Source organism: Populus nigra, chromosome 5 (genome assembly GCF_951802175.1).
Source record: "Populus nigra chromosome 5, ddPopNigr1.1, whole genome shotgun sequence".
Classification (NCBI taxonomy): domain Eukaryota; kingdom Viridiplantae; phylum Streptophyta; class Magnoliopsida; order Malpighiales; family Salicaceae; genus Populus; species Populus nigra.
In genome coordinates this window covers 19,283,288-19,563,999 of record NC_084856.1, presented here as the reverse complement: position 1 = coordinate 19,563,999, position 280,712 = coordinate 19,283,288, and the positions used below count along the sequence as shown (strand labels likewise).

Below are 280,712 nucleotides of genomic sequence, written 5' to 3'. Positions count from 1 at the left end.
CCAATTCTCTCATAAGAATATTTCTCTGATTTTCCTCCGAGAAGCAAAGCTTTTGTAGGGACTCGTGTAAACATCTGATTTGCTCAGGTGCCTTAAAACCACATTTGGTGGGAGTCTGGTCGTCAGAATCAATTTCATAACGATACACGAGAAGGTGCCGTAGTTTTTGAAGCATCAGAATCGCTACTGGCAATGGAGTTGCATGGGCATGTTTCCCGAACAACTGTGAAATCTGAAAATAGAGGGAAAATAATAAAACTATAGTTGATTACAAGCCAATCCCTTCTATAGAACTGGGCTATAGAACCTCTTGATAAAACTTAAGCATAATTCAATCCAATGATCGGATCGAAATTTATAGGTCAGATCTATCACCCTGCAACCCAAGCTGCAACCCAAGCCTCTTCTTGGGAATCAGTCCATAAACATCATTGAAAGACTATCCATGTAACCTAGTTGTGGTAGATTTACAACTGACTGATCAAACCACCTGAATCAAATTTGTGATGCTCGAAAAACTGTTGATGTGTCTGGTCTGGTTTTGGTAATGCTTTAAAAATTTGTATTTCTTGAGATGCTTTGAAGACTGAGAAGCCCAATAGGGGAAAGGTTTCACAAGAGATGTCATCACCAAAGGCCTTACAGACGAGGAAAGGGCTCCAGACCTTGGCCGAGCAAGCCAAGACAACAATCACCACCAACATGACTACATTAGTTTGAGACATCATAAATACTAAGTCAATTCTACCAAGTTGATGAAATATTTTTAAGAATATATATATATATATATATATTCCCTCTTTGTTACTATGTGATATTTCACTCGGAAGTAAGAGTGCATTTGAGATTGATGTGTGGTTAAGTTCCTTTTTAGTATAATCCAAAAAAAAAAAAAACATGTATTTTACCACATCTTATTTTCAAATGTTTGTTTAAATGTTTGTTTACGTAGTCGAACCAAGTTTTTAAAAATTTAAAATTTTTTTATTTAAAATTATTTTTTATATGTTTTTTAGATTATCTAATGTTAAAAATAAATTGTAAAAAAAATAAAATAAATATTATTTTAATATATTTTCAAACAATATAATATGCTTTTAGTGAGATATATTTTATATTTTAAGAAGATTGTATTTAAAAAAATAAATTCACTTCACCGTACTTCATTCCCAAACACTAAAATGTTCACTAATCAAATGTTCACTGATCAAAACCATAACCATTCTGTACTGCAATGCAGTTTTTAAGTGGTTCATGCACAGGCACTAAATTTTTATTTGTTTTAAATTAATTTATTTTTTATATTTTTAAATTATTTTAATATATTAATATCAAAATAAAATTTTAAAAATAAAAAATTTTAGTTTGTTGCCCTTAAAAATTTAAAAAAAAAAGGCAAGATTCAGAAAACAAGTGCTACAGTAAAAAAGAAAATAAAAGTTTGGTTGACAATAGAGTAGAGTAGTAAAAATTTCAAAAATTGTAAAAAACTGAAACTAATGACAATTGGTAAAGAGAACGTATAGACATTAAACAGTTCAACCAGATATGTATCATTTCATCCAGCTCTCTGTTCAGGCCGTGGATTAACACAGAATAATCACCTCCATACAGAAAAATTGTAGAGGTTGGTGGATTTCACCGCTTCTAAGAAATTGACAACAGAAATTTCATGGGGAATGCACAGTTCTTCGCTCTGTTTATCCAAAAATAGTATTTGCACTTTTGCCCATTTGAGATTTTCATCAACTCTTGCAAACATATTCCAAGCTAATATGTTTCAAAACTAAGTATAGGAAAAGCCTGGATAGAAATAGCTGATGGCTATTTGGTTGTTTTATCAGCGGATGATGGAGCCTTTTCAACAGACCTGGCGGAGCTGGCACCCTCTTGAGTTTCGACAAGTTTGCGTAGCCTCTCTTGAAGGGCTCGCACTCTGTCCTCGGTTTTGCGAAGCTTTCTCCATCTATAGGTGGCCCATAGGCCTAAACCGCCATATACAACGATGTATGAAGCCCACACATAGGGATAAGTTTCTGCATGCTCTCTGATTTTTCGATATCGTTCTACTGCCATCTGCCCAAAACCAGCAGCAGGGGGGCTGGAAGTTGGCTGATCTTCTTCTCCTTTTTGCTGACTAGCCATTTCTTTATATTGTTTTCTACTACACACCAACCAACATGAAAAACCTCAGCCAACGATGAAAATCTCACCAAGTGTTGCTCCATAGAAGAAAATAAACCTAAAATACGTGCAAGTGTTGTCAAAGAAGTAAAGCCATCACCTAGAAATGGCATGACAAGGTCAGAAACTGAACAAGTATCATGCCAACGAAAAACAAGAAACAATTTCTAAAATAATCTCCATCACTTTAAACCACAAGAAGGTCATTCTGCTCTTTGTCGCCTTTCTTGCAAAATTCCAGTTAATAATGCAGCTAATTATCTTATGGCATTTCCCGACCTTCACTCAACCATGAAGAAAAATAATTTGAACTTGAAATCTTGAATCGATTTCAATTTTGACAGACTGTAATTTGCTTTTAACCTCAGAAGCACACACATCTCATCTTGCATGTTGCTCAAGCTAATCCCAAGCTTTGCAAGGCAAGGTCTCATAGCCCCCACTCAACTAATCTATGCAAAAGAGGACGCCAAACCCAAATTTCTTAAATACCAAAAAACAACATAAATACAAAAATAAATTATGTAACCGATTAAAGGGTTTCAGTTAAATAACATCACAATCTGAGCTGAGAGATTATCATACTAAACAGGGATTGTTGAATTTAAAGGAGAACCCAGAAAAGACAGAGATCATTGAAAGGTTGTGATGTGTGTGAGAGAGACTTAGAGGTAAGAAAAGAAGAAGATACCTGGTACTTTCTCTGGGCTTGTATATGATTGATGGACAGACACCAAATTGCAGAGAAATGGGCTTGTGTTGAGTGAGAGAGATGGAGAGACGGCGAGGCAATCAGGTAAACCCCAACCAGCTGCTGGCGTCGCGCGAGAGGGTTTTACCTTTTGTTTGTTTTTTTATCCTTTTCCTCACATGGACGGGGACATATTTGTAAAATTCAGCTCGGTTTAATGTAAATTCGGATCTTGCTTGATTCAAGTTTTTAATTAAATTGAATTGGTAAAATTTAATTAGCTTGATGAGGCTGTTAATATTTTTGTTCACCAAGCTAAGCCCATCAACAACAAAAAAATCATTTTAAAGAAATGATTGACCTAATAATTACGAGCTAATAAAGTCCATCTAGAATTGATATTTAAATTAATTCTATATTATTCTACTTTTGACATTGAATAATATTCATCATCATTATTATCCTCACTCACATCATCATCATTGAAGTAATTTATTATCATTTTTCTATATTATTCTACTTTTTTTATATTATTATTTATCAAACATTGTAAAATATTTTTAATGTAAAATAATTTTATCCATAAATTATTTTATACAAAACAAACACCACCTTCTTTAAAAAAACAAAATGCCTTCTTTCCTAACCAAAATTTCCAAGATAAATGTCTTTTTTTATTTTATTTTTCAAGAAACATAAAAACAAATAAAATTTGAAAAATAACATAAATTGAAGCACATTTGTTCTCCCTTCATAAATAATGTATCTAATTGATTATTTTTTCTTAAATACTCAGAAAGAAACCCAAATAAGAAAAGAATATAAAAGAAAAGAACTCAATTTATAATTCTAATATAATATAAATAGTAAAATGAAGGTTATTAGAAAGAAAAAGGAAACCAGTGCTTGGTGTCCATAAAGGAAAATTGGTAGTCATTAAAACACAGCTTAGAGAACACCATCATGTCTTGTGGGTATCCCTCTCCCCTCTCCCCTCTCCCCTCTCCCCTGTGCCTGTTTTGTTTTTTGTTTTTCTCTTCGCAGTAGTCAATGGAGGCTTGACAGTCCTTGACCATCTACTTTAAAGTGACAGACGCGCAACCAGAATCGCAAGTGATAACATAGCCATATTTCTCTGTCTATCCATGTAGACTGGCTGTGGGCAATTTGCTTTCATTGCCTTCAAAATGGAATCATCACCCAGTGACGGTGAAGTAGCTGTTTTCGCAGACACGGACACGGACACTCACATTTCCATGGGCGTCTCGCTTGATATGACTGTTACTGATTTCAACAGTAACTTTCTTTCTATATTTTTTCCCTGCCTCTCTTTTTTTATTACTAACATCCTCTCTTGATTTTCAAGAACTCCATTTTTTTTTTGTTGCCTTTCCTTGTTTGGTGCTTAACTTGATAGGTTTTACTGGGTTTTGTTTACCTTTGAATTCTAAAGCACCCCCTTGTGATTTTGCTGTATTGAATTGCGATTGCTCACATGTTTTATTTATAGCTTTTTTGGAGGGGAAAGCTGCTGCTATTTCTTATTAATTGTAAAAGAAACAGATTTGTCAGGTGATATCATAGGACTACAGGAGGTTAGATGGTGTTTGATTAGAGTAAATTTCAATAGCTTTTTGTTTCATTAATGCTGAAGGTGAAGAAAGTTATGATTTGCTGAATCAAGAAGAACGGCACACTAGAGGGTTCTGAACATGCTAATTCAAGGAGGTTGCTGGGAATTTTTTTTTGACATATCTGCAACACTGACGAGTGGTCCCAAAGTGGTGATGGCACACTAGAGGGTTCTCTGGTTTACTAACACCTAGAAATGAAGTTGAGCATGCAACAACAGTAGAAGCACTTCAAAAAACTCTAGCTCGTTTCAAGAAAAAGAGTAAGGAAAAGAAGAGAATATTTGGTCTCTGTAAGGAATTTGATAGAAGAAGAAAAAAAAGCTCCAAATCTTACTGCCAAAGAGGTCTCTGGTTTACTGACACCTAGAAATCAAGTTAATCCTGCAACCCTTTCCCGCCGAATGGAGACCCACACAAAGAGGCCACAAGAAATAATCTGCTAAAATCAATGATTTCTCAAATACGCAAGTTTATGCCTTGCCACAGTTTGACATTAGAACGCCCCCAGGAACACTGGCTTCTCCATTGCCAACAGATCTTCAACTTGGAAGTTCAGGGAACAAGCTAGAAACAACTTCTGCATTTGGAAAACGCATGATGACAACTGCAAATAAGCTCAGAATTTCCGTCAATAAAATGCAGTTCCAAATGACCCTTAATGGACTGTGCCAGCCATAATCCTTTCCAATACTGCTTGCCCCACCTCGAACCTTAAATCTGCACTTTGCAGGCAGGCCGAATTTGGGTACAGTTTGTTCGTGGGACTGGCTGCTTGAAGCATCAATTTCAAGTCTGCATTCTGATAACTAAAAAGATATATATTTGATAGCAGAAGAAATATTTATTTTATCATTCCTTGTTACTTTAACCTTGATCAGATTAAATGAAAAGCTTGACCCAACCAAATTGGATAATGTTGAATGCCTAATCATCGGGTGAAATTATCATTCCTAATTCTAGTGACTGCTAATGGCGTCTCCAAGGGTCCTCGGTTTTTTGAGCTTTTAAGGGGTGTTTGGAAATTATCATTCCTTCAACTTTTCTCTAGCTTTTCAATCGTTCAAATATTTCGATCTCATTTTTTTAACCATATTTTAGCTCCATTTTTACTAAATATAATATTTAAGTTATTGGAGGAAATTAAATATTTGTTGGGATTCCAAAACTTATCCAATTCACTTGAGATGCTTGCAAGTCAATAACCAATTTTTTTTTTTTTTTTATTTTTATCAAAGAAGTGATCTCAAGTGAGAATGAGAGGTGCAAGCGAGTGAAGCGTTAAGGAATAAGGTATTATTGCATGATGTCTACAATATGGCCTCTAGTGTACAGTTTTATCCAGGTGTTTTAAGTAATTGTATAATATTTCTAGTGTGGTCCACTGTATTATTACTCTATGTCTCTAGTGCCAGCATAATAATCTTACCATGCATTTTGAGTTATAGTATTAATACATTGATCCGTGCTCTGTAATAAGTTGATATTATTTTTTTAAAATATAAAAAATTTATTAAAAATATAGATAATATTTTAAGTTTTTGTGTCTAATAACTATATAGATCCAAAAACCTTGAGTTTACAGGATGACAGTCATACCATGTTCAAAAAACTTAGATCTGTATCTAACAACCATGCCAACCATGCCAACCCAACAACTTTTCAAATAAAAAATAGGAAATACAACTACCCCATGATCCTTTTAACATTTACAGCATGGTATATAGTATAAATCCTTTATATATACAATATCAACACCTACCGTGTGGTCCACAGTGTTTGCACTGCTATAGTATAATATAATTATCACCACTGATATCTACGGTGTGGTGAAATGGTGCAGAAGGGCAAGTTTCAGGCATCTTCTTTTCAGCGGCTTCTTTGATTACAAAAAATAAGTTTGAAAAAAAAGAAACATTTTTTTCTTTATTTATTCTTACACTCTCAGAGACCAGAGTTTTCGTGTGCAGAACAATAAGGTACTTTCTGTCCAGTAGCTTGTTTGTTTTCTCAAAGTTTGAGGACAGTGACGCTCCAAGAATCCAGGTACATGATGCTTGAACAAATAGCAAAGGAAAATCATATACAACAAAGCAAATAATAAAGGTTAAGCTTTTTCATCTTCAAGGGACAACACCAGCCAACCCAAACAAGTGTTTCAGAGTCAGAAGAACAGAAGGAATCTCCGCTGCACTTCCATACAAATAATGAAGTCCTGCAGAAGATATTTTTAGCACCACTATGTGATGCAAGAAAGCAAAGACACTCGTCTTCGGGTACAGCTTATAATTGAAGAGAGGCTTTACTGTCCATATTCACCCCTAATATTCAGGTGGGAGTTTTGCTATATGCTAAATCATTTTCTAAACTACATTAAGCAATGACCAAGGATTGGAGACAAAACCAGTCCATACACAGTAAAATAACTTTTTAGCCTAGGCGGAGGCAAACCTCTTGCACAAAACCTCTCTTCCAAGACCTCACCAGTGGATTGAACCAAGAAAAGAATCTGAAAAGATGAACCAATACAAGCCCTTATACATTGAAAAGTTGGCACAAAATGAGATATACTTGCACATTGCTTTCCACTGGTCTATGGTTAGTGGAAGCTTGATGTGCGGCTCCATCTCCCTTGCAAGTAATCTTCTATTGAGACACCTTGCTCGGTGCTGCTAATAGAAAGGGAATCATCCTCTAAATCTAGTAATGCAAGATTAAGATGGGATTGGATATTGCTAGGAAATGTTTCCCCGTCCATGGCATCATGTTCTTCTGATGCACAAACTTGATGCCTTGCCCAATTCTTGACTTCCTCGTCTCCTTGGAGGAGCTTCAGAACCTGTAGTCAAACGAAATATTCATGACCACATATTCAATTCATAGAAAGGAGAAAAGGAAATTACAATCAAAGCATTCGGTGAAATTTAACTTACAAGGCTCATTTGTGGTCTCCATTTAGGTGAACGTCTGAGGCAAAGGGTTGCAGCTAATACCATTCTTTCGATGTGATCATCATCATATTCACCACCTAGACGCGGAAGCAATTGGGAAACTTTACCACCCTCAAGAATTGGCTTCGCCTGGAAGCCAGCATCATGCAATAATTAATTACAAAATTTAACATCAAGGGCTAATATTAACAAACTGTGAAATAGATTCCTCGGAGAAGGACAGCTACAGATCCTGAGGTTTCTTTAGAAAACCAAAACAGAAAATACAAAATCATGCATTCAGTTTACCCAATACGAATCATGTAACTTATAGGAACGAATTATAAATTCATCCCCAACCAAATTGAGAATTCCTGACTTGTTCAACATAAACATATCCATATTGAAAACACAATCTTCTTTGCATTTTCTTTGTGCGCACATTGTCCTGACTTGTTGGTATGGCAATGGATTTTCAAATAATCCTTTTCTCCCCCATTCATATTAAGAAAAACAAAAACCGTCTCATTACTAGACACTCTTCAGTTCTGATTAAACAAGTATACGAGGGACCTTACCCACATGACAAGGCTCTCCTGGCCTTTTGGATGTTCACTGTTAATTGGCTTTCTACCGGAAAGAAGCTCGAGGAGCACAACTCCAAATGCAAATACATCAACTTTATCACTTACTTTGCCATGCATGAAATACTCTGGAGCCAAGTAGCTGCCACAAAGGGAATACATAAGATATTCAAACTCTAAAATAACTTTGAAAATAGGTACAAAACATGACTTGCCGATCAAACACTCACCCAAAGGTTCCTGCAACATCAGTGCACGTTGTATGGCAAGAAGTAGAAGCCCAGCAAGCCAGCCCAAAATCTGACAGCTGAAAAGACATATCAAATTATAATAAACATAATAAACTGCCAAGAATGAAAGAAAACCTCAAATAAAACCACTGAAAAAGCTTAAGAATACAGCACCTGTGGCTCAAAATCATCTGATAAAAGTATGTTTGAAGATTTTACATCCTTGTGGATCACAGGCTCATCACAGCAATTATGTAAGTAATCAAGTGCCTCTGCTACACCCACAGCCACCTTGTATCTCTCTTGCCAACCAAGTGCATTCACATCTTTCATGTTACCTAGTCAGGAAGTAGCAATCATGAGTTAAGGGTCACTTCAATGGAGAAAAATGAAATAATCTCATCCGATCCCAAGCAGAGAAAACTTGTACCATGTAGATTCTCTTCCAGGCTTCCTCTTGATAAAAGGTCATAAACCAGGAGTAATTTGTTTTGCTCAAAACAGAATCCGAATAGAGAGATTATGTTCTTGTGATGTAAAGTTGTAATCATCTCAATTTCCGCAATAAACTCTTTTAATACATCTTCAGATGGCTTTAAGATTTTCACTGCCAATTCCTTTCCGTCAGGAAGGCAACCTTTGTAAACATGACTGCTACCACCCTTGCCTATCATATTCTCTGAAAGTTAAAAGTTACAGAACAAGTTAGGGGAGGAAAGACAGAACGTGCTCAAGTCAAAATTAGTGAAGGGAAATTTGGATAAAAAATGAACCAGGAATGAAGTTTGAGGTGGCCAATGCAAGTTCCTCATAGCTGAATAATCTACATGATGATGAGTATCTCTCGCATAGATTTTTCAACTCTTCCGGGATGCCATTCAAGTCATGGCATGGTGAAATGGGAGTCCAAGCAACCTCAGGCCCCACTGGCACGATTGCATAATTCTCGACTTCTAAATTGGAGTTCTGATCTGCATCTGCTAGTGAAATATTCTGTTTTTGATCTGGATGTACCACAGATGAAGAATTTCGGGTGGGTATCCTAAATACCCATTTAACCACAGACAGCCTTTTCACATGAGCTTTCTCCGAGTGCTGCTGCTTAGGGAAAAGTACCCGGCGAAGAAATGACCAACCCTGTTTTGACTCCAATGCTTCACTCAAATTGGAATCTGAATCCGACGGTGTCTTACTCGTTTGAATTGGTACCAAAGCCCATGAGTTATCATCATTGCCATCCCAACATGACTCCTCCAATACGTGTGTTCCAGAATCATCCGGCAATAGCAATGGCGGAGTACGATTTGGAGAATTCTTATTCTGAGATTTTTGTGAGCGATTTCGACTTTCTTGGTTCAATTTCTCTGCCACCAAAAAATCATTTGCGTCAGTTTCTCAAGAGGGACAAACTAAGCAAACAAGAACCGTTATTTTACTAGAGCACAAGAAAACAAAACCAAGAATTCTCATTATGAGCATTATTCTCATTATTGAAACAAATCAAGAACATGAAAACCCCAAAAGACTAAACAATTAAAACCTTGAAAAGGATCATTACTTGCAACTGTTGCTTCTCTCTGGAACAAAATTTTGCCACTCCTAACTGCGTAGACAGAACAACCTTTCGACAATTTTTTAGCACAATACTTTGCTGTTGAGGTTGAAGAGTTGAGCTTCTGACGTGTCTTGGAAGTTCCCACAATCAGCTTAGCAACATTACTTGCCTTTGCTTCCTTTACCAGAATTTTCCTCACCGATTCACCTCTACACACTTTTAGCTTCAAATCTACCTGAAAAAACACCTCACCCAATTCAATAATCATCCTCTCAATCTCAACAGTAAATATATAATAAAAAAAAACCCTCCATTTTCCTTGGTGAAAATCAGAATTTCCACCAACGCAACAAAAAACATAATTTTCCTCAATTTTCTCGGAAACCAAGCAGGAAAACATCCCATTCCCAAAACATTAAAATTGAGAGAGAAAAAATGCTAATTTTGGAAACAAAAGTGAAGGTATGGAACCTGCTTTAAGTTGCAAAAACCTTCATAGACAGCCAGCAATGAATCAAATGTCTTCACTAATGACAAAACTGATCCAGTCCCTGCCACACATTCTACACCACAACCACCAAAAACCATACAAAAAGATCAACATTTGACAAGATATAAAAAGAACTCATCAAAGAGAAACACCCAAGGTAGAGACCTTTACCACTGTTAACATTACCAGTTCCAGAATCAAGAACATGAAGCGCAATTACACGGTCACCAGGCTGTGCCATTTTCACAAGTGACCATGTCAAAAGTTCTCTACTTTGTCCATCAAGTTTCACTCCCACCACCAACACTACACCTTCATCACCACCACCGTCGTCTCCACATCCACCGGGGACAGTTTTGTCAGTGCCCATGACAAAGATTCCCACTTTTACTCACTAAAAAATTATTGCTATGGCTTCTCTGTGTGTGTGTGTCTCTCTCTCTTTCTCTCTCTGTGTGGAAATCAGAAAATGAAAATGATCGTGGGCGTCATGTATCTTCTTTCTTATAAGGACTTTTATTATTTTTAACGGTCTGTAAGGGATGTTATTCTGTGCTTCTTAGTACATGCTTATCAACTCTGTTTTGCAGCCTCAGCCGTTGGATGGAACAAATGGCTTTTTAATGGCTGTGATGCTTGTAATCATTGGGATATTCTCGAATCAATTTATTAACTGTATGCTTATATGAAAATTTTTATTTTTGACTTTAACTGTGTTAGAGAGAGATATGACAAAAAAATCTATAATTTTATTTCTATGAGATGGATGTGATCTATCTTGTTTTTGTTATATGTTTATCTTTTCTAACATTATAAATATTAGTAGTTATAAATTGAGTATTACCATAGTTTATATTATATTTTATTTTTATGGATTTTATTAGGGTGGAACTTAATTGTGATAAAAAAATAGAGATTTTTTTATTATAAAAGTTTTCTTATAAGGATATTGATAGATAAATATATTTTATATACATCGCATTTGCTTAAAGAGATATATGAATAGAATGGTCAAAACTAGAGTGATAACCCAATATGCATAAGCTTGATAGAATATCAAGCTCAGGCGACGTCGGTCTATTTTTATTTTAGGCCTAACATATTTAGATTCGGCCATGCACTAAGTCCAAGCGCACATATATTTGGCAAGACATCAAACTCAACTCTTTTATGCTCAGCTACATGCTGAGCCCAAACACATGTAGGCCTGATAAGATATTAAACCTGACTCTCTTGGGCTCGACTACACGCTGAGCCGAAACGCTTGTAGATCTGACAAGATGCCACACTCAACTTCCTTGGATTCAACTACTCGTCAAGGCCATGCACTTGTGGGTCTAATAAGGTGTCAAACTCAACTCCCTTAGACTCAGCTAACAATGACCATGCTCGGAGATCAGGTACTAGGCCCAAGCTCAAACAATGCATGAGACTGAACACTAGGCACGACCCTTAGATCCAAAGGGAGTTGGAGGTGTGCACCGAGTGCAGGGAGTCGGGCACCAAAAAATGCCCGAGACGAGGCCCGAGCCACAATGTCTAAGCCCTAGGGGGTGTAGGGCGAGGTGTCGCATAGTGCCCAAGACTAGCTCAGGCTGTAACGCCTAGGCCTAAAGGGCGTCAAGTGTTGGGCTCATAACACAAGCCCAAGGCCAATCAATGCACCAGATTGGGCTTGGGGCGATGCCTAAGCCCAAAAAGTGTCGGGCATGGTGAGCCGGGCATATCGAATGGCTTGGCGAGAAGCCTACACGCGCATATATTATAAACATGGGTTCGGACTAGTAAAAAATTATTAAAAAATACCGAGAAATCATGTTACATCACATGATAGAAGAAAATATTTGAATTTTTCAAATTTGGATTACATATATTGGAATTTGCTCCATCGCTCATTGAAAGCGAGCATGAATTAAAATGGAAAGTGGAAACATATCACACTACCAGACTTCATTATAGAATATCCAAAACCATTAATCAAAGTCAATTTCTTTCATATATCTAGTAAAAAAATAATAATCACCAATCATTTTTTTAAAATGGAAACAATCATGATGAGTGAGGATAGTCGAAAAATGACAATACAGATCTAACCACGAGATTTAAACCTTTAAACACATAAACTGATATGAATTAAAAGTATGGAGGGAAAAAAAGCTGCCGCCATAAGAGATACTCATGGCAATTAAAAAGCTGCTTTTATGGAAGGTTGGTTTTTTTTTTTTTTAGATTTTTTTTTGTTTTAAAGATAAAATATAAGAGATTTGAGAGAGTGTTTGATAGTGAGTTTTAATTTATTAGGATATCTACGGTTATTAAAAAAAAACTAAAAACTAAAAACGTAGTGCTTGAAAGATGCATTAAGTAGAAAGGAGGGCCATCCCTTTGCTAGCTAGGTAGCTAGCTATAATTAAGGCACATCAAAATTCTAAAAGGATGGAGTGGACTGTGAATTCAAGGAAAGGATCGCAGAATATTTACAATACAACCATCGAAATTGCTTGCTTGATAAGGCTTCCATGCTAACCATTTCTCTTCCTCGATCCTTCACTTATTATTTCTAGCAAATTAATTATTGGACGAACTATTCTGGTCCATAATACTCTCTTGTTCTTGAATTTATATTAAAAAAAGGACTGGTTTTTTTAATTTGGAGGGTTCCCTGCGTAATAAATGTGGTTCGTGCTGGATGCTTGTCACTTTCTCGTAATTTATTTAGGGTTTGTTTGAAAGTTTGTAATAATTATATATCTTTTAAAGTATTTTTTATTCAAAAATATATTAATATAATATTGTTTTTTTATTTTTTTTGCTGGTGTTTTTGACACTAGCAAATTAAAACAATTAAAAAACAAAAAAAATTAATTTTAGCAAACATCCATATGAGGAAAAGAGATGTTATTAATATGGATTGCAAAATGTTAATTAATATATTGTTAATACTTAAATTCACTCTCTTTAATATATCCTAAGGCAAAACAAGTGGAATCATCAGCATGAAGGAGGAGATGATATGCTCTGATACACTCCCAAAGGAGCCATCTTCTTTTGACCACCACGTACAAGATAAAACAGCACTCTTCTTCTTCAACGGTGGAAACATGAGTGGCTCTCCCTTGAAATTAATAATCAATGGAGTAGCTCGATCTACGTACAGTTGATATTATTCAGTCAAATGGAATATTTATTTATTTATTTATTTTAAGCAAAAGGAGAAAGAAGCAGTGCCCTAGTATGTTGAGGAAAAAAAAACGGGAAGAAATGTTGTCTCGTCATATGCATTGACTGACAAACAGGCAACAGACTGGATAGGAGAAGAGAGCTTCAACGTGCAAGAAGAACAACCCTAATAATTATCTATGAGGTGGCCAGTAATAAAAATTTAAGATTAAATGGTCATTTGTTTTCATTGTTTATGATTAAATGGTCAATTAAAAAGCATTTTAAATTTAAAAAATAATATTTACTACATTCTTAAAAAGACTCTAAATCTAAAAATTTTATGTTAAGAATTCTCTTTCTTGCTAAAAAACTATTTTAAAATTTTTTTTATAACCAAGGTTGGAAAGATGATCGATAGTCATACCTCGTTAATTATAACACTCATATCATATATATCTTCAATGTTTATTATGTTTCAGCACGAAGAAAAAATTATTATCAATAGCACAATTAACATCAACATGCCACTATATATGTCTCATGAATTGGTCTCCATGATGTTAAAATGTAATCTTAATATATTATAACAGAATTAGAAAGGGACTAAGGATGGAGTCAATCGATCTACTTATTGTCGGCAGAGATTAATACACATGTAAACAAAATAAGAAAGAATCTATACAATTGTCTCTCTGTTCTGTGGATCGACCTAATGCTCCAATTCTTAACATGGAAGACGCTGTCAAACAAAATATGGAAGAAACTCTATTGTACGTGTCTTCCTTGTGTTTTATGGACCTGAAGCTGCAAAAGTGCTGGTTGCTATGCAGTACGTAGAAGAGTAATTAGGTCAACAGAGGTCTGGTACTAAATTATGAAAACCAAATTATGAAAGAAATGGCTAGTAGTGATCTTAAAGATAAAGGTCTTAATGAAAGCAATTTAGAAAATGCTTGTAAGAGGGATGATATAATAAAGTTCAAGTCGAAGTTTGATTCTTTTGTGAATGAGATGAATGTAACTGGAGAGAATACACAGGAAAGGTATGCAAATCTCCTGGAGAAATTATTCGAAATCAGTATGAACAGAGAATTCCATAGCAGTCTTCAAACCAGGAAAAATGGAAGTGGAAGATCCAGTTCTAAGAGAACCCTTTTACCCTCCAGGCCTTCATGGTGTGACCGTTGCTAAAAATGTTGGAGTGGAAGATCCAGTTACCAATTCCAAATATTGTTTAAGAACAACCACGAAACGAAGCAAGATAATATAGACGAACACATTCTCCATATGCTTGGAGAGGATTCGTCCCTTGTGATAATTTAATGTTATGAAATTATTTTTGAGTTTCGAAAAAAAGTGAAATAGGAGCGAAGCAGCCTCTTTTCTAAGGTCATCAATGATACACGGGTGTCCCTTGAGGCCCCATGGGGTGTTCTCTGTGAAGTTGAACAATGGCTCTTCGGTGTGGATAACACAAGTAAGACTTAATTTTCTCGAGTTATCTAAAATCTCATCGAAATCTACAATGGTTGAAGCCACCACAAATTAATCCATTCGCTTCATCACAGAAATAAAGGACAAAAGGAAATCTATCCCTTTGTTTTTTGGCACATATATCTGAATTAGTACAACTTTGCAAATGATTTGAAGTCACTCAATGCACATTGACTTTACTGCTGCTACCAGATTTGAGCCCCAGGTTAGGATTTTACGGGACTGTTCAAGAGATTTATGAGAAAATATGAGATTTGAACCTCGATAATCAAGAGAGAAGCACACCTCCTCCTCCTAGAACATGAACATTAAGCGGACTCTCCTTAAATTATAGTCAGCCCTAGTTGATAATTCGTAGTCTTACGAGCACAGCAGCAAGCCACAGAAGAAGGGGCATTGGTGCAGTGACTTCAGTACTGGGGATGCTGAGTGAAGCCTAACGTCACTTTGCTACGGCCACCACCGTCCGCTGCCCATGAATTACGGCATGGTGGTGTCCATGAATTTAACTCTGCCATGTGCCTTCGCTTTTCATTTTCTCTACAGGTACTTGGTGGGTGGGCCTTTCCAGCCAGTAGCCAGCACTTATTTTTGGGTATACAAATAGTAAAATACGGCCAGTGTTGGAGACAGTCTTCCACTTTATTAGCCTTGTATTTGTGGGTTACGTATATAAAATCTAGAAGATCAGTGGCAGGTAGGATTACAAGTGCCGGTACCTGTGCTACGCTGATATGATGTTGGAAGTCAACTAAAACTTGAAAAAAAAAAAAAACATGTTGGAGTTATTAATTTCTTTTTTTTGTTGGTGATGGAAAATATTAAATATGTAAGTATTTAAAGCTTGATTAGTGTGTTTAATAAAACTAATAGACTACGACATGTGTTAATAAAAAAAATCATTAATGATAAACAAAACTTTTTAGAAAAAATTGTGATGCGTGGATTTCAAAATAAAAAAATATTGCACATTTAATGTGTTTTATATATTTTTCAACTTTGCATCATGCTGTGGCGCTTCTTGCATGATCCCTAATTGTATATTGGATTTGACTCAACATGACTAGTTTAACCAAGTTAGTTTAAATATAACTTGATTGTCTTGTTAAAAACTAATCTAGGTAAAAAAAATAAAATTACAGCTCGCTATTCTTTTAACCATTGCCTAACTTAAACAGACTCAATTGTATAAAAGATAAACCACCAAATGAAAAAAAAAATAAGGAATTAAAATCAAAGAACAACGCTATATTCAACCGATATCAATCAATTTAAATTAACATATTAATTCCAAGCTCGGATCGTGATATGAACATGATAAACTAACCCGGTATTGCTCCATTCATTTCTCTCTCTCTCTTTTCTCCCCGGTCAAGTCTTAATTGGGCTCGGGCGATATAAAATTTGAGACTAATTTTAAGAGCCATCTAAGAATAAGAGACCGAAGAAAAAAGTTATTAAAGAATTAGGGATTAAATAAAAAACAATTAACTGATTAGGAACCAAATCGAAAAAACAACGTGCCCGTGCAACAATGAGGCCCCGCCAAATAAATAAAAAATGGTTGTCAGGGAAAAAAACAATTAGCGCATGCAATGTTGAAGCCCCGCCATACTCAAGCGGCGCTTGGGGCTTTGTCGGTGCTTAGCTCAAGGCCTTGTTGGGCAGCACTGGAACCATTGCGGCCAGACCTCTCTTCCAGGGCAGTGCATGTCGCGATGAGTCGCCGTATTGGCTCAAGTTGCCCGTCTTCTTCTTCTTTCCTTCTACTTTCCTCCCTTTTCTCTCCCCCCCGGCATGCGTGCAATACCTGTAAGAAAAAAGTTGTGGTCATCCACAATAACTGTGAGTTGGCTTGTAAGGTTGAATTGAACCTACTGAAAATCTCAAATTTTTAGTAGGGATTTAATGATGAAAAAATCTTGAACCACTTTTAATGATGAAATTAATGGTGCCCATTGTGATACTCTTTTTTTTTAAAAAAAATAATAATATGGTCCACCCTTGCAACAAGTAGGAAATTAATCTTCTTTTTTTTTCAAGCGTAACAGGACACCTCAATTTCAGGTGTTTTTTTGGCCCTTGTGCTCCAAAAGACAGCTTATCTTGTCTCGAGGAAGTTGGGACAAGGTAAAAAAACAAGATGGAGCAAACAACTTGGTTGGATCCAATGATTTGCTCATTTTATTGATAAAGGGCTTTCGCCTGTTCTAATGATTAATGTTCTACCAGAGGAAAATAATATAAATAAAAAAGGAGCAAAACATTCAAGCATGGAGTTATCATTGCGCGAATCCAAGACTAGATGGAACATGCGCTGGATCCATTACAAGCAAATAAAAGGATCAATAAAGGCCTTCCTGTGCTGTCGCTTGGAATTACGGGAATGCTTTGGATAAAAATAAATTGGATTTCTTGTTATTTCTTTTCTTTTCTTTTATTTTTTTAGTGTAAAAAATAGTGGAATAGTAGTGCTGCTCAAGCCATTGTCGAACAAGGGAGACAAGCATATTTACATGTACCGATGCTGTCCATTTAGAACAAGTGACCAGCCACCGAGCCACGTCACAAAATTAACTAAAATTTAGTCCAAAACACCTTGGACGGATTGTTCACGATGCCGCTAGTTTTTTCATCCCTTTTTTTTTTTAATTTGACATTTATTATACCAAATTATAAGTTAATTTATTGGGAGAGGAGCGAGGGATCAAAGTAAAAAACATGCTAGGAATGAGTGACTTTAAAAAGTTTGGATAAAATGTTATTGTAATTCTTATACTTTACAAATTATAGATATTTGTCCCTTCATCTTTCAAAATTAAAAGGAAAAATAAATTTTGATCTTAATCTTCAATTTCCTTATTCTTTTGCCCCCGATAGAAAAACAAATTTAACCTTTTCTTTTTTACTTTATTTTTTTATCTTTTTAAATTAATGTTTTTTTCAGAAATAATTTTTTTAATTAATATTTAGATTAATACTTCTTCTCTCTTTTATATTTTTTAAAGAGACTCTTTTAAATGATAATTATTTTTTCATTATTTTACATGCATTTTATTTTTCAAGAGATTTTTATGATTCATCTATAATTTTTTTTAATCTTTTGTATAGATAAATTTTATTTTTAAAATAAAAAAATATTTATTTTCGAATAATATTTCTATTATGTGTATTCTTGCATAATATTGTTTTTACCTTTTATTTTATTCAATCAATTTAATATGTGTATATTTCTATTATCTTTTAATTGAATAAAAAATTATATTACTAAATAAATTTAGTAAATATAACTAGGTAAATACCCCGTATTACAATATTAAATATCTTAACTTATATTTATCTTTCTATTTTTTTTATTTTTAACTATCATTTATAGCTTTTTTTTCTTTTCAATTTTTTTAATTACATATATATATATATACACACACACATAAAAATTTTGAGTTTCACTTAAAAAAATTAATAATAAAAACATGTCAAAAAACTTGTATATATAATTTTTGTTTCGGAAAAAATATTTAACCCGTGCGGGTCAAGTATCTAGTTGACCGTAGCCCATGTTACCTGTATTACATTGTACTGAGAATCTAAACACGTGTCATGTGCCCTCCGTGCTTGGTGTTTGATCTTTGGTAGGGCCCTCAAGCTTTCGTTCATGTGCACTTCATGGTTCTGGGCTCCACTTCCATGATGGATTTCATCAAAAATATAATTGACTTGCCACTAGCCATAACAGTACATGGGAATATCATTTCCCAAAGCTTAGTGGATGACTTGGATTGTTGATCCCAATTATTATTAATGTTTTCAACATAAAAAAAATATATATATATTGAAGTGCTGTTAATATGTTTTTATAATAAAAACTATTTAATTCATGTAAAAATTAATTTGATATAACTTAATTGATTTAATGGTTCTAAAATTAATTTTGATATAATTTAATTAAAAAAAACATTCAAGAAAATATCCTTAAATGACAACATATTAGAATGATATGAGTTAATTTGAATTAATTTGTTAAATTTACAACTGAAACCATAATAATTTCATATAAAGCAAATCAAAATAAATTATAAAACTCAATTTTTAATCAATCCAATAGTAAAAGAAATATTTGAAAAACAAAATTCAATTAAAAAATACATCAAGTCAGCATGAAATTAATTTACCAAATCCATAACTAGAATAACTCAATAGAAATAAACTGAAACAAATCATAAAACCTAATTTTTAATAAATTGAATATTAAATGATAAAATTAAAAAAAATATTAATGAAAATAAAAAAACCTCTAAATCAATTGGAATAACCTACTAAATCCGTAACAAAAATTATTAGACTTAAATAATTATATAAAAAACAAATCACAAAAAATCTTAAAATTAAATATCTAATAAACCAAATGTTGTCGAATAAAAATAAACATGGATTTTTAATTAAAAAAAAAGAAAAAAAACTGTTAAAATAAATAATGTTTTGGGATGCAGTGCACAGCAAAATCACCGCCTTTTTATTTTGTAGTTAATTTAATTTAATTTAATTTTAATTAATCATAATCAATAATAATGCCCCGGAATTATGTACTGTTTACTTAAGGTACTACAGAATAAGCCTAAGCCTAGGGTGGCCCGATCGAGGACAAGCCATAAACTTGCTCTTGTGATTTCAGCCCACAATGGTGAAGAACGAGGTCAATAAACACAGTGTACACTCTATGCGATCATATCTAGAGCATAATTTTACAAAATTACGGCACTTTAGAACCGCAAAGGTAGCAGGTACCAAACCTGTCCTCGACGTACTTGAGCATGTCTCAACTCTTCTTTGAGGGGGCAAGGCATCAGGAACCACGACTGGGGCAAGCATTTGCGAAGTGTGATGGATCACCACACACGAAGCATCTTCTTCCAGATATCGGCTCACCTGTAGCTGATACAAAAGTTACATCAGCTGCACGTCCTGCATTCTGAACACCCCTCCCACGACCGCCCCTCCTGCTAGGGTTAGATGCCGAGTTACTCATATTTGGACGAGGAGCACTTCTTGGGGCAGAGCCGTTGTTGAGGTTATCCTCCCATCTGCGTCGCAGACAAGCAGGATGCATCATATAAAATATAATGTTTCCGTAAGCAGAGACAGAATAAAATCAGAAGAGGATGGAAGGAGAATTCCGGAACTAGAATACGATAATCCTTCGAATGCTAAATCTTTAACTGGAGAAATTATTGAATACTCGAAGTGCACACACCTCATCTCTGACATTCATGCACAGATGCCTCTCATAAATGAGTCTCGCATGAGTGCTAGAGAAGAGTTGTACACATTAGAAGTATCAAGTAATTTCTGCATTAACCAGTCCACTTTAACAAATTTTCTGGAATAACATAAAGAGATATCTAGGTTCAGGTTTACATACACAAAGAAGTTGCATGCTTGTGATGAACATGAATAGAACTTTCTTCCCCTGTTATTTGCTGTGTTAGCTGTTCGCAGAACACATGGCGTTCCACATGTGCTACATGGAATTGAAGATTCTCCTGCAACACAAAGAGCATTTTCAAGAGCAGGTATCAAGGGTACATTAACTCTAACAATCTGCACAAAACAAGAAGTAACAACTCTAACAATGGCAAACAGATACCGTACAAAAACTCAATACCACGCATATACAATTTTAATGCTTCCAGAAGTCCATACACTTCTGAGATTACTTTCAATTCACATGCTTAGGAGGAAAATAGAGCAAGCTAGTGTATTCTTAAACCCCAAAAATATAAACAATGGGCGAAAGATGCCCATTCTGAAATTATTCAGAGAACGAAATATAATGCTTCTACCTATATGTTTGCAGTCAACACTTCACAATATTTTGATTTGAACTTGGATTAAAGATTTAATTCTAAAAACTGTGAGGTGATATGGTTCTATACCGCAAAGAACAAGGGAGAAAAAAGTGACATGCGGTTGGGAAGGGGCAAGAGGAAGGGAGAAATAACAATTCCCTCCTACAGCTGTCATTATATATGCCTAAAGCTCAATCCTAGACATGGAAGGAAATTATAGTCTTCACCAAAACTAGTAGGATTCGTAGTCATCGTGAATCACTAGTAAGCTTCCTAGGTCACTGGGTGTGTATGTCAAAAGAATTCTACTAAAGAAAGGAAAAACCACATATATTTGAATGATTAGAAGTCCAAGTGTCTGCCAAATGTGAAATATTCACAGTAAAAGGCAGCTGAAATTCCCTATGTAACAATTATTTTAATTTTGAAAGGGTATAGAGATAGAACGTCAACAACCATATTTGTTATCATAATACAATCTGGTGTGTATTTCTTTGACAGTTAATTTGACCAAAAAATAAAAATTGTCTTGTTAGGAATCTCATTTATGATTTGGAGAAAATAAAAGTTCATGAGTAGTACCATTCTGTTGGTTCATTCCATGAGACTGCACATGTCTAGTGGCTGAAATCCGTGAAGGGCAATCAGTTGAAGCATGCCCTGTTTGATAACAATATATGCAGGGTGCCTGCCTAGAGTTACTTCGTTGGGGGTTGCTGGGTGTTGTAGTGGGTGGTCCGTTGCTGGGTGTTGTAGTTGGTGGTCGACCTCTTGCTGCATAATATATTTAATATATAAAGATCAACTCATTTATTAATCTACTTTTTTCCTAACAAAGCAAATTGCATGTGCATGATCATTTCTGTTATATAATCATCCTGTAATTCAAGTTTCCCAATATATTTGACATGTTCTGGAATTCAGTTAAAAAATAGATTTCTCCTGAAAGGAGAAAACGAATTCCAAATTAAAATTCCCTTATATAAGTATCATTTCAAGGATCGTTAATCTTTCCATTAACAACATTTCTAATCAAGAAGTGAAGCCAGGCACAATTACACTAAGATGGATGTTAAACAAATTCCAAACAGCATAGAACCATTACATTACATGGAAGAATATCATGTTTATTTCTTGCAGACACAATTCAAGTTATGGACTTGTGAACATTCATCTTCAAACCTGTAGTCTAATTACTGTACATCATATGACTAACTAAACATGTTTATGTAACAAATCAAGCTGAACATGTATACCCACCTTGAACACGGGAACCGGTTCCACAGATTTCTATCAACTGTCTAAGAGTTTCATCACAACCACCAATGCAACCTGATAACATGTGAAAGCGATTCAACACTGGCAAAGATTGCAAAAAAGCTATGTGGAAGTGCACATGTGCATCCATGAACATCTGCAGAAAAAATTAAATAGCAAATGAAGTTGGTGTGTATGAAACCCATTTCAAGAAGCCCTGAAAGACATGCATATGGGGAAGCTAGAAATGGCATTGATAGATGGCATGATAAGGGCATGCTGGCTAAAAAGACATCACGAGTGTTAATGTCTACGGCTTTCTTCTATTGATTTGAGTTAAAAGCGCAAATGGATTTTGCATTAACACTCTCCTTCAACACAAGGATGGATTTGAAATAACCTATCAACTTCCATGTAGTGAAATGTCTTTCAATCAAGAATAGGTGATTGGCACAGTTATGTTGGTGCAACTCATATTTTCGTTCCTTCAAATATCAAGGCTGAAATATCACGTGGCAGAAAAACTAATGCTTCTTCAAATGACTGTCAATGAAAGGAGGTGAATCCTTGTGCCAGGGCCTTGTTTTATTGCAGAAAAAATCATATCTTAACTAATACTACAAATAGATGATTGAAACAGTTATGTTGGTGCATCTCATATTTTCGTTCCTTCAAATATCAAGGCTGAAATATCACGTGGCAGAAAAACTAATGCTTCTTCAAATGACTGTCAATGAAAGAAGGTGAATCCTTGTGCCAGGGCCTGTTTTATTGCAGAAAAAATTGTATCTTAACTAATACTACGAAGTTTTGTTCTCTCAGGCCTTTCCAGTTTGCACTTCCTGCCCCTCAACTAATTAACCAGTAGCACTGTGCCTCAAACTATGCCTCAAATAGAAAAGATGAACAAGCAAAAGCACAATCTGACAGTGGGTCAGACAACTATAAAAATGTCATCATACAAGAATAAATTTTAAATATGGGCCCAGCTACGTCTATTAGACCTTAATAGACCCAGATAGATCTCCATATAAACCTAAGTCTGTCTCTTTCACCAAATCATTGGTGAAAGTCAAGTTCTTCACTTTCTTCTGCATCTAAAAGAGTATGAAACACTTGTTAGGGATCGAAATAAATCTCTTTCACCAAATCATTGGTGAAAGGCAAGCTCTTCACTTTCTTCTGCATCTAAAAGAGTGGGAAACACTTGTTCAAAAGTAAAATTGAAGCAAATTTGACCATCCAGATTTTTACCAGATAAATTCAAACTTCAAATAAAACATGATGCAACACAGATCACATTCCTAACGAATCTCCTTATTTATCAAAAGTTTACCAAATATCAAATCCAAACAAAACAATCTGATTTATGTATATATAACCCAAAGCATGTACATCATAGTTAAAGAACAATCAAAACAAACAATCCCTACAATACCATAGGGTTGCACTTACCCAAGTGGTTGACATTGAAGCCTGGCGGTATTTCAAGCTGGCGGAACTTAAATTGGATCAAGTAAACAGGACCTAAAAAAGGTGCATCAATAATGAATAAGTAAGATCTCAAGAAAGAAAACATCATATCAGCAATAACTTGCTGTAGAAACCCATGTAATGCATGAGATAGCTTGTGCCACATGAACACTCAGAAAAGGTGAAATGCTATGATGAAGGAAATAGACTGTACAGAATGTCTTAGTTTCAGATTCAGAGCAATCAAAAAAGCCAAAGGATATATTACATAGAACAACGTCAGTATTTCTTTATAAACATCAATTAATGAAGCTCAATTAGGGTTTGCCAAAGTCCATGACATTTTTTACTTTAGATGGAGATTTTGGGATTGTTTGCATCACAGCAATTTATAGTGCATGCTTAAGATAGGGTGAGTAGCTGAATTTGTCTTTTGGTGAACAATCACAAATTTAACTCAACGTAAACTTGCATGCAAAACTAGTCTTAGCTACCAATATTGCAGTGACATGTTGCAATTAGCTGTAGAAACCTGGAGTGCAAGAGTTGCAAATATTGTTGGTTATGGTGGCTTCTAAAACAGGTCCAGGGAGCCATACAGCATTCCTGCACTGAAGATGAAACAAATGGATCTTTTAAATATTATGGCAGAAATAATCCTCCAACACACAACAATCATGAATCGGTATTATAAATTAAAAGTTAAACAATTGTGAGTTTAGTTATCAACACACAAAAAAGAGAGATAATCTTTCATTGTACTGTATAAGATAAAAAACACATCCACACAAGCATAGAGCACATTTCTGCCGGCCGTGATTTGGAGTAGAACAGAGAGGATTGTGGCAATTACAAGTTAGGCACCACTAAAAGAAGTGGAACAAACAACCTTTGGTTTCTTTTCATCAGTAATTAGGGAGTTTACTTTAATGCGCCTTAAAAAATACAGTTATTTACAATGAATTACAGGTTTTGAGCACAAGTGCACTGACCTGTGGAAAACCCGAGCATCCAACCATGAAATTGCCATCCTGTTCAGAGGGGAAATGCTAGTTCTGTGAGAAACAATGACTTGCCTAAATGTGTTTCTAGAATACCATAAACAGAAGTTATGGAACTAAATACTTTAATTACCTCTACCGACTAAAAGTGAAGGTTAACTCAGAAACTGATCTTCATAAATATCAAATACAGGAAAGCATAAGTGGAAAGAAGTTTTGATATTATATACCAAGATATTCACAAAATAACCATCATTACCCGGTTTTTCTTAAGCACCATATTTGCTTCCTGGCAAAGTCCACATGGCCGAACATTTTCCCCCATCGCACTATTGTCATCTCCATTCGATCTATCAGATCTGAATAAAAGAAAAAGATATGCTTAATGGTATAGAAACAAATCATCTGTAATACTACAAGCAGGTGAAAGAACCCACCTGTTAAAGAAAATTGACATGGCTTCCAAGAGTTTTACTTTGTTTACCTTTGCCTGCAAAAGTTTCCAGTTTAGTTATGAATTGAGAGAAGTGGCATTTGCTGTATATATGGTACAGGGTAATTTGAGTAATCTTTTTTCAGAAACAAGCTCAAGTGTTTGAGGAATGAAAATTATCAAAAAAGAACAGGCCAAACACTTGTAAACCTCAACAAAAACAACATATGCTAGATAATGTATTAGAACTGTTCTCGACCAATGATCCTCTTTATAAATCAAACCTGTTTGTTGCATGCAAGCATTTCATACTAGCCTTCATTTAGTAATTAGTGTGTCCATCAGATCAAGCATACAACTATCTACAAACTGCAACAGTGAATCACCATGCTAATATAGAAAGGAACTTAACATAGGATTATGAACAATAGTCACAATTACTTGAGGAAAAGACAACTATAACATGGCCTCCCAACCAAACAGTCATGGAGCTTATGTTATGTGAATTCCAACGTACATCTAAGAAACAAGCTTTCATCTGCTGCAAGCAAGTTGCCAAAACTTCAGCTTTACTTTTATTGCCCACACTGACTTCTTTCATATTGTACTCCATCAGTGATCTCAGATTGGGTTTCCAAAGTTCATACCTGAAAGGAAAAATTTATCTTCTCACTTAGGCTAAAAGGATTTTTCCTGTGGAAAAAAGAAATAGAAAAGGAAGTACTCAAACAACAAAATAAGTGTTGAATTTAGCAGTGTAACTAAGCACATAAGCAAAATAACAGCACCAGACCAGCATATCTATTTAGCAGAGCATGGAACATCATCAGAATGGCATGCTTCAAAATTTGCATCTCAATTTTTTTGTGAATCTTTACAACTTCTTGCTTTCTTAAGAATCCTCATTCTGCATCGCTCCTAACTGTATATTTACTCACACAAAAACAGTGCACCACATACAGCCCCTCCCTAAGCCCCCTGCACATATACATGCACATATTCATGCATTATCATGGCCACAAAGACATCCAACAGCTTATTTTGACATGTCCGTCAGAAAGTGTCGTTAATATTGTTTCATTGCTGTTGTTAGTTAATCATTAATTTATATCTGATGCACTTTCAGTAATACCAGGAAAATGTTGCTTTTGATTTTTTCATAGCTTGAAACCAGTTTTGCCACCAAAGTCACAGTCAACCATCTAAACTAGTTAAACCATGGATATTTTAACTGACCATGAATACACTGTTATAATGTCTATCCGATGATGTATTCTTGAATATCGGTTCCCATTTAGGAAGCTGTAGCAACAGGCATACCTGTATGCTACATGGACATCATATTGCAAGTTTGTGTGTGTAGACTATGTATTTACAGAGAGATTTAATGAGGTGGCTTAGAAAAATCACGATATATGATCAATATTGATATCCAGAGTATTTTAACAAAAGAATATTAGTGGGTTATCAGGCATAATCACACAAATGCAGGGATTCAAATCTAGATTGTGACTACTGATGCAAAAATGGGGAGAAAAAGTTGAACTATTGAAAGTTAGAGCCATAACCAATCCATCTCAATCCTTCCAGGATCTGCCACTTCGGGCAGGATCAACAATAAGAATAACATCTTAACCAGGTATTCTAACAAACACAAATTATATCACATTAATCTCTCTGCAACAAGTGGCATACCCCCATGTAACCTCACAAGAACAATTAATTTACAACTCCGAAATAATCAATTGAATAGAGAACAGAGTCCATTCTCCATCACAGGCCAACATTAAAATAAACATTCAGATTCTAACAGTATCTTTGGCAGCTGATAATGGGGAACTACTTACCCCATGTCATCATATCCCATAACAAGTGCCTCGCCCTGAAATGCATTGAAATCATAATTAGTAAAGAAACAGTTAAAAATTTAAAGGAAATAATCATGCCATCATTTTATCTTCCTTCCATCACTAAGTACCTAAATTGGCTTCTCTTAAATTGTAGTAATGAACAGACTAATAAGCACTTCAAAGATGAAAGATTTGCATGAAGGCTCAAACCAGAGATCACAATTTGCCATCAAGAGTAAAATAAGAAGATTCGGCAGGAAAATCAAGCCATGAAAACAGAAAACAAAATCTTTTAGATAGAAATGAACTTACATGGCAGAGGTTTTCAACAACTCAACACAGAAAAAGATAACTTCAAATACAGCTAAAAGACCTGAGTGACAACTGTAGCATATAAATCTAACCAACTGCCATCACTGACATGACCCCAACTAGTTTTGCACTGAGACTTATTTTTGTTGAATTGTTCATCACTTTCATAAATTGCTGTTACCTCTCTTCTTTAGATGCCTCATTATAACAGTGCTAGAACATATGAAAACCACTGAGACAGAAACATCAAAATCAATATATGGTATCAAAATCTTGTTGCATGACTAAAACAAACCTCGTATGTAAAGCAAAAATAAGGAGTTTAGTCAACTATAGAAAACTACCCTTGCCAAATCAACAGCAAAGCATGTTTTTGTAATTTTGTCTTGATGCTAAGAAGTTTAAAATTCTAAAGCCAACATCTGGAACTCTCAAATTCGTAGAAATACAACTTTTTTATGTAAGAATGCAGTGATGCAATTAGCAATCCAAAACTATTGACATTGCATTTAGTCAAATATCTTAAAATATAAACTCATACAACGTATTACAAATATCTCAGGTTTCCAACCTGACCGAGACACAAGAACAGTGATGAAAATTGCATGGTTGAACCTATTAGCAGGGAATACTTCCATAATAATTTAATAGACCAATCAAACACCTTCAAAAGTAAGACTATAATTTACACCCATTAATGTCTAAAAAGGCGGTACTGTAAAGTTTAAGTAAACTTGCAAACATTCAGCCTATCTTCACTCATATCCTAACAAGTTGTGCCTTTTCATATGTACCAGCACATGAAATAGGAACCTCATACAAGTAACCACAAGGACAAGAAGATCAAGCATAAGAGCAATAAAGATATTGCATTAAGAGATTTAAGTAAAGTTACAAGATTAGTAGGTGAGAAGCGAGTGTTTGCATCCTTTGTGACGTAGAATCGATCAAGCAGCTTTTTAATGTGATCATGCATTGTTGCATCTGTACCAATCCCGGCCTTACAAAAACAAGCAGAGGGAGAAGACGCAATTTTAAAATTATAAAATTATGGGAACATAATGAACTAGCATAGAGAGCACAAAGCCAGAACAAAAATAATTGGAATTCCAGTATTCTCACCTTGTCCATACAACTTAACAAATCCGCTTCACTTAAGAGAGGCGGCGGTCTAGTGACTCCAGAGTCCAAAGTCAATGTTGCCGGAATGAACTGCAACATTGTCCAAAACTATAGTATAATTATCTGTACTTCAAAATATTAAAGAGTTTTATAAAAGAAAGTAAATACTAACTCCAAATCTTGGACCATCAAACTCTGTCATTTTTCAGTTTAGGCCTTGAAAAAATGACCAACAACTCAACACAAAATTAGTTTCCTGTTTTGTGGGCTTTATGCCCTTGTAAGCACCAAAAAGGAAAAAATCAAAGAAAGAGAAACAGAGAAGGCCCCCTGGACAGCAACAAACCAAACCTGTCCATTTGTTTTGTAGAACTGTTTTTAATAAGAGGAAATGACATTTATACTAAAAAAAGCATACTTACAATAACTTTTATTCAAACTTTCCATCTTTCTAATGCTAATGCAGTGGTTAACTCTCTATCAGGCAAGATTTACATCAAACTATTATCTGAATGTTGAGATAGCATCAACTGAGGCTGGCATGGTTATTAAGCATTCGGAATAACTTGTATGACATAGAATGCCAGGCATGGAAGGTGAGCAGTTGCTTTCTATCTCAATTTACCAAAAACATTTCTAATCTTCTAAATGATGAGATAAATCATGGAAGTGGTGAATGAGGCATGCTATCTTGGACAGAAATCAAGCACAAGTTTGCTTGGCAAATTAGTGATGTTTAAAAGCTGGCTGGAAAATCCATCCCATTGATAGCATATCATAAAAATTATAACTTCATTCCATCAGACTTTTGAAAACAGATACATGGCATATCAAATACTCACAAAAACAGCAAGAAACACACAGCCTACAAATCAGAAAGGTAATGCCAAACCTGTTGTCCCTGGACATAGGTTGGAATCATTGAATCACCCCATGATTCAAAGCGATAAACATCCAAGTAATTTTTCTGGCCATACAAGATATTGTTAGATCCCATACAAAACAATTGCAAACAAAACTAAAGGTAGCACTATCATAATTTTTTTGAAATACTCAGGAACACGTTTATTAATTATGTCTATAGTCTAGTAACCATCAATTGAACTGCCGGTTCTTTGCTTCTGGCTTTATACAAAATTAAGCAGGCTACTTGACTAAGCCATGAAAGCAATTCATTTCATTGTTAAAAATTATATGGTTGAATAGCAACATGCCCCATTGATATCTGGTGTTTATACAAGAGGGGGGGTCACAGGAATTCAACAGCTACTTTCAGTTTACCAGATCCTAATTTCTAGAATTGAGTCGTGATTTTAGAAAATGTCTTTGAGAACTCCAATAGCTGGACACAACAGCGTGAATCATAGTAAGAGTCAGGTTTCAAATCGCTTTCACACTTGCAGCGTAACAGTTCTATGCAATGGCCACAGCCGTCACAAATTTTAGCAAATTGTCTCTAATATGAAGATTTAATATTCTACCTAAAAGTGACAAGACTAGTTGAACATCATCTCCAAAGTACAAAGTTTAAGTAATTTAATTAAAAAATAGTATACTAATATGTCAAACGATTATATAACATAATTTTCATAAGTAAACATATATGTGCTGCTTTGCCTGATTAATTGAAAAAATGTACCAATTTAGTGTCAAACTACACTGCCCATACCAGTGCATGCCTTGATGACAATATTTAACTCTAAATACAGCATCCATTTAAAAATATTAACAGTAAGAATTTACCAAGAAAATCAATTCCAAGTGCTTCTAATAAAAGATAAACAACTGTACATAGAATAAAATAAAATAATCCAAAACAATAGAATTGTAAAATTATAGTGACCACCATAGCCATTATTGTTACATAAGGGACATTAATTCCATGGCAAATATGCAAATGATCTACAATAGCAAAACAAAATTACTAATTGAAACGAAACAATGAGTGCTTATGATTTGATATGACACTACTCACAGCTAATATCACTCTCCCTGATGCAGAAAAACGTTCGCCAGCAATATCAATTTCAACAACAGTTTCAGCCCCAACAGCTGGCTGTGAGACACATGCCAGAAAATGTCGAACAACCAGCTCATACAATCTCTGGAGAAAATGAGAGTAACTAAATTTCAGGAACTCATTCAAAGCCATAATCACCAAATTGGACCAGAAGGAAAAGAGAGATTGCCAAGCACATGTAGATACAAGTATCAAGAAATGGACTACATGGTGATCTTGACTCCACCGGGATTCTCCAGCTGAAAATTTTGTTGGGTGGATGGGTGGGTGGGCCTTGTCATCATGTCCACCATTACTAGGGTTCCTCCAAAGTCCTGCTCCAGGATCTAACAATCTTTGTGCATACGATCCCCATACAGGATGCTCTTGATGTTCTTGTACAATTGTCTACATCAGGTTGAGTCATAATTCATAAACCAATTGCAACATGAGAAGCTTAAGAGAACTTGTTCAAGTAATAGGTGTCCACACAAGAAAAACTAGGTTACCCACATGCAAATCAGTCCTGGAAGAAAAGCTGTCAGTCTCTGTACGAGGATAACTAATGAAACCAGCTTGGTACAAGTCTTCTGCCACCTATAAACCAAAGAAAATGAAATAAGGAATGATTGGCTTCAGAATTTTTGGAAAGATTAAAAAAAAAAATTGTTTTGATGCAATTTTTAGACACAAATAGGTTCAAATGGTATATGATTAAAAGGAGACAAAGTGACACTCCTACTAATTAAATACACACACACATATATGTATATATTATCTGAGACTTGTAATGGATTCTGATAACTAAAACTGGAGAAACAAATCTGGTGACAGTGGTATTATAATTTGAAATACACAACAGACAAACTGCACTGTATTCTTTCTTTTGAAAAGGTTAAGCTACCACTGAACTAACTCGGGCATTGAAGTGCATAATCTGTCATGAATGCACTCAATTGCTCATGTGCATAATCTAGTTCAGTTTCTTGTTCTTTGCAACTTTAACCAGTTGAACAAATTTAGAAGGAATCTAAAAACTATACAAAGCAGACCCTGAAGTCTAAAACAATAAACAAGACGCAGAATTGCAGGTATTCTTCATAAGATGATATTAAATCCCAATTCCCAAAGGCTAACCTTCATGGTTTGTTCAGAACTCATCCGGAAGTACCGTGAAGCACGTTTTTCAAGCTCAATCGTACTCAAAGGATATGGGGGATACTTCAACTTCTCCTGCTGCTGGACCTTCGTGACCTGATTGGCAATTAGTAAAAAAGAATTAAGCTTCCTAAGAACTGCACTTCAAAATTGAAACCAAACAAGGCACGTGATTTCTGTTACTTACTGTTGCAGTTGGTTCATCAACACACATTTCATAAAGTATAACAGATGAGGTGTAATCAAAAAGATGTCCACGCCTGTGAAACTAAAATATTGTAAGATTTAACCATATATTTCAGGAACTCAAAAGGAAATGATGCATAATGCAGTGAGCCTCCAAAGCTTACATCCAACTGAAAGAAGCAAGGCCTTCATCTGATCTATGAGTACAATTGATAGTCCAAAACTCTTCTGGCTCATGTGATTGTATCTCCCAGTAACGTTCCACAACAAATCCAAGGGTAGGGAACTGCATTCATAGAGGGGAACAATGACCAATTCATAAGCACAAATAAATGATATATGCAAACTTTTCAGCTACCAACTATCAACATACCTGACAAGGCCCATAACTTAGAACAAGATTTCTATCATCTTGAGCAGAATCAATAACAAACCTATCCCTCAACAACATCGTTTGAAACCTAGTGAAAGAAGCACCTATTCGGAGATCAATTTCCTGCAAATAAAAGAAAATCAATCTTGTTTCCCATAATAGAAGAATCCAGAGTATGAACAGATATGAAAAAATACAGCAGTCATTAATTCCCAGCTTTTTTACAGAAAAGGACTCTGCAAAGAGAATTTATCTAATACATAAACATGAATAGTTCACAGCACAAGATGGCCCGCATTATAGAAACTAACTTGATAGCAATTACAATAAAACTGGAAGATTTTCAAGACACTCACTTGCCTAGCATCCACTGCATCTGAAAACCACTGATTAGGAGCAATAAGATTTTGGGCTGCTTCATGAATATCCCTTACATTTGTAAAACCAAAACATAAGCAAACACAAACTCAAGAAGACATCAACTCGTCACGAAAAAAGAAAGAAACTTGGCCTTAAAAAAACCTCTCAATTAGAGCCGAAAACCGAGCCCTCCTTATTGTAAGATTTCTATTTACACCTTTACAAACTTCCATCACTTCAAATGCAATGTTCTCTCCTTCTCTATCACAATCTAACCACAAAACAAGCCAATGACACCTCCTCGCTTCCTCCTCCAATGTCCTTTTGATGTCCAACTTATCCTATCCCAAGAAAAAAAAATCAAAACACAACAGGCGCAACTTTGCAGAATACTCCTATATAAATATAAATAGAGCGGGTAGGAGAGGCACCTCAGGGACGTATTTGCGGACGGGAGCGGTGTAGAGATCGGCGGGGTCACAAGAATGCCATTTACGGAATCTATCTTCGAATTCGACTTCCATGAGATGACCAGTGACGGAAGTGACAAGCATGTGGCATTGTTGGCCATTGATGGAGTAGTTGAACTCGAATATCTTGTTGTACCGGGACCGTCCGTCTCTCACTCGAAGCTGATTTCGTGAGAGTATCGTCGCCACCGATTTCGCCACAGAAGGCTTCTCCGCCACGTTCAGAACTTTTATCATCACCGCTTATGGTGGTGGAAATTGGGGATTAAGGGATTTCTTGTTTTTTAAAAAAATAAAATGGGGAAATTTGGGGAGAAGGGGGTTTTCCCGCCGAGTTCTTTCTAGAGGGAGATGTTGCTCGAGTGGGTTTTCTGCTTTATTAGTGGGTTTTATCTTTCAGTTGGGCTTAATGTATGGGCTGGCGTTCAGCCCTTTAAAGCCTTCTGCTCAAACCCGCAACAAAATAAATAAACAAACAAACAAACAAAACATTTTGCTTCAATATATAAATTATTTATTATAGAAAAATAAATAAATATATGAATTTATTTGAGGATATTTTTTATTTTCAAACAAAAATAAATAAATAAAAACTTGAGGATAAATGTTAAACTTTTTGTGAACTATTGAACAGTATAATTATAAATTATTTGTTTTTTATCGAATCAAAAACTTAATTTATCATAATAGTCTTTATTGTTTGCCCTTATTGCTAAGTGAAAGGATTTGACATAGCTCAGAGACTAAAGTGTTGCTTGGCAATTGGCATCATATATGCTAATCAATATTGACATGCACCCTTCTTAGGGTGCTTGCAAGCTCTCAGCTCAATATTCAGTGCTTTTTTGGGAGTGTGGTTATAATTATTTTTTAAAGTATTTTTCATATTAAAATGCATCAAAATGATGTTTTTTTATTTTTAAAAAATTATTTTTGAGATCAGCGCATTAAAACGATCAAAAACATATAAAAAAATTAATTTTTAACAAAAAAAAATTAATTTTTGTAGAACGCAATGAACAAGCGGTGTTTTAGACTTGATTATTTTGTTAAATAATACTAAATGGAAATCAGAAATGAACTCTTGACCTCGTCCACGTTATGCCTTCAAATTCAACAGAAGTTACTTGTATTCATGGGAAAAATCGTGCAAACGACTAGATTTTTATCTCATTACTTAACTAATCCCAAACATGCAAAAAATAATAATTTTTATCAAAACAAAATTTATTTTTTGTAGAACATGGTGAACAAACGGTATCTTAGACTTGATTATTTTGTCAAATAATACTAAATGAAAAATCAGAAATGAACTCTTGACCTCATCCACATTATGCCTTCAAATTCGACAAAAGTTACTTATATTCATGGGAAAAACCATGCAAATGACTAGATTTTAATCTTATTACTTGACTAATCCAAAACATACAAAAAAATTAATTTTTAGCAAAAAAAAATTTAATTTTTATAGGACGTGATGAACAAATGGTGTTTTAGACTTGATTATTTTGTCAAATAATACTAAATAGAAATCAGAAATGAACTCTTGACCTCGTCCACATTATGCCTTCAAATTCAACAAAAGTTACTTGTATTCATGGGAAAAATCGTGCAAACGACTAGATTTTAATCTCATTACTTGACTAATCCAAAATATATAAAAAAAAATTAAAAAAAATTTAATTTTTGTAAAACACGGTGAACAAACGGTGTCTTAGACTTGATTATTTTGTCAAATAATACTAAATGGAAAATCAAAAATGAACTCTTGACCTCGTCCACATTATGCCTTCAAATTCAACAGAAAGTTACTTGTATTCATGGGAAAAATCGTGCAAACGACTAGATTTAATATCATTACTTGATTAATCCAAAACATACCAAAAAAATAATTTTTAGCAAAAATAAATTTTAATTTTTGTGAAACACGGTGAACAAATGATGTCTTAGACTTGATTATTTTGTCAATTAATACTAAATGAAAAATCAGAAATGAACTCTTGACCTCGTCCACATTATGCCTTCAAATTCAACAGAAGTTACTTGTATTCATGGAAAAAATTGTGCAAACTACTAGATTTTAATCTCATTACTTGACTAATCCAAAACATACAAAAAAAACTTAATTTTTAACAAAAAAAAATTATTTTTTGTAGAACACGGTGAACAAACGGTGTTTTAGACTTGATTATTTTGTCAAATAATACTAAATGAAAAATCAAAAATGAACTTTTAACCTTGTCCCTATTATGCCTTCAAATTCAACAGAAGTTACTAGTATTCATGGAAAAAATCATGCAAACGATTAGATTTTAATCCCATTACTTGACTAATCTCTTGCATTCAACAGAGGAGCTCGTGTTTATCCATCCATAATTCCACTTGAGAATCTTTAGACTATGCTAGCTATAATACCAGGGCTGCATATTGTTTACTCCGATAATATATCTGTATCTATATTAATTCGATTAGTTTTACTGCTAAAAGTATTTAATGCTTGATTTTCAACTCCAACGTGGGTGTGGGAGGTTGCAGAAGGCATATAATATTTGGATACCGCATCTGTGAACATTAATTCTATTTATATAAAATTTATTGGCTAAAATTTTTTTAAAAAATTATTCCAGTTAAATCTTCAGAAAAGCTAGGAATATGCGAATTGATGTTAACATATATGATCTTGTTAATTATAGGTGTTCGGATCAGTTTACGTGCTTCTTGATTAATTTCTCGATATCCTGAAGCTAACAACCATATAAGTTTATAATGATTTTAAAGTTTGTGACACTTAAACTGATAATTTTTAAGCAGCAAACTCAAAACATGATTAGTTAATTTTCTCAAGAGTAACATCCATGATCTTATCTTTATTTGCAGAGGATGGTGTTAAATAATACAATATACACCATCACCGGTGAGAATTATACTCTTGAAAAAAATCGAAGACCCTTCGTCGAACTTGGAAAAGTACTTGTGTCCAAATTCAAGTCTTTTGAAAAGTCTTTCATGTTCTGCGAAAAAACTTGTTGCGTATAGATTTTTTTTTGGTTTTTGGTGGAGATTGGAGGAAGGTAATCCTATATAAATGGTCTGTGTTATTCTCATAGAGATTTACATCGCTTAACAGACCTTATTGAGCAAGTACATAAAAAATATGGGCACTGCAGCAGCTTCTTACTATGTGTTTCTGTTTCTCACTCTCTTCGCTACCTTGCAGAGTCCAATTCTAGCTGCAAAAAAGGCAAGCTAGCATGCATTAATATTATACAATGTTGATGCTTTAATATTTGATCTTTTGGTACTTCTTGTTACATGATCATCAACAATATATCTTTTTTTATTGCTCTTAAGCTGATAAATACTTGTGTCTGTATGCAGTCTTATGTGGTTTACTTGGGGAGACATTCCCATGTTTCTGAACCTTCTTCCTTGGATCTGGACAGGGTAACCGATTCCCATCATGAACTTCTGGGTTCTTGCATGCAGAGGTGATGCAATATTACATGACTTGTACTATGTGCTATATAGACATGATTCTAATAATGATTTATGTCGCAATAACAGTAAGGAGAAGGCGAAAGAAGCCATATTCTACTCCTACACTCGTTATTTCAATGGTTTTGCAGCAATACTTGAAGATGAAGAAGCAGCTGAAATTTCAAGTACATATCATAAAATTACGATATCTTATAATTAATATGCTTCCTTTCTCGTTTTTCGACATGAACTTCTTGATAATAATGATATTATTAGATTAATAGTCTTGTTAATGTGTACAGAGCATCCAAAAGTTTTATCTGTTTTTCGGAACCAAATAAGCAAATTACACACGACAAATTCATGGGACTTTCTTGGACTGGAAAGAGATGGAGAGATTTCAGCTGATTCTATGTGGCTAAAGGCCAAATTTGGTGAAGGCGTAATTATTGGAACTCTTGATTTTGGTAATTAATTTTTCTTGTGTGTATAGAATGTTTCAACTATCCTTCATCATTCTCATAAAATAATGTTGCTGCCTTCAATTATTTTTGGACAAGGTACAATAACCTTGCATATGGGAGAGAACTTCCATGGACAGCTCTTCTTTAACATTTTCTTGAAATCTATGATGGCACGTAGGTGTTTGGCCTGAATCGGAAAGCTTCAATGATGAAGGGATGGGACCTGTTCCTTCTAAATGGAAAGGGTACTGTGATACAAACGATGGGGTTAAATGCAACAGGTAATTTGATTTCTTTCTAATGACTAGAGATCCTTTTATTATCTGAACTAGTCTCTCAGAATCTTTCCCTTCTGCAGCCTAGAGTATATGCTTAGGCTATCCTATAAAAAGTTAGATTTGTAACATCCAATTATGTTGTTGTTACCAGGAAACTGATCGGAGCAAGATACTTTAGCAAAGGCTACGAAGCTGAAGTTGGCCACCCACTTAATTCTTCATACCACACCGCGCGAGATTACAATGGCCACGGAACCCACACTCTCTCCACTGCAGGAGGTCGTTTTGTTTCTGGGGCAAACTTGCTTGGCTCAGCTTATGGAACAGCGAAAGGTGGTTCTCCCAACTCAAGAGTTGCTTCATACAAGGTTTGCTGGCCAGACTGTCTGGATGCTGATGTATTGGCTGGCTATGAGGCTGCTATACATGATGGTGTAGATATCCTCTCTGTTTCACTTGGATTTGTTCCAAACGAGTACTTCAAAGATAGAACTGCAATAGGAGCATTTCATGCCGTCGAGAATGGGATTCTCGTGGTTGCCGCAGCAGGAAATGAAGGACCTGCTCCTGGTGCAGTTGTAAATGTAGCTCCATGGATTCTTACAGTTGGTGCTAGCACCATCAGTAGGGAATTTCCATCTAATGCCATCCTTGGCAATCACAAACGATACAAGGTTCGGCCAATTAGCCCATATTTTTGGCATGTCCTTACAAATTGTCCTAGCTGACATGAGGTCTAAGAATTTGCTTCATTTCTAAATAATCAGGGCCTCAGTATTAATACCAATACCCAACCAGCTGGGAAGTTCTACCCCTTGATCAATTCGGTGGATGTTAAAGCAGCCAACGTCTCCAGTCATTTAGCGTAACCAAACTGACTTTGTTCTCTAACAAAACTTCATGTGTTCGTTCTAATTTTCTTGATCTCTTAGATTCATCTTTCTTATGTTTGGCAGAAAACATTGTCTCGTCGGATCCCTTGACCCAGTAAAAGTAAAAGGAAAGATTGTATATTGTACTCGTGACGAGGTCTTTGATGGAGAAAAGAGTTTGGTCGTTGCTCAATCTGGTGGCGTGGGGATGATACTTGCTGACCAATTTATGTTTAGTGTAGTTGATCCTATTGCGCACTTCGTTCCTACTTCAGTTGTCTCTGCAGTCGATGGACTTTCCATTTTATCTTATATCTATAGTACAAAGTAAGGTCTCTCTTATTTGATTCAGAAAATTAGAATTCGTTGATATTTGATTAAATTAAGTCGACGATGTCCTGTACTACTTGTCATCTGCGATCCTGTGAGTCACTAAGTACTTCTCTTTTCATTCAGGACACCGGTAGCTTATATAAGTGGTGCCACAGAAGTGGGAACAGTGGCTGCACCTACCATGGCCAATTTTTCATCTCCTGGGCCTAATCCGATCACTCCAGAGATCCTCAAGGTGCTTTAACGTGACACTGAGCCGGAAGTGCAAACGATATGCTTCTGACATCTTCATTTAAGGATTTTGAAATGAATGCACTATATTGTTTTGTGACTGCTAATTTTCATGTTAATTCAGCCCGACATCACTGCACCTGGGGTGAATATTCTTGCTGCTTACACAGAGGCTTCAGGGCCATTTCATATAGCAGGAGACCAGCGCCAAGTACTATTTAATATTATGTCAGGGACTTCAATTTCATGCCCCCATGTTTCTGGAATTGCTGGTCTTCTCAAAGCTATTCACCCTGATTGGAGTCCTGCTGCTATAAAATCTGCAATCATGACAACCGGTTAGTACTTTTTTTCTGCTCATAGAAGCTTCGTATTTGTATCTTGAGGTTATTTTTGTATGATGCACTGACAACTTGAGTGGTTGCTTATGCCATTTCAGCAACAACGATCAGCAATGCCAGAGAGCCTATTGCCAATGCTTCTCTTATCGAGGCAAACCCCTTGAATTATGGTGCAGGGCATATCTGGCCTAGCCGAGCAATGGAACCAGGCTTGGTCTATGACTTAACAACTAGAGATTATGTGGATTTTCTATGTTCCATTGGCTATAACTCAACCCAGCTGTCCCTTTTTATTGGTGAGCCATACATATGCCAGTCGCACAACAACAGTAGTCTGGTTGATTTCAACTATCCATCCATTACTGTCCCGAATCTCTCAGGCAAGATCACGTTGTCTCGAACTTTGAAGAACGTGGGGACTCCGAGCTCGTATAGAGTTCATATCAAAGCACCTAGAGGAATATCTGTGAAGGTCGAGCCAAGAAGTTTGAGGTTCGATAAGAAACATGAAGAGAAAATGTTTGAGGTAACTGTGGAGGCTAAGAAAGGGTTTAAGAATGATGACTATGTGTTCGGAGGGATTACCTGGTCCGATGGAAAACACCATGTAAGGAGTCCTATTGTGATAAAGAAGGCAGCCTCATAAACAACCTAACCTGTTCAATGCATGGGCTAGTAGTAACCCTTTAAAGCCTTCTGCTCGAAGCCATGAAAATTGACAGAACAGGAGACGTGGGAAATTAAACCTTCGAGGATGAGTTTTAAATTCTTGTGAACTGTTGTATGGTTAATTGGTGAAAAAAAACAACCATTATCACATATTTCTTCACCATTATCACAATAGCTTTATAATTTCCTTGCGCCTTAGGGATGATAATGAATATCATATACATTTATATTTTTTATAGGATAAAAAATTAAATATTCAATATTTTATCTGTTAATTTTTGAGTATTCATTCCCCTGATTAATATATATTTATATACAAAAGAACTAGGAAAAATGAACAACGTCAATCATTGTTCGTTGTACTGTTTATTTCTACTGCAATTTTGTTTCGTTTTTGTTTATCAAACTTTATTTCTTTTCAATCTCATCCTTCGAAGTAATATTACCATGATTTTATGTGTCAAGATTTTTGTCACTTTACATGCTCTCACGTATGTGAAGTTCTGAGGATTCTAAGCTATAGTTCAGTTTTGCAAAATGGGATTTTAAGCTATAGTTAAAAAGAGATTCAAAGAATTGGGACCAAAAAAAACCCCCGATGTTGAAAAGACAATTTCGTTTTAATCCATGATTTTTTAGTTTTTACATTATTTGGTCTTTATAGTTCTAGTGTTTTATGTTTAGGTCCTAATTTTTTTATTTTGTTTACATTTTCATCACTAAGCATTGAGAAAAAGGAGAGAATGTCATTAAAAATAAAAATAAAAATAAAAAGAAGATCAGTAGACACATTTCAATGATGAAAAATGTCGATCTTATTATAAATAAATTTTTTTCTTGTAAAGAGGACTTACAGAGGTTGTTTGTATTCTTCTTCTTACCAAAAAATAAAAAAAAGTAGATGAATAGAAAAGGTTTTCATATTAAATTAATTTTTAGTAAAAAAAATATGATTTTTTTGAAAACATGGGTTGACCCATGTTTCTAAACGGACAGTAAAAATTAAGTTGTCAATTAAAATGATATTATTTTAATTTATTATAGTTAAAAAAACTTTATTTTATTTTAAAAGTAAAATTAAGTTTTAGCCTAGTTAATTTTTGGTTAACTTTTATTGGATATCTAACTCAATCATGGAGACGGGTCAACTTATCTCATGTTAAGCCATCAGGCTAGCCAGACTGAATTTAATAAATATGCTGCAAATACCTACATAGAGCCACAGAGCTAGCCTTTGCAATTTTTACTTTGTCAATGTGTCTGATTAGAGTATCTTCTAAAGAGAATTTGATAGCGATTATAATTTAAAATATTTTTTTATTAAAATAATATTTTTTTATTTTTTAAAAATTATTTTTGATATTAATATATTAAAATAATCTAAAAATATATAAAAAAATTATTTTTAACAAAAAAAAATCAAAATTTTAACGTCTATGAAGGTTGCAGTAATGCTCGATTAATGATAGATTAATTATTATGTGAGAAACAAAATGCAGAGATAAATTGCAAGCTCGCAAATGATGGATGCCACATATGACATCTTGGAGATAGAAATCGCTGGGTCAAACAGAAAAAACAACTTTCAAATTGGACATGGCGAAACTTTTAGTTGCTCTGACCAATCAAGGAGCGGTCTCTCCTCTACTCTCACTCTTCACTCTAAACTAGAGAGAGAGAGAGAAAATTATCAACATCAAACAAGTAATTATATAAAAAAAAATAGATTTTCAAATCAATAAATTTTTAAAATTTAGATACGCACAGTCTTCATACTAACATGTTGGTAGAGTTTAAAAAGTAATACTTTATTCAAATTATTTTAACAATTTGACAAGAGATGTCATGGATAGTTATTAGATTAATTAATTATAAAAATGTAATTAATTAACTTAATATTTTAATTTAAAATATATATTTTAATTATTAATATGCATGCTAGGATTTTGAATTAATAATAATTGTGAGTTTAAATATATATTAAATATGCATGCTAGGATTCTATTATTATATTTGTGTTAAAATAATATTTGTCATGAATTATTATTTTGCATATTTAAGATGAATTATAGGCTTTATTAGAATACATTTTCATGTTTAGCATGCCTTTATAATAAATTAAATATCACTACTTACTGGTCTAATATATTTACAAACTTTGAAATTTATAAGTGGATAGTTCATGGAAATGCATGTGTGTGTATAGATATACATACATGAATTACATAAAATTGTATGAAAATAAGGGTAAAAAAAGAGAACGTGACCTTTAATTTAATAACAACAATTTGGGGTTAAAAATCTTAATGATTATTAGTGCAATATTGAGAAGATTTGTCTTCTCACGTAGATCACCCACTGGATAGAGATATGTATAATGTTTTTTTTTAGATTAATGTGAGTGTTTAGATTAATTTATACACATCTTGATTAATTTTATGGACCCTGAAGTTAACAATTATGTAAGCCTCTAATGACTCTAAGATTTATGAGACTCGAACTTGTGACATTTAGAAAGTAAACTTATAATCTAATTAGTTGAACTATTTTTTCATATAACTTGTTTTGTGGGGTTAGTTATGGTAAAAAAAAAAAACATGAAAATATTTAATATTAAATATCAACTACACAGAGAATAAATAGATATATTTGAGATTGAGCATCTTTTATTTAACTTTGGGTGCCTTCGAGGTTTGGGTGCCTTTGTGCTTTAGGTTTATTTAATTACTCAATTTTTCAAATTCAAAAAAAAAAATGTGAATACATCCTGCTAATGCAGAAAAAATATCCGAGTGGAAAATTTTATTTTAATTAATACGTTGACTAGTCAAATTCAATCAATGCCGTAGTCAATGCACCATGGCGTATGGGACCACTAACACGTTAGAGAAGCTAAGCCTCTTTCAATATTCCACGTGGAGCAATCTCTGGACTAGATTGAGAATCACGTGACGTCATTTTTGGACCAAACCATGATTTTTTCCATGAATGAATATTATCAGACCATCTTCGTAAAATCCAAATGATCACTCACTATAGTGTTTTTCTAATAAGGTCTTGTCTCAATCAATTCTATATTTGTGTTTTCAATTTTTTCAATAAAATAAAATGAATAAATCTCTAGTCTGGATTAAAAAAAATTACAGATTTATATAAATAAAAAAATAATTTTTTAAAAAAAACTAATTAATTTTTCTCTTTAAAAAAAATTAAAACTAGTAGAAATTTGACAAGTTAAAATTAATGAAAATTGAGTTGATTATGGCAGAAGACTCTGAAGAATTAAATCGTAGGAATCCAATTATCTAGATTTAAATCATCATAATATCTTTACCATCAATACCACAATCTTTAGTGTCGTCGAACCATAATTTAATTGAAAAGGTGAAAAGTACATTAATTTGCAGGAGCTTACCATTAAGTACCCGTTTGGAAACGGGTGCAAATCATATTTCATAAAAATTTAAAATTTATTTTTTATTAAACAATATTATATATATATATATATATATATTATATCTTTTTATGCGTTGATTTCAAAAATATTTTTTAAAAACTATAAAATATTATTTTAATATATTTTAATATAAAAAACATTTAAAAAACAATCACAATCATATTCCACCCCGCATAATTGAGTTTATCCTGCAACGTTCTTCAACCTGTGAGCTCTTATGAGATAAAAATATGATAAAGGTAAAGCCATTTTATGAAAATAATAAAAACTACAAGTCAAGTCAAATTGGCCCCAAAAAAAATGATGATATACATTGACTCCAAGTCAATCACAAAAACCACACGCTCATCTAAAACTCTTCCAATCCAAACTCTGCCTTTCAAAACACGTTCGATGATATTTGTTTTTGATGGTGTAGTGATAGTTATTTTTAAAATATTTTTTTTAAAAAAAAATTATAAAAATATTTTTATTATTATTTTAAATTTATTTTTAACATCAAACAATATAAAAATATAAAAAAATTTATTTTATTTATTTATTTATTAAAACACAAAATCAAACAATATAACTCCTCACCATTGAGCTCTTATACATGATAAAAATCTAAATATCCACAAAAATACACAGTCGCATTCTTGAGGTTTGCGCATTAGCAATAAGCTAATTTACCTCTCCAAATTATAATCCTGGAATTTAATTAATCCGGCGGAAAAAATATGGATTTTTCTCTTTTACGAATACAAGAATTCAAAAATAATTGCCCTGCTTTACTAATTCCCTGAAAAATTAATCTAATTGATCCAAGAGTGTTTTCACCCCAATAAAGGAATAGATTATCAAAATTGAAGGGGTTTGACATTTCATAATCTTAAGAATAAATTCATCAAATTAAATGATTAACGACAACAACAAAATCACTAGTCTTGTTATATAATATTTTCGTTTTAAAAGTATTTTAAAAAAAATTTAAAATTATTTTATTCGGTTTAAATTAATATTTTTTGGTATTTTCAGATAATTTTGACGTGCTGATGTTAAAAATAATTTTAAAAAAATATTATTTTAATATATTTTTAAATAAAAAATACTTTAAAAAATAATTACAACCACGCTTTTAAATACGGTGTTAAGTCAAAAGATGATGACTCATGGTCACCATGTATACAAAAATACATTCATAAATCACGTAAACTTGTGTGAAAATAAGGATAGAAAAAAAAATGACAGTGACCTTTAATTTAATTAATAACAATAATACATTTGGTTTAGATCAATATTAAAAATATTATTTTTAGAATTGTTATGAAATCACTATTTTAATTGTTAGATCTTTAAATTTTTATAATCTCATCTTGAAACCTTGATTTTGATAATTTTAATAATTTTTTTTATTTTTTTTAGATTTTATAGCTTTTTTCTTTATAATTTTTGATTTTTATTTTGTTTTCTAATTGAGGTTTGATTTCTAGCTCGTTAAAGGCATGCGGTGATTATTTTTGGGAATGCGGTACAAATAATATTTCTAAAAAGTTTAAATTTTTTTTACTGTTTTATTAAAAATTAATTATTTTATGTATTTAAAATCGTTTTGATACACAGATTTTAAAAATAATTTTTAAAACTTAAAATAAAATATTTTAATATATTTAACCTCAATCATTTTCGTAAACAGTAAAGTAAATTAGTCAAATTCAATTAATGCCACAATCAAAGACTCAATCACGCACCATGGTGTATGGGACCACTAAACACGTAAAAGAAGCTAAGCCTCTTAAGATATTCCACGTGGAGCAATCTTTGGACTAGATAGTGAAGTGATTTTTGGCCATTAGGGACGTCTTCTTGGCTTCTACTTTTAGTTCTGTTTCAATATTGGCTGGCCACTATATCTACAGTCTAGTACTAAAACAAGAAAAGATGAGAGTGTGAGGGACGCAAGAAAACAATTAGTAAAAAAGTTAGGACAATATTTGATGAAACCAAAGCTTCAAGGCAATTTCTCGTTGTCCATCATTCTCTCTTGACAAAGATGGACAGCCGACAAGCCAAGCGGAATAGTGGTTTGTGGACTTTGGTTGTTCAGTGGAGAAAGAGATGACTTGACCCGACAGGTTGACACACAACGCAATGCCGATACGAGGAAGTTTCTCTATTCAATTTACATGCTGTCATTTTTTTCATTGCCTTTTCTTTTAAACAACCAATCTTTTGTGAGAAACGAAGAATTTGAAACAAACCCAGCTCATCTGTTCAGCTTTGGAGGATATGAAACGAGCCCTTTTTAGTCCTGGTGAATCTGAGGCAAGGGTAGTTCATCCCAGGAGAATCTGAGACAAACCCAGTTTTGCCCTTTTGTACCTCTTGAAGCTATGCATGTTTATTACAGGCATGAGCTGGAGAGTCCGTGGCAGACCCGTCTCACTTTCCAGGTTTGCATCTGCTTACTTTGATTGAATCGATTCGAGAAAGATGGGTTCTTTTGGGATTTCAAGGGTGAGGCAATGTTCTTTTCAGCTTCTGTTGTTAAATCAGCTTGTAGTTGATTTGTTTGGTCCTAATTATGTTTATAGAATATCTAGTGTTCAGTGATTGTGCTGTTTAGGTTAATACAGGCATAATACAATTTTGAATTGCTTGCTAAAGCCATAAATAGTCAGGTGAAGCGGTATGATGCCTGAATTAAGTGATTCATGCTTGTTTCTCGCTCTTCCTGATGATGTATTTACCATTATATGCCGGTTCCTTTCGACAAGGGACATCTGTACTCTAAGTCTTTGCTGCCGGAGCTTATATGTTCTTGTGGCATCTGAGAAAGTCTGGCTCACCCAATGTGACATGGTAGGAATTGTCCCTCACCGGGATCTCCTGGAGTGGCGGAAGGGCGTGTCATCTTACAGGGCATTATGTCGCTTCCTTGTTAGTGTTAAGCCGTTAGTTGGAATCTGGGTTCACCAAAATCCCGAGCTTGGTAATGTAGTTTATGTCATGCCAGGTTTTGTATCTGTTGTTGGATGCCGGATTTTACCTCAGGAGTTAGGCCCTTTAGGTATCGAGGAGGGTCCTATTTTATGGGCACCGGTGTTTGAAATAATAGGTGACCTTGATGGTTCCACAACATTTTTCCTACATGGAAGAGAGAAAGGGAATGACTATGTTTATCCTGGTTCAGTCAAGTCTGTTGAGAGGAATTGCAATGTCCTGCTGCTTGAGGTTGACCCTAGGCAACAGAAGAGTAAATTATTCCCTAATAAGAGCTTTGCCTATAACTCAGATAGGGAGCTAGCAAGAAAGGTTTCTAGGTCACGTGGTGAATTGCCAGGGTCACAGAGGATGATCATACAATGTGAGGCTCAGGTGCCTTTTAGCCGCTTGGCTTTCAGTGACAGAAGAAAGTTGATTGAGGTTGTCACAACCCAAGTTGGTCAAAAGGTATCCGATTTGGCAAATAGTCTGCTATTTCCTTGGTTGAGGAATGATGAAGAGAATTTTCAGAAAGATTTGGCACTCTTGTTTGAACGGAGATCAGTTCTTTTGAAAATGTATAATCTTGGTCAAGGCTTCAACTGGAAGGAAGCTCCTGAAGTGCCTTTTGATCCTATGCAACTGCAATTGAGTGAGGTTAGGAAGATTCTTGATCAGTCGAGTGGGTCTCTGAACGAGGATGATAATCAGATGCAGTCCAACACTAAGAGAACCCTTGGTGGGTATTTCAGAGCAAGCATCAGACAGATTTTGGGGAAGCCCCCCTCCATAAATGGTAGCCACACACATTCCAAGCACAGTTGTTCAAGGAGTGAGAAAAAACATGCACCGCTGCATGATTTTTTAAGGTCAGGTGATACAATAGGGTTGACATTACATGCCACTGTGGTGAGGTTATCTTCTTATCGCGCATGGCCGAATATGCATGACAGCCGGTTTGCCCTATACAAATTACCCATGCGGGGTCCAAGAGCTGATGAAGAATATGCTGGTTTATGGGGAGGGACTTTTGGTTGGCCTCCCGGGAAGCCCACTGAAGACAAGCCTGGAAAGGCTCTGTTCTTTCTTTTGGTCTCTTATGAGGAGTCTGAAGGAAAAAGAAATCTCATCGCTACTAAGATATTAGAAGGCACCCATTATGTTCTGCATCCAAATGGCTCAGCAATGTTCATAGTTAATATTGATGAACCTTTATACGATCCATTTCCTTGGGATGTTGATGAAAATTCCTTTCCTTTGATCATTAAGCATGCATTTGCAGGGGAGGGTATAGCAAATGGGTATGGTTTCAGATATCCAGGCTCAAAGCCTGGTTCCCTCTTTGTAATTGAAAATGGTCTCCTTGTCTTTGTTTGGAAGGAGTCGAGAACTGTCTTGACCATGCAGAGACTGAACTTACAAGAGCTTTTGAAGAAAGGTGAACGGGTGCCTGCTTTACCTCCCATTAACAACTTTTCATACTTGACCAAGTCCTATTCAAATGTCTTTACTGGCTTCTCAACTGCCTCAGCTTGTTTGTCTTCACCAAGGTTGGCCTTCTCTATTCAATGCTTATTTTCATTCTTTTTTTTGGTAAATAAATATCAAATTGTTTTTTCTTGGTGATTTACATTATCTAAACTGGCTGGTTCCATCATGTCATTATGTTTTACTGTTCCATTTGTTTATGAGCAATCCACCCTTTTATTTTTAATTCTCCTTCTCCTTAAGTCTTGTGTTTATCTGTAAAAAAGCCGAAGGATACTATGTTAAAGTCACAAAAAAATGTGAAAGGGCATGGACAACTGAGGTGGGTAAAAGAATTAGCTTTGAGTTGTAACATGGTAATGGAAACCATGTTCTGAACTTCTGATTTCTGGATTGATGAGAAACTTACTGTTTGATGGCTGATTAACCAAAATCAGCTTTTATGATTTACATTAGAGCATTGTGTATGTTTCTAACTTTTTCAATGAGGCATGGTTTCTAGCATTATCTTGCATCCTATCGTCTGTCTTCACTTCCATAATTCTTGTATGGATATGATGCGTTGATGAAGCTCTCCTGGTGGTTTGACCAATTGTTCAGCTCTATTAATCGTTCAGTACTATTAATTGCTCAGCACTATTGTAATCATTCAACTTTCTATGGATTTCCAAAATCATCATGAGGCCAGTTATCTTAGGGCAAGTCCGAAAAAAATTGAGCCAAGCCTTCTCTACGGGGCCTTAGTTTGGGTTTTAAAAGATATTTCTTTATATAATTTAGCTGAATTTTAAAACTGTAGTGCAATTATGCATGATTATATAGGTAGCCTACTGGGTGAAAGGAGATTTTATGTCTTTTCTTGTTTATTTGTTACTGCCGTTGTATCATTGTGCTTTTGAAGACCGGACAAGATGAAACATACAGTCTTTGACATACTATACTCAGTTTCCACTTTCCACCATTGATTTATTTCGTATCTTAGTATGGTGCCCAATCACTCCTCTGTTGTAACTGGCGTGAGTCATCATTCAGTTTGAATCTGGATCATTGTCATTTTCTTTTATGCTCAAGCTTGGACTGTACATCTTTAAGTTCAGAAGTAAACGCATATTTGATATTATTCTGTTTCTTTTGTTTCTTTGCATATGCTGCATCAGTCTTTCTGTGTAAGGCAAGGGATAAGAAATGATTGTAGAAAACTCTCAGCAGGCTTTACCTTCAAGGCAAGGGATAAGAAATGAGTTCGCGTTGAGTTTAAGTGGTTAAACTCTTGTACTTTACTTTCCCTGCACACTGGGTTGATTTCATAACATTGGTTACGGGAAAAGAATCTAGAATGCTGGCTTTGGTAAAAATGTTACTTGGTAAAGTTGGAGAATGATGTGCTTTTAAATAATAGTTCATTTAGTCAAAGCTTCTCAGCTGTGCTCCCTTGTTTCTCGTTGACAGGCAAAGAAACTTATAGGCATTGAAAGCAGAGTCCAAAAACCAAAGGGTTATTACAAATCCATAAAAGCTGAGGTGTCCTCGGTTGCTGAGTTGATGGTTCAACACATTTTCGCTGGTGCCTTGCTGTTGCTCATTGATGGTCAAAGTGATAGTCAATGTTGCCTCGTTCCACCATACCCCTTCTCTTGGATTATAAGGGTTAAGGTGGTTCTTATGAATCCTATCTTGAGACAAGCATCGAGTAGGATTATATTATTTTTATGACAATAAACGTAAGGTATAAGCCTCTAATATTGCAAGTAAATAATTTGGTGTGTTAATTAATGATTGGTAGAAGGATGAGAGATTGAATAAACTGGCTTGGCAAATGCATTTGGATTGTATAATTAAAAATGGAAATGCTCCATATCTTATATTTTCTGGTTTATCTATTTGTTTGTGAGTGCGTTGTGCTTGTTTCCATCTCATCCAAACTTTCTGATTCCTAGGCCCTATTACTGTGTTGTTCTTGCATAAATGTCTTGCAATATAGTTTTGAATATGAGATACAGATGTTCAAGTTGCAGTTATCCTTGTGATTTGGCCAGTGCCATCAGTTCCAAACTCTATTTGACATGGACAAAACTTTTGGATTCAAATCCCAGTAAAATTAAAAAAAAAAAGAGAGGGGGAAAAACCTCTTGTGATAGGTAAACTTGGACTTTCCCTTGTAATCCTTGAAAGAACGAGTCTCAGCTTTCAACATGCAAGGTTTATTACACGTTCAACTTTAGGATTTTGGAATAAGGTTGCTGATTCTAGTGCATGGTTTACTATTGTGGAATATGAACTGGTATTTGTCATTTGATTCAGAAATTTTACTTTTGTTTCCCGTTATGTCAATAAAATTGATCCAAATTTACCGTTTAATATTATTACCATCTAGTAAATGGTTAAAGTATGTTAAAATATAAACCATGTATTGGGCTGGGCTATTTACATATGCCAAATGGTCTTGGAATGTTCCATCCTAGTTATAAAATTCAAATCGGTTTTGCGGGCAACTTTGAAATATAAGATTTAGATTAATTTGAATTAAAAGAAAACTAGTAAAGGTATTGACACAGTTTGATCTGGTCAAATCCAAGTTAACTCATAATTTGGTTGGCTCAAGATAAAATTTGGTTTTTAACTTGTTTTTTTTTAATTTTTTTATCAAAATAATATTATTTTGATCATTTTTTAAAAAATTTATAGTTAATCTGGATCGACTCTCTCTTAGTCTATGATATGAACTTGTCCTGAGTCAACCCTCAAGTTGTGGGGGAAATATTATTCCCTATGCACTGTTCATATATTTACATTTCACTCTAGTCATATATATTTTTTCTTTTTAATTAAGTCTTTTTATGGTCAATTGACTCTGATTTGTTGAGCAATGACATAATTAAAAGATGAGGGACTGAAGTAGAAAAAATGACAAAATTTGGTGACACCTTTAAAGTTTGCGTTGAAAGTTGATTTTAGTCCTTATACTTCTTAATTTATTTCTTTTTGGCCCCTTTGGTTTTCGAGATTTTAATTTTGGTATATAACTTTATTTTCCCCATCCCTTTAGTCTTCGGTTTAAGAAAGAATAGAAAGAGTCACGGGATTATGGTGATAGAGAAAAAAATATATCGGTTGACACCGATTTAAACCATAAAAAAGATCAATCCTAGAGAGGGGAGTCTCACCTATATATTCTTCGTCATTTCCATCGCTTGAAAAGGCAAACCTAAGCTTAAAAAGTTTTATTTATTTATTTTGGGTTGATTTTAGGGTTTTTGAGTCATTATTTGGCTTTTCTAGGTATATGTATTTTCTAGGTGTTTTGAGTCAAAACAATTTAAAAATTGAGTTTTTTGAGAAAAAAACATTGGCCTGATTTCGGTCTAAAACTAGGCCATTAGGTGACATGTTGTCCATCACAGTATGTGTCAAGTCGCTAGCTAAATTTTATTTAAAAAAAAAGTCGGCGATAACTGATCTACCTTTTGAAATTTTTTTTTAACTTAGCTTAAGTAAGTGGACTTTGAATTTTTTAAGCCCGAGCGAATTAGGCCACTTAGGCTAGTGCGTGGTGTCTGGGGTTTTTGTTTTTGTCTATTTTTTTTCCTTCCAATTTTGTCTTTCACTTTTGAGTTTTTATTGAATTTTTTTATTGGCTATTTTTTTATTGGTATTTTACAAAATCTTATGATGTTTTTTAATAAAAAATATTTAATTTTTATTTGGTTAATGAGAACGCTTTCAATTTACTTTTATGATCTTAAAAGGTACTCATTATGTACAACCCTACTAAAAAATTTTTCTCTTTAATTTTATTGAATTGTTTTCTATGAATATTTTTTTTATTAACTAAAACACTTGTTTCAATAAATAATGTTATTAAATACAATCGATTTCATGCCTCGTGTTTTGATATCATATATCTATATCAACATCGTTTAATATCATATGTTTTTTCACTTGATTTTCACATAAAATAATAACTTTTTTTTTAATGATATGTGCAACATTGCATAATATTTTTTTTACTTGATTTTTTTCAATCAATTTCATATGTGTATCTATTTTTATAATCATTTAATTAAATAAAAAAAATAATTCTAATAAACAAAGTCGTTAAATATAGCAAGGTAAATGATTCATGTTGTGATATTATTTTCCAATTTAATCTTTAGTTATTGTTATCAATTTAATTTTTTCATTTTTTGATACAAATAATTTTTAATTGTTTTTAATTAAATACATGCATACACTTCTCAATTTATAATTATGGTTATTTTATGTCAAACAACGTATTAAAGTAGGAGTACTCAAATAGAACTTACAATAAGTTAAAGGACTAATTTGAAGGTTTCTCACAAAAAGAAATATCCAATTGAAAGGAATATTCGGATTCTTCTAGTTGGTTCACGAAAGAAAAAAACAAATACAAACCAATTATATTTTGTGGTTCTCGTTCTCTCCTTCTTTGCAATTCCAAGAAAGACACAAACCTCCAATAACTCCGCCATGAGCACCACCGCGACAACCACCACCGTAATGAGACCACCACCTTCTTCCTCCACAACCACCACCGTCCTGGAAAATCTCACCCGGCAACAGCAACGGACCCTAACTTTGCGCTTAAATCGGCCGAAAAAGAAGGTTTCGTGGAAAGAAGGCACTGTCGATAACGAGTATATGCAGAAGAAAAGTTCTAAAATATGTTGTATTTTCCACAAGGAGAAGCCCTTCGATGAGGATGATAGCGATGATGATTGCAATCATGATCATAAATCGGACGGTGCTTGTTCTTCTTCTCAAAACAACGGGGGTGATTGATCGATTTCGTTTTTTTTTTTGTTATTACAAGTTTAGAAAAAGAAATTCTCTTCTTTTAAGGGTATTGTTGTATGTGCTTAAGAAGGAATTGAGAAATTTTAATTTTAATTTCTTTTTTGATTGGTGAATTGCCGTGTTATTATAGTGTATCCGTGATAGATTTGCTCCGGGTTGTTCTTGTGATGTTCTATTTGACAAATAGAAATATGTTTTGTGATGAAATAACACTGCATGAAAATAGTGGAGCAACTGAGATTCTGTAGGCGGATAATCTATAAATTTTGTTTGAGAGAACCAGTAGCTTGATTTTGTATGGATGTTGGGCAAAACTGCCGTATTGCCTCTGAAAAGAAAGCTTGGGGGTTGTAAATGGTTGATTTGACTCAGTTGTATGTGGGTTTGGTGAAACTCTGTGGCAACTGGTGAGGTATCTTGTTTGGGTTTCGAACCCTTTTTGTTAATGTTCTACCATCCGTGAGAGTTGAAATATTCCTGTTGTTTGCTTGTTTAAAAATTGCTTTTTCTTTAGACAAAGATGAAGGTATTGTCTTTAGACCCCAGAAAGCTTGTTGCTTGCTTGGTTGCTTGCTTTTGATGTTAGCACCATTTATTAGCAGGATATTGATGTATCCATTATTTCTGTAAAACTATAGGAGAGAGTTAATGTTGGTTTGGTTATTGAAGTTAAGAGCGAGCAACAAATTGTGTGGATGGGGCCAGCCTGAAGGCATTTGAGTAACAAGTCTGTCATTTATGGGAATTCTGAATCCAGGTCAGTTGTAGCTTCAATGTAGCTAAGGTACAAGGTACAGATTTATTACCGTGAAGAGATTGCCAAGGAACTTGAGAGTTCATGGGATGTTCTGGAGGAATCGGTTAGACTGTTATGTTATCTAGAGCAAATATATGATTTGCAGGAAAATTCAGGTTCTAAGACAAAATCTGTAAGAACCCCTTTACTCAAGGATGTTGTACCTGTTCTTTTGAACTAAAATCACACCCCTAACCGAGTCTGCAACCTCTTCCTATTTACTGTGTTTGATTCTTGGAAAATGATTTTTAAGAAATGATTTTTAAAATTTTTTTGTATTTATTTGTTATTAAAAAAGTTGGTTAACAAAAAAATATTTTTCAGTCAAAGAAAAATTTGGCTTGATTTCTAGAAAAATGTTTTCCTGAAAAATTTGGGCGGAAAATAATTTCCGGAAGTTCTGAAAAATTTATAAATGTCATTATTTATTGATTATATCAAATTTGGTCCTCAAACTTTTGATTGCTATATATATTTTGTTTTAAATATTTTTTTCAATTTCATCTCTTAAAATTTAATTTTTATACTAACTTTGGTTCTCATTTTTATAATTGTTATTTGCTTTTCTCTTATTATTTTTTTATTGAAATTTTTTATCTATCAAATTTGATCATCATTTTTTTTATTGTTACTTATTTTATTTAAAATAATTTATGAAATGTTAATTATTATTACTTTAATTAATTAATTAATTATTTTATTTTTTAGATTTGATCTCTATTATTTAGATTATTATTTATTTTATTTAAGATAATTTATGAAATTATATTTTTTTTCAATTTTATTCTCATTTAATTTTTTAATTTGTAAGATTTGTTTCTCATTATTTTAATAAACTTTAGAAAAATAAAATATTAATAAGTTATTTTTCAACTTATTTTCTATGATATAATCAAATACTGGAAAATATTTTTCAATTTATTTTTTATTATACTGTTAAATATTAAAAACTAATTTATTTTTCTGAAATTTATTTTCTTAAAAGAAATCGAGAATTAATTAGGTGTATGATAGGCGAGTTGTTGAGAAATTAGAGGAAGCGAGGCTGAAGTTTCCCGTCAGAGAAGTTTTTCCTTTATGAAGTTGACGACTTGGATCTCGTCTTAAAGCACCAACAGTAGCGAAGTCTTTGGAAAGAAACTTGACATTTAGCAAATCGCGACCATTCTTGGTAGAGATCATCTTGCAGTTTCCTCATCTCACAGGTTCTTTTCTTTGTTTGAAACTTGATATTTATCATCGGCAATTCTTCGCAGGGACCAACCTTGCACTTTCCTCATCTCACAAGTTCTTTCCTTTTTTTGAAACTTGATCTTTATCATCGGCGACAATTCTTGGTATGGGCCAACCTGCACTTTCCTCAACTCACAAGTTATTTACCTTTCTTATTTTCCTTTTCTTTTCTTTTCGGCTGGTTAGAAAAGAACCTGACTTTTCTGTCCCCATTTATTTTCCCTGAAATTAATATGCTTAATCCTGCTTAATACTTGAAGCAAAGCTATTAGCGAATACCATTTGTTTTAGGGTAAAACAAGAAGTAGACACACTAATCCTCCAAATTGCAGGCCGCTCTCCTGAATAGGTTTATTTGACCTTCTTGTAAACTCAGACTGCCATAATATATTAAACAGTAGTCCTTCGTTGGGTCATCAAAACTTTCACACGCACATAATATACCATCAGAATTCACAAGATTTTAAATGGCAGGTTTGTTTGACAAGCAGGCATCTATATATGTGGATGCAAGGCCAAGATATCCAAGCGAATGGTTCTCAATGTTGGCTGCTCTCACCCCTCACCACTGTTTAGCTTGGGATGTTGGTACTGGCAATGGTCAAGCGGCTGTTGGTGTTAGTTCTCTCTGTCTCTTACATTCATAAACCACAGCTCAAGAAATAGAGACGTGAACAATCTTAGCTCTCTCTTTTAATTATCTTATACTAATATTTGATCAGACTTAATGAGTCAGCAGTTATCCAAAAAACCCAAGTGACATATACTCCTTAAAATTGAAACAAGACCAAACATTAGATATGTCCTAAGGCGCTCAAATTCTCTACTATTGACAGGTCTAATTAGTATGATGATTTGGCGTGAATCAGAACTTTTGTTTGACCTTACTTTGTCGTGTTTGTATTTTGATTAATTCGGAAAGATGGTTGTCATTTTCAGGTGTCGGAGCACTACAAGCAAGTGATAGCAACTGACATAAGTGAAGAACAACTAAAGCATGCCATACCACACCCCCAAATTCGTTACTTGCATATCCCATTAACAATGTCCGATGATGAACTAGTGATATTACTTAGGGGTGAAAATTCAGTTGATCTCATTACTGTGGCCAGCTGTGCATTGGTTTGATCTGGAAAAGTTCTATCCAATCGTCAGGCGTGTTCTGAGAAATCCTGGAGGCATACTTGCAGTTTGGTGCTACTCAGGAATCCAGCTTAGCCCGGAAATTGATCTTCTCTTAAGGACCCACTTTGAGAGGACCTTTCCTTTTCGAAACCCAAACGTCAAGTATGCAGTAGAGTGTTACAAGACACTTCCATTTCCTTTTGAAAGTGTAGGTGTTGGGAGCGAGGGGCAGCCACTGGAATTGGAGATGCAAAAGGAGATGTATTTTGAGGGACTTTTGAAGCTTTTAAAGTCACTTTCATCATTTAATACAGCCAAGGGACAAGGTGTGGATTTACTGTCAGAGGAGGTTGTTAGAGAATTTGAGAGTGCATGGGGCGGGCCTGAATTGGTTAGAACTATTATCTATAAGACATATATGCTTGCAGGGAAAGTTAAGCTCTGAATGAAAGTGCTTAATACAATAGTGTTTCTTTCTTTAGAGGTTTGAGCAGGATCCATTATACTGCAATGCTTGTTTAACATTCAAGAATAAATCAGTAATATTGATGTATCAGTACGTTGCCAATTTCAGTGTGGTACTTGGATGTATAAATATGATGTTGAATTGTTCAACTCCTTTACTCATAAAATAATCAATTTGGGTTCTTCTGGGATAAAATGAATCCAGTTTGTTTGTTTCACAAGCAGGAAGCAATATACCTGGATTCTAGCTATGCCAGATTATCCTGACGAATGCCTGGTAGGCTATGCTATGCTTGCTGCTCTCAGCCCCCGATCGGGATGTTTGTACTGGCAATGGACAGGCAGCTGTTGGTGTTAGCTCTCGTCTCCCTCTCTGAATTTCTGTTTCTTTCTTGTTTTCGCTTTAGATGGCAAGGACACACTCAAGCTCGAGAAGTGTCTCTATTCTTGCTATATATATCACCACATTACGCCTCCATTGTTAAAACTTATGCTCTCCTGCATTGTTTGCATCTCAATGTATGCAAAAAATTTGTCACCGGCAGATCGATTGGCATTATGAACAAGTGATCGGCAACGATCTAAGTGAACACTATGAGATGATGAGCTAGCTTAATAGGCGGTGAAATTCTGTTGATTTGATAGCAGTATCTGAAGCTGTTGATTACAAATAGAAGTGATGCATAGGGCAATGTAGGTGGAAGATTTCTATTATTCCTTGGTTACGATCACTGAATCTCCGAGCAACTATTCTTGGTTTCCCTAAAGAAAGGCATTTATCTCCATTGTTAGTCTGTATCAATTCCCTAGTATTAGCTCAGACAAGCTCAAAGCCTTGCGGAAAAGGACTAATCTGCCCTGGAGGACTCCAGTCTCTACTAATTTTCCATCCTAAACCAAATTCCAAATAGCTTCAAGCTGAGATCGATCGATCGATTCTTGAACAATCAGAGGGATTTTACTAACGTCAGTGTTAAGAGCAAGTTAAAGCCCTCTCCCCAATTCATTCAATCTTTGTTTTCTATGATATTGCACAGATGCTACAATCTCCCTTGCCAAACCCTACACAATCAAGATTTGATAAGCAAAAAGAATAAGAGTATTTCAACTCCAATGCTCCAGAGTTTGGAAGGTGCTTCTTTCTCGGTAATTATGGATTGTGTAATATCGAATTAATTAAATTCTGCAGGTGAATTGTAAGTTGTGTTTTTTTAGTTGATTATTGGAGGTCTTAACCTTCTTCCTCGAAAGAGATGGAATGTTTACAATCTCGAGAACAGAGAGAAAGTTAGGAAAGATGAAGAAGCTGCTGAGATTTGGGAATTCGATGCAAATTATATTTTATAATTTTTTTTTAAATTATTTTAATTTATTAATATTAAAAATAATTTTTTTAAATAAAAAAATATTATTTTAATATATTTCTAAATTAAAAAATATTTTAAAAAATAATTACTAGGAAAGAAAATCTTTTTTATTTATAAAATTGTTATTCATTTAATATTTTTTTTAGAGTAGTTTCCTAAAAACCACCATTTGTCTATATTTTTCCACATACCTAATCTTTTATTATACCATCCGAATTTATTATATGATTCACTTGATATTTTCCATTACTAATCATAAAAAAATTAATTTAATTTAATAAATTACTTTACTATAAGCAAGTTTACTCTACAGTGTATTCTTTATTTTATCTAGATTCTACTTTAATTTTTTTTTATAAGAATTCCCACCTCTAGCAACACAAAAAATTATTTTCCTTTAAATATATTATTTTCTTCTCACTTGGATTAATATTATGATATTAACTAAGACACTTATTTTGTTGCTGGAATGAATTTATGATATATATTTGCATGGGTTGGGTATTTAAATGAATTTATGATATATATTTTAATTAAAAAAACATATTTTTAAACCGCAAAAATAATCTATTGTTAGTCCCACCTGCATCAAATTAAACAACTCTACTTGTTGGGTGTTAAGAAATGCCGTGTCTTATCCTCAGACACTCTCTCTTGCCCTAGGGTTCGAACAGAATCGATCAGCGACTCTAGTGACTGACAGACATCTCCATTGGTCATCTGCTAAGCTCCCGCGACTCCATCTCTCCACTCAGCACCCCTCCATTTTCAATGAAGATGTACGTTTCTAATTCTTGAATAATTCTTTTTTTTTTCCTTTTTACTCTGATGGAGTTAATAATAAAGAATTGAAGCAAAAAATATGCAGAAAAAACCCAAATGCAGGTGCCCTAACCAATTTTGAAGTGCTTGATTTTCTAAGATCAAGAGGTGCCTCAAGGGATGTCTCGCGGGTTCTTGCTCCTGTAGCAGCATCAGAATACAAGGTTGTTTTTTCTTATTTAATTTTATTTGTTTACTTTATTTGGAATATGATTGCAAGGAATGGCACAGATGGATCTCTATTGCTAACCGCAACTAGTTTGAATTGTGTTTGTTTGATTTTGTTACGTTGTTTTGTTTGTAGGTTTATGATTATTTGGTTGAAACTCCTGCGTGCAATCTAACAAGAGAGAAAATCAATGAATTCTTAGAGAGATGTAAGAAGTACGACCTTGCCAAAGCTGAGCTTCTTAATATTATCAATATTAGGCCTTCTCAAACTGTCGAAATTTATACGGTAATAAATTTGTTATTCTTGCTTGCTCTTTCCTCTCCTTTACTAGCATACAAATTAGCTATCAGGTCTTGTAAACTAAGATTTTGGTGCCATTTTCTTAAGCTGCTTGCTAATTTGCTTTATGCTATTAAAGTGGCTCATAGAGCTGTAAGGTTGTATGTGTTGGCCTGAGGGAGGTTTGAATGTTTGAATATGTAGATAGTAGAGTCTTGTGCCATCTGCTATGCCTTGGTGATTGCTTTGCTCTCTTAAAGTTGGAAAAATTGTCAAGTCTAGGAATTGGTGGTTGTGCAATTTCCATCACACTTAGATAACAGGTTTAAAGTGGGAAATTACTGACAAGGCAGGATAGTATCGAATTCGGCAGATTTATTTACCAAGCAGAAGTGCTGGATATGGTTTTCTTATATTTAACTGCAAATTCTGTTGATGAAATTGTGATGTATATCGGAGCGGAGCTGAAGAGTATTTGAGTTATGAATGGGAGAGGAAAATGGAATGGAATCAGGAATGATAGATCAGTTTGAAGAGTGTAGAACTCTTACTCAGAAATGCGATTACTTTCGCTAGAGTAAAAATTGAACTTGGCTTTTAGCCTCTTTGCAAATTTTTCACAGCTTAAAAATTCTTATTTTTGTGTTTGTATTTAGTTGGTAGCTTCCAGACTTGAGCTGTAGAATATCATGGGCAAATATCATGATGTCCTTGGTTTTGTGGTTTTATAGTCCTTAAAATGGTCCTTGATGATGCAGCGAATATGACAGTGTTGTTAAATAAATATTCAACCTCTTAATGATCATAGCCTGGGTGAAGGAATTATGCTATGTCGATACTGTCTAATCACCGAAAGATCATAATCTAAAAAAAAAAAAACAGTGCTGTTTGCTTTCCTGACAACAGCCAATCTCTCTCCCCTTTCTTTGCTTGCATCTGGTTTAAGGAATTGTGGTATCATGGTCAATGATGTGTATTTGACCAAAGTTGACTAGGAAGACAGTTTTGCTTGCTCGCTTGGACAATATTCCTTCTCTCTTCTCTTCTTTTGCCCTTTCCTTTTCTTCTTGTCGAGAACAGGGGTTTCCTTTGCAAGTTCATTAATTATTTACTTCTCTTATACTTGGCAGATCATAGAGGAAATGGATTCACGTTTTGAAATGCCAATCATTGAAGAACTTGTTGAATTGGTTGAAGAGGTGCTGCCACCTCCTCCAGGCCAACCAAAAGCCGAAGGAGGGACTGATGAGAATGAAGAAGAAACTGGAGAAGGGGAAGAGGACAATGATGAAAACGAAGCTGCAGATGAGGAAGAACCGGAAACAAGTTGAGGCCATGTATGCTCGATTGCCCATGTAGAAACCGATCAAATCTAATTTTGTTCTTGATATTACAGAGAGTAGAGTGATTTAGAATGCGTAGCAAATGAAGTTAAAAGGAGGTTTTTCTTTCAATTTTCGGTTACTGTATTGAATGGACTGGCTACTGTGGATAGCACATTCAGCCATTTCTTCTTGGTATATACAGATGGAAGCTATGTCATACGTGCAATGTTTGCCAGGACACAGTAATTTTTAGCAAGTTTTTCACCTACCAGTTATCTTAGTAAAAACGTTTTCGGTGTGATTGTACATAATTAATCTTTCAAAATTATTGCAAGCTCAAAATGTATGATTTAATTTGTTATACTTTCCAATTAGAAATATTGTAATCTATTTTTCAGTTTTAACATCTTGTTTATATCTTCATGCAGTCGCTATTTTATTTTTCACAAGATCATTTTTAAACTGAAACAAAAGGGAAGAAAGAAATGCAATTCAATCTGTTTTTTAGTTGGAAAAAAAGAAGGTGGCGTTGGTTCTAATTGTGAAAGAGTCAAAACCCAGGTCCTGAAAAGTTATCAGAAAAAGTTTAAATTGCTTCGTTTGTATTCTCTCCACTCCATAATTTATGCTTCAAGAATCAAGCCTCTAGCTGTTGAAAAATTAACAAAAAAAAAAAAAAAAAAAAAATCCCTTTTCTAGTTGTTTATGCCATTCCATGTACAGTGCATAAATAAGAATCTTATGGGGCTGAAAGCAATTTACAGCAGATGAGAACATCAAGGAGAGGAATTTTCATTATGTAGGAGGCTGAATTTATCCGAATACCAAATGTATAAGCCACATGGTAAATTTGCAGCTATGAATAAATCTAATGTGCACGATTGCAATTGCAATTGCAAAAACAAACCAACATGCGTGCCATTGCAAAGTTTATATCAAGATGAAAAGAATTTGTGAAGTTCATGCTTAGATTCTAGGATGGCCAGCAGCTCCGCAGGCCTGCAGCATTGCTAAAAATGTTTTCCCTCATCATGCTGGCAATGGTTCTTCCAAAACTGCAGAGAGATGATGAAAATCATCAGGTTATTGAATTGCTAGCGCACACGCACTTATATGTAGGGGGGGGGGGGGACAGAGACAATGACCTTTTCTCCTGGTGGAGACCTCAGCTGAAGCAGTTTCAGCATCATCCACAAGAACAGGTGGTTTGGTTGGTACATCAGGAAGGTCCAACTTCTGCTCCTGTTCCTCAGACAGCACTTTAGTGGGCACTTCTGGCAACTCTTGAACAGCCATCTAAACAAACAAAAGTTTATTTTTCAAATAAGAAAAATAAAAGGGAAATACAGACAATTCTCAAGGTTGACATAGTCAAGACCAAGTAAGAGCATATAGTCTGTTGACAGAAAGTCGCAATAAAATTTACCAGTGCATATACAACCATAAAATTAAGACAAAAAAATGATAATAAGGAAAATTCTGATTCCATTTTAATTGTTCAACTATAAACCTTCCCCTCAAGCAACAAACATACGAATCAACATGTGAAATGTGCACCCATAGCTCCAGGTGCACTATGAGTTTAGATTACTTAAGGGGAGGGCTGAGCTGTGGTCATGGAGAAAGGCAGGAAAAACTGCTGAAGAAAAGCTCATTTACATCTTGGAATGGTTAGATAGGTAAAAAAAAAAGACTAGGGCAAAAAAATTTATTTGATTATAGGAGTACAACCTATATATTTAAGTAAATTATTCCCAGTATAAAATGTTTTTGTGGGATTATCCAACAGTCACCATATACCCAACAGCTTAGTCCTAGCGAAACCATGCACCACCAGTTAACATATACCCAGCAGCTTAGCCCTAGCAAAACCATGCTTGGGACGAAGGTACTCATCTAAATCCATCACATCTCATTTTTAGCATTCTCAATATTTGTTGTGAAGCAACCAGAGGATATCATAGTACACAGTTACACACCATATCATGGACCTAGCTAAACAAGAACTGGCCACTCAACTAAGTACATTATAAGAATTTACCATTAATGTTGTGTTTGGTATACGGTGAAGAATTTTGAAGGAAAATGTTAAAGGCGTTAAAAAGGTTTAAGGGGTAAAGTATTAAAGACATTTGGAGGGAGATTGAAAAATTATGAATAATAGTGGATCCAAACAAATATAAATCAATTATAAAAAATTAAAAAACATATATCCATGGTCTAGAATGAAAGGAAATGAACTCCTTAAAAACTTCTCCTTCCTCGAAACTTGTACCAAAATTAGTAAAGGGGATGAAAAATTACAAGGGTAAATTTTCTCCCCTTCTAACTCCTACCAAACATGCCCTAAACTTAACAAAACCTCAAATCAGGCCTTGAATTGGAGCTAAATGGTTTCACAGCATGAAGAAATTGAGTGATTTAAACATACATAAAATGTTGAAGGCAGTATAACAAGCATACAATAAATCTCATGAGACAGTGGTGATGTACAAAATTAATCATACCTGAGCTTCTAAGTTCTCAAATTCAGCTAAAATCTCCTCTTCATCTTCTGCTGATAGTTTCTCCCCCAAGATAGCATTAATTTCCTTCAAAACCATTATAATTTTAATACAAATGGAGGGGGAAAAAAGAGGTGCAGGGAGAAGGAAAACTTGAAAAGTACAAAGGGCACATTAAAAAATAAACACTATTAAAGTCACAGTAGAAGCACATACAAGCATCGAGTTCTGATCATTATAAATGCAGTAAACACATACAAAGTTCTGCACACATAAAAGAGCATCTCTAATTTCTATATGCCAGAAAGGTTATATAAGATTGCAAAGAGTTGATCTTAAAGAAATGTTTTTAGAGATACAACTCAATATTGAATTCCATTCCAGTGGCTCTGAACTACTGTCAACAACTCCTACATGTTTTTAGGTGTGTGCATGCATGTGCAGGCACCCATGCATACACATACAAAAGAGTTTTATACATTTATATTCCTTGGGGATAGATAATCCAACAAAATACAATGTCTAAACAACATGTCAAAGACAGTCTAGAGATAAGTAAATTTCAGTATGAAACTTACATCTTGATAAGCTTTAGCTTCAGCAGTATCATCCATTAGCTTCTGAACATCATCCAGGTTGACCTCACTTTGTATTGCTTTGATTGCATCAGTACCTGACTTTAAACTCTCAAATACAGCTTTCTGCTTGCTGGCCAGCTCAATATCTGCCAACTGAACCAGAACACATATTGTAGAACATCATATAACATTTGAAACCAAACTACATTCTCGCTATTTTTACGCACTTGTTGTTCAACATTAATGAGCCACGTGTCCACTTGCTTCAACAATTCTTCTTGTGTTTTCTTCTTCTTCAACGCTAACAACGCCCTGTCCTTTCTCTTTTCACGAATCAAATCTTTAGCAGCTTGCTTTTCCGCTTCAATCACAGCTTCAAGCTGGAAAATTTTCAATTCAAAAACAAAGTGATAACCACAAATAAGCGATCGTTTCTTCGAATTCAGCAGAAGCCACAACGCACATTTCCATCACAGGGCAACATTACAATCTTCCAAAAGACACCAAAAAAAAACTTAGCCATTTCAAGATTTCAAAACTAACCGTTTTCTATAAACCTAAAAATACACTTTATTTGTAGCTCATGGCAAAAAAGCTTGACTTTTTTTTTAGTTAAGAGAAGCAAACCAACCAAAAAAATGGGTTTTTGAAAAAACCAAAATGAAATCCAAACTTTCCCTTATCCTTTTGTTGTTACATAATTTGATAAAGAATATCACATCTCAGGCACTAAAAAAGGGTCGTTTTTTTTTTTTTTTTTTTTAATTTCAGGGTAATCAAAATTTTGAATATAACTAAGCAGAAAACAATCAAACTCGAAAGCCCATTAAATTTCAAGGCCTAAAAAGTCAAAAAATGAATTGAATTAGAAAAATGAGAGGGACCAACCTGTTGTTGATATTGGGCAAGCTTCCGTCTTTGAGTCTTGAGCGAGAGAATGGCTCGATCAACATCAGTTATCTTCGGTTTCTTCACAAATATATTTCCCATTTATCAATCTGATTGAAGATTTAATCAGAAAAAAAAAGGTTTCGAAGAACCCTCTATAGGGATAATCAATTGAAGGTTTACGATATTATTGCAGAGCAGCAAAGCTTCCTCTAGTCCAACGATTTTTTAAAATTATAATTTCACCTTTTTATTTAAGAAAAAACATCTGTTGGAATGTTTGTTTTCCCGGAAAATAATTTTTCTAGAAAAATTAGTCAATGAAAATATAGTCGGGTAAACATATATATATATACACGCGTGCATTTTTAAATTTTTACACTATAATTTTATGTTTTAGTTTTTGAATAATTATGAAAACTAATCCTTCAAAGCTATCAAGACATAATTTTTTTTTTAAAAAAGAACGATATGGAATAAACTCTATTGTTTCTTTCTTTCTTTTGAAATTATATAATTATTATCCATGAAAATATGACAAACATTTGACTTGATTTTTTTTAATTTAAAATTTTTATTTTTCATAAAAAAATCCACATTTCTTCCATCTCAAAAAAAGAAAAAACCCAAAATTTGCAGCGCCAACTTACCAAATAAAATAAAAAATATAAAACGGGGGGCAAATTAGGGGACTTTGAACACACGTCCCTCGCATAAAAGGAAGGGAACTGAATCGAAGAGCCAGGTGTCTCCCTCTCTTACAATTCCCCAACAGAAACAGCAAAAAAAACCAAAACCCAGCAACAATGCCTTCAATGGTTTACCAAATTTTGCACTTACACCCCTTAATCTTTCACTACCCAACCCACATCTTTGCTGGGTTTATCTTTTTCTCTCCTCTATTCCAATAACCAGAGTCCCCCACCTCCAAAGATCACTACTTTGTTGTCTACACAATTCCCATGACATAAAAAAGTTTCAAACTTTGGAGTTCTCGAACAAGAAGAATTCTTTCAATTCATTCATGGAGGCCGGTCATGCCAAAGAGGGTGATACTAGCAGTCCTCCAAGGCAAAGGTTCTACATTGAACTCAAGCCTGGTGAGACAACAATAGTGTCATGGAAGAAGCTTTTGAAAGATGCAGCAGCAAACAAGGCAAATCCATCTCATTCTAATAATCAAACTGCCGCTGCCGGTGCTTCTACTTCTGCTTTTGTAATGGAGCCTGCTTCCGTGGAGACTGCCCAACAAGAGGCTCAGTTTGCTCTGGTGAGATATTGTTGAGAACCCATTTTTGTAAATTGTTTGTTTTGTTGTAATTCTATCAGGGTTTATGTTTTTATCTGTTTTTTTGAATTGAATATGATGTTTTTTTATTAAGTGTTTGTTGTAATATTTTTGCTGTTGTATTTGACATAATCAAATGCAACTTCTGCATGTGGTGATTTCAACTTCTTCTTGCTTGTTACTGCATTGATCTTAATTTTGGGAGCAAGAATCTTTTATCTGTCACAGAATGTTTGATGGATGGAAGTAATTTACTTATTCTCTATTTTAGTGATTATTTCGTATGTTTATTTCCACGTCGCTGATTTACTTGTATCTGCATTGAATTTAATAGCCTTTGGTTGCCTTTAAATTATATTTAGTTGGCTGTTTTTTATGCATTTTAGATTCAATGGAGATCCATTATACTTTGTTTCTTAATAAATCTACGAATAACAAAATTTAGGTGCTGGTTTTTTCTTCTCAGCTTGATTTTATGTATATATTTACGGTATGATATGAACTGTCTCCATTTGTTGATATCCATCCATGGTAACTATGGTTGGGGTTGTAAACTTCGATTTTCTAATGGTTGATCATTGTTTGAATTCCTTATCCATTACACACCTTTGTCATGAATCGTGTGAATCCTGATATGCGCTTTTGTTTCTGGCTTCTAAGTACTTTATCATATTCCCATAATTGAACTCTATCATTTGCTGTAACCTTCCTTTCCTGAATAGTCCAAAATATTCTCAAGTGTTTGTCAGTAAAGAAAAAGGGTAGCTTCACTTTCAGGCTTGTGGTAACAGTATTACGAGAGGAAAGCTTGATTCCAAGACCTTGTATGATGTCATTATGTGACTAACTGAGCTATTTAATGCTTCAGGCATGATCTTTAATCATTATTTTCCATTGAGTACTAAGTTTAATGTAATTTGTTTTCATTCCTCACTGGCTATTGTCGATCATCTGATTTTGTTTTTGTAACTTTGACATGATTTCATTTTGGCTCTGTTTGGGCTTAACCAAAACAAAAGAAGATTGGGTAACAACTGTCATTTTGACGAATTACATAATCTATAGAATAAATTATAATTACATCAGCAATAGAGATAGTTATTCACCAACTATTTGACTTTTTAATCAGCTATTTTGTAATTAAGTTTAGATGACAGAAAACACGTACTTCCTAGAATTTCTAGACTTTGTTCCTTTATCTGCCTTTTGTTCTTCCTGAAACACCCTTTTCCGGTTCCTTTTCTCTTATGTTTGTTTTTAACACAGCATGATAATCCAGTATAAGAGAAGCTAAAAAGTTTTATGCTTGTAAACTTCAATAAGAAATCCATCCAAAAACAAAGAGGTAAAAGAAACTAAAGCAAGAGAGCTCTCGAGTCCTTTGTATATCTGCTAAAGATGCCCCTCTACAAAAGTCTATTCCATAGCACCAGAAGAAGATGTTAAAATGTTCTTATCTCAACTAAGATTAAAAGGAAATTTCTTGTCCTGCAAGTTTCTTAAGAATGACACTACTTGTACTGAATTGTTCTATCATCAACTTAGATGAAAAGGTAGCTGCTAGTCCCTTTGCCGAATTGTTGTAAACAATACTTAATTCTAATAAAATTTTGCTGTTTTTTCCTCCAAGACCTTCAAACCACATCAACTGCAGCTCCAAAATTAGTCATGTTCTTCGGTATTTTTCTTCTGTCCCTTAAGTTGTTGAATCATCTAAATCTTTGTTGCCTCGCAAGTAGTAATTGGTAAATAATATTTTTTAGTGAATGTGATATAGTCCCACATCAGTCCTTGACTTACAAACAAATTTACGATCAACCTCTCTGTTTGCTAACCTTCTCAAAGAGCTTATCCTTTGTTGTTAGTGCATGGACTTGTGCATTAGAAATTGCACTAACCATATTAGTGTGGCCTTAAGGTATAATGCTTATCACATGCCTCTACTGGAAAGGGTTGTTTTAAGCACAAACTCGTCATTTGATTTAAAAAATGCATATAATCTCATATAGAGATGTTAACAAATCTTGAAAAATTTGTTTCCTCTATAGCCTCAAAAGTTAATTTTAGGATTAAATTATCTTCTTTGGCAAAGAATCGATAAATGAGATAGGACGGAGTTTATGTTGGGTGTCAACCTACTGCAACCATCCTCTCTTTGCCAGGCTTGGGACCATCCAAGCCAAGCCAAGATAAAACAAGAGAAGGGCGACTAAAATTGGTCTGTCCATCCAGCATCATTCACCAAGAGGCCTCAGTTCGGAGAAGTGATAAGTTGACATTGAAAGGATGGAGGAGGAAGAGATAGACCTAGAATAACTTGGAGAGATGCGGTATTGAAGGATATGAATCTCTTGATATTAAGTTGAATTTTGTTAATGATCGAGCTGAATAGCACAAAAGGATCCATATACCTGACCCAAAGTAGTTTGAGATTGATGCTTAGTTGTTCTGGCATTAGCATGAAGAAATGCAGATCTTTTAGTAGCTAGCTCAAATTGAAGATTAAAATTTAAAATTCCAAAGTAAAAGGTTTATGAGATAAGAGACTTGTATACATTGATTATCCTTAATTTTTAAAGTTGTGATTCACGGAGTGGGAAATGGGATTTGTGCTCAACAAGAATACAAAGTGTTCGATACACATGCACATGAAGAAATAACTATACGTGCTTACGCTTAAACTTATAATGTTAAGCATATAAATTTCTTTGCAGTTGAACAATAAAATTATCCATTAATGGATAAGCAATTATGCAAGCAATAACCTTTCAATTTATGAAGAGCACAACTATATATAGCAAATCCGTAACAAAACTATAAAAGCATAGACAACATGTATTTTAGGTGTTAGCAACGTGTCTATGCTAGCACACTTGTCAATCTTGATGTTAGCATGCTGCTCGCATTTTGCTGATGTGTTGATCATCACATCAGCAATATTCTCGATGTGGATGATGATTGGTGTGTTGACACCCACAAGCCACCAAGTTCAGCAGTTGATTCATTGCCAAAATGGTATCGGCAGGTCCTAGGCCTTGACATATATAGTTCATTTCTTAATTTGCACACTTTTAATGTGGATGATCAGGAATTACTGTATACCTTTCCATGTTAGTGACACGCTTGAATGGACATGAATGTGGTGTTCGTAGGTGCTATACATCTTAAGCTTGAAATTCCATAAGTAATCTCTATTTAACCATACCCACCTTAGTTGCAAGTTGAAGGTGAATATTTTTACTCGTGAATGAAGGTTGATATAAGAACTGTAAAGTTTTTTTGACAAGAAGTAGGTAGCTTGCCTTAATTATTTTTTGTATTTGAACGCAGGTGCACACATGTAATTGGGGGGGGGGGGGGGGGGGGTTGTATGAATTCCTAATGCATTTTTGTGTTTGGAATGAAGTTGAGTTTGTTTTGTTTCTTTATTTGGTTTTATTAGGGCTAAGTTATAAAGGTAAACATATTTTTGTTTTTCAAATATATAGTTAATGATTATTCTCTTTTTAACTTTCAATTATTAAATTGATATGGGATGTGATGCCCTCCGTTAAGTATATTTCTACAAGAAGACATTGTTCATATCTATTGCATTTCTAAAATTGCGAAGGAACTTAAAATGTAGATGATTTAATTCTGTCAAAATTAAAAGCTTATTCAACATTAAAATACTTCAAAAAATCATCTTAGATTACTTAAATTCCTTAATGCAGCTGGAAAACAAAGGTTTAAATCTGCAAGCTGCGAGTTCCCTCAAAAGTGGCTTTGCTCAATTGAGTAATTGTCATTGATGATGTGATTTTTGTTACACCCCTTTTACAACATCCACAAGCTATCAAAGAAAATATATTGATATGAAACTATATGACACTGCTATACATGAACTGTCTTGTGCGTATTGCCACATTCAAAAGAATCCATCATGTCTCTAAGTGTCCTAGTAAAAGAATATCATTTAGGAATTTTGGTTAAAAATGAAATCGCTGGAGATTTCTCATGGTTAATGTTACATTTAATGTGGATTTGTGTGGCATGCAGAATCCTATGATAGGAAAGTGTGTGATATCTCACTTAGAGGGGGATGCTCTATGTATAGAATATTAAAAGAAGTTATGGGGTGGAGTGAAGATATTCTAGGATATTATGCAGAATGGTAGAATGTGTGCATGTTCGTGCATATGCACATGCCTAACATAATTATTTGTTCGTTTGTAAAGAGTCTATACTTGCAGATAGTGAAACAATTGGGAAACTGACGATGATATAAGTTCGTTTTGCAAAACTGAACACAGGTGTCATAATTCTAAGAATATTTTGTGTATGTCGTGAGAGTTATCTTACATAATTATTTGTTTGTTTACAAAGAGTCATACTTATAGACAGTGAAACAGTTGTGAAGCTTGATGGTGTAAGTTTGCTTAATAGAACTTTACCTGTTCTCATAGTTCTAAAAATATTTATGGGTAGAAATGGCTGTTGTGTTAACTGGCTATTGATAAAACCAGTCTCATAGTATAGGCATGCACTGATATTGTGCTTGCACAATTATAGGAATGTGCAAGCTAGTGTCAGATCCTCGCCATCAGCAGAAACCTGTCATCTCCTTGAAATGTCTAAAATGCCAACATCAAAAGAAGTAACTTACAAAAAACATTATCTTTGATTGTTATGGATTTTGAACAAAAAAAAAAAGCGGCTCACAAACCTTAGATTTTCTCTGTAGTTATTGATTTAACATTATCTTCTCTGTGTTTCCCTTTGCCTATGGCCCTTTTTAAAAATAACTTCATCTTATACAAGCATAATTATGAAATACTTGTACTTAAAGAGTGGAGCAATATGTGCATTTGGCTGTGTGGCGCTCCAACTATGCTCCAAGTATATTTCTTCGTAGAATAGCGCTTAATGTAGCAAAATTGTGATGCTTGTTGCTTTGTTTCATCAGTAGGTAAGTATACATCATATACATATGCACTTTGTTATCCTTCTCCAGGAGTTTACTTCGTTGCATGTTTGGCTTTGTGGATGCTATCCTCTATTATGTCATCTCCTGAATTCTTTCTTGCTTTCTTTCCAATCTACCTTTGCTGAAACTTATTAGATCACAACTCAAGATACCTTTTGTTATGCTTCAATATTGCAGGGCCAGCTCACTAAACCTATACCAAAAAATGCACCTTCTTCTAGTCGTCTTGGTTCTGTTATTGAGAAAATAGAGCAACTTTATGTGGTATGTAAAGTTCCTTGTACTTTGTCTCTTTACTTTGTTGATAATGTTACAAAGATTGATGAGATTCTGATATTCATTGCTTTTATTGGGTAGAAACATTTATTAGATGATTTCACTTTTAGTTTCCCAAGCGTCTTTATTTATGTGCGCAAGAAAAATTACTTTCCATAGATAGCATTCTAATTACTAACAAGCCAACAAAGATCTCTTGGAACTAATTTTCTGCTTATACAGCTTTAGGATCAAATGCACGTACATTAATCCTCTTTTTTCCTTTTAGTTTGACAGGCAAGGCATTCCCTGCCTTATCACCTGTTATAATTTTCTCTTTTAGTTTTGAAAATTTTCTCTTATTAATGAGTAGAATCAAAACATCTTTAGAGTTATTTTCCTTTCTTTCTAGATCTTAAGATTAATTACAATTCAAAAAAACTGGACAGTTTTTCATTCATATGTAGATTGTTTTATTACTATATGGCTAATTAATTCTGATGCTTTTTGGCTGTTTGGTTTAGTATTATAACACAACTACTCAACCAAGCTTCAAGCTTTGGTAGCAGTACACCATTAACCCATTATATGACTAATTAATGTAACAGCACAAGTAATCTTGCAATTTGTGTTGAATCCATCCTTTTCTTTATTATTTTGAAGGTTCAAGCGATTATAGTTTTAGACAGGTGAATACGAGTGGATCTGACTGCTTATATTTGCTGTTAGGATAAATGCAGTTTTCTATTTCTTTTTCTGTAACTTGTACTTGGTCACAGAAAAAAAAGAATAATGCATTGCTAACTATGGTCAGTTCTAAGCATGTATAAAGGAGGGTGGTTGCAGTAGGTTAACAACCAGGGTAAAAGTTTTTGTCACATCTTAATTATAACTTGTGCTTGGTATTGTCAATGCCTGAAAATCTAATATGGGGTCTGACACCTTGTTTTGACAATTTACTTTTTTCAGGGTAATCAGAGTAGTGATGAGGAAGAACTTGATGGTGCTCCTGATGAAGATCATTATGACACCAAGGATTCTTTCATAGATGATACCGAACTGGTTGGTAACATGGTTATAATGAAAATGATAATAGTGATGGTAACTACAATATGAGTCTAATATTGACAGTGAATGAAATATCATCATCACCATCATCAATATTTTGGTCTTACTATGTTAACTTGGAGATTGAAATGACTGCTGAAGAGCTTCATTAAAAATATTGTTACTATCGCTTCTTTTACTGAGTTGGTTTCTGTTAGATGTAGTGATTTTAGCAGGATCTTTTGCTTTAAACGTTTTATGCGAACTTCTACCTTATTGAATATGTTCAGCTCAAGACCAAGACTGCTCTTTTACACAGTAAATAATATGCCCAATAATATAAGCTATCTGATGCAGTTGAGGGAAAAAATACTTTGGTCCTGCTATGTGTTAGTTTGTAATCATTAGTAATTTAGAAATTTTATTGTTATTTATGAAATCTCTTATTTAGGTTATTTAGCATTTATTGGAATTGGAATCAGGGTTTCGTTTATGGTTGTTTTTATTATTGAAGCTTCTCTGTCCCTTTATAGAGCACCTTACTGTGTATATCGAGGGGCAGCTATTGTGATGATTGGCTTGATATTGAAATCTGGGATATGTTATATATTTCATTTTCCATTGTAATCTTTTCCTACACCACTAGTCCCTTATTATTGATTTTATTTTACTGGTGCCATATTATTTCAGTTAACTTTTTTTCCATGAAAACACTTCTTATGTGACAGAAGTTGGTTGTTAACTACTCATGTGAAATATTATTCCTTTCCATTAACTTGTTATAACCTTGACCCTGGTATTTCGCAGGATGAGTATTTTGAAGTTGATGAGTCAACTACCAAACATAATGGATTCTTTGTGAATAAGGGAAAATTAGAACACATGTGAGTTCTTGTGAACTCTTATTGTTTACTCTGTCTTGTTATAGTTCTGTCCTTTGTATTCCCTTTCTGCCTGAGTGTAATTGGGATCCCATGATGACATATAGCTAAAATTTTGATGATTAGTTTTTCCGTAAACCACTTATAAACTTTACATAAACCAAGCAATAAAATATCATAACATATCCCAGGATGACGTACTCCAGGATATGTTATTATGTAATTTTGACGACAACTTGGATCCATCTTTACATAAACCTCTTATAAACTCTTTTTGAGTGGTAATCTCTAACGCATAAACATAATGCCTGAACACAACTTGGGTGTGGTCTTCTGATATGTGCAGTAAAACAGGAATGTCAAAATATGCTTTGTCAAATCATCACCCGTGCCAATGAGCCTGCAGAAATCCCCCTTTGGTTTGAGCCTCTCCCTTGTAACCTAAAAGAAAAAACCCATCACCTGTATTCCTGTAAAAAGCTTAATTCTTCCTTTCAGCTAAGCGTGACAGATGGACGAGAAACACCCATCTAACTGGTGAACATGTGCATACTTATTTAATTGCTTATTTAACATGTGCATACTTATTTAATTGCTTGTGATATGGAGAAGAAGAAGAGAAGCGTTGTGGTTTAGGTATGAGCTATGAGTTGGAATACTGTCCTTGTATGTTCTGGATTGTAGAATAAATAGTAACATGCCTTTTCTATAATTGGAAAATGTTGAACAAAGATGGCCAAAACGCTTAGTGCCCAAATATATACGGGAGTAGAATAAGAACTGGAGTAGATAATACTTGTTAACGTCGGTACTATTATATTCTGAAAACCAAAAAAATCAACACATCAGGCTTAAATTATGCACTGATATTGGTGACTGGTATTAATGGGTCTTTTCTGTATTTGAAGCATGTTAAATAAGAGCTTACGATGAGAGAAGGAGGGAGCATACACTTGCATGTGAAGAATACATTTATAGTCCACTTACTGATTTTGATAGTTGCTGCCATCCTGTTCTTCCTCTTTGTGTTTGGCCAAATGGCATGTCGTGGTACTTCAAGTAGTTTCTTCATTTGACCATCAACATGATTTCATTTCCTCTTCAATGCCAGGAATAGACCAATCTCATCCAGTCACTTCCAGCCGAAGAAAAGAAAGAATAATATGCAAAAAGCTAGAGAAGAGAAGGATGGTGATTGTGTTAGAGATAAACATGCAAAATTAGGTCAAGGAAGGATGAATGCGGCTACAGGGAATATACCAATGGATGAACCGTTTCCAACCAACACTCAGAATTTAGCTGTTAATGGTGAACATCATCATGATGGGAAACTGCATTCATTGATGCACCCCATATTTTCTGACAAAAAAGTTGCTGGTACTGATATAAGATCTGAATATTCTTCATATCCGGGAATCACAAACAGGTATGATTCCATCTCCAACACAGGACAGAATGACACTGAAAAACAGATGAATGGAGTCCTCCAGCCTGGGAATTTAGGTAGAATTGTGAAAGATACAAGTGAATTATCTAGAGTTGCATATCAAAAGTATCAAGAAAACAATGCTCCTGGCCAATCTGCGCCTCAATCCAAAAGATTAGCCAGTGAAACAAGTAACGCATCCTCTCCCAAAGTTTCTCACAGGAACAAGAAGGGAAGACATGAACTGCCTGACCTGAATCTTCCTCATTATCCAGTACAAGCTGAAAAGGTAATAAGTAGTGGTACTCACCAGAAATCTCAGTACTAAAGTATCTATCAAACCTTTTGTTTTGCAATTGCTAGGTGATTTCTTTGAAAAAGTTATGGTGTGATTTGGCTGCTGAATACTGGTCATTAGCAGGATAGTGCTTTGACATTTAATTAAATAAGCAACAAGAGCTTGCTTTTTTTACGATCACCTACAATAAGAGACTAGAGAACTTGCAAAGAACCTACAAACTTAAGTAATGAGTTTGTGTTGTTCAATAATTTAATTTGCACAAAAAACCTTTCCAAGTTTCAATTTTTTCTGTGAATACAGTACTCAAAGTGATGTTTTATCTTCAAAAAAGATGATTTATATGATTGATGTCTGTCAATTATCATTTTTTGGTTGGATTGGAGATTACCAATACAACTAAAGCTGTTGAAATAGTAAAAGCATTGGTCTTTCTTCGTAGCATATGTAGGTATCCCTTTCACTACCCAGCTTGGGGATGGGGAGATAGTTGGACTATGCACTATAAGATCGCTTTGTTTGTTTGTTTCTATTTTTCTTTTCCTTTTTGTTTTTCAGACAGTCTATTTTATAAAGGGGGCATGAAACTGAGTATTTGAGTTCTCAATTGCATGTAAATTGTGTCTCTTTTCTCTCTCATCCCTTGTGTAGAGGTGTTGCTCCCTACCTCGCACGCTCAAGACACGTCATGTTCTGTTATAAGATCTTAAGATGTGTGTGCAGTTCTTATGGCATATAATTTTTTGCCTATTTGCAATATATCATTGAAATTAAACTCTTTTTTGTTTTATTTTGCAGAAAACTGCCACCATGCATCCAAAGGATGTTTCTAGCTTGCAGCCAAAGGGCAGTATGGTTGAAAGAGCCATCAGGGATTTGGAGAAAGTAGTTGCAGAATGTGAGCTAGCCAATTTTGCAAGCAAATTTGGATTCTTAAACAATGATCATTATTTTCCTGTCTGAAAATATAAAAAATGCTTTATTTACAGCTAGGCCGCGGAATACTGATGCTCAGGATGCTGATACTTCATCGATGTCTATCAAAAGAAGATTGCCATTTGAAGTGAAGCAGAAGCTTGCTAAAGTTGCCAGACTAGCGGTAACGGAAAGCATTTTCCTGTTTTTCATATGTGAATCTTTACACATGTGCATGTGCGCACACACACAGAGCTTGTGTATGATCTTCAAATTAATTATTTCTCTGGTATCTGCAGCAGTCAAGCCAAGGAAAAATATCAGAGGAATTAATCGGTCACCTTATGACCATTCTTGGGCATTTAATTCAGCTGAGGACACTGAAGGTATTCAGTTTTGTCACAATTGTATTAATAGTTGATCAAAACAGATTAGAGGTTTTCAATGATCAATGTAACTTGTTGTCAATACCAGTGTTGATTATCTTGGATCAACCTAAGATGGAATAGAGTGATATTTAATCCTGGAAAATTGTACATTGTAATTTAAAGATTTTCTTATGCTCTTCTTTAATCTAATTTTGTGTGGAGAACCTGATCTATCCTTCCTCTTCCTCCCCTCCCTAATTTTTTTTTTTACAGAAAAATCTGAGAGAGATGGTTGAAAGGGGACTAACAGCGAAGCAAGAGAAAGCTGACAGATTCCAGAAGATTAAAAAGGAGGTCATGGAGATGATAGAACTACAGGTTTCCAACATTCTCAAGTGTTCTTTCTAATTTAAGTAAAGTTCATTTTCTCTGAAACCAAATATGATTGAGATTTCAATCTGACATGTGTATGTTAGCAACACAACAAGAAGACTAGTTGTATTTGTTACTTCCTCTCTGTGATAATTGCTGGACTTGTAATAAATTTGCTTTACTCTCAACATAATCTGGAAAAGTAAACTGAAAACAGCACGATCTTGTACACTAATTGGTAGTGTAATGGAATGTAGTTAGTATAATGGAGAGAGGAATGATCATCACTTTTTCCATTATTGGATTACTTTGCATTCCACTAGGTATAAATACAAAAAGACTTGAGCAATAACCAAAAGTTTAGTAGTTCACTTTTTTCTAGTGATGTTCCAGAGGAAACTCGTTATTGTATGCTTTAATGTTGCTACTTATGATAAAACAGTTTTTTAAACAAAGAGATAAAGCAGTTGTTGACTTTCAGAAAGCTATTATTCATGGAGAAAAAGGAACCATCAATAGGAAGTATGTTATGGATGATAAGATGGAAGATAAGATATGTGATCTTTATGACCTATTTGTTCAGGTAACTACGACATGTTATTTACATGGTTTCTTGTAGGAAAATTTAACAGTTTGTTGCTCTGTTTTATTGATGTTAGTGCTTAATGTTTTCTAGGGGATGGATGAAGACAAAGGTCCACAAATTAGAAAGTTATATGCTGAGGTACTCACTGTAGCCATGCCCTTTGGTTTTTAATCTCTCCTTGAAAGTTTTATCTTGCTGGGAAATTAAGGACTTGAGATTCAACACACACCACCATGAACAATGGTGTTTAATGGAAAGAAAAATAACACAGATAAATAAAGACTGAACTCACAAGATTTAACATGGTTCGACAAAATCCTACCTATTCCTCGGACCTGAGAGTACCCTTTTTTATTATATGAGAGAAAATTAGTGCAATGATATGATTGTGATTTTTATACCCAAAACCCAATTCCAAACTCCCTTCTACGCCCACTCTTACACACAAAGAAAACCCCTCAATCCTTGAGATTTTTACACTTTAAAACTACTCATCTTTGTATCTATTTATAATGGTCAAACACTTGATGAACAAGGAAGGAACAAACTTGGTGACTAGTCCACTCTTCCTTGATCCTCACTCCATTAACTTGGCCACTACTCAAGCGAAAAATAACCCACGCCCCAACATATCTTATTATTTGTTAATATCTGGTTTGCATTATCCATGTCTGAGAGTTTATAATTTTATGTTATCAGCCTTTTCAATTAACAAAAGACAAATTTCATCTCTATGAAGAGGTCTTTTTGATAGAGATTGAGTACTGCTATTCACTGAAATTTGGAAACATTGAAAACTTAACGGGAATACAATAAATAAAGAAGCAAAATATATTTGGGGCATATGATCAGTCTGTTTTTTTTCCATGTTTCTATTATGAACTCTTTTAAATATTTTATTCCATTCAGGTTGCAGAAATGTGGCCAAATGGAGCTATGGACAACCATGGTATAAAAATTGCTATTTGTAGGGCAAAGGAGCGTAGAAGGATATTCTACAATAATGGGAAGGCAAGAACATGCTTCTTCTTTTTATTATTGTAACACTCAATAATGAGATTAAATATCGATTGCTGTTAATACTTGAATAATAACTTGATAAAAACCTATTCATGATTTCACAGTCCTTGCCTTAATTTACTTTTAACACCATTTTGCTCTCCATGTCTTCTTTCCTAAAAGAAGAAATGGTGAGAATTTGCTGCGTAGTTTAAAAACCAGACAAGAAAATAAAAAAGATATGATGTGAATATGAGACTGTGATTTGGAATCCTTGCAGTAGAATTACCTATGAACCAAATCTGCCTGACCAAATTCAAAGCATTTGTAGGTTTGATTAGGAAGATACCAAATCCTTTCCTCCACCAATGGCAACACAGGTTTCATATTACTAAATTGTGTTAAAATCTTTCTAATTTCTGAAGTCAAGTTTCTCCAAAGAGTTCTTTGATTTTGCTAAAACAAAATCAAAGAGAGCAACATATTAGACATGTTTCTTTCAACATTTTGATGTTAATGGTGTTTAGGAAGAAGTTGGGTTTTTAGATAACAGTTGCACAACTTTGGAAGGTTGGTGATCACTCCTTTGATAAATAAATAAATAATCCAAGCATTTTTTTTCTTTCTTTTTATCAATCTTGGAACTTTGATATAGTAATTTAAGTTTTCTTAAGGAGGTGTGTGCAAGAATTGATTTAGAGTGGTATTTCAGTGCATGAAGATTTTCTATATCTGAATTGGAGAATGTTTTGGTTTTGAGGTCTCATTGGATAATATTTTTAATAGTTTTTCCACCTAGGCTAATGATGTTCATCTTAGAGTTGAAAGAAGTTCCTAGATGCAGTGTATTTTGATCATGGTTCGAAGGATGGAATTAAAATGGCTTCTGTTACAAAGCTATCTGGAACCTTTTTCTAGATGCATTGAACTTTTCAGTATCTTTATTTTAGCGTCTTGGAAGTTCAACAGTATTAAACTTTTTGCATAGACCATAACTACGTAGATCCAAGGTACGAGTGCTTTTAATTCAATTTGAAAAATCTCTGCTCATAATTCCATTCCCTTGTGCAGTCTTTGATTAGAACTTGAGCATATCTATAGAAATTATGTCACTATATGTTCATCATAATGATTACCAGCACTGTCACCATCACTGAAGTCACATTCCATCTGGACTCTTGTCTCTAGGACTGGATGCAATCTAGGTTAAATTAGCTTGTTAATGAACTTTATGCCCAAGTATAATTAACAATTGTATTGATAAAAGTGGTGAAATAACTATACTGTGGTTTACATGTCTGGATGTAATTGCATAGCACAGTGGTTGAAGTCTTCAGTTTGAGAGTAGCTGCTTTATGCCAGGTTCATTTATTAGTTCACTAAACTATCTTGGACCTTCTAAAATGGGTTTTTTGGAAGGAGCGTGCCAATGAATTCCTCACTTCATCTTTTCTTTCATTATTTTTTCTTCCTGATGAAGCGGGTGCTTACAAGACTCTGACCTATGTCCTTGTATTTGCAAGCCATGAGCTTACCAGTCAATTAAATAATGACACGCACACATGGAGAATACACTGTTTATACTATGATTGACTTGATTGGTATCTGTGATGTTCAGGTTCAAGAAAAAGCGAGGATGGAAAGGTTGTCCAGGCAGTGGAAGGGAAATAATGCTGGTGGTAAAGCAACTTCAAATGCTCGAGCAAAATGTGAGCAAGGAGGAGTCAGTGCCTCAGCAGCCATTGCTCAGTACCTTTCTGGACCTGCAAGACCCATCCCTTTATTTTTAAAAAGCCGCAGTGATGATCCTCCTAAACAAGAGAAGCTTGAGAAAATGACATTTCCTATGTTGAAAGAACAAATGAAGCAGCAAAAGCGGGAGTTTGATCGTGGGTTAAAGGAATCTTCTCCAAAAGCGGACAGGAAATCTCACATGTCTCGTATGCAGGATGTTGGGCTGCAAGATGGTTTGTAACCCCACTTGACCACCTCCCCTTCAAGCTGCGGGCAACAGCACTTACCAATTGATCCAATCAGAGGTTCACAGCTTGAACGTGCATTGAAGAACTTTTTCAGCGAGCTTTCCTCATGAGCTGTGCTTGTCCTCTTCCAAACTAGTTTTTGAAATACCCAGTTGGTAATTGCGTAATTAATAAGTAGGCCATGTAGTTATCTTGCTTTTTAGGGAAGTTATGCTTAGATAGAGCTAGCAGAAAACTAATGTCTTTGGCAGATTAGGCAACTGATATCAGTACTCTGGTATTTTGAACATTTTGCAGGAAATAATAATTTTATCAGTCCATAAAACTCTATATACAAACGACATGATAGAAATTATAATTTATAAAAGTACTGAGGAAAAATAAAATTCAAATCAAACTATAAAGGAGTTTTTGTAATTATTTTAATTTTTAATTATAAAATATATTAACAACTCATGTTAAATATAGAAGATATGTTAGAGATTGAAGGACATGTATTTAGAACATATCAGAGATATTTACCCTATAATTAAGGAAATATATTAATTATTAAACCAGTTAAGAAAGTGGAAAACATAGTTTGGGGTTGTGGTGCGAGTTGGAACCTGTTTTTTATTAAAAAAATATTTTTTAATATTTTTAAATTGTTTTGATACGGTAATATTAAAAATAAATTTAAAAAAAATAAAAAAATTATTATTTTAATATATTTTTAGATAAAAAATAATTTAAAAAGCAATATTTCAAATAATCAAAACATAATTCCAAAACCTGAAATTGAGATTATATGTCGTAAATAAGATTTTCTATTCCCGTGATTAAACAACTAGCTTAAGAGAGTAGCGAGTAAAATGAGATATTATAAAACATATATATATATATATATATATATATATATATATATATATATATATATATATATATATATATATATATATATGATGAATATTGCAGACTCAATCAAAGCAATATATATTATCTCGCATGCATAAAGAGTATACGAGTGAGCAAAGTCTTTACGTATTTGATAGTTTCCTTCAATAAAGTAGATTCGAGTCTTTTATGAATTCAATTTAATTCTTAGTTTGGATGAGGGGGTATGGCTGCATTTCTTTATTTTCTTTAATTTGCATCGCATTTCTTGTATTTGTTAAACTTATATTAGTCGTCAAAGTTCAAATATCATACCATAGAGGTGTGGACTTGCTAATGATCCCATGAACAGAAGATGAAGAAGAAGAAGAAGAAGATCACCTCTACAATACATTAATGGAAACAAAATCTTGAGGTTAAATGTGGGCTATGAGAGCCAGAAGCCCAAAATAATTCACTATTTCAAACTCCACGCGCCATTCAAAGACCAAACCTACCCCTTTCAAAGAAGGCCAGGAGTGAAGAGACATCAGAAGTAGAGTATTCTTTGCTGCTCTGTAAGAAAGACAGAGAGAGTGTGTGAAATCAGAGAAATGTCAGGAAGAGGAGGAAAGAGAGCAGCAGCGGCAAGGGAGGAGGGAGAGGGCGGGGCTGATGACAACCGCCGGGTAAGAAATCTGCCAAGCCTGACAACTCCTCTGATAATTCTGATGACATCGTTGTTTGTGAAGTAGGTCTCTACCCTTTTGGTATATTTGTGTTACGTGTTTAGGGCTTTGAAAATAATGACGGGTTCCTTTTGTTTTGTGCAGATAGGGAGGAATAGGAGAGTGACAGTGAGGAAAGATCAATGTTGATATCCGTGAGTTTTATCCCAAAGATGGCAATCTTCTCCCTGGCAAAAAAGGTTTAATTTTTTCACCTCCTCTTTTTGTATATTTTGTTTGTGTTTGTTTGTGGTGTTTCTTTGGGGTGAGTTCTTTTGTTATAGGGTTTTAAGATTAGATGTCTGTGTATATGTTTTTTTTTTTTTGGCTGGGTTCTACTTGTGAAAGAAAAGGAGAAAACTTATTAGGGTTTGTGAAGTTGGGGATTATGATAAAGTGTAATTTTAGGGTGCGGTATATCTAGGTTTTGAAGTAAAATACTACGGTCAACGAAGTCGAGGAAAAGTAACTAGGGTAGTTTCATTTGGTTTTTGAAGTATCATTGTTTAGTTCATGGACTAGAAGACTGGAAATTGAGAGAAGGTGTTTGTTTGCTCTTTACCTGTCTTTACTAATGTATGGATCAGTTTGTTAAAGAAAATCTATGAATTTCTGTAGAGTTGGATGTGAATGTGCTATTGTGTTTAAGGTGGAAATGATTGGAATCAATAGTGTAGCCACTCCTGTATATCTAGGAAAACATAAAGATGGCATTTAGTTTGAAGAGGCTGGGAGGCATATTTTTTTCCTTTTATGATTTTGAAGGAGCTAAAATGGATTCTGCACCTTTCAAGCATGATATCAGTGTCAAAATTCCTGTCTCAAGTCTTGTTCCCAAACCTTTTAGATGGCTGAGGCTGGGGATAAAGATTGTGCTCGAAGTTCTTGTTTACATACAACAATGACGATATTTCTTGGAATATTGTCTCTTAGAAACATGCACGTTGAGAACTTGAGGCTTTTCATTAGTTGAGGCTGAGATGGATAGATATTCACATGATCACAGATGAGTAAGGGATCATGAATACCGGTAATTTTGATGTGAATTCTCTTCATGCTCTACCTTTTGCGAAGGTTCATCGTAATGGGAGGAAGAGTGGCTTCTCTTGGAGAGCTGTTTGGAAGACCAAATTTCATTCTAGAGTGTTCATTTTTGCTTGGGGTGAGGTTTTGTAATTGATAATTATCAAAACAGGGGAAAAACTTGGTACATCACTGTACTTCTGTAAGAAAGAGGCTGAATACAGCATTTGCTTGTTGCTGTGTTGATTCTGGACAAGAATCTTATGGGCATCAGTGTATGCCTGTACAGAGCTGCAAATGTTGCATTGAATGGAACATGTCAGGTGATTTAAATATTGAGCTGAATGCTTAGACTTGGGTGAACTTTTTCAGGAGAAGGCCTGGACAAGTTAACAAATTTCTTAGGACTTGCTTTGAGAAAGGTTGTGAATTGCCTTTAGGTTGAATAGGTGATCTTTTTGGCTTATGCAAGGTTAAGCGTTAATATGCTCGCTAGCTGCTACTTTGGGTCATGGGCTGTAACCTGGCTAGACAGGAGGCCTCTTGACTTAGATCACTAGTTTGATATACGGATGGCAATTCCCATTGTTTTTCGAGTTGTACAAAGCTAGTCAGCAAATTGCCCCTTGGCATTTTTCTCTCTAGTATCAAGGAAAAGCTTTTTTTTTTTTTTTTTTTTTTTTTGTGATAGAACATGGGCATGTATAGGAACCTTTTTTTCCGTTCTCTTCAGAGATGAGCCACATGATGATTGTCCGGGAAACTAAATAGGTGAACACATAAACATGCCTCAACCAATAGTTTCAAATGGAACAATTTTGTTTCTTCCAGCATTGCTCAGGCAATCGATTAAAAATAAATTTGTTATTGCAATCTTCTGATTGCACACCTGAATTGAGTCCTTCTAGTCAACACATGTTGTTTTTTTTTTGTTTTTTTTATTTTTTTTTATTTTTTATGTTAGTTAGAATTGGAGATAAAGACACAACAATTTGTGGGACTAAAGCTACAAACGAACTTTTTTACTAACTCATTGATGCCAGTGGTGAACTTCACCAAATTTCTCCTTCAGAATATAGAAAATAAACTCACTTAATTGCTATATCCACTGAGTGATTAAATAGTGAAAGCCATATAATTCCCTTTCTCCCTCTTTTCAGTAAATAAGAGATCTTGAAATCTTTTACAATTAGCGATATTAACCAGAGCTTTCTCTTTTGCTTTCATTTATGTTGTTTATCATCTCCATGTTGATTTTCTTGCTAGCCTTTTAATCTTTCAGGAGCCTTAAAATGACTGATATGCATATTGAATAATGGAGCTCTAGGTTACTGAATGATGTTGCTTGGCTAATTTGTTATGACGAGTAGGACATTTTTTATGCTGGTATATGTGCATTTTTCTTGTTGTAACTTCTCCCATGAAGATCTTTACCCGTTTGTAAACAGTGCATCACTTGTTTTGCATGTATGAATTGGTCTTCTTGTTCTACAAGCCTGAAAGTTAAAGAGTAGAATTTGGTGTGGATGTCTGAGCTTTTAAGCTCCTAGGTTGGGGAATGGGTAAACGGATCCCTCCTCTTCCTTGTTATCTTTTCTACTTTTACACCTTCTAATGTTCCTGACAACTATGGACATGTGTTTAATTCCAGGTATTACATTATCGCTGGAGCAGGTACATCTCTCAAACTTAATGCTGTCTTTGGCATCTTTCTAATGGTTTATGGATTTGGAAGCTATTTAGTCATTTTGACATAACTTTGTTCATTCTCAGTGGAACATGCTTCGAGATCATGTGGAAGAAATTACAAGGCACTTGGTCGTTCGTAGGGCATCAATTGACATGGATACTTTTGTTGATTGCTAATGAATGGTAGTCCAGGATATTAGGATGTTTTGTTTTGGTCTTGGTTTCAAGAAACTGGAATGGCGTTTGTAGATATGTTTTTTTTTCCTTTTAGATTCGCTGGGGGTTGGTTGATTTTCTGTAGGCCACGGTGTGCAAATGTCATCTCGGACACCATTACTGGCTTGATGACAGTGCAAACCCTTTTGTTCAGAGGCCTTTCCTAGCAATATGAATTAATGGCTCAAACTTTCTACCCGCCCTTCCTCTTGATTTAGTTTACGGCATCATGAGTTGGAGTATATTGCTTTAGAGGGTTGGAGTAATAATTTACTCAGTTAAATATGGTAAATATTGCTTTGTTGGTTTTGGCATTCTGTTTCTTGGAAAAAGAAGAGCTACTGTGAGAGTTCATATTATGAACTCACTATTACTACAAGAACCACATGTACAGTTGATTGGATAAATAAAATCGTCCAATGATCTATCTGTCAATTGATTCTGATCATAGTGAAAAAATGATCACCCACCATTGTTGGATTACATAAAAGTCGAGTGGCTTGTGCTGTGCAAGCCAAGTCCGAAGTAGAAATGAGATGGAGTTGGGAACTTCATGTATAAACTAGGGATCTTGTAAGTGCAATGGTGGGTACGTCAACGTTGCAGTCAGGATTTTAAGAATCTTGTTGAGAAGGTTATTGTCAGGACTTTTCCAGTTGGAGAGTTTTGCCATCTCATGTTAATATAATCAATGCTTACTGCGAGATTTGCCTAATCAAGCTGAAAGGCTTGCAAAGTTCTCTTACCTAGCTTTTAGGTCTGCCAAAAAAAAAAAACCCAGAAAACAAAGAAAAAAAAAGGCCTCTAAAAAGAGCATAGGATGGAAGTCCCTGCCCCGTCTTTGTGACTACCACACCTCCCGCAAAGAGCCCCAAGTTCACAATCCTCTTGGTTTAATAGACTGTAGCTCTTGTTTATAAATACAGCTTTTATTGGCAGGGGGTGAAGGCGCTCCCTTTTTTAGCTCTCCCAGAGAGACTGGGGTAGGAAAATAGCATGAGTGGAAAAGGAGTTTCATTTTGAAAGTTAGCTAAGCTAGCAATGCTTTGTGAGATATAGGAGATAACCTATAATTCTCCCAAACATTTATGCCTGACCAGTTTTTAAGTGGCTTTTAACTTAGTATGAATCAATGTTGAAGATTGGTTGAAGTTCTGCGACTTCAACCATGGTTGACCTTTTCCTCTGTTGTCTCCATTCATTTTTATGCAAGCTCTAAACGCTTTTGCTTTTCAAAGGTAACTGTCTCACCTTCAAATATAATATTTGAGGTCCAGAGATGCAGCGTTGAGATTCTCAAGTTCATCTGCTACTTGTTTCACATTCTTCGGCCTTCTATACAGAGGCAAAGTTACTGAAAGGAAGTGATTCTGTTCAGAGAATGTTCCATTCTCGGCATATTCATATAGCAGAGCTGGAAATTAATACTCAAGCCAAAACTGTTTGAGCAACCAACTTGCCAGCAATCTTACATTCATTCCTGACATGCTTACTCCAATTATACTATTAATCTTGCAGAGAGTAACGATTGTGTTTCCCATATTAACTTTGCACCACATGCCAATGTTGCTTCAACAGAAACTGTAAGGATCATAACTGTTTGTCACCATCCTCTTCTGCAGATAAGCCATGGATAGTTATGCCCCTTATAGTAGGAAGCAATCAACTCCTCCATTTACAGCTTTCCGCACTCTGAGGCTAATGTCTCTCTTGCTGTGACAGTACTGAATTGAATGACCTACGCACCAAGTATATAATATGACTCATTGGATAGACAGAATTACAAGGCCTTAGGATTTTAAGATGAGTACATGTGCTTCTGTATGTGGATGTGGATGTATGCATGTTATATCTATATACAATCAAACCCCCGGATGTGTGTCATGAAGCAAACGATTATGATAAACCATAGGGTTAGATTGTGAGTTATGAGTGTGGAAAACGAATTTTCTGGTTTCAATGATATACAATTATCATAAACCACTGTTAACTCAAGGAGACTGAGAAATATACCTCTAAAGTTTGTTGAGTTCAGTTGCAACTTCTACCATCTTTGGCCTTTCCTCCTTTGCAGTCACCATGCATCTGAATGCCAGCTCTAACACAACCTTCCACTTCTGCTGCTCATCGTGCCCTTCTTCGTTTTTTGGAATCTTGGGATCCACAACCTCATTAATGCTATGCCATTTAACAAAATTTTGAAGGTGATCCAATAATAATCCACCTTCCTTATCAACCAAATGAAATAGATCAAAGAGTCTCAATCCTATCAAAAGCTCAAACAGAAGCACACCGAAGTTGTATACATCAAATTCCTGAGTGACTATACCTTCAGTTATATACTCAGGGGAAATATATCCCTTGGTCCCCTCAATTTGATTTGTTGGGAATGCTTCACCGTCAATGATTTGAACAGATTGTGAAAAATTGGAAAGCTTGGGAATATGATGTTTATCCAGGAAAATATTTGCAGATTTTATGTTCTTGCTGATAATGGGTATAGAGAGTTCCGTGTGGAGATATGCAACTAGATCAGCTATCTGTCTTGCTATTACTAACCTACTGTGAAAAGAAAAAGGTGCAGGATGGAAGTGAATTTCATCAAAAAGTGTTCCATTCCCCGTGGATTCATAAACTAGAGTTGGAATTGAGGTCTCAAGGCAGTATCCTAAGAGTTTCAAGACATTCTTATGAGAACTCAAATCTGCAGCAAACTTGAATTCATTCTTGACATGCTCACACCAATTCACATTACTAATCTTGTATATGGATATATTTCCATTTTCTGTATTACCTTTGTACCATATGCCAATGTTGCTACAGCACAAAATGTAATCAGGATGATAATTGTTTGTCATCTTTTTTAGCTCTTCGCCAGAGAAACTTTGGAGAACATGGCACCTGCCCTCATAAGAAGCAATCATTTCCTCCATAAATATCCTTCCATCGTCATAGACTGAGCTATGTCTTTCTGGGAATGTTGCCAGGGACCTGAGGAGCAAACAAATTAAAGACAACTGAAGAATTATCCAAACCAAGGAACAAAGAGTGGCAAACATCAGTATCTTATGCAAATGGAAAAATTCCAAAAAAACCCAGTTCCTTGTGGAAAAATCAGGATATGAGAACACAGACAACATTGATGGTTTGCAAAGAGAATAACTAAGAGATTCAGAACTCGCAAGTTACAAATATGAGAATTTCAATGGAGAAGAGACAAACCTTTCAATTTGCCAAAGTATTTTTGTAACTTCTTCCATAGCCGGTCTCTTATCTTTACTTGTCTCCAGGCATTTGAGAGCAAGCTCCACTGCAGCTTGCCATTGTTGTTGCTCATTAATCCCTCCTCCTGCAAGAATTCTATAGTCCACTACCTCATTAATGCTATGGCATTTAACATGATATTTGAGGCAATTCCCTGCAAAATGACCTTCCATACTATTCATCCAAAAACGAAAATAGCCTGCTCTTCTAGCAATAAGATTGTAGGGCCGACGCCCTGTTAGAAGCTCAAGTAGTAGAGTACCAAAGCTGTACACATCGAATTTCTCTGTTATTTCACCATGTTCTAAATACTCAGGGGGCAGATATCCTAGCGTCCCTATGATTCTGTCAGTCTTGATTATTTCATCTTCACAGATGTACAAGGATTGCGAGAAATTTGACAATTTGGCAACATTATAATCATCCAGGAAAATATTTAAGGGATTTATACCTCTATGAACGATAGGTCTTGAGAATGCCGTATGAAGATAAGACACTGCATGAGCGATTTCCCTTGCAATCTTTAACCTGCATTTCCATGTCATAGGCTGAGAGTGAAACTCTCCAGTGACATGAATCTGCTCGGAGACATTTCCTCGTTTGACAGATTCATAAACTAAAAGCGGAACTGGGGTCTCGAGACAACATCCTATAAGCCTCAAAAAATTTCTCTGCCTACTCAACTGAGCTGCTATTGCAACATCATTCACAATCTCATTAATATTCTGATTACGTGATGCGTGAACATTTGGATAGCGAGGTATGCAAATAGAGAGAACTCGGCCATCAAGAGAACCTTTGTACCATGTACCAAGGAGATTATAGCTAAGAAAGCAATGAGGAGCGTAGTTGTTTGTTGCTTTCTCAAGCTCTTCAATTGAGAAGTTATGGAAGGGATAATATCTACCATTACTCGAGGAGATTAACTTCTCTTGCAACAAGCTTCCATTCGTAATGAATAATCTCTTTCTTTCAGCAGCCATTGGCAACAACCTGACTACCAAAAAAATCAATGATTGACAGAATAAAATTGTAGTTATAAAACCATGATGAAACTGATCCTTCAAGAAGCCTCTCAATCATGCAATTTTCACTAGTACATGCAAGTTTCCTATCGCAATACTCAAAATTAGTTGTTCATGGCAAGAATTTGTGTCAATGGATCACCACCAATTTTTACATTGCATTTTCTTGCGTTCTGCTGAACATCAATCAGCTAAGCAAACTATTAAGAGAGCCACAACCGTGTTTTGTGAAAGAATCCAACAAAATGGTCGGAAACTGATAAGAATTCCTAAAGACTTGAAAGAAACCAGACATTTCCATGAACAGAAAAGAAACAACATTGAAACTAACAAATCAAAGGAAGATGTAAGAATGGCAAAAAGAATAGTGGGATTCGAAGACAAAGCAAATGATAACAACTTACACTGTTTGTTTGCAAGCTCTTGACAACAAGATCAAGGGTGAAGAAAACGCCCAAGAGGTGCCGGGTTGAGTGCCTGTGTTTTAACACTTTAACCCGAAGTCAATGGATGGATGAATGTAATCCTAGCCATTTAAATTTGAGTTAATTTCAATTTATCTCCCTAAGGTTTGGGATGAATTCAGATTTTTCTCTCAAGGTTTTTATTATGTCAATTTCCCCCCTTCAATATCAAATAAACTAATAAAAATATTTTTTCCAGCCCCTAAATGTTTAAACTTTGATCAAATAAAACCTTTTACAAATAATTTGACCAGATAAATCTTTACTTATTGAAAAGGTCAAAATAACTCCACTTATATATTATATTTAAAAATATAAATACAAAAAACATAAAAAAATATAATAGAACATGCATCAAACTAAGAATTATATGCAAATAGAAGGTTTAAATTATGGAGCTCATATATAAATAAATAAACTACATCACGCTTGAATACTACCATTATCAGGTTTTCTCAAAAATGTCATTGCTTTGTCGGTTCATAAAGGAAGAAGAGAGCTTTCTTGACCATATCTGATGCTCGTTTATTTGTCTAAAGAAAGATTAGGACGGGGCATCATGAGAGTGGAAAATGAACGGTTCTAGCTGCTTAAATTCTTAACCATCTGAAGCAAGCTCAGTACATTTTGGCTAGCCTGCGCCTGTGTCTGCATTATAGGGTTGGTGAGGGACAGACCTCAAAGATGTGTCTGAATCTTGTTTCGATTTCCATCGCTGCTGGCCTTAATTTCTATCTGAAGCAAGTTCTAACACAGCTTCGCATTTCTGCAGCTCATCATGCCCATCCTCCTTAATTTCCCAGGATATTGGGATCCGCAACCTCATTATTGACTAATGCAATAACATTTAACAAAAGTTCGAAGGTGAGCCTATAAAAATCCACCTCCAACCAAATGAAATAAATCGAAGAATTTCAATCCTATTGATAATCTCTTTTCTGGTTCTTTGCAAGAACAACATGGGTTTGACTGGATTGCATAATGGCATTGATTAAAAGTTTAGCTTGCGTCTGCATGAATGTCCATACTAAAAGTGCAGGTAAATTTTAAAGACAGCATATGTTTAACAAAAATACTCAAGCTCCTCGGTATATTGATGCTTATGATTGTTCCTGCTTAAGTTAAAAGTTGTGTGAATTGCCTAAATAGATGATCTGTTTACTTGACTTTGCCGAATGCCAAGCCATTTACCCTCTGATCCTGATATATTTATGTACAAGAATGACTGTCCGTTTGCAGTGGGATATTCAGATATCTGTGTTGAACACCAAACCCTGCAACAAAACCCATCTGTGTTCGAGGATGATTGGCGTGGTCTTGAAACAAGCACTCAGATTCTCTTATTCTCTTTAGTGTTTAATAATACCCTCCAAAGGAACACTTCAGATTTTTATGTGATTTCTATCTTGAATGCTTTATATTAACTATAACTGAAGGGGAAGCAATATCCTGAGTGATGTAGCTTATTGAATAATTTTTAATATTTTTAGGTTGACAAGTGACAGGCTCAAAACTGATATCTCTAGGGGGAAGGGGGAAATGGAAGCTGGTTGACCTACAAGCTCGTTGGCGATAACTTCTTTTAATACTGGAGGCTTTGAATGAACTACTGGAAATATGAAAAGTTGCTGCACAGATCATGAGACCTGTTGATTCCCTGAAAAATGTTGCCTGGTTAGAGCTATGAACCCATGGATCTGGAATTGCGTCTATTGCACAAGTTACTCCAGTAAAGTAAAAGATTAATTTGAGGAATAAATGAATTCAAGATCTATGTAAAGAATTGTACTGGACAAAACTACAGTTGACATTATCAACTATGCTTCCACAATGGACATGGAAAATGTAATGGATCGGATATTCATCCATGAAGGGCTCAGACCAGGGAGATAACCGATAACTAACTTTACAGGTTATATTTCTACTGGCAGGGAAAGTTCTAGCCATAAGAATGCCTGCGTATGATGCACTTAGCCATTTCCATAGAATACTACAAACCTTACTCAATCTTCCAGGCATAAAGGAAAAGGCAGAATTCTGCTGTTGCTGAGATACTCCTGGTAGAAAAATACATACTCCCATCACTAGTATCACTCAGCCCACCATAACTGCTGCCATCCTTGTCATCTTTTGGTTCTGGAACCCCTGGTTTGAATATGAACAAGCCATGGCCAGTGCCAGGGGTACTAAACAGCCAATCATGGACATCCCAGAACACTTGCACTGGTTGCCTGCTCAACATCACAGTTTGGTTCCCTCTGAATTTCCACTGTAGATTCATAACATGAATCACAACGATTCCATCTATGCTAATCCACATCTCAGGGTCTCTTGATCCTCCTGTTGAACTCTCTACAATAATATCATGCTCATTTTTCCTTTCGTCGAATTTAGCTCTGGTTGAGAAGGTTTTCCTGTGAAATACATTTTCCTTCTTCAAATATAGGATAGCCTCAACAAGAGCCGGTCTTGCTTTCGTTCTCTTATAAGCCTTTTTCTTGTAATCTCCCAACAATAAAACAACCTCTTCATCTGAAACTATAGCAACATAATAATCGCTAGCCGGCTCAGGACTCCCGGAAAATTTAGCTGATCGGAAATCCCAATGTATATCTACTTGGCACCCTTCAAGCTCAAAAGACTTACCCCCTTTTTTGCTCCAAAAAAGCCAAGGCTTAAGGTCAATCTTGCAACTGTAACAAACTTCACCTTCAAGATTATTGATAACGAGGTTGAGGGTGTGATTCATAAGGTTCTTGCACCAAAAAACTGTGATAGTACGCCAATAACCTGCAACATAAGCATGGTAGGCGCACGTGACAGTACTCTGAGGAGTTTTATTTGTCGATGGATCTTCTGATATTTTTTCTGGGGGTGCAGATGATAAGGAAGCTCCCACTGAGGAGTTTCTCAATGGATATTGGAAAGACATTGTTATGTAAATATTCAAATGGAAGCGAAACTATGATTTCACAGGCATAAGAACGAATACTAATGCAAGAAAAGCTGTGATCCCATTCTATCCTGCCCTACCAACGTATTTTCTGCCTCTTTTGGATTACATACAATACTATTGTTCATAACATGAACAAAATGTTACATGTTACCTTATCAGAAGACTTTCTCAAAAACTGATCAATGGTTCCGATATTGGCAAGATCTGATATTGTGTTGAAGAACCTGATGGTAAAAAACGCAGCTGAATTATATTCCTCTGGAACACTCACTGGCTTCTGATGCTTTTAAAGAACCTGAAAAGGCAACCAAAATGGGGTTTCTACAGCAGGGAAAAGGGATGCAGAAAAGTTTCTGTTGTTGGTTGAAGAAAGAGAAGGAAAGATGGTGACTTGGAAAGCTTTTTTGGTTTATGGAGAAAATGTCTCCAGCCAGCTGCTGTAATCCAAAGCCTTAGCCCCAGAATAGGAGGACTGATTGAAGGGATTGTCACTATCCATCTGTCCTGAATGTTGACCAAATATACACATCTTAATGGAAGCATATCTTCATCTTTTGGCATCTATCATTTCACCAACCACGTAATTACCCGTAAAAATTCTGTTATTTTTGGAATATGAGAAGATAAAGAGAACCTAGAAGGACTACAGAGGACAGGTTCTTCTTTTGTTGGCTGCAAAGGCTTTTACAAGTAAATGATGAATGCGTAGGAAATTGATGACATTATAACCCCACCGTTATGTAGGGATTACTAAGTAATAATCTGAAAGTCATGGGGAAAATATTGTTTTTCACTCTATTATTCAACAATAAACAAATTATTGTGAATTGTTTTTTTAATCCCTCTTTATTTTTTTATATACAAAAATACATCATAAAAGTGTGTGTGTATATATATATATATATAATATTGGACTCGTGATGAAACAAGGATTAAATAACTAAATAACCAACTAAATTTGGACTATAAATATTATGCTTTTATGAAATTTTTAGCTAGTGTTGAGTAGTTGAGTTTTCTAAAACATATATATGTAGTAGAAATTGTAGATTTTTTTTAAAAAAAATAGAGTTCCAAGTACCTTATTTAATAGATCTAGGGTTATTTATAGTTTATATAAAGATTACTTAAAGATAAAATGTTTTTTTTGGTTTTAAATAATTACTTTAAGGCTGTATTATTGTAAACTATATGTCGTTTAAATATCCAATTTATAATGGTAATCCACATAAATTATTAGTAAAAAATCTCATCCCTTTTAGTAGAAAAAGATTGCTATACATTTAAGTGCTAGCTTTTCCCCTCCTATGTTTTAGGTATTTTTGTATTGTACTCTACGTATTTTAAAAAATAAAAATCATAGCTTTCCATTTATAGAAAAATCTAAAAACCTTATAAATTATAAAATATTAATTTACTTCTTAAATAATATCACATATTATTTTAGGCTAATTTTAGAAAACTTTTCAATTAAATCTTTACTTGATTGTTTATAGATCTAGAATTGTAATTTTCTATATTAATTACATTCTAATATTTAATTTTTAAAATTTATTTACAATCAAGCTATATTTAATTAATTATTTTATTTTAATTTTTTACTAATAATTTATATATATATATGATTTATTAAATTTTTTAATAAATTGATTTAAATATAAATTATAATTTTAAATAATATAGAATTTGCTTTGAGATGATCTTAAAACATAAACGGGAGAACAACTAGCACGTAAGATCAAAAGTGGTTTTCAAGATAAAACATAAACAACAAATCAAGCATGTCTCATAACGTTTGTGTGATTCAACCTGCATACGCTTTCTTTGCATGATAGGAACTACTCTGTATAGCAACAGAATCAACCTGCATACGCTTTCTCCCCATGGAGGAATGCATCTTCTGATAGATCAATTACAAAATAAATGGAAAACAAACTCCAATTGCTCCAGCGACTTGAATTAACTCCAACTTTGTATTTCAGAGCATCGTATTTGTTCCCCTTTTCTTATTTTATAGCATAAGCATTCTCCTAGCGTAATTGGACGCGACAGAAGAAAAGCTGGTGAAGCTCTCAATACAGTGCTGGGTTCACTGTTTCTATCTTAGTCATGGTGCAGTTAGAGTTTGCCTTCCAAGTCATGGAAGAATCACCATGGCTTTTCACCTCGTGGTGGCTTTGCCCCTCATTTTTGCTAGCTGTGCGTAGACTTCCTTCCAATCCGTGCACATTTGCAATAGTACTTCCATTCATCACCATGGCATTGCTACCAGATTGACATCTTTAGATTTAATCAATAAAATTACCTTCAGGTTTTTATTTGCGTCTGCAAATAACTAGTTAAGAAAGCATGGATGGAGCTTGGTTCTTTAGCAATTAAAGAAGCCATCCATGCATTTTCCGTTGTTTTCTCCCAAGTAATCCCTCCTGACAAGTACAGTGATCCCTAGAACTACAGTTCAACAACCAAACCCAGTAACACTGTCTTATCCATAATTCATACAAGTTTGACACCGATTTCTCCTAAGGATTCAATTACAGCTTTCACCTTTCCATGATATTCATTTTCTCTTCAGGAAAACAGTAACAGCAGGTATATCCTTGAGCGGCAGGCGCTCTCCTAGTATCTTGCCAATCTTGGCAGCAGCTGCACATCTCAGGCATTTTCCATGGTTGATCTCAGGCCCTTCTCCTGTGAGCTTGCCGAAGATGCTACTGTGGCCGATGGAGAGTGGAACACTTGGGCACTAACATAGTTGTTTGCGAAATGCATCTTCAGAACATAGGGCTTCAGAAATTGAGTAACTCTAGGCAGTCTATCCGGAGGAGGAATAACCATCTGTGTCTGCAAATCAAAAGCGAATAAAATCATAGGTACAGAAACAAAAAAGACTTGCATAATTAAAAAAATAAACCCGAGTTGGTTTATGAGAAGAAAAAGCCACATCTCTGAAGTTTGTTCATCAAGAAAAATAGAATGCCTGACTGGTTAACAAACTACTAACTCCTGTGAAGCACAAGGACTAACTTAAAGCTGTGACTTGTGTCAAACCTGTGTAATTAAGAAAAGTATCATGGGCTAAGCTCTCTAATAGACAGTCAAAGACGAGTTTGAATGCCCACTTGAGTTATCAAGATCTGAAATTGCAGGAGAATTGCTTTTCTAAGAGACGAGACATAAGCTATTTGTACACTCAACTAATAATCATTCTACTCTTGCAACAAAATTTTTCCCACTGCCAAAATGAAAAGTTTATTCTAAAAAATTATGAAAAAGGAAAATCTTAACTCGATGTACATTGAAATAGGGTAGGCCAGAATTACAAGAGTTGTAGCTAGTGCCATCCAGGCCTCAAAACTTTACAGTCTGATATCAAGTTTTTAACAAATTAATTTAAAGCATCAGATGTGAACCAAAAATCTGTCAATTTCCATGTAATTGCTGTCACGAGGGAACTGTGCAACAGGGAAAGGTCTGAAATCACATGAGATTCTAGAAACATCAGATTGACCAATAAAATTGCAGTTCTAAGTTAGCAAACTCTACTGTAAAGTAAACCCAGGCTGTTTCACCAAGAGGATTTCGAGCAATTAATGACAATGGGATGAACGAGTCGCAGCGTGTGCAGTTTCAATTAAAAAGTAAAAGACTTGTAAGGGTAATTCATCCATAAACAATAATTGGTGCCTTGGAACAATAAACACAAAATTAGTGACCAAAAGTTTCCACATCAATGAACATTAACAGCAACCACAAAATCTAAAGCATTATCAAATTCTTAACAGGTCAAAATAACCAATACAAAGACTATAATAACTTCATCACAACTCAAATCAAATAAAAAAGGACTACCAGGACTGAAATCAACTTAAGAATTACACAAACAAATCAGAAACCTTTACATGTCCAAATCACTAAAAAAACATATGAGACCATCTGTGCTGAAGAACAAAACCCCAAACAGTCAAAAACTAAAATTTCCAAACAAATGGCAGTAAATTCTTAAAACCCTTTTCATATCAAAACACCCGTTTCAGTTAAAGATGGTATCTTTAATAATATCTCAGTAATGGAAGCCTGTCAGAACTCACCGCACCGCATCACATAAATAAATAAACGGAGCCTGATAGAGGAAGGTTTAAAGTGGACTGTGGTTGTGCTTTATATGACCTCAAACCCAACTCCAAACTTTTTGGATCTTTATAATTCTTAGATTCGAATTGTAGGGGAGATGGCTGTGAGAAAATTTTGCAAATAATTTGTTTAAAATTAAGGAAAGAAAGACTATGAAAATTGTTATGAATTAAAATGTAATCATATTCTCGTTTGGATAATTGTATCTTCGACACAAATATCATTCTTGAATGAGTTTTTGAAGAACTCCACACTATTTTTTTTTAAGTTTAATATGAGTGTTTGGATCAGTTTATATATACCTCAATTAATTTTATAGATCCTAAAATTAATGACCATGTAAATTTCCAATGACCATTATATGAGCAATTACATGACTTAAACCTAAAATCATAAAAAAAACAAATCTCTTAATCCTAAATTTTTATTATTAGATCACCATCTAAATGGTTACTACTACTATTTTTTTTTTGGACTAACAGTGGTAGTATATAATTAAGAGTCACTTTATTTTTGTATTTTAAATTTTTTTTTAAATGAAGTTTTCTTTTCTTTTCGTATAATTTTAATATTATTATGTTAAAAAATAAATTTTAAAAATAAAAATAGTATTTTAATATATTTTAAAAAATATTTTAAAAAAGCGATTCCGTTCTAAGTAAATCCTATTATTCTATTAATGATTAATCTTATTAAATAATTTTATCTTTGGAAATAAATGATATTCACAGCTGGCTATCATCATTCAGCCACCAAATCAATCACTCCTACATTCAATGGTGGACGGATGATGAAGCCAAAAATCTAATGATATCCATTTACTGTTGTTAAGGAAAAAAATTGAATTGCAAAAATCACAGAACCTTCGAAGAAGAAATTTCGTTGACGTTCAAAAATCAAAACAATTTGGTAAAGAAAATTTTCTATCAGCAATTTAGCAAGGAAAAAAAAAATTAATCGGCAAATCTCATCTCACTGACGAAAATTCAGAGTGCAGAGGTACATAAACGGCAAAGAAGTGATAAACGTGGAAGAACACAAGTTACAAATAGACAAAAACTTTTAAGACAACATAACCACAACATCAACCTCCATTACCGGAGCTTCCAATGCTAAGACCAACCACATAAATACCCTCCAAGACCAAGAATTTCTCTTGCAAATAAAAAAAAAAAAGACCAAAGTAGTTTTCTTACACAATCACCATGCTTTTGCACACACACTTCTTTGTAAGTTATCTTTTCATTCTTTTTTCCTTTCTCTCTTTCTCATCATCAAAGAATCAAAGTTTCAATCTTTTTGTTTCAAGTTTGAATTTTTCATTTGAATTTGCAGCAGACTTTAAGAACTGCAAGAAGGGTTCTTGGAAATGTAATGAAAGGCAAGTGGGTTGTTGTTTCGTATTGAATTTGATTGGGTTATTTTTTTTTTCTCTTATCACAGAACTGCCTTACGTTCATTTGTCTCAAATGGGATTTTCTTATGATTGATATTCCTTGGTTTTGAAGTACTGTTCTCGACCTTGTTTTCGTAGATTCTGTTCAATTGAGCAACAAGAATTGTATGCCATTGAGAAGAGGCAAAAGGGTTGTTTCTTTTCAAGGCTCTGCTGTAAGATTTGTACAAACATCATACCGTATTTCACTGCCTGCTGGGAACGCATTTGGAAACCAAGAAAAAGTCTCTTCAAAAATTTTGAAAGACAAGAAGACAGTTCCTGATTCAGATCCTCCAAGTGATAGAGATGTTGATCTTTTGTACCAGTTTTTTGATCGAAGGTTAGAGCAATCTCAAAGAAGCTGTTTCTTTTCTTGCTTTTTTTTCTTTTTTGAGCAAAATTGTTTCATTTCTTTGATTAGCTATGTCTGTTTTGTAACAAAATGTGATGTTTTTATTTATTTTTGCTATGTACAGCACCAAATTGGTGGTTTTGACTGGAGCTGGGATTAGTACAGAATGTGGAATTCCTGATTATAGAAGGTTTTATCTCTTCTCTATACTGTTCAATAAGCTTAATACTGTCGTACAAGTCTATCATATCTACAAGATGTTTTTTTGCACTTTTAATATATCAGTAAGCAGTGCATTTGTAATAATAATAACAGAATGAACTCCTTGCAAGTTTGCTCAAGCTGCTAGTGGTCAATAATTTTATGATGGCTGAATTGAAGTTTTTTGATGCTTGCATTGAATTTATTCTCTCACTCCTCAACTCGTGCCCATGTTTGTCTGGTATAATGCCATGGCATGTTGTGATTCATTGATGAATCTTATTTTCTTCATCCACATTAATATTTAGGATGCACAAGAACTCCTTCACTGTGGATGGTTTTGTAAAGTGTTCATTTCTGTGTGCTCTTCATGTGAACTGGGCTGCATGTTTGGTATTAGATAGCCATCATTGGGGAAAGGCAAAGATTGCATATGGTCATCGATCACATTAATACAAGTGGCTGGAGCCTGCTTTGATCTATAGTTGTCTACTCTTCCCCTCTGTTGAGTATGATGATCTTCTTCTTTTTCCATTCTATTTGCTTATGCATTGGCTATGTCCAAGAAGATAAAATTGTGTAGTAATTCAAACTGGTTATCCAATCTATGGGTAACATGTGATGTTTTATCTCTAGAAGCATTTTTGTTGAATTTTCTTGGTGGGGCCAAACTGATGTATAATGATATGGAATTTTATCCTGCTGCAGTCCAAATGGAGCCTACAGTTCTGGTTTCAGACCTATTACCCATCAGGTGATCTGAAGGCACGTTGTCAGATATCTTGTTTCTTCAGCATTTTTTCAACATTGATAAGTGTTTAAATATGTTCAAGGTTATCAGAACCAAAACAAAGGAAAGCTACTAAATTTCAAGATTGCCATCTGTAATGGTCCTCTAATAAAGCTTCAGTTCTCCAGGAATTAAGCAATATGCTAGAGCATCAATCTGTGGCAGGATAGATGATCTTCTATTTAGACTAAAAGTTTTAGAAAATAGCAGCTTCTGCCAGCCCAATTTGACTAGGGCTTACTTAGTTAATCTCACATGATGACTGTATCAGTCTCTGAACAAAAATGACAATAAAATATGTAGACCAATTCATGAATAGATGATTGGGAATTTGCTGAGTTGATTATCATAATAGAAAAATCTAAATCCTTCACTTTATGGATCAATTAATCTCTGCCAGTGAGATAATGGCATGACAGAAAAGAGAATAGCTATATCAATGTCTGTTCTTTTTTCCCTTTTTCTTTCATGCAATAGCTATGAGAGAAAATTTTAGAGTAATTCAAACTGTTTATTCAATGTAAGGTTGAATTCATTGATGTGGAAGCCATTTGCAAATAGATGAGTTCTATATCTTATTTTAGAATATTTAGATTCATGTTTGCAGCTGAGGGAAGTCAGTTGTTAAGTGAATGCAGTACTGAATATACATTATCTCCTAAACTTTTGTTCAATGAGACCATCTTCCTTTTAGACTGGCACTTGCCTCATATATATTTTAGATGCCTACTGGATTTTAGTTCACTAAAAGGAATGCAGCTCGTACATGTTGCTTGATCCTATGATTAGCATTGTTAGAGCCCATTTAGTTGTAAAAAAATTAAAAAGATTTTTATCACAGAAGCTGGAGCTTGTTCAGTACTTCTTCTTTCTTCTACCAAGGAAATCTTTTGTATTGTATTTTCACCCTGTACTTTCCAAAGATTGGTATAATTTTTTTTCCGATCCAACAAAAGTTTACATTGTTAACATATACTTGCATCTCTCTATGAACAGGAGTTTGTCCGTTCAAGTCGAACACGTAGGCGATATTGGGCTAGGAGCTATGCTGGATGGAGACGGTTTCATGCTGCAGAACCTAGTGCAGCCCATTTTACTTTGGCATCTTTAGAAAAAGCTGGGCGGATTGATTTTATGATTACACAAAATGTTGATAGGTAACTAGCTGTTCATACCATTCCTTTTTTTCGAGAAACTATGAGGGTCTCATGCAGCCATAGACAAGTGCTATATTAACAAACTTTATCAAAATACTGTTCCAGACTGCACCATCGTGCTGGGAGCAACCCACTTGAAATACATGGAACTGTATACTCTGTGACTTGTCTAGATTGCAACTTTTCCTTTCCGCGGAGTTCATTTCAAGATCAACTGAAGGCCCTCAATCCAAAGGTTGGTTTTGTACAATTTACTGATGCTAGGTAGGAAATATCCAGACTCTAATGTGTTATACAGCATCATGTCATCAAAGCTTAAGAGGTGAGTTCATGAGCTAGTTTCGGTTCAGAGAGAATGACATTCGGGTATAGCCGAACACTTTTGGAGATATGACTAAATTAGATAAATGAGGTCTTAACATAGGCACACCATTGTTATTAGGTCAGGAGCCTCAGATTCAAGTAAAAATGCCAGAAATGGCTTTTAGAATGTGGATTGGAAATGTATGAATCTAAGAATGTAGGGCTTCAATGAGGTAATTGAGGTTCTACCTGATAGAAATTGTGATAAGGTATCCAGTTACTAAAATCTCAAAAGAGGTTTAAAGAGAATTCTCAAATGCCAAATGGATTTCACGAATGAGCTTTAGTTCCGAGAGATTGACATAAGTTTATGCTGTACACTTTTAGAGTTAAGAGGGTATAGATAAATGAGGTCTTAACATAGGCATGCCTTTTTTTCAAAGGTTTGGGGCCTCAGAATCAAGTACAATTGTCAGAAATGGCTGTTAGAACATGGATTGGAAACATAAGAATCTAAAAATGTAGGGCTTGAACGAGGGACTTGATGTTCTGTCCAATAAAAATTGTGATAAGGGATCCAGTTAATCAAACTTTTGAAGGGTTTTAAAGATATTTCTCAAATGCCAAAAAGGATTTTCAGGGATGATGAGGGAGCAGTTTCCGTCCCTTTTATTGGCGAGGTGATGGAGAGGATACCCATTTAAAAGGTGCCTATACAAAGGGATGAATAGTAGGAGCTAAAACCCCATCATAGAAAATATTTTGCATTTCTTAAATAATGTGAAAATGTGTAAAACCTCTGAGTGAAAAATTATAAATTGAATAGTTTCATGTAGAACAAAAAGAAAAAAAAATTGGTAACTCTCGATCGGGTTATCAGAAAATTTGAGTGGAGACTTCTAATATGATTTCTTAGCTTGGGTTAAAATTTCAGAATTTTTAGAGAAATTCGAAAATTTGACGAAAAATCACAATTTGACTAGTTTTACGTTATTGGACGTAATTTTAAATCCGACCATCAGATGGAGCTGAAATTTTATGAGGATCTTTAAAATATATTAAATAAAATCTGGTTAAAATTTTAAGATGAACGGAGCTTGGTAGTGCTATCAAAGAATAAGGACCGTCAAATGGAAGCAAAAGGACTCATTAGAGGTAAAATGGTAATTTTTCATTAAAAATAAAACAAAATGGTTGGCAAGGTTACATGCAAAAATCACCTTTGAATTGCCTGTTTTCCTTGAATGGCTTTCTTTCCTTTTTTCTTTCAACTACTTAATCCTTTTTTAACCTGGCTGCAAATTCATTTTTTCATCTGGAATGTTATTTATGTTGTGCTAAGGCTGATTGAGAAAATCATTATGTAGTGGGCAGAAGCAATTGAAAGTTTGGATAATGGAAGTCCTGGATCGGAGAAGAGCTTTGGCATGAAGCAAAGGCCTGATGGTGATATTGAGATTGATGAGAAATTCTGGGAGGAGGATTACCACATACCTGCATGCCCAAAATGCAATGGAGTGCTCAAACCTGATGTAATATTTTCTTGTACTGGTTTATAATTTTCAGCTGCTATATCTTTGGAGGCTTTTAAATTCTGCTATAATTGATATATGCAAGCAATATCCATATCCATATTTTAGTTATCATTCTTTTTTACTGGGTTACTAGATGACCTGATGTATCTTCAACTGTGTAGATGTTGCAGAACCATGTGGTCATAAAAGACTGGTATAGTGCCATAAGTACATGGAATATCAGGATACAGGGAAATTATTTAATACACCTGAGGTTGTACTCCCCTTTCTTAATGAAGGTGGGGTCCGTGGATAATTTTCATGGTGGGTCCCATGTTTATGTGTGTGAGAGAGAAGAGTACAACTCCAAGTGTGTTGAAATTGTTGTTTTCCATGACAGGATTTCATCAAGTGCTATAAGATGTTAAAAGGAAATTTAAGTCCTGAAAATAAGGTAGACATGCATTGAAAATACTAAGAGTGGCATTGTCTAATGTTCATAGAAAGTTGTCATTGAATGGCATTGTCTAATGTTCGTAGAAAGTTATCATTGAATGGACGTGATGGTCTGTAAACTTGTAAGTTTTCTGATATCAGGTAGCACATGCATTATGCTTGGTTTTAAGACGGGGCATATATTTGTTACCATGTAATTGTTGCTTTGCTATTTCACTGTTAACAGATGGTAATACATGTGAAAGCAGAATTCATGTACATGTATCGAATACATATCTTATACACTGTGCACCCAAGGTGAATCTGCCATTATAATATGAGTTTCTATCAGTATTTCAAGTATTCGCTTCTGCACATCATTTTATAGTCTTTCTTTCATATTGAATTTCATATACTTGTGCAATAAGTGCCTAGTATAGGTTGTTACAAAATCCACTAATTTTATTTTATTGCTGTCTCTGAATTGTTCAGTAGAAGAAGGTTCAAGGTGTGAAATAACTAAAAAATATCACATAGATGATACAAAATGTTCTTAGGCTTTTCTTTTTTGAGAAAGTGGTCATATTTTGAGTTCATCTGCTGTAAATCTCATTACTATAACCTCTGATGGAAATATTAATGATGACTTATCATGGAAGGCTTACTTGCTGATTGCATAGATTAACTTTGAACTATTTAACAAAGAAGTTGCAGTATTTGGTCATTCATATATGAGTGCTATGACAGTTTCTTCAGTTCACAAAATGAAATGTGGGCATGTATGCAGCACACATATAATCATTTTTGTTCAAGCAAATGCACTCATGTATGATACAACAATAGCTGAGCTAAACATACAGGTAAAGCACCTTTTGAAATATTGGTTCTGAACATGGTAATCTGCTAATCCTGAAGGTTGTTTTCTTTGGCGATAATGTCCCCAAGGATAGAGCAGACAAGGCAATGGACTCTGCAAAAGGTTGCGATGCTTTCCTTGTACTAGGATCATCTCTAATGACCATGTCTGCTTTTAGACTTGTCAGGTAAATGCATTTTTTGTTCATTTCTCTATGACGGGAGATGACAAATTTTGATTGCATAACAAGGTTATGATCAGAAATACCTTTGTCTCTGGAAAATTTATGTCTTAGTTTACAGCTTCTTTGTTTCTTTTTCTTCCTTTTGATCTGGAAATAAATGAAGTCTCTCAAAATCTAAACTCAATGTTGATAATCAAGAAAATTCATTAATTGACGATGAGAATAGGACTGAGGATAATAACTGCCATGCATGTCTCCATGCAGTGAACAATACATCAATAACTGTGAACAGTAGTAACTGAATGTAAGCCTGCATCCTCTGAAGGCTGCAATTAAGTCGATGGTCATTTTCATCCCTGAAGCATTATAAGTTCATTTAAGGTTGACATTGATGTCGACTCCATCAAAGGGATGAATAAATGTTGCCACATGCCAACCTTAATTTCGTGTGTGCAAGGAATTAATGCTTGAAGTTGAAGTGGAATCTGGGATTTCTTTAACCTTTTTCTTTATCATTGTACCCAACTAAAACACAACTGACAATGAAGCAACCGAAGCATGATGTTTTAAGACTGCTCAAGCTTCAATTGACAAGGCTTTTGATATCGAACAGAGCTGCTCACGAGGCAGGTGCTGCTACAGCAATTGTAAATTTAGGTGTGACGCGAGCTGATGATATCGTGCCTTTAAAGATAAATGCCCGATTAGGAGAGGTGAAGTCTTCTGAAACCAATTTGGGAACTATTTTCTTCACGTTATCATGTCTTGGCTTTATTGATCCTTGTTATGGACTGTCACAGATATTGCCTAGAGTACTGAACATTGGATCCCTCAGCATCCCTGCTCTCTCCTGATGATACGAGAAAGAGGTCAAATGAGAATACATTTTCATTAAGAAAAAAAGTTGCAATTTTGCCCCTTCCCTTTTCAAGCATCCCAGGGATCCACGTTGTTGGTAATGCAATGAACTAGTTTATTCTGCCTTTCTTTTTCCAGGTGGGGATTGAAATGAAGAGGGGCTATGAGCCTTCAAGTTCTATTTAAACATCATGATAGTTTTTTCGTTGGCATCCCTGCACCATCCTATAGAATGACTAGCGGAACTTGTTGATCAAGAGTCCCCTTGAGATTCTGAGGGCATATCTAGCTCAGGATTTCACCAATGTGAGTATCATATAATTGTGCACGATACATTTGTTTGGAGGCAACTTCAAGATGCCATCAAGCAAGCAAAGAATGGTGTATGCCATTAACATTTCAATCGGTTTGTGGTCTTTCCAGTAAATTTATGATTTGATTAATTTTGTTTGCTGTATTGGGTATAAAATCCTGTTCATGTTGTAACGTTTAAGGTGTATATGTATGGTGGATGACATGTTGATTTATTTGATGGAAAAGGATTCCAATGAACAATTATGGCTAATGTGTGAGCAGCTAATTCCCAGCACATTAATGGTTCCAAACTCTCAACCATAGCACATGCAGCAACTCAAGATTATTGAGATTCTGATCCCCCCCCTCCCCCCCCCCCCCCCCCCTCCCCCCCCAGTTTTGCTCTGGTACTAGTTCTTCACACTTCCTCCTTGCATTAGATGAGTAGGGGTGGCAAATATGAACTCAGACCTGTAAATACAACCCAAATCCTTTTGAAAGATTAGGGTTATGAGTTTAGCGTTTCAATCCGAAGTCGGATATGATTTACATATAAAATAACTTGAATGGGTTGGATTGATTCTTAAACTTGGCTTTATATACATATGAAGCATTTCCATAAGTACTGTTGATTTAAGTGTAGAAGGCTGAGTTTTAATCAAAATAGGATGCACTATTTGTATTGGTTTGTGTTGAATATGATGGTAAGATAAGATTTTTAATTTTATATTTTGATGTTATTTTAGCTAAAAAAATTAATAACTTTCCACTAATTAAATTTAAAATGTAATTGTAAGGTGACCTAATTGGAATTATTAGATAATTAAGATATCATATGATGTTAACCCTAATTTTTCCTTGGTATTGTAAATTATAATCATCATATCATATAAAATATTAAAAGTAAAAAAGCATTAAATTCATGTTCTTTTAGTGTTTTTAATTTTATTTTAATGGATATACAAATATGAGAACAACCTCTTTTATACATTATAAAATCTAAAAAAAACATATAAAAAATCTATAAATCAAGAGCATATAAAAAGAGATGGAGTTGGCAACCACTTGTTGAAGAAGTACTGGAAAAGGTTGCCATAAAATGCCTATAAAAGAGGCATATTTTGTGAGAGCAAGTTTGAGAGAGTGTGAGAGAGAACGTGAGTGTGTGCAAGAGAGTGGAGAGAAAGAGAGCTGCAATGGGAGTTAATGAGTTAAGTAGAGTGGATGTAATTCTCCTCCTCTACATGTATTTATTGTAACCTTTCTCTATTTCTAATACAATGACTATCTCCTGTAGATGTAGGCGGTTTTGCCGGCGGTTTTGCCGAACCACGTTAAATATTATGTCTCAGTGTGCTTAGCCTCCTTTGAGCAACTATCAGTACACCACCGGTCCGTGCATGGGGGAGCAGGAATCCCCAACAGAATCTTCAAAGCTTAAGGTAACTCCAGCATTTGCCTCATACCGCAGTTATATCAAAACTAAGGTAACCAAAGCTGGCTGACTAAATGGCGTTGCATGAAGCACTCAGAAGTGAATGACGTCTGTTTTATTTCACATAACAAAAGTACATCATTTCAGTGCTGTACATTACCGCAACCTATTCGGGAGATGAGAGTCTGGCAGGGCTTCTTATTTTAGTTAGGCTTCTGTATTCAGATGCTCCCACATTTATGTATGCACTTTGAAAAAAAGTTCAGTTGACAGATCTATGAAAAGTTGTACTTTATTGGTCGTTTTAGTCTCTTAGCAAACAAAAGGATATCATGCTCCTTTATTTTTATAATTACAAGAAGATATTTTCTGGAAGAAGACTGATCACTATCCCTGCATATTTCATGTAACTATAGTGCATTCCAAGTGTAGTACCGATGTAGCTAAGCCCAAATATCACTTTGTCATATGGATAAAGCTTCTGGAACTTCTGTATTACCGATAAGGGGATTATGCTTTCGTTTTGGCCCAATTCAGAAGTTTGAGCATCTCATCTTACCGGAGTGCTTTGTATATTCAGGTTGCATTGCAACACCGTATAAAACTTCCACGGAAGGGCTCTATATGACAGAGAATTGATCATCTCTTACTTTCCTTTCAAGGTAAGGTCTAATGATCATTATATGATATCCCCATCTAAGCATTCTTTACAAAGATATGAATGCTGTCAGTTGTCCCAGGAGCTTAGGAAAGTTGAAGAGATATTATAGCTGTTCAATTTGTTTATTTATTTTCGAGATACCCCAGGCTTATGCCTGTTGGTCTTTGTTATTTGTAGCACGATCAGTTAGTTTATGGGCAATTGTTTTAGAATGAGATTGAGATTGAGGATCTTAATGCGAGTCTTGTGGTCCTGGAAGTTTCAACATCCAAAACTGAATTTTTCTTTTTCACCTGGGCGAGATTCAGGCGGCACCTCTGAAAACTTGGAGCATTCCATCTACAGGCTAGGTCATTCTCAAGCCGTCTTAGCAGAATATTTGCATATTGCCTTTGACATGTTGAAAACAATTCGCAAGAAGCTTTGATGAAAAAGATGCACCTTATCTTTTCCTAATAATTTAAAGGGTTAATGACTCAATCAGTTCTTATAAAATGGATGGATTAGAAAGTTAATTTATATTACAGATAAAATTAGCTCAATCATGGACATAAAGACAGAATAGAAAAATACCTCATTCTATAAGCATAGACTGAGATATTAACCCTGATTTTAAGCCATGACTGAAGTCTTGGTTTGCCCTTGGCATCCCACCAAGGGAACTTGGTGAATTGTGCAGCTGGAGAGATGTAATAAACTCAGCTGTCTTAAAGGGACTTTAGGTGCTACTGCTAGATGATTGTATCTGTTTCAAATACTGAGATGGATTGTCTTTGCAAGGTTGCAGCTTTTTAGGTGACCTTTTGTGGTTCTGGTGAAACGGGGCAGCCAACACGAAGTCTTGTTTTTGTGCGCGTGTGTGTACGAGTTGTGGAATGAATCGAATCCTTAAGAGTTGAAAGTGCACGTGTTTATTGAAATTCTATGGGAGAAGAACAATCCTATCGAAAGCGAATCTATCGACCATGAAAGAGATTTAATCAAGTGGGACTTGAATCTGAGAACCCAGCTTTCAGGGATTTTTTGATGGGTCCCCTTACCTAACTATATCCATTCACAAAGTTTGAATGATCAATGCTTTAAGTCCGTTAACTGAAGTCAAACTTCTGGAAGAGAAAACTACTAGTGTTCACATGTATCTACCGCCTGCCATCTCACTCCATGTTTTGAGAAAATCTGTCCAGTCTTCAGATATGTAAAGATGTTGCCACTATTATTTTCATCATAGAATAGAACCATTCTATGGTGAAACTCATCTTGATACCCCATATATATAATAGAAGAATCATTGAAAGAGAAATGTGAAACTGGATACTAGGATGCGTGTGAATAAGGAATATGCGGCTGTTATTATATTTGTTTGGAGGGAATCAACAAAGAAAACTCAAGCATGACAACAGCAAACTTGGACTTAATACTTACATTAAAAGCCACGAAGATTCATGGTATAAAGCAAGCACAAGCCAACCCCCCTCTCGTCTCTTTTTTGGAAAACTTCGGTGGAGGGAACCACTTGTATAACTAGTTCTGTCTTGTTTTGAACCAACTTCCTGGAGATAATATCTTGATGCCAAGGAGTATAGACAACCAGAGGCAACACAAGTCCAATAAATGGATCCTGGGGAGAAGCGGCACAATGAACTAAGATACAAGCAAGAGCTCAGAAGAGATATTGTTCTTGAATCTGGATTCCCTTGCTGTATTGTGTTTTGCTCTGCTCTTCTTTTGTGCGTGGCTGGTGGTTCTTTATTATTTCTTGTTGAAGGAATGTTTTTATCTTAACCTTTTGATGGGATTTTATTAGATTTTCTTTTACATTATATATGCAGATGTACTTATGGTGTTTTTCCTTTTATATCGCAGACGTTCAAAACTCTTGCAATATCATTCTCAACAATGACCCTTTTCACTAGGATTACTCCTCCTTGTGGTTCAAGCCTTTTATATGCAGGTCTGCAAGTCTAGTCTGGTGATGGGTTGTTGTATCTTTCTTCACCTGGTTTGTTGGTATTGCAATGGCTTAGATCTGCTCCTCTTTTCAAGCTTGTTCCTTCTAAAATTCCCTGTCTCTTCTTAATGATTCTATGTTTTAGTTGTTGTTTATGCAATTTTTTCTCAAATCAAATTCTACATCTGTGAATTGAATGCTGCTTCTGTAAAAGGCTTACTAGTCTAAGAGAATATACATGGGTGACAATTCTTAAAGAGGAAAATGATCTCCTTAACTGGAATATTTCAAGCAGTAATCTCTCAAAACAAAACTGAATACGTTATCTAAAAGTTTCATGCTCTGATTAAACTATTTGCATACCCGTTGCTGCAAGCTTCAGGAATCTAACATTCTCTTTGTTGCAAATTAAACAGAACCGGATCTGTCTATCTCTGGGCTGCTCATTTAGCTGGCCCCAGATGGGGCCATTTGCATCATGGTGTTGTGCTTGGCTTGAGACCACAGGGCTAGTTGCAGGCATCGGTACTCAGGTAGTTTTCTTTTCAGTGGACTCTCACCATTAGAGAATGAGATTCAGATGTTGACTTCTTTTACTTCGAAGGCATATGCTGGTTCACAAACTTTGCAGAGTATCATCCTATTATCCACTGGCACAAATAAAAATGGAGGATTTTGCACCTAAATGGTTGTTCTTATGCATGTACATTGGCCTCACGTTGATATGGGCAGTGCTCACCACATTTGCATTAGAAGTAATAGCCTTGATCGATGTAATTTCCATATGTTGGGGTAAAATCTAATGCTTTTTGTATGACTGCTATATTTTTTCCTTTTCCCCTTCCTCTCAAGTGCAAAAATAAAAACTATTGATTGCGATTTCTTATGGTAAGTTATTGGAGGACTGGTTATTGTTATAATGCTTCCTTTGGTGGCACTGACGACGACAAAATCTGCTTCATATGTGCTCACACATTTCGAAATGGCACCCGAATCGACAGGAATATCAAACAAACCTTACGCAGTCATTCTATCTTTCCTTGTTACTCAGTATTCCCTATATGGATACGATGCTGCAGACCATCTTACAGAAGAAACTAAAGGTACATTTTGCGATTCTTTCTAGCATTGGAATCATTTCAATATTTGGCTGGGCTTGTATCCTGGCCCTTACTTTCAGCATTGGGATCATTTTGTTAGTCGTGAAGTATTACAACTTCCCTTCCAGTTCCTACTTATTTTACTCTTTTTAGTACCCTTTATCTGTTCTTTTCCACTTGGGCACTGTAATATTGTGGTCTTTATCAAGTTATTTACTTTAGACCCACCCTCAAGAATTTTCTTGGTGGGATTTAACTGAAGTCTAAATTCTACACTTGAAACTCTTCTTCAGGATTTTGGCTGCCTTTATTACCCAAGAAATGAGAATGCAGGTGAATTGTGCCAGCTCAAATACTCTATGATGCATTCCATGGCAGACATCATAATTCTGCTGGAGCAATCGTTTTTACTGTTTACCATATGGGGCTCATTCTTCTTCAGAGGGCTCTCGATCACCACCAGTGCAGCTAGTGTGGTAAGTGGTTGATTCCTTGTAGGCCTATAGCTTTATCAATAGTCAAGACTTCACAGTGAACCTATTTGACAGCTTCGAAGCTAATCTTACAGAATTGCATTTTGACAATGATAGCGTCTCTTTCCGTTAGAAAATTTGACATAAAAATTGCAAGGATTGGATCTGTTATCTCACACCAAATGCATGTAGCTTTGTTTCCTTCAGGGTTATGCGTTATCAAGAGATGAAGGAATTCCCTTTTCGTCCATTTTGGCGAAAAATCCACCCAAAGCATAAGGTTCCCTCTAAAGCAGTGTGGCTGTGTGCAGCCATCTGTATTCTTCTTGTACTCACTATCTTGAAAGTCAACGTAGTCTCTGTAAACTTGAGAAGTAAAGGAGATTGAATCTGCTGGAATGGATGAATTATTATTGATCTCGTCATGTATTTATATGAGCAGGTTCCAGACTTTCCTTTCTATTAGGAATCAATTACTACATTGTAGGTTATCTCCTAAGTTAGGCATTACAATAGGAAAGTGAATATTTACAAGTTATCCATTCCTAATGTAGAGATTGTGGAATTTCTAATACCCCTCTCAAGTTGGAGAGTGGATATCTTGCAGTCCCAACTTGTAAATCATCAGAAAAAACATTTCTTTCCCTAAAAACTTGGTCAGGATGTCGGCCAATTGATGTTCAGAATTTACATGTCTTGTAGTCACGGAACCATCTTAGATCTTGGATCTTGTCTCTAATGTAATGGCAATCCATCTCAATGTGTCTAGTTCGCTCATGAAAGGCTAGGTTGGCTGCAATGTATAAGGCAACCTTGTTGTCATAATACAATAGAGCTGGTTTATGATGCGAAAGTCCTAAATCCTTTAATAGGTATCGGAGCCATGTCAATTCATAAACATGCTCCAGTCATTGCGTAATACTCGGTCTCTGTAAAAGACAATGAAATTGTTTTGTCTTTTTGACTTCCAAGATATCAATGAAGGTTCAAGAAAGACACAATAACCCGTAGTACACCTCCTAGTGAGTGGACAACCTGCCCAATCCAAGTCACAGTAGGCTCTCAATCTAAAATCAGTGTTCGAAGAGAAAAACAAGCCTTTACCTGGTGCATCCTTTAGATATCGTACAACTCGAAGAGCTGCTTTCATATAAAGCTTACGAGGTTAATGCATAAATCTACTCAAGGCATGTGCAACATATGTTATATCTGGCATGGATACAGTTAAGTAGATTAATCTGCCAACTAATCTTCTAAATCGACCTAGATGTTTGAGTAAGTCACCCTTATCTGATAATTTCAAACCTTGTTCCAAAGGAGTATCAATAGGGGTTGCGCCTAATAGCCCCGCATACTCAATGATTTCTAATGCATATTTACGTTGGGAAATAAAGATCCCATTTGTAGAAGCTAAAACCTCAATCCCAAGAAAGTATTTAACAGTGCTAAGGTCTTTGAGGTGGAAAAGATTATGCAGAAAGGTTTTAATGGCAACAATGCCAATGAGATCATTTCCAGTAACCAGAATGTCATCAACGTATATTAGAAGGGTTGTGAAGGACTTGTCTTGCTGTTTGATGAATAAGGAATGGTCAGCTTGAGATTGTACATAGCCAGCAGAGTGGATGGCTTCTTGAGAATATTGCAAACCATTGACGAGATGCTTGTTTTAGCCCGTACAAGGACTTATGGAGGCGACACACCAGGTGTTCCTCCCCCTGTCGCAGGAGCCCCGATGGTGGAGATATATAGATTTCCTCAGATAAATCACCATAGAGAAAGGCATTATTGACGTCCAGTTAATGAAGGGACCAGCCCTAAGCTACAGCCAAGGCAAGTAAGCAGTGAACAGAGATAATTTTAGCAATTGGAGAAAAAGTCTCTTGATAGTCAATGCCTTCGAGTTGAGTGAAACTCTTGGCAACCAATCGGGCTTTGTACCTTTCAATGGAGCCATATGAGTGATGTTTAAGCTTGTACACCCAGTAAAAACCAATCAGTGTTTTGCCCGCTGGCAGGTGAGTGAGAGACTAAGTGCCATTGTGTTAGAAAGCTTTTAATTCGGAATGCATAGCGGCTTGCCATTGTGGATGAGTAAAGGCTTCTAAGTAAGAATTAGGCTTCAAGACTTTAATGAGTTGAGCAACAAAGGAATGATGAGCATGTGTATATATGTGATAAGAAATGTAATTGGCCAGTGGATAGCATGTACCTTTGGTCGGACCTGGTAACAAGGAGGTCGAGTGGTTTGAGTAAATAGTGGAGCAGAAATAATCATGGAGTTTGACTAGGAAAACAGTATGATGGCGAGAGCGACGTAGCAGAGGGGGATTGGGTGAGGGTGAAGGGTCGTTGTCAGGTGTAACGGTGGCAGTGGACTGGAAGGAGGATGAGAGGTAAGTGATTTGGTTTATGAAAGTAGACTGTCAAAGACGGGGGTGTCGCATCGATTAGGAGGGTTAAAATGGTCAAATGAGGTAAAGGGAACAATAGTTTTGGGTCAACGTGTGTATGTATGGAGAAGGGGTGAAGGGTGGGAGATGGAGATTATAACGGAGGGGTTTGAGTAGGTGTGGATAAGGTTGTAGGTGGGTAAGATGTGGGTGGGGCAATGTCGTAGAGAAGAAAATGAATAGGGCCAAAGTTATGATGCAGGGGAGGAATAGTGTGGTTGGGGTTGACAAAAGTATAAGGGAAAATGTGTTCATGAAATCGTACATCGCAGCTAGTAAAAATCTTTTTGGTCGATAAGTTGAATAATTTGTATGCCTTTTGATTGGTGGGATAACTAATAAAACTATAAGGGATGGAATGATGGTCAAATTTATGAGATGTATGGCTATTAGTAGCATGGGTTAAACAATTAAAGACACGGAGATAGGAGAAGGAAGGTGGTTTTGAGTAAAGAAGTTCAAAAAGGGTGTGGAAAGATAGAACAAGAGAAGGGAGTCGATTAATGATGTGTATGGTAGTCAGAGCGCACTCCCCCTAAAATTGGGTAGGTAGGTGGGATTGAAATCTTAAAGCACGAGCTACTTGTAAAATATGATGATGTTTGCGTTCCACAACCCCATTTTGTTGAGGTGTGTAAACACAAGAATGTTAGAAAACGACACTATTATCGTGAAAGAAAGATTGAAGTGATATAAATTCTCCACCATTGTCACTTTGAAAAGTTTTAATGCGAGTTTCAAATTGAGTGAGAACATAACTAAAGAAATATTTTAAGAGTGGTTGTGCTTTACTTTTGTGTTGCATTAAGAAAATATATGTGAAATGTGTAAAATCATCAACAACAGTGAGAAAGTAATAAGCATTAGAAAGTAAAGGGTGTCAATAACGACCCTAAATGTCACAATGAATGAGCTTAAAAGGTTTAGTAGAAGAAATTACACTAGGACTAAAAGGCAGACGACTCTATTTAACTAAATGACATATTGGGCAAGTATTATTGGACTGAATAGAAAAATTTAAAAATTTCTTTACGATGAAACTTAAACGAAGAGGAGATGCATGGCCTAAGCGATTATGCCAAAGATCGATGAATGAGATGGTGAGATTACAGGTGGGATGGTATGTGGGTGAGGAATGGTTGCTCAAGTTTTTCTTTGTTGGTAAGGTCACCAAATAGTATAGTCTGTCATGTTGTTTACCCAAACCAATCATTCTCCTCAGAGCCAGATCCTATAAAATACACCAATAAGAAAAAGAAAATATTGAACAATTCAAGTCTGTCGTCAAGTGACTAACTGATATCAAATCTATTTTGAATGTAAGAACACATAGCATATTGTGTAAATAATAAACTGAATTCAGAGGTAATGATCCTTTTGTAACAATATTAGCCTTCTCTCCACTAGGCAGTAGTACGGGAGGTAACGAGCATTTATTATTTGTGCCAAGAGATAATTTAGACGATGAAGAAATATGAGTTGTCGCCCCGCTATCGATGATCCAACTATAAGAAGCGACTTTAGACAAACCTGGCTTAGTTATTGTATTTGCTTGGGAGTTAGACTCTACATTTTTTGTGTCAAGAAGTGATAGGAGTTGTTTTGATTGGGCCTTTGAAATCCCAATAACTGGTTGTGCATCCTTTATGGAGAAGTCTTTGGACGCATGATTCACCACAGGCTTATTGTTATTGCTAAAATGTCTTGTGCCCGACCCATATTTCACCTTTGGGTGACCCGTTAGGTATCCAGGTAGTTCATAACATGTGTTGTATATATTGAAGAGAAAACAAAAGCTTTATATTGTAGTTGCAGCAGAACACATACTTTATTGAATTTCAATACGATTATTTATACAATAAGAAAAAACAGAATTGCAAGATATTCTCCTAGGATATCTGATTTTCTGTTACATGGAATAAAAATAGCCATTAGACTAGCAACAAGAAACAAACTCTAATAACTGTAAACAAACTTAGATTCTACTGAGATTTTATTTTGCTTATAGAGTCATTTTTGGTCAACAATTCTCCTCCTTGACTCTGAAGCTACAAACTCCCAACTTTTGTCTCAAATACTTAAACTTGAGCTTAGGAAGTGCTTTTGTTAAGATGTCTGCATGTTGTTCCTCTGTTTTACAGTAGAGCAGCTTTACTTCTCCTTCTTGTTGAACTTCTCTTAGAAAGAAAAATTTAATCTTGAAATGTTTTGTTCTGCCATGAAATACTGGATTATTTGAGATTGATATTGCAGCTTGGTTGTTCACAAACAGTTGTGTGCTTTCATTTTGCTTCAGATTCAAATCTGCCAATAGTTTCCTGATCCAAACTGCTTGGTTTGCAGAGGCAGTGGAGCAACGTATTCAGCTTCTGCTGTAGATTGGGCAACAATTTCTTATTTCTTTGAGCTCCATGAAAAAACACCTGAACCAAAGCTGAAGCAATAACCAGAGGTGCTTCTCATGTCATCAATGTTTCCTGCCCAGTCACTATCAGAGTAACCATGAAGATTGAATTCTCCAACTTGACTGAATTTGATCCCATAATCAGTTGTGCCTTTTATGTATCTGAGAATTCTCTTTGCTGCTTAAAAATGAATTTCACTTGCACAATGTATATATCCAGATAATAGACTTACAGCATGCATGATGTCTGGTCTAGTTGCTGTCAAATACATTAGACAACCTATTAGGCTTCTGTATAGCTTTTCATCCACTTTTCCAACTCCATCTTCCTTGCAGAACCTCTCATTTTGATTCATTGGTGTTGTAGTTGGCTTGCATTGTTCCATGTTGAACTTCTTGAGAATTTCCTTTGCATATTTGTGCTGACACAGAAATATTTTATTTTATTTTTGAAATATTTACATACCAAGAAAGAATGACATCCCTCCAAGGTCTGTCATTTCAAAAACAAACTTCATCTCTTCTTTGAACTTGTCAATTTGCTCTCTACAGCTTCCTGTTATCAGCAAATCGTCAACATAAAGAGATACAACAAGTATCTGTCCTTCAGCTCCTTTTACGTAAAGAGTAGATTCACTTAGACTTCTTATAAAGCCTAAGTTTTGCAAGTAAGCATCAATCCTGCTATACCAGCTTCTTGGAGCCTGCTTTAAGTCGTATAAGGCTTTTTTTAATTGATATACCTGATTCTCTTGTCTTGCAACAGAAAAACCTTCAGGTTGTTCAACAAAGATTTCTTCCTCCAAGTAACCATTCAAAAAAGCTAACTTTACATCCATTTGATGTAAAGTCCAGCCTTTTTGTGCAGCAAGTGCCAGCAGCATCCTTATTGTATCCATCCTTGCAACTGGAGCGAATGTTTAAGAAAAATCCACCCCAAACATCTGAGCATATCCCTTGACAACCAGCCTTGCCTTGTATTTATTCACAGAACCATCCGAATTCAATTTGGTCCTGAAAATCCATTTGACTCCTATGGCTTTTTTGTGTTGAGGTCTGTCCACCAATTCCCACGTTTGATTCTTTTCAATCATCTTTAGCTCCTCCTTCATTGCATCTAACGATTTCTGATCAGTTGCAGCTTCTTTATAATTTGCAGGTTCTATTGCAGCAACATTGCATCTTTGATAGATGTCAGCAAGAGTTCTGGTTCCTCTCACAGGTACATCATCTATTTCATTCTTCTGATTTTGATCTTCAATCTGCTTTTCATCTTTCCAATCCCAGCTGTCAGATTCGAAAAACTGAACATCCCTGCTGATGATCACTTTGTTTCTTTGAGGTATATAAATTCTGTAGGCTTTTGCAACAGCAGTGTAGCCTACAAAAAATCCCAGCTTCAGCCTTCTTGTCCAGTTTGTCTCTCTTATTTTGAGGAATATAAGAGAAACATAAACAACCAAATATCTTCAAATTAATTAGCTTTGGTTTGTAGCCAAACCAGGCTTCAAACGGAGTCCTTGTCTGCAGGGCTTTTGTTGGCAATCTATTCAACAAGAATACTGATGTATTAGCTGCCTCAGTCCAGAATTTCTTAGGCAATCCTTTATCATTTAGCAAGCATCTTGTCATCTCCATCACTGTTCTATTTTTTCTTTCCACAACACCATTTTGTTGTGGAGAATATGGTGTTGTAAGTTGGTGTTCAATGCCTGCATCTTCACAAAATCTGTTAAATTTTTCAGAAGTGTATTCAGTTCCATTATCGGATCCGATTACCTGAATTTTGCAGTTACTTTGAGTTTCAATCCATGCTTTGAACTTTCCAAAAATGTTGGCAACTTCAGCTTTGAATTTCATAAAGTAAATCCAACACATTCTGGAATAATCATCAATAAAGGCAACATAGTACTTACTGCCATTTAGAGATTATGTGTTCATTGGTCCTCCAACATCTGTGTGAATTAGTTGCAACTTCTGTGTAGCTCTCCAGGCTTTGCTTTGTTGAAATGGAAGTCTTGACAGCTTTCCATATTGACAGGCAGCACATGTTGGAAGATCTTTTTCTAATTTGGGCAAGCCTTTCACCATGTTGTTCTTTTCCATGAAAAATAATGCTTCATAACGATAATGCCCCATTCTCTTGTGCCAAAGTAAGGAATTATTGACTTCCTTGTGTACAGCAGCCTGCTCTTCTTTAAAATCCAACACAAAACTTTTGCCTTTCATCTGAATATTAAAGACTTCTATGCCTTCAACATCTTCAATCACACAACTTTTATCCTCAAACAGGGAAACACTTAACAAGTTTTGATTAATTTCAGGAACATATAGTACATCTGAAATTAATTTAAAACTTGAGTGTGTTTCAATGGCTACTGTTCCTTTGCCTTCTACTTTCAAGTGAGTTCCATTTCCAATCTTGACTTTGGAAATAATATTTCTGTCAAGCTCTTTGAAGAGTTTTCCATCATGAGTCATGTGATTTGTACAGCCACTGTCAATGAGCTAATTTTCTGTGAATTTATTTGTGGCTAAACATGAAACCACAAACAAATGCTCCTCCTGATGTTGATCATCGACAACTTTGGCTTCAGTTTGTTGTTGTTGAGTCTTGCATATCTTTTCCATGTGCCCTAACTGACCACACTTAAAACAACGTGCATTAGGACTCCACCAGCATTTATTCTGAGGATGATTGTTTTTTTTTTTTGCAGTAAGGGCAAGGAGGAAAGCTTTGAATGTTACTGGTTTTATTGTTTTTGGTGTTGAATGCAGAACCTCCAAACTTGTTGTTCTGTTTTTTTCTGTTCTTACCATCACGGTAGTTTTGAGATTTGATAAAGAATGCACCCTCTACAGTTCTTTCTTGCCTCATCAGCCTCCTTTGCTCTTATGCTTGTAGTGCATTCAACAACTCTGCCAAGGTAATGCTTGACAGATCTTTAGAATTTTCTAAAGATGAGATTGTTGTCTCAAACTTCTCTGGAATTGTTACTAGAATTTTTTGAACAATTCTAGAATCAGAAAAATCAGTGCCAAGAAGTCTTACATTGTTAACAATGCTGAGAAGTTTGTTAGAATATTCCTTGATTGTTTCTGATTCTTTTATCTTTTGTAACTCAAACTCTCGGATTAAGTTTATCACCTGCATCCCTTTGATTCTCTCATTTCCTTCGTATTCTCCTTTCAGAAAATCTCAGATTTCCTTTGCTGTTTTGATAGTCATTATTCTGTAGAAAATGGTGGGTGAGACTGCTGCAAACAAAGTTGCTTTTGCTTTCGATGTTCTCTGCTTCTTCTCTCTGTGATTTTTGATTTGTGCAACTGTTGGATTGTCTGACAGAGTTGGCACTTCATATACTTGTTCAACTGCTTCTCATAAATCATTAGCATCAAGATAGGCTTCCATTCTAACAGCCCATACTTGATAATTGATCCCATCAAATACTGGAGGTGCAACTGCAGTAAATGGCATTTCTGAGTTCATATTGGTTGTGTTGTGTTTAGATGAAAAGTATTTAAAGGTTGTGTTTAGGCTCTCTCAATCTCACAAGTGTTTGAAGGTTGTGTTTAGGATCTCTCAATCTCACAAGTCCCTCAAGAAAATCAGCTATGATACCAATTTGTTGTATATATTGAAGAGAAAACAAAAGCTTTATATTGTAGTTGCAGCAGAACACATATTTTATTGAATTTCAATACGATTATTTATATAATAAGAAAAAACAGAATTGCAAGATATTCTCCTAGGATATATGATTTTCTGTTACATGGAATAAAAATAGCCATTAGACTAGCAACAAGAAACAAACTCTAATAACTGTAAACAAACTTAGATTCTGCTGAGATTTTATTTTGCTTCTAGAGTCATTTTTGGTCACCAACATGTCTGAACCCAATGGCCTGCGTCCCTACAGTATGAGCATTGGGGGTGTTCTTTGCCTAAACCAAGATGATACCTATCTTGATGAAATTGGCATCTCACGATGAAATTCTCTAATGACTTTTCTTTTGATTCAGGATTTTGCAACCCATGTGAGTGGTCAAACCGGTTTGATCTCGTCGACCCTCCATTGAAGTTTCTAGTGGGTCTACTGTTGCTGCTTCGAACTTTCATAGCGGTGCTGCCACCAGAATCACTTACTATGTGCATTAAGTTTAGGAGACATTGTTTTTCTTCTTGTGAGATGGAGGAGTATGCTTGACGAACTGAAGGAAAGGGATTCATCAGGAGGATCTGTCCGCGAATAGCATTGTAAGAATCATTCAATCCCATCAAAAACCGCATCAATTTTTATTGGTCTTGTTGTGGTACATGTGTTGTGTCGTTATAGGAAGCTAGTTCATCCCATAGACCTTTCAATTTTGTGTAATAGACAGAGACAGAGAGTTGCTTTTGTCGAAGACAAGCAATATCTCATTGGATTTCAAAGATACGAGGTGCATTGCTCTGGGAGAACTGTTTACGAAGGTCTTCCCAAACCTCATGAATAGTAGAATAATATATTACATTATCTGAAATTTCTAGACTGAGAGTATGGACGATCTAGGAGTGAATCGTATCATTGCATTGAGACCAGACTGCATAGTCTTCATGATCAATTTCTTATGAAGGGGCTTTGATTGAACCATTGACAAAGCCTAATTTGTTCTTGGAGTTCAAGGCCAGAGCCATGACTCTTTTCCAAGTAGAATAATTATCTTCATTAAAGGGTTTTGAAATCTAGATAATTCCCGGATGATCTGAATGATGTGTGAAATAAAGACTTGAGGTTTGCATTTGAAACATCCATAGAAGAGATTAGGATGTGATAATAGATCATGATTTTTTAGTCAAGCTCTGATACCATGTAAACTTGAGAAGTAAAGGAGATTGAATCTGTTGGAATGAATGAATTATTATTGATCTCTTCATGTATTTATACAAGCAGGGTTCCCGACTTTCCTTTCTGTTAGGAATCAATTACTACATTGTATGTTATCTCCCTATAAGTTAGGCATTGCAATAGAAAAGTGAATATGTACAGGTTATCTATTCCTAATGTAGAGATTGTGGAATTCCTAACAGTCTCCACTGCCATAACTTCCACATGTACAATTGGATGGGTTGGAGGCTATGCAGTTCCAATCTTTGCAGGAATGGTAATGGCCGAGAAGCATTTCAAAGCCGGACCATTTTACCTCGGCAAAGCAAGGAGGTTAATTTGCTTCATTGCCTTTCTGTGGATTTAATTGTTATACCTGTTCAGTTTTTCTTCTGCCAACTTATTACCCCATTTCCTGGGATACATTCAACTATGCGCCGGTGGCTTTGGTCGCTGGTTTGATTTTGATAATGCTTTGGTGGGTGTTGGACGCAAGGGACCTGTTAGAAACATTGATATTCCAAAAGGGAAGGTATAAGCTCTATCACTAATTCAACCTTGGATGTTTTTATTGGAACACCATAGTTTCAGTTTCTCCTTTAGATACATTTGTTTGGTTATTTTCCCTTTAAAAGAAAAGGGGTTTTACGATCTCTGTTAGTTAAATGTCACCTGTTCTTTGATTCAATTTGGTGGAGTATGCAGCAGAAGGTTTTCTAATCATTTTTCTGTAAAGCAAGAGGGACAGGCACACAGCAGGAATCCTAATGTTATGTAAATTGATTCATGTAACAAAAACTACAAAATATATCTTACATATTCATTACAAAACCTGCTTGGCAGATGGCTTCATAGCCTTTCAATGGAAACTATGGAACCATTTCCTCATTCACAAAACTCAAAAACAAGGGGCGGAATTGCACCATTTGTGATTTCAATTCATTATAATCTTTTAGCCACAAAGAATAGCTTGAATTCTTAGCCACTACATCTATAGACACCTCCTTAGTTTCAACCAACTCGTTTGCATGGATCGCAAAATTATCTATCTTCTGCCAAAGCAAAGCCAAATGACTCGGATCACTAGTGCTTCTAAGAGCATCTAACAAATCCCTGGCTTCCTCCACTCTTGCCCAGAAGCATGTGTCTTGGGTCAAACTTGCAAACTTGCTCCGTTTATAATTTTCCCCTGTAACACTTCTCTCTTTCCACCACCTATCAAAAATACGATATCTCCTCTCCCTTCCATGGTCAATGTAATGCCCCTTGCTACGATGCATGCCTGTTCGATAATACTCAGCAATATCCAATGGCTCCACAAGGAGCTTATAGGACTGGGAAGCATTGACCCATTTTCCTTGTCTGTGAAAATCATGGGGGAGTTGATTGCTTTCAAACAAGTTTATTACGTTATCCCAAAACTGAGCCAGCTTGTGCCGGTTCAAGTTGACTTTGAAGTCCCTTTTCGAGGCTCCCCTTTGTTTAAAGGAGTCGTAGTAACCCATCTGATCATCAGACCGGTCGCACAATGCTTTATACCACTCTATTTCAGCCCTATAAGGATTGATTTTGGACAGTTTAATTGCCAGATTGGCACAGTTGAGGTTTGGTGTGCGCCCCAATCGCCTAGCAACCTTTAGGCAATCTTTGGCTGGCCCTGCAATTTGTTCCTGCGCGTTGATTCAAGAAAGAATGACTTCAGAAAGTACGTCCACTTCTCGTAAAATCTATTATAGCACAACAAAACCAAAATAATACCACTAATTCTGATAGAAAGCGCTACCTTGCAAGATATTCCTGTGGACTGCAAAGCCAATACAACACCTGCTTCATAGCTTGATTCAGGAAGCTCTCCTTGCATGAAACTCCTCTTCTCCAGAAATTGGAAGGAGATTTTCCCTACGTAATCACCATACTTGAGATGATCCGAAATGCTAGAGCTAGCCGACCCCACCGCCAACAACAAATACATCATTTTAACAACAGATGCTGCATTGTCCACGCAAATTGCTCCATCTTCCGAACAGAAAAAATAGTTCCCAAATGGCCTCAACATTCCACCAGTCACTGCCTCTTCTCCAGCTTCTACTAAGCTTCCCAAGTGAAATAATACATGCCGGAAAATTTGAGCCATGCTGTCATCACTTAACGGTACAGCAAGCAATCCAAAATGCGGAGAATTCATATACATGTGCCAAAAATGTAGCAGGGGTTTCATGAGTGGAGCAATGGGATCCATTGGAACAAAGAGCATCCTTGGCATGATGTCATACTTCGATACAACATGGCAAAATTTGCCACTCCATTTTTCGCGAAGAATGGCACGAGAAAGGGTCTCATTGCCTAGCAATGGAGAGCCAAAGGTGATGCATAGTACCGAGTGGTTTGAGAAATTTGATTGAAGGTAAGAGAGGAGCCAAAGAGCAGCAAGAGAGGCAGTTGCTCCACCTACGGAATGGCCTGTGAAGATAATTGACTCGCTTGTCTGCATTAGTGTTTGCATCTGCATACACACAAGTTCACTCTTAAAAAATAAACATGATATCATACAATCTCTTAATTAAAAAAAGAAATAAAAATTCAAGCAAAACTAATTCAAAGATACCACTCGCCATTAAATGAAAAAAAGAAAAAAAATGACAGCTTTTTCAAAAGTAAATGATAAATTCTAGAAGTCCAAGCTTCTGCTAAATTTTAGACTTGGTCTAATGTGGCAGCACATGTAGTGTTGAGTGTTGAGAGTACCTGGTCAACCATGTGGTCACTAAAGTCAATCACGTTCAAATATTATAATTAGTCGGTGGTATTTAAAGAAACCACGTCAACAATTCACCATCACCACCATTATATTAAAAAAAAAATTAAAAAAAAAAGTGGTGAAGATCCTGATCGAATCTATCCTGGAAAATAACTTGCAGTAAATTTGTTTGTTGTTATTTGTTTGTTGTTACAGTAGTAATTATTTACTTGAAATATATTAAAATAATATATTTTTTATTTTAAAAAAATTTATTTTTAAGATAAACACATAAAAAAAACTACATATTTTTATCATTATTTTATTATTTTTTCCAAGTTAAATTGAATAAAAATGTGTGATATATATATATAGTCTAGTGGTGGTATCAACAGTGATGGATAGGCCACTTCCGGAATTATTAAATTCGAGTCTTCGTTCTCTAGCAACATGGAACGGAGACTGAATTATTGATGCTAGTGCATTCCATTTCATTTATTGTGTACACATGGCTCTAGGATCACTTGATTTGACATGGTGGTAAAAATAAATAAAACAAAGGGTTGAATAAAAATAAATAAAATAAAATAAAACAAAGAAGGGGAGAGAATAGAAAATAAAATTAGTAAATCTATCATTTGTGGGAGTAAAATCAAAGAAAATACAGGAATTAAAACAGATACGTACCAACATCAAGCCAAACCCTCAAATTATACATATTGTTTAAGAATATAAAAGCAATTTAGGAAGAAAAATTGAATAAAATATATATTACATGATGCAGAAAAATGTTAATAAGAAATATTTTAATAAGTAAATATATATACAGGGTTCAAAATATGCATACCAAAGTGGTTTAGTTTCGAATTATTTATTATAAAATTAAATTGTTTTTATATATAATTTTAAATATAACATTAGAGTTGTGACAAACAATACAGTAATTAACTAAGCATTATTTGTTTATGCGGTTCAGTCATGTTTTTTAAAATATTTAAAAATTTTGATTTATATCATTATTATTATTTTAATTTTTTATATATATTTTGATGTGTTAGTGTTAAAAATAAATTTTTTTAAAAAAAATATATATATTATTTTAATTTATTTCTAAAAATATGATTTTTAACCTATCAAAAGGGAAAAGGGATATATTATATCTATATGCACAGTAGTGTAAAAGACATCAAAACACGTTCTGACATGAAAATCTTCATAGCGATTTCGAAGAAGCTAGCAGCAGATCAGAAGAACGACAGACAAATATTGGCAGGATTGAGAGTTTTTGTTCTTTTAGAAAGGCAGGGTTTATAGCTAGGCTCTCAATTTGAGGCGGCTATAAAATATGTGGTAGGCTCACGCTGCTAGTCGGCAAGGGAAATGGACGAAAGGCAAGAGAAGTCAACACGGCATAGCAAGAGTGATTTTACCCTCACGATGTATACTCAGCACCAAGGGATCGAATTGAAGGGATATAAAAACTAGACAAAAGATGACAACCAGCTACGATTCAAGGCACAAGAGGGTTTTGGTTTTTGTGCTTGTCTTCTACAGACCAATGTTTATATAAGCACATTTTAGTTATTACCAAATTAGACAAGGTCATCATCAGAGATATCCACCTTCCTATCTTGTAGTGGAACACGTAATGAAGCCAGCACACCTATTTGTTTTTGCTCCATCTGGGGATTGATGGTGATTTGGTTAAAGAAACTCACAAACTCCTCTCAAGTCAGTTTCTGAAAGTGATCTATAACAATTCATCTAATTTTTAACCAAGGAGATGATAGCTCCATGCAAGGTCCGATGACTTTTTCTAGCTTCACTTTTCCTTGATTCCTTCTCCCACAGAGAGCTCTTGTTTGCTTTACAAGGCGAGGAGATGTGGGGGGTGAAGCCCTAAGAACTCTTTCCTTGTCCCAACAGAAAGCAAATGCCTTTTATAAAAAGACACCGTGCATACTGCTGTGACATTCATCAATTCTTGCCGGCCTCTCTTCTTTTTCTAGTTTCTTTTAGTGGATTATGTTTATGACCAAGCTAACAAGTGAGTCAAAAGAACCATGTATTTATTTATTGTGATTAAAGTTAATTTTTTATAACCCAATTAGCACAACAAATAATGCGTAGTACTTATTATACCTACAGTGAATGAGAATAACTTTTCCCTGAAGTGTGAGATGTGCAAAGCCACTAATTATTATTTATTATAATGGTATGAATGGAATATTGGTACTTGGCCCTTTTTCACATTTAATGGCCAAAAAGGGAGGCGCATACGTGACACACACCATGAGACAATTGCTAACATCAATGTTGAAATCGAAGCAAGTAATCATAGAACTATAGGTGAGATTTTCATCATTCTCAATACATTTTGTTTTTTGTTCTTTTATTTCTAGACCAGAGAACAAAATCTGCATTTGGTTTCTTGGAAAACAGACAGAAATTAATCCTCCCATTTTTCATCGATTTTCTTCCCAGCCAAACAGCATATGATTAACCAATAACACATATATCAAAGAAGATCATCACCGAGGAAGAGAACTAACCTGGTTTTGAAAACCTGGGTCCTTATAAATATTCTCAAAGATCCTCAGCAAGGCACCTTGCACCAAGACTGGCTCTTCCCCTTCAGTTTGGCGATGCAGTGGATGAAACATGCTATTGCCAACATCAGGCAAAGGAACCAGATTCTTGAAACTGGGGTCTGACCCTGAAACCGATTCGATACCAGAAAAGGCCACATACCCAATACTTCCAATCTGTTCTGCTACAAAACCCTGAGGTGAATTTGCATTGGCAAGATTACAGAGCCTCCATGACTCGGGTAGCAATGGTGTGGAAGCTAAGAAAGTGGCCAGCATCTCACTCGTCTCAAACCTGCCAATATTGAATGTCAACCAAGAAAAAGATGGTTAGTAATTTAGCCTACGAGATGAATATAAGTTTTCCAGTCAAATTCTTGAGCGAAAGAGGGATTTGTGAGTGAGTACTTACGATGAAGTTTCTGTATCCATGGAAAAATCAGGGTTAAGAGAAAGATGGTGCTTGAGTTCGAGTCTTGGGGTGCTGAAACATAGGGGGGTGTGGTCTTAGATTGGTGCAGGTTTTGCTTGTTCTCTTTATAAGGACAAAAAATGAGTGAGAAAGTGGGAAAATAAATTTTATTTGGTCCCTCAAATTTGTACTTTGACCATCTTGATCCTGAAATCTTGTATATTAAAATTATGAGCACACCGAATCTTGTTAAATGCCGATGAAAGTCAACATAATATTTCTTTTTTTTTTTTCTCAGTTGCTGATATTTTTAATCATGGTTTCATTGATAGAAATTAAATCCATCAAACCCCCTTTTCCATTAAAGCCAACCATTGACCAAAGTTGACTATGTTTAATTTAATAATATTTTATTTAAAAAAAAAATAAATACATTCTTTTCTCATCAATCTCTCCGTATTATTCTTTTTTATATTTATTAAAACATAAAGGGGGATAAATTGGGGGAATGAAATGAGGGATTGGGTTATAAATAAATGAAAAATATAGAGAGCTCTGATGAAAAGCTCAAGTCTTCTGATTTGATGGGCTGTTATTATTTTTTATTTTCAAGTCAATTTGTCTTTTTATGCGAGGTGTTGGGCGGGTTCAACGAGTGACCACCCCCGCTTTTATTTTATTTTTATTATTTCAGTGACAGACAGAGTCGTACTTTAGGAACCCGCGTTTCAAAAATAGAGCGCTCAGAACATCTATGTGCAGAGGTCCTCTCTCTCTCTCTCTCTCTCTCTATATATATATATATATATAATAACACGTGAGCAAAGAGCGGTTATCGGTAGGCAAACGCGGTGGCGTTCGAAATACGGGAAAGTTTTTAAAATAATATCTTTATATTTTTTAAATATTACTTTTAACATTTTTATATTAAAATAAATTAATAATATTAAAAAAATAATTTTTTAAAAAAATATTTTAAAAACATAAAAAAAAAAACAGAATCTTAGCTCGCAATTCAACCTTAATCTTTTTTAGCATGTGACTAGCTTAAGAAAAAAATACATAAACATAAAATATAAAAAATATATGTTCTTAAAACTGTTTTAAAATTATTTTTTATATTTTTAATATAAAAAGCACATAAAAATACTTTCTTTCTATTTTTACTGTTTTTATCTTTATTATTTTAAAATAATAATTAAACACTACCTAAACTTGTTGATACAATTGTTTTCATGTGACTTTTTGTTTTAGGTTTATTCGTGTGTTTGTTTTCTTAACCATTTAAGAATATATTAAGATTAAATTATTTTAATAGATCTAAAAAAGTTAGGGTGTCAACTCATGTCTCTTATTCTTCATATAAATAAAAAAGGGTGTGACCTTCTTTGTTTTCGTCCCTTTTTCTTTTTTTTTATCCTATTCTTTTTTTTTTCATTTTCATTCTTCTTTTCTCGAGTTCATTCTTAAATATTTTATTTATATTCATAAATTATCTCGATTTAATTTTTATAAGGTTATTACAATCTCAAACAAGTATCATGATTTTTATTTTGTATTCATTTTTATAAGTATCTATTTGCTAAGTAAAAAATAATTAAAAAAATAATTTTTTAAATCAAGTGGTGTTCATAATCTGAATCGTGGTTAGTCCATGAAATTCAAATCAATCCAATATATAGTCGTCTAAATACTAAAAAAAAGTTGTTTTGATTTTTTTAAGTCAAACTATATTTTTTATTGGTCATCTAAGTTATATTAAAATTCATCAAGTCGACTATATCATAATAAGATAACTCCTACTAATTTATAAATCTGGCTAGATAAAGAGTTGAATGGAAAAATTTTAACATAGACACACTAAACCTAATTTAATAACAGTATCAACCAATTCTTGGCTGCTCGAATAATTTTTTTAGTGTAACATTTTTCTAATTCCAGTCAAAGAGCCAACCAATGAACTAGTTGTAAGCTAAAACAAGTTATTCATAACGAAATTGGTGACTTCAAGATAAATTATTTTATTGTTGCTTATTCTATGATTTTGGTGGCTAGCAAAGAGAAAGGCATGGATGTCTGACGGATGCTTGCTTGAGGAAGAGTTTTTTTTTTCTTGTTAATTATGGATATCCGAATTAGATTATGTATATTTTGATTAATTTTTCAAGATTCTGAAATATATAATATTTAAACTAATAACATTTAAAAAATAAATTTAAAACCTCCTCGGATGAATTATTTTCTTTAAAATGAAAAAAGAAGAGTTATTAGGATAGTGGTGTGTCTCCTTTTCTACCAACCAAGACAGAAAAAGTTATGGTTAAATGAGACTGCTCGGTCCCTCTACTATTTTGATTCTTCCAATCCAGCCCCTCGTCAATTTATGTGTTAACCTGAACCTTGTCCCTCGTGTTTCTTCTTTGAATTTAGACCTTTCATCCAAGTAAAATAATAAATCTGACCAAACTGTCCACGCGTGCAAAAATCAGTAACATATATTTTTGTGAATACAATCTAAAACAATCAAAACGAGAAAAATAAAGGTCACTCTCCCCTCTCATAAGAAAATCGTTCCTGTCCAGATAAAACGAAAATAATGAATTGCGAGGGCAACATTGAGAAAAGAAATTGAAGAGGGACTGGATTGATAAAATCAAAACAGTAGAGGGACCAGTGAAGAGATGAGATGGTACAAAGTACAAACCCATCTTTGGGAGACAGCCTGCCAGCATCATTTACAGAATCAGAGTAGAGAAAGGTTCAAAATTAAAGACAGAACACGGAAAGACTTGTTCTCCGACCTCCACAACGCGTCTAATTATGTTTGTGGGGGGCACTGGATTACTGGTGCTGAGATCTCAACGCCAAGGATCTGTCGAGACACGTGTTTTGGATTCTTAGACTGGGTCAGGGCAATATTCCTTAATCAACCAAAAAAAAAACATTTTGATCATGAAAAGACACGTGGCCGGTTTTGTTAAGAGAACTGGTTTGAGCTATAAGTATTCTATGGGCTAAGTTACAGAATATACCGCTGATGTGACTAATCCGTTTGGGTTTAGTTGTAGTTGTTTCTTTCGAAAAGTTTCAAATTATAGCTTCTCAAAATAACAAATGAAAGTGATTGTAATATTTGAATCATATGGAACAACGATGAAAAACAGAAACATATATATATATATATATATATATATATATATATATATATATGTTTGTATGATTTTTAACCAATTGAACAAAAAGTAAGTGTGATTTAACATGAGCCAACACGATAGATATATAATTTAGATATTAAAAGAAGAGTTAGTCCGGATTAACTGGATAAACTCACGTCTTAGATCATGAGATCGGGACATTTGGATATAAAAATAATTGAAGAAAACCTCAAAAAAAAAAATTTAAATAAAAAATGTGGAACGATGATATTGAAAAAAAAAGATAAAAAAAAATAGATATTAATCCTTATTAACTTTTCAAACCTATGATCCGGGTCATTAGACCGAAAACAGTACACATGAAAAAATTGTGAAACTTAATCCCTAGAAAATCAAACATTGACGGATGAAATCGAAAAAAAAATAATTACTGATAATCTTTGATAGCAATTAAAAGAATGAGGGTTAAAATCAAAATAAAAAATAAATTAAAATACAATGACAAATTTTTAATTTGAGAGTTAAATTAAAAAGAATAAAAATATTAACAAAAGGGAGAAAAAAAAAAGAATGAAGACCAAAATAAAAAAAAAATACACTATAAACTTGGATTGAAGGGTGGAATTAAAAATAATAAAACTTTTATAAAAGGGTCAAGGAAAGAAGTAAAAAATCAAAAGAATGGGGATCAAATTAAAAATATCAATACATGATATAAAGAAAATTAAACATGTGGAATTTTTCAACAAGTTTTTTTACATAAAGAAATTCCTAAATGTAAATAAAAAAAACTTATGCATGTGTCTAATTAAATAAATTAAGAACTATTGTGTAAATAAATATATATAAAAAATATTAATGATAACTAAAAAAAATTGGATAAATTGAGAGACAAAAATAGATCAAGATATTTAATATTGCAACATAGATTATTTACCCGGTTGTGTTTAATGAATTCTTTTATTAAAGTTATTTTGTAATATAAATCAATACACACATAAAATTTATTGAATAAAATAAAAGGAAAAAAATATTATACAAAGTTGCACATATGAAAAATATTATAAGAAAAATAAATATTTTTTTAAAAAAATAAATTCAATTATATACATATAATTTTTTTAAAAAAAAAGGTATTAATTTTTTTTAAAAAAAAGTCTTGCTAGACCTAGTGAGCTAGACAAAGCATCTACCCCACCAAGAAAAGATGTGTGTAGGCCTACGAGGTCAGATTCATGCGCACATGCTTGTAATTTTTTTTAAATCAGTAAGGCCTCCTAATCTTTTGAGAAAAAAAAAATAGACAACTCTATCATGACAACAAAAAAGCTTAATTATACAAATTAAAAGTTTAGAGGCTAAATTAAAAATTATATAAAAAAATATTATTACAATTTATAGTGATTTGTGCAAGGATGAATAGTGTTTAACACTATAGTAATTTCACCGTCCCTTTCAATTTCTTTGAATATTTACAGGGAAGGGACTTGTTGACGGTCAAATTAAGTATGTAGTAGCCTAGTTACAAGAACTAGTGTAACATATTAATTTAATAATTAGTCAATTTAGGGTGGTTGAGTTAAAGAAAAACTTTATTTTTATTAAAATAATATTATTGTAGATTTATTTAAAAATAAAAAAAATCAATCAATTCAATATCCATATCAATCCCGACCGTTACCCAAATTTTGAATTGGATCAACTCTCGATTGTAACCTTACATATGCATAGTAGAACTACCAAGATGGTGGGTTCATTTTGATGTGTCGATCGGTGGTTGGATGCACGATGTGGATGTCCAGGTAGATGTTTTCTTTATTTGGTTTTATGGAAGGGTATCCTAAATAATTTTTTAAGAAAATAAAATTAAATTTATCTCCTTGCTTTAGTCAGATAAACAGTTACAAAAAATCTATGTTTTATAATTTGATCTTCTTAATCATCATATTAGTTTCTTAATTGTCAATGAATTTAAATACAATGGAACCAATCTTGTTATTTTATTGAAAATTCAATGGTCCTAAAGGTCAAAATATCTGTCACGATCTACAATTTTTTCATAATATGAGCTGTGAATTTTGTTTTGATCAGCCAATTCAAACTTTTGAATTTCTACGTGATCTTATTCTTACCATTTTCATTTAGACTTTACTAGAACGGTGGCCCTGATATCTCGCGGCAGGTAAAACTTTTTTCAATACTAAAAAGTGATATTTAGACTACGATAATTCAAGATAACCCAGATTAAATTAACTAAAAATATATTTTGAGATATAAGATTAAAATAATCTTAAAAAACAAACAAAACAAATTTGTAAAATTTAAGGCTTAATAACCTATGGGGTAACTTGACGAACTAACAACCCGCGATATGGAATTGGAATAAAAAAAGAATATCAAAAGGATGAGCTAGTAAGAAACAGGAGTTCAATTAAAAAAAATGTCTAAAAAACCTTGGGCCAACTCAGGTTAACGTTATCAACCCGTTCTCAGAATAACTAAACAAAAAAAGAAGTGAAAATTGAATAAAATAACCAAGGATGAAATTGAAAAAAATCCAAAGTTCAAAAAGGTTCAAAAGCCAAATAAACAATAATCAAAAGAAAGAGGATCAAAATCAATAAGATTACAAATCGGAGGACACAATTTTTTTTTTAAAGTTCAAGCATGATTTTCTAAGGAATGAGAGAAAAAAAAGAGAAAAAAGAAAAAACATTCAACTCAGCCTAACCAAACCTTCTTTATGAGCAAGTGTCACACCACTGGAAAGAGGATGACACATCACTCCTAACGTTGTAGGGGAAAGATTTTTGTTGTTGCAAGGGCTCTCACACACCACTTGAATTTATTTGTTTTATTGGTAATTTTTTTTCCAAACTATTTATTTGTTGGACCAAACAATTATGAGAATCATAAAAAAAAAATCTTAATAAAAAATAAATATTTTCATAATCGTGCAATGGATTAAAAATATAAAAATAACACTTTGGATTTTTTTTATAGTATATTTTCAGTGTAACCATGTATTAATTGAAAAATTTTCTTAGGAAGGATAAAAAATTAAACTTAAGAAGAAAAGTGAAGACAAGTCATAACATACTGGAAAAAATCGCTTAATAATTTTATTAAAAATATATAATGGTAATATTGAAAAAATATATTTTTTAATATATTATTTTTTTTTATTTCAAATCTTAAAAAAAATCCTAAAAAGATGAAAATGAGCTAAAGAAAAGAAGTCAAACACTTGGGCTTGAGTCGCCTAACATGTAGCCCATTAGAGATAAGGGCATCACACACAGGCTTGCGAAGCCAAACTTGTGTGCCCAAGTCCTCTCTATTTTTATATTTGATTAAAAAGGTGGACGGTGCATTATTCACTTTTTTTTTATTAAACAGATGATAAGTTATCTGTTGTCTAGTGATGACCAAAAATTAGGAGAATTTTCCTAAAAATTAAAATTTCAATTTATTTTCACCAAAAAAATTTGAAAACATCATAAAACTCATATAAACCACCTAACAACCCCAAAATCACTTACAAAAATAAAGATCAACTGAATCTATAAAATTAAAATTGAACTTGATCTACCTTCCTCACCATGTTTAGGGAAAAAACCACATTTAATGTATTTCTCTCGAGAAGAGGAACCCGTTGAAAATTTTTTTTTTCTTTTGGTGACTAGATTATGGTTAAATGATAACTTTCTCTTTCCTTCACTATTTTTTGATAAGTTTCTCTTTTTTTTTTAAACTCAAGGACTGGAAAAACAAATAAAATGAATTTTTGAATCAAAATAAAAATTCTAATTTTTTTTAGATTGCCCATAGATTTTCGTTTTGTTTTACATTTTGGTTCTCACACTTTAAGTTTTGTTTTTCTAATTCAATTGAAAACTTCATCTAATGTAATTAGACCAAAAAAAGATCAAATTAAAAAGGGAAAAAAGTCTAAAAATAAAATTGAAAGAAAAAGAAAAAGAAAAGAAAAAAGAAAGGAGGTGCAACGAACCACTATAAAAAAGCCCAACTAAAAACTTTATCTCATGGAATTAGATCCAAAAAGTCAAGTCAAAAAGAAAAAAGTCTAAAAATAATTTTTTTAAAAAGAATAAAAAAAAGAAAAAGAAAAAGGGGGAGTTTCTTCAGTGTCATATAAACAATGAAGCATCATAAAAAAAACCCGGTTTTTTTTAGCTGTGATGGTAATTGCCTAACAATAATGGTGAAACAATCCCCATTATATTAGCTAGAAACACTTGCCTAACGCTTGGGGGAGTCAAATTTGGTTTTGTGAGTAGATTCAAGACTGGGTAAGAAGTCAATAACCTTGTAATTAATTTATGTTTTTGTGCATGCCGTCATCAATGCCGTTATTTCTGCATCAGAAAAAAGTCCATTGTCTAGCCATTTCTGTCTCCACAGTTTGTACATCGCGCCTTAGATTTGTTCATTACCAGAAATATAATGAAGGAGATGGATGACACATGTTCTATCTTTGTCACTATAGATTTATCAGTGCCGCCGATGCCAAACTAGAAACCACCAGGCCACACGCATCGTCCTGCTGAGATGATTCTTCCCCCATCAAGAAAGGCTATCTTTGATCACCATACGCGATCTCGCACTGTCTAAATTCGGCGGCATGTTCGACACACAAGCCGGCAACTTTTTGTTTTTAAATTATATTTCTATTTATTAATTATTAAATTACTCCTCAATCAACTTAATTATTACTCGAAAGTGAATATAAATAATTTTTGAATTTCAGTGTAATAAATTTTAATTTCTAAGATAATTTAATCATTTTATTTTAATTATTTTTTGCTAAAGATCCGGAAAATATTTTCCGGAGTTGAGAGAAGGAAAGCACTTTTCTTTGTAAATGTTCAAGTTTTTCCTTTGATCAAAACTAGTTTTCATTAATGAATTTTTGTAAAGTTAAATAGCCATGAAAGAATTTGAAAAATGATTTTAAAAAAAGTTGTAAAACAACCGCCCAATGGGTATTTAACTATTATTGAGAATAACCATTCAAAATATTTTCATTACCTCCTTTTCGTTCCCGGGAAAATTTAAACATTTATCACCTTATCGCTTTTAGATTACTAGAGTTTTACTGGAGAGTTTTTTTGTGAAAAAATTCCCTCTTAATCATTGATTCTGTAGTGTGGGGAAACATTTTATTCACTGTGTTTTTGCTTGTATCGATGAAGATGGGGGCGGAATCAAAATGGTGAACTTGGTCTTAGCACCACTGAGGGCTCTCTTGTGCCTCAGAAAATCCAAGGCTTTCAGGCACTTTAGGTTTACTGGTTCTTCAGACCCCAAGAAGAAGAAGAATTGCACAGGATAAACACAAATGAATGAATAATTAGGTGAATCTCTTGTAAGAACCAGTAAACCTAAAGTGCTGTGCCTGAAAGGTAATTGAGACTCATTGCTTGTTTTTGTGATGCCCCAATTGTTCAGTAAATCTCTTAAGCTTCTAATAATCAACTTCAGATCTCCATTATGGCATGCTTTAGTGTTTCTTCTGATCCGGAATCTCAAAATTTGTTCGGCTTTAACTGTTGTCCAGATATCAGGTGGCTGGAGACACACCATGGCATTGGCTTCTGATGGAAAACTTTATGGATTGGGATGGAATAAGGTTTATACTATTTACTTGCTTAATCTTCATTTTACAAGTATGCGTCATCTCATAGTGAATATAAATGTTAGTTTGCTTGGTGAAAACAGGACATGTAGAACGAGTAGTTTTTCCATTCTTGTGCCCAGTGGAAACAGAGCCTTGCAAATGTGAAATCACAAAAATTTCTTACACGCTGTGCACAATGTCTTGCATATTATTGGAATTCACTTCTCTTTGACATGGAAGCTTGTAGAACTGTTTCCTATTCCACTTTTATTTATTTATTTATTGCATGGCTTAATTAATTGCATCTCTACTTGTATATGCCATTTTTGTTCTTAAAATATTGCTTATTGGTTGGTGTATCTCTTCCCGTGTACAGTTTGACAGGTCGGAGATGGTGACTCAACCTACTATTGAAAATTGCATTGGAGCTCAATTGAGGCGAGTTTTAGCTAGAACATCTTGTGATTTCTGCATCATACCATCCCCCAGCCAGTTACTGGTTGGAAGAAACTCACATCGAGTTTTGCACCACCGAATTATAAGAATTCCCAAAATTTGTACACACAAATAATGAAATCTTAAAAACTTTTACGACTTCCTTTGAATACCGCGGCGATGCTGACAGCCTTCCTTCTTGCAGACAATGGCACATTGAGTCTGTTTACTTGAATTTGGATATGCAAGTAAAACTCCACCTTAGCTTCTTCGATCTAACAACACAAGCTATTGTGGTGATGTGTTGAAAACCAAAACTTCTTTGGTTCTCGCTTCCTTCTCTTTATAATGAGTTGAGAGCATGATTTGCAGATTTCTGGTTTGCCTTTGGAAACTGACAATTTGCAGAAATTTGTTTAAAAGATCGACATATGGAGGGTCATTTTTTCTTTTCTTTTCTCAATAAGCGTTGGCTATTTTTCATGAAAGGACCATAAACAGGATGTAGTTCGCAAATTATTTGAGGATAGATCAAATGGATAAGTGCTTCTGCAGTGATGATGCATGTATTTGTGGATGCGTTTCTCAGTTAACACTGAGTTGTTGCTCATGTGGAGTGAATTATGCATGAAGTATGACAAACTTCACTTGTGTCTGCAATGGATGTGCCCATTAACACATCCAGTAGTATTTAATTTTGGGCCTTGCCTCCCTGGGCCGATATAATTCATTTGGCTTACAAACAAGTATTTTTTTCTCGTTAATTTCAATCAATACACCGGAAAAGGTCTTATGATTTCAATAGTTTTAGTTGAAATATGTTTTGTTGAATAACATCTAGTGCACTAGCATATTTTGCTGCGTTTTCTGACAAAAATCTCTAAATTTTATCCGTCGGAATTCCAAAGAAATTATACCAAAGATCATAGAAGCTCTGAGTGTTGATGGATCTGGTGGCCACCAGATCGAAGCTTCAACTGTTGATCCCTCATCAGGTGATGTGTTGTCCCCATAGCCTCTTCTTACATTTTAACTTCACAATGGTTTTTGTCGCTTATTGTTATTAATATTAGTATTTTCTTCGTAATTTATCTCTTGCTTGCTCTAATCCTCTTGACAGAGAAAACCTCGGTTTCACCATCTGAGTGATATACCATTGTTCCTGATGAATCTGTAAGTAGCATTTCTAAAATTTCGACAATCATAGTTGGGACACCAAGTTGGACAGGCGTAAATTCACCTTCTTTTGTCACCATTTTAACAAAAGGCACCAATCATATGTAGCAGCATGGTAATGATAATAAAATTGCTGCTGTCATTTAGCATGCCCCAAAGGACTGTAGGTAACCCAGCTTGTAGATATCAAAGAACAAAAACAAAATAGAAAAAAAAATATTGTCACCAAAGTAGGCAACCCAGCTTCTAGGAATTCAAGCTAAATTTTCTATTTCAGGATTGAATTCGCATGTTAATTAGTGTTTGACACATGGAGTATACACGTGGAAATAAATCGATTGTATAATGTTGTTATAAAAACACATCTCAGGACATCCAAATTTTTATCATAGTCAAAATATTTACACGGCCATTCCTAACAGTTATGATTAGTTCTTCCTTTTCATGTTATTTTTTAGCAGTACTTTTCAGAGACTTAGTGTAATTTTAACAATCTTCAAACTAGTTTTGATTAAGGAAGAGTGCATATTTTGAAGGGGAAAAAAATAAATGCAGTGAGTTTGCAAGAACACCTCCGATATGTTCTGCATTTGAAAAGTGTGCAGGGAATGAAATGTTAGATAAATCTCCATGCCAGAACATGCTTTTCAAAGCTTCTTGGAGTGTTTAGTAATGTTTTTGCTCAGAAGAACCCAAATTAACAGCCATCATCCCCACAATAATGATGATGACAACAATGGTGTACTAAGTGATATCTCATGATTTTAATCTTTACTTGCTGTGTATCTGTTGGTTCAGAGGCAAACAGTTGCGTTTGGGGGGTAATGGGAATGATGCAAGTGTTCCTGAGAGTGATGTCAAACGGATGCGGATTTGATTACTCTAGATTAGGGGTGATTATTTTCGGTTCGATTCGGTTTTTATCAAAAAAAGTAACCAAACTGAAATTTTTTTTAAAAAAACCCGAAACCAAACCGAAACCAGGTCAAACCGACCAGTTTCGGTTCGGTCTGGTTCGGTTTTTTAGGGCAAAACCCGGTTCAAACTAGTTTGGCTCGGTTTTGCTCGGTTTTCTCGGTTTGGCTCGGTTTTTCCAGTTTGGCTCGGTTTTTTTTTTGTTTTGGTTCGTTTCGGTTTTTTCAGTTTTCTGCTTATAAAACCGAAACCGAACCGAACCGGCTGGTTTTTTCAAAATTTTAATCGGTTTTTTTTCGGTTCGGTTTTTTCGGTTATTTTGTTTCCGGTTTTCTCGGTTTGATTGGTTTTTCGGTTTTTTGCTCACCCTACTCCAGATCCATGGAGCACCAATAACCTGTTCTTCCGTCCCCAAGCTTCCATTATCTGTCTTTCCGAACCAGGCAATGCCTAAACTGTCATATTTTGCACTCTTATTACTGCTGAATGTAAATTCTTCCTGGACAAAACATTGTATTTGGTTATAAATTTATTGAGAGGAAATATATTTGACTCTGCAGATTCAACTTTTTGTTCAGAAGCCACCTGACCAGGCAAAAAGGAACCGCAATTCAGTCTGGTTTGTTCTCCTGGTGAAACTATCTATGTTGATCGGCATGTCCCTCAATGCATACACACGATTTTTTTTACAAAACCGGTTCCTACGGCTGAGCAGTATTTCATTTTGCATACGAAAGGATGGCTATTAACAGAAATCTGTCTCCATTTTTCTCTAGTTTCATCTTATCAAAATAAACAACGCTGACAAATGTGTCCCTCAGCTGTACATATGATCTTAACAATGTTCCACACTAGCCATTCAGTCAAGATCCGGCAAATAAATGTATGAAATATGAATATATTGATTTTACTGAAAGATTCTTCCCCATATCACATATAGAAGCTCTTGCAAAAAGATGAGATTTTTCTTAAAGGTGACTGGAGAAGAAACTTTTGACAAAATTAGCAGCATTCTAGCCATTGCTATATATGAATAGCTCTTGTCAAACAATTCAGTTGTCAAGATTCCTCCACTACCTATTACAAATATTTTTTTCCCCTTGTGTCTGTATTTTATGTATTTGCTGAATTATTCTTTCCTATAACTGGTGGCTCAGAATGCAAGAAGCACTTTCGGTGGCCGTGATGCTGTTTATTAGTCATAATTATTAGGTTTTCTTTTCTTTTATACCATCCAAAATGCCTTTCTTTTCATAGGTTCAAGAACACCCTGATGCTCTTGTCTGAAATTAAAATACAGAATAAAAAAACATACATGTTTATCAAGTAGCATCTTCTGATTCTGTCTGGCCTTTTCCTTTTCTAGTAAAGGGACATGCATTTGATGGGTTTGACACATTGCAAAACACTGGTTTTACTTTTCTGGGAAATATAGAGATAAATGCAAAAGTATAACTAAAAGTAGTTGAGTTGTTCTCAAACTTTCAAAACTAGTTACAATCTCAAAATAAAATAAAAAATAAATATAAAAAAGAGGGGAATATGTTTGGTTGGAGAGACAGGATGAATGCATGGAATAAATTTGTAACCAAACGTCACTCAATTGATACAAAAAATTATAATCATTAAAAACAGGAGAGAGAAAACTTATAAATTTACTTTTTGATTATTTATTTCAAAATTACCCTGGTAAATTTCATATATTTTAGTAAATAATTTTACTGTACACTTTTTTTTTGGAACTAGTTTAATACTAATCGAAATACTTAGCCTTCGATCATATCATATTTTATATGTTTGATCAATTCCTAATCTATCAGTCATTAGTCACCAGTATAATGCAAAGAGCATATCCATATACTGATCAGGCCAAACCTTGGAGGATTATGGAATTTACATGTGATATTAAATTAATAATGTATAGATTTGAGGTTTTAGAATTGACAAAGGTGGTAATGAAAACTCATGTTGGATTCCTTATGCAAATTACAAAGTCCTAAGACACTTGGAGCAAGCACTAATTGAAGATAAATCAACATAAAATTACAAATGATGAACCACACAAACACCACCCACTTGAGAATTTTCAGTCCTTTGTTTCAAGAACAATTAAGTTCAAGATGCAATCATACAACCACCGGTTTAATAGCTTGTCTTGAACGGCTTGTAAACCTTAAGGTCAAGCACAACACCAGCAATTGAGCCTGCAACAGCCACGAGTGAAATCACAAGGCAAGCCATGCTCAGCATCTGGAGACAAATCCATCTTGTGCTCCATTTTGGTATCTTCTTTTGTACAATGTACATCTCCACTGGAAAATAGACTGTCAAGGGCCAAAAACCAAGTGCACCGAGAATTCCCACAACATCATTAAAGAATGGGAGCAACATTGATATAACAGTGGTTAACAACACAAATATTGTTCTCCAAACCAATCTAAATAGATTCAGCTTGTATGGCCTAAAACCTGGGACTGGGATTTTGAATTCCTTGGTGATGAAGTAATTTTCAGGCCATTTTTTGTTTGCCCATTTCTCGATGAAAGCAAAGAGAGGTTGGCAAAACACTTGATATGCTCCAATCAGGTGGATTACTATGGCAACGTTGGCAATATCAATAAGCCAATATGGGTTATAGAAACCAAAGCCAGTGAGGAGATTTCCAGGAGCTTGGTCTCCAAAAGCTGCATATCCCATGCAACCACAAAGCATATAGAAAGTTGTTGTCACTACGATGCTTATCTTGGCAGCTTTCTTCATTGTCTTTGATTCTGCTGGTGGAGATTTAATTGTGTCCTGTAAAGCAAAGAAAATAATGCTAAATCCCTCGAAAGAATTTCGTATCGACTAGCCAAAAAAAAGGGCTTTGATATTAAGTGATCATACATACTTGAATTTCTATAAGAATGACAGAATATGAATATGCAAAGGCTATGGCCCCAAGTGCTTGGAAACTCCTCCATATCTTTTCAGTTTCGGTTACGGTTCCAATGCTTATCCCAGTTAGACTACCCTTAAAAGTTCCATTAGCTGCAAGCCAGTGAAGATAGAGAATTGTAGAGTTCCATTAGCAGCGCAAGTTAGAGATGCATTTCGGACAACTAAATAAGGAAATAAAGACACTCTTTGGCGGACGGAGATACTTATAGTTAAAGCAAATATATACCAGCAACTTTGCCAATGCCAAGGCCAAGACCAATGGTAGAGTAAGTAAAAGACATGACCGCGGCAACGATAGAGAGCCACCATAGCTGATCAAAGTCTGGAATCTGAGAAAGTAGAATTTCTGTTATACCAAACATGATCATGTATGGGTTGCTCGAGATGTGACATGGGTTCTGTCCACCGCTTTGATGGAAACAGTTTGACCTTTTAATTGCCCTGCCAGTAACCATGAACCAAACTTATCAATCAAGCTTTAAAGAAAACTAGAAAAAACAAAGAAGTTAATGGAATATTTGTAAAAAGACCAACTCACATCATGCTAATGGATGATGCAATGGTGTAACCAATGGCAATACCAAATAGGCCAATGTACTGAACAAGGCCACACAAATTGACTTTTACTCCTCCTGATAAGCATTGAAGACAAGAGAATTTTAACATTGGTGAAATAGAAAAAAAATGAAACATTCCAACATGGTCTGTAATAGGGTTGCAGTATTATGTATTTTTTGAATGCTTGGACAAAAGAAGTTTATTTTTATGATACCAAGAATGGATTGAACAGCGTCCATGTATGTATAGTTTCTTTTTCCTGTATCAGGATCGCCAGTCCGGTAACAGTCAGTGAGTAGAGATGAGGTATAGTATGTAACCAATGAGAACAAGAACATCACAGCAGGACCAGCAATCCATCCTAGTTGAGCTATAGCCCATGCCAAGGAAAGAACTCCTGATCCTATCACTGCTGTTATTATGTGGGAGCTAGCGGTCCATAGAGTACCTGAAGACACAAACCAACCAACATGAATATGAAATGTTTTCTACCTGAACAAAGTCTTCTACAAGAAATAGTGAAAACAGGGCAGAAACAGGGGAAGGATGGAGAAGATTACCAGTTCTTTTAAGGCGGCCATCATCATCAAAGCACTTGGAACCATTTTGAGGGAGTACATCAACGGAGACGTCAAAGACTTGGTGATGGTTGTGGAGGTGGTGGTTGTTGTGGTAGTTCTTTGAGGCAGCATTCTCACCCATCTTGTATTGGGAAAGGGCCAAAAAAGCAAAGGAAAGTTCAGTGAAAGAAGTTGGAAATGAGACTTGCTGTGACAAAAATGAGTGATTAAAATGGCATAGCAAGTACAGGTCCAAATTGGGTTTGTCTTACTTATCAACAACTACTAGCCAAATGTGCACAAATGGAGAGTAAACTTGTACGCACCACCTAAATCTCAGCTTCTTGGCTATGTTAGGTCTCAGGACTTTCTGCTGGGAAGATAGGAATGGGGAAGGCAGCAGCTAGTAATACGATTGAAGTTGAGCTTGGGAATGGTGTGTTTGTGTGTGTGTGTGTGTGTGTGTGTGTGTGTCTATATATATATATATATAATGATAGTGTGGACTGGACCCTCTTAACTCATTCAATGAACTGTTTTGAGCATCTTGGAGCCCCACCATCATCAATCTATTATCGGTCTACAAATTAACTTAAAACCAAACTCTGAACTGTACGTAACCAGCCTAACTATTCATTATCTATGCAATCAACTTCAGCTATTTTTTATGAACATCAAAATACTCAATTCTTACAGAATCGACTGTAAAACTGTGTTTCTGAGAGGGTAATGTTCGATGATGCGGTCTCGTAGTGCTACAAGATTCGCTCAGACTGTAGATACGATGAATGTCCAACATCTAACACGTGGTGTGGTGTAATTGTAGGTCTGGACTGTGCGAACTTGAATCATGCAGGGAAAAAGGAGAGAAAGATGGAGAAAACAGGAACAAGACAAGTACAGCTGAGCGTGTGCCAATAACCCAAATTGCGCCGTTTCAAATAACCCATCAACAACATCGTAGACCATGTTTCGGTCAACTCTCACTCTCTCTCTCTCTCTCTCTCTCTCTTTTATCTCTCATGCAAATAATGCAGGGACCACGACTCAACGCCGAGAGAGATGTGGGCTCGATCACTTCTGAGAGTGAAACACTCCCAGAAGAGAAGGGTCTTTCTTTTACAACTCATGTAACTCGGAATCATGCATAACTCAGTTGAATAAATCATAAGCCGCTTCTGCCCTGCTTTTATCATTGATTCCTGCCTCAGCTTTCGTGAGCATGATACCACTAGCTTTTCCTAGCTAATTTCTAGTAATTAATTAATGATAATATTGATTTTTTTTTACTATAGTGCACAGAACCAACGAAGTAAATAAAGTTTATTTTGAACTCAGGATTTGTTTAATAATATGTATTTGGATATATTTCAAAAGTGTTCTTTAAAATGCTAAAACTATTCAAAAATATTAATTTAAAACTAAAAAAATCTAGGGAGAGTGGAGGTTTCCCCAATTAGAACACAAACCACTTAATCACTTCGTGTCAAATTATCATAGAAAGAAAAGAAAAAAGAAAAAGGAAAGGAAAGAAAGAGAGAAAACAAGGAATAAAGAGATGATTACCTGCATTATTCTAGGCTCGAGCTGGCCCTCTTCTCCCTCAAATGGAGGAGTTCAAGTATGTACAAAAGAGGGCCTTATTAAAAAAAGCAAGAAAAATATAGACAGATGGGCTGAGATAACCAATGGCTGCACTGTCTCTGCCTCGGACTCCCTCCGAGTTTATATACATGGAGAAAGCAAAAGCATGCAAGACAACCATGGCGAATTATACTCTATTTAATACATCGATAAAGGCAACTTTTGTATTGCTCTCTAACGTGTCTGCTCTCTCCTCCATCCTTTGTTGAAGGGAAGAATAGATGCTTCTTCCTCCTCCGTACCTTTGAGCATAGAAAATGTTTATGCCATTTGATTGCATGTTGCAGCACCACAGTATAGAATCATGTGGCAGCTGGTGCTGCAGCAGGGAGATGGTTTTTGCCCGCCACCTCTCCCTCCCTCCCTACCCTGCTCGTCTTAATGCATGCTCTTCTGGTATCCTGAAGCAGAATTGATGACAAATTGCGTGTACAATTAAGATGTAGATCAAAGTACTTGTATGATTGGGATCACAATATTATTAATTGTTGTTGCAACAAATTTATGTGATATGATTGATGTGTTTTTCATGAAAGAAGTTCATGTAATAATTTTTCACTCCCAGAGAGTTTTTTAAAAAAAAATCTAAAAAGTGTATAGAAGAATAATAAGAATTACTTTTTAAAGTGATTTTTATTTAGTAATATATCATAATAATATTTTTTAAAATATAATTTTAATATCAATATATTAAAACTATCCAAAAATATATATAAAAGTTAATTTAAATAAAAAAAATCAAAATTTCATGAACCCAAACCCACATTTAATAGTTTAAATTAATGTTGGATAAAGTCAATAATCAAGAATACCACTAGTATCTTAAGAAACTAATTCAAGATGTGAGTGGCCATTTTAATATCATTTTTTTTTAATTATATTAATCACATAACACACAATCTTTTGACAATTAATATGCTTTTTTTCTGGTTGAATTTCTGCAGCTTATAAACTAGGTTAAAAATGATATGTTAATGGAAACTTGTATCACTCAGAACTGATGTCATTTCTCTTCTGAAAAGTTGCAATTACCCAATACCACTCTCGAACCTGCAGCAATGAGACCCCTCTTGGCTGCCGCATAATTAAGCTGTCACTAACCCAACTAGGTATCGGGATTTTTCTCTTTAGTGATTATATGATATAAATATTATTTGAGATGCTATATCACGTCTGGTCAAAGATGCTGGGAAAAAAGAAGAAGAAGAAATCAGAATCACAATTTGAATGGAACTGAGTGCATGCTACGTTTATGAATTACAGAACGTTTGTTTGATACTTAATACAGAAGGTGACAAGCCCACGTTGTGAGATGATTTCTTGAGAGCTAATTGCAGCAACCACCACTGAAAGTGGTTTTCAGGGCTTGACCACCACCTCCCATTTTGGGTGGTGGGTTCCTTCACAGTATGATTGATGAGTACTTACGGGCTATCAAGTTATATATATATATATATATATATATATATATATATATATATATATATATATATATATATATATAGAGAGAGAGAGAGAGAGAGAGAGAGAGAGAGAGAGGCTTTTAGGATGATATCATGCTATTTCTAGCTATCTCTATCCCATGTAGCCTAGGTAAACTAAACCTGAAAAGGAGAGGTTTATTGGTCGAAGAAGTTCGATGATTTTATTGATTTAGTGTTTTTTTCATGGTATTTTTTAAATAGAAATATATTAAATAATTATTTTTAAAAATTATTTATTTATTATAGTTTGTATTTTAAAATCATTGAAAACACCTAAAAAACATCAATTTATTGTTTTTTTTAATTAAAAACAAAAAGTATCACAATAATAAACGGTGATTATTATGAGTTTGAATTTAGTAATAATACAAAAAAAATATATTGTTTTGATTATAAAATTAATAAAAGAGGGGTGTTTTTAAAGTAATCTAAAAAGATAATTTAATATTAATTAATACATAAACTAATCCAAAAATGTTTTTATTGTTGAATGAAAAAACAATTAGCTTATAACTAGGTATTTTTTTTATCACCTTTTATTCTTACATTCACGGCTATATATATATATATATATATATATATATATATATATATATATATATATATATATGTCGTTCACTAAAGGATACTTGATATGTGACTGAAGCTAGCAGGTTCATCATTGATAGCTTGCAGGTTAGATTAATGGGGGGGAAATGTCTGCTCGATTAATCTTCTTTAATTATACATAATTCTGTTCTATAAAATCGAGTGAAAGAAAGAGTTTATCAAAACGAAGAAAATCAAGAACAATATTTATCCAAGTTAGCAAAATTCATGGTGTAAACAGGTTTAGATTGATGTTAGTGCATGTAAAAATAATTCTGTTCTAGATTGATTGCTTCCACGAAATTCATGGTCTCGTAATTGATCTAAAATTAGATTTAGGTTACGAGATTATCGGGTTAACTTGTGAGTTGGCAATTGGCAAGTTGGTTATTTTTATTAAAATAATATCTTTTTATTTTTTAAAATTGACAGCCAACTTAACTTAGATCATGTTTTAAATAGCAGATTTCTTTGATCAACAGGAAGAGCAAAGAGTAACAGCAGGGCGGGCGCTGCAGAAGTCCAAGATGCTCCATCTTCAAGCACAGTCTGTGAACAGTGTAAATTAGGTTTATGTTAGTGATGTTCATTTTCAGAACCAAAATTAACTTGTTCATAAGATTAATGCTCCTCTACTTGCTCTATTATAAGTGTGACAGTGACAGTGACAGTGTCCTCTCATGCTCCTTCACGTTTTCTTGCCTTGCAGCTCTAAGTTCTTCATCTTCTCCGGCGTGTCTCGCAGCAGCTTCTTGTTTTTTGTTTTTATTTTTATTTTTTCGGGGGCTATATATGCTACTTGAGGCGGGTGATTTCACCTTTAAATATTGCGTTGCCGGAAAATATACATGTAATTAATTAATACTTGCTCGTACCATGCACCATCTATTGGAACTGCAAATTTCCATTCAATATCTACACATGGAGCTGTAGTTTTAACTCTAGATCTTTCTTTTGAGGCGCTTTTAAGTTGCAGTAATCATTTTTAGTTTGGATTGATTTTTATTTTAATAATTAAATCAAATTTTTTTTAAAAAAAGCAAAACCGAACTGAAATCTGTTCAAATCGACCGATTTCAGTTCGATTCTTTTAGAACAAAACCGGTTCAAATAAATTTGACTTGGTTTTTTTAGTTTATCTTGGTTTTAGCTCGGTTTTGCTCGGTTTTTTTTCCAGTTTGGCTCGGGTTTTTTCTAGTTTGGGTTCGAGATAGTTTATTTTTTCGGTTTTAAACTTATAAAACTGAAACCGAACCGGTCGGTTTTTAAAAAATTTAATTAGCTTTTTTTAAAAAAATTTTAATTTTTTTCTTACCGAGTTTGCTGCAAAAATAATCAGCAAAAATAATCATTAAGACGAAAGTGAACTTAAAGATGCCAAAAGGTGCGTATAGGCCTCATACAAAAATCCAAAACGTCATTTAAACTTAATTAAAAACACATAAATCTGATAGATTAAAAACTGACAAATATTTTTTATAAAAATTATAACAAAATCTAATTTTAAAAAAAATAGTGATGAAGTTAATTTAAATGTAATAGGGCCCATGTTATTTTACCGGCAATAATTCAAGCACGATTCACCATAAATCTCAATATATTAGCCACAAAAATAAACAAAAGTTAATAAAAAAAATTCACAAACTTAGTTTGAGTTAAAAGGTATATCGATCAATTCTTCACTTCCAAATAAAATAATTAGAATTTTATAAATCATGCCATGGGAAAATGATGAGCAAGTAATTTTGACATAAATATTTATAAATTAAAAAGGTTTTAGAAAGACATGGTTTTAGCATATGTATTCTAAATAAAACACTTGGTTTTGTTTGACAATCAAACCAAGAGTAATATAGGTCTAACAAACATGTCAGAATTAATATACTTCGGTCTGACAATCAATCAAATTCGAGATAATATAAGCTTGATGGATATGACAGTCCCAAGATATTTAGATATGGCAATTAACTAGATCCAATGCAATATGACCTAGTGAATATTCCAAATCCAAGACACTCGAGTCTGACAATTAGTCAAATCCAAGGTAATATAAGCTTAAAAAACATGTCAGGCCCAATACACTTTGATTTGACAAACAACCAGACCCAAGACAATATAAATTTAACAAATATGTCAGGCTCAAGACACGTCAAGCCCCAGGATAATAGTGAACATGTCAGGTTCAAAACACTTGGGTTTGGCAATTAGCCAAACCCAAAGCACTTAGATTTAAAGACTATCGAGTTTTACAACTATGTGTCGGACCTTAAATGATTTTCTAAATTAAAAGAATTGTAGGCATGAAAATCATCATACCTCTCCATCTAGAATAATTATATAAAGTAATGATTTTCCTACACTTATAAATGTATAAAAGTTTTCCTAAGAAACATATCATATTTATTATCTCGTTAATGATATATAAGAGATTTCTCTCTCATTAATATTACTGAAAACAAAATACTTTTTAGTCCTTTCCTTTTATAAAGATGACAAGATTTAAAAGTATAAATACTCAATGAATCATCCAGGTTAGGGTTCAAAACTTTTTATCTCTTAAGAAAACTTATATATATATTTTTCAGAGCATTAACCATCTTAAAACTTAAGAACAGAACAAATATATTTTTTCCTTGAATCTAGAGCTTTTTTTAAAGTTATTTATTGTCTTTCGCATAAAAATACTGATTTTATTATCAGAGAGTCTTTAAATCCTTTCTACTGAGATTGTTTTTGCAAATACTGATATTTCTACCATTAATTTAGTATTTCCTGATCAAAAATGAAGAAAACCAATTACTTTCGTATTAATTCATCACTATCATAAACTATCATAAACACTAAATAACCTACTGTAAAAGATGATACAAATTGGAATTTGTTAAAGAGGTTGAGAGACTTAGGGTTGTAAGAAAGAAGAGGTGGCAATAAATAAAAAGTGAATGAGAACGTAAGTTGTATTTTTACAATTACCACCATCACGATGAGTATTTCAATGATGCGTTTAGTTAGTGTTTAATTTTAGATGAAAAAATATATAAAAATAAATGTATTTTTTAAATAATTTTAAAATAAATAACTTCTTCATTTTTTATATCAAGAAACAGTAATTAAATACTATTTAAAAGCTTTTGATGATAAAATAACAGCGAAAGAGGGTCCAACTTTGAATGATACTCATCTAACATAAAAACTAAAAAAGAAAAAAGAAAAAAAAATGCTCAGCAAACCATTAAAGTGGCCTGAGTGTAGCAGTAATACTATAATACAACCAAATTATGAAGTAAAGTCCAAACAACAACAATAATATAATTACTGTTCCATAACGTCAAAATGACATTTTTCATGTAAATTGGTATTACCTCCCTTACCACCCTAAAAAGGTAAAGAATATTCTCTAAATTCTAAAAAATAAAAATTATAAAAAATAGGTTCAAATTCCAATTCTTAAAAAAAAACCCACAATTGAAGGAAAGATAGTTTTCTTTAAATAGAATTATTGAATCAATATTTGCTGAATTATATTCAGCAAATATAGAGAAAACAAAAGGCTATGTCTGTGGAATCATGTGGAGACTATAGGACGTTTATATTACAGTAAGAATTCCAGCTTGGAAGACTGGAATAATTTTACGTGTTTGTATTTATACCATGACATCTGAATTTATGATATTAGTACAGTCTAGCAGTTCACTACGGTATTCTAACAATTTATCTATTCCGCATGCAGTGTTTTCTGGAAACTTAAAACTGTTACTTACAGCAATCTTATTGTCCAGTCATCAGAAACTTGGACAGCGGGTTTGCGGATGGTTACAACAGAAGATCCATATCTTCCTTCAAGCATAAGTTGCCCAAGTTCAACTTCAACCTTCTGATTTGCCGGTTCAATTTGAGCATTCTTTGGTCCAGGAGCGTAACCTAGCAGTATAATCCTTTCGATCATGCTCTTTGAAGAAAATTGGGATTTGCTACTGCTGGAGGGGGCTAGATTTATGGATGTAAGCTTTCCATTTGCAAAGACAAAGCGGCGATGGATGTAAGCCCCTTGCAAAAACTCAAAGCTTTTACCGTCATCCATGTAGAGTTCACCTTCAGCCGCTTGAGAACTGTTTACAGCTATCACCTGTACCAACAGAGATAGGACCAATCACTCATGCTTTCAATAACATTTAAGAGCATGTTATAAAGTCAATTACAGAATAAATTGTAACAAAATCACGGCAATCAGGGGGGGGGGGGGGGGGGAACCAAGATCCAACTTATCCCCATGTACTTTAGTAACAAAGAAAACAACTTGCTAAATTGGATAGCTCCTCAAAAAAGAACTTATAAAACAGTTGAAGAGAGTCCAAACACACGTTGCACTGCAGTGATGGCCAGGCAGAAAGATTTCTGGCAATTAGAATCATTTTTCCTATTTCACAATTGCATAAACAACCTCAAATCTGCTATTTATCGAACTACATTATGCTGATGTTTTTTTATGTCTAAACATAGATTTCTATCAGGGCCACTCTGATAAAGAACAAGGAGAACATAGTGATCATGATGATTCTGCATCACATGAGGATGGAAAATTTTTTGCCCATGACACAACTACGTGGCAGAAGTGGGGCTAGCTTGACTACCGAGGCAAGGTCAGGTAATTCAATGTCACACCTAAACTGAGTGGAAGAGATGGCTGACCTCAACTCAGACGGAGGTTTACTTCATCACCCACCCTCAAAAAAAAAAAAAAAAGGGAGAGAGAGAAGGGAAAAAATCTGCCTCAACATGCACATAGTCATCTATATACCATAACAAGACAGCCACCGCTACACCCTCCAGGACCAGAAGTTACCATGTAGAGGCAAGTTAAAAGAAATTCAAGAACAAAGTATATTAATGCTAAAATCCACAAAGTAGAAGGTTGAGACTGGCATGTCCCAACAAGCATCAGACCATTAGCTACATACCAAAGTATAAGGATCGTTCACCATCTGTGTTGAGCTTCGACGAAGCCGGTCTTTCCTGGGAATAATAGTTCCAGCCCTTTGGAAAGCAGGAACACTCTCTGCAGCCTCCAGCTTATGCGTTTTACCTCCCTTGTATGCATCTCCAGTTCTAATGTCATACCATAATTCTTTCCCTGGCAGGTAAACAGATGCATATTTTGCCCCCTGGACAGAAAAAAAACCATTGAAATTTTAATTTGAGGAGCAGAAGTAGAAGAAAAAATAAAATAAAGGGAAGACATTGAAATCAATCAAAAATATGTAGAGGTTTTGGTGGCAGTAGCACCTCGGTGTAGATTCCTTGCACCAGGAGGCTACTTCCAACCATGAAAGCCTCATCATTGCTAAAAGTAGCTTCATCAGAAGGAAACTCCATCCACAAGGGGCGCATAACAGGAAGACCAGTCGTGTTTGCCTCTCTAAATAATGTGTAGAAGTAAGGGAGCAACATGTAACGAACATGTATGGCCTCTCTTATTAGTCGTTTATTTTTCTCTCTGCGATCATTTAAAAGATATTCATTTACCATAGTTATTAGATAATCAACATACTTAAAATAAACAATGGACGAATACAATAAGGAAAAATAAACACTGGGAAAATAATAGGTTGTTACAAATAGAAAAAAATTATCAGGTTTCAAATTATCAGACTTGTGGCAAAAAAATAAAATATTAGGTGTCAAATTATCCAGACTTGTGGCACATGCCACCACAAAATTTTGCAGATTTATAAACAACAGATTTCAAAATATCTTTGATTTTCCAGCTTCACTCGGCATCTATATGAAGTCTGGTCCTTCTGTTTGGGCACGTGTGAATGGCATACACAAGAGTTCAAGACTATCAGCAGTATCACTTGAATTTATTGCTCTGAGACAACAATGGCCAGAAACACTTTACCACTGACATGATCTCCTGTTCACAAGCTCAAGGCACAAACATATAAAGTAAATGATTATCCTTTTAGTAAAACCAAGTGAGTTATTTCAGTTGGCAGATATGAATGCAACCAACTAGACATGTTTAGCAGACAAAAGCTGGCCGGACTAGGAAAGTTAAGCATCCACTGACCAAAGATCATTGCCAAAGCTTATCAGTTCCACAAATTCCCCTCTCAATTGGCTATATATTAGTAGATTCTAGGGCAATTTTAACACATTCGAGACCAACAATGTCACAAAGAACTCATAAACTAGCTATCTCACCAAGAAAATAATAAGAAACAAATAGGTACTAAAACATAGACTTAAATCCAAAAGGAAAGGAGGGAAAATGATAGCCAAGCAAAAGGTATCATGCCGTAATTACAACACAAAAATAAGGACAGAATACTCGAATAATGGGTATGCCTAGATTGAAAAAGGAAAGAAGAGTGAAGAATACACAACAATGTAAAACACCACTACCAATCATGAGTGCCCACCCTGCTAAATGGCTTCACGCACCAAGCACCAAAAAGGACATATAGTTGAGTGAGATAAATAGAAAAGTAGGAATTTAGTACCCAAATAACCAAGGTTCTCGTCTCTTGGTGTCCTGATGGGCATGGCCCCTGAAGAAAGGATAGAAAGCACCAAGTTGATACCAGCGAACTAATAACTCGGGCCCTGGGTTGCCAAAGTACCCACCAACATCCGCACCTAGAAGCCAGAGTTTGAAGAAATAACAAAATGATTAACCATGACCATCCATCAAAACAATACAAATGATAAGTTAAAAAAAAATTCCATTTACCAGAGAATGAAATTCCAGTGAGACCGAGAGTCAAAATCATTGGGACCGAAACCCTTAGGTGATCCCAATCTGCAGTGTTATCTCCTGTCCAGACAGATCCGTATCTTTGACTTCCAGGGAAGAAGGCTCTTGACAAAACAAAAGGCCTGTCATTCCCACCCCCACGCTTTAGAAGACCATTAGATGTTGCCATGTGGAAGTAGTAGCCGTAGGAATTATGCAACTCCCTGTGTTCTATGCCTCCCATGTGTAAAGCATCTCTTGGCATTGACACCTGATAACAACAGCCATTGAGTTCATTTAAACCCTTTTGTCTCTGTTTATCCGTTTAAAAATGTTATAATGGCAGAATTATCTTAAGCCCAGTTCAGAATACTCTGAAGAAGTGTGAGAAAAAGACAAGGCAACACCAAGAAATTCCAAAATTATCTGACAGCCTCTGCCCTGAATATTATCCTCGCCAGTCATTGCGGCCAGAACAGGAAAAGTAGTCACTATGAAAGTCTTTTTCCATCATTTAGGTTCTCAAGTTCATGGACAAAGGGCATCTTAGTAGCTAAGCCATCAAATAAATTCCTGGTTTCAATACAAGTATGCTACACCTTAGGGATTGCGATGGGAAAGTTCGTGTCAGCTACCACCACAGCTACAATAAACTGTCTGATACACAAAATAATCATTTTGATGCTTTCCTTCCTCAAGATATTGCTTTATCTCACATTATTATATTAAGCGGATGCCAAAATCTATCCACAAATCAAACATGCATACTCCTAGTAAATACAAGGCTTAGTCACCATTAACATTTAATTCTCAGTCTTTCTGGCAACAAATAGAAAGACTATAAAACTAGTCATATGTTATCAGCTACCAACTGATATAAATAAAGAAATGTAGAACATATAATCAATGGCAGTATAAAAGGGAAGGAAAGAATAATATAAGGAGCATACCTCAGGACCATTGAACACAGAAGGCTCATTCATATCATTCCAAATATATAATGAAGGAGTCGAACCGACATAATTCTTGTACGAGAACTTATCACCCCACCACGACCTAATTTCAGGATTAACCATATCCAAGTAAGATGATGAACCAGGCCAGCACCACCCATCAAAATCCTTCCCACTAGCATCCTTCACATAATACCCTTTCTCGGTAGCCTCCTTATGCAACCTAAACGAATTATCCCTCTTAATATGAGGATCCACGATTGTCACCATATGCCTCCCTTTCGCCGCCAACTTCTTTTGCATCTCCTCCGGGTGTGGAAACAACACTGAATCCCACGTAAAATACCTTCTACCATCCGTATGGTCAATATCAAGCCACAAAACATCATACGGAATATCATGTTCATCAAACTTGGCATCCACATTCTCCACATCCTCTTCATCTCTATAATTCCACCTAGATTGATGATATGCAATCGAAAACATCTGAGGCATCGAAGCTCTCCCCGTCACACTCGTATACTGCCTCACGATATCTTTCGGACCCGGACCAACAAAGAAAAACGCATCAACAATCCCCGCCTCACTCATCCAAAACGTATCAATCCTCTTCTGCTTCACCCACTCAATCCCAGACTCCGCATCCCACCCATCTCCCAACACATCAATCTGCATTTCCGCAGCATTCAACCAAAAAAACCCCGCGCTCCTCCCTTCTTTCCCATGCGAAATCATCAACGGAATCGACCCATACAATCCAAATGGAGACTCACTCAAATACTCAAACACATCCAAATTAAACAACCTATACGGCTCCAAACCCTTCTCCACTCCTGGCCCTCTAGTCGGCTTCAATGCCAAACTCGTGGCGCGTTCCGGAATCCCAGAAACAAATTCAGCATTATAAAACGACACATCAAAGCTAATCGACTGCGGACCATACGGCCTCGTGTCGGTATGACCCCTAAATCTCTCTTCCCAAGTCTCACTATCTTCTTCTCCTTCTTTTTTCACTCTTAATTGCTCGAAATCGAATAGTTGATGAGAATTCAACGAAATTAACTTCTGGTTACCCGATTGCTTATCGCGAACGTAAATCTCGAAAGGATCGTGACGGAGTACAGCGTCGTAACCTTCCGATAAGTAAACAACCGTTGACGGAGAGGATTCGTCGTTAAGAGTTTCCGTTGAGAGTCGTTGGAGCCAGATTTTGTTAGACTCGAACTCTGGGATGATGACGTCAGGAACCTGAAACCGTGTTTTAGAAGCGGGTGGGTCGGAGTGGTCATAATCTTCGTCGATTTTCAGACGGAGGATTCCGTCATGGTAGACCGAGAGGGAGAGGATCAAGGGTCGGACTTGGTCTTCATGTTTAGAGAGGAGAGTGGCGGTGAGGTCGCCGTTGGAGATGGCGATGTTGTGAGGGGTTAAAGTGCACCCGCCGGGGGAGCGGGAGCGGGAGCGGGCGCGTTTGCAGAAGGGAGTTTGGTTGCAGTTGCGGAACTCGTCTCGTTTGAAAGAAAGGACTGTTTGGGAGGAGAGAAAGAGGAGGGAGAGGAGGAGGGAATTAAGGGGTTTCATTGGAGAAGAAAGTAAGAGAGGAGAGGTGCATGGGATGGAAAAATGGAGGAGGACATTATGCGATGACTATAAGCTAGTAGACTTTAGTAGAGAAGAGTAGAAACAGAAGAAGAAATAATAATAAAAAAAAAAAAAAATTATATATATATATATATAATTTTTTAAAAATAATTTTTTATATGTTCAAGTAACATAACCGTTTATCTTCTCAACAATATATTTTATTTGAATTTTTTATTTGATTTATAATACAAAATTTAATTTATAAAATTCAAATTAAACTATAGAATAGTTTTTATAATTATCTTCTAATAATAATATATTTTTATTAAAAAAAAAATTAACAAAGGTAGAGAGAGAGAGAGAGAGAGAGAGAGAGAGAGAGAGAGAGAGAGAGAGAGAGAGAGAGATTTAAAGAGAAAGGATGTGAAAGATTTCCCTCCATTTTATGACTTTTCTCGAGGAATGTAGGTTCGAGGAATGTAGGTTATGCTTCCAAAGATCCAAAATCAATAGATAAAAAGCTATCTTAGTAGTTGATAAACAACCGCTATCAAGAACATAAAAATGGAAGCAGGAAATTCAAGCAAGAAATCCTCATCTGCAAAAAGGAGAGATACATGAAGATCACAATAGCAGCAATCCCGCAGAGGTGATCACGGCAGCACCATTGATAGCTTTGCAGGAAGACAGTGAGACGGTGAGAGAGAAGAAAATAGACAGAGAGAGTAATACAAGAAGCGAAGGAGAGAGATCATCCTTCAGTTAGTCACGCAGTCGATTCTTCTATGATTACAGAGTAATGAAAAGCAGCCTTCCTTTTCTTTGTTTCGATCATCAATCCATAGAAAGGTGGATATAGCGGTATGGAAGAACACTCCGGCCAGTTATGATTCCTGTTGCTGTGACCATATATATAAGCTTCCTACTGATCTGCAAATCGAGATGAGGAATTTAATTTAATTAATTGCTGTAAAAATATACTTCTATTTTAACTTTTTTAAATTTACGAATTGAATCATTAAATTTAACGTATTCAATTTAGAAAAATTATAAAGTTTAATTTTTAAAAATAAAATAATTTTTTTTCAAAAATAATAAATAAAAAAATCAAAATCAAAATCATTATCACAACTATCAGTAATGAGTAATATTATTCCTATTGTTGTTATAGTCATTATCATCACCATAATAATTATTATTATTGTTATTATTAATAATAATAGCAGTATTTTCATTAATAATATTATTATTTTAATCGTCATCATCACTTATTACTATTATTATTGTCTATTATCACCACATGAAATTGAGATAACACTGTAAAAAAATTAGAAAAATAAATAACAAAAGCTCAATCCCTAATAAACTCAATATTAAAAGATAAAATTGAAAAAAAATATAAAAAAAACCTAAAAAAACATTCAAGTTAATCTAGACTAACCTTTCAAACTCATGATTCAGGTCTTGAGGACAGAATTACTTCATAGAAAACAAACGCAAAAAAATCATGATATCAAATTCTTGATCAATATAATATTGAAAGATGAATTGAAAATGAAAATTTTAATTAAAAAAATAAAAAAAAACAAATAGTAATAAAAAAATAAGGATCAAATTTGACATAAAAATAAAAATAAAATTAAATGTTGAGAAATAAAATTAAAAAATAAAGTTAATTAATAAAATGACTCAAAATATAATAAATTGTAATTGAAAGAATGATAATAAAATCTAATAAGAAAAAAAAATGATAGAAAGTGGAATCGTAAAAACTCAATTAAAATAGATAGTAATAAAAAGAATGAGAATCAAATATGATAAATAAAAAAATTTTAAGGATAATAAAATTAAAAAAAAATTATAATTTTTCTAAATATAAGAATAGTGATGACCAAATACAAATAAAAAATGCTACTTTAAAAATTTAAAGATTTATAAAGTGAAAGAAAAAGAGAAAGAAAAAAAAATGTTATCATCACCAAATTAAAGGTCAATAGTCAAGGTCAATAGTCTACAAGTGCCGCCTAAAAAAAAGAGTCCATCAAGATTACTGAAAATAATAACTAATAAATCTTCTGGAAAAACTAATCAATCTGAATAATTAACATTAATAACTAATCTATTGTTCTAATTCACAATATAAGGAGTGTGCGTCCACAAAGATTCACTAATTAATTTTAACTGTGTATTTATTTAGTGTTAACTAATTTATTTAGTTTTAATTATGTATTTATTTAGATTGTGTGTTTAGTATTATGATATATAATATTTTTAAAAAATATTATTCATTTAAAAACACATTAATTTTTTATTTTTTAACATAAAAACCATAAAAATACATTAGTTTACTGTTTTTTTATGACAAATACTTTTTTTAAAATGCATAAAAATACAGTTACAAACACAGTACCAAAGAAACTATTATTCCACCACTGGAAGAGAACTAAAGTGGAAAAAGGAAAAAGCCTGGGAAACACAGCCACTCAAAATATTGCTTTCTCGACACTGGCACCACATAATTGCTAGGCTGGCATGTCCCATTTCCCGATTGATATTGAGGCATCACCATCAATTGATCCATCCAAGAAATGTGACAAATAAGGAGGCTCTGGTTGCTTGATTATACCCTTCCAAATCACGGTAGCTTTGGATAATACAGTTTAATCCTGAACTGAAGATTGTTTGTAATTTCATCCTCTGCATTGAGTGTTTTTCTGTACTACTGGATCACGTAAAAGTAACTATATACCATGTGTCCGTCTGCTTCTGGTTGTTAGCTAGAGGTTTTTCAGGTCGCTTTCCTTCACAAAAAGTCCATGGAAGCCGTAAGGAACCCGCCGAGGTAACTTTACGGCAGCCACAATATCAAGATCGGGTGATCTTGCATCCATCACCAAGAACTTGGACTCTCCTGCCATCTCATCATGAACATATGACACCACGTACCCATCATCTTCCTCTGCCTCTGGATTCTCAGGCTCCCTTGCTACAAAGAAAGGCTCTCCGCCATAGCATCTTGGCCCATATATCCTGCTAGCCACCGTGCATTCCTGCCGCTCTCCTTTGGAAACATCCAGCTTCACCACCCCTGATATCTTTGGCATAGGGTCACCTATTGCTGCATACACAAATCTGTTCTTTTTTCCCAAATAAGCTGGGTTAATCACCCCAAAGTCCAGGTTTCTAGCTGAAACTGGGTTTCTGGTAACTATGCCTGTTTTCAAGTCTATTCTCACTTTCTCAACCAAGGCATGGATAAGGTCCATTCGCTCCAGTGTGTGTTCTACTGATAAAATGTTTGGTGCTAACATGACTATGGCATCTTCTTCATCCCATGCGTTGATTGCGTGTATGACGTTGAAACCTGGCACATCGAACCATTTCATCTCTGACTCATCCTTTGCATATCGAGGGATGATTCCAAGCCTAGGTACTTTGGCTGGGTCCGAACCCACAGGTGAGCCTCCTCCAAATATCATTTCCATGGGGTTCATCCCAATCTGTATGTCGGCAAATATAGCGTATTTGCTGCTAATTCCAAAGTCATGGAGGAAAGAAGGTCTCGTCATGGAAAATATGGGAACATCTGGTTGTTTATTTCCATTTTTATCGAAGTGAAAGTATGTTAGAAATGGAGGGACGGGGCCATATCTGAAAGCAAAGGCCTCCCCTGTCTCCAAGTCTGTCTTGGGGTGAGCAGTCATGCTCATCAGCAGCTTCCCATCAAAATCATGACGACCCAGCGTCTCTATGTCTCCATTGGATGTCAAACGCACAGCGTAGGGTAGATCCGACTCGCCAAGTGCGTACAGTCGGTTGCCAAAATAAGCCAAGCTAGTGTTTGCTAGACCAATACCGTTAGCTGGATTGAATTGGCCAGCTAGAATTCGAACAGCAGACAGAGCGCCGCGAGCTGCGGAGGCAGCGAGTCCATTGAATCCAGAGAAGACATTTGGAAGAAGCGGAGCCCCAGCATCACGCTCCAATGTATATTTGTAAGTCTTGACGTAGCGACTGCAAAGAGTGGCTTTCCCTTGGGAGATCCTGATGGAGTGAAGCATGCCATCCCCATCGAATAAGTGGTAAGGTCCTCGAGGGAGGTACTGAGGATTAGGGCCATTGCGGATGTACGCACCATCAAGGCATGATGGTAGAGATCCTTGGATTACCTCGCACTCAGTTGGAGGTAGTTCATCAACTGGAGCAAAGTTATCACTGAGTACGTATCTAGGATCAACTGATGGCCGAAGCGGAGGGTCTATGAAGTTGTTGATGACGTCTTCCAGTACATTGAACATCATAGTGGGCTGGTTTGGCTCTACAACTCGTCTATCATTTGCAGGAGATTTCCTTGTTGTTGATGATTTTGTTGCAGCAGGCAAGGCTGTCGTTGATGATGCAGGGCGTGAAGTTCTGCTGGTGGTAGGTCTTGTGATCGAGTTGTGGGTTTTTTCTTCAATCCTAACTGATGATACAATGAGGGGAGGAGGATGACGAGATAGAAATGATGGTGTAGTTGTGACAGCAGATTTAGGAATGGCCATTGCCACGGCACCTGTGAGGAGCTTTGAAGCTTGGATTGCAGAGAGGAAAGAGGAAGATGAGGCATCCATTTTGTTGCCTTCAATTCGCAATTAAAGCATTAAAGATAGAGAAGGAAAGCTGAAGAATAAGTGACGTCCAGGGGTCGTGTGGGGTCGGGTTGTCTTTATAACTGCCACCGTTTGTTTTGATATTGAGGCAATATTAATAATTGTATTTCTGTGCTTTTCAAAAAAACAATTTATATATTTTAAATTAATTTCTTTTGATATTTTGATATTATTTTGATTAGTTAATATTAAAATAATTTTTTTAAAATAAAAAATATTAGTTTAACATATAAAAAAACAATTTAAAAAATAATAATAATAAAAAGGATTAGTCTCGAGCCGAGACGTGGAGGAGGATACCTGGTACAACAAAAAATAATAATAATAAAAATAATAATAATAACTAACTCTTCCTTTCTTCTCTGTGGGATACACTCAGCTCCTTGGATTCACTTCCTTGGGGTCCAGTAGGAGAAGAATATGTGGCAATGTATGTATGGCCTTCGACATCGATCCTCGCTTGAGTTCAAAATATCTCCGATAAATGTCACGTTAATTTTGGGATTTTCATGACTTCAATTTTGGTTAAAAAATAATATTCGTGTGTTATTAGTTTATAAGTAGGGTTGAGTTAAAAAATAATTAAAAAAACCAAATCATAAAAAAAAATCAATTATAATTTTTAAAAAGCGACTGGTTCGGTTTTATAAATTTGAAATCGAAAAAACTAAAAAATTTATTTTATTTTGTTATGATAAAAAAAAAATGAAAACCAGTTAAAAATTAATTAAATATTAAAAAATAAAATTAAACATAAAAATCTATAAAATTCCAACACTAAACAATAGAATCAAGAAAAAAATCAAAAGAAAATACATACAAAAAATTAAATCATGGTGCGGACATTGAATAGCCCAACTGTACTGGTCAGGGGTGTTTGGTTCTACGGTTAGGTAGTACTTTTTAGAAAAAATAATATTTTTTACTAAAATTTCTTTTTATATATATTTTTTATTGATATAATATATTAGTGTCAAAAATAATTTTTTTAAAATAATAATAATAATAATATTTAATACATTTCTAAAAAAACAAACCTATTATTACCATCACAAACACTCCTAGGCCAGGACTGCATGGTTGGGCAAATAAACAACAATAATCTTTATCTTCGAGATCAGGGTAAAATTTGTTCGCCTCCTCGAGTACAATGGTATCTCAAATCATTCTAAAACTTTTGATTTATACCAATCAAACAATCCGTTAATTTTTGATTGATGTGTGTGTGTGTGTGTGTGTGTGTGTGTGTAAGATATATATATATATATATATATATATATATATATATATATATATATATAAGGGAAGGTCTAAAATTTGTTTGTGAGAGGGCATGAAGAAACGAAGAATGTAGAATGTTGTGTTGTGTTTGGAAACACGGTTTTACCTGTATTTTTTAAAAAATTATTTTTTTTATTAAAAATTAATTTTTTTATATTTTAGATTGTTTTGATGTGCTGATCTTAAAAAATTTTAAAAAATAAAAAATATATTATTTTAATATAAAAAATATTTTAAAAAATAATTGTTACTACACTTCCGTCCGGAATCTTAAACTAAGAGATTAGTAAGAGGAAGAGGGTAGCCACTTAAGAAAAAAGATTAGATGCATCCAATTTGACCGTACCAAAGTTGAAATTGGTTAATTAACGAGATTGACAAGATTTTAATATTCCTGTTTGGTATCAAGGTAGAATTATATTTTTAAATTTTTTAGTTTTAAATTAATTATTTTTAATATTTTTTATTTGTTTTAATATGTTGAAATTAAAAAATATTTTAATATAATTCCCAACAAAAAAATACTTTAAAAGTCAAACTTTGCCACGCTACCAAACAATTAATAAAATGAAAAGGCTATATGAGATATTGACCTCAACTTGTTCATGAATTTGGCTTGCAAAAAAAAAAAAAAAAAAAAAAACCAAACGTAGAGGGAACGAAGAAAAATGGAATGATTACTAGTTATGACTATTTTATAAATACTGATTAACAGCGAAATAAGATCAAACTGTGAGATAATCTAAAAGAAGTCTGCACAGCATAGAATTACTGTGGAGGGTGATAACGGGAAGCGTGTTCTTGTAATCCTGTTCTTGAAACAGTGTCTAATGAAATGTGGAGAGGATCCCCTCCAGATTCCTCAAGCAACACCAGCAGGTTCCCTGCACTGTTAAGAAATGCCCGAGGTATATGGTACCTAATATTAACAAGAATAATCAATAGAGTCCTTATATAGAGCCCGATTGTTTGTTTTAGCAAAATCTTAAACACAGGTTCATGCATGAACTGGTTTTTTTTGTCTTTTTTGGCCCTGAGGAAATTTCCTGAAAAATATTACTCTTGAAAACAAATTTATTTGGACAGAACATGAAGAGATACTTACAATGTCTGTGAAGGCTGCCCTTTAGAAGTGAGAAAGGAAAGCCAGTAACGTCCAATGCTTTGTCCGTTCACCCATGCTTCTCCTTTCCCCATCGTGCTTAGGTTTAAAACTACTGGGTCGTTACCCGTTGGTGAATCAAATTCAATCTACAAAATCATCATTTTATAACAAATAGTTGATGAAATGAATCCAATTTGAACTTGGAAAAATATTAATCTGACTTGAAAAAGAGTAATTTTATGTGAATATGACTTGATAAATTGACTCGTGATCTGATTGACCTAGTCAGATCCTTTTTATTCTTAGTTTGATCAGCATTAATAATTTTTTTTAAAGAATGAAACGGCATAGTTTTGATAAAAGTAGCTGGCTAATGAAATGAATTTTTTTCGAGTCAAACCCAACTCGACCCGGCAACAATGCTACCCGCAACCTATCACTAGGGGCTTTGCTTTGCATTTTGATGGAAAATTCATTAATATACCTTAAACCAAGAAAGTGGTTGATCCGTAGCTGAAACAACTTCACTCCACTCAATGTTGTCCAAATGTTCTCTCATGTAGATGTTCAAGCTCTCCCCAGATAGCCCTGCCTGTGTATTATTCAACGCAGAGTGGATATGTCATTCGCCTGCTTGTTTATTCAGGTGAACTGGCTTGTTATGCTGTAAGAATAAGCATCAAATAGACAAATAAATACCTGATATCCCCATTCATAATTATTGGTAAAATTATAGATCTCTTGTTGAGCACATCTAATTTCCACTCTCGTTAAGCCTGCATATCTTCTCTCCAGGAAAGCTCCTGAATCCTTCAGAGAAGCGTGAAAAACAAAATTTTGAGCAATGTATAATCAATGGAATCCTTATAAAGAAAAAATATCCTCACAGGATTGCGCCAACTGATACAAGTGGCCCTGTTTTCCATCTTGATGGTTTGGAATAATAGTGCTGAATCAAGAACTTTGTAGCCACAGATGGATCCATGGGAAGCCAGAGCCCAGAGGGCCTAGCCTCCAAAGATGGAGAAATGTCATGAACTTTTTTTTCAGGAAATTTAATATATATCTGCCCACTAAAATGCAGAATTTGCTTTTGCTCCAAGAGAGCTTATGAGAGATATTTAGGCAGCCTTCATCTCTATTTAGCTCTCCCAAAACTAGATCCTAAATCAACTCCTTTCCAAAGCAATGGCCATGGAAGTATGATTTTCATAACGAAAAAAGGAAAAAAAGAACTCGAAGATGTTTCAAAATATTACTTGTAATCCAACCATAGTGCTGAGTATAGAAATGTTGTTCATCTGATCATTTAAGACTATCGGCGCTTCCATGGTAAAGGGACCCTTGGCATCCTTACTTCCATGTGCAGATCCTGAGAGGAAGATTATAACATAGCGAGTAGAATTACAACATGTTATTGTTTCATAAAATCAAATCCTTCCACTATATTTTGCTAAGATTTCATATACCACTTCACAGTGCCTGGGGATCTCAATCAGTTTTCTTAAAGTTAAGACCTGAGTCACTAAAACTCGGGTAAATGATAATTCACTTCAGTTTTTATTAGTGATGAACAGTAACTAAAAAAATGATAGAAATATATGATTCCAACTAGCAAGCAAATAGTGTCAATGTCTTAGAAGCCAATATTCAAATGGGTTAATTCTAGCTTCTTAAGTGAATTTTTACTGAGACGACAAAAAGATTCAAAAAAAGCAACCTGCATATTTGTTGTTGACAAAAGCAGATGCAACATGCGCGAGAGACTCCACATGAAGTACAGGTTCAGTGCAAGATGAATTTGGTTGGAAGCTGTTACAGACCAAAACACATTTCAAGTCTCTCAAAAACTGAAAGTCAAAATAACCAGGAAAAAAGTATGGGGAATAGATATTGTAAAGCCATGTTATGAGGAAGAATAATCAAGGTACCTGAAAGTATACCAAAGATAATCTGATTTATCTTTGGTTGTATTCATGTGCTCCAACAGGGTATCTGATTTAAGGTTAGTATCTGCGAATTTAGGGATAACATCTGTATATGCTTCCCACCTATCAGCATCATCAAACAATTGACTTGATGTCCTGGTTATCTCATTACCCTTTGCATTTACCTGTCATGATACATGTAAAGAACAAAGATAATCATCCATGCTGCAGGAAAAGAGAGAATTTTTTTTTTTTTGATGTAAGACATAAATTAGTCCATGAGACTTGGAAGTCCAACGAGAGAAATGAAAGAATAATGGTTGTTGACTTGTGTACCTTTGCGGTGTTGAAGATTATATTTTCACAGTCAGGTAGAATACTAATCGACTTTGGAAGCAGCTCAAAGGTTATATTTCGAAATTCAACAGTTGCATTATTTTTCTGGTCATTGTTAACAAGAAATGCAGCACAGCCTGCTCCTTCTTCTTCGAAAATATAGGCCTGAATTGAAATAACTAGACAATGTTGACCGCATGCTTTCATTTTATGTATAGATTAATAAAGAGAAAGCAATTGAACCAGCTTACAGTACATAAGAATGAGTAGTATTGGAAATCACCTGTTGAAGTTGGCCCAAGGAGAAATTAGACTGCACTCCCTCAAGTATTGTTGTAGAGCAAGACTTGATTGCAGCATGCAGCTCCTTGAGATGACCCCATTTGGGTTGTCTAATTAAACCTGGATTCATAAAAAAAAAATGGTGAATCAATATCACATCTGTGAAAAAATGTTACATAAAAGGAATAAGGGGATGTTTACCATACCATATTCATCAAGTGGTGCTTGATCGTAATAACTTGTTATGACATATGCCGACGCAGTTCTTCCAAAATTTGTTCCGCCATGGAACTGGATTACAAGCACAATGTGATGCATAAATAAACAAGTGTATACAGAGAGAAAGGATCTATTCATTTTACAGTTCACAAAAGTTCCTCATTGTCTCATAACAGACCATTAGATTAAATCTGCCATTAAGTGTGCCTTGCAATCTAAATTTCAGGTGCTCAAATGTTGATAAGACTCCATTCTTATCAATGCCAATTTCATTCATTGTTCATTAAACAAGTATCCAAATCATCTGTGGGAAACAAGCTACCCTGTTATCTCTCAATTTACAAAAAACTCAGGAAAGCCGATCAAACGTGATTCTATAGAGAAAAGCATTGGCAGATACAGCACAAAGGAGGTTTCAACAGTCATACCATGTAGTAATTTATATAGCTTCCATTTTTTGCAATAAAAAGGGTTACATGGAAGGCAATGTCTTCAGCAGACCGTATATACGGTTCTCCACCGTATACTTGATAGCTTCATGAAGAAGAGAAAATAATTAAAAATGCTCTCATTAATAGTTCACATTTGAAAATTCTCTTGCAATTAAAAGTTCACTTTATATTGACTGTTTGACACTACTTGTTCTTCCCAGTCAAATTAAACATGAATCAGGATACAATAATATTGCTTCACCCATTCACATTTTAATTACAGAAACTCTGGATCAAAACAAAACTTACAATGATGTCCAATTCTCTGTCCAAAGTGACGGCTTCGTTGGCGAATTAGGTCCTCCAAAAGTTTCTCCACATCTCATTCCATTGCATGTGTTTATCTGCAAATTTGAATTTGACGAAGAACAACAAGGTTAGGAGGCCAATGTTATAATAAGGAATTTCATTTGCAGCTGACATTACTTAGCTATGCTAATTATCAGTTTCACCATGTGGTTAACCCTCCATTACACGTCAAAGAAACAAAACTAATTAAGCAATTTCAGCTTTATATATACCACTGGGTCAGGAGCATCAGTTTGCTTGCACATCACCCATGGCACACCAGTCTGGAGCTCAACAGCCATTTTTGCTGCCCAGATGACGTACGGGGGCCCTTTGTCACGAAAAGCTGCTTCAACATTTTGATATTCATTCTCAATCTATGATATCATACAAGTTTCAGATTCAGTTATATACCATATAAATTAAAAACAAAAGATATCATAATTTATGTTCATGATGATATCAAGTCTGTCGTCTCTTTTACCTGTGATAGTATTATTGGACCTCCTTGCGAAGCATATAAACCCTCTGACTTCATCATGTTCACTATTTTTGTGGTAAAATTTTGCATGTAAAACTACAAAAATACATGATACAACTCATGAGATCACTTAAAGAAATCACTGTAAGTACTTATAAATCAAATAAATGTCATTTTTTTCAAGTACATGTATCCATATTAGAACATGAATCTCTCAAGTAGAAAGGGAAACAAAAGCAATGAGGTCAACATCTAATCCCATGTATGGATTCTCATGGACTTTTAATTTCATTGAGGCATATATCAAAATTCATGATTGGTAAAATACATAGAATATATATATCTACCAGAAAACACCTGAAAATGTCAGTAAATGAGACAGACAAATAGCACCTACGCACAGCAGTTTCACAGAATTTATGTATTCATTGCTCAACAAACGCATCGAGAGAGAAAAGCTTTATCACCTTGAAAGGCTCATTATCTGATCGATAAACAATGTCGGGGACATCATGCAACCAAAATGGGAACCCCCTGCAATTACATATGCAACAACTATTAGATTAGCATCAAGCCAGTTCTTCCTCATGAACAGGAAATACTGAAAAAAGAAGGACTGCAATGTATTCACAAAACTATTAGATAGCATTTTTTTAAAGCCCACGCACACAAACATTTTAAAAAACATAAAACACAATAATTTAATTATTTTTTTAATAAAAAAACATTTTAAAAAACAGAGCCAACACTCCCTTAATTTGGTCACGTCCTAAATGTGCGTGCGTGTGTGTGTGTATATAATATGGTAAAAGTGTAAATAGATTATCAATTAATGGTAAAAGTGTAAAAAAGATGATTTACATACCCATAAGTCCATTCGCTCTCGATGAAAGGTCCAATCCTGAGGCAGACGTAGAGACCTTGTGCTTGGATTTCCTTTATGAACCTCACCAAGTCATTTCTTCCACTGAAATCATACTGTGTGTGACACAACATTTTGTATATTCAGAGGGAGAAAACATTATTATACAAATATATTTCACATATCACATTACATATAATATATGATACGGTGAATTTAATTACTGACCTCTCCAGGTTTTGGCTCATGCAGATTCCAAAACACGTAAGTTTGAATCACATCGACCCCTCCTTCTCTAGCTTTTGCTACCAAAGATGGCCACATCTGCAAGGATTTTAACACGGGAAATCAACATCTTATACGTCAACTGGGCACCGCACGGGTTTTTCTTGCTCAAGAACATCATTCGACTTGTAAATATTCGCATCTATTTATCAAGCAATAATGGGTATTAATTAGCTAAATAAAACAAGTGAAAACCACCAGCTAGTGGGTGGTTTGGTCAGCAGAAGGGTGAATGCGCCGCGCGCACTCTGTTATTGAACAACTTCATATAACTACAAGGAAATATCTGCTGGCATTAATTTTCTATGCCCGTGATGTAACAGACACTATCAGTAATAGTGAAGCGGTCCTCCTCCACCTTCGTGATGCACTCCTTTACAGAGAAAAGACAAGATGCGTGTTTTTTGTGTTGAAAAGAGAGAGGAATTCATGCATATAATGTTCATTCATTCTGCAACTAATATTCAACAGGCCGGTGATGAGACCTCACCTAACTTGTGAATGAGAATCTCATGATCCTTCCTGGAAGGGGGAAAAACTAGCTACTGTTATTTTCAACCTTCTTCTTCTTCTTCTTCTTAACTATTTTTTATTGGACACAGCTTGCAAATATATATATTGGGGTGTCCAAAATTCCATGCCGTGACTGGGTGACATCGTCGGACAGGCTGAGCTTTAAGCAACATATAGTTTTCTGATATATGCCTTTTTTTTCCACTTCTAACTTCTAAGCAAACGGTAGAACTTAAGAGTATACGAAGATAGCTGAAGTCTGAGAGCAATTCCCTCTAAGAAACGCATGCATGCTTGCAAGGTGATGTACACGAAGAACTAGGTGGAATGCATGAAATGAAAGTATAGTTGAAAGGCCAAGCAAATGCAGAGTAGCTGTTTGTAATGAAATGTGCTTGGTTTACCTCTGGAGTGCTGCGAGGATAATGAATTGAACCCGAAAACAGGATTTTCCTTTGTCCATCAATGATAAGAGATCTTCCATCATATGTGACATCTCCTCCTCTAACACCAATATCTCTGATTACCGCCACGGTCAAGACAACCCAGCTTAACCACCACCCCATTAAGCACAGCAAGCTTCTTTCTCTCCTCGAAAGTAAACACCCCTCTGCGGCCAGCAACTGGTTTTATATTCCTGAGAGCTAATTGCTTGATGATGGGTTGGTGAATTGGGCTCATATCCTGCAAGAGGGCTAGTGTGCTGTACTTGCCTATATATAGTTCTTGAAAATATTAAATGTGACACAACAATAAGAGCATGAATAATGGTGGCGTCCTACTTTAAGCTTGGGCTGCACATGTAGGGCATAATGGTAATTGAAAACTTTCCAGAAAAGATGTGAACGATTTGGTTTGAGTTGAATGTTCATGTGGATGCTGCTGTAGAAGAGAAAAAGCCATTGTTGTCTTTAACGTCACGGTGGCGTGATTGCGGGTTTAAGATTCCTTAAGCGTGGAAACGAAGAGCAGAGGGGACAGGAACAGGATGTGGTTTAAAATCATTCTAGTCCCTCTATTTTCTCTGTTTGATGATATAGACCCCTTTACTTAAACTGGCTCTAATTGGCTCCTCTACCATTATAATTCGGGGAGATTTCACACCCTTCCCATCTCCATGCTAAATGATCAAATGAGTGAAATGTAGAAGATACGATGAAAACAAATAAAAAAACTTAATTTTAAATTAACTAAAATCGAATACAATAATGATAGGGAGAATGGGGTTCAACATTGTTATAAAATCGACATGGTACATATTAGTATGTCTATGTCCACGAGTTCTTTGATACAAAAGACAATAGCTCAACATGGTGACATATATTTTGATACAGTAGTTTGAAAAATTTCTTTTTAACCTGATGATACAATAATAAAAATAGATATTTGTAAAATTGAATACATCAAAATATTTGGTTGAAATTGAAAAAATCTCATAAAAAATAAATCAAAATAAATTATAAAGACCAATTCAAAATCAATAAAATATTAAAATAAAAAATAGAAAAAAAAACCAAAAAAAATCCAGTTGAAAGAAAAAAAAATAGAAAATGGATTTTACCAGTGAGTTTTTTTTAGATTGTTGAGTTGATTGATATCTAGTCAATTTTCACATGCAATAAAATATTTTCTATAAAAAATACATTAATAAAGTTTATTTTATTTTTGAAATTTGATTCGACCCACAGGGAGCAATACTCTAGTTTTTGAGCAAGAATAAATGAATCGTACCATGTTAAACAAGGTTTTGAAGAATGAATTAAGAGAATAAAAAAAAAAGAATAAGAAACTTTCAATTCCCCGATTCTAGCATAGATAGGGTTGGATCTACATTAAATATATTTCTAAAAGATGTCATGCCTATAATATAAATGCAAGAGTACAAATCTACCCGGCTTGTCGCTTGCCTTCCTTGTCTTCCTCAGATTGTTGCTTGCTCTCCTTGTCTCTACCCGGAGAACTAAAAAGAAGATCCAAGAGAAAAACCAAAAGCGCCCCATGTGAACATGAAGGACGCGAGGGGATCATCATGATGTCCTTTCTTTGTTCTTAATCTAATAAATTCAAATAAATAATATCTCTCTACAAATATCAAACCTATGTTCTAGAGTAAAAAAAAACAAGTTTTTTAAAAACATGTAAGTATTTCTGGTTAAAATACTCATAATGAATTATAAAATCTATCATGATTTTAACCTCAAATTAACATGAGTGGATCTCAGGTATAGTTTGGTCCCACTACCTTTTATTTTATAAGCCAATTCCAAGTATTTGAAATTTAAAACCTAGACACTGGTAAAAGTAAATTTTTTCTGGCATGACAGAAATATTCATTGAAGGCAACCTGCATATTTGTTTCATGAATGATGAGTATTCATGAATTATGGGCAGTGGCGTGGCCTCCTGACAATTTAGCAAAGAGGGTCGATACAAAAAAAAGTTACAGTTGATCCTTGCAGTCAATTCAATTGCTACTGTACAACATCACCTGCCTCAACACCACACTAACAGTACTGTTCTATGTCTATGTGTAAAAGTTTCTGGTTATTTTTTTAAAAGTTTCTCTATGCAATCTTTGTGAACTTCTCTAGTTTGATGCATTAAATTCTAGTTTGGATACCTTTTTGCTGTTCATTTCTTTAAATTTCTTCTTTGCTATATATAGATAGATACATTACAACCTTACAGATATTTTTTATTGTTTCTCTAGGAAAAGCTCTTAAGGTTTGTAGATTTTTTTAGCTATTGACAGAGGAGCGAAAAAGAAGCTCCTTCCTTCAAACCCAAGTAAACATAGTATCATGATTTTCCTCTTCATTTCTTTTCCTTTCTGTAATGGAAAAAAACATATAACAATTTTGTTTGAGGGCTTTTTTCTCTTTCTATATTCTATATATGTTGTTTGTTGACATGCTAGTAATTTTGGATGCAAGAGGGAGGAGAGCTACAAGGAAGTAATTTTGGATGACAAAGAATATCATGATCTGGGTGGTTGCTATACGGAAATAATGAGTCTTGATGATAAAAGATGCAAATTTTGATCTGGGTTTTTGCTGAAAAGAAGAAAAAAAGACAAGAATTGAAGTTGAAATTAGAAGGGATTTTTTCTTTTTGATTAGTGGATCCAATGGAGTCACCAAATGGGCAGCCTAGTCCAATGCCCAGGAAAAAGATGACCAAACAGTTAACAGGAAAAAAAGACGACACGCCATTACATTCTGCAGCTAGAGCAGGAAATTTAGGTGCTGTAATGGAGATCCTAACTGGTACCGGAGAAGAAGAATTGAAGGAATTGTTAGAGAAGCAAAACCAATCAGGAGAAACTGCCCTTTATGTTGCTGCAGAATACGGTTATGTTGATGTGGTCAGAGAGATGATAAAGTACTATGATCTTGCTGATGCTGGTATCAAAGCAAGAAATGGATTTGATGCATTCCACGTTGCTGCCAAGCAAGGGGATATGGGTATGGCTTAAATCTTAGAATTTTCCATCTGCTCGTTTTCTTCAGGCAAAGATTTTTGAGTTTGAGTTTGTATTTTCACAGAGATATTGAGACTCCTAATGGAGGCCCATCCGGAATTGTCTATGACTGTTGATTTATCAAACACCACAGCTCTGCACACGGCTGCCACAAAAGGGCATATAGAGATTGTGAATCTCTTATTAGACGCAGGGAGTAGCCTAGCAACCATTGCTAAAAGCAATGGAAAAACTGCCTTGCATTCTGCAGCTAGAAATGGACATGTAGAGGTTGTGAGAGCACTCCTAACAATGGAGCCTGGGATGGCAACAAGGACAGATAAAAAGGGGCAGACGGCATTTCACATGGCAGCGAAGGGACAAAATATTGAGATAGTGGAGGAGTTGATTGTTGCACAACCTTCATCTATAAATATGGTTGATACTAAGGGCAACACGGCCTTACATATAGCAACCAGGAAAGGCAGAATTCAGGTAAATTTCTCCTTCTTTCCTACATTACTAAAGTATCATCTGAGATATGGCATAGCACTTAAGTTTTTCCATTAGCAGCTCATTTGCCTAATTAATATTTGATCAAATCCTCTCAATATTTTGTAGTGAATTGCCTTGTTAATCGAGGAGAAAGTTACTTGATGATACATCTTATTCCAGTTACTACTTCTTACATTGGTTTTCAAGTAACACTACAGGTGATCCTTAGATAAAATCCTGAAATGTCTAACAACTCGGTTGTATTTGACTCAACTTATGGGAAATACAATGCTTGTAAAGGTGATTTAGTTGAATTTTGGACTTTTAATAACATCAATTGGCATACCCTATCGGATACATTACAAGACATACATGAGACTTTGCTTTTGCAACAAAATGCTTCAGGACTTGAAACTGTAATCGTCCCACTGACGACGAGAGGGGAAATTTGACATAATAATAATAATGTTGTATTTCTTGTGCAGATTGTTAGGTTGCTACTTGGACATAGTGGAACCGACTTGAAGGCTGTGAATAGGACAAATGAAACAGCACTTGACACTGCTGAGAAAACAGGGCATTCAGAAATTGCAGCCATCCTGCAAGAACATGGGGTTCAAAGTGCCAAAACAATGCAGCCGCAGGAAAAAAATCCAGCACGAGAGCTGAAACAGACAGTAAGCGACATAAAACACGAAGTCTACTACCAACTAGAACACACACGTCAAACTAGAAAGCGTGTGCAAGGCATCGCTAAACGTCTTAACAAAATGCATGCTGAAGGTCTTAACAATGCCATCAACTCCACAACTGTTGTTGCCGTTCTCATTGCCACAGTTGCCTTTGCAGCCATATTCACCGTTCCCGGCGAATACGTAGATGACCCTGAAGAAATCCCCCCTGGACAGTCTCTAGGGGAAGCCAATATCGCACCGCAAGCTCCCTTTATCATCTTCTTTATCTTTGATTCCATCGCCCTCTTCATTTCCCTAGCTGTTGTGGTGGTGCAAACATCAGTTGTAGTCATTGAGAGCAAGGCAAAGAAGCAAATGATGGCGATCATAAACAAATTGATGTGGATAGCCTGTGCACTTATATCAGTTGCGTTCTTAGCACTATCTTTTATTGTTGTTGGCGAGCGAGAGAAATGGCTGGCAATTGGCGTGACAATCATAGGAGCAACTATAATGGTGACAACGCTGGGAACAATGTGTTACTGGGTTGTAAAACATCGGATTGAGGCCTCAAACATGAGGAGTATACGAAGATCATCACTTGGGAGCAGGTCACGCTCGTTTTCAGTTTCTGTGGTGTCCGATGCTGAGATCCTCAACAATGACTATAAGAAAATGTATGCTATTTAAATTTCTCAAGACATTTTATAGTTTTATCCTTCTATAAATCGATCTTTTCAATGTTTACGTCTCTCTCGTTAACACATTACTTACTACAGAATCTTCTAATTCCCACTGACATGCTAGATTGATTATAATCATGAGTAATAATGTAATAAATATTTATTTTTTTAATACTTGATCGATGTCATGGGAGCACAATTTTATATATAATTATTTTCTTTAGAATGTCAGAAAAATGAAAAATTAATTAATTAATTAATCAAAGGATCAGATAAAAAAAAATAGAAAGTTGGAAAAAAGTGTAGAATGGAATGAGAAAAAATAAATAGAGGAGCTTGGAGGCCATTTCTTCTTCTTCTTCTTCTTCTTCTTCTTCTTCAAAATATAATAACGAGCTTCCACCATCATCAAGGATCTTCAAAATATAATAACGAGCTTCCACCATCATCAAGGATATAAAACTCATCTGATTCAATAAATTACTTTGATTATTTTTCAATTTGGATCGAGTTTTATTAATTTTAAATTAATTTTTTTTAATAAATCATGTTGTACCATTTTAGGAGATTAATCAAGCTAATCCACAATCCAAATCTTGGATTAGACATCTTGGATTAGATCGGACAATGGCTTCAACCGGACAATTGAATAATTTCAGACACATTGATCAGTAAAGGGAAATAATAATAAATGGAGAGATTGATAGCTTTTTCTGGATTCTTTAATTATCGAAGTATTTGGCAGTTGAGATTTGCTCTCTAATGCCATGTTCAATGTATCAGGTTCAAAATCAAAAACATTAACTTTATGTCAAATAACATGCTTAAACAATCATTTCAATCTGATTAGATGCCACAAATTTCTTTCTATTTACAACAATCGGTCCCAACTGAACTAATCATTATATTGAATTTTTGAGCATGTAATTTGACATCACAAATGTGATTTGACATAAAAATCAATAACTCAATGTGTTGACCAAGAGCCCGAGGCAATGGATAACTTCCTTTGCTCTTAAGGATCCAGAGCTCATGCTCCCCACTCCCTTTTTCTTTCAAGGCAAAGGCAATGCCTAAGGGTAAAAAAAAAAGGAAGAAAAAAGGAGCATCTTCATAGGAGTTGGAGTCCACCAGCTATTAAAGTAGTAATGACTGTTCGTTTTCTTGTCCTTTTTCCTGTTCTTTATGGAAAAGCCACTGCCATTTGCACACACCCAGGTATTCGGACAGCATGTGCAGCAACTAACGTGGCCATGTTCTCCAGCGGATATGCAGAATCATTCCATGGATGTCAAACAATTCCTCTGCAACTTTAAGGTCATTTTTATATCCAACTGCCCACTTTCTACATTACATTTCCCTCAAAAGAAACTATATTTGGTCGTGTTTTCTCACATGATGGATTGATTGGCAATGATCAATGGATGAGGCGATTTATTAACATCTTTTGAACTGATCTTGTCCTTGATTACAACTCCAATGCAGCTCCAAACATTCTTCTCTTGGGGTGTGAGTTGCTGTATTTCTTAACATAAGTGCATCTATCCTGCTCTCTTAATTAGAAGGTAATGTGAAGAGAAGGAATTGGGAAAGAATCTCCCACCATTATAAAAGAAGATAGTTGACATGTATTCTGGTGTTCATGCTGTTGAGTCTTTGGTTTCACATTTCTTATGGGAATTAAGTTCAATGTGTGTTATTGCAGAAGCAGATGAATTTTCAAGCTGGATTTAATACCAGAGCATTTATGTGTCAAGAACCAGGGATAATGACAGAGGTATGCTATAAGAACCCCATTTCTGGTTCCAGTTATGGGCAGGGGCTCAGGTTTTGTTTGATTTTGTATCAGGTGTAGGGACCGACAACATATCAGTAAAGCTGTTAGGTCAATCACCCTGGCCAGGCCAGGAGAGTGTAAAGTGGTAAAAGAAATGCTACTGGAGAATCAAAGTCAAGTAGAAAGACAAGAGTGCTATCTGTAGAGAGAACATCGTTGTCACTGAGTTAGTAATACTTTTCCAAGAGGTATGTCCGTTGCAACGGAGAATATCATAGCATGGGAAACTTTAAATAAATAGTTAGTCTTGATAATAAAAGATGCAAAATTTGATCAGGATTTTTGCTGGAAAGAAGAAGAAAGACCTCAGTTATTGAATAGAGTTAGAAGAGATTTTTCCTTTTTGATAAGTGAATCCAATGGAGTCATCTGGTGGCCTGCCCAGCTCAATGTCCCAGAAAAAGATGACCGGACAGTTGATAAGAAAAAAAGATGATACACCATTGCTTTTTGCAGCTAGAGCAGGAAATTTAGGTGCTGTAATGGAGATCCTAACTGGTACCGGAGAAGAAGAATTGAAGGAATTGTTAGAGAAGCAAAACCAATCAGGAGAAACTGCCCTTTATGTTGCCGTGGAATATGGTAATGTTGATGTTGTTAAAGAGATGATAAAGTATTATGATCTTGCTGGTGCTGGTATCAAAGCAAGAAATGGATTTGATGCATTTCACGTCGCTGCAAAACGAGGGGATTTAGGTAAGATATAATCTTAGAGTTTTCCGTTTGCTAATTACCTTTTAGGAACAATGCTTGAGTTTTGTTTTGTATTGCTACAGAGATATTGAGAGTCCTAATGGAGGTCCATCCAGAATTGTCTATGACAGTTGATTTAACAAACACTACAGCTTTGCACACGGCTGCAACACAAGGGCATATAGAGATTGTGAATTTTTTGTTGGATTCAGGCAGCAGCCTAGCAACCATTGCTAAAAGCAACGGAAAAACTGCCTTGCATTCTGCAGCTAGAAATGGACACTTGGAGGTTGTGAGAGCACTTTTGACAATAGAGCGTGGGATAGCGACAAGGAAAGATAAGAAGGGGCAGACGGCACTTCACATGGCAGTGAAGGGGCAGAACGTTGTAGTGGTGGAGGAGCTCATTCATGCAGAGCCTTCATCCATAAACATAGTTGATACTAAGGGCAACTCAGCCTTACATATAGCAACCAGGAAAGGAAGAGCTCAGGTAAATTTCTCCTTCTCTCTAACCTCTTAATACATGAACAAGGAATAAAATTTTGTGATTATTTTGTGGATGCTTCAAAAAAATTTCAAGATTGGGTCTTTTTCCTGTTAAGCTCAGGAATTGGAGTGTCACAGTTTTCAGTTTAGTCGAATCATCTTTTGGTTTTACTTTCAGTTCTATAACAAAGCATATTTATTGACAACACATGATTACTGAGTGAAAAGTCTGAATTCAAGGCAAACTTCGTTGTTTCAAAATCTATCTGTGGTATTCAAAAGATGGGGCATGCAACTTAAGTTTCTCCATAAGCAGCTCGCATGCCTAATTTATTTTGTCGAATTTTCTTAACTTTTTTGTTAAGATTTTCATTACAAAGGAAAAACAAATCCCGCAATGGTGCACCTTATTTGAGTTTCTGCTTCCTTTATTGGTTTGAAATCACACTGCTATTTGACTTCTACACAAAATTCTGAAATATCTGTCAGTTTTGCTTTATTTGACTGAACTTGTCGGAACTATGATTGTTCAAGGTGATCTAGTTGAATTTTAGACCCTCGGTCGAATAACTTCAGATTGGGCATATAATATAAGTAAATTGGATATATTCCAGTCCAAGACTCTTACTGAAACCAAAAGCTTTGGGGCTTGAATATTGTAATCTTCATGTGAAATTTTGGATCAATAGTACAACCAATTTTCTAGGTTGTACTTGTACATGATAATGAATTTAGAATGTGCAATCATTACGTTGATGATGATAGGAGTAAGCTGATATAATATTGTTCTGTTTGTGCAGATTGTTACGCTGCTACTTCAGCATGGTGAAACTGACATGATGGCTGTTAATAGGACTGGTGAAACTGCTCTTGACACTGCAGAGAAAACTGGCCATCCCGAAATTCGAGTCATTTTGCGGGAGCATGGCTGCCAGAGTGCCAAAATTATTAAGCCACAAGAAAAAAACCCAGCGCGAGAGTTGAAACAAACAGTAAGTGACATAAAACATGAAGTCCACTACCAGCTAGAACACACACGTCAAACTACAAAGCATGTGCAAGGTATCGCTAAATATGTCAACAAAATGCACGCAGAAGGGCTTAACAATGCCATCAACTCGACAACTGTAGTTGGTGTTCTCATTGCGACAGTTACCTTTGCAGCCATCTTCACTGTCCCTGGCCAATACGTGGACGACCCTTCAGAAATTCCACCTGGACAGTCTCTTGGAGAAGCAAACATCGCCACAAGAGCTCCATTCATCATATTCTTTATCTTTGATTCTATTGCGCTCTTCATTTCTTTGGCAGTTGTGGTGGTGCAGACATCAGTTGTAGTCATAGAGAACAAGGCAAAGAAGCAATTGATGGCAGTTATAAACAAATTGATGTGGATAGCTTGTGCGCTTGTTTCGATTGCATTTTTGGCACTGTCATTTATTGTCGTGGGCGAGCATGAGAAATGGCTGGCTATCGGAGTGACAATTATAGGAGCAACTATAATGGTTACAACTTTGGGGACAATGTGTTACTGGGTTGTAAAACATCGGATTGAGTCCTCAAATATGAGAAGTATACGAAGATCATCTCTGGGTAGCAGGTCACGCTCGTTTTCAGTTTCTGTGATGTCAGACTCTGAGATTTTTGACAACGAACGTAATAAAATGTATGCTATTTAAATGTCCTACAATGGGATCACTTTTTTCTTTTATAAGTCGAGTTTTGAATGTAAATCTCTCACCAATGGATCGTAGTTTATTCTTCTTCTATAAATTCTTGTAATTACTACTGTAAGACCATATCACAGACGTTCCTAAAAGAGAACCGAATACAAGAACATAGCAGCGTACTGTCCCAAGGGTAACTTCTTAACCCTATCTCATGAACAAGGATAAGATGGATTCAGGAAAGAAATGCGTACGCAAGGGTTATTATTTGGCCCTCAATTGTTGCATGAGCAGATAGTTTGGCGTTTTACGAATGACAATTCAAGGTGTTATTCAAGTTATGTTGGCATTTGTAAACTTCAAATCAGGAGCTTGTCAGCATGGATTCTTTACATTAGGGGGCCTTGCCACAGCAGGAAACAAGATGGTCGATCATTGATTAAGGATCGACAGGCCTGGATAGCTTTTTTGCATGGAAGAATTTGGACAGCTATACCTTTTGCATGTGGCAGAAAAGGGTTTGGACATGGGGACATCATCACCAGATCCGAAATGCCATTACCTCATTAAGTGAACAAGGCATGAAATTCAAAATCTAGAAAAGAAAGAATTGAGGGGTAGAAGGTGAAAGCACTTAAGAGGAATGAAGCAATTGTAATTTCATCAGGTTTTTGCAAGGAAGGGGTGTTAGGAGTCTTTCCTTGACTCTGTCGTTACCTTGCTATTAGTTGTGCTATGTAAGTTTTAATAGTTAAACGGTTTGTACTGAATGTTAAAGAAATTCTCTCCTCTTTGTGTCCATTCCTATCTGTTTTCTCTTGTAATATTCTTGTTCTTGAATAATTCTTCTTTCTTCCTTAATTCCCAAATTGTATTGTAACAAAGAGGTTGGAGCCTAATTTGATTAAGAGGGCATACAGATTTGTGTGTGTGTGTGTGTGTGTTGGCCAGATTCCATCCATGAAGTCGCACGCCAAGTTTTTAGAGCCACACTACTTGTTGAACAACACAGCAACCTTGTGGATGGCTAAAAATGGTAATGTTGCGTCTTAAATTAACAGTGAAAAAAGAAAAGAGCGTGTTTTCTTGTTCTTGATTTTGATCTAGAATATTGAACGAAATGTTTTGGATATTTTTGCTGAGTTTCTCTTGATTTTGTTAGGGAAGGCGTTCCCTGTCCTTGAAATGTTGATAACTGGGAACATGCTCTTGTAATCATGGCCTTGAAATGGTGTCCATTGAAATACGGAAAGGATCTCCACCGGATTCCTCGAGGATAACTAGAAGTAAAATGACTAAAACAAAATTTCACATATACATATTAATATAAATTAGTGGAATATATGTTAGAGATTAGATAACTATTATGGAAGGATTAGTTGTTATAGGGTAGTATCTCTCTCATCAGCTATGCATATAAAATAACTAACTACTCTTCGTTAGCATGAAGTTACTAACAAGTATATCGATATCGAGACATGATAGATAGTCACATAATTATCAAAACAATATATATCATATCGAATAGAATTTAGTTCAACAGAACAAGAATGCAAATTCAAGAAAATGACCAATATAATTGAATTTAACAAACCCAATAAAACTCTATTGTTGAGTCAACCAATAGATCAAAATGACCAACCAATCGACCGCTATCACAAGCCAATCAATAATAACAAGCAAACTGGTCGACCGGTTGATCGAGATTTCTAGAATCTTGATCTGCCACTCTTCAAATTTGCAAATCTCAAAATAGACGACTTATTCCTCTAAAACTCATAATTCTAGTCATCAAATCAGTTTGTTTTAAGCTAACTAACATTCCAATGCTTTAACTAAAACTTCTAGATCATTTAATTATCAAAATCATAACAAAATCCTAATTTCTTCTTTAATCATTCTATAATCAAATCCCTAATAAACAATAATGTAAGACGAATCACTTAGTTGCTTCCTCAACATTTTTTTGATCCAAAACTCAAGCTAAAACTAAAATTCTTGGTGTATATAGGTGTAAGTCACGGTAAGGAGGAAGAAAAGAAAGAAAAAGCAAATCCTCTTGCAATCTTTTTCTTATATATCTAGGTTAGTTTTGTTAGGTTTGGGCTGATTCAAGCTTGGATTGTCAAGAGTTTAAGTTTTACATATTATTTTAATACACTTATCACTTATATTTTCTACTTTATATTACACTCTACTCTATTATAAAGATTGATTATAGTTATATTCACCATTTTCTACTTTGTCTCATCACACTTCTTTCTTTCTAAATTGAGCATTGACAAGCATGTGTATATTGGGACAATGCTACCATATGCTCGTTTAGTCAACCTTTTAAGGTCTATTTATCCAGACAACTAGGAATTCTTTTAAGACCAATAGATTAGCCAACTAGACAACATGTAATGACTAGAACATTCCCCTAAAGTCTCCCTATAATACAACATGAGGCAAGCATGTTGTCTATGAGATTTTATAAGAGAGGTGATAGAACAATATCAAGATAAAAAAAACTGATCGATTGTGTAAGGCACACGGTTGAAACCTTCATTAGATTCGGAAACTAAGGATGAGATTATCATCGCATCGACTTGGATGTCTCGAATGTTCTCGAGTCGCCTTATATTTTCCTTAATCTAATTAATCAGCACCGGGTGGTGATGGAGATTTATTGCGGCCTTCTCCTGTTCATCAACTCGAACCTTATTCTTCTGCAGTTGATGTTACGATCAACCGTGCTCAGGTCATTTGTTGATTGTCGGCATGTTCAGTTGATGTACTTAACATTTTATTATCAATGAAATTGATAAACTCTTATAGAAAACAAGTGCAAACTACATCACAAAAAATTCAGTCATTACAAGTTTTCAAGATAAAATATTATTATAATATGATATGAAAGAGTTTTTGAAACATGACATGTTATCCCATCATTTTAAAAGTTACCTTATTTTCAAATGAATAAAATCTTGGGCTTATTTTTTTAAAAAAATAGGGTTAAAAGCGTTAAACTATTTCTATATTTTCTAAAAGTTTAGATTACCTTTTTCTTCTTCTAATTTTACCCTTTTTGAATTATAATTCATCGAGATGTTCATCAGACAAGAAGACCCATGGTGGAGAATGTCTTTGCACGTCATGGTGGCGTGATTTATTAATCAGTGCATGTATAATAACTTAAACCTAAATTGACTTTCTTGTTCCCCTAATATATTATTATAATTTTTAAACCTAAAATTTGAGGAATGATAAAGATGACAGGGAACTGAGAGGACTTCCATTTCGGATCAGCTGAAGCCCAGTAGCGAAGGAAGATGACACCACACACCGCTGAGTTCCGGCCCATTTGAGGATTTTATTATGCTGGCAACATATAAAACAATTATTTACAGAAATGATTATTTTTTGTTGATTTAGTTTTTATTTATAAAAATAATTAAACAAAAATTTTGTAAAATATAAAAAATAAAACCTAAATCAGTTCAAACCGACTAGTTTCAATTGAGTTCGGTTATTTTATATTAAAAACCAAAATCCAACCGACCTATTTCAGTTTGGTTTTGATTCGGTTTTGTTATTTTATATATATAAAAAATTATATTATATTTTGGACTTTTGTACTTACTAATGGATTCAGTTTGGTTTTTTGATGATATGGTTGAGATTTTTCGGTTTCATATTTTTGAAATCAAAACTGAACTGAATATTTTTTTAAAATATTTCAATTAATTTAATTGGTTTTTTCATAATTCAATTTTTTTAATTAATTTTTTTATTTTCTAAGTTTAATTGATTTGTCAGTTTTATACCCACTTCTAACTTCAATATTCAAGAAAGAAATTTGCCGCCAAAGGATGAAGATTATTTTATATTTAACAAAAAAAAAAAAGAATAGTCAATTAAAGATTAAAAACACATGAAAAACAATTAGGGCTGCAAGAATTTGTCCTCCTAATTAATTCATTGTTGACTCTGAAGCTAGCATGTATGAGTAACATTGATTGCTCAGTAAACGTCTTTAATTTTATTACTAATCTTTTGTCTAAAAAGATATTTTCACGTTTATTATACATCAATTATTTTTCTTTTCAATATTCATAAATATTTTATGATATTTTAAAATAAAATAAGCATGCGAGACTGGTTTACTCGTTGCTAGCTGCCCATGGTCTCACTTAGAAAAATAATTTTGCAACCCTATTTAGAGCCTTTCCATGGGTCGGGTAACTTACCCAATCCACCCTGGAAAGAAAAACCAGGAGGAGGTCACTAGTTATAAAACATTTGGCCGATTAACCATGGTTAAGATTATTTCTTCTTTTTCCTTATCAGAACTATGGTTAGGGTTTTGGTTGGGTTGGGTTCATTTTATATTTTACAGCTCATTTTTCGTACTAAAAAAATATCAATAAATCAGTATTATTTTGACTGGTTTCAAAATAAACAAATAAAGATACGGCGTGCGCGTGTAATTCTTGAAAATAGTCTCCTTGTCCATTTGAATGTTGACCACACGAGCATATACAGGCCACTCAATATTATTTTTTTCCCCTTGGAAAATGCAGTAGTCGGTGGGTTAATTTGCGGGTATATTTTTATGATATATACTTACAATATAAAAAAATATATATAATAAGAAGAGAAAAATATAAGAGATTAAAAATAATTTTTTTGATTAATAGACGAGATAATTTTTATAATTTTTTGGTAAAAATTATATCTCTTTTTTGGTAAGAATTATAATTAACTAGTGATCTCGCAATTATATTATCCAATATGAGACAAAATACAAAAATAACAGAGCAAATTTAATAGAAAAGGATTGACTAAGGGACATTAAGAACAAGATTGAAGTCACAAAAGGGAATTAATTGAAAAACTTGTAGTTTAGGAAAGAAATTGACAGAAGTCCAAAACCTAGCCAGAACTTGGTAGTCTACGTACCGAATGAATTATGCTGGTGTATACTTCACTTTTTTTTTTTATTATCTTTCCGCTAGTTATAAATAAATAAAAAAACTAAAGCCACTCGTGACCTCAAATTCTGAGAGAAGCACTGATGTCATAGAGCTCACAACTTTCCGGAATACTACTTTAATGCCCAAAGCACATCCTGGATCCATCGGAAGACAAATCGGCAAGTCTAGTCAAGATTGGCAGCTTGCATAAGATCATGAAGAACCTTCGAAGAAGGAGGTGCTTAGAACAGTGACACCATGTTCGTTTCACTTGGACCTCTCCCGTCCTTTCGCCTGAGAACAACTAGCTGCTAGCTACCTCTCTTGATTGTGATGTTTTCAAGCAGCATTCACGCCTGATAAAATCACAATCTTTAGCGTCGACATTCACCACTTGTTCATCCATATTAATCATAATAGAATCACACCTTTTTAATCTGGCAAGAGGAAAAGAGACGGCGGCGTAGTGATGAATACATCATGAACAGTATAGTTCCATCAACTGGGATGTAATGTGATCAAAGACAGCAGCATCATGAGTGGAAAGAAATTGGACAGGAACATGCAAAAGTGGATCAATGATGTCTGTAAAATATACAAGTCTTGGCTAGTTTAGCCAGTAGAATGTCGCGGCAGAGTAAAGTGCACGAATAATTAAAGATGTTGAAATAAATTAAGTCATGCCACTTTGGAAAGGAATTATAGGTAGATCCAAGAGCTGTTGATAGATAGAGCTAGGCCCAGTAGCCATGAAAAAGTTTAGCATTACATATCGAATGTCTCAGATAAATCCTTCCCCGAAGAAGGGATGATCCAGTGCAAATGCATCTAGCTAGCTAGCTAGCTAGGCTGGCCGACAGCTTCCTAGTAACTTCCACATGCTTATCCAGGCACATATGTCAGGCACTACGTACCGACATATAATATATGTATCCATCGCACCTTTTGCTTTCCTTTTGCCCATTCGGAGATATGTGGAATTGTCGACATGGCTCTTCGAGGGGGATCAAGTGACATTATTTTATAGCTTTGAATAGACATGGAGGGATGTGCTTTTTTATTCAGAAAAGACCCTTCGTGCGCGCCAAGCAGCTCCTCTTGCCTGCATGCATGGTATATGAATTAGATCAAGCCACCAGGCTTGGTTTTTTTTTTTTGTTTTTTCTCTCTTCCCTCGATGGAGGTGAATATCATAAAATAAATTCACTGGAATATATCAGCTTGGGAGCTAATATTCTAGTTAAAATCACATCATATGTAATCAGCTGTATTTGATTAATTAGTCAGATTAATATCCAGGGTTATGTCTATTTTGACTATATTTTGCATTTCTTTTATTCCAAAGAAAAAATAAAATAAAATAAAACAAAATGGGACCATCATGGGTGAGTTCATGGGTGAGTTCACAGAGCATGCTCTGAATAAGAGAAAAAAAACACCCCCTGCAGCCTCCATTTTAGCTGGGTGTCGTTGATCTGGTCCCACGTCATCTTACCTGTCTTTTATGCTGGACTCAACTTCTCATTATTATTATTATCAATTACCAATCGAGTGTTTCTTCCCTGGTTAATATTTATCCTTCCATATGCGACCACCCAGCCAACCATTTTGCCCATAGCTACGTGGAGCACACACAGACACACCATGTATATGTTCATTAGTGTGATGAAATTCGAGGAAGTGGTCGTTGAATTATACTAAATTTGAAATTATCGTCACCATTATTTTGATATCACATGATGCATTACTTTGAAATTAAAAAAAAAAACAAAACAATATCACGGGTGGTTATAGTGGAAGACGACCCTTTAGGCATGCTTCATTGGTTCGACAACTCTAGGATACCATTATTTCGAGTGGTCGCGCGGTCTGACTAAAAATTAATTTAATTGTAAAAAAATATGAATAATGTGAATTTTTTTATTGATGATAAAAGAATCTGGAAAGCGCATTAAAAGTTTGGCCAGTGTATTAAATAAAATCAATTAATTATTATATGCATTAATAAATGTTTAAAAGAGATGCTAACAATGAACGAAAACTGAACCGGGATTCCAAGCAATAGATGCAGAAAAATTGTGATTCAACATCTTTATTTAATCATGTGTCATTTTTAAAAAAAATTAAATCAAAACAAAATAAGTTGTTAACACAATTCGTTTGTCTCTCGTTCATCTAGCTATGCCTTATGTCATGGTCATGTGCATGGCTCAGTTTTTAAATCCAATTGTGCTTGATCTGTCAAAGAACCATCTCAATTTAAAAGCTTAAGCTGTTAAGTGAAATTCCAAGATATAATTTATATTATTCTCTAACACACCCCCTCAAATGAAAGCCCTTTGAGCTTAAAACTTACATAGGTCCACATTACTTTATGTTTAATTTTTATCAAATAAATAGGGATGGTGAGATTTGAACTCGAGACCACCTGGTCATCAAGGCTCTGATACCATGTCAAAGAACCTTCTCAACCCAAAAGCTTAAGCTGTTAGGTGAAATCTCAAGATATGATTTATATTATTCTCTAGCAGGCTCAACATGGTTAATTTGACCATGCTAGCCCGAACATGATTTGGTCATCCTGTTCAAAACTTAATCTAACTCCCAAAAGAATTTTTGGTTCATGATTGTTTTAATCTTTGCTTAACCCTATCAGGCTCAACTGTAAATAATAAATTGTCAAAAAGATAAAATAAAATAAAAATATTGAAATAAAAAGACAATGCTATATTAGATTGAATTTGACTAAACTGTTAAATTTATAATTCAGATAATGATACAACCACAATGAGCTAACACAGGATAATCATCCATCCCGTTCATCTCCTTCCCATCTTTTCTCCCTGATTAGGGATGAGGAGGATGAAGCCCAGGACCGAATTGAAGAGCCATCTAAGAATTAGGGACAAAAATAAAAAAAATAATGAGTTATCAAAGAATTATGAAACAAATAAAAAGTTTGATGAGGGATCAAACTAAAAGGGAAAGCATGGTGTCTGTGTTACATGCGCTGACATGTGAGATGCTGGGATTGTTGTGGGAGAGCTCTCTCCCAGGGTGGCGCGCGGCGGCTCTGGATGCTATTTATTTTTCTATTTTTCTTCCCCACTCTTGATTTCCGCGGAGCACCTAAAAAAGAGAGGGAGAGAGATGGGAGAACACTTTAGCCGTAGTCATGTGAAAGAGGAAATTAGTTTTTTTCTATAATATAATGCATCGCATTTTTCAAGCTAAACACCAACTCGATCCCTAGTTCTAGGTTAGTTATACATAATATTTCTTGTGAATGAGATTTAATATTAATTTTTGAGGAATTAATTTAAACGATAAATATATTTATATATGTTCACCCTCATTTCAAATAGATCATCAAAAACCATAAAAAACCAATAAAAATTCAAAACTCCATGTGCAAGGATTGGTATCATTATATATATATATATATATATATATATATAGACATGGTCAAGGATATCCGGTCCGATCCATGATATTATTCTTCCCAGCTGCCATAATAAGGCACGACTGACTTTTCTCTTCACTCTTTTTTTTTTTTTTCTAATTTGATTTTTATGTAAGTGCTGACGTTTAGCGACAGTATCCAATATCACTAGGAGGAAAAAAAACAAAAAAAAATATGACGTCATCTATCCTACGTGGGTTCCAATGACGCTGACGTGTAATTCAAAGCCACCTTCGAACGACATCTCATTCTCCTACACCCAAATCCAGGCTTAAATCTCCAGGCTCTCCATTGACAACTGCTATCTTTGGCCTCAAGGAAGTGTCTCGTACGTGCCAGTATCCTATTGGTGGAGCTTGAAGGGATGAATCAGGCTGGACTGTAGATGATTAGGGTTTTGACCATGACAAAAAAAACGAAAAACAGTCAGCGAAGCCCAGGAGACTGTTGACGGCCGACTTTCAACTTTCAAGTAAGGAGTGGACAAAGGCTGTGACGGAAGCGATGACAAAAGCAATCGCACGTGGCAAGCTCTTATTAGAGGAGTGGTGCACGTGTCACGGTTCACAGGCTGCGCTCAGCCAAGGGCGGAAATCAAGCCCCCTGACAAACAAACTCCCACGTTTTGTCTGTAGATAAACACGGACCCCACGTGTCCTAAGAAATATGTCTTCTGTATTTGTCCTTTTCCAAGTCCTTTATAAAAGCTCGTTTCTCTCTGGGGAAGGCATCATAAACCATAAACATAAAGCAGAGCTAAAACAGGGAGCAGAAGAAGAAGAAGAAACAAGCACAAGCCAAGCAAGAAGTAGCTAGCTTAGAGCTCGAGCTCCAAGACACAGAAAAAAGAGTAGGAAGAACAATTTAAAAGCTGGGAATGAAGGTAAATGGATCAGCAGCAGCAGATCAGTTGGAGTTACCAGCTGGATTTAGATTTCATCCAACAGATGATGAGTTGGTGAATCATTACTTGATTAAGAAATGTGGAGGCCAATCAATTTCTGTTCCTATTATTGCTGAGATTGATCTTTACAAGTATGATCCTTGGCAGCTTCCAGGTAATTTTTTGGGATTTTTCAATGATTTCTTTAGAGTTTCAATTGTGGTTTTAAGATCAGATTTGAGTGATTGATTTAACTTGGAGAAAAGGGTTTTAGCTCAGCTTGTTTGATTTCTTGGTTTTTTTTAAAGATTTCAACTCGATTTTTAAATTTTAATATTCAGAAAAGAAAAGGTTTTTTTTTCTTTTTTGGATGAGATCTTCTTTACCATTCATTTTTTTAGAGTTACAGTCAAATGGATATTTCCTTACCTTCAAACAATTAAGTTTTATAGATAATAAAAACCCAGAAACCCAGAAATATTTCATGAATTTTCTTAGCCATTTGTTCATCAGTTTGATACATAGATCTATGATCTAAACAAGTGGACGAGAAAGATTTCAAAATTCTCGATTTGGTTTCCTGATTTTTTTTGGACGACTAATAATTATTTGGTAAATTTCCTTTTGTTTTTCAGAAATGGCACTGTATGGTGAAAAGGAATGGTACTTCTTTTCTCCAAGGGATAGAAAATATCCAAACGGTTCAAGGCCGAACCGGGCGGCTGGAACCGGGTATTGGAAAGCAACCGGAGCAGATAAACCCATTGGTCGGCCCAAACCACTTGGCATAAAAAAAGCACTTGTATTTTACGCCGGCAAAGCTCCCAGAGGAATCAAAACCAATTGGATCATGCACGAATACCGCCTTGCTAATGTTGATAGGTCTGCTGGCAAGAAAAATAACCTAAGGGTACTTCCTTTCTCCTTCTCCTTCTCCTTCTTCATCTTTTTAACCCATATATTAATTTATTGTATAATTTAGTGTAATTGACACGGAATATTTCGTTATTGCAGCTAGATGATTGGGTATTGTGCAGAATATACAACAAGAAAGGAAGCATAGAGAAGCATTTTCCTGCAGATAGAAAATCAATAACAAAGTATGCTGAAATGGAAGAGCAAAAGCCCAACATAAATGAAATGTCTGGTTACAAGAATGGAGGGTCAACAATGGGAGCACCAACGATGATGATGAGTAATAGCAATGACTTGTTAAATATGGACACGTCCGATTCAACACCAAGGTTGCATACAGACTCAAGTTGTTCGGAGCAGGTGCTGTCACCTGAGCTCACTTGCGAGAAGGAGGTTCAGAGCCAGCCAAAATCATGGAATGATCAGCTAGATAGTGCATTTGATTTCAACTTCAATTACATTGATGATGGCTTCCAAGACGACCCTTTTGCCTCACAAGTTCAGTTCCAAATGGACCAGCTCTCACCTCTGCAGGACATGTTCATGTATTTACAGAGGCCGCTTTGATTTTATATCACCAGAAAAAGAAAAAGAAAAAAAGACTACATATTAATTTTATAGGTAAAAATAGCACACATCGTTGTATTCTTGCATGTGGGCCCGGACAATCTTAGCCTGGAGTCTGCAGATGGAGGTGACATTTGTGGGAGATCAAAGGGATGGAGTCTCAGATTCTGACCTGGGATTGTATTATATGAAGCTGGTGAGGGAACATGGCTGGATTAATCAGCATTAGTGATGTTAATATGTAATTGTAATGATTCTTGTAGGGAATTCTTGTAGGATTGTACAAGAATTTATTTCATTAATTTCAAAAATTAGTGAAATTCAAGAAAGTTAAAGGAATTTAAGTGGCTTATGATTGTTTATATTCTATTTTTGTGTGGCCAGAGTTATCATTTTTCATTAATACTCTTAAGATTTGCCTTTGCCGCACAAAAAAAATAATGCTAAAATATTGTTATTATATTTTTAAAAAATAAAAAAAAATAATGACTCACAAAACTCTAAGTGAGATTATCAAAACTCTTTGAGTAATATAATGAGAGGATAAGATTATCCAATAGAAAAAAAAAATATATATATATATATAATAATTTAATTTGTTTAAAAACTTCAAAATTTAAAGGACAAAATAAAAAATAACTTCTAGAAAAACCTATACCAACCTAAATCATTAGGGTTAGGAATAACTGAAGAAAATAATGAAATGTATATTTTAAAATGAACAACTTAAAGTATATAACTAAGAAGAAAATAATGTCAACTCATAAATTTTTCAAACTCATGATTTTAGGTAGTGAAAAAACATATAAAATTTTGACTTATTTTAAAAAATAAAAAGATCTGGTTGGCTTGGGTTAACTCAAGCCAACTCACTCAATTTATAACTCGATAATTATCCTGGATTGACTCTTAAATAAGGATTAGAAACAATGAAAAAAATTAAAGAGATCAAATTTTAATAAATAAAATATTAAATGATGAAATAAAAAAAATAAAGGATAAAAAATAGTAATTTAGAGAATAAAAACCTCATTTAAAAAATAATTTCATAAATTGAAGTGAATGCGGAGACTTTTAAGTTTTAAACACCTATGCTTGTTGTTGAAAAATGATAAATAAATAATAATAAAAATAATAAAAAGAATCAAGTTTAAGAAGATTGATATATTTAATTAAAAAAACGATATAAATTTTAATGTGGGCTCTTTTTTCAAGAATTGAAAATTATTGAATTTGAATCAAAGTTTGAAGAATGCAAGAGGCTGTGATTGCTTTTAGTCCGGCAGTATTTATTTTTTTAACATTTAAGGTATGGTAATAATTATTTTTTAAAATGTTTTTAATATGGAAACATATTAAAATAAATTATTTTATTTTTAAAAAATTATTTTTAACATTAGTATTTTAAAAAAATTTAAAAATATAAAAAAATACAAATTTTTAAAAATACCATTTAAAATGAAATTTCAAAATGCCACTTTGTGAACAAGAAAAAAAAGAATTTATATAAATTAAAAAAAAATAAAAATGCAAGTGATGGCGATGTGATGGCGATGGGCTTATGAGGGGATGAACATGAAGAATAAGCCAAAAGTAAGTAAACACATACTTTCATGCGGGCTTGACAGACAAATAATTCAACGTTCGTTTCATACGATGTGTAACTGCAAGATTTGAAAATTGTGGCCATAGAAGAACAACCATCGTTCATATTGCCTTCCAGCAAGTTGGTTTATTGGGTTGGTGAAGGTGCATCCATAATCACTGTCCATGTTGACAGTCTTGCCAAGTTTAACCTAAAAGAAGTATTATCTTATTGATTTTCTATACGAACCAGTTGATGGTGGATGCAGAAAGTAGAACAATTCGCGCACTTTGAATTTGAAGATCCAGAAGCAGTGAAAGTAAAACGACTCTGTATTTTGTTAAATATTTATTAATTATAACTGTGGGCTATGTATGATTCACCGTTTCACAAATACATACTTTACAAGGATCATTATGCTGCACATAATGTATGAAGAACACAATGCTAGGGACTAACAGCTTAGACGCTTTTTGTACAGGGCTTTTGTTTTTAATGATTATAACATCCCTCATTCTGATCAAATGATGAAACTTTTGGATTTAGGAAGCCTGTTGCAATTTCCAGGGGCCCATCCAATCCGTTCTTTCTCGTTGTCATAGATCACCACTCTGTCTTGCATTGATATGTCTAATAAAACCACATGAAAGAAAGATTAAAAGAATTTTAAGTTCAATCAATCCTAGGTTTATAATCTCAATTCTTCAAGCTATGTTCCGAATTATACAGAAACTCTCACCTCCAATGACATTTAGATCATTCAGCCCTACTTCTGTGCCATTTAGAATTCCCAGGCAAGCATTTCCCTTGGACTGGAAAAAAATATTGTCAGCATTCATTGACATGCGAAGGCTCCTTCTAATTGAGCTATAAATTAAACTTGAAGAATCAAAGGTGGGGAAACTATTGAAGGGTGGACTTACTGATATTATGAGGTAAGCTTCTGGTGGGAATTCAAGCTCAGTTTTAGATTTCCTTTCATTCGTGAAGCTCAATGCAAAGGTCTTGAAGTATTTCTTGACATCACGTATGCTTTTGAAAGGTTTCCGGCCTTTCCAACAAAGTGGGAGTGTTTGATCATCCAATGCCTCTCTTAAAGGTTCCCCGGATAATTCTTTCTTCAGCTGAAAAAAAATATGGCATGAATATAGGACGTTGAGATTTAAACGATGGTTTAATACTGGAAGTAATCTGAGCTTCAAGCCAAATTGGGAGAAAACATTGTTTTTTAACTTCCAAGCATCAGAAGCATATGGCAACTTATAACTGTCTAGCAGATAGACAATTAAGATAATGACCAAGGGGAACTGCAAGTTTAAGGCAAAAAGAATCTTTTCTCATAGTATATAACATACGATTCATTTGAAAATAATATCAGGTATTCACAATAAATACTGCAGCCGACTAAAGTACATGATACTAGACCAACCCTGCTCTTGCTGTACTAATGCAAATGCCAGGCTCTTTATCTAACATTTATGTTTGTCTTGTTTTACTAGATTTCTGCCGCTCACCAGAGAAATTAGACCTTGATATGCCTGAGAATTAAGGTATGTATAAGATGCCCCACTGTCAAAAGTTGTGAGCAGGTTTTTGAACCCGGTAGTTTTCCCATCAAAAGTTAATTCAGCGAGTCCAGGAGAGTAATGTTTCCTGCCATGCACGATGAGCATTTACCATAAGAACATAAAGATATGAATATAAAAGCTAAACTTTAAAAACATGAAAGGAAATCCTCGAGGCCTAATTACACATCTGGTGACATTGGTGTCCAAGCTACACGAGACGAATCATAAAGATCATCCCCGAAGAAGAGGAATCCTCCACCATGCCCACTTAAGCAGTGGCCGATCACATTTCTCACCAAACCCAGACTACTAAGCTGTGAGACAATGCTAGACTTTCCCTTGCCAAGGCCGAGCACTCCGTCTATGGGATGATGAGATCCGCCTGGAAACTGATCATATCCACATCTGTTTGAGGGGAAAAAGAACGAAGAGAGAACAAATGATTTACATTATGCATACTAGCCAACCAACTGAAAATTGCATTGCGTCTCATAAAGTTTTAATAAAGAGAGAAAGCAAAGAAAACAACCCAAGGGCCAGAAGAGGACTATGGCGCTTTTCACTTGTAAAATTGAGATTAAAGGTATCCCTGACAAGTACGCCAAAGGATGAGCCACCATCAGCATACTCAACCTCATAGTCACACTGCCCTGGGTTTTCACATCTGTGGTCACCGTTAGAGTGCAAGGATTGACAAATGGGGTCCATACAAGGTACTAGATTGTTACGGGGTCGGTAATATGGATGAGGAGCCTGTAAATGAAAAATAATTAAGGTATCTGCTATGCTAAGAACATAACTTCATTTGTTTAACACACAGCATAGAATATCGAAAACTAATTAGAATCACATGCAAGTTTGACAGACAGTGATAATTCAAGATTAACTGAGCTGGAAGGAGCATAATTGCGTTTAACAAAGCAGCAGAGGTTTACAGAATTACCATAAAACAAGTTACAAAATTATGCTGAAACTAACCACATCCGAGAAAGCTCAAGAATCAAGGAGTTCAAGTTATCGCATGCTACCATCCATTTATATGTTAATGAAAATTGGAAAAACAATTAGGGAGTCATATCCGAGTGGCAGCATCATACAATAATTCCGTTCTTCAGGTTTAACTTAAGCCTCAAGGACAAGATACATACAATCTTCTAGACATCGTAGTACTGACCATGCAGGTTGGACCATTTGATTATATGACCAACAACAAGAAACGAATGCTAAATGGTTTTTTTTTTCATAAATTGTCATTAAATTGGTTGAACGAAACAGAGAAAACCTGTTATAATGATTTTTACCTCTGTGCATTGGACACAGGGAGCATCACACTGGAGCCATGTAAGGTCACTTCCAGTATCTACATCAAGAAAGTAGGGTTTTGAGGGTTGGCCAATGTTGAGAGTCACATTATAGTACCTACAAAATGGAACTCTGTGATTTCAGTAACAAACGATTGAGTTCAAGAAGGTCCAAACAAAGCCTTATGTAGTTACAGTCCAGAATCCAGAGGAACACCAACTGAAGGACTCCATGAATTATTGCATAGCTATCAAGCAAGGTTTTCAAATTTCAGTCGATAAATTACGAAGAATCAGAGACAAAAGTCCTAATATCATTACATGATAACACACAGAACATGCGATTATCACTTACTTGGCAAAGAAACAAGGAAAACAACAAGAAGTCAAAACCCAGTTCAGTTATGCCCTTACCCATTAGGATAGACATTCCCATGAAGCGGTAACACAATGGATGATGGAACTCTATTGATCAACATTGATGAAGCCATTGTTTCACCTGATATCATAGCCTTTCTCCACCTTTTCTGCCTATCATCACTAGTAACTGATGACCCCAAAAATAAAAATAGCACTAAAACCCCCACCACACAAAAACCCTCCTTTTCTTTTCCCATTTCTCTCTTTTTGACAGTCAGTGAGTTAATTATTGCACCACAAATGTTTGGTAGAATATCTGAATGAAAAATAAGACCTGGTCAATCCACTTGTTTTTGTTTATTTTTAAAAGCCCATATGAGTCCAAATTTGGTTTGTATTGACATGGGGTCTTTTGCTAGGAGATTAAGGATTCATGGGCATTGCTCGTTCTTGAAATTTCGCTTAATTACCTATAAAAATCGATATTTCTTCAAATGTGGTGTTCTTTTATTCTCTCTCCAAGGAGACAGGAGGATCATGTTAATGGATTTCGAACTAATTTTTTTTTGGGAATAAATGCAAAGGCAACTAAAAGAATTTGCAGGAAGTTAAGGTATATAATTTGCCTTTTCATCTAAGCACAAAACACTATAATAGATGGCAAGGCATATTCAGATACTCTGTTTTAGCTTGAATTATTATTGACAATTTCTCGGAACCTTCCATGAGAGGGACATTTGCATCAAAAGCCAAATCCTTAAAATGGAACGCTATACCTCGAACGCTGCGGCAATTTCCCTTTTGTTCTTTTTCCATGTACAATTTCTTTCCCCTTATAGCTTCACTTTTCCATTTTCCATGACAATTTTTATTCTTTATCTACAGAGAGGAGGGTGACAACCCCAACTACACCCTAATGTAACAAAGAATACAAACTCTCAACAACTTGATTAAAAATAGTTTGGAATTAAATATACATTTACAAGTATAGCTAAAAGTGTCATAGGGATTTCTTTTAAGATTTTTTTATTTAAAAATTCATCAAAATATTATTTTTTATTTTTTAAAAATTATTTTTAATATCAATATATCAAAAAACTTATATAAAAAAATATTAATTTTAAGTAAAACAAATTTAATTTTTTAAAAAACATCGCTCGCGTTTCCAAATTGCTCCCGAGTGCAAGATAGGGGCGGTATCTTGACCCATCCAATTTTTTTTTCAAAGTAAAAAAATAATGCTAAGATGATGTAAACATTTTAATAAAAATAAAAAAAATATATGAGACTCGGGTTATTAACTTAACTGGATTTAATAAGCTCAACTAATTTAAATAATACAAGTAAAAAATGCAACAACAATAAAAAAAATTGACAATTGTAAAAAATATATAAAAAAAAAACCCTCGAGCCTGTCCAAGTTAGCATTCCAAATCTACAACTCTATTGTTATACTAGGATAACCTCGTTTAAAGCAAACTAAACAAATAATGAAATTCAATTATAAAACAACTCTAATGTTAAGGGTGAAACCAAAAAAAATATTTTTAAAAAAATAAAATATTTATGTCAATTCAGGTTGACTCATTAATCTCGCAATCATAAACATAAGATTGTGATAACTTTTTAGAAAGAAAAACAAAAACAAAAGCACGAAGATCAATTATTAATAAATTAAATGTTAAATGACGAAATTGAAAAAAATAATTAAAAAGTTGCCTAAAAAACTAAAGTCGACACATGTTAACTTTCAAAACCCGTGATTTTGGTCAGGAGCTTAAGACCAACACCATATAAGGAAAACCCTAAAAAAATAATGAAGCAAAATTATAAATTAATAAAATGTTAGGGGATGAAATTAAAAAATAAATGTAATAAAAAAAGATGCAAAAAAAATGATAAAAAGAATAAGAAGTATATTTGATAAAAAAAAAAATAATTTGAAATCAAATGTTGAAGGATGAAATTGAAAATAAAATTTTATTAGAAAAAAAAACAAACAATAATAAAAAAGATGAGAACCAAATTTGATAAAAAAATTAAATGAAACCAAATGAATGACAATTTTTTTTAAAAAAAAGATAAAAACAAAACAAATAGAAATTAAAAAAATAAGGATTGAATTGAATACAAGAAATAAATGAAAGGAAACCTCTAAATTTTTACAAGAAGAGTGGAAAAAAAAGAGGCGGAGAAAAAACTCCATCCAAGCTCAACCACTCCTTTGTCGTCCACACACACGGCACCAGTGGAAAGAACATGTCAAGCCACTTCAGACGCTACCCTGAAAGGCAGCATTTTGACATGGGATGATGCAATATGAGCCGCTTGAAGGGCACGGATGTCACCCTCGCGCACGTGCCAACAACCTTTTTTTAACTATCATCTTAATTGATGAAAAGATCAAATCGCCTTGTCCAACCTACTAGTTACAAAAATATCTTAATGAAAATACGCAAATACCCCTTGTTGTAAGTTTTAGTTTTTTTTAAAGGTATAAAGGTCTTTACACTATGCTTTCAAAATATAAAAAGATAGGATTAACTCTAATCAACCTTCTAATAAATTTTACTTTTAAGAATAATATAGTCTTATAAAATGATTTTGAAGTGTCGAAAGATCAAATTATTCTCAATCCATAGCATTATGCCCAATAATCATGTTAAAAATAATCATGTTAATTACCCCTAATAGCAAGTTAAATCTTTTTTTTTCTTGTTAAAAGGGTTAAAAAATACTTATACTAGCACGGTGAACAATAATTTGTGTTTATATGCATAATGTTTTCTTCATAGCCTTTTTTTTCAAAACAAATAATCTTAATATATTTTATTATCTGTGAATTAAAAGGTAACAAGCTAGCAAGTAAAAAACTTGTTGCATGCGAGAATAATGCTTTTAGCCCCTTTGTTTAGTGCTTAGGGAAAAGAAAGTTCAGGATAATTCATTTGACTAGTGATGAAACAAGATTTTATTAGCATATTTTTTATATATCCTTACCAAGAAAATATCGGATAAAAAAAAATACAGGTATAAATCTTCATGAATTCTTGAGTGTGTTGAATTCACACATGCCAACACCAAACTATCTTATTATACTTAAAAATAGCGATATTGAATAAATATCATATTTCTGAAGTATACCATGGTCAAACTCTGTTATTTTATCAATTTTTTTGTGCCTATATCTATTAACTATTTTTTAAAAAACATTTACTGTGCTAATAGCTCAATTCATCCTAAATAGTGAAGTGCCATATGGGATCACTTGTTCTGCACACCATATTACTAGAGACTTCGATGAGTTAAGTCCTATGACTTTGTTTTACTCTATATAACAAATTAATGGTGCAATTGAAACTTCTGGTAGATTGGGACCGGATTTAAGACTTGTATGATAATTATATATATATATAAAAGCGAACCAGATCAACAAATCACATAGTCAAGCTGATCATGAATTGATAGAAATGCACTATCATGCTAATGTTAGCACTGAACATATTGTTCATCATTGAGCAACACAAAAAAAAAAAATACAAGTAGAGACTAATCCACTTATTCTCCATCAAACAAGTAACTCATCACCCTTTGCTGGCTAATCTCAAGACCAAGAGAATGAAGACCGAAAGCTTTAAATTTATCAAACTATTATAGAACCAAAGCAGCAAGTATAATACAGTTATGCAACCAATGGAAATGATGAGACAGCCATCAGAAAATTCCAGACAAACCACTAAATTTGCGGTTAATTATCCTGCCAGGTATGTCTTGTTATAGTTTGTCTTTAATCCATTTATCATTATTAAGAAGAAAGACAGCGATGATAAAATCACGACCAATCTACAGATGATGTTAAGGTTTCCAAATATATGAGAGCGAGATAAAAGAGAGAATACAAGATCAGGTAAAAAAAAACTGATTAGAGATGAGATCTGTATTCTTCAGAGTTCATATTACTAAAGAAAAGACATTTGATCTCACCTAGTGACTAAATTGTGGTAAAGTTTAACTAAAGACCTGGTCATGCAATTAGATAAGCATTTCAAGAACCACAAAACTTTACAAGCAATGATTTTGTAAACAGAAGGAGAAAAAAGAATTCGAACTATCATGGCTAGAATAAATAGAAGATAGAGCAAAAGGAAAGTGGTATAACATTTCCTATCCATGTTCAAAAAACCGAAACTGATGGACTGAAAAAGCTAATAAAAACACCATCAAGCTAAATGCCACTTAAAAGTTTGAAAAAAAGAGAGAAAAGAATAGCATTACCCCGTCCTTTAATTCCCTCGGTCAAGTTTTGGATGTCTTCCCTTTGGTTGTTACCATCACTTTTGCGTTTCTGAGGCTTTTTCTTCTTGAAATGTGGCCTGCATTGCTGCCAGTCCTGTGGAGGTCATGATGAAATGGTTTCTGCAACTGATGGTGATTTGGATCTTGTAAACCTCCCTTGACCAGCACCAATTGCCCATTTTTGCTTTTTCTGAAGATCATGTTGCTGCCTTTTCTGCTTAAGCTGAATCTGTGGAGACAATGGTACATTGACAGTTTGAGATGCAGCTGATAATGATTTAGGTGGCCTTCCTGGGCCACGTTTCTTGGGCTGTTGCTCATTGTGACTCTGATGGCTTGAGGATATTTCTCTTACTATGAGTTTTGTACTGGTCATGGCTTTAGGCCTTTGCCCTTGAATATGCAATGGCAGCTCCTTGTGATGATCTTCACCATCTACAGGTAAAAATTTCCCCTTAGCTGTATCCATAACAGGCTTTAGCTTAGGACGCCTCCCTCGAAGTTGATATGCCAGTTGACTTCCCTGTTTATTTTGGTCTGGTAAGGGTTGTGATTCTTCCATTGTTTTATCCATAATCTCTTCAGCTTGGGAAGAGCATTGCACTCGAAACTGTAGTTGCTGTTTCTGCTGAGTTTGAATAGAATCCCCTGCTGATGTTAGTTTGTGCTGTTTTGGATTTTCTAGCATTTTGACTTCATCAGATGTTACTGGTGCAAGCTGAGATCTGAGAAGCCCTTTCCTACCCTGATCTTTCAGTTCCTGCTCCACTGATTGAGATGATTTCTCCACTTTCTTTGGTTTTCTCTTTTGAGGTCTTTCAGGGATTGGATGATCTAGTTTCCGCTGTCTGTCTGAATCAACATCATTTGCATCTGTTGGATGTGCTGGATTGGATTCACATGCCTTTGTGCCACGATACCATAGTTCCCTCCGGGGCAGCTCCATTTCTACTTTCTTTCTCTTGCCACAACCCTTCTTTTGCTGATTCGTTAATCGCGATGATTCATGTACCACCAAAATTTGCTTTGGATCTTGAAGCATTTCAATGTTATGGAGTTGCTGATCAGAAGTAGCTCCAGCTGCACCTGATTCAGATTTGTTCTTGGATGCCCTTTGCTCCGGAGGGTGTAATTCTTTCTCTTGTATTTTCTGCTTTATCTGGCATTGTTGCTCTGAAGTGATCGTTTCAACCTCTATATGCCTTTCCTTGACTGATAGTTCAAGATTCTGCCCTTTCACGAGCTGCATTGATTCCATAGCCACACAATTCATTTTGTCATATCTATAGAATGGTATGTTCTATGGTACTATATTTAATATCATTGATAATTTGAAGTCAGTTCTATATTATCTTCAGTCTGTTTCATATCATCTCCGATTATAATAAATGATAGAAAAGGAATGGAAGGCCTAAGAAAACACATGAGCAATTAAAGATAAAAACGAACATGTCATGATGCCTACCACAGGCTCGAGTTTCTTTGCATCGCCACAAGGAACAGCACACTGCAGCCGTTGTTGGGAAAATCGCTCCACCGTAACCTCAAATCCTGGAGGCCTCTCAGGCTCAACCTCGTCTCTATCTATAGTGATGTCCTCAGCAGGTGTCAATTCTCCATCAGCAGACAAGTTTTTTCCCAAAGCCTTTTTTAGCTCAGGGACATCTAATCGCTGCTCCAGCTCAACACGCAGTTCAACATGCTCCAAATTGACGGGAGTCTGAAGGTCCTCTACAATTGTGCTATGATGCTCTGATCTCTGCTCCAGATTCAGCTCCTGGGGTTCCAAAGAACCTGCAAATGAACAAGACTTGGACCCCTTTTCTGGGTCATGAAGTTGTAGATAGCCTTTAAAACTAGGAAAATCTTGATGTTTCTCCACCTCCAGTTGCTGTGAGTGCATGATTTGCTGAGTAGGAGAAACACTAATTTTTTCTGGCCAGTATTTCGATGGGAAATCATGATTTCCAGGTAAAGCCTGCCTTTTCTGGTTATGAAAAGATTCCTGCAATGCTGTTATTTGAACTTCTGCAGTTCTTTTGAGTTTAGGAAGCTCAAATTGTTGATTCTGCTGAAGTTGCATTGGATCTTTGGGTACATAATCAGAATGTGGCAATGCTTTTGGCTCTGATTCATGAATATTGGCTATTGCTTCCATTGAATTCAAACAGCTAAGAACATCCATCAGCTCATGCTCAGCTTCTGTTAACTTCTTCCACACATTTATACACTTTTCCTAGTGATCAAAGTAAATTAAACAAACAATTAAAACGTGTTTCATGGGACAGAATAAGACGAGTTTTACATATTAGTAACCAATTTTCCAAGTTTAACATGTGAATAACTAATACTCCAGTTTTAAACTTTCACCTTCAGAGTATGAAATAACAATGAAGATCCAACATGATCTAATTGTTGACTTGTCTGAGAAGAACTTGGCATAGCTATCATGTCTTTATCTCGAACAGGTTGTCCAGAAACCTCCGATGCATGGCTGTTAATTAATCAGAAACGGAGAAGGGATAAGAATAAAGTAACAAGAAAGACTGTAAGATACAATGTTGCAAAGTAAGAAAAGAGCAAACCTAATGTCAGTAGAATTGTTCCCCACTTTATTATCTTGTTCTTGCAATCCCTTTTCCTCTCCAATCACTCCAACTTCTTTTCCTCGTGTTTCAATCTGCATAGGAATGGTTCTAACATGTGTTTGCTCTGATTGATAATGTTCGTCAGCATACAAATCTTGTGGAACCTTAGGTCGAATTTCGCCTATAATTTCTTCATTTTCAGGACGTTCAACATGATGCAGGTCTACAGTTACTTTACTTTGACGTTCAGTTTCCACTTGATCTTCAGTCACTTGGGGTTCTTCTTGTTGTAATTGACTTCGCTCTTCAGTTGCCTCAGTTTCCCTCATTTGGATATGAACTTCTTTTTCATGTCTTCCCTCATCTACTCCAGCAGGTTGCTGGTATCTATCTTCTACAATCACTTTTGACTGTCCTTCAACAACTTGAGAAAAATTCTCAGTGGTCATCTCAAACCTCTCTTCCTCATATACCCTAAGCTGATCTTCTTGTAAATGGTTCTGGTATTCAACGCCTTCACTTTGAGCTGCTTGTGATTCTTTTGCTTTATCACTTTCAGGTTGATCTTCTATTTCTATAATTGCATTCTGATCTTCTTGAACTTGAACTCCTTCATTGACCTTTTGCAACTTATTACTTCTCCGATCCAGTTCATATTGCACCGACTGCTTCTTTCCCTGCTTTAACTTAGCAGGGGAACCAGAGTCCTCAGCTGGAAGCATGTAACGATTCTCAGATGTAAAAACTATTTCTTCCTTCTCCACAAGTTTCTCTAATTGTTCAATTAGTTTAGCCACATGAACAACCTGAAAAACATCATACTTTCTCATGATAAACTGTGATATTGCATCCTTGGTCGATCCCCCTTCTTCATTTAAATCCATAATTGCCTCATGCACCATCTGAATGGAAAAATCAAACCAATTGAAAACTAGTCAATGAAAACTTCATTCTTCCTTTGTTTCTCTTTAAAAAGGGCAGGACTCGAACTAGAGACCAACATGGCTACACTCATAGGTATCACGAAAACAATTTCTAGAGAAGCAGACACAAAGGAAAAGGGAACATACGACAGGGTATACTGGGTGATCTGGAGTGTGGTCTATGGTGGCCAGCTGCTGTTTGATGTGCAGCATTTTGGTTTGGTCTTGGCTAGCCATTTTCACAATCATGTCATCCACATCAAATTTTAGTCCCTGTGCATGGAATTACAAATCAAAACAAATCAGCAATACGTTAAGCACCCACCAACACCATAAGCCCACAAAAAGAAATAGCATGTTCAAAAATTTCCATAAGCCTACAAATATAACAATTATAACCTGTATCTTCATTTTCTTTCCTCACAGCTTAAGAGTCAAGTCTGGGCTCACATTAACTAGATTAGTGCATCTAAATTGTCATGATTACCACTAGCAGCACAATGGGTATTGCATGGTAATAATCTCTTCCTTCGGACTAGTGCTCCCTCATTCACACAAAATTGGCATCATGATTTATAGCTATCACGAAGGGATCCCACTTTCATTCGAGTGAAAAAGAATGTTATAGAAATACCCAAATTGCTTGCATAGCAGGAAAAAATCGGTATATGTCAAAAGCACAATTCAAAACCATTTTCTTATAAAACAAAAAAATACCAAACAGTTGTTTTGCTTTTCTTGTGATGTTGATGGCGGAACAGTGTAAGCAACAGGTTCAATGGGGGCTACCACAAAGCAAAAGAAAAGCAAAAGCAGTGAAATATAAATTATAGTAATTAGAAAAGAGACAAACATGAGCAGAAGCATTCTCTGTTACCCCCATCCGTTTTTTTCACCTCCTGCAACAATTAATCAGTAAAATTGGACTCAATCAACGCTTGTCCAATAAAAACTAGAACGTTGACAATCTGACCGAAACAGCAACGGTATAAAAAAAAACTGAAAGAAACCCAATTTAGAAACAGAGCTGTTACAATCACTGATGATTATTATTATGTTAGCCCAGTAACTGAAATTCATGCCAGGTTACTCCAATAGGAAGAAAATAGGGTTTCGCTGATTTTCTCGTTACAAACACGTTTGATGGCTAGCTTGGAATTTATTGCAAAGTATACTGACAAGGGTTTCTATTAAGTTTGCTTAGATTTGTGGGCCCACGACTTTCTTTTTATCTGTTAAAAAAAGAAGGTACGCGTGTCTCAAAAAGTTAAAAAAGGAAAAAAAAAACCTTAGACTACAAAATAGAATTATTATAATTTAATTAGATCAAAAAATAATTCTTAAAAAAATCCCTTCAAGCTCCACTTGAGACTGGCAATGATCGCTGCAGCACATGATAGGCTATCGTTCCCATTTTAGCTTGTTCGCAGACATTATTACACTTCTTCACCAGTTGTTTTACCATCTTCTTCATTAAAGGCCACTAAAACACAATCTTGAATCTCCCGTAAGAGTTGTGTCTCCTAGCATGGCTTTCTATACAAGAATTATGAATTGTTTTAACTGCCTTTTCTCTCAGGTCATCTTCTTTGCCGATCACAATTCTCCTTTTATACGTGAGTATATCAGCTGTAAAACTATATTCAGGCCAATTGTCGGCTCCTGCCAATCTCCCATCAATTATTTCCTGCAACTGAGAATCTTGCTTGTAGGTGTCCATAATCTCCTTGTACCATGTTGGAACCACTGCTACAATAGGATCGGATTAATCCTCCTTCTTGAAAGATAATCTCATCTTTATTAAACCGAATAGGATCCGCGAGTAAAGTCTTAGCAGCCAATCCACTCCCAAAACCATGTTACACCTCCCTAAATTCAAGATCCTCATGTCTGCTTGGAATTGATGTCCTTGCGTTAACCATTAGAATTTTGTACAGAATAAACTATACCTCATGACATTTTCATTGGCCACAGTTACTGCTAATACAGTTTCATTGGCCATAATTACTGCTAATACAGTCGTTTTTTCAATGGTAGTACTCTTCATCTCACGGTTACTGCTAGTAGAGTTTCAGTGGCCATAATTACTGCTAATACAGTCGTTTTTTCAATAGTAGTACTCTTGCTTAGTCAAGTTCTTGTACCAATGTTCCGGATTTCAAGATCTTCAATGTTGGTTTAATGTCCTCCTTGAAGCCTCTAATAAAGCTGGATATATAGTACGATACTGGTAGTGAAGAATTCAAAGTGCTTATTAGGGATTTAAGCTCCTCAAACCTTTCAATACACTCTTCTACTCCCTTATCGTGTACCAATTTGTTAAACTCCTCTACCACATGCTCTCTGCTGCCAAATCTGTTACAAAGGCATCGAACAAACCCCTCCCAATTTGTAAGGTCATGGTCACCTACCAAAAATTCTTCAAACCATACCTCTGCCTTGCCTTCCAAGAAAAGTGAAGCAATTTCTACCCATTGATGAACCGGAGTAATTAAAATGCAACTTGAAAAATTTCCTATATTTTTTAATCCATCTTCGTGGATTATCTCCATGAAACGTGGACAACTCCACTTTAGGCAAAGCTACATTGTACCCACCCGATGGCCTTTATTAATTCCCACATTTTCCTCTGGATTATGATTCTGCTGTAGATGCACCATTTCCCTGGCGTTAACTTGATTCCTGTCATCCCTTTCTACCTCCATTCCAGTCATAAATGTCTGAATGATAGTCATCTTGGTTTCCATTTGTGCCTTTAGTTGTTCATTCAACTGGGCTTGTTCTTACCACTGTCTCTTGTTGTCTGCTATGAAATCCTGCAATTCTTGATGAAAAACTTGCATTCTCTCATCCAACTATCTCCCATTCTCTTCCAAAGCTCTAGCCTTATTGCTTTCCACCATCTTTAAGTCTTTGTTAATGTTGTAATTGCCTTGGATTCAAGGCTTTGATACCAATTTGTTAAGACATAATCTTAATAAAAAGGTTTTTAGTGAGAAAAGAGGTTGAGACGCAGAAAAGGTGAGCGTTTGGAAATATAGGCCAACATGTGTTTTTAAAAAAATTAATTTTTTTCTGTAAAAAATTAATTTTTTTTATATATTTTAAATTGTTTTGATGCACTGATGTCAAAAATAAATTTTAACAAATAAAAAAAATTATTTTGATACATTTCAGCATGAAAAACATTTTGAAAAACAATTATACTCTCCAGCAGACCTTAAAAGAAAAGAAAAATAACTTTTGCAATTTATAGAAAATTAATCCTCACCGTCATCATAGGTCTTATTTATACATTGTTCCCCAACTGGATTATCCAATTGTCTAACTACTTTATTCTTCACGTGTTTAATGCTGCTCACTGCTGCTAATTGTTATTTCTTTCTCTCCATGTCACTGCCTTCCAAGCTTGTAACACTATCTGAATGGACTTAGTTGCCAGAGCTTGGGACGACAGGGGACCTGCTAGATTCTGAAGATGTCTCTTGTCCAGTTTCAGTGTGGTGGTTCAACAGCAGATAACTAAAGAGATTCGCAAGACTGCTTGGAAATTATGGTAAGCAAGGCAAGATGCGTACTTGCACCAAAAGGGTAATAGAAAACTGTATAAACATTTTTTGTCTGGGAATTTTTAATTTCCATTGCAGAAGTCAGAAATTCTCATTTCCTTTCCAAGCATTTCACAAATAACAAATAATCTTATTCAACAAGACACTGACACTCATCCCTTGAATGGATGCTCTCTAACAATCTTAAAGTAATCGTTTAGATGGCAAGTTATCATACAATTATTATCTCACAACTGTTGAACAGTTGAGACTTGAAAAAATAAAAACGCATTCAAGAGAGGGGTAACCAACCAAAAAAAAAAACTTCTTCAATTCATGTATTCAATCTCTAGACCATCCCATCAAAGCAAGAATTATATCAAATATGCCACCATTCATCACAGCCCTCATCAACTTCTTATTTTCTGGTGTATATGGTGGGTATCTGACAGGTGAATCTCCACTAAAACTTCTGTATAGAACTGCCTTCTTGTGACTGAAAGCATCAAAAGAAAATTTACCATGGTATGATCCCATTCCACTCTCCCCAACTCCTCCAAAGGGTAAACTGGAAACTGTAACCTGCATAATTTGAAAACCAAGCTTGAAATAAACAATTTGTTAACCTCTACTACCTTAGGAAAAAACATTAAAAAGTACTCATTTCGGAGCAGATCCAGTTTAGCTACACCACGTACAATTATCCATATTGACACATTTACTCCTTAAGCGTAACTCGCGATATACATTTTTGGCATTGCTTCTAACCATCAAGAAATTGAGTCCTATTCTCTCCCTTTTTCTTTGCGGGAGGGAGTAACATGGCACCAGAAGCACAGTGGTACTGACTGTCTGCAGTCATGACACTGCAGATTTTTAATAGTTTGGGGACCTTACAATCTATTTGAGGAGAGATGTGGCGCAGCCTGCATCTCAGTGAACACATCATACAAAATTTCGCCGTCCACATCTTGTATAAGTGAGTTTTAAGGAAGAGATAAATACATACATGCAGCACGGTGTCATTGATAACCATTCCTCCACAGGAGACATTTTGCACGAAGTTATTCCTTAGCTTCTGGTTATTGGTGAAGAGATACGCGACAAGAGGCTCAGGTTTCGAATTTATCAGATCAATACTGTCTTTCACATTTTCAACCTATCATATCACAGATAAAATGATCTTTGAATCATAGTGTCTGATTAGAACAACATGCATTGCATATTTTCACTCTGTACTCACAGTGATAATAGGAAGCAATGGCCCAAATATCTCTTCCTGCATCAGTTGAGAGTCTTCAGGAACATCCAAGAATATGGTTGGAGCGATCTTTCTGCAATAGAAGGATAGGTCATGCAGTCATGTTTTGTCCTGTCTATCGTTGTTGAATTATAATCTAGAAGCAAAATTCTGCCAGAAAATGTAAGGAACCCACAGTTTCTTCTGATTCCTTTGGCCTCCAACCACAATTTTGTTGGAAACCTTGTACTCATCTAAGAGTCTTTCCAAACGTGAAAAATGGTTTGAACTCACAATACGGGATATGTATTTCGATTCCATTGGATCTGCTCCAAAAAATTCTTCTATTCCATTCCGTAGCGCATCTATCTGTTCAGGGGGCATGCATCAAGAATAAATCCAGCTGGAACAGACCTTTTAAAGAATTAAAAAGGGTAAAATGATCTTACCAACTTTGGGGCAAAATCTTTTGTTGTTATGATATAATCAACACTAATGCAAGCTTGTCCATTGTTCAGTTGCCACTTCCCAGCTATAATCCTCCTTACAGTAACCTTCGCATGAAGCCAATTAATACTACAGGGAAAAGAATCCGTGATTGATGCACTCTTAAGCTATGAACTTGATGTTCTTACTTGTAAGTCAACATCAGAATCCACAACAACTGGACACTTTCCTCCAAGTTCTAGGACAACAGGAGTAAGGTGCTTTGCTGCAGCAGTCATCACAATGCGCCCTACTCTTGGACTACCTAAAAAGAAAAAACAGCATGGCCTGTCTAGCTAAAGTCTTGAATTTAGAGAACTTTTCCATTAATACTACCAGCGTCAGTTCATACACTCTATACTTCAGCAGTTACACTTAGTATGAAAAATCAAATGGACAATATTTGGTATTTTCAAAGTTTCAAATCCTGTTTATGAAATGGTGGAATAACAGTAAAATATAGATTGACTTAGATTCTCATGTGACTTTTATGGAAGGTTATGATCAGTAATATCTGAGGTGTTCTATTGTGAACAACAAGTTCAAGGAAACAAAAGTGAGACAACAAAATTTCAATAAAAGAATCTGAAATTATGTTGCTGGGACTTGTATGAGTTTGGGGTATGGGTTTGGGCTTGAACTTTGTTTTTTCTCAAGTTACCTAGATTTTTCCACTGATTTGTAGAGTCCAACTGTTGTATCCTTGTCTGAATATTCTTATCCAAAAGAGGTGATTTAGCCTAAAATAAATGTTTGAAGTAATAAGTGTTTGATGAAGTATCTAATATGAGCACATTTCCTGGACCTGTAGCGAGTATTTTCTGTTAGGATTAAGGAGTAAAATTATGTTTTCCATTTTTTCATTTGATAAAAGGAGTTCATTTCTATCACCAACTATAGATTGCAGTGTGTCACCGGAGACAAGCTCACTGCCTTTCAATCCATGAACCTGTATGGTCAGAGCATTTCAAAATATAAAATATTATTGTGTCAGACCTGTGTAGAATATCTTGTCCCACTTCTGCTCAAGTAATGCAGCCGTTTCAGGAACAGCTCCCTCGACAACTCTAACAGCAGAGCTGTCTAGATATTCCTCAAATAATTCTGAAAGCAGTGAAGATGTGGCTGGAGCAATTTCTGATGGTTTCAATACCACAGCATTTCCAGCTGCAATAGCTCCTATTACCGGATCAATTGACAACACTGCAGATAGGGGAAAAAAAAAAAAGGCCCATAGAAATCAACACTAGAAAATGCAAAAGTTTTTTTTTTTAGCCGAGGACATTTCATGTGATTACATTATCTTGAAACTAAATGGTATTCTCTAGCTTCCCAATTGCAACACATTTGTGGATTGAATTTATCGATTATGGAAAACAGAGAATCATGTTTTTTTGTGCAGAGTATGAATGCATGAGTAGAACATGATTTTATTAACACAGATTCTTATTTTTCAACTTACAAAACGGGTAGTTCCAAGTTGAGATTACCAACACAGCTCCCAGAGGTTCTGACACAATTTCTGCTGAAGAAGGATAGGCTGTCATTGAAGTTTTGGCCTGAAATGTTAGGGGAGAACGGCATTAAACTAGCTTAAACCTGTTATTAAATAGATATAGTCACAGTTAGCAGTTCTTTCTTTTGCCAAAAGGTGAGTGGTTCTCTAGTTACCTTTTCTGGCTTCATCCATTGTTTCAATTCTTTAAGTGCCTCCTCGCAAGACGATTTTACGGCAGCAATCTGTATTAAACATCATAAGGACAAATATGCAATACATGAACGTGCAGATCTCTGTACCATAAATATATGCAGATGTTCCATATGTGCAAATTACTGGACTGAATTTGAAACTGCTTTTTACCATCATGATATCTACAGAGTTTTTTAAAACACAACAAAAAAGCTATATATGAAGAATGCAAGCATTGACCATACCGAACATTATGGAGAAATCAACATATAAGAAAATAGATTTAAACCTCAGAAACAAAGGCTTCAAACTCAGGCTTTGAGAGGTCCTTATAAAGGGCTTCCGAAATATCCTTCTCCCTTTCCTCAACCATCTTTTCAATACCCTTCAATTGTGACACTCGCCATTCATAACTCCTTGTTCTTCCAGTTCTGAAGCTTTCTTTAAGTTCCTTAACTAGCAAAGGAGCTTCATTGGCATCAAAAGGTTGCTTCTTTCCCTCTGTCATTACCGGTGGAATCGCAGAAGGGCTTTCAAAAATTAAAAATAATAAAAACATAGCATAAAAACTCCCAAAAAGAAAAATCAAATGAGGCAACTTTGAAAGTAAGCACGCATACGAGAGGCAAACACACAGAGATTTACGAATGGTGCCTGAGCGAGGGAAGGAAAGGGTAGCTTCATGCTTCTGATTAGTCTTCTTTGGATAACAGCTGGTGAAACTTCTCCTCGCACCAATATCAACCACACTGTTCCGCAGGACGGTAACAAAAGGCAAAGAGTCAAGAAACATGGCAGCTGCCGGCCAGGATGTTGAGGTGGCCAAGAAGATTTATTCTCTATTTTTATAGAGAACTTGAAGAACCTTTAATTAAAAATCAATTTCTTTGTTTCTTAACAAAACATAAATAAGACAAGATAACCGCATAAAAGATTCTCTAATACCAGGAGACAATATGTCTGATCATCTAAAACGCCAGCATACAGATAGATACCAACTTTGGCATCAAAGTGACTATAATTCATCGGAATCTTGTTCAGATTCTCAAGCCCAAGTATCAGATAAAATAAAATAAAACGAAACAGAAAAATTGTATTGCCTAACGTGGGACTCGATTTCCAATCCAAGCTTAACTAAACTAGCCCAGGAATAGTGATTACGAGTTGGATAATTAATCAATTAATTAATTTTAATAATCTTTTTTTTTTTTTTGTCAAGGTGATTGATAATTTATAGCATACCCATGTGAGTTCTCTTTAGTGGGAATAGTGCAAGCAGGGAGGATTAAAAAAATCAAATAGATCCTCCATTGGCAGACCAATTCAGTAAATTAAAAAAAATTATACCTTCTTATATTAATTTTGCCGCCTATCAAATAATCCCAGCTCCGTACTATATATCAAAATAACTTTCATCTGATGCAAGCACAGCACCCCGGTAGCCCACCCTAGAAAGAACAAATTGTTTAAAATAGGAAAAGGCGAATTATGGCAGAAAATCACTGTAGAAACAATCTGAGAAGCTCTTTTAATTTGTTCAAAAGATAGATAGTATGCTTGTCTTGTGTCTTTCATACAACAATGAGGTGGGTGGTTCAGCTCCTCGTTAAAATGCCTCCATATGCTCTTCACTCAATTTGATGCTATAATGCTGGGATTAAACCAGTAACCTTGTGCATTATGCAGTTACTCTTTTTTTAGCAGATATTAGAATAAATTTTTATTCATTGGGCATGCATCACCCAAGTGAATAGCCCACCAGCAAGACCATGGGAGGGGTGAAATGGAAGTTTAAAAATACGAGAAATCAATTCTCTGCACGTTGCTTAGGCCACTGGGCTCCAACTCCATGTTTGATAAGTTGATAACTAGGAATTGACAACAGATCTTCACATGTGAGAGCTTTTATTGTATTTACTATTTATTGGCTAACAAATAGATATTTATATGTATTTATTTGTACTATGATTCCAGTTAAATTTTCATATTGATAACTTAACCTGGAAAGGATGATGCTTCAATAACATTGCAAAGACCACCTTACCATATATTGCTTTGGCTGGGGAAAATAGTTATTTATATATCTTTCTCAATGATTTCCTCTGGAGAAGAACCAATTCCAAGTCAAAAAAATCACTAGGATGGATGAACGGAATTTGGATGGTTTAACTTGTAGTCAAAATGACGATGGGCCCATTGTGTACTCTTTTTGGACAGAAGACCGAGAAGACACACCACCCTTCACTGTGAGAAGATGCTTTAACACAAGTGGTCAGTTAAGGTAAGGTAAGGTAAGAGAAGATGAAAGCAAAGCAAAGCAAAGAAAAGATGCTCCCACTAAAGCTGGTACGCTCTCTGGTCTTAGGAGAAACCATCAACAACCCTCCTCCTCTCCTTTCCCACCATCACCATCACCATCACAAAGATATCAACACCAGCTACACCCACACCAACAGCGACAATAATACAGACACAACAAAAACAAGAGCCAAGACAAAGACGAAGACGAAGACAAAGACCCCACTACTTCTGTTCTTGCCAAATAAAGAACTTGTTACAGATACATACAGGCTAACCAAGATTGCAAGAGACATGGGCATGGACTTATATCCAACACCATCTCTTTCTCACATTATTTTCTCATACCCATCATCGTGTACATCACCATCGACATCGACATCAACTCCATGTACATCATCAGTATCGTTATCATGGACATCAACATCATCTTTGTTGCATTTACCAAACAATGCCATTCCTCTACCATTCCCTTCACTTTACTCCTCTTCTTTAACCCATCTTCGCTCATTTGTTTCACTCTCAAAAGGGTTGTTCAAGCTTGCGTTTATCAACTCAAAACACACCAAGAAAGTTATGGGTGGATATGAAAGCGACAGTCTTTATGATAGCAACTGGGATTGTTGTTCATTTTCTTTGTTTTGGAGGTTAACTGGTGATAGAATTGATTCCATGGATAAATTTTCAAGGGCTTTAGCTGGTGTTGGATGGACTCTTTTCAAGACCAAGGAAAATAACACACCAAGCGATGGAATTGGAGGCAGCAAGATGGTGTATTTGTTTAGGAAAGTGGACTCAAAGCCTGTTTATGTGGTGTCACGAGGAAATGGCGGGGAGTGTAGGATAAGGGAATTGAGGTTGCCTGCTTTGGATTTTAGAAATACTCCTTTGAGGATCTTGCATTACATACTTCTCATGACTGATGATATCTTCTACCTTTCATAACCGGGTATGTTCTTACCTTATTATTTGGACTTGTTTTCTTTTTAATTTACTCTTTTCTTTGTGTATATTGTCTGCTGCGTGCTAATTGTTAAGGGGGTTTTATGTTATGTTATGGGTTGGTGGAGATTTTTGGGTAAATCTATTTTATCTTGATTTTCTTGAAATTTAAATGTGTGTCGAATGGAAAATGATAATCTTATCAGAATTGTAGGATTGTTAATCTAACAGGTTTTACAAATTTGACTACTTATAATGAAATTTGCTTTGGACTAGATTGTGTTTTAGGCCAGGGAGAATGTGACATTATGCCTAGGCATGGAATAGCAGGAATGCTGAATCAATTGTGTTGGAGTAGTATCTTCCAAAATGAGTGCTTAGAAAGACATTTTATTCATGTATACTTCGCTCATTGAAGCCATTGAATGAGCTCTAGACATGTCATTGGATTAGTACTCACAGCCTAAACAGGTGTCTCAAATTCAAAGTTCAAACCGAGACATGGGAAATTTATCAATTTAGTTGGGCGGGGGAAAACGGAAAACGTAAACTAAATCTTGATCCCAAATTGTTCCCAAATTGTTGGCGTCGGCTATATGAATCTATTTACAGTATCTTGTCCAATATAGGTTCAGATTCTCTTCGAATTTTGTTAGTGCTGCATCATTTTAGATGATGGCAGCTATCCTGTCGTGTCTGACCGAACTGAAATGGAAATTTTTTTACTATTATTTTTTTTTAACACGAGTAAAAGTGGGATTGGTATAGGCGACGAGAAGGGACTGAGTTTTTACTTATTCGGAGGTTTGGTATACAGAGGACAAGGTTGGCTTGTTATTATTAGATGTGTGAATTTAATTCTGCAGGAATTGTGAAGCATCCACTCACTCTTGTGATTGATGCTAGTACCCTTTTGGGACAGATGGATGTACATGATAGAAACATTATAAGCATGAACATGGCTGTACTTGAATGCTTGAAGCCAAAAGGAAACTTGATGAGTTCTGAAGTTATCATTCATAATATTTAGAAAGTAATAATCAGTTTCTTAGACCATAGTTGATGCCAGTAGGAAACAGTAAATCAAAGATGCTGGGCTTTATGGAATGTTATTCTGAAATTCTCATTACTAGTTCTTTTTATAGCTTGAAAATGAGGAAATTCTAGCAGTTACCAGGAAAAGAAAAGGGATTCTGATGCCATTTGTTCCGTGACATATGTTAGAATCCAGAGAGAAGCATCTTTCTTCAGGGCTTATCATAAATTTATTTGGGGAAGTTAGTATGAAGCAGGTTCAGTATCTAGTATATTTTAACTTTGTTAAGCAATTGCAAGTAAACTGCAAACACTTGATTATCCCCAAAACAAGTGCTCACAGCTATGGTCTTACTAGTTACAGCAGTGAGAGTTAGACAACCCCTGGCTCGTTTGCTAGTGTGCTTGATGTTATAAGAAAACTAAAGAGTGTCCATAATGGTGTAGATGAAATTGTTCCCTGGAGAAAAACATCTGTTGATATGTCATTTATTTGCAGACAAGGAGGGTGTGTCATCAGGAGAAGTGTTCCTCGGAATAATGGAAGAGAAGAATGTTGTGGTTCTTGTTGGTAACAATCAAACAACACAAGGGTAGGGTGTGGGTTGGCAAATTGTTGATTCAAGATAAAATCATAATATGGAAGGGTTGCCTGATCCTTTTACGCTACTACTTCCCTGTGTTTCTCATATTAATACTATTTCTAGTTTTTATAGACAATAATAAAGAATTAATCCACATGAAGATTGAAAACGACGAGCTTTTTCATCGATACCTTTGTATGCGGAGCCATGAACTTTGGTGTAGGTTTTATGTCTACTTGCAGTCTGACTGATTCAGTGATTTGCATACAGAGCTTTTCATTGAAGCCACAATGTTATAGTACTGCTAATAATCAGGTAGTCATCACGTAAAGAGCTTCTAGCTTGATGTCTACATTCTTGGCTTTGCATGTCATGTATATATAAATCAATCTGTCATGGAACTGGAATCTCAGGTGGCCTTTTCATGCAAACATATTGCTGAAGTTTGTGTTTATCTCTTGTGGTAAATTGTATGCTGACATTGAAGATTGATGAATGAATGACTACGTATGTTACAGGTGGTGGACAGAGTGGAGAGAGAGGGAGCCTGTAATGGAGTCATAAATTGCATGAAGGGATGGAGGCTATTTGTTCATAGGACTTTGAAGTACAATAACTAACAAAATCTCCCTACTTTTTTATTTTTGTGCCACAGTTTATTATGATGGAAAAAACTACTGCACTTGACAGGAAAAAAGAAAAAAAATTGCCTTATTATTATTATTATTATTACTAAACCAACACCGATCCGAGCAGTTCAAAATGTTGACTCGGGATTTCCACTAGAAAATATTAGGTTCAATACTCTCCAATTTCACCATGTCTCACCGTGTCATGATGTCTGTCGATCATGGAGATATATGCTGGATCATTTGTTAAATATTGTTTTTTTAAGTATTTATTATTTGAAAATGTATTAAAATAATATTTTTAATTTTTAATTTTGTTAATATTAATGTATCAAAAGAATTTTAAAACACTAAAAATAAATTAAAAATAAATTAAAAAAGAGTTATTCAATCCTTCACTAAACACTTTCTTTTAAAGCGTGATTTGCCCTTAAATTGTTAGGGCTATGGCAAAACAAGATCTTAACTACTAATTTAATAAGCAAATTAAGCTATGTAATAAAGAATAATGGAAAAACTTTGATAGTTATAATTTTTTTTATTGTAGTAATGATTGTTGTTCTGAAATATTTTTTATTTGAAAATATATTAAAATAATATTTTTTTTATTTTTTTAACTCTATTTTACACAGAATGCTATAAACAACATTGTTTTGAAATAATTTAAAATATTTTATTAATAAAACAATTAGAGTTTTTGTTATATATATATATATAAAAGGCAATTCAGCATTGTCTTTGAACTATTCAAATAAATTTAAGAGATATATATAACTTTTGAAATGATGTTGTCTGTCTCTAAAAAATTAAATGATATGTTGATAAGTATTATTTTTTTCTTAATTATTTTGGTTTGTAAAAAAAATAGGAGTAAAATATGTCATTAAACCGACAATTTTGGTTCCAAATAATTCCATCACTTTTATTTCATTAGGAATCAAATAAAAGTCTTGGAGGTCAAGGTCTCCTCAATACTTCCACAGGTAGTTCAAGGACACCAGAAGGCCACAAGGGAAATAAGGGCATTGGCAGAGAAGCTCTTGCCTCCTGTCACGGCTTACCATCACTAATAACCAGTGCTGTGAGATAAAATTACCAGTTACATTTTTGTAGATGGAATTTACTCATCTCATAGCAATCGAACTAAAACATGCTTTTTCTTTGGATAGATATCATGGCACTAGCTAATGTTTTTGTGTTTAATTAAAGTTAAATATCCATCTCAACAAAAGAACAAAACACTCAATTGTGACAATCAAGTGAGGATTACTAGAGGTCTACTGCATATAAATTCTGGACACAAACCGCCTGAGTTCTAATTTTTTTGCTCCAATTCATGCCACCAAACACAGTTTGCAAATCCATTTGAGAGATTAAAACATCATCCATGAAAGGCTGAAGTTGAGGAAGCTGAATCTCGGGTCAAATAAATCTGTCCTCAAATCCCATGATGTAAAGATTTCTCAGAACAAGTTTTAACAACCAATAAACAAGTGAAAACAATCAGATAAAAATCATTTTACTCTAAAATGGCAGTTCCTGCTAAAAGCATTCTATCCCGAGCAATGGTCTTGTCTATTCACATGAATTACAGAACGATGCACATAATGAAGTTCTTCAAAGCCGCTAATCAAATTTTACCATATGGTGAAACCAAATATAAAAGAGAGAAAAAAAAAAGAAACAAAAGGGGGAAAGAAAGAAGTTTACATGCATTTGTGATCTCTGAGAAACTATGTAGTATGAGCATCATGTGTCCGTGACGCCCATATACCAAACACAAGAAACCAGAAGACAAATAAGATAGCCCAGTAGCGAGCAGGTCCATATTTGATTCTGGTGAGCACAATCTGCAAGTTGTAAAAGCATAAACATCAGCCAGCACAGTTTCATTTATGTATCAGAATTCAGAACCAACATGCAACAAATTTCCTTCAATGTTTTGCTTTACACAGTTCTAAATTTTGCAAAATTTGTTTCTGTAAGAGATTCAAAAAAATCAAAGAAATGGATAATGAGCACAGATTTTAATAAGAGAATTAGAGCACAAGCAAATTAAGTCAGCTCTCCTGCTATGCAAATCAAGTGTTGGCACTACGATCAGTAATATTCCCAACATTTCCATACACCAAGCATTTACGCAGCCTTGACATTCAATCACTGCCGAAAACATGCTACAAAACCTAATTCCTTAAAATGGTTTCCTATTGTTCAAAAAAGAAAAACCTCATTACTTGCAGGCAGAGAATTCCAGAGAATTTAAATTTCAAGCTAATGTTTTGTTCTAAACCATCACAAAGAAGGAAGAAGGAAATTATAGCCTCACAATGGGCATAAAGCTGCTGGAATTCTCTATGTTTATAATTGGACAGAAACTAAAAATTTGTATATCTTTCTGTTAGACTTCTTCTAAATACACCCTTCAGTACTTTGACTCTAAAATACACAACAAAGGCCACAAGTTATGACCATTAAAGAACATACCATAAACGAGAAACCAGGACCAGCTTTTACTTTTCAGAATGTACAGAAATTTCCCCAAAATTATAAAAACACAGAAGCAGCAACCGATTGACCTAAATAAAGATATATTAGGACAAAAAAGACTACAATGTTCCAATGGTGCAACTTCGAAAATCAGAAATCTACATTTACTTTTCCTCGAATCATTTGCCAACACCACTTCATCAACCAAATTAAGATTTCACTCAGCCAGGTGTTTCAACACTATCTATCAAAATAGTTATACTGAACAGAAGAGCATCATTCTATAATCACAGGTTTCTGTGGAAACCTGAGGATCATGATACCTACCGTCTACCAAGGTACTTAGGTCATAACACAAATATGCACATGCATCTATAGATCAAAAGCAGTTATGCTGAAATACAGAGTCAGAAAGACTAAGAGAAAGAAGTTACTTACAAAGCGAAAGAAGATCACAACTGTTAGAGCACAAATGCCTCCAAGGAGAATATGAAGACCACTTTTGGCAGTTTTCTGGAGACAAGAGCTGAGTAAGTTGCATAATAAAACACAGAACTCAGGTAGCTAAAGTCATTAGCATTCTTTTGCAACCAACTAGCATGGAATAACATGCAGAGGCATACATAACAGAATCCGGAGCAACAAACAAATTAGACAATAAAATATCTCCAAAATGCTAAGTGAATCATCTGTGCACCTAACTACCAATTCCTCTCAAATGAATAATAGTAAGAATAGAAGATTTGTACCATCACTTTGTTTTTTTCTTTATATATATAATTTAACAGTTTTAGGGAGGACGAGTTTGAACTGACTACCTCCCTTTCAAAGGAGAGTTATGCTACCAATTTGGATATGCCTTAACCATTGGAATTTCATATGGTGTATGTGAATGATGACAATGTTTCACAGCATACATCCTTCGCAAAACTTCCTATAGCAAAGCTCAAGTTATTGTGATTCATTTAATAGCTAGACAAGAAAGAGAATAAGCAATAAGGACTAAAGATGGGAGAGAATTGGCAGCAGGTCAATGCTCAAACAAGGATCTCCAAAGCTCTTCTATTAATTAGTATCAAAGTTACTTCTGTTAGTAATTTCATCTCTTTGATAGAGTTCACTTTCCCCCAAAGTGCTACATCAGAATTTCATCAGTCTTAACACCAGCAAAAATAAATAAATATTGTATAAAAGGCCCCAGCATGATTTTCTGGATTTCCTTCTCATAGCATCAAAGAGAAAGCTTGGAGCTATATTCTACTTTACTATACAGTGTAGCATGCAAAACTAACTAAAAATTCCTAGCCTGCAAAATCCAAGCAATAATCTTTCAAAAATGAACGTGTGTGTGTGTGTGTAAGTGAGCAGGGGGTTGGCACTAATAGAATGAGCAGGCATAGTAAATAGCAAACCATGAAAATGTTTAAAAGTACAGCTCCAGATGAACCAAGAATCATTACACCAAACAGGTTCAGAGTGCATCAAGAAATAATTCATCCTCTTATAATGTCCGAGAGTGCCATTTTGCTCACAAGCACCAAATATGACACAAAGTGTCAATTGGCTAAAGAAGCCAATTATTCCAACCACCAGCATCCGTGCCAGCCAGACAACAGCACAACTGATTTGAAAAGATCCAACACACCTTGAATAGGAAACACAAAGCACCAAATCCAAAGTAGCTAGACAATAAATGCATTCAAAAATTCACCAACACTCCACCCCATTTACTGATAGCAAGAATGGTTTTCCTATTCATTCATCCATAAGAAGCCAAATCCTCTAACCAGTTGCAGTCCTAAAGAAAGAAGCTATACTTAGGAAGCCCAAGGGCACCAGATATCCTTCAAAGGATAATCTTTCCCCAAAAGCACTCAAAAACTCAGCGTTAGTAGAATGCCCCTAAAGCCTAAAGTGCATCTTCTCTATGCCCTTCCATCTAACCCTAGCCCATTAAAACAGTTCAGAAGGTTCACTATTAATCCAGATCCCTTGTTTTCATGGTGTCATCCCCCCCCACCATCCAGCAACCACCTATGATTAACTTAGATAAATCTCAAATTCTAGGGAATACCACCATCAACACTTGTTGTGTGTCATTGATCAGTTCACAAACATTATGCCAAATAGGCAAAGCAGTTGAGAACATTCCCAACCTTCCAACTAGAGAATTTATATAAGCATAGAAGACTGACCAGCATAAAAATATTCACCTTGTGAAGCATCAGAACTCAGAAGCATGGCACAACTGACATGACAAATAGATTTATAAACCAAATAGAAACAAGACAAAAAGTTAACTCCAAACAGTTACGAGTACACATATCAAAACCTTCTAAGGGATTCTGACCTAGCAAAAGTTATATAAAAAAATTACAAAAAGTCTCCATGATGACAGAATTATAACTGGTTAAAGCTCAGGTCTCAAAGACTCAGGTTTCCCCAAAAAAAAAACATAACTTCTGAGATTAACAAGATCAAAGGGTTGGCTAGACAGACAAACTAATGTTCAAGCCTCATACAGCATAACCAAGTGAATTGAGGAGATACATGTGTGTGAACATGTATGTAGATAAATTGCAAAGACACACATGCATGTACAAGAATGGAAACTAAAAACTCATATGTAATAATTTATCCTCGGACATTCTTGGTTTTATACTTTTCGATGTGAAGTCAAAATCACAGTAGCCAAAGCAGTCAAAGACTCCAAGTTCAGAAAAACATTAGAAGATGTATCTGCCATCGTCAGTCATCACACAACAGGAGGTGGCTAAAAGAACTCTTAACACATTCTAGTTATGACACTCAGGATGTCAGACATCGAAAGGGTGGTCTTTATATGGATTATGGGCTAATCCACCCAGTACCTCAAACTTTGGGTTGTAGAACTCCAAATGTGGTCTAAAGGTCTGGTTCAAGGTGCGACCAGACTCCATGTGTCTAATTTGTTTTGTTTGGGCCACCTAGAAGGCCATTAGACTTGTTTCTATTGGAAACAGAGTTTTATATATGCACAGCCAAACAACATGCAACAATACAAGAAAACATGTTAATTTGGTTTATTCAATAATTAATGTGTTTCACTGTGATGTGCTTGCTACTTTATCACTTGCCATGTTGGTATAGTATTGGCATAGACACTCATGAAATTTTCTTGTTTGTAGAAACATTGGCACATAAGATGACCCAATAACAATATATGTTCAACTGGAATTGCAACTTGGGAAAATAGCAAAACAATTCCATGCATACGTATCTTAGTTTACTCCAATTAGGTTGAACTCACCATACCTTTCCAACACGGGGAGCAATAAGCCATGCTAGAGTAACAGTGAGTAGCCCTGTTGCAAGCAAAATCCCTGTACCTTCCACAGCCCATTTAGTTGCACGATTATCAGCAGGGACAATATCTTCTGTGACAGTATTCAGGGGTTGTTCAGAAACAACCTGTGAAACTGCAGCAGAATTATTATTATAATTATTGGTGTTATTATTGTGGGGGCAAAACCACAACGAAATTTCACTTAGCCGTTGCCTTCTAACAGCAGCAACAGCATCAGGATCAACACCTGCACTGGCATGCACCTGAGCAGGATTAGGGTCTCCAGAGGCAGTCCTTTCCCTCAATGCTTCATAATCCTTCAAAGCAACCATAACCTTTTTAAAGTCTGAAGTCCTGATATTTATTGCAACATGTCCACAGATTTCACAGACAGTGGATCCATGATTGACAAACCACTTGAGAGCACATGCATAGTGTACCAGGGCAAGATCACTTTTGCAAGAGCAGCCAAGTTCAATTAACAAGTCTTGTTGGTGGCGTGAACCCAATTCTAAATCTGTATCTGTATTACAAATGAAAACCTCCCCTTCAGGGCTAAAGAACTCAACCAGCCCCGATTCTCTTCCAGTATTTTTGCTATGGAACCGATCAGCTTCAGCATTCAAGGGGACTTCTTTGCTTTCAGGTTTTACTGCACCACTACTATTACGTGCTTCTTGCAATGGAGGAACAATGCCCAAAAACCCCAAAGCAACATCTCCCCTTTTGTCAGATTCAGCACATTGGCACACACGACAAGTTGCTATACCTGCATCTAGACTGCAACGTGAGCCAGTCCCTAAATCTTCACTCTCACTAGGTGAGTGGCCATCATTCCTGACTCCACTGCTGATTGGTTGTGATACATTTTCCTTACTCGTCATGTTAACTTGAGGCTTGCATTTAAAACAACTTCATAGTTTGGACTGTTGTATTAATTTACATTTACTCATGTCCATACCCAACTTCTCCATTGCAAATTTAAATTGAAGACAACACAGTATTTTAGCATAATCTTAAGGCAATGGACTGTGTTGTGAGATGCAACCCTTTCCACATGTATAGGCATAGAGAATGCCTTCCTATCTCTTTACCACCATGCTCCCAATTCAGCCATAGTGTATTACTGGAAACTGCAAAATAATTCTGATCAGAGTCGAGACATGATAAAATCTTCATGACACAATCATTATGCATCAATGAGGGAAAACAACAGTGAAGAGCAAATGAATAAGACAAGGCATTTGGCAGATCGAGTAGTAGAACAGAACAAAGAATTACAAGAATACAAATAACATAACAGGAGTTTACGCATAACACAAGCAAAAAGCGGTTCTTTCACAGACAAAACAAAAAGAAAAAAGAACTTCACAGCTCCCTGATGCATGTGAATGGCCGATGAAGTACAGTGAGACAAGAAGAATTTTACCATGTGCTGGTTTTGGGATATCCAAGATCTGAATACTATAAACACAAGCAAACAAGAAATAATCTTTCTCCTCTTGATTGTCACTAAAAAATCTAGCTTCCTACCTAGACCAATTCTTACACTTCCACGAGAATTAACACCAATAGCAACGTAAAATTTCAGGCAATTCACGCATACAGCAATCCAAGTAAGCTGATCAATGATGGATTCATGAAAAATGAAGAACTGAACTGGCCAGGATAAAAGAAATACTACATTTCCAAATGGGAAAAATTGAGATAGACACGTTCAGTTCAGAAATGGAAAAACAACCCAATAACCGTTAATAAACTCAAGCATTCGATATCAACCCATAATTCTAAATAGCCAAACCACAAAATCCAAGCCTGAACCGGATAAGCTAAGTTGATGAATTCATAACTTAACACATGAAAAAGTGGCCAAAAAGCAAGGAACTTAAAAGACCAAAAGTACCTTTTTCTTGATTTTGGCTTAAAGGGAAGTGAGTAGTAGTAAGACAAGAATGGCATCAGGTGCAACTCCAAATGGATCGATGGATCTTTGATTTACAATTTGGCAAGCATTGTGAGGGGAGGAGCGTGTGGAAGTTAAAAACTTACTTCTGATCTCCGTCTCTGTGACTGTGGCTTGCTTTATGCTGGAGAGTTGGTAGAGGATGTCACCACGGATTCTCTGTGCCTGTCTTCCACTCGTCTTAACCCTTTTCACGCGTTCTAGAATTATCCTTGTAAGCAAATTCTTTTTTTTTATTTTTTTAAAAGTATTTAAAGAAAAATTAAAGAAAAATATTATATTTTTATATTAGTAGCAACGGTTACTATGATACTAAACTGACTTTAAGGATAAATTATACTTTAGTCCCTATTGTAAAAAACAATTATATATTAGTCCTTCCAATTGTGAAGCCTCTAGCTTGGTCTTATTGACTTTTGTTGACTGTTGTCCTTTCAAAAACTCGATTGGTTGATTGGTTTCTTCTAAACTCTCACTGTGTACTTTATTCTCTAAGGATTTAAATTGCTGAATGGTACATTCGGGGTTAAGAAAAATCAAAGGTATTTTTAAGAAAATAAATGGTCAGCAAGAGTTAAGAGAATAAGATATTTTCAGGAATGTAAAAAAAAAAAAAATTTATTTATTACATACGAGTAAGAGAATTTCGACTATAAAAGTGTTATAAAGGAACTCTTAAGTTGAAAAGATGATTTGAAAAAAAAATTGACATAAAAAAATACCCCGGATTGTTTTTTAAACTCGGGTATGAAATTCAAATTTTAGAGATGAAATTTTCTAATTGGAGGGGAGAAAAATGTAAAATCCTGGTTATAGTCTAACCTGACCAAAAAGAAAACAAAATAAAATAATAATAATAATAATAAGATAAAGTAAATAATTAAGTATATGAGAGGGATGAAATTAAATAAAAGAAAAGTGATAAAGCATAAATTTATTAAAAAGGAAAGGATGGGGGTGATTTTGGAAAAGGCTAAATATGAGGGGTCAATATATAAAATTTAAAAAATTGAACTATATAAATGCCCAATATTTCTTCTCTTAGTCGATGGCTGGAAACCAAAAGAGGAGGGGGGGATTTGTGTGATTTTTCCACTTGTTTTCTTGCTAATTGCATACAAAAAAAGAGAGAAAAGTGTAAAAATACAAAAAAAAAAAAGAGAAGTGTAAAAAGATTTATTAAAACTAGTTAAGCAATTAAGGAATGTGAATTGATGCCCAAGATTGTTTTGAAGAAAGAGATTCAAAGCTAGGATTAAAGGAAAAAGAAGAAGAAGAAAATTTGAATATCTCTTGCATCTATTCTTTGAATTCTAATCCAAGTAAGTTAAAGAATATATTCAAAGTGATTAACTGTTATAATTATCTGTTTTGATGAAGAAATTATATTGTCATGATTATGTGCAATTAGGGATTTAGGGTATTAATCTTTGAAATGATGCAAATTATAATTTAATCATATTAGAAAGTATGAATTATGATTAGATGAGTATTCAATTGAAGAATGAAAGAAACCCCTCTCCCTAAACTATTAGTTTCGGCCAAAAGAAAAAAATTAGGGAATCGGAGAATTTAATGGAATTGTTTGGAAATTATGGGAAATCATAAGTATAGATGTTAATGGAAAGAATGAATAAGAATTTTGCAAAAAAATAATAATTATAATATCAAGCCTATTCAAGAAATGTGTATGTAGTATTAAGCCATGCCGATTCAAAATGAAACCGATTAGAAAGAGATGGACCTTTAAGTTGAAAGGAATGTGAAATGTATGGCGTAAAAAAAAAATTGATGAAATGAGATTTTTATTATTTAGTTATAAATGATAAATGATATGTTGAATTATTTGTTGTTACGAAAGAGGTCGCAGCACTGGATCAACAGCAGGGGGCCTCCTTCATACTCACAAACAATAGGTAGATACTAAACATCTCGTAATAAGTTATTTATTTATTTAATATTTTATGATAAATTCCCTTTTAATTTGTAATTTGTGTGAAAATTGTGAAATAAAAGGAAGGAAAATGATGCTATATTGAATGGGCGAGTTGTTAGATTATTTCCTGATTAATGAAAATAATACCCTGTTTGAATGGATGTATTGGAAGATTTTTTCTTCTTTGAAAATATTAGATTTTGCTTTGTATTTTTACAATTTGTAATCAATTTTGACTACCTGAATCTGAATTAAATTGTAAGATGATATCATATATAGAATATAAGTACATTTATTAGCACCCGTTGCGAATTAAACTATTATAAAAACTTAAAAAAAATGTTAAGAGTATAAAGATATTTTTAACAATATTATTAAATCTAATCAAGCGATTCGATCTTGAAATTTGTCAATCAAACTTCTTATCTAGCTCAAGTTTCGAATTAAATTGCTTGGGAGTCGATCCAAAATGAATCATTTTACTTAATGGGTTCAAAGAAAACTTGGATTCCTAGTAAGAACATAACATAACTTTTAAAAAACTTCAAGATAATAATTTTTTTTTAATATTAAGATGATGTCAGATTAAATCAACCCCAATCATCATACGACCTAGGTCATGAATTTCAATGCGTATAATAACTTTGTTGTTTTTGTAGATTATTTTTATTTTATTTTATGATAAAAATAATGCTTTCAAAATCAAGCATCAACTCTAAAAAAACATTTATTTGAGATCATGATAACCCTATAGAAAATAAACAAAAATAAACCATAAATTTTATTTTTCGACCAATCTAATTTTGAAGAAGAGTGAAATAAAAAAATAATTAGAAAAAATAAAGTACAAAAAACTAAAACAATATATTAGGTTTGATGGGTAAACTCGCCAAACCTGTGAAGCGGGTAACCTTGATCAACACATCAAACCCACAAATCGGGTAATGAACTCCATTGCGATTGATAACTTGTTTTTTTTTCTAAATTATTGTTTATTTAACTATATTATAATAAAAATAGACAATCACATATTCGACCAGCAAATCAATACTGAGATTTTTTTAAAAAAATTATAATAATCTCGTAAAAAACAAAAAATAAATTTATAAAAATAAAATTTTCCAAATCCATTAACAGACAGTGAACTTTCTAGAATTTAAATTTGCATATTTTAGGTTTTCTTCCATTTTTATACTCAAGAAAACAATATTCCTGTATGTAAAAGGGAGGCCCAAAGATATATTAATTAATTAATAGAAATGGATCGAAACAATTTTGAGTTTTTGACCTCCAAGAACAACCCATCATATATACAGATAATGTTTGGCATGTACAGCAATGATGAACTAATTAAGATATTTTTTTTGATGAAATTATTTGGTGTATCTTTAAATAATATAAAATATGATTTTTGTCCAGCTATTCTAATGAAATTGTTTTTGTTACACTAAAAGAAATATGATAAACTTGTTTAAATCTTTCACAAGTTGTTAATTTAGTTAATCTGAATTAATATAAAAATAAAAAATTTATTATTATAATTTTAAAATTCAGCTATGAGTTGATTCAAGATAAGACCTGGGTTATGAATCGATTATTGACCTAAGTCAATATAAAGATAAAAATAATTAATATCATTATTTTAAAATCCAATTCGGGGTAAGACTCAAGTCACGGATCGGGTTATCCATTGACTCAGTCAACGTAATGATAAAAATAATTATCATTATAGTTTTAACACCCGGCCTAGGATTGACCTGGAGTCAGGCCCGGGTCACGAACCAGGTTGACCATTGATCTAGGACAACATAAAGATAAAAATATTTGTTATCATAATTTTAAAACTCAACTCGGGAGTCAACTGAGATTAGGTCTAGGTCATGGATCAGGTTGACCATTAACTTAGATTAACATAAGAATAAAAGTAGCTATTATCATAATTTTAAAACTTGACTCTGGGTCAGGTTTGAGTCACGAATCATGTTGATCATTGACTTGGGTCAACGTAAGGATAAAACTGATTATTATCATAGTTTTTAAACTCGATTCGGAGTCAACCCGGGGCCAGGCCCAGACCATAAGTCAAGTTGACCATTGACTCGGGTCATCATAAGAATAAAAAAAATACTTATTATTATAGTTTTAAAATCCTACTCAATGGGTCGATCCGGTGTCAGACTTAGGTTGTCCATTGACTCGAGTTAATGTAAGAATAAAAATAATTATTATTATAGTTTAAAAATTCAACTAAGAGATCGACTCAGGATAAGGCCTAAGTCATGGGTCAGGGTGGTTAACCTGAGCTAACCCAGAGTAATGTAAAAATAAAAATTATTATTATCATAATTTTAAAAACCGACTCGAGGTAAAACCCGAGTCACAGGTCTGAAGGGTGAGCACCTAAATTAAAAATAAAAATTGAAGCAACTTGATTTTTTACCTATATTTTATCTTGGGTTGACAGGGTCGCAAGTTGACCTAAGTTTTTAACCGGTCAAGTCGAATTAATCTTTTCTATATTTTGAGGGTGTTTGAGAGTGTGAAGACGATTGTGTTTTCAAAGTGATTTTTGCTTTGAAAAATATCAAAATAATATATTTTTTTATTTTTAAAAATTTATTTTTGATAATAGTATATTAAAACGATCCAAAAATACTAAAAAAAAATTAATTTGAAGAAAAGAAATCAATTTTTGACAAAAAAAAAAGGTTTTCGTCTAGTGTTCTTAAACTTGGATTGTTCTAGACCTCAGGTCAGCTGAGTCTCGTCTAGTGTCCACTAAATACAAAATAAAATAAATTATTCAGTCAAATCCAAAACACCCCAAACATATAACAAAATAATTATTTATCCAATATTATCTAGTCAAATTTAATCAAGACCAATCAATAATATCCAACTTATCAAATAGCATCTCACAGGCCAAGGTTTCATGACAAAACAAATTTTATGGGCTTATTTAAAATTGTGGTAATAATTATAATTTAAAATATTTTTTGTTTAAAAATATATTAAAATAAAATTTTTATTATATTTTAAAAATTATTTTTGATATCATTATATTAAAACGATTTAAAAATATATATAAAAAAATTTAAATAAAAAAATTAAAAATTTTAAAAAAAGACGGTTTGCTACCGATCAAGAAGTGCGTTCGGCACTCGTAATACTAGCGATAAGCTTCCCTTGGGATTGTTTTCCCAGGCATCCTGCCCATAGATAGCGCGGACCAATCCTTCTTTCCACGCTCCCTTCTGTTTGCATCTGGTATCCAAACAGGACCTTATTGACCAAAAGCTCAAATTTAGTACAGGTGTGGGATGAACGAGTTGACTCAGTTTTGAGTTGGGCCTTTAGTCTTTAATTTTCGAAGAAGATGACCTTCTGGGGTCGACAACTCTTTGCTGGTTCTCACAGCAAGGACAAGTTTGTCCTCGTTAATACTGATGGGAATAGAAGAGTAAGTGACCCATTTTCTAATTTTCTGATTTCTGATCTGGGCTGGCTTCTCTTTTTCATTTTTACTAATATCTAGTGATTTCACATTCTGGGTTTTTTTAATCTCTTTTAGCTGGGTTATGCTTGCTGTTAGAAGGAACTTGTAGGTGCTGATTTGCTTATTGTTGGGCTTTAAAATTTCATTCTCACGGTGTTTAACTGGTGTTTATAATTGGTGCCGGAAGAAAAAGAACAAACATTTAAAGGGTGTAGGCATTTGTTGTTAATAAAACTGGATTTTCTTATTCAAAATTTAAAAGATGGTCCTGAGAGAGTACATTAATTTGAGAGGACAAGGTTTATTGAAATTTGTTCTTGGATATTTTAAGAATTTGAAGAAGCTACTCTTGTGGTAATTGGCATGGTCCAACACCCGTTGGGCCTCCCAATGAAAAAGAAGAGAAAAACTTCAAAGGGGAAAGCAAGATGAGAGTCTAATAGAAAGGTCCAATCCAATGTAAATCAAGAAGGGAAAAAAATTTGTGCAAAACAAGAGATGGGTAATGGGTTCTTATAAAAATCATTCAACATCGAAAATATGCTCCAGCTAGAAAAATTGGCAATCAAGAAACATATTAATGATGGGCCAGTTTGCAAACTCTTTACCTTTTTTTGGGTTTCTTTGTTTCCGATTTTGTGTTTATATGTTTCCTATTTTGCATAGGAATAGCTCTTAATTCTCAAATATAAAATCTTTTATCATAATTTTCGTATCACTACAAATCCGCAAATACATAGTAGTTGCATTTATTCACCTTCCTGATTTCACACGGATTCCCTTCTTAAAACATATATAAATAAATATTATTAATTACTGCGCTTCCAACGGATTTCCTTTTTTTCTGATTGTTGAGTTGGGATTCCTTTCAGTGTTGAGATTGCTAAATTGGGTTTCTCTCATAAGTCTAAAGAAAAAAAAACTTTTTAGGATTTCGTGTCTCTCAAGTTTTGCTGTGTTGTGGGTTTAAGGTTAAGAATTTAGAGTTTTTACTGTGTTTTGGGAATATGGGTGTTGGAATGTCCAAGGTGGATAGGTTAGAGTTGGTGAGTCTTTGTAAAGAAAGGAAGGAATTGATTAAGGCTGCTGTTGATTGTCGTTATGAATTAATTTCAGCTCACATTATGTATGTGCAATCTTTTTTAGACATGGGGAATGCGCTTCATCGATTTTTAGAGGAAGATTTAGAGATTATTTCTGATTTCTCTTGTGATTGCTCTGATGAGGATTCACATTTGAAATTTTCTTCCTCAGATTTGGAGTCAGAAACTGATTCTGTTAATGAACACTTGCATTTTTCAGGAGAGTCTTCTGGGTCAGAGAAAGATTTTCAAGCAGGGGCGAATTCAAGTGGACATATGGGAAATATGTCTTCTAGTGTTCCTGCTGGTTCTATACATAGATACCCTGATCTTGACAATGACGATGTATATGTTCCAATTGTTGATATGAGGTATCCTCAAGAAAACAATAAAGTTCCTTTGGATGCTACAATGGATACTACGAAAAACAATGTCACATATGCTCCTAATGGAAATTGGGAATCTGCTAAAAATCCAATGGACTTTCCGTATTATTATGAGTTTTGGTCCCCTCCTGTCCGTGCTGCTAATCCTGAAGAAGAGAGCACTCCTGCTGCCACCTCTTCTCCTGAACCTGCAGGTTCTGCTTGGAGATTCAATCCATTTAACACCGAGGTTGATGATCTCTATCATTACTGTAATTACTATTCTCAGGAGAGTATAACTGGTGACAGAGGTGAGAGTGATGATTCTGAAGTAAGAAAAACCAGGGAGAAAGAGGGGATCCCTGATTTGGAAGATGATACTGATCAAAGTATATTAAGGAAAACAAGATACAAGAAGAAATCATCAGAGAAAAATACAAGTGGAGACACCGGTGCTGACCCAAAGAATGATGATCACGTACAGTCAGAACAAGAAAAGGAATCTAAAAACACGCCTGACACCATTGAAGAAAATGCCATGGCATGTTCCAGCTCCCGTGGATTGATCAAAATAGAACAAGAGAAAGCAATGGAGGAAGGTGAGAGTTCAGAGGAGGCCCAGTCATTCACCTGCAATGGTGAATGTCCCGGAACAGATATCCATAGTCCATGGGGTCTTCAGCAAGCAGTAAATGAAATCAAGAATGCATTTGAGACTTCTTTCAACTATGGACAAGAGGTTTCCATATTGCTTGAGGCAGGCAAGCTGCCTTATCAGACTACGGGTGCCAAATTTAAAGGTATGAGTTGTTACGTTGGTTAGTCTTTTCATTTGTTCAGAATAATCCTGCATCAGCTTTTGTCAAATTGACCAGATACCATTCCTATCAACTGTTTTACTTGAATTTTCATACGTCCTGTGTTGGTTTCCTTTGATATGGACATGTTGTGTTGTTCAATATTTCAACGAAATTTGTCTCTTGATTTTATTTGATGAAGTTAATTTCTGAAAGAAAAAGAAGCTTGACCTGTTTTATGATCACTTGTTGGCTTGTTGCCTTGCAGTATTTGCCTCTCGGCTTGTAAGTTTGGCGGTTCCTTTTGCATTGTCTTCACAGCACCCAGCTTTTGTTCACTCAAGTAGATCTGCTGCCAAGAAAATGAAGTCAGCCAAAGTTGTGTGTGAAAATTATAAGGATGTTGATAGAAAATCCGATCACCTGTCATCCACTTTGGAGAAGCTGCATGTATGGGAGAAGAAACTCTACGAGGAGGTTAAGGTATGGCATCTAAATTCTTCATAATTGGAAGTTTACAAGGAAAATTGAATATATTTTTTTTCATTTGCTTGCAAAATATGAAAGCCAGTGTTTCTATAGGCCTAAGATAAGAACATCCTTAAACATTCCCAAGTTTCGTACTCACTTCACCATTGCATTAGTACAGTATGAAAGTGTCCTGTCTGCAGGAAATGGCTCACTTAATCATACAAAGAAAAGCTAAGATTTATTTGACAAAAAATGTTTTTCTTTGATGATGCTTCTGTCTTTATTTATTTCAGCCAGTGTATTTTCTTTGTTTATGGTTCTGAGCCCTTAGTTTTTGGTCAATTTCTGTCTGTGCATTTGTGTCACCAACCAAATTATGCACAATGCATGAGTTCTGAATATATATATTTACTCAATTTCTACTTCATACACAAATATGTGATATTAACTTTTTGTTTCTTGGGTCATGTTTATCTACTGTGCGGTGTGAAATTAATGCAATTTCCTTATGAGATTTTGATCCTTCTGCATGTGGATATCCTTAGTTGTAAGTATCTATGGGGTGGGTGGGGTGGTGGAAGATTCACCATTAGCAAATACTTATTTCCATTTCGTTTTTTTGAAGTTTGAAATAGTTTTGGATTCTCAGGGGAAAAAAAGAGGCAAGTTCTAAATAGTTTGACTGGGCATTTGTTTTGGCCCATGGGACCAGCTCTACTTCTACTGTTTTCTGATTCAAAATATCCATCTTATGTGCTATTTTGTTGCTTTTATGAAAGGCTATTTAGGACTCGGCCAAAGTATGAAGTATTCTCACAACATGGAAGTCAGGCATGAGTTGTTCCTTCATTCTTAACGTTATTGTTTACTGTTCTGTTTCTAGATGTCACTTACAATGGCTTATGTAATGCTATGGTGGACATGAGTGCATTAGAAATCAAGTAAATAGCTTTCGAAATATTGTAAATGCTATGTAAAACCATGAAAATGATGTATGCATTGAAGAACATGTTCCTATCCTGCTTTGTGCCTGGTCAAATAATGTAATAGAATGTTTGTATTCTACATCACTACAATCATGTAAACTCAACAGACAATAAGTTTAATTATTCTTACAAAATTTTAGGGTCCCTGATGAATAGTTAGGATATTTCTGTTTATTATGCTTTGCACTGCATTTTTTCATATGCTTCCACTCGTTGACAATTTTTGGTCGAAATATCTGAAAAATGGTCCAAAATCGTATTGTTATTTTTGAAGTGGTTATGGCTGGGATTGAATCTAATTTGTTTACCTGTTTCACTGATGTCAGCTTGAGGAAAAACTCCGTGTTTCTTATGATAAAGAGTGGAAGAGGCTAAAAAGGCTAGATGATAGAGGTGCTGAGTCCAGTCAGATTGATAGGACACAAGCTTCTGTCAAAAGTTTGCTTTCAAAAATTAAAGTTCCTGTCAGTGCAATTGAGGCAATATCGATCAGGATTCACAAAATAAGAGATGAAGAGCTGCAAGCCCAAGTGAATGAATTGATTATCGGGTATTTCACTTGCTTTTCTGCTATAATCATGCTAATCATAGCATTAGGTGAAATTTTATTGATGGCCTGATGAGTGTTGTCATTTTAGACTTTTGAGGATGAAGTACTGACAGGGATTGCAAAGATTGTAATGAAATGAAAAACAATTTCTTTCTAAATGGCTATATTTAACGAGGCATGGACTGTCTTTAAATGCAGCTCAGAGCATAAAATGATTTCTCAGTTTAATACGGTTTGCTTTATACCTTTGTGACTCATAATCTAATGAATTTTGTGCAGATTGTCAAGAATGTGGAAGCTCATAATCAAGTGCCACAAAAAGCAATTACAAGCAATTAAAAATGCTGAAACATATGTGCATATAGCTGGGATGCACACCCGCAAAGGTTCACGCTTAAAGGCTACTAAAAACCTAGAGAAAGAAACTTGGAAATGGGCTGCACGCTTTAGTCACTATATTAAAACCCAGAAAGATTTTGTGTCATTGTTGAACAATTGGCTTCTGGGGTACATATCTGAGGAGTTGAAAACTCTAGATGAAGCTGATCGATTGTCTCCAAACCGGATAGGAGCTCCTGCCATTTTCATTGTTTGTAATGATTGGCACAACGCAATTCAGGATATTTCAGAAGATGGAGTGTACAAGGCCATTCATGGTTTTGCCTCGAGCTTACACCATTTACAGGAGAAGCGAGAAGAAGAACACCGACAGAGAATTAAAACTGAACAACTTTTGAAGGATTTAGAGGATCAATTTGAGAAAGATGTTATAGTCGCGATGCAGGAGATGTTAGATGAACAAAAAGCAACACATCAAGAAGCTATTAAACTAGCCAATGATGCTGCCTCAGATTGCTTGAGAGTTAGTCTGCCTCCTGTTTTTGAGACTTTAGAGAGCTTCTGTCTGGAGAATTTGAAAGCTTATGAGAAAATCAGAATACCAAATGCAAGTACAAGCAGATAATGAGGTGAATTGCTTAGCTTCTTCTTTTATTATTATTATTATTATTCTTTGAATGTACAGATTGGATTGGTCTATGCAAAAAAAGAAATCAAACGAAAAAAATGGTGGTTCCCGGGTATAACCAGTTAGCAATTGCACTACTTGTATGTACAAACCAGAATTTTGGGGAGTTATACCCAGTTTAAATGGGTAAACGGATTGCTATATTCAGATATATACAAGATGTTGAAAAAAAATCAAAATCTCCTTGAAGTTCTAACATCTGTGGATGTCTCTGAATAGAAATGATGGATGTGGACAGTGAACTTCATTGATCTTTGATAAAAGCATTTCAAAATGGAATGTTGATAAACCATGGTCAATGGAATACGTAGTTGAGATGTCTCTTTATTTTCTCTTGTATTGATATATTCTATTGAACGTATTATTAGTTCTGAACACAGCAAAGGGCAGTGATTACAGCCACCAAGTTAATGATTCCTAGCATCCATCGTTCTGTAGAGGTTTCACACAAGTTGGGTTCAAAACCAAGTTTCGTGTGACTTGAATGATAGGATTAGATTGAATATTCAAGCATTTCTGTTTATCAAACCATTGGAAACGAATGTTTTTGTGCAGCATCAAATTTTAGTGGTTATTGTATGTTAGTCTGGTATTGCCTCCTTACATCACGTTGAGGTTGTCATGGAATATTATTAGAGGAGCATGCATGTGATGTATGAGTGGCTAGAGTTATGGTGATTCTTACTGTGCTTGTTGTGCTGATGTTTCTGAAGATCCAATGGCTCCCACTTTGCTATTTGCTGCGACTTTGTCGTTTGATCGCTGCAGAAATTCAACTTCATGGTTTGGGCTTTTTCGATCAGATTTCGTCCCATTTTCTGATCAAGGGCAACGCTGCCACCTTATTCTGTTGGGTTTCCTCTGTTTTGTTGCCCTCCCCTAGCTTCGTCGGTGCACCTATATGAACATGCGATTTCTTGAGCTACCTTCAATGGAAATTAATCCGAGTAATTGATTGAAAAAATCAAGAAAACAGGCGCAAGCTTTTTGTAAGCAAATAACATCTAGGATAGTATCTTATAATGATGTATCATCCTTCTCAGTGGTGGTTGCGGTGTGCTCTGTCGTCCTTCTTCTTGCCCCAGTCAGCCTCGAATGCAACTCAGCAGCAGCAATCAAGAAATGAACGGCCTGGATTGGAGTCAAAATCTCAAGCACACCTTTAAGAGTTCTCAGCCGCAGATCATCAGCCTTTTGCAAGATTTCCATCAACCTTTTCTCTTTCGCTGCCAGAGTTGAGTCAACTCGCTCTTCCCCAACTTCACAAGCCGTCTCCGCACTCCTCAGCAACTCACTCACCTGAACACGTCTGCCTGGTGTCAAACATATCTGTACCATCAACTCATATCAAGATCCTTCAAATTATTTAAGATTTTGTGCTAGCATAAGAGTTCAATCACGTATTTATTTTATTCTTTATTTTCAGCTAAAACATTTTTAAAAAAAGTTGAGAATTATTAAAAATTTGAATTCGAATTGCATCAAAAAGTCTATTATATATTTTTTCAGAAAGACTTATTATATTAAATATATTATTTTCCATTAGAAGTCTGATGAGCCAGTTTCTTTGCTAATTCCACGCAAAATCATGTTTTTTTTTTTTTTTTTTTGTTTGCCGTGAATCCGTTTCCTTCTCTGAAAGCCCAGACACGGGTACAAGGATATGACAATTTCTCTTTAAGAGCTCTCAGCCGCAGATCAAATGCCAGTTGATGATCACATGAATCTGTTTCCAACTTCACGTGTCTGGTTGATCGGACGGTGAAAGGAATTCCCTGATTGCCTTTTGTTAATCGTATCAAGGAGCATCAAACAAGCTGTCATCCTCAGACCCAGTCATGTGTTGCCTAGCCTAGCATAGCTAGCCAGGCTTGGGTTGTAAAAAACCATACCATATATAATTTTTTTTCGTTGGGTCTCTACTCTCTGGAGTCCTGTAAAAAAAAAAAAAAAGAAGAAAGATAAAGAGACCCTGGACGTATACCAAAGTTAATTAAATTTTTTATTAAATTAATATAATTTAAATTATTTTATTAACATAGATGGAAATAAAATCAATTAGTTGACAATCCAATTAAAATTATTATATATTCACATGTTTAAAATTTTTGGATAGTTTCTGGTATAGAAAAAAATACTGTTGATTTTTTAAAAAATATAAAAATTAAAAAATAAATACTTGAGATACAAGCATTCACTCACGATGGGGGTTTGTAAAGCACAACACTACCATGTCGAGAGAGGACCCTTTATGTTAAAAACTGCCACCCATATGAAATTGTTGTGCTCGCTGACTAACACCAACCTAGTCGTGATTGAAAACATGATTAGTATTGTGGTAACGATTGTTTTTTAAATAATTTTTTTATATTGAAAAATATGTTAATGATATTTTTTTATTTTTAAAAAATTATTTTTAATATTAGTACATCAAAACGATCCAAAATGTACAAACCATATTAAATTTTAGTAAAAAAGTTTTTTTTGAATTTTTTGGGATCGCGGTTTGCACCGCGTTCCCAAACACATTTTAAATAATACAGTTAAATATGATCACTGGAGGTTTACATAGTCGTTAACTTCAGAGCTTGGGAAATTAATCGAGGTGTGCGCAAGCTGATCCGGACATCCACGTTAAACTAAAAAAAGAAAAACAGTTAAGTGTTGTTTTATGGTATAAATATTAATCGATTTATTCATCACATTATTATCCTATATTTGGATTATTATTATTATTTTTTTAAAAAAAAATCTTTAATAAACATGTCAGTTCCACGTTAATGATTCATCTAAAATCCAATATAAAAGAAATTGAAATGAAAATTGGCATAATAATATTAACTTTGAAAACTTAAAATAAAATCGTTCCTTTCATCTTAATTAAATAGATGGGGACGTGCTCCCCACCAACTATAATATGTGATGAATGCAATGATGATAGAGAAGAAGGTGGTTGGACGATGTTAGATGGTCGGGCCATTCTAATTTTGAAGTATTTTTATTTTAAAAGTATTTTTTATTTTAAAATATATTAATTTTTTTATATTGTTTTATATTTTTAACATCAGCATATCAAAAACAGTAAAAAAATATCAATTTGATGTCTTTTCAAGCCAAATACATCTTAAAATGCACCCAAACATCATTTCAAATACAAAAATAAACGGTATTTAAAACGTGTTTATTTTTGCGATTCAACTTGTTTTTTTAAAATGTTTTTGAAATTATTTTTTACTTGAATAAATATAAAATTGATGCCTTCTTAAATGTTTTTTAACAAGACGGTCTTAAAAATAAAAAATATTTTTTTGATGAATTTTTAATTGAAAAATAGTCTTATAAAAGCATTCTTGGAAGGTATTATTATTGTAGATGAAAGTTTAAGGACTTTAATTGACTCAATTATAATGGATAAATCATCACTTCAGCTACTTACCTATTTTTATTATTATTGTTATTATAATTTTTTAGTTGTTATTATTATTATTATTATTATTATTATTATTTTGTTGGTAAAAACATAATAAAAGGAAATCTAAGGTTTTCCAATTTTTAATTTTTTTGAGGTTCAGAAATTTGTCGATGGATTTTATCGTAGAAATGTACAGATTCCCACAAATGGATTTTGCTGAGGGACCAAAAATTTATATCAAGCGAGTTTGACACCGGCAACAAAAGACCAATCTTTTTGGTAAGTTTAAATGAATTTCTTGATGAGATGTAGATTACAATTATAAAATAAAAAAATTACTACATGTTTTGTTTTTATTTTATTATAATATTAATTTCAACTATAATTTTAACCAAATATATTGAACATGCTTTATGCTAGACAAGAAATTTAACCATAGTTTTAATCAAACACATATTTTAATAAATTAATCACAGTTAAAAGTTATTTTTTAAAAACTTTATTTTTAAACCATTACTAGAAAAATTACCACAATATCAAATATACTTTTAGTTTAACTAATTTTAAACTCGACTTAATCATACTATCATGTAAGGAGATTTTAGGATTAAAATGTTACAACGAGTTTAATTAATGATAATATTAAATATTTAAATTCTATGAAGAAATAAAAAAAACAAAAAAAACTTTAATATTCATTTAAACAATGAAACTCCACAAAACAGACAATCATCTAACGGTTAGATGGCTTTTTTTGCATTTCTAGCTATCATTGGTTTCCAGAGGGGCACTGCTGTTCATTAAACTCTCCAAGAGATTTTCTTCTTTTCTTTAAGTTTGCTGGATTCAGTTAGCTAAGTTAATCCAGTTTAATTTTCTTAAAAGATATCGTTTTGGTTTTTCTATACAAAAGCTATAAAACGATATTATTGTAGATAAATTTATAAAAATAAAATTCCTTGAATTTGAGTTCCTTGTTTCTGCAGATGTTTTTCAGTGGTCATAGGAGGATGTTAGAACCATTGAAAAATACATAAAACAATTTGAAAAGTCACTTTCAACCTCGTTAACAAGCCATTGTCACCCCCTAATGACATCAACCTGCACAGCCTTTTCTTCTTCTTTTGTGTAAAAGGACAAGTGGGCTAGTATATCTACGTTTGAATTTCTTTCATTGCTTGACAAGAAACAGAGAAGACCTTGACAGAGTCACATGTAGAGGATTGAGGAATAGAGCAAGAGAAACCATTAAGCAAGAAGAAAAGAAGAAACAAACAAAATAAGCCTTTCGACTTGCAGTTTGGACCCGCCAAGCAATCACTGTTTTAAGAAACAAGAGTTGCTGCTGACCATCCATCATCTTCGTTTATTTTCTCGACCCAAATTCATACCTTTCTTGAAAACGACTCTCTCCCTCTCTCTTCTTTTTCTACACTTCTCGTGTCATTACTGTTTATCACTGGAGCAGTTAATAACTTAATATTAGCTTTCAATCAAGCACAGCATTTTTCTTATCGTTTTCGCCTTTTTGGTTTTGACTCGTCTACATGTATCTTGTGGTGGTGGTGGCTGTGTCACGTTGTTCTAGCTAACCTCTCTCAGCACTACTGCTTCTTTGTCCAAAACCTACCACTTTCACATGGGATTGTTCAGAGCTAAAGGTGTGGTCTACAAGCCTGTGGAGAATGTTAATCTTGGCCCTGACAGTGATGAATTCTATCTGCAAGCCAATGTCAAAGGTTTTCGTTTTCAATTCCATCTTCCATCATATACTTCACTTTCGATTGCTAAGGTTCTTTTGCATATAGCCTTATCACAGAAACAATCAAGGTTCAAGTTCAATATGGTAGGGTTAAGTTGATGAGTTTTTGCTGATGAGATATTTGTAGACAAGTTTCAGTGTTTTAATCTCGAAGCATTGAGATTCATTTACCATTCTATCATTTTATAGGCAGAGAATCTTGAACCAACATATCATAACTATCAAGCCAGCCATGCTTGGATGTTCTTTCTCGCAAAATTCTCGACTTTTTGTTAATTTGGTACTGAAACTAGCTGTTTGGACAGAGATTCTATCAAGTCAGGTTGCTTGAACAGATCTTCCTGCAGCAGAGTACTTTTGTTTGTTTGATTTAAATAATGTTTACAATTTATTAATCCTGGAAACAATGATAGTGAAATCACTTACTCTAGACTAGTTACGTTGTGCTTCAGGTCCTTTCTTCATCATTTAATTAAAACCATATTTACCAAAAGCAGAAACTTCTAGGCAAGCTATTGAAGTCTTGCTTAGCATATAAGCCCTTCTGCATATGCCTATACTTGCCTGAATATATTTGTTGCAGACATATGCTTGAGTTAATTTTCATGCTGTTTGGCTAATGTGTGCATGTATATGCTAAAATTTGCGTCTGTTTCATAAGCTCCTCGCATGGCTGGATTTCCTGTCAAGATTTTCGCCTGGTTTCTCGAGTCGCGGATTTTTGGAACATTCCTGCTGTACATTTTGAAGAGAAACAATCTGATTCACAAGGTCTGTCTTTCCCATTTTTTTCATCGTGGTTTTTTTTTAGTAGTAGCTCAGTTCTTAATTTCGTTCATCTTATGAATGACCAATCATGCAATTACTAATTTGTTACATTTCCTTCCTAGTTAATTGTCAACATTTTCTTTCACTTTTGCATTTCTAGTTAATTGTCGGCATCTTCTTTCCCTTTTGCATCAAAATTTTACTAATCATTGAATATAATCAAAACCATATCAAGAAACATCACCTGTACTTTTCTGAATCATCTTTAAGGCTTAGACTACCCTAGGGTCCACATATTCCTAAATGTACATGGTAGTCGTTATTGGTGCAGCTAGGTTACATGCATTTGCTGTCAGAGCCTTAAAACTTGTTTACATTTGTGACCCCACATGCCCCAATCCATCCACAGCTACCTTTTTCGTAACTTCATTTCAAAGCTCTCTCTTTTTCCTCACCAAACTTAAATCTGCAGAAGCATGTACTTAAATCTTTGTAATAATATTACCTTAAATGAAATTAAAACAAACCGATTATGATCCATTATAAGCTCCTAACGTGAAAAAAATTAACCACCAACAAATTATTCTGTGTCTCTTTGTCAGGGAATGGTACAAAAGAGTAATGTGTGAGTCTTAATGGCCGTACTTTTGTCTCAAAATACAGCCAGTCTATGTGAAACAAAACCTGCACTGTCTCATTCAATCTAGTTGTCAAGAGTTCCACTGGATACCTGGCGGTAGCTTTACTGTTTCCTTATTATTATTCATAGGATCCAGTCCTCTCGAATCTACTGCCCATGAGAAGAAATTTACAAGACATAATTAACTAATCATATTTTTTTGTCCAAATATACAGAATGTGTGCATAATTCATTGAAATTTATTGATGTAGAATTTTTTTTTTTTGGTATTAGAATAATTTAGAGTCAGATATTGGACTTCAAAGGGTTTTTGTTTCCAGTTAGAAATCTTACTTGCGAATGTTCTAACTAGGATTCAGCTATGAGCGCTTTTCATGTAGAATAATGTAAGCTTCCCAGTAGATATATATAGAAATGGTCTGAATTCAAGAGCCATAATTCGACATCCATGTCACCTGGGGTTTCAAAAATGAAAGTCAAAATCAAACTGGCATAAACAGATATTCTATGTATACACATCTTGCAAGCTGTTCCCATGTATATTAGAATCACATTTTAAGGCCTCATTTTTCCTTCATAGCAAGGACAAGCATTTATCTCACATTGAATTTTGATATTCTATGTCAAATACTCGTGAATGCTTGCAACTCTTGCAGCTAGTTACAAATGCAGAACTGAAGGAATCGCCTGTGTACGTCCCTATGCATCCATTTGAAGGTAGGTTCACTACCTTTAAGTTTCTAACTCTTATACTATCTTTGATACTGTTCACAAGCTGTAAATTGGTTATAGTTACAGAAGAGTTAGCATTGATTACGTCTTGAAGAGGAAATTCTGGTCTTACAGGATTTAAAACAGTTATACCATTATCAGCCATTTGTATTTCTTCCATTGGAGTTCCATGAGAAAGATTTTGATTTGAGTTCATCACTGCAGAGCTCAATGAACAAGAAGTCAAGCACATAGATTCTGGTCTATCACCGTCTGAGCAAGTTCAGCAGGCAATTAACTGTCTGCCTCTGCCTTCAGAGAAAATTGTAAATGGATTGAAGCCATCTTTCCGTCACTGGACAATAATGGATTATTCTAAAGCCTACAGCTCAGGAGAAATAACTCCATGCATGGTACATCATTTCTTAGCCATTTCTTTCATGAAATGCTCTTTTCCTTTTTTGTTTGAGGTTTCAAATGTAAGCGCTGTAACTTGCGCATACATTTGAAACCTCAAAGGTCTAATTACATGGTTCAAAGAATTTCTTTCAGTCTCTTTTCTTGTTGCCGACAAGTTTGTCATGTAAATTATGTCAATGCAGTTTATACTGCAGTTTTCCATAAGTTCTTGATGCTTTTCTCCTTAGCACAGGTTGCAGAACAATTAGTAACTGCCATCCGTGAATCTTCCAGTCCTCCAATGGACATGGCATTTTTTATTAATTATGATGCTGAAGATATTTTAAGGCAGGCTAAAGAATCAACTCGTCGGTATGAAAGAGGTAGTCTTAATTGAAACTCATGAGTAAATCTTTGCATATGAGAATATAGCAGTTTCATTCAACCCTCTTTCCATCAATGGTGCACTGTTTATCTCGTGAAAAGTATTGGGTCTGAATTTATTGATGGTCTCATTCTTCTAGTTCACTAGTTTATATTAGTCGCTTTGAGCATGCTCTGAAACTCCTACTTGTTCTGTTTCATTCCAGGGGAGCCAATATCAGCTCTAGATGGAGTTCCAATTGCAATAAAGGATGAAATAGACTGTAGCCCTTATCCGACAACAGGTACTTCATCAATGACCATGTTGTTTATTCGAAAAATTGCTCCACTTGATTCTTGTGCTTATAAATACTCTTTTTGTGTGTTTTACTGATGATGTAAATTGAATTTTCTAGGTGGGACAAAGTGGTTGCACAAATTCAGATCTTGTAAAGGTGATGCTTGCTGTGTTATGCGTCTCAGATCATGTGGTGCTGTAATTATTGGAAAAACCAATATGCATGAGCTTGGAGCTGGAACAAGTGGAATAAATCCTCACTACGGGCAAGACTAATCTTCCTTTCTCCACTGATAAATTTGAATAATATCCTACATGAAACGTTGAAACTCGTAAACCCAAAGACATTACGATCTCTTGTTTCTTGTAACGTCATAAATAAATTATACTTATATGTTTAACGCATCTGAAAGATTATTAAAGACAATGATGGCATTTCCATAATTATGAATGTTGTAGGGCTACTAGAAATCCATACAATCCTGGCATGATCTCTGGAGGTTCATCTAGTGGATCAGCTGCTGTGGTAGCTGCAGGACTTTGCCCTGTTGCCCTTGGTGTTGATGGGGGAGGTAATTTAAATCCATCCTTAACTGGAAAACTCTATTGTTATCAAGCTGAGTTGAAGCATTCTCACTAAACGGTAATCTTTCTTTGGTTTTATATGTAGAATAACTGAATACAGTAGCTAATCACGGAAAAAGAATAACACCTGCAATTGCCATTTCCCAGTTTATGAAGTCCATTGCTATGTCAATAGGCAGACACTAGCTTCATTCTTGTTTTAACTTCCCTGCGAGTATTTTCTGTAATTCCTTGAGCTAAGAAAATCAATCTTTCTTTTCTGCAGCAACCCAAGATTTCCTATGCAATTAAAATATTTCTTAACAAATTAACAAATTTATGTTTGATTGAAGGTTCTGACGTTTATGCCAGAAAATTCTTCAAAATTGTTACTTATAGTACCATGTATCATGTCAATAATCTCTAAATAAATACATCTTTCATCATAATGTAATCAGGATCCGTGAGAATGCCTGCAGCTCTTTGTGGTGTTGTTGGTTTCAAACCAACTTTCGGGCGTGTACCTCACGCTGGGTGAGAGCTCATTTCTATCTTGATTTCATTTCATAAATCTTTGGATTTCTCAATGCAGATGAGTTTTCGATGTCGTGAAGATAAATTTTCCATTTTTTCAGTGTTCTTCCTCTGAACTGGACAGTTGGGATGGTAGGAGTATTAGCAGGCACGATAGAGGATGCGTTTATAGTGTCAGTGTCCTCTCTTAATTTGAACTTTTTTATCTGAGTTCTAAGCGTCTGTTTGGATGCCATTTAATGATTTTCATGTAGAGTATAAAGTATCTTTTTTTTTTATTTTCCAGTTATGCAGCTATAAATGGCCCACTTCCTTCCCATGAAACCTCTGCTATACCGCTGGTAAGAAACTGCTCCGCAGTTTTCTTTACATGTCTGGGAACTCTTTGAAAATGGCCTTCTAGACTATTTCAGAGTAACATCTGACAAAAGACAATCTTTTCTCTCTTTGTTTCTGAAACTATCAGCCAAAGGTATACTTCCCACTGCTGCAATCAACAAATTCAGTGTCAAACGTCATATTGGCAAGATATGGGGAGGTTAGTGGATTTTTCAACCTTGGATTCGCTATATGTTGTTGTCTCAAGTTACTTTACACGCACCGGATAATTCTTCTGATTCCTTTCTTTTATTCTTTAACCACTAAACGGGTCCCATAGTGGTTTAGTGATTGCGGTGATGATATTAGAACATGTTGTTCCCAAGCATTGGACCAGCTTTCTGAGAAGTTTGGGTGGAAGGTATGGCAATATAATATTAAATATTTTACAAATTTTGATGAAAATAAATATATTTTCTCGAATAGAATGTTGTTATTGTAAAGAAACTTGTTTACAATATTTTCAAGGAAGCTCTTCATTAGTTTCGTCCCTGTCCACTCTATGCTAATGTTTTATGGCCTCTTACATGCAAGACTGTAGATGTTACCATACCAGACATAGAATCAATGCGCCTCGCACATTACTTAACAATCGGATCTGAGTGCACTGCTGCACTTGGTTCTTATCTAGAGAAGTTGTATGTTACCTCTGGCTAACACATTTTCATCCTTCTTTTCAATAAAACATTTTAAAATATGGATGATGATATTCTGTGCTCTTGAAATAGGGATAATGCAGAATCAGGATGGGATTTAAGGGTAGCACTTTGTGTATATGGTTCTTTCAGTGGTGAAGAGTATATAAAAGCTCAGAAACTCAGGTGCATTACAGCCTAAATTTATTTAATTTCTTTTATGCTTACAGTTGGAATTAAATTTGATGGTAAATCAAATGCCAGCTTCCTGTATCAGTAAATTCTGAGAATCTATCTTCAAATGCTGCATTTTATATTAACCTTTCTGGTATTTATCTTGTGGTGACTTCTTGTTTCAAATACTCCATTACTGAAGCTTTGTGTAAAGTACATATCAATGGCCAGATTTTCTGTTCCACTCCAAATCTACACAGTACCTCTAGCGCTATTAGTTATCTATGACAAAGTAATTCTACTGTTTAGCTGGCCAGTTTTTCATTATGGTAAAGTGTTAAAAGTCCTAAACATTGGTTAGTATATTCAGTTCTAGCAGCAGCGGGTTCATGCAAAAGTTGTTGAAGCTTAGGGCTATTTCCCTCCAAACCCCTGCTCGTATTCTGTAGTGAATTCTAGTATTATGTCATAATATACTTTTGTATAAATTCTATCAAAGTGTTCACAAGTCACTTTCATTGATTCTGACTTCAAGCTCATCTTTAAACTTCAATAAGCCAATCACTTGTCATCAGCATTTTGAGTCATCATCGAATACAGATGACTTCCCAGTGGAGTTTACTTGTTAGTTATTAGCCAGTCACTTACCATTTTGACTCCTACATAATTATTCATTTGGTTGTCCTCATTTCATGAGTACGTGAATGATACAAGATTCTATGTATTTGCAGGAGCCGGCAGATGCAATTTCACAGGAATATATTTACAAAAGCAGATGTCATTGTCACACCGACAGTAGGGTATTGTTTTCTCCTTTTATTGGTGTTGTACACGATTCCCTATATTTGTTTTGAAGGGCTCAGGTTACTCTATATTCTTCTTGTTCTATACTGTAAAGCATCTTGGATGTATGAAAAAGTGAATTTTGACATCAAAATGCTCTTCCATCTTCCGATGCTTAATGTTCATCTGTTCAATAAAACAGCGTAACTGCATACCCAATTTTCGATGATGCTCTCAAGACTGGTGAGCTGGACTACATTAATGGAGGTATGAAGTTCACGACATAACAAGATTTTAACAGAAAATGTATCAAATTGCTTTACTGTACATGAAAGTAGCCAAATACAAATACAATTGAATAATCACTCAAACCATTTTCATTGTTGCAGCTGCACTAGTTCGGTATCAGATAGCAGGAAATTTTCTGGGATTGCCAGCAGTTACCGTTCCAGTAATGATCTTTATCGCTGTCTCATCACATCGGTATCAGTTTTCTTCTGCTAACCTGAATTATGTATGACAGGTTGGATATGACAAAAATGGGTTGCCTATAGGCCTCCAATTTATCGGAAGGCCATGGTCAGAACCAACATTGATCCATATAGCTTATGCTATGCAGGTATATTATCAGGTTCTGAGATTTAGATATTTGTATTATTTCTCTCTTTGGCCTTCAATTTGAATCTTTAAGTTTCGTATTAAAATGTTCACAAGCTTAACAGTGCAAGTATTCACAAATTTAGCCATGTGCATGATATGCTATTCTAACTTTTTTCGGAATCCAGAGATGTATTTCCAAATAGCATTTAAATTGATTAATTAATCCATGGAGGAATCTTTTCTTGATCACTTGTACAATTGCAGCAAACCCTTGCAACTCTTGTGAGAAATGTTTTGAATGTTGAAGATCTTTTTATACGAGGCTCATGCTATTTATTCATAGAACTGATGTATCAAGTATTTTTGGTTTCAGACTCTCTGCTTTTCAAAGTACAGAAAACCACAGGTTTTCTATGATTTGCTCAAGAAAGATTAAGTGGAGGAGGAAGCCTCGTTAAATGGAAGAGGGTCTTTCAATTCTCAACGTGCTTCTACACCCTATCTTTCTTCTTTATCTTGGTGAAATGTCAGAAACATTTTGGTGTGGCTTGCCTGTTTATCCATGGCATTTAGTCGCTGGTTATTCACATTTAAACCATGTATTTTACTTTTGTTTTTTTCTATTAAAAAAAAACCATGCTGTTACATATTTATCGTATTATCTATAACTAAAATACATTAATATTTTATTATAGACTCAGTTATTATAGATTATAAGTCGTTTCATTATGAATTGTACTATTTGATACTTAAAAAAAATTATTGTGGACTCTCACAGTGGATTGCATTATTTGAGTTTGCTTTTTGCTAAAAGTATTATGGGTTGGGAAAGTGCAATGGCAGAATAGTTCTTACCACAAAAAGTTACATAGACTGCCAAGGATGAGGTTGTCTTTTTGATTGAAAACAAAATAGTTAGTTTGGATTTTGGTGGGGTTGCATGACCCAGGCTGCAAACACTTGGCAATCAGCTAGACCCTCACGCCTGACAGCAGCTTAGCAAACAGACACTTGGTGCTTGGGCTGTCAAGCCCTGGCGCTAGGGACAGCCAGCGAGCCTAGCAGCATCACCAGACCGCAAACACCTAATACTTGGCTCCTATGCCCTGGGTGCTAGGTAAACTCGCATGCCTTGTTGAAGACCCGACGAGCAGGTCTACAGGCCCGCGCGTTGAGTGAAGACCCAGGTGAGCTAGTCTGCAGAGCCGCGAGCATGGGGTCTGCAACCCATCACGCCTGACTCTGCAAAATTGTGTGCTGGTTGTAGATCCGCACACTGGGGTCTCTTTTTGACCCGCGTCTTAGGTCTGCAAACTCAAACACGTCTACAAACCCTGTAAAGAAGAAAAATAAAATAAAAATAATAACAGTTATTATTATCATCATCATCATCATCATCATCATCATCATCATCATCATCATCATCATCGTTAATAAAAAAATTTAAAATAATTATTACTATAAAAACTTTGGCTAGAAAAGTTCAATATTATTATTAATATGATAAATATTATTATTTGTATTCAAAATATTATTATTTTTATTATAATTAAAAGTATTAGTATTAAAAATATTATTATTTGTGATATAAATATTATTATTTTTATTATAATAAATATTATTAATATTAAAAATACTGTTATTTTTATTATAATTAATATTATTTATATAATAATTAATAAATTTGTAGAAAATATTATTAATATTGAAAAACAATAATAGATTTGATTTGAAGGGTAAAATTAAGAGTTATTATTACTATTATTATTATCATTACCAGATTTTAAAAAAAACATTATTACTACCATAGAAGAAAAACATATATTTTTTAAAAAAAGATTAAAAAATATAAGAATTTGAAAAAACAAGTTAAATATTATTATTATTATTATTATTATTATTATTATTATTAAATTCATTAATATTATTAAAATTAAAATAAATATTAGTACTATAGAAAAAAACATAAATTTGATTTTAAAGGTAATCAATTATTATTATTATTATTATTATTATTATTATTATTATTAGTACTACTACTACTAGTAGTACTACTATTACTACTATTAAGACAGCTTCCAGACCCAAGAAACTTGGGGTTGGAGAGGTGTATATGATCCAAATTGTTTGGGAGGGGCAAGAGTGTAAACTCAAGTTTTTTCGGTCTTACAACCTTGTTGGACCCAAGACATTTCAATCAAGTGTCCAGACCCAAAGCTAAAGGATCCAATATCCAGACACAAGGTTCTTAGGTCCTGCGTTCTAACCCAAGTGCTAATAAATCTAGATTGCAACTAAACTCAAAAATTTTGGATATGTTATTATGAAAGGTTGAAAGTTCTTTGGTCTTTCTTTGTAAACAAACTCAATTCTTCTGGGTCTTAAATTTTTTAATATTTTTTTATAAAAATAAAAGGGTATATAAAAGCAATCAACAAAACTAAACCTCGTCTTTTTTTCACCTCTCCAAAACAGTCAAACTTGTTCTTTTTTCGTTGCAAATTCCCTATTGGATTGTTGCTTTCGTCTTTATAACCAGCCAAACAGGTGTGAGAAGCTACGAGACCTCGTCAGTTCAAGAGGAATACATCCATATTTGTCGAAGTTTCTAACATGCATGTGGATACACGCAAATGCAAACCCATACACGCGAACACTTGCACACAGGGATAGGGATGTGCAATGTATACACGTATGAATCTGGAAGGCACCAAATGATAACAGGAAGAACATTATTTCTTATGTATAAATATATTTTTCCATGGATGATCTGTTTGTGCAAGAGGTGATATGTATATAAATACAACTGCAGATTCAAAAGAAGGAATCTGCATTTTTTTTATGACAAGAATGAATGCTTTACAATGGAAAACTTATTACCTAGTGGATTCCTTATATGTCATTTTTAACATATACTAGTTTTCATTTGGAGCCCTACTCTGACCTCTGGGGAAAAACTTTCCAAACCCACTTCGGGTTTTTTCAGAAACAAAGCTCGAGTTTAATGATAATGACGACTCCCAATCACCGCCATTCTTTAATCTTAAAGCACCTCCGGTGACTTGGATAGCCTCAGAATCTCTACCTGAAGATTGATTTCCAAGATCTAATCTCCACCGTTCACCATTCTCATGATCCTTTGATTCTTCACTGCTGACATCCGATGAGTTATCAGAATCAAGCAGGTCTTCCAAAGTTGCAAGAGATTTCAATTGAAGACCAAGAGAAGATATGGTTTTCTGGCACTCGGCAAGTTTACTTGCAGCAACAGCTAGCTCTTTCTCCTGCGCCATGAAGCAGAAGATATGAATACCAAATTAAGAAAGCAGGTTTTTTAGCAAATTACTCCTGTTCTTTAACCGAGTTATGTTTAACAGATCATGTCATGATTAGCGTGCATTCAGATATACAAAGATTTTAGGTATCTCACATCAATCATAACTGTGATACCAATTGGTTTTTACAAGACCGAATATGATTCTGACAAAGGATGTCGTTGAAAAATTCATGAAAGGAAAATCTGAAGGTGGCTTTGAAACCTTTTTTTTTTCTTGTAAAGGTAAAACTGCACGTTTTAATGGAAATTAATCCAAAAGCATGATAAAGAAAATATTTAATCTCTTCGAGATATAGTTTCTAATAATTTAATCAAGTGGCTAACTAAAAGAAGATTATTGAAAAGAACAAAAGTGCAACAGGGACCATTGCTTTTGTAGAACATTTGCAATATGGAAGTTAATTTGAAATGGACAATGAGTATAAGATATTAGATGGAGAGACTTGAGTTTGCAAAATTTAAGTTTAATTGGCTTGTAAATCGGCAGGCAAGAGGGAATATCAACAATGGTATTACTAGTCTAAACATTACCTCTCATGAGACTTTGAAATTTGAAAAATAAATAAATACCAGTTGAATTATCCCAGAATGCAGATCACTATGAAAGGAATTCAGGACATTTTTATTCCAGAAAAGTACAGTGACGGTAGGTTTATTTATCAATTAAATTCCACAATTTGGGTTTTGCATATAACAATGCAGGGAAAAGGTGAGTTTGAATCTTCATTTTATAGCCTTGTATTTTTCACAATACATTTGCCATTCTGTCAAGCATTGGCTTTAAAAGGTCAAATAACAAACAAGCAATAAAAAATTGTGAATTCACAAAATCAATGTTTCAAAGAAATCTGTTATGTGTTCTAGTTGGTGAGCTCACGCCACAATTTAGTTGACTTGGCTTGTTATAAGTTGTTGTAACAGAGTATTGCGGCCAAGATGAAAAATGCAAGGGGATCAATATGTATTGCAGTTTAAGGCACCAAAGACCATGTAAGTGGACTCAATTAAAATTAAATGCAACATTTATGAATTTGAAATGGGAATAGATATCGAGCTTCAAGTGAGTCTTAAGATACTGACCTGTGTTATCTTCAACTCTTTGTTAAAGCTGGCAATACGCTTGCGCTCAATCTCATGCTGGAGCTCAACTTCACATTTCATTTTTGAGAGCTCATCCTCCAACTCCTGGCTCTTTGCAGCATTTTCAGCTGACAAAGCACGCTCCTTCTCAACCTCTGCATCTAATGAAACAATTTTAGAAAGCAAGGTTTTGATCTCAGCTTCAGCAATTCTGAGTTGTGATTCTGTCTCTTTTCTCTTTGAATCAGATCGCTTTATCTCTTCATCTCTAGCTTGTCTTGATTCATTTGCAAGAGTCAACAGATCTTGCAGATCCTCCATCTTTGCATCTGCTTCCTTCAGCTGACTCCTTAATGTCTCAAGCTGCCTCTGGCATTCAGTCAAGGCCATTTCTGATTTAAATTTTTCTTCTTCCATCTTATCCAACTTCTCCTCCAGTTCAGTAGTCCTGTTAATCATGGATTCAAGTTCTTCTTTCAATGGGTTTCCGCTACCATTTCCTTTATCTGATACAGATCCTGCCTCAAGGTAAGAAATTCCACTTTCTGTATCTGGCAAAGCTGCAAGTCTTTCCATTTCCAGAAAATCATCCATGAGATTAATTTCTAAAGAAGGGACCATTACGTTTCTTCCAATAGGCCTCTGCTTCTTGGATTGATCAAGTTCGGTAGCATGAGCACATGCCCATGAGTCGGAGCAAATTTGATCACGTTCATTCATTTCCAAGCTGCTCCTTTTGCATGAATCACTTTCAATTGCCAGTAGCCTCTCCCCATTATCAGATTGGCTGTCTGTGAAAGACTCAGCACAAATTGAAGAGGCTGTTAAAGATTTATGATCATTAGCAGCTGATGCTTTACGAGCAATGGCTTTCAACTTGCGACACTCAGCTTCAAGTTTAGCAAGCTTCTTTATACTTTCCAGTTGTAGTTTGCTTGCTGTTTCAGCAGCCTGGGTGCTCAAGTCCCTCTCCAAAATTCTAACCTGTATCTCCTCAGCTCGAGAAAAGAGCTCACGCTTAAGGGACAAATTCTCTTTCTCGACAGCATTAAGCTTTTGCCATAACTCAGAATCAGCTGACGCAGTGGCATCACCTTTTGCAGTTTGAAGTCGAGCCTGGAGCTCAATGAGCCGGGCCTCAAGCTCAGACTTTGTTGATTCCCATTCGCAAATTTTCTTGGTAACAGCTTCATTGATCCTTCTCTCTTGCTCTTCTCTTGATTGTCTTAGCTGCCTCACACACTCCTTAAGTGCTGCATCCAGATGAGAAACTCTATCTTCAAGTCCAGAGTTCTTCTTAGTAGCAGCCTCAATTTGTTGCTTTAAAGCTGACAGTTCTTTTTCAGCTTTCTCCCACCCTAGAATTTGAGGCAGAAAAATTAATAATAGCTGATAATACAGATATTTGAAGAAGGTTATAGATCGCATCTTAATTAGGATAAGAAAAGGGACGGTGTTAGAAAAAAATAAAAAATAAAAAGAGGTTTATGGACAATCTCTAAAAAATGCCATCGATTGTTTTCTTTTACTTTTTTGTTTTTTTTTTAATGGCCGGGTTACACCATAGAGAAAAGCCCTCCTTCAGCTTTAATCCCTCCCTGCTCTTATACCTATATCATGGGAGGGATTTAACAGGTATCTCGGAACAACACTAGCTTTACAAACTGGGGTGGCCTTGATATATATTTTTTATTTAACAAGTTTGTATTCTTCTAATTTAGAAGAAACCAAACACTAGCTCAACCTTGAATGAGAGCAGGAAAAAAAATGGAATAAATACCTGAAACTGCTTCTTCTGCAACTTTGGCATGCTGCTTTACCAACTCTTCTTTGGCACTAAGGTTCAGGAGAGCAGTAGATAGTTTATCTGTTAAGGTCCTCACATTGTCTCTAATGTCTTCATCAGTAAGTAAAGCTTCAGATGTAACTTCTGGTGATTGAGGATTATGAGTTGGATATACCTTTGCCAAGAAGAAAGAAAGAAAAATCAGAATTTCTCCAGCATCAATCAAAACAAGGACACAATGATATAATGGAGAATCAATAAGACAATAAGATATTCAATTCTCAGTTTCAAAAGCTTACCAGAGATTTTATATAGATACAGGAAAAGGAGTAGGCATCCTTTTAATAAGAATAGGAATTCCATCCTACTAAACAGAACCTAAAATGAAACTAAATTGATTGTAGAGAGTTAAACGGCAGGTGCCAGCCTAATAAATTAAGATTCACAGAACAAAAATCATTATCCCTGATCCATGTAGAATCAGGATGGTGAAGAGACTAAGTGGGTGATGTAATATGAAGATTCAAGCCAAGCGGAATTCTACTGGTTAAGATTCAAAAAGTATAGGTATCCTCCATAGACAACTGCTCAAGGGATCGTAAACACCCATTTCACCTTCATAATGGAAAGGAACATATTTAAAATATGGATATGGTCCCACATGAAACTGCTGTTAATTCTAATTGTGCTTCTTCTTCTTCCACTGAAACTGAATAGATGATGCATGCCTTGCAGAGCAGATGCAATCCATACTAGAGCATATTTCAGATGGTTGAAGAAATTTTTTTGGGCAAGTTTGAAATTATTTTTAGCTATGTCCAAGAAGTTTCAAGTCAAGTAGGAGCTAGCCCCAGCAACATCCAAGAATCCGTAGAGCAAGTATGAAACCGTGTTCAATCTTCACATCACAATGAGGAGGAGTAACAGACAGCAACACTACAAGTGAAGAGCCTGAGCAACTAGCAGAAATTAAAGAAGATGCTGACGAAACTTTATGAAAGAGATGGGATTGTTGGAACTGCAAAGAGTTCAAGGAATTGAATTCACTATTCAAACTTTACTCACTCTATTAAGGAGAAGATGGACTCAAGCCTAGGCCATAGATTCATACTAGTCAATTTAGAAATGCTCATTTATATCTGAATTGCTTCAGCCAGCCTCCAGAATTAAAGCTGTAGAAAAAAATGCTCATAATTTTTTGCAGTGATATTCTGTCAGAAGGCAAAACCAAACAAGCACTTCAAGCGAGCAACACCTTCACGGTCTAACAAGACAATACAAAATAAGAAGGATTCTGCTTGGAGGTGCGGGAAGAAACTATCCTAGGATAAGAACAGCAGGATTCGTTTGGGAAATTTCTTTTGAGAGTATTTTTTGTGAACTCAGAAAGATGAGCAAAAGGACATAATTTGAGACCAATCTTAAGAGTGACAGGACATGACAAATACAGCACAAAAAGAAAATCCTAAATTGGGAAAATCCATTCCAATATCCAAAGATCACTCCCATTTGCTCTTCTTTCTCGCTTTTTTCAATTAACACAGAGGTTCAAGGGGTAGCAATGTGCAAGAAACTCAAAACCCAAAATTGAACCAACCTGATCATCAGAGAATCTTTCAGAATGAGAAGAGATGGATCCTGAACTCTCTGTCTCCCCAGGACTCTTCTCTGAAGACTTCCTTCTCCATAACCAACTCCTCCTGTCCATCTCCAATGCCACCAAAGCATCACTATCCCCTCTCACAAAAATCCATTATTTTCATTGTGTAGCTACAAATAAACACAAACACCCAGCATCATTAAAGAAAACACCAACAATCTTAATCCTAAGATATGACCACCAAACCAAGTGTCTGCTTTGAAAACTCAGTAGTTCAAGGATACCAAACAATGTAAGCAAGCAAACGGAAGAGGTCAAATCCAACTGTTACAAGCAAATAAAAATGAGTAAACTTTTTGGTAAAATCTTAACTTTGCTTTGAATTCACTCTCCACAACCAATCTAAAAACAACGTCTCAACTTTTTGCAGAAAATCATGTTCATCCAAAGATGGATATTATTGATAACCCTTTTGAAGTTTGGTTCTTTATCTATCAGCAATTACTTGAGACATAAAGTTTTGAACAACTCATCAACTGGGCACCTACCAAATCCCCAAGTTTTACGCCATGAAACGAGTGTCATGGAAATAAAGAAGAAAGCCGTAGATGGATAGAGAGAGAGTCAGAGAGGACCGCATGAGAAAAGCTCTACACTGCCTCGTAGCCAATAATAGCCCCATTTCTCTTCAACAAAAATATCTATCTAAAAAAATTAAGGCACCGATTGTTTTTTCCGTGCAAGATCACTTCTGAAAAAGTGAAAAGATTTAAAGTTTTTTTTAATTATTTTTTTATATTTTTAAATAGTTATAATATAATGATATTAAAAATAAATTTTAAAAATAAAAAAATATTATTTAATATGTTTTTATTAAAAAACACTTTAAAAAATAATCAAAAATAACAAATAATAATTAAGACAATAATACTTATCTCAAAAAATCAAAAAGTTAAAATTATTAAATTATTAAAACAACTAAAAATCATGAGGGCGGTTTAACGGTTTAATATATTGTTTTAATTATTTTATATTAATTTTGTGTCTTCGCTCGAGTGATTAGTGTTAACTATATAACATAGATGCGGGTTTTCATTTGTGTTTTTTTTTAAAAACGCAATTAAACTTTCTTTTTTATTTGTTTTTTTATATTTCTTGAATTTTTTTAAATTTTATTATTTAATATAAATTTTTTATTAAATTTTATTATTAAGTATTAGGTTAATGGTAAATCAATTTTAATATATTTTATCATATAATATAATATAATATAATACTTCGACTCAATAAAATTTATAGCCCAATTCAGAATTTAGTAAAGTGATTAAATATTAATTAAACAATGTAGTCAGTTTTTCAATTTTAAACATTTATATTAAATTTAATAATAATACCAAAACAATTTTGACCGTCTAAATATTATTTTTTTACTGTCCAAATTCTGGGTCCATGCGATAAACCAGTGAGTTTCTATGAAAATAAAGAAGGGAGATTTTTTGGATAAAATATTGACCGATGAAAAAAAGTTGAATAGCAAAGAAAACAAACTGTGCAGGAAGACCTGAGGAATGTCGGTATAAAATGCAGCTGTTTAAATCGCGAGATTTTTTTTATTATTATTATTTTGAGAATATCTTCTTTTCAAGATTTTGATATTTTTGTTTTCTTTATTCTATTAATTAACGAGAAGTAGTAAAAAATCAGTGTAGGGCCGCCTGGAAGACTAGAGATATTGTCCTACATTAATTTTTTGATAGTAACAGGCGAAACAAAAAAAAAAGTGAAATTAATTATTGTATTTTTTTAATAGACTTTTTTATTTGATTATTCAAATAAAAAATGGCTTTATTCCCTCCTGTTGTTGTTGGGATGTGAGTGCCCACCGTTTTTTCATTTGATCGACTGTTGCCTGGTTACATGTCCTTCTCTCGTTTTTTCTTTCCCATACTTCCTTGAATAAATAAATAAAGGAAAAAGGAAAACAATATTAATTCTGGAGATATTTTATCTTCAAGGTTGTAATTATTGCTTAATGGTTTCAAAACATCATGTAAGCAAACTTTATTGTACCATGCATGCATGATATTTTTTTTTAGTTTAACGTTGGTATCCGGGCCAGTGCCTCAACTAATCTTACAAGCACTGAAGTTAACGATCATGTAAGTTTTTAATAGTCTTGAGGTTTGTGAGACTCGAACTGATAATTTTTAAGGAATAAACTTAGAGTATGAACAGTTAAACTACACACCATAGAGTTTGATATTATACTATAATGTGGTGTTTGTAGCATGTATTAATCATTTGAAGGTATAAAAAATGAATAATTAGAAGTTTTCTTCTTCTTCTTCTTCTTCTTTTTGTATTCTTAATCGAGCGAATACGTGTGGGGTTGATGGGATTTTTTTGTCGTGGAAATGCAACTTGCAGATAAAATATATTCGAAACGATGAATGGTGGTGTTAGGGTTGAGCATTTTCGGTTCGGTCCAGTTTTGAATCAAAATAAACAACCAAATCGATTTTTTAAAAAAAAGTTTGAACCAAACCGAAAACCGGTTCAAACCGATTAATTTTGGTTCGATTTTTTTCCCTTCCAAACCAGTTCAAACCGATAATTAGTGACTAGGAAGACGAACCCGATGTCTTTCTTCTCTTCTCCTCGTTTAGAACATCACTCTTAGCTAAGTCATTGATATTATACTATTAAAGGCTGAGTTAGACAATGACATTTTAAACATCTCCTATAAGTTTGGTAAACTTTCAAGAAGCCATAATCCATGTATCTCATCATCAAAGTTAATACCCATTGTAGTCAACTCATTAATAATTCCTTGAAACTTGTTAAATTGATGTTTCATCTTGGTATCTCTATGATATCATCTGCTTTATCGCATATAACTTTAGGTTTACAGAGAGTAAAGGAATGAGAGAAAAATTAAAGCAAAGAAGAGTAAAGGGAATCAAAGCAGAGACTAGAGAGTAAAGGGAGAAAAATCAAAACAGAGAGTAAAGGGAGGTATATGTAGAGAAGGGAGCAAAATGAGAGTAAAGGGAGAGAGAGATATGCAGAGAAGGGAGGGGATGGGACGGATGATGGCTGAATGTGACTTTAGGGTTAGAAAACATTGTATTTATAGTCGATTTTTTTTAAGTGTTGGCTGGTTGAACAGGTTCAGTTTGGTTCAATCGGTTTCAGACTTTAGAAACCAAAATCGAACCGAACCAGAATTTTTTTCTGATTTTTTAATTGGTTAATTCGGTTTTTTTTCGGTTTGGTTTTTTCGATTATTTGTTTTCCGGTTTTCTCGGTTTAATCGGTTCATCAATTTTTTTACTCACCCTTAGGTGGCGTTATGCATAGCATTTCTCATTATAAAAAAGTTACTTGCCATGGAAAGCTTTTTTTAATGAAAATTTTTATTTATTGTTGTTTTTTAAAGAATGGATATTTTAATTTGAGATCTTTTAAGTAAGATATCAATATAAAGAATTTGAGTTACATCTCATTGAAAAAAAATACTTACTATATCAATATTTAACAAGATTTTTTTTTCAAAAAAAAAACCTTAGCCTTTGATTACCTTTTCCACCCTCAAATTTTTTTTAAAAAATAATTTCTAGAAAACAATAATATTTATTAAAACAGGTGTGCACGTGTGATTTAAAAAAAAATTCAATGACCAGATGAAAAATTAAAAGAGTGTTTGGGAATGGGATTGAAACTATGTTCTCTTAAATTTCAAAATTTTTTTTGATAATTTTTTTTTATATTTTCATATCATTTTGATGTGCTGATGTCAAAAATAATTTTAAAAAATAAAAAAATATTATTTTAATGAATTTTTAAACAAAAAACACTTTGAATTGCCACCACAATTCTAAACAAGCAATAAATAGAGGATTTCCCATCATTTATCCAAAATTTCATTATTAAAAAAATAAAAGACAGAAAAAAGAAAGTTGTAATAGTTGATTGAAGGGCATTACTTGGCATCTAAAAATCTGGGTACCAACTCAAAGGAGATTTTTTTTTCAGTTTTCTATTTTTATTTTTTTTTTGTTATTTTTTTATGATTTAAACATTAGCATTTACTTGATTTTAAATTTATCTTTATAAATTATTTCGATTTACTTTCTATAAAATTACTATAATCTTAAATAAATATCTTAACAAGTGCTTATTCTTGTTATCATATAATTAATTAAAAAATAATTTAAATAATAAAGTTTTTAAATTCAATAGAATCCATAACACAAATTATAAATTTGATGGGTTAAGCTTTAAAATTCAAATTGATCTAATATATTGTCGTTGCGACATTAAAATAAAAGGACTACGGGCTTTGAGATAGCCTACGAGCTTTGAGATCAGATGATAAGACACTCTTAGATTCTCGTGACTTTGGATTTCGATTTCATTTTCGTTTTCACAGTTCTTGTCATTGGAAGCTGGAAAATCGCCCCGCATTCTGAGTTTTATCTTGTTTTTTTTTAATCAGAAATGATAAAATAAAAAAAACAAAAAAAGTGAAAAGAAAAATCACAACTCGATGCTTTTTATATATATTGTTACGATAATATAACATAACTTGAAAAATACTTTTTTGTTAAGTCAAAAATGCATTTCAATATTAGTTTTTTCTATCACTGAATACATAATTTGGTATCATATGCGAACACCGATTCTCTTTCAATCAGATAAATTTTAAAATAGATAAATTAACAATTTAAAATGGTGTAACTCAGCTAGTCAGGTCCTAGATTTTCTTTCTAAAAATTACCAGTCCAAGTCTTATAAACCTCAGGGCTATTAAAGGCTTACATTGTCGTTAATTTCATGGCTCGTGGGATTAGTTGAAGTGCATGCAATCTGATCTAGATATCCTCGTTAATAAAAAAAAAAGAAAAAGAAAAAAAAGAGATAAATTGACACCTAAAGCATGATTATAATCCTATTTGGTTTTATTGTTGATAGTATGCCAGGGGAGTGATCATTTATATTTATCCCTTTCCTTCTTTCACTGGTCTCCTGTCCATCACTCCATTGAACATCTACTCATTCATGTGCCACTGCATAGTGCATGGTCGCGAAACTTTGGTGATCCACAGATGTGAGATGGGATGATATTATTTTAAGAAATTAAAGGTAGTAGCCCTTAAAATTTTATCCTACTTTTTTTAAAAAATATACTAGAACACAATTCTCTTCAAATAAATTTATTAGAAAAATGATATTCAAGGAATTATTCAATCGTGTCATCGTTTAAGAAGAGTAGAGCTTTTTATAACAGTGTTAACAATTAATGTATGAATAATTATATATTAAACTAGTGTATAGATTTTTTTAAAAGAAAACATTTATCATTAATATTTAATAAAAACAATATATATTTTTTAACTATAACTTTGTATATAGTTTTCTCAAATTTATTTTTCTTGTTTTTTTTTCATGTTAGTGCATGGAAATAATCAAATCATGGTTTTAAATTTTTTACATAAAAGCTTTCTTTCACCGTCAAATAAGATTTTATTTAAGAAAACAATGTTTCCCACAAAAAAAAATATTTTTTCCTCATGATAGAAAAAATACATGAATAAAGAAAATGAATTTTTTAATTCAAATTATTGAAGATTTTACAATATGTTCTTCTAATTGTCATTACTTCTTATTTAATAAATCATGTTTCCAATATAAAAAAAAACATGTTATGACCAAAACAAAACAAAAGGTTGTATAAATAAAAAATAATCTCGCCTAGAAAAATACATTTTCGTTCATTATTTTTTCATAAATATTTATTTTAATTAAAATATAATTAAATAAAACTAGATTTTGAAAATCGATCGATGCACTATAGCCTAGTTTAATCTAAATCAAGATCAGGAACATAGACAGACATGAAATTGATTTTGATGAATTTTGATACGAAGCATCGCAGTCCAGTACATAGAAAGATCGGGCAAAAAGTTTTTTGTCCTCTCCCAGGAGAAAAGCCTTTTTTATATTCTATTTAATATTTATATTGTTGAGCGGCGAACCCACCAACAGCGAAAAGAGGAAGAGGGGCAAATTATTGGATCTGTGGCTCTTTTTGTCAATGGTGCTGACGTGACGTGCAGGCATGATGCATCATTGAAGTTCGATCTTCTTCTTGTAGGTCCCACTTGTTAATGGTATCTGTTTAATTCATATTTTTCAAAATGAGAGTTTAATGCTGTGAATTTTGGTGCGTTGTGTCATTGTAACCAGACGCCATGTCGTGGGGCTGTCTTGTCTTTCCAGTAAAATATGATTTTTGTATACCATAAACATAAACGTGTTTATATATAATTTTGATACCTTGTCTCATTGTAACTAGACGCCATGTCGTGGGGCTGTCTTATTTTTCCAGTAAAAATTGATTTTATACATACATACACACACAACTCAAATTATAAATTTAAATAAATTATCTTTTTTTAGTTAATTGTTTTTAATTTTATATTTTAATATTTTTTAATTTTTCTTCCTATTTTCTATGAGATTTTTTAGCCGTTTTAAAAATAACACGGGCTATCTTTATTTTTTAACCTTTTTTGAATTTAATTCTTTGTTTTTTTATTTTTAAATTAAATCAAATCAATTAATTAAATATAAGTATATGATTCTTGCTTTATGCTTTTTTTTTTTTGTTGCTGCCCTATACCGTGAATAATTTTTTTTTATTATTTTAATTTTAAATTTTTCTTATTTGAAAACATTGTATTACTGAAATAATTTTTTATATTAAAAAAATCCGTACCGAACACAATATTTGTCATCTAGCTAGTAAGTACTAAACGACGAGTTAAAAGACTCTTCTTTTCTTCATGGGACTTTCATGCATGTAGCGCGGAATGAAAAATTATTTTACCAGACAAAGTTAATAAAATCATGTATTGGAATAATACATTTTTTTTTTATTTTGAAATTTGAAAAAATAAAATAAAAAAATTACCGGGTGTGGAAAAGCCATTATGAGTTTATGGGTTTTGATGCGTCTTATATTTTCTCCATTATGGACTCCCAATAGAAAATAGGCCAGGGCTTATCATGTCTTGAGTTTCACTAAGCCCACATAACTTTATTCCTCATGCCCTTTAATTTATTTATTTATGAACAAAAAAAAAAAAAAACAAGAGAAATCATGGATGCCAAAAAAATGTCGAGTGTTTACACGTGGCGTGGATATCACGCCTCATGTCCGAGTAATGGGCCACCAATACCATTCGTTTCTCAGCAAAAGCCTCACGAATTTTAAATTAAAATTTCATATAAAAACTTGTTGTGGCCCCTGAATTTGTAGAAAAATCCATCTTCCACCATGTTTTTTATTTCTTCCCAATTCTCTCCATAATCGACAAAATATGGGCCCCAAAGCAAACAAATTTATAAATTTTGTACATGGTAAATTTGACTTTTATTTTACAAATCCCAAGAAAAGTTAGCTTAAATGATTCAATAAATTAATGAAAATCTATAGATTTATATATTTTTTTTATGATAAGGGTATCATTAAATAAGTTTACATATTAACTAAAACTAAATTTCCTTTTCTATCTTATTTTAAGTATTATTTTTTATGGTAAGAAATATTATTAAATGAAGTTGCAAGTTAAGTAAAACCAAGTGATTCACTTAAAAATATATTAAAATATTATTTTATTTTATTTTTTTATATCAAAACAATTCAAAAACATAAAAAATTTAATTTAAAACAAAAAATAAAATTTTCAAAAAACACTCAAATACTTTTTTAACTGCTAAAACAAAAAACTTTAAATTTAAAATTCAAACTCAAAAATTTAAAAGGATTATTATTTTTCAAAATAAAAAATATTATTTTAATATATTTTTGAATGAAAAACACTTTAAAAAACTACTATAACTATACTTCCAAACAACCTTTAGTACGAGAATCACTAGTTTTTTTGGTTTTAAACTTTCTTGTATTTTTATTCAAAAACATAATTTCAAGTGGCGTGATAATCCATAAAAATTACTATCAAAATCCCTTCTATACATAACTTTATAATTATTTTTAAAAATCATAATTTGTAATTTTTAAAAAGGCTTATCCACAGCTTTTCGAAATGAAGAAGGACGGAACACCAGAGTAAAATTGACTTGACTCTACAAGTATAGGGAGTGAAACAGAAATTATCTTTTATTAGAACACATTATTAATTAATAATTATTAATCTCCATTTATTTTTGAACAAGGGTCAGCTGAGGTGGGAAAAATATTCTTGTCAACTCATTCTTCTGTTCTATTCTATCGTTCGTCTTCCACCTCAAACCCCCCAATCAATTCAAAACCAAGAGGGAGAGAGGGCCAAAACCCTAAACTCTCTCCCTCTCTTGGATTTTGTTTTTCGATTTCGTCTTGCCCTGCATTAATCAACCTGGTCAAAACCCTAATTTGATTCAATTGGAAGATGAGCAGTCAAATGGGTCCTCCTCCTCCAAAGAGAACCAGTTTGACCCAAAAACGAGGCCCATCCACAGCCAGGAAATTATCATCCTCATCGGCGTCTCTGGCTTCTGAGAATGGCGGCACAACAACCACCAACATCTCCCAACTCGGCAACTCCTCCAAGCCCTCCTCTCCTAACGCTCCATCGTAGGTTCCATAATTGAATTACTGCTTTCACTATTTTATTTTCATCAAGATTTTTTTTTATCTTTGGTAATTTATGTTGTGAATTGTAATTTAATTAGATAGGTAAAATTAATTAAATATTTAATTGTTAATTGGAATGATTAATTGTTTTGTGGAGGTCTGTGGGAGGGGAAAGGACGGTGAAGAAACTGAAGTTATCGAAAGCACTAACAATCCCGGAGGGAACCACAGTATTTGATGCTTGTAGGAGAATGGCAGCTCGTCGTGTCAATGCTGTTTTATTGACTGATGCTAATGCTTTGCTTTCTGGGATTGTTACTGACAAGGTTCATTTTTGCATATGTTGTCGTGTTCTATTGTTTGTTTCCATGTTATTTGTGAGGGATAGTGTTTTGATGTTTTTGTTATTGCGGGTAGGACATTTCGGCGAGAGTAATCGCGGAGGGGTTGAGGCCGGAGCATACAATAGTGTCAAAGATTATGACAAGAAATCCTATTTTTGTCACATCGGATTCATTAGCCATCGAAGCGCTACAGAAGATGGTGCAGGGTTAGCTTCTCTTTTTAATGCCTGGTTTATTTCTATGTGATTGAAAGTGATTATGCTACTCAAGGTCATCAAAAGGCCATAACTTGCTGAGGTGGGGTTTGGGAGTTAGAATTTGGAGACTCCTCAACACTTTCGCTTTAAAACTTCTACTTGAATTTTAAATTTTGTTGGTGGTGAAGAGTAAACTGTTATCACATGTTAATTTGTTTTTGATCCTACTAGGTTGTGCATGAAACAATTTAGGAAAATTCATGTATCTGAAGTTGATGTGCACGAGTCTTGTTACATTCGTGTTGGAGCTTGGTGAATGAGGAAGATAGTTTTTCATTATTATAGTATGAGCAGATGGGGAAAGAGTCTGAATTGCATAGCTGGGAGAAATAATGGAGAAAGAATTGATCTATAATGTGAATTCTAAGAATTTTAGCCCATGGTATTTCTTTGATGGGGTAATATACAAGGTTTTGTTGTTGAGATTTCTGTATTTGTCAGTAGAACTTGTCATTTAGAATCTTATGCTTACAATAAAGATGTTTGCTGGAGTGGAAGTGGTCGGGTAATCTAGGAGTTCAGAAGTGTAGGGTTTGTTGCTGGTTGAAATGGGCATGGCATGTCCTTGTTGTGATAAACCACAAAACAAATGGGCATAGTTGTATGTGAATTTTCAGCATTGACGCTGCAGATTGTTTTTACACACACTCCTTGTTGTGAACAATCAAATGCAATTGTTTAGCAGCATCATAGTTGTGTTTTGGTCAACAGGCAAGTTCAGGCACCTCCCTGTAGTGGAGAATGGTGAAGTTATTGCATTGCTGGATATAACAAGGTGCCTCTATGATGCTATATCTAGAATGGAGAAGGCTGCTGAGCAGGGGAGTGCCATCGCTGCTGCTGTTGAAGGGGTGGAGCGTCAGTGGGGAAACAATTTTACTGGTGTGTGGTTGTTACTCTTTGCTGTTCTTATTATTACCATTAGCAACAACATATGAAAATGCTCATTTTCTCTTCTTGCATGCTTTTATAAATTTCTTATTGCTTTTTCTGTTGTTGTGAAGTGCTCAATGTTATACATATCTTATTAATCTTTATGGCAGAAAGGAAAGAAAAATCAATTTAACATTCACTTGCCACTCTGCATTTAAAATTGCTTTCCATTCCTAAATGTTTGAATTTCCTTTCCAAGGAAGCAAGGACTTATGCAAAAATAATAGTAAATGAATGAATGCACAACAAAATAGATATTTGTTATATATAACAATGTACTATGTAATGTAGTTTCTTTCTTAAATATTTGTCTTTCCTTTTCCTTTAAATGTATCTATTCATATTTTGTCTTACACTTTCCTCGACCTGTCATCTTCCATTTCAGCTCCATATGCTTTCATAGAAACTCTGAGGGAGCGGATGTTCAAGCCTGCCTTGTCAACAATTATTGGTGAACAGTCAAAGTAACCTTTTTATCTTGAACTTTTCTTGTTCTGAGTACAGCTATTGTTTTGAGATAGTGGAGGGTGTACTTGTGTTACCAATTCTTGTAGCTTTACGTGCTTTCAGGGTTGCAATTGCTTCACCATCAGATCCTGTCTATGCTGCTACAAAAAAGATGCGGGATTTGCGGGTTAATTCAGTTATTGTTGTGACCGGGAACAAAATTCAGGGGATACTCACGTACGTATCTTTCTTACCCGGATTTTTCTTTACTCAATTGTTTCTGGAAAATTTTTGATGTCTGTAATATGAGATCCAGTTTTGCTTTTTTTTTTCTTTTTTGATGTCTGTGGTGTCCATTCTCAGTTTTAATGCTGCTCTGCTGCAGTTCAAAGGATATTCTCATGCGAGTTGTGGCACAAAATCTTTCTCCTGAGTTGACTCTTGTGGAAAAGGTTTGTTGTGAAAACCATATACGTTGTTATTTCTTATTTGGCACTTTGTTGTATGGTTTTAACTCTTCAGTTGTGCTAGAAGGTTCAATTTGTTAGATCATCTAAGCTGTAATTCCGCTAGCTGCCACCATTGTTGTGGATGAATAAAAGAACAATGCATGGGAGATTATTTGTTTATTCATCCACCTGTTTAACTTTTTTTATAAAGATGATAGCTATTTAAGCTTCATATAATGTTTCATTCTGTCCCTGGTATGAAAGTAACCATGGAGAGGATTAATGCTTTTTATGGGGAATTCCTGATTCTGATTTCTTATGCATAATTTATGATGCATGATACTGATTGAAAAACAAATTGTTGGCTCACCAGCATTGTTTTATCTATGAGAACTGAGAAGTAGCCAGCTGCACATAATTGCTTTTAGTGACTCGTAATTTGTCGTCCCTTTGTTATCATTTAGATTTTGTATTTGGTTGTATGTCTGTGGACAGTTAATGGTTTTATGACTTACTTCTTTTGCACTGCCAACAATTGATATTTTATTGCTATATTTGAAGATACGTATAATATTCACATTAATTTTTCTTGATATGTGTTTTCCCCTTCTGCACATTTCCCCTTCATTTCTTAATCTGGTGACATAGGTATTGTGGCCGGTCCCTTTTCTTCAGCTTTTTAGCTAGGTTCCTCCCCTTCCATTTCATTGTGGGGGAACTTTCATTTTCTTTTTTGCCAACATTGGCCTTATATTGAATGCACAAACCTACATTTCATGTTTTCTCAATGAATCCTTTAATGTAACTTGCATATTGTAATAAGAGCTTGGATTATTTTGAGAGTTGTTGATGCCTTGCATTATTTCTCTGATATTTTTATTAATGCTTCAGGTAATGACACCGAACCCTGAATGTGTGACATTGGAAACAACAATTCTCGATGCATTACATGTAATGCATGATGGGAAGTTTTTGCATCTTCCTGTTGTGGATAAGGGTGAGTGTATCTTCAATCCTCAAAACTGTTTATTTTCTTTTCAAGTAATCTAATTAACATTTGTTGGGCAGATGGGTCTGTTGCTGCATGTTTAGATGTTCTGCAGATAACTCACGCAGCAATTTCCTTGGTAACTTCATTTCTTACACAGCTTGTAGTAATGATATGTATTCCAGAGTGGGGGTAAAGCGTTTTGAGATTTGGGGATGTGTGCTCAAACTTTATATCAAGTAGAAATATTTTGTCACCCATAGGTAAAGCAAATTTTTGGACCATGAAATGCCTTTTTCCTTGCCTTTTCTTCATTTCCAATTGAAGTACTAGTTCAGTCAAGAAACTTGAGCGAGTAAAAAACCATTTACTAACTCTCAAGCACTAGGCTGTGGAATGTAAGTTGATAACCATGTCATAGTGATCATGTCACTGTTTTGTTGTATAGCTTAGTAAACCACCATTCTTCGAACATTTTGATTGTTTGTTTATTAAGCTTAATGGTTACAATTTCATCGTTGTGAAGTGCACAATGTCAACATTAATACAGCTGCTTTCTGTTTTCATCCCCTTCATATGCATTTTTAATCTTATAGACATTCAAGAAAGAGCTTCCTGCATTTCTACCTTTGAACCTTCATCAATCCCTATTTTTGGTCTGTGACACTTGGCACTGGATGACTGAACGCAATGTGCAAGTTTCTTTGAGTGCTTGGAAGTACATCACTGTAGACCCTAGCATGCCCTTGGTTGGACCAATGCCAACACGTGCTCGTCATGTTGTTCAAGAAAGATTACCAGATAAAGCCATTTTTCACATTATAGCTGCTAAATGAATTTTATAAATTAGATAAATTTCTTATTTAGAGATGCTACTGAAGCACAGATAAGCTCTATTGTCATTTTTTCTCATGTTGTATTTTGTTTTCATTCTTTCAAAACTCAACTGGCCCATTTCAAACTTTACAAGGTTGAAAGTAGCTCTGGAGCTGTCAATGACGTGGCCAACACAATGATGCAAAAGTTCTGGGATTCTGCTCTTGCTTTAGAACCAGCAGATGATTATGACACCCAAAGGTCTTCCTAACGCTGTCATACTTTGATGTTACCCTGGGACTTATTTGTTTCTGTAACTAAACCTACAAGGTGTTGTTTTCAGTGAAATGTCTGCACTAATGGCATCAGATGCAACAGAACTGGGAAGGTATCCGTCTCTTGGTCTGGGAAATTCATTTGCCTTCAAATTTCAGGATCTAAAAGGCCGAGTACATCGACTCAACTGTGGTAAGTGTTCATTAACAGTAATGTTGTTGAGAATGTGTCATTTCTGAACTAAACAAATTTTGTATTTTACTTTTGCTCACAAACTGCAGGCACACTTTGGAATGATTTTTGATATATACTAAGAAATTATGGACAAAGAGCATGTTAACTAAAAAAAATAATGAAATTCACCATTGCATGCAGTCTCCTTGCTTCAGCTAAATTTGAGGTTAAATTACAGCATGTTTTTACTTCACGGGGAAATGAGAATATGTTAAGCTTTTGGCATGGATTTCGTGATTGAAATGATGATGTGCTTTTTAATTGTTGTGTAGACTCTTAGCTGGTGAGACTTGATTTGAATGTTATTTTATATGCTAATATAGACCGGCATTTAACCATATTTAGGGTCCCGTATGATAGTATGTGAAAAACACGAAGATTAAGATTTTAATTGTGTTTGGTATTACGATGAAACAGTGTTATAGAAAAGAGCATGTAAACTTGATGTTTTGGTGACTGTATCTTTTAAAAGTTATCCAATAAAACCCAAAGTAAATCTTATATTTCCTTTACCTTTTTTTTTCAGGCACTGAGAATTTAAATGAGCTTCTTTCTACTGTCTTGCAAAGGATTGGTGCTGATAATGAGCAAGACCGACCCCAACTTTTGGTAAGATAGGATTATAATTATATGAATGCGATTTGTATCCTGTATTGCCATTTATCTTCTTGACTATATTTAGCATATTGTAATTCCTTTTTTGCAGTATGAAGATGATGAAGGTGATAAAGTTTTGCTTGCAACTGATGGTGATCTCATTAGTGCTGTTAACCATGCTAGATCAGGGGGTCTGAAGGTAATATTTTGCCAATAGTATTATATTTAGATTTGGGTATAAATATTTAGTGGAATAATACATTTGCTAGATTATTCAAAGTGGCGCAGCTCTATGTGTTTAGGTGTTCTTTCCACTACTGCTGTGATGCCAAAGACCCATTCAGTTGTAGATAACAACAACAAAGGTTTTATCCCAGACTAGTTGGGTTGCCTATATGGATCCTAGGTGATCATAAACCAAGTCTGCCTCAATATCGAGAGATTTTAGATCATTCTATACCGTTTCCATCCATGTTATCTTGGGTCTCTCTCCTCCTTTTCCCTCCATCCACTGTCAACCCACTTAGTTGTAGATTGAAAAAAGAAAAAAAAGTGGAGCTTGTTAGTGAAAAGGTCACGTGCATAATCAATATTGTGTATGTATGTGCATGCCAGAGTAGGAAAATAAATCTTTCTTTCATTAGTTTATTGCCCGGAACGAATCTAAAGGGAAGCCAGGGGTGACTTTGTCCTCCTTAAAGTTTTGAAGAAGTCCAAAATACCCCTCATCATTAGAAACTTTTCAAATAAATCCTAAAGAAATGGCCACCCCAAAATAGATTTTTTATATTTTTACCCTCCCAAATGTGAAAGTCTGGATCCGTCCTTGTTTATGGCTAAGTACAGGTGCTCCTGTTAAAGTTGGAGTGATGTCATCACAATCCTTATGCTTGATAACCATTTTAATGCATTTTGTCTGCAATGTAGTAGTCATTGTGTCATTTTGTCCACATATTATTGTGAGTGCTGTAATTGTAACAGATACAACCTGTGTTTGGTATGCTGTCGCAAAGCTACAATGTGAAGATTTTAAAAGGTATAGGACCATGAAGTAGCCTTTAAATGACAAAGGATTGATGTGTAAACCGGGTCTTTATGGTTCAAGTTAGGACTCTGATGAGCTCATATGATTTAAAATGGTAGGATTTTTGTTTATTTTGATCATGATGGGTTCAGACTTCAGATGATTATGGAAATCTTTTTTTTTTGAAATTTTTGAAAAAAAAAAGAGAGTGAAGATTACGTCTTATGTCATCTACTATTTTGGTTTTGATTATTCTCCTTTTGTTTTCTTTTGTCATTGTATCGTTATTGTTCTATTTGAAAATATATGATTCTATTTGAAAATATATGATATGCAAGTTAGATTGTGCGATTATTCTTAATTTGTCATTTTCAGGGTACTCAATCTCTCTCCCCTTCTTTGTCTCTCTATCTCAGGTTTTAAGGCTGCACCTTGACTATTATGATCCAAATCATCAAACAACATCACCGTCGAGTACAAGTACAAGTACAACTACCACCCAGAGAGCTGGATTGGTGTCTCTCCGCTCTGGCATCTTGGCAGCTGGTGTTGTTTTAGCAGGCATTGCTGTGGTCGTCTACTTGAAGCGCTCAAAATTGTGAGATTTTGTTGAGTCCTGTAAATGAAGTATATGCTTAGAGGACTTTTGGAGTTGGTCCACTGGGGGGTTCTAACAACATTTGAAGATATTTGTTGACCGGAGCTTGAAGGAAAATTGAAGGTTAAACGTGATTTTTGTTCAATTAGAAAGAGGCGGAAGTGTATTCTTATCTTGCATATGCACCGAATGCTGGGTACACAGAAGCACTAAAGGTGATGATAGGGTATGTCAATATTAATATCCTGATGACATTCCAAGTGCACTGCAATTTTTGCACGGGAACCTCAACAGCTAAAAGCTAGATCTTGTATTAAAGTTGTGGACACGATACTTCATCACTGTCTTTATGTTTGTTACCTACAAACATTGTTCAATCAAATTCCTGTTACCTAACAACGGAAAAGAGGAAATAGTTTCTCATTATTTGTTGACGCTGCAACAGTTGCAAAGTGAAAATATAACTTCCTGTCTGGTTTCCGCATTGCCTATGCCATCTTTACGTGGTTAAGTTGCTGAAAAACAGAAACGCGGCAACAGGTGCCAATCATAAGCTGCTTTTACCCTCTTTTTTTTTTTTATATAAAAAAATAAATCTAATGATGGAATCGACTCGTTAGGCAGCAATTTCGCTTGGGGAAGTTAAACAGTGGTTTATATGCAAAGTATACAAATGAAAAGAGGGGCATTCTTCATTGTTTCTTACCATTGTCTAAGGCTTCCAAATGCCTTCTGATTTTCTTCGAGGAATTTATTAGCTGGTTTGTCTACAAGGTTATGGATCTTTCTCCGCTTCTGTTATTAGTAGGGGTGAGCAAAATAAATGAATAATGATAAAAATTTATATATATATATATATATATATATATATATATATAACTGAGCTGGGATATAAACCAACAACTAAAAAAAAACCAGTCTGTACTGTTTAAGATTTGAAATAAACTAAACCCCACCAAATTTTTTTAATAAGAAAATTAAAAAAAAAGCCCATGCTTATTATATCAAAGTCGGTCAATTAAAAACCCCATGGATTAAATTAATTTTTTTTAATATAAAACGGAACCAAACTATTCAGTATGAACCGGTTTTTCGGTTCGCATTTTCCTTCTAAAAAATTGGGTTTGGTTAGATTTTTTATTTATTTATTCAAATTGAACGAAAGCAACCGATGTTGGCATCAGATACCTCTTCTTTTGGTTTTACTCTTGGATGACATTTTAGGTGGTAGTTCCAAGTTTCTGAGAGTTTAGTTGGGGCTAAAATTCATTAATATTTAATGGTAAAGCATTGCGGTTTAGTTTTTCCTCGCACAATCTTTTTTCGGGCACAGTGCCTTTTTAATGCGCTTGCCTGTTAAAAATCTCTCCTTAACAAGCAATTGTTCAAGAAGAAGTTGAGGGAGAGAGAAGAGATTGAGAGGGAGAGAGAGAGAGTTCTGCATACTTGCCTTCCAAGTTCTTTATTTCCAGATTTGTAACTGAGTCAATCACTGATCTTCCTTGATTTCCAAGCCACGGTGAACTCAAAGCTCGTATCAATGCTTCTTCTCCCTTTAAGGATTCTTGTCCCCAAGAATCTATATTGAAATTAAGAAATTGCCTTGCTGATTCCTCTACCTCGTCCCAGGTGGCATCTTCTTGAAATATTCTCTATCATTGCATCAAACCCATCATTCTCTACTGCACGGCTACCCTTTTTCATCGAAGAACTTGTCAAAGATTGCTACCAGACTAACTTTGATTTTTCCATCCTCACCAGTCATTGGAATTGCAGAGATTGTAACTGCATTATTGCCAACCTTCTTCTTGAGTAATGAGACTTGAAACACTAGATGAATTGCAACACCTTCTAGCATTAATTTAATCTTATCGAGCTTCTGATAATGAGTGATTCTAAACAATTATCAAATTAGGTGATAATGATTAATTCTAAACAATCAGGTGTGGATTTATAATTATTTGATGAGAATATATTCTAAACAAATTATATAAATAATCTAATAGATATATTTATAGGCTAATGAGACATATTTAGGTTCAAGAGGAGGTTTAATTGCGTTAGACTGGAATAATAGCTCAAAAGAATCATAACTTTTTATCCGACTATTGGATCACAATTAAATTTTTACAAAAATTTCTGGAGACTGTACATTTATGGAATCGCTACTCTGACCATCTAATCTTTAAAAATCTCATCCTGAGGTCTTGATTTTGAAAATTTTTATGATTTTTCTTATTATTTTTGAATTTCATGTTTTTTTTCTTTATAATTTTAAATTTTTATTTTGTTTCTTAGTTAAGATAAGATTTTTGATCTCTTTAAGGCTTTGTAAACCTCCTAAAAAGGTTTTGTAAACCTCCTAAAAAGAAAAATTGTTATTTTAAAGAAAACAAAACCTGTGAACTCTAAGTTCACATCTGAAGGCCATTTCGCTTGTTAAAATTCTTCTATTCTTTCTTTGTTTATTGTTGTCTTTTAACTTCTGCTTGGATCACAATTGCAGCTTACAAGCTTCTTCTCCCACCTTCTGTATAATCTTGTAAGGTAAGGTTGAAGTTTTTCCGAGCTCTTTTGAGTTGTAATTAATCCATACTCACCCTTCTTTGAATGACTTCTTCCACAGTTGCTGCTAAAGTTGTTGCAGAATTAACCTTTGTATTGGAAGGAGGATAACCATATACAATGCTTGAAAAGAGCTTATTCTGGCAGTTGAGTGATAACTTGAACCATTGAGCTTGAGATAGCTAATTGTGTGGTTGTTCATGGTCACACATCTTCAATAGGATTCAAGACACTGATTTTCTTTCTCTTTTTGTTTCTTTTTGAATTGTACCGCCACCATTAAGCTTGAAATAGCCAACTATGACAAATATTGTCTAAAAATATAGTGTGCTCATCTGCTTGCATCTTATTACTAGTTTTAAAATTGGCTTTTCCATGATGTTTATGAATTTATCTCATTAATATTTTTTAGTAATACTGAAGGTGTTGATTTTTGATGTCTTATTCATTTATTCCTTCTTTTTTTGTCTTCTATGCTATGTCAAATTTTTTTAGTCATTGAATTTTTTTTATGGTTATTGTATTTTTATAAAACATGCATATTGATTTTTGTATATATCACATCTAGTTATGTAGGTGGTACTTCTACCTATTGACTATTATGCTAATTTAAGAATTATTTTTTTTAGTTTTGTTAGTTTGGAAGTTTTATTTTTTTTAATTTATGAAAAAACTCATGAGCTACCGTTGACATTAGATCAGAAAAGAGGAAGGTACACATGGGATTGGAGGGACCCCACACATGGATTGGAGGGACCCTCTTCTAGTGACCGTTGCACCGATTCTTTTCTTTCTTTTAAAAACACAAGCAAATAAGATTTTGAGGAGCCACATTGAAGCTCTTCTTTGTCTTAACTGGACACAAACTCGCTTTCTTTAACGGCATTGAAGATGGGCAGTGAAGACTTAGACAACAAGATTCAAGATTTTCGGTGCCCTTCTTCTCCATTGCCTCTCAGTCTCCCTCACGTTAACTACAGGTCTCTTTCTTGCTCTCATTTATACTATCTTTTGTATTCCTATTCTTGGTTGACTGATGAAAAAAAAATATATATATTGGCAGTCCATTGATGGATGATACTGGTGTCTAAATCTTTTGTCATGAAAAAACTCAAAGTTAAATCAAGAATGAAAATTTTATGACGCTGGCAATTGTGGGGTTGGACTTTTTTTTCCCTCTTTTTTGAGTTGATGTTTTTGTCTATGAGCTATTTATTCTGAACCAACCCAGTATCAATTCCGTTCCATACATGTTCTTTAAAATGTGGCTGCTAGCCTGCTTCTGCTGCTGTTATTGAATTGGTTCAAGAAAGTTTTCAAGATGGAATCATGGATTGGGTTTAGATGTGTGCTTTCATTTCTTCGAAAAAGAAAGAAAGGGTTACTTGCCTTGGAAAATAATTTGAATGCTAAGACATGATCTTCTTGACTAGACATCATTCAGCAGAAAGTTTCTAAATCAGCATTTGTGACCCCCTCAAGCTTGAACAAGGATTTTGTTTGTTCTTCAAACATATCTCTGTATGATGGCTGCTTCTGCTTCTTCTTCTTCTTCTTCTTTTAATGTTATAGTCTTTTAAGTTTAGTATCAGAGCTGGAACAAAACCAGTAGCAGAGATGTAGATACTAAATTCCAGTGGTTTTACTTTGTTCTTTTGCAGCTGCGGTTCTTGTGGGTATCAGTTAAACTTGAACTCTTGCAACCGGGACACTCCAGATATTGGAGTTAATTACAAGAAATCCATAAAGAAAGGAAGTATTTCATTCTTCAGCATTGATGAAACCAGGTTCACTCAAATTGAAGAACTTCGATGTACACCATACTTCAATTCCATGCGTTCCTGGGGTTTATTCCAGCGAAGAACCAAGCTTCTTTGTTACAAATGTGGAAATCATCTTGGGATTGCTTACAAAGAGAATAATACCTCTTCCTCCCCTCTCAGATTGGGGAAATGTCGATCAGATTTGATCTCATGGGATGGGATTTCTGATGCCAGAATTTATGTTATCAAGATACGTTCCTTGCAGCCAGCTTCTACTGAGGACTATAGTTTGAGCTGAGCAGTGTCTGATGCTTTCATGTTGGTGCTGAAGTGTAAGATTCATCTCGCATTATTGTTTTATCAGAATTTCCTGCACGATTGGTTTCTGGTTCTGGTGTGCCAATTTGATAACATCATCAACACTGTTAGAGGCAGCAATTTACATACTGATACATATAAAAGGGGAGTTGCAGTGCACTTGTGCACTTGGAAGCTTTGATTGGGAACTCTTATATGCTCTTATTGTCTTTTTTCTTGATGTTTGAGGGCTAAGAGCAGCTTGTGAATTCTATAATTCGGGGTCTAGTAGCAGCCGTGTCTGTTATCAGTTATTTTTTGTATTGTTTTATAGTTCATGCATAAAAGTGTGATGTAATAAGTTTTGAACAGAGAATACAAACGTTTCAGCAGTTACAGTCTGATTGCCTTCTTTGTAGTTATTGGTCTCATTGTTCAAGAACCCTAGACAATTGCGACTTCCATTTTCCATTGCTACCTCATTGTTTCCAGGGAGGAGCAAGGTAAAGGATTTGGTTCTGGAGTTCCTATCACCACCCTAACATCATTAAAAAAAGGACCACATAATCTGGTTATCAAAGGAATTCTCTGGCAAAACAACGCTTAAAAACAGAGGGAGATTAATAGAAGGTTACATAATTAATCAACCCAATTAATGTCCAAATCTTTAAATTTCATGAGCCATTTTTGTGTATCCTGAGATACATAAGCTTTTGTTGGAATCTTGTCTTCACCTTCAGCATGAGTACTAGATGCCACATTATCAATTTTCCTATCCTTGATAGAATTTGCCTGTCTATTGGGGTGCCTCACCTTGAGAGCCAAGAGACGAGAAACTTCATGAAGTCCTCCCCATTTCTCCAAAGCTCGTGCAATGTCATATCGCCCTGCACAAGTTTTGTTTGGTAACTATAATATGAAAAAGTAAAACAAAACAGAAAATAGAGAACAAGAAAAATCATGCCGCACAATTCTAGAATTAGACTCCAGTCTTTATAGGACAGAAATAATAGCATGTCCCAGGTCGAGTCTGTTCCGACTGTGTTCATGAAAAAAAGGCACTATTTACATTGTGCTGTTTGTCAGGTTTATAAACTTCCATACAAGCAGGGTTGGCAAGTGGGCAAGGATAATTTTTGCAATGTCTATGTACATGTGTGGTAAACTATTGTACTTCAATGCCAGCTTGACATCAAAGTTTTGAGGCAACTAGAAGCTACAAATACATTTTGGTTTAGATAGAAGTAGAATTTCTGAATTCACAAAGTTTCTTTGATGGATAATGCAGAGTTTGTTTACTATATAAGGAAAGATCAGAGGCAGTTTTTAAATCATATTTACCATTTCCCACAAATCTGTTCAGGATAGAATCATAACATGTTTGCTATCGAGAAGCAACCTACGGCTTGATAGGACAAGAAAGAAATCACAACAAGAAATTGATATGTAATTTTACCTGCACGCTCAAAAGATTTTCTACTTGGCATAAATGAAGGTTCCATTCCCCAACTCCTTTGGAATCGACTAATCTGCAAATTAACTTCAGCAAATTAACTTCTGCAAGTCTATAACACATGCACATATGCATAAATTTTTTAGCTTTTCTTTGAATCAAATTTAGTTAGATTGTTTGCTTTCAAATGTCAAAACAAAACCCGTCGAGAGCATTTTAATTACCATTAAGATGGAAAAAGCAACCAAATCTGTACTTTGTATCTGTCCTTAAATGCATATTGCATATGGAAGCAGGGCACACTACACAATCATGCAAATACACCAGATTTATATTTAAATGTTGAATTCCTACAAAACTTTGTTGCGAACAAAGTACAGATGAAAAGTGTCAATTTTTGCCCTCCAAAGATTTTCTGAACAATGATGGAACGTGGAAATAATTTTGTAATGAAAAATTCTTCTGGGAATTCTTTCTCGCCCCTTCCTCCTACTAGTAGACAAACAGATAGCTTCACTGTGCATAAAGATACAATGCTCGAGAATTGAAACACTATCAAAGCTGGAAAATTAGCTAATGAAAATAGACACCAGAGTAAAATGAAGATCTATTCTACCTCTTCCTGTAAATTCTCAAGGTTGTCCCAGTATCCCTTTGGTTTACGGTGCTTGTATGCAAGGGAGAGATTCATTAATGTCGCAATCCTTCGAAATCCACCCATTCGTGTTATGGCCTTCTCAATATCTACTCTACCATGCAAACGAAGCTGCTTTCTCATGGGCATAAATCCTTCCTGCCCATATTCTGAAATGAACTTCAGCAGCTCAGATTTAAGAACATCAATATCTCGTTGCAATCCCGGGACCCTGGGTCTTTGTTTAAGTGAATTTGGGTTACTGACATCAGAAACCTGCTGAACTGCCATACTGTGCTCGTAATAACTGTCACCTCTGGATGAATCCAATTCTTTTGAATATTGTCCATGTTCTTCTGTTTCCGAAGAGTTGTTAGATTCCCTTTTCTCGATATAGTCTCGAATTGCACATAAATTTGATGGGAGATCTTCATATATAACCTGAAAGAATAATGTTCTCATCTACCAGTATTTCTTGTGCAAAGTTCACAGTAACCACTTTCACAACACATTCCAAAGAAGTGCCAAATTTCACTACATGTGATTAAGTTTCTAACAAATTTTCTCGTATTATAAACTTAAAACAGTTTCTGATGAAAATTCAAAGCCTCCACTGAGATTTGAAGTTTGAACAGTATTCAAATATATGTATCCTTTAACCACTAGTGCAACTACTAAGAAACAATAATGGCGCCACCAGATTGATGCTATCAAATAATTCCAACATTTTCATGAAGCTTCCAGCATTTCAAGTGACAAGTTAGATTATGTATCCATGGCTGTTATTCCACAAATGAATCATTCAAAATGAAATATTTACACCCGAAGTTCTGAAAAAATAAGAAAGAAAAGAGAACTCAATTTCACGAGGAAGTCCAAAGTTACTCTAAATCTAACCAAGAAGTCTACTTTGTGGGACAAAAAGTACATTGATCAGTAAGGAAAAAGCCTTTAGATCTATACACATTCATTATCATGCCCCGACTGAACCCTGTAGATCTACATCCAAAATCTAAATAAGCCAAGGGGAGAGCCAAAATACAGTTTAAAATGTCTAAAGCCAGATTGAATATATTTCAATACCTCTTCCATAATAGCTTCAGAAAGGAATGTATCTCTGTGCATTTTGGACTCCACATTATATTTCAGTAGCGTGTGGTGGCTTCCTAATTGCTCTAGAATCCACTTTCCTTCAAATGAATCAAAGTCCCCTTCTACCTGCTCAAAACTGATTTCCTGTTCAAGGTGTTCACATAAATCTAGAACAACACGTGCATGAAGTACCATATACAATAGGCCCTTACATCCTTCCTGCAAACAGGGAAAATGTGAAGCATTACAATTTTGCTTTGCCAAATGTTGGCCATAAACCTTACATAAGTTAACAACCAAAAGCATTGATTGCTGCTCTATTGAATGGAAGCAGATATTTTCAAAACAGCTAACAATACAACAGTGGAAAGTCTAAAGTCTATTAATCTGATGATCTATGGTTAATTGATTGTATGGATTGATAACAAATTATAATAGTTTCTAAACAGTCCTGTCAGACCTTTCATCGCATGCATCCTTTCAACTCAATCCAGGAAGGTACAGGGTATAAAGGAGCAGCATCGAGTATAGAAACAATGCATTAGAAGAAACTAACTGCTACATCAAAAAGTAGAAGCATTTACTCCTTGATCACAACCCCATTTCTTCAGTTGAAATTAGAGATGGGACTTTGGACCCACAATAAATTTAGATCGGTTTCTAATTCTTGCTTTAGTCAAAGAACATGCAATGGAGCCTTTCTGTGGTTCCGTTGAAAATATTAATCTTTCACACTTATGCAAAGGCTCAGAGTATGTAAAAATTGCATTGCAACTCAAAAAGGGGTGTTGCATATATGTGAAATTACCAGCACGTGAGAAGTATCAGAGCACTTCCACAAATTTTAAAAATTTGGATATTTTTTCGAGATATCTGATATGTTAATGATTAATAAATGCTTCACCCCTCTAGAAGTAATTCAGCTCACAAGGATGCATAATTTGTCACTTCCACCCCCACGTATATCAGGCAGAACTCTGACATAAGGCCACTCATACCTTACTGATCTCCATACCCTTTATTAATCAAACTGGATTGGTGGGAATCCAACACTTCATAAGTATATATATCTCCAGGAACAGAACCTATCTAGCCAGAGAATGAAAGAATCGAGTTTAATCCAGGAATGGAAATATCCTGGCAAGTAAAGATCCTGCTCTTACCTGAAGAATGCGAACTTTATTGTTTTCTCGAGATAAAATCTTACTGATGGCTAAGTTTGGAACAAACCTGCATTGAGAACATGATTATTGAATTTTGAAAGCAAGAAAAGGGTAACATGATCTCCTGATTCAAGATTTACAAAAATCTGTAACAAAACTAAAGTTACTGTAAATGAAGTTAATAATCTAAGGTGCTCATAGCAAGTCCAGTCCTTTTCTTCCTCTCACAAATAAATACCTTCACATTATTTTTTTCACACCTTATCTAGCTAATAACCTCTATCATATTTTCCTTGGATTTAAGTGAATTCATTAAATGTGTTTATCATAAAGGTCTAGTTAGGTTGCTGCAATACATTAGCTAATTTAGTCAATTATATTTGTGCTTGTTTATTCAGGAGTGATAAATTGCAAACATAACCCTAATAAAGCCTTGAATGACTTGTGATTACCAATCCTAACAAAAAGGATTAAGTCTTGCTTGGTGGTAATAGAACAAGTAAAAGAAGCATCTAGTTTAAAAGTTTGCAGGTTCAGATGCTCAATCTATCTTTCAAGAATTGTATAAATACTTGACTAGATACATGAAAGGCTTACTCGGGAAGACTCTCATAAGCAGTCAAAACATTCCAAACTTCACGAACAGGAGCTTTTACAGTTATGCTAGCAAAAACACAGCGATGAACCCCTCCATTTTCCTTCATCCCAAAATCACTTTATCAGCAACTGCTAAAACAAAAGTGACTCTCTCTGGAAGAGGAAAACCATATAACAGTAACCAGAGTAAATCAGTTACCAATAGGCCATCATATCTGCGCAGATGAACTTCATCCACCATGCAACGCCTGTCCAATCTGCAAGCTTTTCCAAGCACCCCCCTGTTATTGTTCAAATCATTTGAAGGTGGCAGCATGGGACCAAAAGTTGAGCTGGGATAACTCTGTTTTAAATCTTCAGTTGACAGTTTATCCTTCTCACGAAAAGCACCATCCAAAACCATTCCAGGAGAAGTAGATGCAGTCTTGGATGTCTCACTCTCTGTAATTCCTGTCTTCTGGTTCCCCTCAAAATCTCTCTCTGCCCGACAAGCCAAGGCTCGAAGATTTACAGGAAGATCTGATCCAATAATCCTCTCCAGAAAAATAGCTGGAAAGTTGTATCGTGGCATCACATTAACTTCATATGACAATGTTGTTGTTCCATGCCTGCAAATAAAGAGAAAAGGTGATCAAGAAAGGAAAACAGAAAAGATAATAGAAAACTGAAATTTTTTTCATGCAATCGCTGATAATGCACTCTTACAGTCTATGGCAAAGCAAAAAAGACACCAACTTCTTTTCTTCTTTTCTCTCCTCTTTCTTTGCCACCTTTATGATGCCTACTAAACTTGGTTACTAGTTATTCTCGTATGCAAAATTCTTCTTTCTTGTGCTCAACCATTTACCATCAGAAAAACTACCTTAAAAACCCAAGAAACAAGAGATGGTTTTCATAGTTCTTGTCAGAGTGAGCATTCAAAAAAGAGTATTAATTCCAGTTTATCTATCCATGTTGTTTCCTCATGGCTTACCCACCAGTTACACAAGGACACACCTATTTTCATATCCTTAACCAGAAACTAATCTTAGAACACAACAACAGACAGAAACTACCACTACTTCTGACAACAATACACAGCTCAAGAGAAAATCTGAAAGAAAGTCATTCTACCAATTTCTATCTAGCTTCATATGGTAAGGCAATAAATATAAACTTGCAACCATTTTGTTTCAAATCTTTCTTGATTCAAGTCATACTCCTTAAGCAACAACCAATCCCCAACTGGAAACAAAAAGAAAATGATGGTTTGCATGGCTAAATAAAGCATATTTAAATACAGAACAGGCTATAGAGAGAAGGCTAATAAAATAAGTTCAATGCTAGGTTTCTATATCGTGTTTATGGATCTACCTTGTCCCAGATCTCAATGACCATTTGCCTTCGAACTTTTTAAAATCCCCATCAACCATTGAAAAGTGTAGTTCACGATTATTGGCCTGAACCCAAATAGATGATTTATGACAACAAATCTCACATGAAACTTACACATGCAACAGATGAGAAAAAGGCATTCACAGGATGAAACTTTCTCGGATCTTCATCTTAAATAAGAGAAAAGGTAGACCCATGCAGTTTAACTCAAAAGCCAACACACCAAGATATCGCCATCAACCATGGAAAAGCTCGGAGGTGAACATGTGCCTGAGTTGTAGAAACTCATCCAAAAGGTTTCAAAATGAGAAGCAACTACACATATATGAATTAACAACTGAGAATATTATTTGAAATTACAAGATTTGAAAAACTAAAATGTATAATTGATAAATAAATTTAACAGTCATTGGTAGGATGAAAACTCCAAAGGAATGCAAGTAGAAGCTGAATCATGCAGTTTAATTATTCCATTAAAACAACCAAGAAAATCCATAAGTTCCTTTCCAGACCAGAAAAGGAGATAAGCATTATTACTATAATGCACTGAAAGGAAAAAGCATTACTTATCATGAGATCCAATGAAGAGATTATGGCAACTTAGAAATTTTGTGTATTTGAAGAAAGAAGGTAATCGCATCTAGCGAACAACTTTAGAAAGTTGAATTTTAATATCTGAATATATCAAATCATGCTTGATTTGACACTCAGTAAGTATGGTAGCTCTTCTACTAGTTAGCAATTGCATAGACTTTCATGTCTTAAAAGAAGTACAGAATTGAAGTAGCAAGTGGTTACAATACCATGTCAGCTACAGCAAAGAGTTGATGAGAAACATGATGAGCAAAATTCACAATACAATGATTCACGCCAAACCAACTCATTGATTAAATGTTCAAAAAAGACGAGGGGAAGTACTAGAAAGACTCCCAAAAAAAATTGCAAAGTAGCACAGCTGAAAAAAAAAATTAAAAATATAACATGATTCAACTGATCGTGCTACTCCTTAAAAAAGCAAAAAAAATATTGTGAATAAAAAACAATAAACATGCTACTATTTTTGTAATTCTAGAGAATAAAAAAAAAATTGTGAAGGTTGCGCTGTTCCCAACTGATCGTGCTACTCCTTAAAAAAGCAAAAAAAATATTGTGAATAAAAAACAATAAACATGTTTATTGTTTTTTATTCTCTTTTGTACGCAAGAATAGTTAAGTGACAACCATTAGGGATAATTCTACAATGGCATTGAAAAGTGGCCTATTAAGGAGCTTACTGAATGGGGAAATTCTTGGAGATCCAAGACAACACGAGCTTCAATGTGCCAATAGAGTGCCCTTTGCAATCCTCTCTGCTCTAACCATACCCTCCCAGGATGTGGGCAAGGGATTCTCCCGCTGCACAAAATCAATAAAAAAACAAACAAATTTCTTATCATAACAATCCCTCTCCATTAACAACAATGTCCAACACCAATGGGCATACAGTCCAGCAATACTCTCCCCTGTAGTGCAGGAGCGGTGGGCAGGACTCAATTCCACCCCTGCTCTTTCTACCTTAACAACCAAAAATCTCAACAAAAAAAAAAAGAGTTTGGTGGCAATATTATAGGCTCAACATTACCTGCAAACAAGATTTGGAATAAAATCAGCAAGTCGCTCATAATCAGTGAGAGAATTCCAGACTGATTGAATGTCAGCATAGACTAATATCTGTGCCTTAATTCTTCTTTCCCGCCAAGAAATAACTTCCACTTCACAATGCACCTTCCTTTCTCCTTCTCCTTCTCCTTCTCCTTCTCCTTCTCCTTCCCCTTCCCCTTCCTCTCCTTCCTCTTTCTGGGACTTCTTCTCTCTTTGACTTGCCTTTGTGGTTCTGGTGTTCCATTTCAGCCCCCCAACGGAAGAAGAAGAACATGACACCGCTGTGCTTCTATGAGATGGCCGGCACTTAGCTTGTGAACTTGGTAGGTATCTTTTAAGCGTAATTTGATGAGATGGGTTGGTTTCGAAATTGAAGCTTGAAGCTTTGCAAGTGATCATGGGGAGTGTGAGACTGAGAGATTACACAGAGAGATAAAAAAAGGAAGAGGCCTTAACTCTCTGAAAAGAAGTTTAGTAAGAGACAGATATATGTGGTTCAAACTCAGCTGTCCATTTTTGGGGTGAAATTCTCTGGCTAGAAAATGGCCTAGAGGATACCCTTTGTGATTAAGACACGTTTTGCATCTTAATTTTGAAAATAATAATAATAAAATTAATTTTTTTATATTTTAAAATTGTTTTAATATATTGTTATTAAAAATAATTTTTAAAAATTAAAAAAAAAATTATTTTAATATATTTTCAAAAAAATAAACACTTTAAAAAACATCACAAATCAAAATACTCTCATAAATCTTGGGATCCCATCTTACCCCTTCACGAAATATCCACAGCAAAGGGCCAGTGAGGCTTACCTCAATCCTTGTCACTATGAGGTTGGAGAGTCCAGTTTTCTTCAATATAATTTGACAGGGACGCTTCTCTAGATTTCAGGAGAAAAGCCAGTTTGAAAATCATAGCAAAACCTTTATCATCTTTATTTTATTCTATATATATATATATTGCATTCTAAAAAGAATAAATATACATGTTTTCTCAACTTATTTTTATTCATAAAAAAATTTTCAATTAAATAATTTAATCAAATGATAATAAAATTATCTCGTGTTAAGCTGTATAACAGAGCAAAACAAGATCGAAAGACAAAAAAGAATATCTAGACATCTCTAATGTGTTTTCTAAAAAAATAGATTTTAACCATGAATTCAAATTTAGTTGCATATTGAAGGATAATTTTATTTAATGTTGAGATTGAAATTTGTTGGATTAACCCAGGTGGACCTAAAAAACCAACGGGGATAATTTTGCACAAAAAAAAATAATCTCAATCTTTAATTAATTTAATATTGAATGATAAAATTGGTAAAAAATAATATTCAATTAAAAACAAATAAGTAAATTCGAGTTAGCTAACCAAACTCGTGACATAAATCAAGTAGATCATCGAACTCGATAAATTTGTATCCCAAATATTATTTTTCATTTAATTATACGATAAAAAAGGCACATGAGATTTTTTTGTATGAAATATTAAAAAAAAACAGGACAAACGTGTAGAACTGAGATACCAAAAATAGATAATTAATAACAAATGATGAAATTGTTTTTTTTAGTTTTGAGTTAAATAAAAAAAATAGTGCAATCATATTTTTTTTTTAAAAAAATGAAGGATAAATAATACATTAAACAAAAAAAAACAAATAATAATTTAGATGTTGTGGCTTAACTCAATAAATCTTAAAACATTACTAACACCCTTAAAATATCTAGGAACTAATTTATTAACCCAAAAAATAGTTCAAAAATTTAAAATTAAATCGGGTTACTCAAGTCTATTTTTTAGGCAACATTAAGGTTGCAAACAACAATACTATTATACTCTTATCCCAAACATAATTGGTGATTATAAATAATGTGAACAGTGATTCCAATAATCTCTTTCTTCTCTTTTAAATTAGGGATTAACAAATAATAAAAATAAATCATTTTATATAAAAATTAAATTGCAAGACAATTTAGGGATCAACCTGATATAATTTATAAAGTAAAAAACTAAAATGAACTTTTCATGAAAACTTTGAATTCACCATTAATTTTTAGTGTCTTTTCTTATCATTCTTCTTTCAATCTTGTCATTGCTCAATAAATTTGAATTAATTAATCTTTAATTTTGCCTAAAAACATACAATTGTCTAAAAAAATTTAATAGAAAATCCACAGTAAAATTATCTCAATTTTTTGTTTACAGAACCCGTGGTCCTTTAGAGCCGAGCCATTGAACATAACCGAATAAGTTCTTGTAAAGTGTCCAATAAAACACATGAACAACGTGTGCTTCTACGAGATGGGTACTTAGCTTGTGAACTTGGTGCCTTCATCCC

At 34.6% G+C, this 280,712-nt stretch overlaps 30 protein-coding genes, 4 long non-coding RNA genes and 2 pseudogenes across 74 annotated transcripts; 18 read left to right on the top strand and 18 right to left on the bottom strand.

Annotated features, from left to right (window-relative positions):
* Nucleotides 1-1,523: 1,523 nt before the first annotated feature.
* Nucleotides 1,524-3,071, bottom strand: LOC133694078 (uncharacterized). Its single transcript, XR_009842232.1, has 2 exons — nt 2,876-3,071; nt 1,524-2,164 (listed from the first exon to the last, which is right to left on the bottom strand). It is a non-coding gene; the product is annotated as an uncharacterized LOC133694078 (long non-coding RNA).
* Nucleotides 3,072-6,604: 3,533 nt separating this feature from the next.
* On the bottom strand, nt 6,605-10,787 carry LOC133695243 (protein kinase STUNTED). Of its 4 annotated transcripts, none has more exons than XM_062117143.1 (10): nt 10,461-10,787; nt 10,277-10,368; nt 9,791-10,040; nt 9,024-9,614; nt 8,681-8,929; nt 8,425-8,588; nt 8,251-8,327; nt 8,015-8,162; nt 7,440-7,586; nt 6,605-7,345 (listed from the first exon to the last, which is right to left on the bottom strand). In XM_062117143.1, the coding sequence occupies exons 1-10, from the start codon at nt 10,663-10,665 to the stop codon at nt 7,106-7,108; spliced, it is 2,163 nt and encodes a 720-aa protein (XP_061973127.1). In that variant the 5' UTR covers nt 10,666-10,787; the 3' UTR covers nt 6,605-7,105. The 4 variants fall into 4 exon arrangements, with proteins under 4 accessions (XP_061973127.1, XP_061973129.1, XP_061973128.1 ...); XM_062117145.1 differs by having other exon boundaries at nt 9,809-10,040; nt 10,461-10,786; XM_062117144.1 differs by having other exon boundaries at nt 10,467-10,786.
* An 8,692-nt stretch (nt 10,788-19,479) lies between these two features.
* Nucleotides 19,480-33,126, bottom strand: LOC133694169 (DNA topoisomerase 3-alpha). The gene is made up of 24 exons (XM_062115631.1): nt 32,753-33,126; nt 32,484-32,662; nt 32,318-32,390; nt 31,962-32,084; nt 31,753-31,874; nt 31,590-31,662; nt 31,382-31,498; nt 30,758-30,841; nt 30,473-30,652; nt 30,221-30,349; nt 29,138-29,212; nt 28,246-28,335; nt 28,019-28,123; nt 26,809-26,843; nt 25,479-25,608; nt 24,966-25,018; nt 24,788-24,887; nt 24,520-24,558; nt 24,060-24,138; nt 23,510-23,581; nt 22,058-22,129; nt 21,380-21,571; nt 20,371-20,491; nt 19,480-20,032 (listed from the first exon to the last, which is right to left on the bottom strand). Exons 1-24 carry the CDS (start codon nt 33,026-33,028, stop codon nt 19,795-19,797), a joined length of 2,757 nt encoding a protein of 918 aa, XP_061971615.1. The 5' UTR covers nt 33,029-33,126; the 3' UTR covers nt 19,480-19,794.
* A 2,819-nt stretch (nt 33,127-35,945) lies between these two features.
* On the top strand, nt 35,946-39,650 carry LOC133694857 (subtilisin-like protease SBT5.3). The gene is made up of 11 exons (XM_062116554.1): nt 35,946-36,032; nt 36,170-36,279; nt 36,356-36,453; nt 36,571-36,735; nt 36,911-37,013; nt 37,162-37,684; nt 37,778-37,875; nt 37,967-38,209; nt 38,339-38,450; nt 38,571-38,784; nt 38,886-39,650. The coding sequence occupies exons 1-11, from the start codon at nt 35,946-35,948 to the stop codon at nt 39,431-39,433; spliced, it is 2,301 nt and encodes a 766-aa protein (XP_061972538.1). The 3' UTR covers nt 39,434-39,650.
* Nucleotides 39,651-44,802: 5,152 nt separating this feature from the next.
* LOC133693682 (F-box protein At5g39450-like) lies at nt 44,803-49,241 on the top strand. Of its 5 annotated transcripts, none has more exons than XR_009842152.1 (3): nt 44,803-47,427; nt 48,523-48,588; nt 48,815-49,241. XR_009842152.1 is itself a non-coding variant. In XM_062114949.1 (2 exons), exons 1-2 carry the CDS (start codon nt 45,584-45,586, stop codon nt 48,828-48,830), a joined length of 1,860 nt encoding a protein of 619 aa, XP_061970933.1. In that variant the 5' UTR covers nt 44,803-45,583; the 3' UTR covers nt 48,831-49,241. The 5 variants fall into 5 exon arrangements, 2 of the variants coding, with proteins under 2 accessions (XP_061970933.1, XP_061970934.1); XR_009842151.1 differs by having other exon boundaries at nt 48,523-48,713; XR_009842150.1 differs by having other exon boundaries at nt 48,523-48,729.
* A 2,512-nt stretch (nt 49,242-51,753) lies between these two features.
* LOC133693450 (protein phosphatase 1 regulatory subunit INH3) lies at nt 51,754-52,293 on the top strand. The gene has a single exon (XM_062114668.1). The coding sequence runs from the start codon at nt 51,854-51,856 to the stop codon at nt 52,163-52,165; it is 312 nt and encodes a 103-aa protein (XP_061970652.1). The 5' UTR covers nt 51,754-51,853; the 3' UTR covers nt 52,166-52,293.
* Nucleotides 52,294-54,319: 2,026 nt separating this feature from the next.
* On the top strand, nt 54,320-55,949 carry LOC133693448 (uncharacterized; annotated as a pseudogene).
* A 1,790-nt stretch (nt 55,950-57,739) lies between these two features.
* LOC133693271 (uncharacterized) lies at nt 57,740-60,168 on the top strand. Its single transcript, XM_062114458.1, has 4 exons — nt 57,740-57,945; nt 58,035-58,152; nt 58,293-58,445; nt 59,570-60,168. Exons 1-4 carry the CDS (start codon nt 57,938-57,940, stop codon nt 59,768-59,770), a joined length of 480 nt encoding a protein of 159 aa, XP_061970442.1. The 5' UTR covers nt 57,740-57,937; the 3' UTR covers nt 59,771-60,168.
* A 366-nt stretch (nt 60,169-60,534) lies between these two features.
* On the bottom strand, nt 60,535-64,179 carry LOC133693270 (vacuolar protein sorting-associated protein 20 homolog 2-like). Its single transcript, XM_062114457.1, has 6 exons — nt 63,735-64,179; nt 63,074-63,226; nt 62,847-62,999; nt 62,272-62,355; nt 60,910-61,060; nt 60,535-60,819 (listed from the first exon to the last, which is right to left on the bottom strand). Exons 1-6 carry the CDS (start codon nt 63,834-63,836, stop codon nt 60,794-60,796), a joined length of 669 nt encoding a protein of 222 aa, XP_061970441.1. The 5' UTR covers nt 63,837-64,179; the 3' UTR covers nt 60,535-60,793.
* A 199-nt stretch (nt 64,180-64,378) lies between these two features.
* LOC133693269 (ubinuclein-1-like) lies at nt 64,379-79,442 on the top strand. Of its 5 annotated transcripts, none has more exons than XM_062114453.1 (13): nt 64,379-65,004; nt 70,166-70,252; nt 71,213-71,305; nt 72,098-72,174; nt 73,283-73,886; nt 74,694-74,793; nt 74,885-74,994; nt 75,113-75,196; nt 75,452-75,556; nt 75,993-76,133; nt 76,227-76,274; nt 77,046-77,147; nt 78,754-79,442. In XM_062114453.1, the coding sequence occupies exons 1-13, from the start codon at nt 64,759-64,761 to the stop codon at nt 79,108-79,110; spliced, it is 2,154 nt and encodes a 717-aa protein (XP_061970437.1). In that variant the 5' UTR covers nt 64,379-64,758; the 3' UTR covers nt 79,111-79,442. The 5 variants fall into 5 exon arrangements, with proteins under 5 accessions (XP_061970437.1, XP_061970438.1, XP_061970436.1 ...); XM_062114454.1 differs by having other exon boundaries at nt 64,381-65,004; nt 73,289-73,886; nt 75,110-75,196; XM_062114452.1 differs by having other exon boundaries at nt 64,383-65,004; nt 75,110-75,196.
* A 631-nt stretch (nt 79,443-80,073) lies between these two features.
* LOC133695228 (uncharacterized) lies at nt 80,074-83,939 on the top strand. Of its 3 annotated transcripts, none has more exons than XR_009842399.1 (4): nt 80,074-80,658; nt 80,803-80,897; nt 83,372-83,394; nt 83,494-83,939. It is a non-coding gene; the product is annotated as an uncharacterized LOC133695228 (long non-coding RNA). The 3 variants fall into 3 exon arrangements; XR_009842397.1 differs by having other exon boundaries at nt 80,074-80,720; XR_009842398.1 differs by having other exon boundaries at nt 80,074-80,720; nt 83,216-83,394.
* Nucleotides 83,940-84,299: 360 nt separating this feature from the next.
* LOC133695226 (non-functional pseudokinase ZED1-like) lies at nt 84,300-88,408 on the bottom strand. 3 transcript variants are annotated; one of them, XM_062117121.1, is made up of 5 exons: nt 88,319-88,408; nt 87,341-87,886; nt 86,848-86,974; nt 85,639-86,616; nt 84,300-85,363 (listed from the first exon to the last, which is right to left on the bottom strand). In XM_062117121.1, the coding sequence occupies exons 2-4, from the start codon at nt 87,870-87,872 to the stop codon at nt 85,641-85,643; spliced, it is 1,635 nt and encodes a 544-aa protein (XP_061973105.1). In that variant the 5' UTR covers nt 87,873-87,886; nt 88,319-88,408; the 3' UTR covers nt 84,300-85,363; nt 85,639-85,640. The 3 variants fall into 3 exon arrangements, with proteins under 3 accessions (XP_061973105.1, XP_061973103.1, XP_061973104.1); XM_062117119.1 differs by having other exon boundaries at nt 86,848-87,886; XM_062117120.1 differs by having other exon boundaries at nt 86,848-87,882; nt 88,321-88,404.
* A 1,969-nt stretch (nt 88,409-90,377) lies between these two features.
* On the bottom strand, nt 90,378-91,310 carry LOC133694856 (uncharacterized). Its single transcript, XM_062116553.1, has one exon. It carries the CDS (start codon nt 91,308-91,310, stop codon nt 90,378-90,380), a length of 933 nt encoding a protein of 310 aa, XP_061972537.1.
* Nucleotides 91,311-93,621: 2,311 nt separating this feature from the next.
* Nucleotides 93,622-94,724, bottom strand: LOC133695474 (uncharacterized; annotated as a pseudogene).
* Nucleotides 94,725-96,328: 1,604 nt separating this feature from the next.
* On the top strand, nt 96,329-104,121 carry LOC133695192 (NAD-dependent protein deacylase SRT2). 8 transcript variants are annotated; one of them, XM_062117060.1, is made up of 12 exons: nt 96,344-96,697; nt 96,807-96,849; nt 97,003-97,246; nt 97,383-97,448; nt 98,168-98,213; nt 99,246-99,406; nt 99,512-99,641; nt 101,077-101,241; nt 102,574-102,701; nt 103,312-103,411; nt 103,499-103,567; nt 103,695-104,121. In XM_062117060.1, the coding sequence occupies exons 1-11, from the start codon at nt 96,674-96,676 to the stop codon at nt 103,550-103,552; spliced, it is 1,161 nt and encodes a 386-aa protein (XP_061973044.1). In that variant the 5' UTR covers nt 96,344-96,673; the 3' UTR covers nt 103,553-103,567; nt 103,695-104,121. The 8 variants fall into 8 exon arrangements, with proteins under 8 accessions (XP_061973045.1, XP_061973046.1, XP_061973050.1 ...); XM_062117059.1 differs by having other exon boundaries at nt 96,804-96,849; XM_062117066.1 differs by lacking the exons at nt 103,499-103,567; nt 103,695-104,121 and adding an exon at nt 101,906-101,976 and having other exon boundaries at nt 96,331-96,697; nt 96,804-96,849; nt 102,963-103,350.
* A 109-nt stretch (nt 104,122-104,230) lies between these two features.
* Nucleotides 104,231-115,372, top strand: LOC133695193 (uncharacterized). The gene is made up of 8 exons (XR_009842392.1): nt 104,231-105,292; nt 105,866-105,947; nt 107,810-107,897; nt 108,311-108,997; nt 109,288-109,470; nt 114,264-114,372; nt 114,877-114,992; nt 115,091-115,372. It is a non-coding gene; the product is annotated as an uncharacterized LOC133695193 (long non-coding RNA).
* Nucleotides 115,373-119,950: 4,578 nt separating this feature from the next.
* LOC133693894 (lipase-like PAD4) lies at nt 119,951-125,059 on the bottom strand. Its single transcript, XM_062115263.1, has 4 exons — nt 124,930-125,059; nt 124,482-124,812; nt 120,976-121,695; nt 119,951-120,862 (listed from the first exon to the last, which is right to left on the bottom strand). The coding sequence occupies exons 1-4, from the start codon at nt 124,947-124,949 to the stop codon at nt 120,062-120,064; spliced, it is 1,872 nt and encodes a 623-aa protein (XP_061971247.1). The 5' UTR covers nt 124,950-125,059; the 3' UTR covers nt 119,951-120,061.
* Nucleotides 125,060-132,901: 7,842 nt separating this feature from the next.
* Nucleotides 132,902-137,161, top strand: LOC133694480 (uncharacterized). 2 transcript variants are annotated; one of them, XR_009842291.1, is made up of 4 exons: nt 132,902-133,510; nt 133,666-133,737; nt 134,102-135,155; nt 136,812-137,161. It is a non-coding gene; the product is annotated as an uncharacterized LOC133694480 (long non-coding RNA). The 2 variants fall into 2 exon arrangements; XR_009842290.1 differs by having other exon boundaries at nt 134,102-137,161.
* A 1,043-nt stretch (nt 137,162-138,204) lies between these two features.
* LOC133694023 (amino acid permease 4) lies at nt 138,205-142,033 on the bottom strand. Its single transcript, XM_062115440.1, has 7 exons — nt 141,876-142,033; nt 140,310-140,451; nt 139,964-140,197; nt 139,730-139,823; nt 139,418-139,632; nt 139,142-139,281; nt 138,205-139,047 (listed from the first exon to the last, which is right to left on the bottom strand). The coding sequence occupies exons 1-7, from the start codon at nt 141,879-141,881 to the stop codon at nt 138,394-138,396; spliced, it is 1,485 nt and encodes a 494-aa protein (XP_061971424.1). The 5' UTR covers nt 141,882-142,033; the 3' UTR covers nt 138,205-138,393.
* A 5,552-nt stretch (nt 142,034-147,585) lies between these two features.
* On the bottom strand, nt 147,586-153,404 carry LOC133695020 (probable glucan 1,3-alpha-glucosidase). Its single transcript, XM_062116758.1, has 6 exons — nt 151,712-153,404; nt 150,759-151,032; nt 150,529-150,664; nt 149,309-149,519; nt 148,984-149,187; nt 147,586-148,151 (listed from the first exon to the last, which is right to left on the bottom strand). Exons 1-6 carry the CDS (start codon nt 153,293-153,295, stop codon nt 147,783-147,785), a joined length of 2,778 nt encoding a protein of 925 aa, XP_061972742.1. The 5' UTR covers nt 153,296-153,404; the 3' UTR covers nt 147,586-147,782.
* Nucleotides 153,405-155,693: 2,289 nt separating this feature from the next.
* LOC133694778 (probable carotenoid cleavage dioxygenase 4, chloroplastic) lies at nt 155,694-157,950 on the bottom strand. Its single transcript, XM_062116472.1, has one exon. It carries the CDS (start codon nt 157,909-157,911, stop codon nt 156,076-156,078), a length of 1,836 nt encoding a protein of 611 aa, XP_061972456.1. The 5' UTR covers nt 157,912-157,950; the 3' UTR covers nt 155,694-156,075.
* Nucleotides 157,951-159,900: 1,950 nt separating this feature from the next.
* On the bottom strand, nt 159,901-167,164 carry LOC133695056 (beta-galactosidase 6). Its single transcript, XM_062116817.1, has 18 exons — nt 166,426-167,164; nt 165,452-165,547; nt 165,227-165,339; nt 164,829-164,895; nt 164,365-164,457; nt 164,114-164,257; nt 163,842-163,936; nt 163,530-163,635; nt 163,089-163,173; nt 162,884-163,002; nt 162,601-162,765; nt 162,268-162,449; nt 162,057-162,148; nt 161,596-161,708; nt 161,036-161,146; nt 160,821-160,928; nt 160,337-160,482; nt 159,901-160,150 (listed from the first exon to the last, which is right to left on the bottom strand). Exons 1-18 carry the CDS (start codon nt 166,585-166,587, stop codon nt 160,000-160,002), a joined length of 2,148 nt encoding a protein of 715 aa, XP_061972801.1. The 5' UTR covers nt 166,588-167,164; the 3' UTR covers nt 159,901-159,999.
* A 1,121-nt stretch (nt 167,165-168,285) lies between these two features.
* On the top strand, nt 168,286-171,397 carry LOC133695059 (ankyrin repeat-containing protein At5g02620-like). Of its 4 annotated transcripts, XM_062116828.1 has the most exons (5): nt 168,286-168,531; nt 168,732-168,808; nt 168,955-169,485; nt 169,567-169,976; nt 170,462-171,397. In XM_062116828.1, the coding sequence occupies exons 3-5, from the start codon at nt 169,149-169,151 to the stop codon at nt 171,338-171,340; spliced, it is 1,626 nt and encodes a 541-aa protein (XP_061972812.1). In that variant the 5' UTR covers nt 168,286-168,531; nt 168,732-168,808; nt 168,955-169,148; the 3' UTR covers nt 171,341-171,397. The 4 variants fall into 4 exon arrangements, with proteins under 4 accessions (XP_061972812.1, XP_061972811.1, XP_061972808.1 ...); XM_062116827.1 differs by lacking the exon at nt 168,732-168,808; XM_062116824.1 differs by having other exon boundaries at nt 168,732-169,485.
* Nucleotides 171,398-172,392: 995 nt separating this feature from the next.
* Nucleotides 172,393-176,146, top strand: LOC133695057 (ankyrin repeat-containing protein At5g02620-like). Of its 6 annotated transcripts, none has more exons than XM_062116821.1 (7): nt 172,393-172,650; nt 172,819-172,898; nt 173,045-173,110; nt 173,183-173,358; nt 173,448-173,866; nt 173,947-174,356; nt 175,153-176,146. In XM_062116821.1, the coding sequence occupies exons 5-7, from the start codon at nt 173,530-173,532 to the stop codon at nt 176,029-176,031; spliced, it is 1,626 nt and encodes a 541-aa protein (XP_061972805.1). In that variant the 5' UTR covers nt 172,393-172,650; nt 172,819-172,898; nt 173,045-173,110; nt 173,183-173,358; nt 173,448-173,529; the 3' UTR covers nt 176,032-176,146. The 6 variants fall into 6 exon arrangements, with proteins under 6 accessions (XP_061972805.1, XP_061972803.1, XP_061972806.1 ...); XM_062116819.1 differs by having other exon boundaries at nt 173,039-173,110; XM_062116822.1 differs by lacking the exon at nt 172,819-172,898 and having other exon boundaries at nt 173,039-173,110.
* Nucleotides 176,147-185,156: 9,010 nt separating this feature from the next.
* Nucleotides 185,157-187,167, top strand: LOC133693537 (NAC domain-containing protein 2-like). Its single transcript, XM_062114767.1, has 3 exons — nt 185,157-185,498; nt 185,959-186,233; nt 186,338-187,167. Exons 1-3 carry the CDS (start codon nt 185,318-185,320, stop codon nt 186,803-186,805), a joined length of 924 nt encoding a protein of 307 aa, XP_061970751.1. The 5' UTR covers nt 185,157-185,317; the 3' UTR covers nt 186,806-187,167.
* A 1,558-nt stretch (nt 187,168-188,725) lies between these two features.
* Nucleotides 188,726-192,176, bottom strand: LOC133693709 (aspartic proteinase Asp1-like). The gene is made up of 8 exons (XM_062114990.1): nt 191,674-192,176; nt 191,260-191,377; nt 190,488-190,711; nt 190,142-190,363; nt 189,905-190,043; nt 189,314-189,514; nt 189,130-189,202; nt 188,726-189,020 (listed from the first exon to the last, which is right to left on the bottom strand). Exons 1-8 carry the CDS (start codon nt 191,874-191,876, stop codon nt 188,911-188,913), a joined length of 1,290 nt encoding a protein of 429 aa, XP_061970974.1. The 5' UTR covers nt 191,877-192,176; the 3' UTR covers nt 188,726-188,910.
* Nucleotides 192,177-195,061: 2,885 nt separating this feature from the next.
* On the bottom strand, nt 195,062-200,572 carry LOC133693867 (uncharacterized). 2 transcript variants are annotated; one of them, XM_062115223.1, is made up of 6 exons: nt 200,280-200,572; nt 199,574-199,699; nt 198,501-199,405; nt 198,286-198,409; nt 197,381-198,151; nt 195,062-197,158 (listed from the first exon to the last, which is right to left on the bottom strand). In XM_062115223.1, exons 1-6 carry the CDS (start codon nt 200,307-200,309, stop codon nt 196,019-196,021), a joined length of 3,096 nt encoding a protein of 1,031 aa, XP_061971207.1. In that variant the 5' UTR covers nt 200,310-200,572; the 3' UTR covers nt 195,062-196,018. The 2 variants fall into 2 exon arrangements, with proteins under 2 accessions (XP_061971207.1, XP_061971208.1); XM_062115224.1 differs by lacking the exon at nt 200,280-200,572 and adding an exon at nt 199,826-200,250.
* Nucleotides 200,573-203,072: 2,500 nt separating this feature from the next.
* On the bottom strand, nt 203,073-207,513 carry LOC133693897 (aldehyde dehydrogenase family 3 member H1-like). Of its 2 annotated transcripts, none has more exons than XM_062115265.1 (11): nt 207,011-207,513; nt 206,680-206,920; nt 206,372-206,440; nt 206,163-206,259; nt 205,697-205,903; nt 204,850-204,965; nt 204,664-204,768; nt 204,411-204,583; nt 204,218-204,308; nt 203,984-204,133; nt 203,073-203,556 (listed from the first exon to the last, which is right to left on the bottom strand). In XM_062115265.1, exons 1-11 carry the CDS (start codon nt 207,181-207,183, stop codon nt 203,317-203,319), a joined length of 1,662 nt encoding a protein of 553 aa, XP_061971249.1. In that variant the 5' UTR covers nt 207,184-207,513; the 3' UTR covers nt 203,073-203,316. The 2 variants fall into 2 exon arrangements, with proteins under 2 accessions (XP_061971249.1, XP_061971250.1); XM_062115266.1 differs by having other exon boundaries at nt 207,026-207,513.
* Nucleotides 207,514-208,594: 1,081 nt separating this feature from the next.
* On the top strand, nt 208,595-211,990 carry LOC133693898 (uncharacterized). Of its 3 annotated transcripts, XM_062115270.1 has the most exons (3): nt 208,595-209,637; nt 211,520-211,564; nt 211,768-211,990. In XM_062115270.1, the coding sequence occupies exon 1, from the start codon at nt 208,692-208,694 to the stop codon at nt 209,631-209,633; it is 942 nt and encodes a 313-aa protein (XP_061971254.1). In that variant the 5' UTR covers nt 208,595-208,691; the 3' UTR covers nt 209,634-209,637; nt 211,520-211,564; nt 211,768-211,990. The 3 variants fall into 3 exon arrangements, with proteins under 3 accessions (XP_061971254.1, XP_061971252.1, XP_061971251.1); XM_062115268.1 differs by lacking the exons at nt 211,520-211,564; nt 211,768-211,990 and adding an exon at nt 211,165-211,513; XM_062115267.1 differs by lacking the exon at nt 211,520-211,564 and having other exon boundaries at nt 208,599-209,637.
* Nucleotides 211,991-213,053: 1,063 nt separating this feature from the next.
* LOC133694494 (uncharacterized) lies at nt 213,054-219,888 on the bottom strand. 4 transcript variants are annotated; one of them, XM_062116027.1, is made up of 5 exons: nt 219,594-219,859; nt 217,660-218,823; nt 214,804-214,878; nt 213,589-213,728; nt 213,054-213,310 (listed from the first exon to the last, which is right to left on the bottom strand). In XM_062116027.1, exons 2-4 carry the CDS (start codon nt 218,572-218,574, stop codon nt 213,612-213,614), a joined length of 1,107 nt encoding a protein of 368 aa, XP_061972011.1. In that variant the 5' UTR covers nt 218,575-218,823; nt 219,594-219,859; the 3' UTR covers nt 213,054-213,310; nt 213,589-213,611. The 4 variants fall into 4 exon arrangements, 3 of the variants coding, with proteins under 3 accessions (XP_061972011.1, XP_061972012.1, XP_061972010.1); XM_062116028.1 differs by lacking the exon at nt 213,054-213,310 and having other exon boundaries at nt 213,373-213,728; nt 219,740-219,888; XM_062116026.1 differs by lacking the exon at nt 213,054-213,310 and having other exon boundaries at nt 213,373-213,728; nt 219,594-219,858.
* Nucleotides 219,889-225,975: 6,087 nt separating this feature from the next.
* Nucleotides 225,976-230,561, top strand: LOC133695221 (nitrate regulatory gene2 protein-like). Its single transcript, XM_062117113.1, has 4 exons — nt 225,976-227,332; nt 227,598-227,812; nt 229,113-229,336; nt 229,616-230,561. Exons 1-4 carry the CDS (start codon nt 226,093-226,095, stop codon nt 230,298-230,300), a joined length of 2,364 nt encoding a protein of 787 aa, XP_061973097.1. The 5' UTR covers nt 225,976-226,092; the 3' UTR covers nt 230,301-230,561.
* A 4,380-nt stretch (nt 230,562-234,941) lies between these two features.
* Nucleotides 234,942-243,101, top strand: LOC133693996 (fatty acid amide hydrolase-like). The gene is made up of 20 exons (XM_062115393.1): nt 234,942-235,514; nt 236,199-236,308; nt 237,602-237,662; nt 237,882-238,069; nt 238,309-238,438; nt 238,646-238,723; nt 238,835-238,982; nt 239,176-239,288; nt 239,739-239,814; nt 239,916-239,987; nt 240,101-240,155; nt 240,281-240,352; nt 240,473-240,553; nt 240,727-240,830; nt 240,921-241,013; nt 241,733-241,801; nt 241,987-242,051; nt 242,174-242,235; nt 242,308-242,403; nt 242,758-243,101. Exons 1-20 carry the CDS (start codon nt 235,415-235,417, stop codon nt 242,818-242,820), a joined length of 1,836 nt encoding a protein of 611 aa, XP_061971377.1. The 5' UTR covers nt 234,942-235,414; the 3' UTR covers nt 242,821-243,101.
* A 2,001-nt stretch (nt 243,102-245,102) lies between these two features.
* LOC133694794 (filament-like plant protein 3) lies at nt 245,103-250,884 on the bottom strand. Of its 2 annotated transcripts, none has more exons than XM_062116488.1 (5): nt 250,736-250,884; nt 250,185-250,357; nt 248,582-248,762; nt 246,802-248,159; nt 245,103-245,668 (listed from the first exon to the last, which is right to left on the bottom strand). In XM_062116488.1, the coding sequence occupies exons 2-5, from the start codon at nt 250,293-250,295 to the stop codon at nt 245,300-245,302; spliced, it is 2,019 nt and encodes a 672-aa protein (XP_061972472.1). In that variant the 5' UTR covers nt 250,296-250,357; nt 250,736-250,884; the 3' UTR covers nt 245,103-245,299. The 2 variants fall into 2 exon arrangements, with proteins under 2 accessions (XP_061972472.1, XP_061972474.1); XM_062116490.1 differs by lacking the exon at nt 250,736-250,884 and adding an exon at nt 250,560-250,729.
* Nucleotides 250,885-258,426: 7,542 nt separating this feature from the next.
* On the top strand, nt 258,427-266,275 carry LOC133694774 (CBS domain-containing protein CBSCBSPB3-like). 2 transcript variants are annotated; one of them, XM_062116467.1, is made up of 15 exons: nt 258,427-258,828; nt 258,986-259,154; nt 259,246-259,378; nt 260,141-260,311; nt 260,748-260,826; nt 260,933-261,046; nt 261,195-261,261; nt 262,150-262,255; nt 262,327-262,385; nt 263,217-263,323; nt 263,406-263,530; nt 264,099-264,181; nt 264,279-264,368; nt 265,151-265,205; nt 265,610-265,771. In XM_062116467.1, the coding sequence occupies exons 1-15, from the start codon at nt 258,644-258,646 to the stop codon at nt 265,627-265,629; spliced, it is 1,563 nt and encodes a 520-aa protein (XP_061972451.1). In that variant the 5' UTR covers nt 258,427-258,643; the 3' UTR covers nt 265,630-265,771. The 2 variants fall into 2 exon arrangements, with proteins under 2 accessions (XP_061972451.1, XP_061972450.1); XM_062116466.1 differs by lacking the exon at nt 265,151-265,205 and having other exon boundaries at nt 258,428-258,828; nt 265,610-266,275.
* Nucleotides 266,276-269,170: 2,895 nt separating this feature from the next.
* Nucleotides 269,171-270,818, top strand: LOC133694799 (uncharacterized protein At4g08330, chloroplastic-like). Its single transcript, XM_062116495.1, has 2 exons — nt 269,171-269,336; nt 270,018-270,818. The coding sequence occupies exons 1-2, from the start codon at nt 269,248-269,250 to the stop codon at nt 270,415-270,417; spliced, it is 489 nt and encodes a 162-aa protein (XP_061972479.1). The 5' UTR covers nt 269,171-269,247; the 3' UTR covers nt 270,418-270,818.
* A 218-nt stretch (nt 270,819-271,036) lies between these two features.
* LOC133694798 (uncharacterized) lies at nt 271,037-278,844 on the bottom strand. Its single transcript, XM_062116494.1, has 10 exons — nt 278,351-278,844; nt 278,004-278,124; nt 276,709-276,794; nt 275,555-275,963; nt 275,356-275,456; nt 274,759-274,825; nt 273,587-273,814; nt 272,486-272,944; nt 271,873-271,945; nt 271,037-271,303 (listed from the first exon to the last, which is right to left on the bottom strand). Exons 1-10 carry the CDS (start codon nt 278,767-278,769, stop codon nt 271,056-271,058), a joined length of 2,211 nt encoding a protein of 736 aa, XP_061972478.1. The 5' UTR covers nt 278,770-278,844; the 3' UTR covers nt 271,037-271,055.
* Nucleotides 278,845-280,712: the final 1,868 nt, after the last annotated feature.

Coding starts and splice junctions, on each gene's coding strand:
- LOC133693897 (XM_062115265.1), bottom strand. CDS start 207,183: ATGTTTCTTGACTCTTTGCCTTTTGTTACCGTCCTGCGGAACAGTGTG. Junction 204,966..205,696: donor GGACAAGATATTCTACACAG/GTCTGACACAAT, acceptor TTTTCTTTTTAG/GTAGTCCAAGAGTAGGGCGC. Junction 204,769..204,849: donor ATTCTGATGTTGACTTACAA/GTAAGAACATCA, acceptor CTTCATGCGAAG/GTTACTGTAAGGAGGATTAT.
- LOC133693450 (XM_062114668.1), top strand. CDS start 51,854: ATGAGCACCACCGCGACAACCACCACCGTAATGAGACCACCACCTTCT.
- LOC133694774 (XM_062116466.1), top strand. CDS start 258,644: ATGAGCAGTCAAATGGGTCCTCCTCCTCCAAAGAGAACCAGTTTGACC. Junction 261,047..261,194: donor AAAATTCAGGGGATACTCAC/GTACGTATCTTT, acceptor GCTCTGCTGCAG/TTCAAAGGATATTCTCATGC. Junction 263,531..264,098: donor AGTACATCGACTCAACTGTG/GTAAGTGTTCAT, acceptor TTTTTTTTTCAG/GCACTGAGAATTTAAATGAG.
- LOC133693271 (XM_062114458.1), top strand. Junction 58,153..58,292: donor TAGCAGCATCAGAATACAAG/GTTGTTTTTTCT, acceptor TTTTGTTTGTAG/GTTTATGATTATTTGGTTGA. Junction 58,446..59,569: donor AAACTGTCGAAATTTATACG/GTAATAAATTTG, acceptor TATACTTGGCAG/ATCATAGAGGAAATGGATTC.
- LOC133695221 (XM_062117113.1), top strand. CDS start 226,093: ATGGGTGTTGGAATGTCCAAGGTGGATAGGTTAGAGTTGGTGAGTCTT. Junction 227,333..227,597: donor TACGGGTGCCAAATTTAAAG/GTATGAGTTGTT, acceptor GTTGCCTTGCAG/TATTTGCCTCTCGGCTTGTA. Junction 229,337..229,615: donor GTGAATGAATTGATTATCGG/GTATTTCACTTG, acceptor AATTTTGTGCAG/ATTGTCAAGAATGTGGAAGC.
- LOC133694023 (XM_062115440.1), bottom strand. Junction 139,633..139,729: donor GCATCATCCATTAGCATGAT/GTGAGTTGGTCT, acceptor GGTTACTGGCAG/GGCAATTAAAAGGTCAAACT. Junction 139,048..139,141: donor TCATTCTTATAGAAATTCAA/GTATGTATGATC, acceptor TTTGCTTTACAG/GACACAATTAAATCTCCACC.
- LOC133695243 (XM_062117143.1), bottom strand. CDS start 10,665: ATGGGCACTGACAAAACTGTCCCCGGTGGATGTGGAGACGACGGTGGT. Junction 8,930..9,023: donor CACCTCAAACTTCATTCCTG/GTTCATTTTTTA, acceptor TTTAACTTTCAG/AGAATATGATAGGCAAGGGT. Junction 8,589..8,680: donor CCTGGAAGAGAATCTACATG/GTACAAGTTTTC, acceptor CTTCCTGACTAG/GTAACATGAAAGATGTGAAT.
- LOC133693898 (XM_062115270.1), top strand. CDS start 208,692: ATGAAAGCAAAGCAAAGCAAAGAAAAGATGCTCCCACTAAAGCTGGTA.
- LOC133693270 (XM_062114457.1), bottom strand. CDS start 63,836: ATGGGAAATATATTTGTGAAGAAACCGAAGATAACTGATGTTGATCGA. Junction 63,227..63,734: donor TTGCCCAATATCAACAACAG/GTTGGTCCCTCT, acceptor AAAATTTTCCAG/CTTGAAGCTGTGATTGAAGC. Junction 60,820..60,909: donor GGTCTCCACCAGGAGAAAAG/GTCATTGTCTCT, acceptor ATCTCTCTGCAG/TTTTGGAAGAACCATTGCCA.
- LOC133694778 (XM_062116472.1), bottom strand. CDS start 157,911: ATGGATGCCTCATCTTCCTCTTTCCTCTCTGCAATCCAAGCTTCAAAG.
- LOC133693867 (XM_062115223.1), bottom strand. CDS start 200,309: ATGGGGGTAACAGAGAATGCTTCTGCTCAT. Junction 199,700..200,279: donor CAGAGAATGCTTCTGCTCAT/GTTTGTCTCTTT, acceptor TTCCATGCACAG/GGACTAAAATTTGATGTGGA. Junction 199,406..199,573: donor ATCACCCAGTATACCCTGTC/GTATGTTCCCTT, acceptor TTTTCCATTCAG/ATGGTGCATGAGGCAATTAT.
- LOC133693682 (XM_062114949.1), top strand. CDS start 45,584: ATGATGCCTGAATTAAGTGATTCATGCTTGTTTCTCGCTCTTCCTGAT.
- LOC133695059 (XM_062116827.1), top strand. CDS start 169,149: ATGGAGTCACCAAATGGGCAGCCTAGTCCAATGCCCAGGAAAAAGATG. Junction 169,486..169,566: donor TGCCAAGCAAGGGGATATGG/GTATGGCTTAAA, acceptor GTATTTTCACAG/AGATATTGAGACTCCTAATG. Junction 169,977..170,461: donor CCAGGAAAGGCAGAATTCAG/GTAAATTTCTCC, acceptor TTTCTTGTGCAG/ATTGTTAGGTTGCTACTTGG.
- LOC133694799 (XM_062116495.1), top strand. CDS start 269,248: ATGGGCAGTGAAGACTTAGACAACAAGATTCAAGATTTTCGGTGCCCT. Junction 269,337..270,017: donor CTCCCTCACGTTAACTACAG/GTCTCTTTCTTG, acceptor GTTCTTTTGCAG/CTGCGGTTCTTGTGGGTATC.
- LOC133695056 (XM_062116817.1), bottom strand. CDS start 166,587: ATGGGGTGGTGGTTAAGCTGGGTTGTCTTGACCGTGGCGGTAATCAGA. Junction 164,896..165,226: donor GAGAGCGAATGGACTTATGG/GTATGTAAATCA, acceptor ATGTAATTGCAG/GGGGTTCCCATTTTGGTTGC. Junction 161,709..162,056: donor TGTCAACAACAAATATGCAG/GTTGCTTTTTTT, acceptor TCTTCCTCTCAG/GATCTGCACATGGAAGTAAG.
- LOC133695192 (XM_062117059.1), top strand. CDS start 96,674: ATGCTTTTGCACACACACTTCTTT. Junction 96,698..96,803: donor TTTTGCACACACACTTCTTT/GTAAGTTATCTT, acceptor TTGAATTTGCAG/CAGACTTTAAGAACTGCAAG. Junction 101,242..102,573: donor ATGGAGTGCTCAAACCTGAT/GTAATATTTTCT, acceptor CTAATCCTGAAG/GTTGTTTTCTTTGGCGATAA.
- LOC133693894 (XM_062115263.1), bottom strand. CDS start 124,949: ATGGATACAGAAACTTCATC. Junction 124,813..124,929: donor ATGGATACAGAAACTTCATC/GTAAGTACTCAC, acceptor CAATATTGGCAG/GTTTGAGACGAGTGAGATGC. Junction 120,863..120,975: donor CCACAGGAATATCTTGCAAG/GTAGCGCTTTCT, acceptor ATCAACGCGCAG/GAACAAATTGCAGGGCCAGC.
- LOC133694857 (XM_062116554.1), top strand. CDS start 35,946: ATGGGCACTGCAGCAGCTTCTTACTATGTGTTTCTGTTTCTCACTCTC. Junction 36,033..36,169: donor CAATTCTAGCTGCAAAAAAG/GCAAGCTAGCAT, acceptor GTCTGTATGCAG/TCTTATGTGGTTTACTTGGG. Junction 37,876..37,966: donor AACGTCTCCAGTCATTTAGC/GTAACCAAACTG, acceptor TATGTTTGGCAG/AAAACATTGTCTCGTCGGAT.
- LOC133694794 (XM_062116488.1), bottom strand. CDS start 250,295: ATGGACAGGAGGAGTTGGTTATGGAGAAGGAAGTCTTCAGAGAAGAGT. Junction 248,763..250,184: donor AAAGATTCTCTGATGATCAG/GTTGGTTCAATT, acceptor TTCTTGGCAAAG/GTATATCCAACTCATAATCC. Junction 245,669..246,801: donor AAGAGTTGAAGATAACACAG/GTCAGTATCTTA, acceptor TTCATGGCGCAG/GAGAAAGAGCTAGCTGTTGC.
- LOC133694169 (XM_062115631.1), bottom strand. CDS start 33,028: ATGATAAAAGTTCTGAACGTGGCGGAGAAGCCTTCTGTGGCGAAATCG. Junction 32,663..32,752: donor TCCGCAAATACGTCCCTGAG/GTGCCTCTCCTA, acceptor TTCTTGGGATAG/GATAAGTTGGACATCAAAAG. Junction 32,085..32,317: donor ATGCAGTGGATGCTAGGCAA/GTGAGTGTCTTG, acceptor TTTTATTTGCAG/GAAATTGATCTCCGAATAGG.
- LOC133693537 (XM_062114767.1), top strand. CDS start 185,318: ATGAAGGTAAATGGATCAGCAGCAGCAGATCAGTTGGAGTTACCAGCT. Junction 185,499..185,958: donor TGATCCTTGGCAGCTTCCAG/GTAATTTTTTGG, acceptor TTTGTTTTTCAG/AAATGGCACTGTATGGTGAA. Junction 186,234..186,337: donor GCAAGAAAAATAACCTAAGG/GTACTTCCTTTC, acceptor TCGTTATTGCAG/CTAGATGATTGGGTATTGTG.
- LOC133695057 (XM_062116822.1), top strand. CDS start 173,530: ATGGAGTCATCTGGTGGCCTGCCCAGCTCAATGTCCCAGAAAAAGATG. Junction 173,867..173,946: donor TGCAAAACGAGGGGATTTAG/GTAAGATATAAT, acceptor GTATTGCTACAG/AGATATTGAGAGTCCTAATG. Junction 174,357..175,152: donor CCAGGAAAGGAAGAGCTCAG/GTAAATTTCTCC, acceptor CTGTTTGTGCAG/ATTGTTACGCTGCTACTTCA.
- LOC133693996 (XM_062115393.1), top strand. CDS start 235,415: ATGGGATTGTTCAGAGCTAAAGGTGTGGTCTACAAGCCTGTGGAGAAT. Junction 237,663..237,881: donor CCCTATGCATCCATTTGAAG/GTAGGTTCACTA, acceptor TCATCACTGCAG/AGCTCAATGAACAAGAAGTC. Junction 239,815..239,915: donor GGGCGTGTACCTCACGCTGG/GTGAGAGCTCAT, acceptor CCATTTTTTCAG/TGTTCTTCCTCTGAACTGGA.
- LOC133694798 (XM_062116494.1), bottom strand. CDS start 278,769: ATGATCACTTGCAAAGCTTCAAGCTTCAATTTCGAAACCAACCCATCT. Junction 275,964..276,708: donor TCATTGAGATCTGGGACAAG/GTAGATCCATAA, acceptor CTTTATTTGCAG/GCATGGAACAACAACATTGT. Junction 271,304..271,872: donor AAAATCTTTTGAGCGTGCAG/GTAAAATTACAT, acceptor AAACTTGTGCAG/GGCGATATGACATTGCACGA.
- LOC133693709 (XM_062114990.1), bottom strand. CDS start 191,876: ATGGGAAAAGAAAAGGAGGGTTTTTGTGTGGTGGGGGTTTTAGTGCTA. Junction 190,712..191,259: donor CCTGTGTCCAATGCACAGAG/GTAAAAATCATT, acceptor TTTCATTTACAG/GCTCCTCATCCATATTACCG. Junction 189,021..189,129: donor TGATCTAAATGTCATTGGAG/GTGAGAGTTTCT, acceptor TGGTTTTATTAG/ACATATCAATGCAAGACAGA.
- LOC133693269 (XM_062114452.1), top strand. CDS start 64,759: ATGGAGGCCGGTCATGCCAAAGAGGGTGATACTAGCAGTCCTCCAAGG. Junction 72,175..73,282: donor AAGGGAAAATTAGAACACAT/GTGAGTTCTTGT, acceptor CTTCAATGCCAG/GAATAGACCAATCTCATCCA. Junction 74,794..74,884: donor GGAGAAAGTAGTTGCAGAAT/GTGAGCTAGCCA, acceptor CTTTATTTACAG/CTAGGCCGCGGAATACTGAT.
- LOC133694856 (XM_062116553.1), bottom strand. CDS start 91,310: ATGTCTTTCCAATATCCATTGAGAAACTCCTCAGTGGGAGCTTCCTTA.
- LOC133695020 (XM_062116758.1), bottom strand. CDS start 153,295: ATGAAACCCCTTAATTCCCTCCTCCTCTCCCTCCTCTTTCTCTCCTCC. Junction 149,520..150,528: donor CGAGAACCTTGGTTATTTGG/GTACTAAATTCC, acceptor AAATGATCGCAG/AGAGAAAAATAAACGACTAA. Junction 148,152..148,983: donor TGAACGATCCTTATACTTTG/GTATGTAGCTAA, acceptor CTGTTGGTACAG/GTGATAGCTGTAAACAGTTC.
- LOC133695226 (XM_062117119.1), bottom strand. CDS start 87,872: ATGGCTGCTGAAAGAAAGAGATTATTCATTACGAATGGAAGCTTGTTG. Junction 86,617..86,847: donor ATACTTTGGCAAATTGAAAG/GTTTGTCTCTTC, acceptor TTTGCTCCTCAG/GTCCCTGGCAACATTCCCAG.
- LOC133694494 (XM_062116028.1), bottom strand. CDS start 218,574: ATGACGAGTAAGGAAAATGTATCACAACCAATCAGCAGTGGAGTCAGG. Junction 214,879..217,659: donor TTGCTCCCCGTGTTGGAAAG/GTATGGTGAGTT, acceptor TCTTGTCTCCAG/AAAACTGCCAAAAGTGGTCT. Junction 213,729..214,803: donor TTGTGATCTTCTTTCGCTTT/GTAAGTAACTTC, acceptor TACAACTTGCAG/ATTGTGCTCACCAGAATCAA.